The sequence below is a fragment of the Sphaeramia orbicularis genome, chromosome 3, assembly GCF_902148855.1.
Source record: "Sphaeramia orbicularis chromosome 3, fSphaOr1.1, whole genome shotgun sequence".
Taxonomy (NCBI): domain Eukaryota; kingdom Metazoa; phylum Chordata; class Actinopteri; order Kurtiformes; family Apogonidae; genus Sphaeramia; species Sphaeramia orbicularis.
In genome coordinates, this window is record NC_043959.1 from 26617874 (window position 1) to 26906231 (window position 288358).

General features: G+C 37.4%; 9 protein-coding genes, 1 non-coding gene and 1 pseudogene across 14 annotated transcripts in view; 4 read left to right on the top strand and 7 right to left on the bottom strand.

Annotated features, from left to right (window-relative positions):
• The window catches only part of LOC115417115 (zinc finger protein 414), a 6705-nt gene extending 4076 nt beyond the window's left edge, over positions 1–2629 (bottom strand). For all 3 annotated transcript variants that reach the window (XR_003935085.1, XM_030131102.1, XM_030131101.1), the window contains exons 1-4: positions 2533–2629; positions 2189–2299; positions 1317–1422; positions 1–290 (exon numbers count right to left, since the gene is read on the bottom strand). The exon at positions 1–290 is cut by the window's left edge. Coding sequence is in view for 2 of the 3 variants with exons in the window: in XM_030131102.1 (XP_029986962.1) it covers positions 1–290; positions 1317–1422; positions 2189–2299; positions 2533–2587 (562 nt within the window). In the remaining variant the exon portion in view is untranslated. The remainder of the gene's footprint in view (positions 291–1316; positions 1423–2188; positions 2300–2532) is intronic.
• A 1903-nt stretch (positions 2630–4532) lies between these two features.
• On the bottom strand, positions 4533–18291 carry mtch2 (mitochondrial carrier homolog 2). Its single transcript, XM_030130053.1, has 14 exons — positions 18287–18291; positions 17002–17117; positions 15442–15526; positions 14308–14414; positions 13585–13611; positions 13002–13058; positions 11372–11429; positions 11172–11223; positions 10642–10701; positions 8698–8791; positions 7688–7735; positions 7173–7240; positions 5430–5505; positions 4533–5341 (listed from the first exon to the last, which is right to left on the bottom strand). Exons 2-14 carry the CDS (start codon positions 17086–17088, stop codon positions 5255–5257), a joined length of 906 nt encoding a protein of 301 aa, XP_029985913.1. The 5' UTR covers positions 17089–17117; positions 18287–18291; the 3' UTR covers positions 4533–5254.
• Positions 18292–22201: 3910 nt separating this feature from the next.
• LOC115417160 (zinc finger and BTB domain-containing protein 24-like) lies at positions 22202–29502 on the bottom strand. The gene is made up of 2 exons (XM_030131174.1): positions 29159–29502; positions 22202–23347 (listed from the first exon to the last, which is right to left on the bottom strand). Exons 1-2 carry the CDS (start codon positions 29349–29351, stop codon positions 22218–22220), a joined length of 1323 nt encoding a protein of 440 aa, XP_029987034.1. The 5' UTR covers positions 29352–29502; the 3' UTR covers positions 22202–22217.
• A 1231-nt stretch (positions 29503–30733) lies between these two features.
• On the bottom strand, positions 30734–35242 carry LOC115417175 (low choriolytic enzyme-like). The gene is made up of 9 exons (XM_030131187.1): positions 35171–35242; positions 34164–34167; positions 33973–34059; positions 33757–33912; positions 32198–32318; positions 31900–32078; positions 31142–31223; positions 30929–31053; positions 30734–30840 (listed from the first exon to the last, which is right to left on the bottom strand). Coding segments are annotated over exons 1-9 (828 nt in total). The 3' UTR covers positions 30734–30838.
• Positions 35243–39969: 4727 nt separating this feature from the next.
• LOC115415991 (low choriolytic enzyme-like) lies at positions 39970–48172 on the top strand. The gene is made up of 10 exons (XM_030129679.1): positions 39970–40156; positions 40243–40273; positions 40356–40421; positions 40548–40700; positions 42917–43034; positions 44676–44854; positions 45771–45852; positions 46740–46864; positions 47764–47827; positions 47995–48172. Exons 1-9 carry the CDS (start codon positions 40094–40096, stop codon positions 47823–47825), a joined length of 879 nt encoding a protein of 292 aa, XP_029985539.1. The 5' UTR covers positions 39970–40093; the 3' UTR covers positions 47826–47827; positions 47995–48172.
• A 4802-nt stretch (positions 48173–52974) lies between these two features.
• LOC115415985 (low choriolytic enzyme-like) lies at positions 52975–59752 on the top strand. The gene is made up of 10 exons (XM_030129665.1): positions 52975–53139; positions 53771–53801; positions 54395–54460; positions 55452–55604; positions 57000–57117; positions 57368–57546; positions 57800–57881; positions 58973–59097; positions 59410–59473; positions 59642–59752. Exons 1-9 carry the CDS (start codon positions 53077–53079, stop codon positions 59469–59471), a joined length of 879 nt encoding a protein of 292 aa, XP_029985525.1. The 5' UTR covers positions 52975–53076; the 3' UTR covers positions 59472–59473; positions 59642–59752.
• Positions 59753–85826: 26074 nt separating this feature from the next.
• On the bottom strand, positions 85827–94947 carry LOC115417176 (zinc finger BED domain-containing protein 4-like; annotated as a pseudogene).
• LOC115415995 (high choriolytic enzyme 2-like) lies at positions 94805–102229 on the top strand. The gene is made up of 8 exons (XM_030129693.1): positions 94805–94876; positions 94981–95047; positions 96336–96414; positions 96496–96651; positions 99556–99676; positions 100575–100753; positions 101777–101858; positions 102097–102229. The coding sequence occupies exons 2-8, from the start codon at positions 94994–94996 to the stop codon at positions 102227–102229; spliced, it is 804 nt and encodes a 267-aa protein (XP_029985553.1). The 5' UTR covers positions 94805–94876; positions 94981–94993.
• Positions 102230–102459: 230 nt separating this feature from the next.
• Positions 102460–106013, bottom strand: fadd (Fas (tnfrsf6)-associated via death domain). Its single transcript, XM_030129702.1, has 2 exons — positions 105662–106013; positions 102460–103246 (listed from the first exon to the last, which is right to left on the bottom strand). The coding sequence occupies exons 1-2, from the start codon at positions 105954–105956 to the stop codon at positions 102969–102971; spliced, it is 573 nt and encodes a 190-aa protein (XP_029985562.1). The 5' UTR covers positions 105957–106013; the 3' UTR covers positions 102460–102968.
• A 2519-nt stretch (positions 106014–108532) lies between these two features.
• On the bottom strand, positions 108533–235988 carry ano1a (anoctamin 1, calcium activated chloride channel a). 3 transcript variants are annotated; one of them, XM_030127162.1, is made up of 26 exons: positions 235821–235988; positions 211234–211385; positions 195148–195495; positions 185027–185125; positions 182186–182337; positions 169286–169340; positions 168642–168693; positions 165284–165339; positions 164941–164982; positions 152722–152786; positions 151451–151585; positions 144932–145092; positions 140510–140595; positions 138817–138828; positions 132366–132437; positions 130964–131038; positions 127518–127719; positions 126321–126432; positions 126180–126237; positions 124209–124309; positions 122767–122909; positions 116462–116614; positions 114191–114243; positions 113898–114082; positions 113701–113806; positions 108533–112041 (listed from the first exon to the last, which is right to left on the bottom strand). In XM_030127162.1, the coding sequence occupies exons 2-26, from the start codon at positions 211324–211326 to the stop codon at positions 111799–111801; spliced, it is 2859 nt and encodes a 952-aa protein (XP_029983022.1). In that variant the 5' UTR covers positions 211327–211385; positions 235821–235988; the 3' UTR covers positions 108533–111798. The 3 variants fall into 3 exon arrangements, with proteins under 3 accessions (XP_029983022.1, XP_029983005.1, XP_029983013.1); XM_030127145.1 differs by lacking the exon at positions 235821–235988 and adding an exon at positions 230988–231470; XM_030127153.1 differs by lacking the exons at positions 138817–138828; positions 235821–235988 and adding an exon at positions 230988–231470.
• trnat-agu (transfer RNA threonine (anticodon AGU)) lies at positions 123126–123199 on the top strand. Its single transcript has one exon. It is a non-coding gene; the product is annotated as a tRNA-Thr (tRNA).
• Positions 235989–288358: the final 52370 nt, after the last annotated feature.

Here is a 288358-nt window from a genome sequence, read left to right on the forward strand (position 1 = left end):
GTGCCTCTGTGAGCTGTGGAGGGGGGAGCTGAGGGTTAGATGAACCAGGGGGAGGAGCCAGGTCCATCTGAGTAGCACCATCAGGGACCTGAGAGGACTGCTGCTGAGGGGTAGTCACAGCAGAGTCTGGTTGTTGTGGGTTCTGGTCCACAGCCATGGGAGTCACAGCAGTGGGCTGCGAGGGTGTCGCCTCAGGGGGCTTTTTTTGGCCCCGTGGCACCTTGGAGCAGGTGTGGAGGTGGGTCAGGAGGCCACGGTAGGATCTCAGCTTTGTGCGACAGCTCTCACACCTTCAGACAAAGAACCAGCACATACTGAACATTACATACATATACAAGTATGGGCTATTCTACACAATTGGTGCAAACTGATCAATGCTACACAACTAAAAAGTCATTGACAAGACACATTGTCCTGTTTTATTAAGTCTATTGTCATTCACACTGAGGGATATGGAACTTGGGTATGACGTATATATGTGACTGTGTGATGATAACATTTACTGGATACCAGGCTATGGTGCAGGTCAGAGAACAAGAATTAAATGTCATTAGTGCACACTGTTTATCTGCCTCTATTGTTTTAAACAGTGCAGATACATCAAATAGTATATTGTTGCAACAAAAGGTATTTATGTCTACAAAAACTTGTGTTAAGGAGGAGAATGCGAGCCCATGTGCCATAAAATTAAATACCAAAATTTTGCCAAGAAAGCTTGAAAGTAGTGTTTTTACTTTGCCAAATATTAAAAGTAGGGTCTGACAGGGAAGGTGGAAATAGATGGTTTTTAACAATCGGGTCTCAAGCTGAAGGGAAATTTGTATTTTTAACTATATTAAACTTGTGTGTCATATTGGTCAGTGAATGATTTCATGCTGGCCTCCTCTTGACGTTAAAGTAGCATTGTTCTGCTACTTACTGAAACATTACAATAAAAATTATTTTTGTATATTTTTCCCATCATATTTCTTTGATTTTTCAAGTACTGTTAAAATATATACTTTTTATATTTGCTCAACAAAATATCATTTCATCCCCTTATTTGTGATTTTTTATGATACTTCATCAAAAAGTGTATTTGTTTCACTTCTTTGTGACAGTAAAACTTCCCTTATTATTCAGTTTTCTTCTCTTTCAAATATAATTTTGGATTTCAATAAATAGTAGAAGAATTTTTGTAAAAATGCAAGACCTGGAGTGCAACAGTTTTTTTTTTTTTTTTTGGATGACAGTTTGCACCATTTCAGTAGAAAAGGCCTATAAATCACTTTAACTCAGAGACAATCTAAGCAGTAAAGAAAAAAAGAGCATCTCACAAGAAGAATATGTTGGGTTTATGATGATGCCTCATATGTTCCATGAGTTTCTGCATGTCGGGGAAGGACCCACTGCAGCCGATGGTGGAACACAGCAACACTTTACCTGAAAACATACACAGTGTTAAATGATGGGAAGTGGAATGGGCTCCCTGATCCATCTCACCCAAACACTTCATCACTGTGGTCAGTGTTCAACAGAAATTACAGACATCACACCATAATCATTACTAAACAGCTTTATAGAGTGCTAAACGCAGGGATAAGATTTCCATTACTGAAATGGAACACAGTAGTGACGGTATCATGATATATTGTATTTTCACAATAGTTAATATATACCCAAGTAATTTTAAAGGATGTTAAAAAACAAATGAGCCAAAAAAAACCTCTTGAACACAAACACACATTTCCATGTTCATGCGTGCCATCATTACACAACACAGTCAAAATGAGTCAAAGAGGTGGAGGAATATGTTTACTTTACATAACAATGTGGAATATTGTGCAAGTATGTTATATTAAAGTCTATGTAGTAGTAGACTTCCCACCCTCTACTCCAAACAAAGCCATGATAATTGTTTTTTAAAAAGCGTTAAAATAGGCCAAAAATTCATATAAATCTGCAGATAATTTGGGGATTTTTCATTGGATTTTAAACTGTCATCCCTGAATTTTAAAGACTTATTTTGTCAGTCATTCATCAAGTTTTACATTTGTTATTCACTGAGAAAACTAAGTACACTCCTTTAGTCAGAATCAGGAGTATTAATTCATCTGAAGTAGTATTACTGGCTTCCACTATATGTAACAGTTCTATCCTTAACATATTCTGTTTTTTTTTTTTATTTTCTAGTCACTGGTTCACTCACCAGGAAGAGACTGAGCTGGGATCTCATGGTCCTTTATGTGTGTTTGCAGAGCATTCATATCAGCATAAACCCGTTTACAGCCATATAATGGACACGCTGCCCTCTTGTTTGCTGAAAACACAAGTACGACACAGTGAAATGCCTAAAATTTAATTATATATTGTACAGCAGCAGTGAAACAGTAGTAATCCATCTACAATTATTACATGTAAACACAGAACTATGCTTAGCATGCTAGCTAGCTGGCTAGTCAGCTTCGTCAAGTAATAATCTGCATTAATTTCGAACAAATGAACAAGCTGCAAATTTAGCGTCAGTCTGGAACATGTAGCGTTAATACAAACCCTCCTGTCCACTGTTGAGTGCCTCCGTGGTTGTTGTGGGTCCCGAAGACATCATTTCAGCAGATGTACGGACGCTGCAATGACAACTACAATACGATAGCTAGAAACGAACTACAAGGACCAGAATGCTCTACGGCAAACAAAAAACGCACGTCCCAAACACTTCCGTTATTTTTTTTAGAAATAAGTGTGAAAAAACCCCACATTTTAGATAGTTACTGAAATCATTTTAGTTCGCTTTCTTAATTAGAATTTTAAAGCTCATTTATAAACATTACAAGCGATTGTTATTGATTCATTTTGCCGTATTTGTATTTTAACGGTGCTCTCAAATTCTCAGCATTTACTTAAATCTAAAGCAAAACACCATATTCTGTAATATAAGAAATGCGTATCTCTAAAAAGCCAACTTTTCATGGGCCTGTTTTTAGCTTTGTGGCATATTTTCCTGCAATTATGAGACAATTTTTAAAAGAGCTTATTTAGGGGAAAAAAAATCAGATGTAAGGTTTTCACTGGACGAGAGAAAAATTGCAATATGAAAAGAAATGTAGAGAAGTAAAATGTATTCACCTCTGGCATGCAGTTAAGTATAAATATTAATCCAGTAACATTGGACTGTCTTCAGTTTGGACCGGTTCATTTGTCTGGAATCATAGTATTTAAATTGTTTTGTAAAAATGGATGTTATGTTAAAATGGAATTAATCTGAAGTCCATTTTTCTAGGTTTAGAGATGCAGGTCTATGACACACTTATCACAACGATGTTGGTCAGTTGTTTGTAAAATGCATTACTTAGGGACGGATTTATCCACATGGCCATGTGAGCAGGATAATATGTTGAGTTTAGTCTACAGGGTGGGGAAGCAAAATTTACAATATTTTGAGGCAGGGATTGAAAGACAATATATGACCAATTAGTTTATTGAAAGTCATGAGAATTTATTTGCCACAAGAAAACTGAAATAATAGAAAATGTTTTTATTCTATGTGTCCTCCTTCTTTCTCAATAACTGCCTTCACACGCTTCCTGAAACTTGCGCAAGTGTTCCTCAAATATTCGGGTGACAACTTCTCCCATTCTTCTTTAATAGTATCTTCCAGACTTTCTCGTAATAGTTTTGCTCATAGTCATTCTCTTCTTTCCATTATAAACAGTCTTTATGGACACTCCAACTATTTTTGAAATCTCCTTTGGTGTGACGAGTGCATTCAGCAAATCACACACTCTTTGACGTTTGCTTTCCTGATTACTCATATGGGCAAAAGTTTCTGAAAAGGTATGGATAATAGTGTTAGGTATGATTATGACATCAGTATATGTTTGGTTTTAAAACAATTGACGTAGTGCCTGCTGAGAAAAAACAACTAAATGTTCATTGTAAATTTTGCTTCCCCACCCTGTATTAGTAAAACACCAACTAGAATTATTTTCCTGTTATTACTGCTTTGACTTCTCATAATCTAAGAATATTTTTATTCAGTATTCATTCAATATATATATATATATATATATATATATATATATATATATATATATATATATATATATATATATATATATATATATATATATAATTATTATTATTATTATTTTGGGAAAAAAGAATTCTGAGGAAAAAAAAGAATTCTGAGATTAAAGTCAGAATTCTGACTTTTTTTTCTCATTATAATAATAAAAAAATACATATTCATAGAATCATAGAATTTGCTTCCCCACCCTGTAAATAAACCACAATGTATTGTAATGAAGGTAGAACTCAGCCAGAGTGACACTACGGCCTAATAATGAGCTATGTTTGCAGACAACTGGAGCTCCATCACAGAGGAAGAAGATACAGCAGGCAATGGTAAGTATGTTCAGTTCACTGGTTGTTTTTCCAAAAAATAAAGAGCGGAATATCACCAGGTTCACCCTACAACTCAAAGCAAACATTACATTTGAGGTCCTCTGGATACCAACTGTTGTATTCTAAACCAAAGACCTTTACAAGTGAGACAAGGTCAAAAAAAGCAGTTTTTATTTGGGTCAGTCAGAATGAGCTCATACAAGCACATGACTAATGAGAGTGCCGAGAGATTTTGGTCAGCTCGGGCTTCTCCATGCCTCTGTACATCCATACATGCTCCTGAACAATCTCCACCTTTCGATCAGCAATATCCACCTGCCTGCTCTGGACGCAGCAGTGAGCGCTACAATAATTAACACATCGAGACAAAACCACACAACAAGAGGTCCCACTTTATCATTAACATGTGAATTAGTAGACATTACCACATGCAGATTGAAGTGCTGTTTTCAACAAACATATCCCATCACGTGGATGAACAAGGGGAGTCATTGTCCATGGAGATCTATATAAAAAATATGGGGGAGGGGGGCACTTACATATTATGTAGACAGGCTGTCTGACAGCACAAGCTGTCCTCCCATCAATTCAGTACATGTGGGTGATTTTTTTTTTTTTTTAAAGAATTGCATCTATGTTCCATTTTAGTGTGTAAATCTGTTAATGAAACTAAACCTGCTGAATATTAACTCAACTTATTTCACACAATGGGAGGCTGTTAAAACAAAAAGAAAAAAAAAAAAGAACTTATAGTAAACAAGTGCATACAAAAAAATATTTAAGTGCCGACTGTCCAACCCCCAGATCAGGCAATGTTGATTTTTTTTTGTTTTTACTATCACAACCATATCAGCTCAGTTCTCTTGAAGCTTTAAAAAAATCTCTTCTGGTCAATTGCGTATGTCTTTCCCGCTGGAAGCTTCCGGAAAAATAAACTGTTGCCTCTGCTCATGTTACCCTGCAATTAAAGGGAAAAAACAGCTGAAGTATCTGACGTCAGACAGATGGTATTTGACTATGAAAGGCATTTTTGTTCTTGTATTTACCTCTCTGCTTAGATGTCTCCAGCAGTCCACCCAGGTGGGATATACTGATGCATAGGGAGGCAGGCCTCCGGCGAGCCTGCAAGAAAGCATGAGTATGCTCAAAAAAACAACCACTGCAGACTAATGCGACACGTATCAGTAAACAAAGGGTCTGGAATCCAAACTTTTCTGTTTCTTGTCTTTACTAAAAATTTAAACTGATAAACAAAAGATGAATTCCAAAATTAAATTACATGATGGTCAAAAGACTGTGATGCTCCTGAGTTCAAGGCTTCTGCTTCTCTTTCATTTCCTTTCTGTAAGCTCAGCAGCCAATAGTACCACATCACACAATGACGTTAAGACCGATACTATTATTACTTGAATATTCATATAATAGACGTAAAATATTAATAACATATCAAATCCAAATAAAAATATAAATTTTTAACAGAAACCCAAAAATGGCTCTAACAAATTGTATTTTACTTAACAAACCGAAAGAGGAAAATAGGGTGTATTGGGGCCTACTCGGGGATAAATTTATTAGCCAGAGGAAGAGGGGCAATATAAAGAGAAGATGTACCAAAACATGAATATATAAAGAGAAAAACAAGTGAATATTCTCTAAAATAAAGTCATAAATTTACAATAAATAAACTCAAATTAACTTCATTAAAATGCAGGACTGAGTGGTACAGAAGATCCTGCATCCCCACTGGCATCAGACTCTACACTTCAGTTTGACTGAGGACTGATAAGACTCATAACTGTCTTTGGTTTGGTTCTTTGTTATTTTTCTCTCTCTTGAGCTGATGAGAAAAGTACATTTCCCCTGGGGATCAATAAAGTTTATTTATTTCAAATTCAAAACCAAAAACAGCAAAGAAAAAACATTCGAAGAGGAGCGGGATGAAAAAGTTCATCTGTATCAGCATCTGTCTGCAACTGATAATAAGTAGTCCAAGTGTAAAAAAAAAATCTGATTTACACTAAATGTGAACCCCTTATTTCTGCCGTTTTTACTCCTCAAAACCAGCCCATTCCTCCCCTCACTTATGACTTTTTTTTTAAAAACCATAATTGGCTCCAATATCATATAATAGACAAATGGTTTCCAAACTGTCAGTTCACAACCCTCGAAAAACTATTGCACAAATGCATCGCATGTGTGTTTTACTTCATGTCCGTCTTGTTTCATCTTTTAAACCATTTATCTTGTTGCATCTTTTCCATTGTTTCTTTTGTTTTATCTCTTACCTCTCCTCTCCATTCCACACAGCTCTGGCAAGTTCAACATCAGAAAATTCACTTGTATATCCTATTATTGATCTGCATTTTACTATAACACCTGATTAGCCAGAAAACACAGCTTCCCATTTTGGATCCTGATCTTAAGTTTAGGAAAGAACATCTTGTCTTATGATGACTTAAGAAAAAAATTTTTATTTTACATTAAAGTGTAAACAAACTAACCAGTCAGATTGAGACTTTAACATATGGGATATGCATTCACCCAAACAGGGCATCAACCATCATCAGATTTATGATATCATATGCATGTGCAATGTGTTCAACAAAAGGATGTCCCATAATTCCATTTCTTTAACAATCTTGGTGTTTTGAGTCTACATGAGCAGTATGTCCATTAAAATAACAAACAGGACCTACAAAGCTAATATGTACAAAGTCTTCAGTCTAGTGTTGAACAATGTAATCACATTATCAAGGCCTAATTATTACAACTTACAACCTGCTACTCACCCGCAGTTATTGACGGCCATCAGGTTTGAAACCAAAACAAAAGGGTATGTGAGCATACTGGCAAAGAACTGCGAAACAAGAGCAGAAAAAGAGGAGAATCAAACATGATGCTGCAGTCACATACACAGTCGCAGAAAAAATTATTAGACCATCAAAAACAACGGTTATGCAATCAAGTACTAACTCCTGTTTGTATCATGTGACTAAAACAGACAGAAAAGAAAACATGGAATGCCTAAAAGCACTGTTTTTGTCAGTACAATGCCATAGATATTGATGTAAGAACTGAAGTGATTTTGGTTATTATCAAGAAAACATGGAAAACGGCTAGATATCAGCTCTGAAATCAAACTCTTATGAGCTATTTTTGTTATTATATTTGTCCAAACAAATGTACCTTTAGTTGTACCAGGCATTAAAATGAACAAGAAATTGAAGAAAACAAGGGTGGTCTAATCATTTTTTCCGAGACTGTACACAGACAGTAGATGCATAGGATCGTGTGTCAGACTTACCCCTGTTACAGCCTGAGAGCAGTTCTTGATTTCTCCTGTGTGACTCATCTAGACATGACACAAAATATACTGATCAGATGACAGACCGCTCCATCACAGCACGAAAAACACAAACGTTTTAAATGTCATATGTTGCAAACACAATGAAACTATGATTATTCTTGCTTGTAGCTGCCTGTATGTGTGAAATAATTTACTATTGTAACAGGATACCAAAGATAACGCCATAATTGCTAAAAATACTTAAAAACGTTAGGATTACAGTATTTATCCTTAACCCAGGGTCACTACATGGTTATATTTGCCCTTATTTTTGAACTGTTTGATTTTTTAAACTTAAAACGTAGTCTGTTTCATTATTTTCAGAATGGTTAGGATGATCTTTCATGCGTCTATGTACAACTACAAAATCCAATGCTGTGACAATTACGGGAGCCTAAATGACCTTCACAGATTATTATTTACAAATGAAATCAAATGTAAAATTTTAATTTGCCATGAAGAACCTTCACTTATATAATTAATTTGAAGAATTACGTGCAGTTCGTGTATGTAAGTTGGAATTTTGACACTTAAGATAGGTTTATGATTTAGATGTATGAAATTCCATTATTCTATGTATTGAAGAATGTTTCTAGGTGATTTTATGTGGTATATTTTCTTCCCGACACTGGTCGTTTATTAAGTTTAAATAATTTTTGTGACTGTTTTATTTATTTATTTATTTTAAATTGATTGCTCTTGTGGATTCCTTCTTTTCAATCCTGATGTGGACAGTTGAGCATCAGGCTATGACTTCATTCATTAAAAACCCTCCACAAACCTTTAGATTTGTTTTTTGAATCAAATTGTGAGAGCGTTGCTACTGAGCTGTGAATAACAAACACAGTGCCGTCTTCGTCTCCCTCTGGACACAGCCAACGCTGGTGTTCTTCACTGCAGTTACACCCCCACAATAAACATGCACACGTCTTTGAATAGAATAAAGTAATGCAGAAGACGTGGCGTACCGAGTCATCAATGGCGTATGTATTGATGACATGAGCCAGCAGGTTGCATATCCACAGAGCGAAGACGTCACCGAGCAGACGTGGAATCAGTCCACTGCAAACACAGAAGAAACAAAAAATAGCAATATTATTCCTGTTTAAATTTTATACATGAGGAAGAACAAGTAGCAAACTAAGTCTAACACCAACACAAGGAGCTGAGGTTAGAGTCTGATCTGTTCCAGAGTTACTCAACGTTTTCAGACTGAAGTACTTTGGCTGAAAACAGGCAGATGGTGCAGTCTTACTCATTCAAAGAGTTTTCTGTTTTTTCCCCATTTTGTACCACAGTAATAATACAGCTCCATGACAGTCTAATTCTGGTTCACATGACAGTACTGTTTCTATTCTGGTATACAAAAGTAATTACATCCCATTAATGGAAACTGATGTTAATGACAATATATTACACACAATGTGCTCAAAATCACTTAATTAATAACTTTATGGTGAAGTGTATTTGTGTATATCAAACATGGTATATTCAACACAAGCCTTAAGTAAATAAAACTATAAGTCACAGTTTGATGCAATCTGATACACCTCAAATGTAGTGATGTTTCACCTCTAATTTCTGATTTTTTTTGTAAATACTTAACACAAGCAATTTAAAGTTTCAACATAAATATCAAAAGTTGACTGAGCCTATGGTATAGATTTTGTTGATTTATACATTTACATTACATCAAACGTTTACAGCAATATCCTCCTAATTTCATTCCATGCATCTCCTTGTTTCATTTGATTGCCTGCCTGTCAGTAGCTTTACATAGTTGAAAGAGCTCCAAGTAACATTAACGTTACTTGGAGCTCTTTCATTAGAGTGAGAAGATAATATGCATCACTGGACGAAACAAAAGACAGAAACAAAAAGATATTACCTTGCCTGTAAACATGATTTCTGTCACATCCATTTCTTTTGTTGCCGTTTTAAATGAGAAACCCCCTTGTGGCAAAAATTACATGCCATGTCTAAAAGTCTGACCCTCCAATTTGGATTTTCTTCCTTTGAAAAACTATAACAGACAGTGTACAAGCATTTTGTTTGTTTGTTTATTTTGAATATAACATTCAAACCAAACCACAAAAAGATTTATATAAAAAGAAAGGAAAACATTTGAAAAGGAGCAGGATGAAGTTTAACTTAGAATCTCCAGCCCCCTTATCCCATCCTTCTACCTACCCTAAATTCCTATGTCAGATCCCATAAGTAACTCAAAATCCTACTCATATCAGACTAAATTCTGACTAAACACAAAACATAAAAATGCTATACATATCAAGGACAGACTCTGTCCATTTTCCAACAGAATTTCACATCAAAATAAACTCTGTCCCTTTCGTAGCAGTAATAATACCCTTATCAAAAACAAAAATAAACTCATTTTTGCAACTCATTTCGATAGGGGGGGGGGGGGGGGGGGGGGGGGGGGTCAGCTTTATATTCATCATACATTCATCACTGCAGTGGGTTACATGACTGTCTTTCAATCCCAAAATAAAGTGTCCTGTGTTACAGGCCAGAGCTTTATGTTCAGATAAAACCCAACTGAAAATAGCATGCGCTGTATTTTACCCGACACGTAGTTGTTATGTCAATACTGCAGCATGAGCAGATAAGCTTTATTCATGGCTCAGTGTAGCAGCCTGGACCAGCAACTCCAGAGACATGGCACATTCATTTCTCTCTTCAGTAGCAGTGAAGAACTACAACATGCAACATTACAGTCTGCATTGCCCATATATGTAAACCTGACTGGCACAAATAAGTCATATATGACTTATGGTTCATATACTAACAGAACAATCCAGTAACCGTTGAACAGGTTTTTCATGGGAGCTGCATTTAGTCTCTAGAGGTGAGAATAAACCTATAGTACTACAGACAGAAAAGGTCAAGCTTACGCAAAGAAGCCCAGTATGCCTTCTTCTCTGTAGACGGTGACAATGGAGTCAAACACCCCACTGAAAACACAAACAAGAAAGAATATATTTTATTTTTTAAGTTTTACGATTTTCTTAAGAGTCACTTGCTGAGGCTTACATACAGTCGCTGAAAAAAATCATTAGACCACCCCTTGTTTTCTTCAATTTCTTGTTCATTTTAATGCCTGGTACAACTAAAGGTACCTTTGTTTGGACAAATATAATGATAACAACAAAAGCAGCTCATAAGAGTTTAATCTAAGAGCTGATATCTATCCATTTTCCATGGTTTTCTTGATAACCAAAATTACTTAAGTTTTTACATCAATAGCTATGGCATTGTACTGACAAAAACAGTGCTTTTAAGGCATTCCATGTTTTCTTTTTTGTCTGTTTTATTCACATGATACACACAGTAGTTAGTACTTGATTGCATCACCATTGTTTTTGATGACTTTTGATGGTCTAATAATTTTTTTCTGCGACTGTATTTGACTTTGCAACATTACCTATATTTCGTTTCTCTTCCAATAAACTGGACCATACATCGCAAAGTTATCACTGAAAGGCAAGTTGAGGAGAGCAGTGATGATATAAACAGCATGATATATGTTAAAAGAATCATAACAGAAAACACAGATAAACCTATAAGTACCACATGAAAACTGAGGCTAATAGTCATCGTCATCTCCAAGACTTCATCACTTACCATGGAAGGGATGTGTGACAATGGTAGCACAGGAGCGAGCAATCATCTCTTTGGTTGTCTGAGAGAAGAAGGAAATGTAGGTCAGTGAAACACTAGGTAATCATAATTAATGCAGCTGGTTGACTACATAGATTTCAGCTTCATTTCTAATTAAAACTATTTATATGGCACTTGTTAAATATGCAGTCACACAGATACGAAATACCTCCAACTGCTACAATCTCCTTACAATAATTAGCGCAACAACTGGCAGGATGATGAGCAAACCCAACAATTTATTTCTGAACTATGCAAACAAATCTGTCTCATCAATTAAGGCGTTAAGTGTAGAATTTGTAAATTGGAAACAGTTGGACCACACTAAAATTTGAACAGTCAAGTCAGATTTGGTTGTTTAAATAATACAAGGTTTGTACACATTTTTCAAGGTCAAATTCAAGCACTTTAAGGGTCATTTTCAAATTTTTTCAGCACAGCAAATTATCGCTGGAGTAAAATATATATATATATATATATATATATATATATATATATATATATATATATATATATATATATATATGAATACATAAATTCATGATTGATTTTTTCACATTTTATCACAATGATGTACATTGTATTATGCTATAAACATCTAAAATTACATTCCATAATAGCAAAAAGTTTAGATATTAAAGGTGAACACAAAGTTTTATCCAAAAATACAGAAGCCACTTGGTGTTCTTCAGACACACTGGCACCGAAACAAAGATTAAGATAAAAATGTACCTGGAGTCAACCTGAGAACACCTGCTAATTTTCTTTTTTGACATAAAGTTTTATTTTTCAAGATGTATCACCTCTCTGTAAGCAGCTTTGGGTTGAAGTCTAACCTGCCAGAGTTAATATTAAAAACTAGAAAAGCTCTCAGACCTCCGCCAAGGGAGATCACTCTGTCCTTCCGTCACGTGACAAATATTGGACCAATGTCCCTGTGTATCATCAGTATGTTCTATCAACAGTCAGTAACATACATTTGTGAGGTTGTCAGGTTCTGCCACTATGTTCGAGTCCTGTGGTCTTGATGCAGGAGATCAATCTCCCAATAGAAGTGGGTGGTACTTTCACTGGAGGAGAACTCAACTAATGAAATGAAAGTCCATATATGACTTCCTATCAGTGATCAATAGGAACTATATTGATATCTGTAACAATTTCTATGTTATAATCCATCAAAATATAGACCATTATAAGTAAAGGCAAATGTGTAATCATTCTGAAATTCATCAAATATCAACATTTCTCAAAACCGTGAAGAAACTTTGTAGACATTGTCCCAAGGAAGCGGCATATAAAATTTGAAATGAAGTCAACCTGTAGTTTTGGAAACGATGTTTGAAGAAATTGCCAACGAAGATGACACTGGACACAGCGCCTTCATGGCCCATCAGCCAGTGAGCTAAAAACTGTGAGATTCTTACTCTTGTTGTTCATTGGGTAAAGGGAAGTCAGCAAATGCAGAAATGTGTTTAAAAAAAAAAAAACAAAAAAACAAAACAAAAAAAACACCAAACAAACCAAAACACACCTCTTTTGCTTTAACTGGCTGTGTTTTGGTGTCTTGTGTCATGAATAGTGTGTGGTGTCTTACCTCATTAACAACAAACTCTAGAGAGCCCACTGAAGCCTTCTGCCCGCTGCCCGGTACCTGGACAACAAACAAAACTCATCATTATAATCCCAATAATGTCAATTACAGACCTGTCAATGAACAGTATGTAACAGAGAGAAAGAAAACAGCTGCTAGAAGTAAATCCTTAATTCTCTCATCTCCACATTAATGCAATCTAACAAAAATATGTTGTATAAATGCTTTATAAAAGTTACCCATGTTTTACCAGTTAAACACTGTACTCCGCTTTGATGATTGTTCAGGTGTATGCAGTATAAATAAAAAGGTGCAAGTTTATGTGTTGAAAATATATTAAATAGTTTATGAATATAAATCAATTGACTGACTGTTGCTACACAGGCACACTATTTAATTTTGTACTCATTTCATCTTGTTTGTTCGTTCTTTTTTGGTTATTGTTACAATTGTTGTCCATAAAACTCAATAAAGATTTAATTTTCAAAAAAAAAAAAAAAAAAAAAAGTAGTTAATGAATATATATCTACAGTCGTTATGCTCTAACCTCTAATGAAATACAGTTTTTTGTTATAAAGTATCTTACCTGAATGTGGTCTTGCTCGTGACATTTCTGTAAAAAAAAAATACATGTTCATGTCAACAAAATGTGGGAAATTGCATATTCTACAAAATGAAGTTTGTCGATTTTGTTCCTATACAAGATGTTTAAAACTGCTGCTCAGACAGTGTGTTTGACACCAAAGTTGTTTCCACTGAACAACATTTGGTTTAATTTTTTAAAATCAGTATAAGTTCTTTGACAGCGAAGAGTAAAGACAAAAGAGAAAAGACAACAGAACAATACATTAATTTAGAATTATAGACAATGCAAGTTCATCAATGTGCATGCTCATATCATTCCTGCTGTGGAATGAATACATTTACTTAGAATAAAGAATTTAGTGTCCATGGAAATTATCAGTTACAGAAACCAGTGGCACCAACTGACAAAAAGCAGAAAAACCGGAGTCATAATCTGTGAATTGTTGATAAGACTGAAGCAAGAAAAGAGAAATAAAATGGTTTTAGAAGCTGCAAAAACCTGCTGGAACTGAAGAGCAGTGAGGAAACGAGTGTCTATATAGTTCAGCTCATGCAAGGAATATACACTGGTACGTCATTTGGAGTTTAGTAGTTAGATCCAAGTTGTAGCCTTTAAGAAATTGGCTCCATGTTGTCACATCATTAAATGAACCCCCAGAAAGAACCAGTATGTTTCCATGCTACAGTTTAAATGGTGGTGAAAATGTAGGCTATTCTGGATTACCTGCACAACTTTGCTGTGCACAACAGTGCCGATGGTGCCGGCACAGAGCCTGGGACCAAGCCCTTTGAAGAGACCTGCTTTTCCATCAATCTTGATGATGTGTTTTGCTGGAATGTAGGAGAGATTGGCAGGAGCAGTTAGGAAGACATTCTGGGGTATGATGTCTACGCGATACAACAGTAATTCAAAAAGAAAAGGAAAGGCTACATAGCAAAACAAACAAATCATTCCATCTAATTACGATAAACTGTAGCAAGTTTACACAAATAAAGTAACAACAGACAGACAGACACAAGGGCTGATCCCTACATTCCTCTGGGGGAATATAAAGCAGGTCAAAAAGAGGGGAATGAGAAACTGATTTTCCAAACTTTTTTAGGGTATTCAATGGACAAATAATAAAAACAATCCTGCTCTGGAGCTTAATGAGGCCAAAGCTAAAAGGAACTTCTAATGATTAAGTCCTGAAATTTTTAACAAGCCCTAACACTAGGTCGGACAGGCTTTACTCAAGTGTCTGCGTTACTCTGCTCTGACACAGATAAAGTGCAATATGCAAAACAAAACTTCAGAAACCTGACGTGACTTCACAGCTGATTAGGTTCAGGTATAAACTGCTATGTAGAAATGTTTTATGGCTTGAACTTTGGAGTTGCACACAGAAACACACAACCCAATCTATAAGGCCCCACACTGTGCATTCACTTTTCATCTTTCTTTACATGACAATATGTTAAATAGAACAACAGAAATCGGTACAAGTAATGAAAACCATACCATTTTATATGAACTGTGCTGATTTGTACTGAACACTCACCACCCTGTGTAAATGTGCTTCAGTGACTGAAAGGTGGGCTTTTCTTTTTGTTATGCATCTCTACGAAAGTCAGTGGGTGAGTGAGTTTGTGTGCAAGTCACAGAGCTGACAAACAGACTACTGTCAAAATACCAAATTAGATAATGTAGTAAAAGTGGAATGTTAGGTGTTAGTGTGCATGTTGAGGAAGCCAAGATTTAGTTCACACTAAGGCACATCAAATACATGCTCATGCATGTTCTGCCTCTAATAAATGTCACAGATTCCACTTAAAAGAAATTAAATAAATAAGATGGAAAACTTGATATTACACTCACCATAAGCAAACAGCCCAGGTAGCTGGTAAACTTGTCTACCAAACAGGTTTCTGCCAAGGGAGGGGGGGAGTGGCTCATGTCCTACCTTTACAAACACACACAATAAAAGCAAAGTAATAAGTAACACATTACTCCTCTTGTGCATATTGATCTTATCTCAGCAGTGCAACAACACAATCTATGTAGACACATGAGAACATTTTTTTGTTTCTTATGCAATGTGTCACCTGAATTGCTTTTAGCATTGAACAAAACATCATATTCTATAAGATCATCATAAGTTGTTTTCAGCTTTGTGACACTGCGTTGAGCTTTAAGAAGTAAGACAACTTTCTCAGCCCTATGAGAAACATTTAACCAATATATCAGTAAAAATACTTCATTTTCACTTAACAAGAAGACCATAAAACTGTAATCTGGGATGTAGCTGCTAACAAGCTAAAGCTGTCAGACAAATCTAGTGGATTAAAAAGTTTAATATTTTCCTCTCAGATGGGGTACAGTAGGTGTACCGAGGTGTATAAAATAGATATAATCAAAGAAAAAAAAAAAAAACCCTTCCTCTTTTAAATATTTAAGTATTTTTTTTACCCATAAAAAATAAAGCTAAACAGAGTTGACTAACTGGTTACTGCTGACATTACCCATTTGGAAACAGTGAGCATTAGCTTATCGCTATAAGCTAATTGACTGGGCCAAAGGGCACCGGGCAAAAAAAGAAACACTGACCTCAATAATGCGCAAACAATAAGCACTCATGAATGTTAGGAAATGACTGTTTAAACAGAATAGATGTAGACGAGAGAACACACACACACACACTGTAGGAAAAACGATATGTTAGCGAGCTAGCTTGTTACTGACCTAAAATTGGGTTTAATAACTGATAACCGCCATTGTGTGTGAACCCCCCAAGAGCAATAAATACTAAATATCACGTCGTAAGTTGTAGAAATGGTTTTAATCCACGGATAAAGTATGTACACAGTAGATCTGAGGTCGAACGCTGACAGCTAACTAGCTTTGCTGACTTTTTTTTGCAACCTAGTGCGTCTTCGCTTGTGACATATCGCGCAAACTTCATCTGCACGTCTCAGGAAGATGATGCTCCCATGTATACCACACGCAAAGATATGTTAACCAAATAACAGAATATTTCAGTAATTTTTCTACTTGATGAATTGATTCCCACACCCTGCTTCCGCCCACTATGGAGTATTTTGGTAGAGAAGGTCATAGGGACAACAGACGAACTAACACTGGAGTTAATACTGTCAATAAAGCACTTCCTGTTCTGTATTTTTAATGAATGCCGAATTAAAGAGACAACTTTAACGCTTCACTTTGTCTATAAAGTCATGTTCTACACTCTATATATATTAACCGGCAAGTGAAACAACATTAAATACAGTTATTTTCCACAGATATCCCCGGTTGTCTCCCCAGGCTGCTAGCCGGCTGAGTAAACGTTTCAGAGGGCTCACGGACAGACAGCACCGCCGCTGCCGGGCCTCAGCTCGTCGGAAACGGCCACGGCCTCCACCGACAGTCCGCTCTTACCTGGACCAGGACTTTGATGTACATCAGCGGATGGGAGAGGACGGTGAGTCCTGATCCCAGCAAGACTTGGCCACACGTGTCCGCCATTTTTAGAGAGACAGGAGAGACAGGAAGTTCTTCTGTCTCTTCTTTCGATTTGGCCAAAGGGCTGCGCGCACATTTTATGGTATTATAACGGTACCGCCATCTAGTGTTCATAATGCGCAAGTGCACTTTAAAAATGTATATGGCAGTGGTTCCCAACCTTCTTTTGGCTCATGACCCCATTTGAACATCACAAATTTCTGGCTACCCCAGAAATTGAAAACAGAGAGATTTTTTTTTGCTAAAATTTAATTTGTTTTTGATCATGTAATAGTTTGCTATACTATGTTGCAAACGTTACTTTTAGACGATATTTAGTCTATATAATGTATATTATTATGGACGGAGGCAGAAAAGCCAGGTGTAGATTACTGCACAAAGTGAGAATTTTATTTTCCTCGGCCAGGATATGTACAGTCAGTCCAGCTTGTATTTACAAGGCTGCAAATTAATTCTGAACAAACAATAACTCAAACTATGAATTATGAAAGAGCTGCAGCATCTGAAACTGACCACAATGAACATTTGAAAGATAAACAGTACCACAGTGCTTCAGTTTCAGCTTCAGAATTTGTCATGTCTTTTATGTATTGGGATTGTCGCTGTCAACTCACCATATATATTTTATTAGTAAGTTTTTAATTCTATCAATTGCTAGAAATTTCAGGCGACCCCATTTGAATTCCAGGCGACCCCACATGGGGTCCTGACTTCAAGGTTGAAAAACACAGATATATTGTGATGATGGTTATCATTATTATTATTATTAGTAGTAGTAGTAATAGCAATAATATAGTAATCTAATCTAATATAATCTTTGCATATTGATGTTGTCATCATAAAAACACTCAACAATCATATGTGTTCTTATGAAAAAAAAAAAAATTGAATTTTCCTGCTGTTCTAGATGTACCTGAAAATGTTTCTTATGTTGCAAGTGTTTCATTAAAGTTTAAAACAAATTAGATTTACAGTTGCTAAATATATACCTGTATATGTCTATGTGAACCTTATGAACTCTAAGCACACACACTGAATAGAAATATAAACGCAACACATTTGTTTTTGTTCCCGTTTTTCATGATTTGAACTCAAAGACCTAAAACTTTTTCTATGTACACGTTAGAGCGGCCTTTTATTGTGCCCAGCCTCAGGCACACCTGTGTAATAATCATGCTGTCTAATCAGCATCTTGATATACCACACCTCTGAGGTGGATGGATCATCTCGGCAAAAGAGAAGTGCTCACTGACACAGATTTAGACAAATTTGTGATCAATATTTGAGAGAAACAGGCCTCTTGTATACATAGAAAAAGTCTTATATCTTTGACTTCAGCTCATGAAAAAGGGAGCAAAAACAAAAGTGCTGCATTTATGTTTTTGTTCAGTGTAGTTTGAAATTGGACAGAAAATGAATGTACTAAGACTTCTGTTTCTATTTCATTTGGGAAAGCATGAGGCAATTTCTGATTTCTGAAAAGGGGGGTTTATAGTCGATAGTTTTCTGGTTTTCTACAATGTGATACATTCTTTTAGGAATTAAAAAAAAGAACATTTTCTATTTTAGGGTAGCTAGGTAATAAAAAGTCCTTTAAAAAGTCTTTTTTATATAGTTACAAACCCACTGCCTGTTTCTTATATTTTTATAAGAATCCTGAGGCCAGTATGTCAATGAGTATCTCCCCTGTAGTTTTGTTTCCTTATCAGTATTCTTCCATAGATTACTCGTGTTAACAAATCAAAGTCTACATGTTCAGTTTCTAATCTATTCCATCCCCAATTAGGAAATGACATGATTGACAATGTACCTTGGAGAAGTGTGGCCTTTGTTTTCTTACTACATGTAATAAAGTTTTATCTATACTAATTCACAATTGTAGTGTCATAAAATGGTATTTCTAAAGGTCATACTTTCACACAAGTTTCAATGAATAAAACATTTTTTTCAAGGGTATTTCTTGTGTCCAAATAAATGATACAGTAAATAGAATTAGTAGAGGAATCACTCAATGCACTGTACTACATGTTCATTCAGCAGACTCACAGAATTCGTAGTTATTTTCCAGAAAACCTTGAGTGAAATTCTGTTTATACATGAATGAAAATAGTAAAGATACAGCTAAGACAATTTAAATGATATAAAATGACACAAATATCAGACATTCTGAAATAAAATGAGAAATCAAAGACATAAACATATTTATCACCATTTAATTTTCTTTATTGATATACAACTTTGTGTGTGTAAAAACCGTATCGGAATCAAATCATTGCTTAATACAGTATTTTGAGGATGCGTTTCATATGCATATAAATAATATGACCGGAGGGGATCATTAAAAACAAGTGTCTTATTCTGTTTCATGAAGCAGAAACATGTCACCATGTGCAACGATGAGGCTCAGATGTGTGTTTTCTAATGGTTTTCAGACAACAACGGAGAAGTACGGCACAGACGAATAAGGTAAAAGTGGGTTCACTGACTGTTTATAGGATCTGTTCACTGCATGTGTTCATCTATTGACAATGATAAAGTACAGAAAAATCACTGGACCACACTGTAGTTTCACTCTCCTGTTCCTCTGATGGTTGGAAACCACTTGGACAAGGTTCGAAGGATCCCATACATTTTCACTGACCATTTCAATACTTTTCAAGGACCAGTATCAGAACCTCTTTGGTCATTCATAGAACTGGGCTTCAGCTGAAATTACACAGCAGTACTTTACATTCTCTAACTTCAGAAATATTCAGTCACTCTGCCCTTCATCCAAAAAAGGACTTAAGAGGTACTGAGGAGAACATACGGTTTCAGCAATTTAAAATTCAAGACTTTTTTAACCCTTTTATAATTAAGATTTAAGACATTTCATGTTTCAATATTCTTCCGTGTTTAGTTGTGCGGTGTGCAGTGGTGCTTACTGATTCCATATTGGTTTGACTTTCTAGTTTTGTTACAGCTAGGGATGTCTCAATCCGATCTAAAAATTGGTATCGGCTGCTGATCTGGCATTTTTTAGAAAATTGGATCAGATCAGATTTAGTCACGAGATCGGGCTGATCCGGGACCAGTTCTTGTGTGTGTGTGTGTGTGTGTGGGGGTAAACAAACGTCCTGCCCTCTCAAATTAAAGCTTTCGAAGGTAGGGAAAAGCTGCACAACAGCAGAAGGCTTAGGGGAATTAGTAAAACGTCCACAAGTTTCACTTACACTTTAAGGTCTGCACATACTCATTATGAGGTACGTTCAGTAGTGATGTGCAAGTCTGGATTTTTTCAACCCATGGGGCTTTTGTGGAATTATCTGGCTCGACCCAACCCGCCCCACAAATAAAGTGACATTCTTTTGACCCGCCCCAATCCGACCTGCGAGTAACCCGCTGAACTGCGCATCACTAACGTACAGCACGGAACGCCCCCCCATATAATACCTGGACAGACCTGTCCATAGATGCGCTACAGCAATGGCAAACATACGGCCCGTGGGCCAAAACTGGCCTGCCAAAGGTTCTAACTTGGTCTACAGTTTGAATTTGGAAAGTGCAAAAATTATACAAAAGTTATTAAGAGTCAAAGGTGTCATATTTGTTTTAGTTCAGGTTCCATATTCAGCCCAGTTGGGATCTCAAATAAAATAATAGCATAATACCTTTAAATAATGACTCCAAATTTAAACCAAAATATCATTGTAAAAAGTAAGTATTGGATTGGTATCGGCAAAACTAATCCCAAAAATATCGGATAGGATCGAAAGCAAAAAAATCCAGATCGGGACATCACTAGTTACAGCATGATGAAATTTTACAAATTTTTTTTGGACCAAAAACACATTCAAAAAAGAGACTTAAGGAAATGCAACCAGAATCAGAAATGTAATTGGAAACAAGGATACGAGTGATTATCATGTAGCCTAGAGGAGTATGAAGAATGAGAATTTTAGTGTTCCATGTAAATGACATATCCCGCATACGGACTAAACTAATAAACATAACCAGGACACTGATGCACATGTTAACACAGTCAGTGAGCCCATTTACATGCACACTAATTGTCTGATCATTAACCAATTTCTGGAGTTATCAGATTACTCAAGTGATCATGTACACAGCATAATGTGATGTTTTATCAACAGTTTAACAACAGTTACCTGATTATGAGAAATCGGATTAAAACACCTGGATTTCTCCCCATACCAATATCTCTTCATACATATATACCCACAAATCTGATTTATTTCATTCTTTTACATCTGCATGTGCAAAAAAACATAAACTAGTTGACAATCAAAGTGCCGTAGCCAAACATGAGCAGAAGACAATAACAGGAAGTCTGAGTTTACTGTCAGTATGTACCAAGGTTATAATACTTTTGGATTTTTCATTATAGTTTTGTTTTATTTAGTTTTGACTTTTTTTCTGTAATTCAGTTACTTTTAATTAGTTTTTAGAGCAGGTTTGCTAGTTTTTATTAGTTTTCTTTTTTTTTTTTAAATAAATGCTTAATTTTAGTTTAGCTTTAGTTTTAGTCTTTTCATATCTTTTATCTTCCTCGCCGTCATATTCAAATAAATCCCATACAGGACTCTGCTGCTTTCTCCCAACTTTAGTCTCCATGTTTCCAGGTAGAGTGGAGACCAGAAGACGACTCTTAACCACAAGTGACAGACTGTGAAGTGCCGTATGGTGCCGCTAGCTCAAATTGCTTGAGCAAAATAAATCGATTTCATATCCATCCAACATTGACAAAGACAAAAATGAAGGAAATTTTATCCATAATTTTTATGTTTTAGTTAGTTTTGTAAGCGCACAATACAGTTTCAGTTAATTATCATTTTTTCCTTTTAATTATAGTTTTCATTTGTTTCAGTTAATGAAAATGTTTTTTCAATTTTAGTTTTCGTCATTTTGTTCGTTTTCATTAACGATAATAACCTTGGTACGTACATACTCCGAAAGAAATTCAATAATGGACTGACTTGTCTAAAACAGGACTGATAGATTATGGGATTTCTAAAGTGCATGTAAATGCCTAAGATCTGATTATTACAATTATATGATTACTCCAAGTTATCTGATTTTTATGGTCATGAAAATGGGCTCAGGGTCTGTTCATGTCTAATCTCAATTCCAGGTTATGTTAGATTTACTGTGTCACTAACAGATGAACTCAAGTCTCTGCTGTGGATCTTCATGTGTCCCCTCACGTAACTCTTACGTTTAAAACTTTTGTGGCATACTGAACAGCTGAAAGGCTGTTCTCCGTTGTGACGCGCCATGTGAAATAGCAGACTCTGGTGATCAGGAAATCTTGTCCCACATATCGAACAACGAGAGGATTTATTTCCGGTGTGTGCTTCCATGTGTCTCTTCAAATAAGACCTCCATCTAAAAGTTTTACTGCACACGGGGCAGTTAAACTCCTTTTTTTTGACTCTCGTGTTACCAACGGCAACGTCATTGTGTTTTTTCACATCACTGACAGTGTCTGTGGCTTTCTTCTCACCTAAACAGGGTGCATGTGATGTCATGTGACGGAGTAGAGTCGACGCGTCTGTAAACCGTGTGTCGCATAACGAACAGCCGAATGGTTTGTCTCCTGCGCCAACGTCCTCATGTTTCTCCACAGAACTGTTACTATCAATGCTCTCTTTGTGGGTGACCTGACCCAGCTTAGCTTCTGTCTTCATCTGTCCACTTGAACTTCTCCCTGGAGCCTTTGTCTTTTTGTTTAAATTGGATTTATTTTCCCTGCTCTGTTCCCAATCTTCGTCACTGTCATCAGTATCCGAGGCCGACTCTTCGTCCTTCATCTCCGTCCAATCGCTGTCACTGTCTTTGTTGTCAGAATCAGGGGCCTTCTTCCAGTCAGCTTCATAAACCACAGAGGAGTCATCAGTCTGGTCATCACTAAGCGGTTGTAAGTATCTATCTGGATCTGGACTGACTGCTGGTTCTGATCCTGCCCAGTCCACTCTGTCCATGTCCACTCCATTCTGATCAGTTTGTCTGCGATGAAGCTGTGAGGACTCAGGTATAGCTCCAGCTGCAGTCTTCAGACGTGCAAGACTGGTTGTGGTATCAGCCTCTAGCAGCTCTCGAAGGCTCTTGTATTCTCTGTCCCGACTGATACACAGTTCCTCTTGTTCCACTTTAACTAGGATGAGGTCTGGATCCTCCTGGTCCAGATTGGGGCTGCATTGCTGTGGCTCAGTGTTAACTCCTTGATGAACTATAGGCTGGTCTTGGACGTCTGCAGGACTCTCTGAAATACAACCATATTAAAGAAACAAGTTATAATTACTGTGCATGAAACGTGTTAGGTGTTCAGTTGGTGACAAAATTTTAATTATATCCTTTATTAGGTCTAGGTTTTATAATTTCCCTCCAGTACATTACTGTTTTATGTTCTCTAATTCAAGACATACATAGAAAGTCTGATTCTTAGCAGAGGGGTGGCCCAATACATTTACATTTATGCATTTGGCAGATGCTTTTTTCCAAAGCGACTTACAGGGGAAAAAACAAAATAAAAGAATAAAATACAAGATTAAAGACATAAAGGAGCTGTATAATTAAAAACAATGTCGTACAGAAGAATAAAAAAGCAAAATGATAGACTTAAATACAAGAATAGATTAAGAAGACATAAAAACAGCTGTACAATTAAAAACACTGAAATAAAAATACCAAGTAAAACAACAGAATAAACATAATAATACATTTAAAATGGAATGTTTGAAAGTGCTAGGACAGGAGGTGCTCTCTGAAAAGCTGGGTCTTCAAGAGCGTCTTGAAGATAGGCAGGGATGCCCCTGTTCTAGTACTGATTGGTAGGTCGTTCCACGTTGGTGGAACGACCCATGAAAAGAGCCTGGATTGTTTTGTGCAAGGTTTTGGGACTGCCAGACAACATTCCCTAGACGAGCGGAGTGGTCGTGGGGCAACATAACCTTTTATCAGTGCACCTAAGTAGGTAGGAGCAGACCCATTGAGAATTTTATAGGCTAGCATAGTAGAGCACAAGACCAAAGAGGATTTGTGTTTTCAGTGTAGCTTATGTTTTGTTAAATACTAATAACTCAAGGACTTTTTTAGCTCCGTTAACCAGATCTTTGTCAAATCTCTGCTACACTTTCTTTCCCCCTTTAAACTCATTTATGCCTCAACCCAACACAAAGTAACAGAGATCCACATCCATTCAGATTATTACAAATCTACGATGAAACTGAGAAGCGCTGTTACTTCAGAACCACGGACAGCGTCACTGGATTCAGTTTTGCCAATTTGCAATTTTATACCATGATATATCGCATTTTAGCAACTTTAAAAAACCCATCTTACAACAAATCCTGCGACTTTTGGGGAAGGTATGGCACAGAGGAACATATTTGTTACGATGTGAGACTCACAGACTGTATGAAAATCAGTGGCTCATTGTCAACTAATTTGCAATCAGTTAAAGTATGTATGCTATTAATAGATCAGTAATGCAAGTGTATCAGGATTAAACTTATTTTAGTCCATACATAGTACATAGGCCTACAGTCCAATATGATGTCAAGTGGGCTGGACCAGTAAAATAATATCATAATAACCCATGAATAATGTCAACTCCAACCTTTTCTCTACATATTACAGTGAAAAAAAGTAAAATTACATTATGAAAATAGTTACATGTACAAACTATCCTACATTTCTTAAGAAAAATAAACGCCGTTTTAACAATATTATGTCTCATCTTAACATTTACAAATGTGCATTGCAACTAACAGATGGTAATGCATCTTCTACAAAGGTATAAAACATTTATTAACAGGCAGAATATTGTTAAAATTGCACTTAAGACATTTCAGGTTGCTCATATTTCCTCAGAGTATTCACATTTTTTGTGGTAGAATAGTTTGTAAATACAAAGATTTTCATGTAATTGCCCTTTTTACACTATAAACAAGAAGAAAGATTTGTAGCTGTTATTATTTATAGGTCATAATGCTAGTATTTTAATGGTCTGACCCACTTAAGATCAAATTGGTCTGTATGTGGCCCCTGAAGTAAATGATTTTAACAAACGTGATTGTCAATACCTCAGTGTAATTTTTGCATTTCACAAATTCAACCCACCAGCCGGACTGGTGGTGATGGGATGGTTTTGGCCCGTGGGCTGTATGTTTGACACTCCTGATTTAGAGACTTGGACTACTTTAGAATCTTAAAAAACATAAGGTGCTGTGCACTTTTAATACTGCTCAGTGAAATATAGTTTAAGATTCTGTTGAAAGTTACTGCCCTGTAGGCCCTTTCGGTGACCTATTTTCAATAGGCTTATGCACCATGCCAAGATGCATCAACAGTATAAATTTGGTGAGGATATGTCAATGCATTCTTCAGATAATGCGATTACGTCGGTGAAAGGACATGTCGCCATTAGACCTTGACAAAGTAGGTCAAGGTCACCTATTTTCAACAGGCTTCCACTGCATGCCAAGATACATCCACAGAATAAATCTGCAGATATCTCAACGCATTCTAAACGGGCAGACTAACAAGACATGCAGACAGACAGATGACAAAACGATTACAATACCCCTTTGGGCAGAAGTTGGCTGAGGGGTAACAAGTAAAACCTTAAAATACTGGTCACTGTTGTACTGAAATTGCACACTAGTGGACTGTTACTGTTCACATTTAGTAAACCTCCCATTTTTTAAAAAACTGTTTACGTTTGATTGTTTAGATATTTTAATTTTTAATTCAAATGTTATATCATGTGAGCCAGTCACTTCAGTTTATGTGAAAATTCCATGTGTATAAATGAAAAAATTAATCAAATGAGACAAAATCATCATAAATAATTTATCTGAATTTAGTCATATTTATGTACTGTTATAGTGATATATATATATATATATATATATATATATATATAATTGCACATGGTGCTAAAAGATTTTGGCTCTATTGCCCTTTCCAAACACACATTTCCCTGATGGCCTCTGGACGAAGATACAGGATTCAAAGAAACCAAAAATCAGCAGACTGAGGAACAACCCCCCCCCCCCCCCCCCCCAAGCGATAAGAATTCTGAATATATAACACTCTACACCCCCGGATATTGACCCTTTCTACACAAAACACATGCGCAAATTCCATAAGTGCATTTAACCATTGTGCAATATTTGGAAGCATGTTTATTATAGGAGTCTTTAAATCGAATAGAATAGAATAGAATAGACAGAATAGACTTAATTGTCATCACACCAGTTGTGCAATGAAATTACCAGCCAGCAACAGTGCACTTACATCTAAATAACACAAAAGATACACATATTAAAAAATATAAAATAGTGTGCGATTGAAAATATGTGCAAATTAGATATACTGTATGAAAGGGTAAAATTCTAAAAATATATGTCTTTTACTTCACTTTATTTCAAATATCATCTTATAATAGTTTCTCTTTATAGCTACATTAAAAGGTCAAAGTGTCTGAGGATGAGCAGGCCTACATCTTATATTATTCACTTGATCCCCAACATTAAATGGAATGTTTCTAACAAGCTACACAAGTAATAGGCTACATAATAATGATAAACATATCTGTAAATCAACACGATATTTACATTCCTTGCCATGTTTATGGAATGACTTCTCGTGTAATCTTGCAATAATAAATAAACAAATCATCACATTTGTGATTTAATGGAAAAACTGACATTACGCACCTCTGTTTTTTCAACATTTAGTAAATATAGGTAAAGTTTTGCACAGATGTCCAATGAAAAAGCCACTAGTATGTTATCTACTGCTGTAGAAATGAAATGCCTTGTGATGTATTCACAGCACATCTCAATGAGAAACTGTCTGAACTTCTGTCCATCCTTCTACATTATATTTAAAAAGGAACATCTCAGGAACCATTTGACACGCTGCGAAATTTGGCACAGGTCTTCACTTGGACTCAAGGATAAATTTTAAAGATGTCGAAGATGTCAGACGTCAAACTTATTGTGACCTCTTCTCTGTCTTTTTAATGAATGCAATATCTCATGATTGCCTCGAGGGAATTTCCTCAAATTTGGCAAAAACTGTTCACTTGGACTCAGGAATGAACAGATTAGAAGTGGGTGATCAAAGGTCAAAGGTCATGGTAGCTGTGATCTCACGTCTGTCTATTTTAATGACTGCAATACCCCAGGATTACCTTAAGGGGAGTTCTCACCTTTCTACCCCTCGGCCAGCTTATGGCCAAAGGGGTATTGTAATTGTTTTGTCGTCTGTCTGTCTGTGGGGCTGGCCAAGAGAAGGGTAATGTCAAAAAATACATTTAAAATCACCTTTTGAAGACTTATATATTTTGAAAGTACAATACTTCTAGTGTCCAGTACAAGTGTTATTTTTTAGAAAAATGTTTTAAAAATACTTTGATGCCATTATATTCAGCATAAATTTATGCTTGCATCCTTTGTCCATCAAGTGCAATTCAAAGTATAACTGTGATCCTCTTCTATTGGACCTATATTATACTTATAATAAAGTATAATGTCCATTTAAAAACCTTCAGCTATTCTTTTTAAAGTGGTTACAAATATCTAAAAAAAACCTCAGATAAATAGGTACTGTTAGGTATGTTAAAATGTATTACATTAGTTTATTAAGATATTTGACTTTGGATATTATATATGCAATGTACATAATAATAAATAAGCTGAATAAACAAATAAAACTTGTAATTATTCTCCCTTATCATCCATTAACATAATGGCTGTGTCCATCCGTTATCCAAACACTTAAGATAACATATGCCTTTATTAGTCCCACAAGGGGAGATTCCACTTAGCAAAACTCTTGCTATTTTATGCCATCATATATTGAAAAAAATATAAATTGTTTACTGTTTTGAAAAATAGACACCCTAGAGATCCAACAGTAAAGATTTTACAATTTTATGAAAATTGGAACTGCACTTTAAGGCAGGTTTTATACAGTGGTCAAAAACAGATGTTAACCTTCATTTTCTGCCAATCTGTTACCAAGGGGTTTTTACTATTTTTAAGCCAGAAAATTAGGTTAAAACATTCTTTTTTGAAATCACACATCTAAAAGTGCTCATTATTCCCTGAAAAATGGGGTATCATTCATCTTTCTGTCATAAATTGGTGTGAAAGGGCAAAAAAAAAAAAAAAAAAGTAGTACGGCTGTCCATCTGTTACTGCTTGACTCCTGTTCATTCAACGACCTAATCCCATTATCTGACGAATGCATTGATATATCTGACCCAGATTTATACTGTGGCTGAATCTGGGCATGCAGCAGAAGCCTACTGAAAATAGGTCGCCTTGACCTACTTTTTCAAGGTCAAATGACGACATGTCCTTTCAACGACATAATCGCATTATCTGAAGAATGCATTGACATATCTGCACCAAATTCATACTGTCCATGAATGCTGGCATGGAGCAGAAGCCTTCAGGAAATGGGTCACCTACTGGGCAGTAACTTTCAACAGAATCTTACACTATATTTGGCCGAGGGGTATTAAAAGTGTGCAGCATGTTATGTTTTTCACTTGGATTCAAAAATGAACCAAATATAGTTTGGTGATCAGAGGTCAAACAGTGTGGTGGATAAACTAAGAGGTCTGTTGGTATTTGGAGTTTGTACTAGTAACAGATAGAGCTGCAGAAACAGATCATGATGCAGACGTGATGGAAGATTCTGACTGAACTTATGGTTCTTGTTGTTTTATAATTTAGTCTCAGATCCAGCTGAAGTCAGGAGGAGAAGGTTAAAACACTCAACTGGACTTCACGGACACAACATGGAATCAGTATCATTAGCCTTTACAGGTGAACTCCCTGGATGTGTAGCAACATGTGTCCATAACAAGCTCAGGTTGAAGTCCCACTGCCATGTTCTATCTTCTCCTGGGGGGTTGGGGTTGGAGGGGGGGCAGGTTAACAAAGGGCTTCGTTTAGGTCAACCACACTGGTACACCCTGTCAAATGTACACTCCCCAACTCTAACCATGTCAGTACAGTCTCCGTGTAATGGTACAAGGTTATAATAAACTAACCTTCTTTTTGTGCTCGTTCATTTGCGTTCAGAAAACCGTCCAACAGTTTTTGTTGTCGCTCATTCACTTCTCTGTAAAGACAAAGTTCCTCCTCGTACTCCGCTATGGTTCGCTCGAACAGCCCGAATATCTCCTCCGCCGCCGCGGTTAGCCGCTGCTTCACCAGCGCCCTCAACATTTCACCTTTGGACATCTTCACAAGGCGACAACAACTTATTATACACACATATATAAAGTCCACAGATCATGTAGATTTATCCAGACATAGATTAGTAAGTCTTCTTTTGTTGCGCATCGCAGGAACTGGACATTCCTTTCATGCTAAAACATATTAGCTACAAAGGAAATAATAACTTCCGGGTCACCTTCAAAATAAGAGTCCTAACGGGTAACAGCATGAACAAGTGGTGCCAGGCACAACTAACCCCGCCCCTCACACGTATTTCACCCATTATAAGTAAATGGAAAATTTCTACATGAATAGTTTTGTTGCTAGAGTGAATAATATATAAAATCTATTGAAAAAGCTAAAAGGCATCAGAGATGACAAATACCAAAGAACACATTGTGTTTTTAATATCTGAAAATATAGCTTTCAATATATGGACAACAGATTGGAGTTACATTCAGAGCTTGACTTTTCTGCTTTTAAATGAGGGTTTTATTCTTTTGTGTTTTATAATTTTAATGATTTCACAGTGCCAAATGTGACATCCTGTCTTTCACTGAGAGATTCTTATTCTTATTCATTTATTTATCTGTTTTTCAGTACTTTCACTTGTGGCCAAAAGTTTTGGGAATGAAAAAAAATGATGCTTTGTATAAATGTGACTTACTTGTCATTAAATTTCTTTGAATTGTATATAATAGTGCTTCTACTTGTTCTTCAATGTAGCTCTGATATAAATAAATAAAAAGTAAACTGAGGTAGCAAATTTTGCAAAAACTAAACTTGTGTCATTCCCAGATATTTTGCCATGAGTATACAATGTACAGTGAGGAAGTAAAGTTATAAAGCATGTTTTAAACCAGAGATAATCTAAAAGGTGCTGTGAAAAGTAAATATATATTAATAGGTAAAACAGGAAGTTAAACAGGTATCAGTGATCTTAATGTTAATAGCAGATGTACAAACAAGACTGTTTTAGCTCAAAATGTAGTTTTATGAAAACATTATCGCATTTGTTTATTTATTTTTAAAGGTCTTGTGCTTCAATAATTTCATAATAAAACATCCTCAGGTTACAGCTTCTTAAAGGTGCAGACTTGATGCTACTTTTGTCAAATCTAGTAGTAAAATACTTGGTCTTTATGGAAGTAGATTATACAAAGATTCAAGGCTTGAAACCAGTTGTTTACAGTCTGTATTTTATCCTGAGACTTCAGTATTGACTGTTATGATCAATGATAAATGTACCTTTAAATTACCAGTAAATAATATTGTATAAATTACCTTTTTTTGTGATATTTTGAAATATTTGTTGATTAATAGATGTGATGTAGTACACATTAAGTTCCCTAGATCTCCCAATAAGGTGACAATAGAATGAAATAAATTCACAGGAAAATGAAACGTTGAATATTCTGCTTTTATTAGGCGAAGCACGAGTACAGTACTCGGATGTCCACAGCTTCCATCATCCAGTTTGAACACGGAGAAGTTCAGATCTGTCAGACTTCCTCTGGAATGAAAATGAGCAGTTAGATCAGGTAAAAAGTGTTCTGTGATGTGTTGTCAGGCAGTGTGTAGAATCCTGTATGAACACTCACAACACTTGTAGAGAGTGTTGAGCCTGGCGATATCGTTGCGGCTCATCTCCTTAGCGTTGCCAAAGGAAACGTTGGAGTTAGGGATGGGGACCATGGTGGGCTGGTTGTTCTTGGAGAAAGCATACCTACACCAGCAAATACAGAAATGAGACTGAACTGCTATACACAAATGAGCGGCGACGCACAGAACCAAAAAGCAGCTTTTTTTTTCACCTGTGGTACTGCATAACAGAGTTGTAATCATAGGGAGTGCCCTGGTTCAGGGTGGCAATCTTCCTGAAGTTGTGCTCCATTCCTGATAAACACAAAGAAAATGTAATTAAATTATAAACTTTGACTCTGGATAAAAATAAGTCCAGTTAATGCAGGGAAATAATGTGTTATAATGAAACGCCAAAGACAGTAATATTATTGGAATAGATTAAGACCAAGACCTATTCATTTCTTACGATGTGTACCATGTCGCAACTCCCATTTCACTATCATTGTCTTTGTCAATGTCATGTGACAAATAAAGATTCTATTCTATTCTATTCTATTCTATTCTATTCTATTCTATTCTATTCTATTCTATTCTATTCTATTCTATTCTATTCTATTCACACACATATACACACATTCATATACACTAAGACACACATTCTGATACATTAAAAGTTTTAGCTTTGACTGGGTGATGGTATATTGATTTCTTAAATATTGGACTGTATATTATCTTTTTTTTCTATTGTTATTTTTATTATTTATATCTGAGATGCAAATGTTTATTTTATTTTATTCACACCTGTTTTTTTGCATAATCGGGGCCTGTCGCAACACCCAAATTGTCTTTGTTAATGTCATGTGACAAATGAAGATTGTATTGCATTGTATTCTATTCTATTCTATTGTATTCTATTCTGTTCTGTTCTATTCTTGTCTCTGTTTTCAAGATTTGAACAATAATCTCTCTTCTGGATAATGTGCATTACCAGACACAACGTTTTGCAGCAAGACTTTGATGTGGTTGTCTCTGTCAGAGCGGGTCTGTTCGTGGTTGAATCCCAGAGCGTGGAGGAGCTCGTGCTGGACGGTACCATGGTACAGGCATCCACGGCGGGCCAGAGACACCACCTGCTTACCACCACGACGGCCAACGAAGGACCAACAGCTGTGAAGGGTAACATATAATTGGGAAAAAAAAAAAAAACAATGACAAAGAAATAAGATTAGAGGGCCTGGGAGAAGGTCTGTCTCAAGCGGTTCAGTGATGTTTGTCAAAGTCATTACCCATCCTTGGACTCGATGCTCAGCCAGTCACGGTCGCTGCTTCTGCTGGGCCTGAAGCGGATGCAGGAGAAGGAAGAGAAGGACTCCAGTCCACGGGTGATGATGGCCTTTTCACGGGAGGCTGGAAAACACGACACAGTAAACAGCAGCTGATCACCACAAAAATCCTACAGCATATCTACAGATTGATGAGTTTTTTTAAAAATATCTTTTTAAGTTGTTGTTTGTATCATATACTTTATGAAACAAATGCATATGGAAACAAAACTACAGTGATATCACCCATTCTTTTGTGTGGATTTCTGTTTTTCACAGTTTGGCTGTTGCTATCTTGACTTTTTGGAGCCAGAAATGACTATATTTGGGCAAAAGGGTGGAGCTGTAGAAGAGTGATCAGTGAAAGTCACTTATTCTACTGTTCAATCAAGGGCCATAATTCATTAAATAAGACTGTTATATTAAACACCCCAGAGTGATTTCAGACATGAGAAATTATAGTAAATATACTTGTGTTTTATAACAGTTTACATAGGCCTTTAAGGACAACAATTACATTAATGTTTCAGCCTCTAGAGTGTGACATCTGTGAGGGAGCTCACACTGGCCTGACGTTTCTACTCATACAATAATACAGTGTGCAATTATTATTATTATTATTATTATTATTATTATTATTATTATTATTATTATAGAGTATATGGCGCTTAGCAAGGTGTAAGACTGGTAATATTCCATGTTTTGCTCTATTACATATATTTTCTGTACTTAGTTATTGTTACTGTTTCTAATGACTGATATTATATATATTTTTGTAAATATTTTTTCATATAATTGCACATTTTGTATCTTTTATATTTGTTACTTTAACCCATAAAGACCGAGTGTTACTTTTGTGTCAGTTCCCAAATACATTTTTCTTTATATTTAAGCAGTTTAAAGTGATTTATCACCATTTACGATAATATTATCCTCTGTATTTTGCTCTTTTCTGTGTAAATCATACATTTTCCTATATTTAATTCACTGATCACGTAGATGTTCACAAAAACTCAGAGCAAATTCAAAGGTTATTATATCAGAAAAAAAAACAAAAAAAAAACAAGAAAATGTGACTATTCTAGCAAATCTATCAATAACTGAATGTTAAAACAAGTGTGTCCATCCACTGCCGTTGATCCAACTCCATGGGTTTTACTGGTGAATCAATGTTGTAGAAGACGATGGTGTTTCCACGTTCACATGTTGACCATGAAAAGATGACAAACTGTATTTTACACCAATTATTTACATGTATTGATAGGATTAGTGGATCAACAGGTATTAAACTATTTAGATCAGTAGATGCTTTCGGTTGCCAGTGGCTGTTTGGGTCTTTATGGGTTAATTTATACTTTTAATATTACAATCCTTGTTGTACAATTACAATTGCTGTTGTAACAAAAATGCGAATGTTTTGAGTTTGTGGGACAAATAAAGGATTATTTTGTCTCATCTTAATCTGCAGTACTAGTAAAAAACCACTGTTGCAACATACTTGAATGTGTAACTTTGCCACTTACAGAAATGGCTGGCGATGTAATAAGGAATGTAGACCTTCCCATCATTCCACTTGCCCCACATGCAGCCACGGCTGGTGCAGGGGTCAGCGTTTTTCTCAACCTCATCTTCAATAGCGATGTCTCCTTCAATCAAGGTGGGTCCATCCTCAGAACGGACTGAAACACATTGAACCGATGGTGAAAAAGCTGCTGAGCTGTGACCAACCACGTTTATACCGTCAGCCTGCAGCTCACACTCACTCAGGTTTCTGTTGGCTCTGTCCAGAAGCTCAGACACAGAGAGGTCGGAGTTCTCATCAACCTCTGTTCAGTGACAATAACAACAACAACACAGAGTCACTTTGTGTAAGAACACAAGAATCACAAGAATGATTGAAATATGTGTGTAGACAGAAGAGAGCATTTACCTGCCTACAGGTTCAGTGTGGGAGGCAAAAATTAGAATTTTAGAAAAAGTCAGAAACACAACAAACATAATTATTAACAACATAAACAAATCTACCAGTGATAATGAATGAAGCCAGTGAACGTAAGACATTGAACCTAACACATAAATGTAGATGTTGCATTGCTAGACTGAGCTGCAACTTAATTCTATTAATAATAACTTTCACTTGAATGTGAAGTCAAAACTTTACATCCAAACATAATTCAGTGGAAAAAGAATATGACATCAAAAATAAAATTAGCAGTGAAACACTAAAGTTGACCAAAACAAAAATAAAAACTACAATGAATAATGTAACACAACCCAAAACAAAATAGAATTTAATTTCCAGTGAGCTTTGTTTCTTAACCATTAATATTTCATTGGCTTTGCACAATATATCAACTTTATTACCAAGGTTTTTTCATTCATTTTAAAGCACAAAAATAGGATTTTACAGTGCAAATATTCATATGGAAGTCAAAGAACGCAAACTCCCACCACTCTCCCCCCTACCCCAAAAAACCTCAAAATAAAATGAAAACAAGACAAATAATAAAAATCTAAAAAGACTTAAAAAAAAAAAAAAAAAAAAAAAGAACAGTGTAACAATACAAATCATATGTAAACTTTAATGAACAATAGTTTGGATAATTATTTCTATGTATGTCATGCATTTTACTATTAAGGCTTTCCTCCAGAAACCTGAAATACCAATCCTAACATTCAAAGCGAATAAAAAATAAAAATAGAACTAGTCAATTACTGAGACTTATGTACTTGTACAAATAAAGTAAATTAGTAAATATTAGTAAAAACTGATGAAAATTTCAAAGCTATAATAACTCATGGCTGTATTATACTGATTTTGTACGTTTATGTGCCATTCAAAACATGTGGTTTTATACACATTATAGACTAGAATATTGTTTATAATATACAAACACATCCTTGTTGTAATATTTAATGCAAAGGTGAAGGTCTTACCTCAGTATCAGCCCAACAATAGGCAGACAGGAGCAGCAGAGACAGAGCAGTGAACCTGAAAATGCGAGCCATGGTAGAAGACCTGCAGGACAGACAGGGATCAGATACAGAATCCAGGTTCCAGTCATGATAAAATAAGGTGCTCAGCTTTCCATTAGTGCTGCTGAACTTACCTTCTTTACCTTGGACTGTGCAGCTCTAGGTTTGGGTCTGGGTTTTTATACACATCCAACCAAGTCACTCAGCACCATATATGGATCGTCTAAATAAGAAACTTAAGGAATCAGCTGAATTGTAACAGCCTTATCAGTCACATACAGTTTGTACACGTGCATATGTATCACTGCCCAGGTGGGAAAGAGACATTTGGAAAAACAGTGCTCCAGTTAAGTCTGATATGGCACTTCACTTCTTAACAGGGTCTGGAAACACTGCAGATCCTATGACAAGTACAATAAGTGTTGCATTTGAATGATTGTCTTTCAGTCTTTATGATGCACAGTCAGTAATACCACATGTACCAAATGAGTTGTCATCATCAGTGTGGACTATACAGTCACAGAAAAAATTATTAGACCATCAAAAGTCATCAGAAACAATGATTATGCAATCAAGTACTAACTCCTGTGTGTATCATATGACAAACAGTCAGAAAAGAAAACATGGAATGCCTAAAAGCATTGTTTTTGTCAGTACAATGCCATAGATATTGATGTAAGAACTGAAGTGATTTTGGTTATTATCAAGATAAACCATGGAAAATGGATAGATATCAGCTCCAAAATTAAACTACTTTGAGCTATTTTTGTTGTTACATTATATTAGTCCGGACAAATGTACCTTTAGTTGTACTGGGCATTAAAATGAACAAGAAATTGAGGGAAACAAGGGTGGTCTAATAATTTTTTCCATAACTATATGTCTATACTGCTCTCTTGGCCAAGTCACTGTTAGAAACGCTGTTAGAAACCACTGTTATCACATACTTTATAAAACAAATGCATATGGAAACAAAACTACAGTGATATCACCCATTCTTTTGTGTGGACTTCTGTGTCTTTCATAATTTGGCTGTTGCTATCTTGACTTTTTGGAGTCAGAAATGACCATATTTGTTCAAAAGGGTGGAGCTGTAGAGGAGTGATCAGTGAAAGTCACTAATGCTACTGTTCAGTCAAGGGCCATAATTCATTACATAAGACTGTTATATTAAACACCCCAGAGGAAAAAACGTGTCAAGAAAAAAACACTTTTTTCTTGACATGTATTTGGGGTTAATAGGTTCCACTAACAAGATTGTAAAATGACGTTGTTACATAATACTTGATGAAGTTTACCATTTTACCTGGTCAGTAAGCTAGCATTTAGCCTTAGCTCACCTTAGACCTCTCAGGCTTCACCCCTTTTGTCCAAATATGGTCACCTCTCAAACGACTCGCTTCATAACAGCGGTTCAGACTAAGAGGTGACATCTCAGTTGATCAGTTCACTAATTATGATGCAGATGAAAAGATGAAAAAAAAAAAAAAAATCACCCATTAGTCAAATAGAACAGAATTAGTGTGGTTGAGTGACATCTGATTTGAGTTAAACTGTCTGACTATGGCCTAAACTAAATTTATAGTTTTACCTGGACTGTGTGTTCAGTTGTACAGTACAGAATACTACAACCTAATACTACTAATGCCTACTAACATCCAAAATGATTATGCTGAATATAGTAAATATGGCTTGTTCTACATGCTTGCCTCTTGAACAGTTGGAACAATCGGAAAAAAATTAGTCAAGGTATCGTTCAAAAAGTCATATCACAGTCAACTGATGTGTAGTTCACAGCCTGTCAGAGCTGAAACATAGTCTCACAGCTCAGTTGTAAGAACTTAAAGTAGAACTTAAACTCTTTAACTGTGTAGAGTCTACAAAATTAGCATTAGTCTACACTGTAGACTTATACTTAACCCATAAAGACCCAGTGCTACGTTTGTGCCAGTACCAAAATATATATATATATTCTTTCTGTATTTAACATGTCTTAAGTAATTTATTACCATATATTATGACATTATCCTCTGTATTTTCTGTTTTTCCAGTGAACATCAGGTATTTTCCTATATTTCATTTACTGATCATCTAGAGTGCTACTTTTGGGACTGTTCCCAAATGAATTTTTTTAATCTCTATTTTTAATATTTCTTAAGTGATTTATCACAAATTATTTATTATTTATTTATATTATCCTCTGTATTTTGCATTTTTAAGTGAAAATCACCTACTTTCCTATGTTTCAGTTACTGATCATGTAGATGTTCGTAAAAGCTCAGATTAAAGTTGAGGGTTATTATATCAAAAACAGAGAAAACTGAAGAAAAGTGACTTTATCTGTAAAATACATCATTAACTGAACATAAACCAAGTGTTTCCATCCACTGTCATTGATCCAACTCCATAGGTTTTACTGGTGAATCAATGTTGTAGAAGATGACTGTTTCTGAGCTAACTACAGAACCTCTGAACTTCCAAATGGGTCATATCTGGTGACCATGAAAAGATGACAAACTGCAATTTACACCAATTATTTACATGTATTGATAGAATTAGTGGTTCAACAGGTATTAAACAGTTTAGATCAGTAGATGGTTTAGGTCGTCAGTGGCTATCTGGGTCTTTATGGGTTAGGATGAACATTGTCCTTGCATGTAAATGTGTATTCACATGTGAATAACAGAGGAAGTATGCAACATACTGACAAACCATAACCACCTCTTACCAACAGGTATGACAACACAAAGCCTCATTTCTCCCTGTTTTGACATGGCTCAGCTGTGCAACATTCTGTGAAACTGTTGTAGCAATCACTGCCTGTAAATGGAGTTTGTAATATAATGTTTAAGGCTCAGTACTAGTCCAGGAAGAACTGTTTATTCGTAAATATCTGCAATCTCCATGGTAATTAAAAAAAAAAAAAAAGTGATTATTCTTGCTTTTTGTCCCATTTCAACATTGATCATGGATATTGAAACTGTTGAATCAACACTGATCACTGATTTTGAACATTTTTACGCATTTGGACATGTTATATATTTTTGGTAGATTTTTTTTTCATTCCTAACTGGTTTTATGTTATAGCACATTACTGTCTACTGTTTTCATGCAATTTTTAGTTCAACTTGCAATACAAATTAAGCCCTGTTTTCAGTACAGTCAGATATTAAATTGAAAATGAGAAAATCAACAGCTAAACATCTACACACACAAACATGTAATCCTGGAAATTAAAATATGGAGAAAATAATAGCATATTATTAAAAAATAACAAATCTAAAATGCCTGAAGAAGAAACTGAAGTGAGATTTTTCAGCAAATTCTTTCAGGTTGCTGTGCATGTGCAACTTAGATGTTCTGAGCAAAACAGGCAGCTCATAATACAATCATTTGAATATGAAGTGATTTATGGCCTGACAACCTAAGGCAGCTTATATTTTGTTTCTTTCTAATCTTCTTTTCACCTTCAATAAAACATCCAGAATAATTGTGACCTCAATTATGACACAAAAATGAAGATAATCTTAATAGAACATGATCTGTTCTTACTATTAAGTGTTTAACTGAGCCTTTTCCCCTCAGTCATTGTTCTGTTTTTTATTGATTTTGTAAGACTCTGGTTAAAAAACACTCAGAAACTGTGCTCACATTTGGAGAACTCACAAAAACACAATAGATTTACAGCTTTGCATCTCTGATTTTAGATGTTTTTTCTACAGGTCATAGTATATGCAGTGTTCATATAACAGAAACTGTAATTTACATTGATTCATCATGTATGCCTCTGTACCTGCAGCAGTTTGCAAATTTGCATCTAGTAGAATATAGGTCTGTGTACTGAAGTAGTTAAATTTTGACTTATGTATGTGTGATGATTTGTAAAAGAGGAGACAAAGTGTTGCAGAAAATTGGCTGGACCGAGCCCCTCACATTGTTTAGTTTTGGGGTGTAGTTATTAGAAGTTTATGGATTTTTGCCTTTCCATTTCACTAAATGTAGCAAGGAGAACCAGCCCAGGCATGGATTCACAGAGTTCATTGCTCATTGCATTTACTTTTGAGAGTAATTTTATTTTGATGGTGGAAAATCAACAAATAAATGAGAGTCAGAGTTTGCTCAGTCTTTCCAGATCTTCTCTGATGCTCTGCAGCAATGCATGAAGCTGAATTTGGTTATACTCTAGGTTTGGATGAAAAATTAACTCTGAGCTATGCTATAAACTGAGTTCTGAGACTGTATCTCGGTCAAAATAACTTTGAGGCAGAATCTCGAACTTAAAACAGTAAATGGAGCAGACAGGAATCTCACCAAAAATAATGGTCATATCCTGAGGGATTTGTCAAATATACTACAATATCATCTGCAAATAGACTGATTTTATTATAATGCAAATTGGTTTTAATGCCTAAAATACTGTTATTCTGTCTTACTGCTAAAGCAAGTTCTATGAAAAGTGCAAAACCCATTGGGCCTCTTTGCCTTGTTACTCTGCTTAAGTTGAATGTTATAGATATTTGTTATTACAGACGCCAGAAAGCATGATGCAGGTGTAAAAGGTTCTGTATCCTGTTATTTACACTTACAATAGCAGGATGTCTAATCCATGTATCTGGTTTGCTTTTATATAAATGGTTTCTTTTTCAATCTGTATGTTTTGAAAGAAAGAGTCTCTGATAAAACCAGTCTGATCTGGGTGGACAAGTGATGACATTACATGCTGCAGTTAAGTAATAACTGCCACTTCTCAGTAACTTGAAGATTGCCACTGTGCCATGTTTGGACGAAATCCAGTGTGCATACACCTATATATACTTCTGATTTTGTTATTTTGGTGTGTTCTTGATCATCTGCTGCTTCTGGCCAGTGACTGAATAACCAGCCATGATGCTGCAGGTGGCGGTGCTCAGCTTCCTCCTCTGCTCGGCCCACAGTTTTAGTGTAAAGGTAAGATGTTTCAGATTCAACAGATGCTGACATATTCACAGTCACAACTTTAAATAAAATGTTTTCTATACCTTGTGTTCTAACAGGTCTTAATTGATGGAAGTGATGAATCCTCTGGTATGAAAGCTTTTATTAAATCATACTGAAAATGAAGGTGTACATGCAGAAATATTTAAAAAATAATACTTCTTCTTCACAGGCAACACCATTGAGGATGATGAATTCACTGTCTCTGCACGTCTGGAGAAGGCTAATGCTAATCTTGGTATGTCCTTATACTGCTGACTGCCGGCAAATATAACATTGTGTAAAACTTTCCTGGCACATGTGTCTTTTTCTCCTAACATTTTTTATGTTTTTATCCTCCTTTCATGCTTGTATAATGTTGCAGGAAAGAACCTGGGCGACCCTGTAGTGATATTTGGTGACATCGCAGTGCCCTCAGGTCTGCAGAACGCTGACCCCTGCACAGCGCGAGGGTGCCTGTGGCCAAAAGCCCCCGATGGCAACGTGTACATACCGTTCCGCATCTCGCGACAGTTCTGTAAGTCCTACCACACTATTCAGATACAGATACATTTTATTGATCCACAGGGGGAAGTTCACTGCATTTCAATGAGTTACTTCCAATCACACACACAGAGCAAATAAAACATCCTTACTTTAACATTGTAGTTAATGACAGAAAGGAAAGGATGGTACACTGATGGTACATATGCAATCCTGCAACAGCTGCAAGTGTAACAATAAACTAAAATAATATGGATGGTTTTACAGTGCCAACTTTGGTCACATATCCTCTTATTAGTAACTAATGAAATAATTTATGATTTCAGAAAGTCCCAGATGATTTTTTTCAGTAAAATAAATGAAGCATTACTCCTCTTTCTGCATTACAAAAAAGTGTTGTAGCATTGCATGGACTTCAAAATACTTGGGCGAAAACAGTACTTTTCTAAATCTTTGAGTCACGTTCTTTTTTCTATTGTAACCTAACCAAAGCCTGGTGATGACATTGTTAGCACTTATACACAACACTATTTTACAGTCCCAACTGTGTATTGTGTCTGCAAGTTATGTGCATGTAAACTTTTTGAGAGTGATAATCAGTTAATAATAACCTCCTAAGACAACTTTATACAAAAAAAAAAAAAGAAAAGAAAACTGTCCACCACAAAGGACATTCCATAAAAATTTTAAAAACTGCGTCTGAAAAAACTGTTGCATCATGATGTTTCCAATATAGGCACTTATTTAATAAAAAACAAAAAAAGCTTGTACTTTGCTGACATGTCCTGGGTCTTAGGAGGATAATAATGGATTAGATTTCTATAGCGCTTTTCAAGCCCAAAGCGCTGTACGTTATTGATCCATTATTCATTCACTCTCATACTAAAGTATGTTTGTAGCCACAGCTGACAGAAGTGTGGCTGCCAATTTGCACCAAATGGCCCCTCTGACCACCACACTGGAAAAAAATCAAAATCTTACCAAGTGTATTTTTCCAGTTTCTTGTCAAAATGTCTCATCACACTTAAAATAATTCATAATCACCTAAAGAGTAACTTTTCAGTGAGATATAAGAACTTATTTTTAGACAATAGATCTTGAAAATCTTATTTCAAGAAATCTTACCAAGATAATTTTCACTTGTTCCATTTGCAGATTTTTTTGCTTGAATTAAACAAAAAAAACAAACAAACAAAAAATCTTGAATTAAGCAAAACCATATAGAATTAAGCAACAAAAAAATCTGCCAATGGAACAAGTGAAAATTATCTTGGTAGGATTTCTTGAAATAAGATTTTCAAGATCTATTGTCTAAAAATAAGTTCTTATATCTCACTGAAAAGTTACTCTTTAGGTGATTATGTCTGATTTTAAGTGCGATGAGATATTTTGTCTAGAAATAAGAAAAATACACTTGGTAAGATTTTGATTTTTTTCCAGTGCACTGAACATTTATACACCAATGTGAGTGACACTGGAGGCAAGGGGGGGTGAAGTGTCTTGCCCAAGGACACAATGGCACATGACTAGGACGGAGCGGGATTCTAATTGCCATCCCTTCAGTTATTGGACAACCCACTCTACCTCCTTTGCCATGGCCGCCCCTGATGTACAATAGACCTTTGTCAGAGGAGACATTTTAACTTATTGATGTAGAAAATAAATGTGTAATTTGTATAATTGAAAACAGTTGCATCCCATTTAGCTATACTAGTGATTTCTTCTATGTGAGTGAACAGCTAAATATTATAGTTGTTATGAAACACAGCATTCAGTTTTTCTATTTTCTATTTTCCTCTTCTGCTCAGTAATCTGTACCTGACTTCAGCTCTTTTCTGTTTTAGTTTAGTTATATAAATGTAAGATGGGAGTGGGATTTAAGATTTTTTCTTCTACCCACTCCTTTTTGAGCAGTACATATTGAATTTTATTTTGTTATTACTAGTGTACCTGGAAATTCCTACTTTGTCTTGATCACCTTTATTAGACTTAGACTTTATATGTCCCAGAAGGGAGATTTGTTTCTACATGACTGTATTTACAATTGTCACACAAACACACACATCGACATCAAATAGAAAAGAAAAACATACAGAAAAGGCAGACATATCACAAATATACTTAGTATATTGATTAATGTATTTACTCTGCCATTATTTCCTTGTATGCAAATTTTTTTTTTTTTTTTCTTCTGTTCAAAATAAATAAATGAATAGAATAAAATACAATAAAATAATTTTGTGTCTTAAGCCCGAAGACAGAGAGAGATCATCATTGAAGGTTTGCGTTCATTTGAGCGGACTACCTGCATCCGCTTCACACCTTTGGAAAGACAGAGGGACTTTGTGGACATCCAGTCTCGCTCAGGGTATGAACTTCCATATTTGCAAGAAAAAGTATGTGAACGCTTTGAAAGATTCTACATGAATTGTTGTCTGATCTGCATGGAGGGTATGAACCACAAATAGAACCCATTCATACCTAGTGGTAATGGATGACCTGAACACATTATCTGATCGTAGGTTTTATCCTTTATATGTTGCAACACCACATTGATGTTGTAAGATAAACAGGAAACAGGAATGACTGTAGAGAGGCACAAGGAGATGATCACTTTATGATACCCATGACCCCTCATATGTTGATTTTTAAATTTATATATTAAAGTTAGTAAGGTTAGTGTACTCTAGGTTAGTATTTGCATATGCATACTTTTGCTCACATGAAGTTTGTTTAGGACAGGGGTGTTAAACTCATTTTAGTACAGGGGCTACATACAGATAATTTGATCTCAAGTGGGTCAAACCAGTAAAATAATAGCATTATAACTCAGAAATAATGATGACTTTAAATTTTGCAAAAAACTGAAATAGCCCATAAAGACCCAGTGCTACTTATGTGGCAGTTCCAAAATAGTTTTTTTTCTCTATATTTAACATTTTTTAAGTGATTGGTCACCATTTATTATAATATTATTCTTTGTATTTTATGGGTTTTATGTGAAAATCAGGTATTTTCCTGTATTTAATTTACTGATCATGTCGATGTTCATAAAAGCTCAGATTAAAGTTGAGGGTTATTATATCCGGAACAGAGAAAACTTAAGAAAAAGTGACTTTTTTTTAGCGAAGATATCAATAACTGAACATAAAACAAGCGTCTCCATCCACTGTCATTGATCCAACTCCATGGGTTTTACTGGTGAATCAATGTTACAGAAGATGACGGTGTTTTTACGTTCACTACAGAGCCTCTGAACGTCCAAATGGGTCATATCTGATGACCATGAAAAGATGACAAACTGCATTTTATACAAATTATTTACATGTATTAATAGGATTAATGGTTCAGAAGTTATTAAGTAATTTAGATCAGCAGATGCTTTTAGTTGCTGGTGGCTGTTTGGGTCTTTATGGGTTAAATCATGAAAATCTTTACATTTACAAACTATCCTTTCACAAAAAATGTGACTAACCTGAAATTTCTTCTCAAAAACAAGTGCAAATTTAGTAAGATTATGCCTCAGTTTATCATTTATTATTATTTACATCTTCATTACAGATCGCAGTGGATCTACAAAGGCACTATACATTCAGTAATAGGCGTAATATTGTTCAAATTTTGGAGTTTGGAGTTGTCATTATCTATAGGTTATATTAGACTATATATGGCCCCTGAACTAAAATGAGTTTGACACTTGGGACCGCTAACATCTTCAGTATAATTTTTGCACTTTGCAAATTCATCCCACGGGCCAGAAATGAACCTTTACTTTGCTACTATGTTTGATACCACTGGTTCAGGAGTTTTGTGGTTTGTGACATTTTGACTCAGGTTAGTTTTTCTCTGAAAGTCCTTAAACTTACCCCTCAGCTTTTCAATGCCTCATTCTTAATTTTTCAATATTTTTGTGTATTTAAATTGGTATTAAATGCTCAATGTACCTTTAGTAGATACACTTGTGAACATTTTTAGAAACAATAATGAAGCATCCATTTCTCTGTTTCAGCTGTTTCTCATTCATCGGACGAAGGGGTCGTGGTCAGGTGGTGTCTCTGAATCGTCAGGGGTGTGTCTTTCTGGACACCATCCAACATGAGATGCTCCACGCTCTGGGTTTCCACCATGAGCAGAGTCGTTCGGACAGAGACGAGAATGTTCGCATCCTGTTTGAGAACATCAGACCTGGTGAAACAACGCAACCCTCACCAATTATTTAGAACAAACACAGATAATATCGCTACAGTATTTATCTATAATTCAAAAAAGAAAGATCAGAAATAACCAGTTTGTTTTTGTGTTGAAGTAGTATTTTTGCAGGAGGCTTTTTGACATGTTAAGGTAGAAAACGTGTGTAAATGGTGCATCCTATTTAGTTGTATCAGTTTCAGGCCTTAAAATTGTGTTTCACTGCTGAGTCCTTATTGCAAAACAGATTTGTTGAATATGTGTGTCTGAGATTGTATCCTCCTGACACCAGCTTTACTTCAAGTAAATTAATATACAGTGAATTAAACTTCTGTTTTTTGGAGTTTTGCAATATAATAATTCAGACTGAGGTGAAATGGCAAAAAAAAAAAAAGAAGAAGTAAAAGATATGAGACTCTTCAGAAAACCTTTGTGGCTGTAGCCCCAGATTATTTTATTAATAGAGAAAGAATTTTTATTTTTTTTTCAATTAGATGCATCCACTACCCTTGCATGTTATGACCAAAAACATGTTTTGGGAGGCTACAAGGACCTTGACCTTTGACCGCTGGCCACAAAAACTAATCAGTTCATCTCTGCACTTGTTCCATGTTTGAAGAAATTCTTGAATATTCACATTAAGCATTAAGCATTGACATACTTGACCTACATGAGGTAGCCTTGACCTTTGACCGTTGGCCACCAAAATATGTTCAATCCATCTTTAAGTCCATGTGAATATTTATGCCAAAGTAGACAAACTGTTCCTATGATATCATATTTTAAATCTAGAGGGACTGATATACACACAAACCTTCTTAAAGAGCTATGTCTGTGGATCCACCGGTGTCAGGAAATCTGGACCAGATGAATGAAAACACCCTAAAACTGATTTAAATGTGTGATCATCCCACAGGATTAGAGAACCAATTTGACAAGGTCCAAACAAACAATCTTGGCACCCCCTACGACTACAACTCCGTCATGCACTATGGAAGGTAAGATTTCAGCACTGAGTAAAACAGTATTTACACTTTCACAGCAGTGCAGTTTTGGGCCTGCTGTATGAATTTATTAGCACCTACTTAACCCATGAAGACCCAGTGCTACTTTTGTGGCGCCTCCCAAATAAAATTTTCTCTCTATATAAACTTTCTTAAGTGATTTATTGTCATTTATTACGATGTTGTACTCTGTATTTAGTATTTTTCTGTGTAAATCATGTATTTTTTTCCCTATATTTAATTTACTGATCATGCAGATTTCATGAAGACTCAAATCCAATGGTTATTGAAGAAGTGAAGAACAAGTGGCTTTTTCAGCAAAAATATAAATAACTGAATGCAAAAACAAATATGTCCATCCACTGTTATTTATCAAACTCCACGGGTTTTTTTGGTGAATCAGTGTTTTAGAAGATGATGGTGTTTCCATGTTCACTACAGAGCCTATGAACATCCAAGTGGGTCCTATCTGATGACCATGAAAAGATGACAAACCACATTTTATACCAATTATTTACATGGCTTGATAGGATTAGTGGATCAACAGGTATTAAACTGCTGACATCAGTAGATGGTTTAGGTTAAAGGTGGATGTTTGGGTCTTTATGGGTTAAGTTATTATGGTTAACACATGTGAACAATATTCTGTTAATTAGTACTCATTCACAAAAGTCCAAGACTCTTCCTTCCTCTATTTTACTTGTAGTTCTGGTTTTGGTTAATGAATTTTATTCAAGTTCCTATTGTAATTCCTGATCATTTTATTGTTGTTATCATCATTTTTTATTATTTGATCTCAGGTATATGGTAAATGATGTCTCTATCTCAGTATAATTTCAGGTTAAATAAAGGTTAACTTATATTATATGTCTGTGCTACAGGTTTGCCTTCTCAAAAAACAGGCAGCCAACGATCCTCCCCATCCCTGACCCGAGCGTCCCCATTGGGAGGGCAACCGAGATGAGTGCTAATGACATCCTCAGGGTGAACCGCCTTTACGCCTGCAGTACGTATCTGGAATGTTTGGATGTTGTGTAAAATGCAATAAAAACTGAAATCCACAGTTTGTAATGGGAATGATTAAAATATTAACAGTTGCGGAAAAAATTATTAGACCACCTATTCTTTTCTTCAATTTCTTATTCATCTTAATGCCTGGTACAACTAAAGGTACGTTTGTTTGGACAAATATAATGATAACAACAAAAATAGCTCATCAGAGTTTAATTTCAGAGCTGATATCTATCCATTTTCCATGTTTTCTTGATAATAACCAAAATCACTTCAGTTCTCACATCAATATCTATGGCATTGTACTGACAAAAACAGTGCTTTTAGGCATTCCGTGTTTTCTTTTCTGTCTGTTTTAGTCACATGATACACACAGGAGTTAGTACTTGATTGCATAACCATTGTTTCTGATGACTTTTGATAGTCCAGTCATTTTTTCTGCAACTGTATGTCTGGTTTACAACAGAACTGTGAAGAAAATGCATCTTTTTTTTTTTTTTTTTTTTTTTTTTAACTTAGTTTTTATTAGATTTAGTTTTTTATCAGTACAATTCAAAGTATACATTTAAATGCAGTTCAATACATTTCTTTTCCTTTCTCTCAGCTGTATTTGTATTTATACAAACCTCCATAGGTGATATAGTACGGACATTAAAGAAAATAGTAACAATCACAGCAAATAAATAGACAATGTCCACTCCAGAATATAAAGTTATAGGTATAATTCCTAGTCAGAAGCAGGATGACAGCATTTTGATGAACAACAGGAGGGTTTGCATCACAAATAACTATTATTATTCCAGCAATAAAGGTAGCATAGGCTCCCATATTTTAGTAAAGGTGGCTGAAAATGCAGCTTTAATGATTTTTTTGGTCTTTTTGAATTAATTTTAGATTCAACATCCTCTAACCATCACCCGAAACCCGTGCAAAGGACTGTTTTCTGGGAGAAATAAAAGTAAGTAGGAAACAGCGTCAGCAACGTTACATGTAGTTGGACCCTTCTGTGCATTTATTACTTTTATTCACTTATCCATAATACTCTATACATACTGTATAATGTGTATATAAGTGCGGGCACATGTTCTTGTCATACTTTAACTGCTTCCTTTTATTTTCCAACAGCAAACAAAGTGAAATGAGGCAGATTCTTGCAGCTTGATATGCAAACTCAGAACATGTGCTTGGAGTGAAATGCAGCTTTTGTGTTGTGGCAAAAACAAATTCATAGTAAAAGGCAAAGCAAGCATCTTAAAAATACATTCATGCAAACTGCAACTGGAATAAAAATGCTCAGAAGCAACAGTAACGTTATGTGTTTTGTCATTTCTTTGGGTTCATGATGCTGTCTGATGAATAACCACAGGTGCCTGAACATTATCACTGTGGCACAAACTGTACTGATATGACCTTTTTCTCTTTGAATTCCCTGTACGCACAGAATTTCCACCCACACTCCCCCTGATACTTCAAAGTGAACATATATAGGGGTGGGAAAAATGACATATGAGAGAAATGTATGTAGTTGTGTGTATTGGAATATATTAATTTGACATTTTCTTATGAGGTTGAAATTAGGTTTAGTTAAAGAAGCTTAAATAGTAATAGAAAAATAAAAAACTCTACGTGTAGAATTTATTGACATCATTATCATAGATAGATAGATAGATAGATGTAGTGATAAAAGTGATACTGATTCTGAATTTGAGGCTGAATATATTATAAATAAGGCTGTGTAGAGGGGGAAGTTCGTCCACAAATGTCGAAATGTCCCTGAAAAAGAAAGAAACCACTGAAATACACGTTCCCAGACAGTTGTACTAGTGTGTGAATATGACACAATATGAAGCACTTCAAGTTTCGTCAAAGTAGAAAAGCATTATATAACTGCATGTCTCTTATGTATCTATGATTAGTTTGCTTGGATTCTCTAGATTTTTGTTATTTTTCTAAGTGCAGAACTGAAAAAATGCATGTCCTGTATATTGTCACCTGCATATTTAGAAAAATCTGTAAAAAAAAAAAAAAAAAAAAAAAAAAAAAAAATCACTGAGGGAATTATTGTAGGAAGGTGACAATATTTGTTTACATATCCAACTATATATTTTTTAATTATTTATTTACGTTCTTTCTTACTTACTTACTTAAATTATGCTTTTCTGTTTTCATGTTGTATACCTGTTGTGAAGCACATTGAGTCTGCCTTGTGCATGAAATGTGCTCTGGAAATAAAGCTGAATTGAACTGAATAATTGTAACTCCTTATAATAATTGGAATAATTGAAACTCCTGCAGTTTGCATCAAAAGAACACATTACAGTGTACAATTATGGCTAATTAAAAATAAAAGTACATACAAGAGGAGGTTTTTTTTTTTTTTCCATGAAAACCTTTGGGAATTGCTTCACAGTAGAAAAAAGAGCAGCACTGATAAGACCTTTTTCTCTTTGAATTCCTTGTATGTACAGAATTTTCACCCACACTCCCCCTGATACTTCTAAGTGAACATGTATAGGAGTGGGGAAAATGACGTGAGAGAAATGTATGTAATTGTGTGTATTGGAATATGTTAATTTGACATTTTCTTATGAAGTTGAAATTAGCTTTAGTTAAAGAAGCTTAAATAGTAATAGAAAAAAAAAAAAACCCTCTACATGTAGAATTTATTGACATCATTATCATAGATAGATAGATGTAGTGATTAAAGTGATACTGATTCTGAATTTGAGGCTGAATATATTATAAATAAGGTTGTGTAGAGGGAGAAGTTCGTCCACACATGTCGAAATGTCCCTGAAAAAGAAAGAAACCACTGAAATACACGTTCCCAGACAGTTGTACTAGTGTGTGAATATGACACAATGTGAAGCACTTCAAGTTTCGTCAAAGTAGAAAAGCATTATATAACTGCATGTCTCTTATGTATCTATGATTAGTTTGCTTGGATTCTCTAGATTTTTGTTATTTTTTCTAAGTGCAGAACTGAAAAAATGCATGTCCTGTATATTGTCACCTGCATATTTAGAAAAATCTGTAAAAAAAAAAAAAAAAAAAAAAAAAATCACTGAGGGAATTATTGTAGGAAGGTGACAATATTTGTTTACATATCCAACTATATATTTTTTTAATTATTTATTTACTTTCTTTCTTACTTACTTACTTAAATTATGCTTTTCTGTTTTCATGTTGTATACCTGTTGTGAAGCACATTGAGTCTGCCTTGTGCATGAAATGTGCTCTGGAAATAAAGCTGAATTGAACTGAATAATTGTAACTCCTTATAATAATTGGAATAATTGAAACTCCTGCAGTTTGCATCAAAAGAACACATTACAGTGTACAATTATGGCTAATTAAAAATAAAAGTACATACAAGAGGAGGTTTTTTTTTTTTTCCATGAAAACCTTTGGGAATTGCTTCACAGTAGAAAAAAGAGCAGCACTGATAAGACCTTTTTCTCTTTGAATTCCTTGTATGTACAGAATTTTCACCCACACTCCCCCTGATACTTCTAAGTGAACATGTATAGGAGTGGGGAAAATGACGTGAGAGAAATGTATGTAATTGTGTGTATTGGAATATGTTAATTTGACATTTTCTTATGAAGTTGAAATTAGCTTTAGTTAAAGAAGCTTAAATAGTAATAGAAAAAAAAAAAACCTCTACATGTAGAATTTATTGACATCATTATCATAGATAGATAGATGTAGTGATTAAAGTGATACTGATTCTGAATTTGAGGCTGAATATATTATAAATAAGGCTGTGTAGAGGGAGAAGTTCGTCCACACATGTCGAAATGTCCCTTAAAAAGAAAGAAACCACTGAAATACACATTCCCAGACAGTTGTACTAGTGTGTGAATATGACACAATGTGAAGCACTTCAAGTTTCGTCAAAGTAGAAAAGCATTATATAACTGCATGTCTCTTATGTATCTATGATTAGTTTGCTTGGATTCTCTAGATTTTTGTTATTTTTTCTAAGTGCATGTCCTGTATATTGTCACCTGCATATTTAGAAAAATCTGTAAAAAAAAAAAAAAAAAAATCACTGAGGGAATTATTGTAGGAAGGTGACAATATTTGTTTACATATCCAACTATATATTTTTTTTAATTATTTATTTACTTTCTTACTTACTTACTTACTTAAATTATGCTTTTCTGTTTTCATGTTGTATACCTGTTGTGAAGCACATTAAGTCTGCCTTGTGCATGAAATGTGCTCTGGAAATAAAGCTGAATTGAACTGAATAATTGTAACTCCTAATTATAATTGGAATAATTGAAACTCCTGCAGTTTGCATACAAAGAACACATTACAGTGTACAATTATGGCTAATTAAAAATAAAAGTACATACAAGAGGAGGTTATATTTTTTTCCATGAAAACCTTTGGGAACTGCTTCACAGCAGAAAAAAAGAGCAGCACTGATAAGACCTTTTTCTCTTTGAATTCCTTGAATGTACAGAATTTCCACCCACACTCCCCCTGATACTTCTAAGCGAACATATATAGGGGTGGGAAAAATGACATATGAGAGAAATGTATGTAATTGTGTGTATTGGAATATGTTAATTTGACATTTTCTTGTCAAGTTGAAATTAGCTTTAGTTAAAGAAGCTTAAATAGTGATAGAAAAAAAAAAAAAAAACTCTACGTGTAGAATTTATTGACATCATTATCATAGATAGATAGATGTAGTGATAAAAGTGATACTGATTCTGAATTTGATGCTGAATATATTAAAAATAAGGCTGTGTAGAGGGGGAAGTTCGTCCACACATGTCGAAATGTCCCTGAAAAAAAGAAAGAAACCACTGAAATACATGTTCCCAGACAGTTGTACTAGTGTGTGAATATGACACAATGTGAAGCACTTTGACTTCCATCAGAGTAGAAAAGTATTATATAACTGCATGTCCATTTATGTATCCATGGTTAGTTTGCTTGGATTCTTTACATTTTTCTTATTTGTTCTAATATCATCACATGTGATTTCTGAAAAATCTGAAAAAATCACTAAGGCAGTTATTTTAGGAGGGTGACAATATTTGTGCACATACCGTTGTGGCTAATTAAAAATAAAAGTACATAAAAGATGAGGTTACCTGTATTTCCATGAAAACTTTTGGGAATTGCTTCACAGTAGAAAAAAAAAGAGCGGCTAATGGCAACTTATAAAATTTTGATCATTCTTCTACTGGTGTGCAGAGTTTTCATCCCCCTTGAATGCATTTTTTTCACTTTTAATAAGAAAGAGACTTTTATATAATTTAAGACACTTGTATTTCCATTTTCTCAAACTATAATTCCACTCCACTACATCTCAGATTCAAATGTTAAACCTTTTAAGCCACATTTTTCTGACAAGCTTTGGCTACCTGTCAGAATATAATATGAGTTTATAACTTTTTAAAACTCTTTAAACTCCTCTTGGATTTGCTGGATAATGCATTGTCACAAAGCTGAAAAAAGGCCTGTTTTTCTGAGCTCATTCATGAATTTATACATACAAAATTAAAAAAAAATTATTAGACCATCAAAAGTCATCAAAAACAATGGTTATGCAATCCAGTACTAACTCCTGTGTGTATCATGTGACTAAAACAGACAGAAAAGAAAACATGGAATGCCTAAAAGCACTGTTTTTGTCCGTACAATGCCATAGATATTGATGTAAGAACTGAAGTGATTTTGGTTATTATCAAGAAAACATGGAAAATGGATAGATATCAGCTCTGAAATTAAACTACTATGAGCTATTTTTGTTGTTATCATCATATTTGTCCAAACAACTGTACCTTTAGTTGTACCAGGCATTAAAATGAACAAGAAATGGAAGAAAACAAGAGTGAGCTAATGTTTTTTCCCGTGACTGTATATTATACATATAGTGCTAGTTTTATAGTCACAGTAATCGTATTACTGAGCTGATCTACTTCTCTGTCCAACAAATTTCATCATATTGTTGATCTCACATACATGTTACTTACATATGATGACAGAAAACCACAGACTGCCTAGAACCACATGGTACAAAACAATGACCAAGTCTTACACAGACTATTTTAAGCAATAACTGCCACTTCTCTCCGTTCCATATATGGATGAAATACAGTCTTCAGTCCAACTATATATATGCTTCTGATCGCCTTATTTTGTATGTTCTCGTGAGACCGCTGCTCTTTTCCAAATCCCGTCATGTTGCTCTGGGTGACGGCGCTCAGCTTCTTCCTCTGCTCAGCCCACAGCTTCAGTGTCAAGGTAAGATGTTTCAGACTCACACGGATGAGCGCACAATGATTCTGTCAGACATTATTACACATATTCACAGGCACAACTTAACACTAAGTACACTACAAACAAAAAATTAAGGATATTTTAAATTTTTGGGCTATTGTTTTCAGTTGGGATTCTTGCACAGCGCTTTTTACTTTTTTGTGTGCAAATTGAATTAAAACACATTTTTTTAATGACCAGACATAGTTTTATTTCCAAATGACAAAAATGACAAAAAAAGACAAAGGAAAAAAAAAAAAACCTTTTTGTTTGTAGTGTATGTTTTCTACACCATTTTTCCTCAAAGACCTTCTTTATTTATTTATTTATTTATTTATTTATTTATTTCAAACATGCAAAGAAACAAAATAAAACAAAACAAAACAAAATAAGACAAAAACAAAATAACATTTAAATGTACACAATCGATTTTCAAAGTCTTTACCTCAAATATTTGTAAATATTTGGTTTGATTTATCACTCTACCTTTCAGTCTATTTGCCAAATAAATAGAAAAAGCAAAACTAGAACAGATTTTAGAAAAATGCAAAAATATGTCATGTCTCTATATCCATCCATTTGTTAAAAAGATGTTCTACACTGTTTCTTCTTACAGGCCTCGCTTGACAGGAATGAAGAATCCTCTGGTATGAACATATTTCATAGTTTTAACTGCATTAACCCATAAAGACCCAGAACTAATTTTATGGCAGTTCCCAAATGAATTTTCCCTCTATTTTTTAACATTTATTAAGTGATTTATCAGGGTTTTTTTTTCTAATATTATGCTCTGTATTTTGTATTTTTAAGTGAAAATCAGGTATTTTCCTATAATTAACTCACTGATCATATAGATGTGAATAAAGCTCAGACTAAAGTTAAGGGTTAATATATCAAAAATAGAGAAAACAGAAGAAAAAGTGACCATTTCAGTAAAATATATAATTAACTGAACATAAATCAAGTGTCTCCATCCACTGTCACTGGGTTTTACTGGTGAATCAGTGTTGTTCACTACGGACCTTCTGAATGTCCAAATGGGTCATATCTGATGACCATGAAAAGATGACAAACTGTATTTTACAACAATTATTTACATGTATTGATAGGATTAATGGAACAACAAGTATTAAACACTTTAGATCAGTAGATGATTTTGGTCGCCTGTGGATGTTTGGGTCTTTATGGGTTAAATACAGTATTAAAGTATGCATAAGAACAATCTGTCTCTCCTCCACAGGAAACACCATAGAGGATGATGACTTCAGTATCTCTACATTGTTAGAGAAGGCCAATGCCAATGTCGGTATGTCATCCCTACACTACAAGTTCAGTAATTCAGTAGTCAGGTCAACAGTTGGTAGATCTTGTATCGTGCAAAATGAAAATACACATATTTCTTAAACACATATGTACATATCCTCCTGAGACCCAGTAATGCATTTTTGTCCCCTGTATGGGACATGAGTTTCACAGTTTTACTTACAAAAACAAAACAAACAAACAAACAAAAGAATGCTGTCTACTGCAAAGGACATTCAAAAAAAAAAACAACCCTAAAAAATGTATCTGGAAAAACTGTCGCATAATACTGTTTCCAATCAAGGCATACAGTATATTTAACCCTTTATCAGACAAGTGACTATTTTTAGTAATTTCCGCAAACATTAAATACGGGGCCAATCCTGTGCCTCAGTGAGGTTAAGTTGCGTGTTGGTTTTTATAACACTATACAGTGACTCAGAAAGATTTAATAGAAATTTTGAAGCTGTAAACAGTGAATATGAGTGGTTTTTTTCCATTTATGACCTGATAACAGTTGTTTTATTGCATATGTTTACTTTTTAGCAAGTGCTGCTTGGATGTTTAATGGCAAGAAGAGGTAGATGACGATGTCCAATAATACACTAAGGTTGAAATTTGGATTTTCAGAGTATTTCAGTGACTGCCCTAGAAAGAGTTAATGTAAAAAAGTTAAACATTCTTTTAATTTAGACAGTTGAAGTCTTAGGTTTAATCTTATTAGTAATCAGTAGTTAATGTTTTAAGATAGGCCTCCTTTGCTTTTAGGATAGTATGGGTTGGTTGTTACATCTTGGTCAGCATACCAAGCTGATATATTTATGAACAGAGGACTTAAGTTTTCCCTTAGACACACTTTTAAATACACATCCCCACATAGGATTGTCAATCACAGGAGATAAGATGTTAACGCACGAAACTTTTACTTTCCTGGGTCTCAGGGGGATATTCTGTGTAGAATGCAGGCTGTACAACCACTCATTTTCATGTTGCAGGAAAGAACTTGGACGACCCTCTGGTGATGTTTGGAGACATTGCAATGCCTTCAGGTCTGCAGAACGCTGACCCCTGCACAGCACGAGGCTGCCTGTGGCCCAAAGCCTCCGATGGCAATGTGTATGTGCCGTACCGCATCTCTAACCAGTACTGTGAGTCCACCCACCCATTCACTGAGTTACTTCAGTCACAAATAACCCCTTCTGTCCTCTGCTGTGGTGGATAAGGCCGGCCAGTACAATGTGATGAGTATAAAATGTTGCTTCTTTGCCACCACTTTGAGACTGATCAGCATCTAAAAAGACTCCTGACAGTGTAAATCCAGTGTGACATTTATATTTATAACACCATATTTTTCTGTGCCTTTAGCTCAGATAACAGCAATTCTGCCTTTGCTATCATTTCATGTAGTCAGTTGTTGAATGCTAACATTAGCTGGTGTCTAGCTGTGGTTAACAGGTCAAACAGGCTTTTACTTTGAAATACGGCTCATTGTTATTGGATTTGGATTGGATTGGAACTTTACGAGCCAAGAAAGTGTCAGTTTGTGGTAAAATTGTTGAAGTACCTGACTGTAAATACAAAGACTACATATTATGGAGGTGAAACTATCATAATGATCTGTTCAGAGTGGCTGAACATGTCTCTTTCATCCAGGGAGTGGGGGGTGCTAGCTTCAACGGCACCCTGTACAAGAACCCCCCCCACCCTTACCACAAATGTGTTTTCAGTAGGTGATGTCCTCCACATACAGCCACCCCCCCACCCCCACATTTTCGGGATAGGTTGAGAAACACTGCATTACACAATAGAAAATCATTTCACACAGTATTTTATTCATTATTATTTTGGGGCGTGTGGCTGCCCCCCCAGCAATGCTGCCTTGTGCGGACACACATAATGCACTTGCCAGAAACCACCAGTGCTTTCACCTCCTTCAGCCTTAGGCTCACTTCTCAGCCTCCAGCCGAAAATGACATTCCCAAAACGAATGGTGTATATTTCATAAACAACAGCATTTTTATCAGTAAATTTGGGTTAAAAAGAAAGGTAATACCTCTGAAATCGATGCAGAATCATTAACATATGTACTGGTTCATGGTAAATGCAGCAAAAAATATATAATTTTCAGCTCCACCATAACAAAAATAAATACAATAAATCATGGCTTAGTGAGGATGCTCATGATGGTTAATATCTAAAGGTCAATACATTTTCACCTCAAAGATTAAAAATAATAATAGAACGTCCAAAGCCAATGGATGTTATGGTGTTGATGATGTATCATGTGTGATGAAAGATGTGGTACATTGAGCTGTTGAACACAAAACTTGACATTTCTTAACTCTCTTTGCCACAAACTGTGACTTCCTTATCTTCTGAAATTATCTTGTAAATTGACAAACATATGTGTGGGTAGTGGCACAAACAGGATCAAAAAATGATTTGTTTCTCACCACTGCCTGTTCAGACTTTTCTCTGAAGTTGAGTCCCTTCAGCTCTCTTGAGACCTCATTAATCTATTATTATTATTTTTTAAAATAAAGCCCAAAATGAGAGAAACAGAATCATCCAAGGCCTGCGTTCATTTGCCCAGTCTACCTGCATCCGCTTCACCCCTTTGAACAGACAGAGGGACTTTGTGGACATCCAGTCTCGCTCAGGGTATGAACTTTTATATCTGAAAAAGAAAAAGTATGTGAACCCTTTGAAAGACTCTACATGAACTGTCATCTGACCTGCATCTGAGTCAGTAGTTCTGTCACACACAACACATGTTTTTATCATCAATACATGAAGAAAACCATGGATTTTCACAGGGTTCATCCTACTTTTTCATTCTACTGTATATGTAAGTATGACCTTTACTTTAATGCAAATGTTTATTTGCTTTAAACTTTTTTTTTGTTTTTAGCTGTTTCTCATTTGTCGGGCGTAGAGGAAATGGCCAGGTGGTGTCTCTGAGTCGTCAGGGCTGTGTTTTCCAGTCCATCATCCAACATGAGCTGCTTCATGCTCTGGGTTTCAATCATGAGCAGACTCGATCGGACCGGGACCAGAACGTTCGCATCCTGCTGCAGAATGTCATTCCTGGTAATGCAACACAGTCCTCACCAACCATTTGGAAAAGCCATATAGATGATTACAAGTGAAGCTCTTCTAATCCTCTGGTTATGGATGTCAGTATTTATCTACAATCAGAAAGAGATTAAATAAATAAATTACTGGCATTACATAAATGTCAGATGTTGTGCAGTCAATATTTAGTCTAAATATGTTGTTGTTGTTTTTTTTTTTTTCTTTTTCAAATCTCTAAACTTATGGAAAATATGTGATCGCCCCACAGGGCAGGAACACAACTTCAGAAGGATCCGAACAAGGAATCTTGGCACTCCCTACGACTACAACTCTGTCATGCACTATGGAAGGTAATATGTCAGTAATTAATAAAATAATAATTATTCTTTCAAAGCAGCACTGTACAGATAGACATTAGCTCTATTAACTGCTAAATGCTCCATTACGCAGCAAGTAAATGACCAGTTAGTGACCATCTTACATCATCGTCTAGCTTTCTTTCATGGACCCCAATAGAATGAGCTCAAATTATTGTGGGATGTTGCAGACATGGACTGTTGTTACTGCTCTTGGACAGTCTAGTTTTATTTCTTGTGCAGCCTGAAGGAGCTAGAGAGGACCAGTCAATTTTTTATCCTTATATAGTATTGTAATACTTGGTTTTATGCTTTTATTGCCTTGTCATGTTTCTGGTCTGGTCTCGACTGGGTCTTGAAGTATCTGACTCTAGAAACATTACTAGTTGTAAGCTGATCTGGGTTCAGATGGTTTTGGCTCCATCACTATCCCCCATGCCATGTGGTTTTAATTTTTAGTTTCACAATGTTCTATTTTTTTTTTTTTACCTGTGGACTCATGGGACTCAATTACCATTTCGTGTTGTTTTAATATTTAATCACTTTCATTGTTTTAATTAGATTAGATTAGATTAGATTAGATTTAACCTTTATTGATCCTTTGGGCAGAGCCCTCAGGAAATTGAGGTTCCAAAAGCAGCACAACACCAAATATACGCACAAGAAATACCACAACAAAAAAGCATTTAAAAAAGGCAAAACAATAATTATAAAAAAGTATTTAAAAAAAACAGTAGTGAAAAAATTGCAATTGTACATTGGAAAGTACAAGTAGAAACAATTGGCAAGGTAATAATAATAATAATAATAATAATAATAATAATAATAATAATAATAATAATAATAATTAGCTTATTATGTTATAAAATAATATAGTATGCACAAAATGTATATGTATATAGTTTAATAATCACAGAATAAAAGTACTAGTAGAGACACGTGGCAGTGTAATTAATTACCTTCTAACATTTTGTCCATGCTCTTAATAACAATTTCTTCAGTATGTCCTTCTTTTTGTCCTCATATGTAAAAATACTGCAATCAAGATTTATCAGAACTTAAGTTGCGTTACGTGTGCACTGCAGGTTTGCCTTCTCAAGGAACAGGCAGCCGACCATCATCCCCATCCCTAACCCCAACGTAGCCATCGGGAGGGCGACCCAGATGAGTCCTACTGACATCCTCAGGGTGAACCGCCTTTATGCCTGCAGTATGTATCTTTATATATTGTACTTGTATTACCCATACATTATATCCTCACTGGTTTAAATGTCCCCTCTTCCTTCTACTACTTATTTTAACACTGTACTGATCTCTCTTTCCTGTCTCTCTGATTTAGTTTTATTTTAGTGTATTTTATTTAACAGGGATCATGTACAAAAACATTAATCTCACTTATACCAGATTTAGCTGCAGGCCTGTTTCCATCTGCTGCTGAAAAAAACACACTAACTAGTAGGTTTGCAACAGAACTGTGACGAAGAAAAAAAATTACATATTTGTCTGTTTGAATTCATTTCAGATTCAACATCCTCTAAACGTCACCTGAAACCCACGCAAACTGATATTTTTTTGAAGAAATAAGAGTAAGCTGAACACGACATCAGCAACGTGGATTACATGTAGCAGTACCCAGTTATTCCTTATTGTCTGTACTAAACATACACAAAACTGTACATAATGAGCACATAAATAGTGATGCATGACCACTTGTTCATCTCATATTTTAACCGTTTCCCTTTATTTTCCTACAGGAAATGAAGTGAAATGAGGCAGATTCTTGCAGATCTACACGCAAGTGCTTGGAGTGAAAAGCAGAACTTCATTTATTGCAGCTTTTGTGTTTTGACAAAAATGAATAAAAACTCAAAACAAAGCAGTCATCTTAAACATACTTATATGCAAACAGCAGCTTGAATAAAAATGCTCAGAAGCAACAGTAATATTATGCGTTTTGTCATTTCTTTGGGTGCATAATAAACACCCACCCAGGTGACTGAACATTATCACCGAGGCACAGACTGTACTGATAAAACCTTTTTTTCTCTGAATGCTCTGTATGTACAGAATTTCCACCCACACTCCCCCTGTCACATATACAGGGTGTGAAAATTGTCACATGTGGACAAAATACTGTTCAGTATTTTTGGATGAAAGGGGATAATTATGCACAGTGGATTATGTTAATTTGACATTATCTTTTAACTCATAAAGACCCAAACATCCACTAGTGATCACAATCATTTACTGATATAAAAAGTTAAATACCTGTTGATCCATTAATTATATCAATCTATGTCAATAATTGGAGTAAAATACAGTTTGTCATCTTTTCATGGTCATCAGATATGACCCATCTGGATGTTCAGAGGCTCCGTCTTAAACGTGGAAACACCGTCATCTTCTACAACATTGATTCACCAGTAAAACCCATGGAGTTGGATTTCTCCCATAGTAAGTCTACAGAGCCTCCTCGTGGACAAACTGAGTCCTACATCATCATTACACTGTCGATAGTAGTGATGGGACTTTTGTCTCTTTGAAGGGAGCCATTCAATCAGGAGCCATTCACTGAAAAGAGCCGTTCAAAAGACTGGCTCTTTTATGCTTTTTGCACTATTTTGAAACACCAACGTTTTAATGACTAACTAGGCTACATGTGATGATTGACATTACATTTTAAAGGTGTTTAATTGGCGCGGCAGTAAATATTATCTTACCGTAAAAAAGAATAGTTAGTTCAAATGTGTGACATGAGAGGTGACATTAGGAAAATGCTGGAATTTGTCCAAAAACATCACGGTACATTATGTGGACTAGTCTGTAGCCTAAAAAGGAAAAAGAAAATAAAACATTTTCTTATGAAATAACATTGTATTCTCCTCAAAACAAGAACAATAAATGTGTGTAAACATACGGAAAAAAGTGCACAAAACACAACAGTGATTAATCACTGCAGTTACTGAAATACCTGAACTATAGTGCAATTCTCAGAACAAGAACAGTATGTTGGTAAATTGACAGGCAATCGGACACTCTCTCCTTAAAAAAACAAAACAAAACAAGAACGGCTCTTTACAAAGACTTAGTTCCCATCGTTCATTTCAAAGAGCCGTTCAAAAGATTCCATTCGTTTGTGAACGTCATATCACTAGTCGATAGCACATTCTAAAACACTATCAGCACAGCTAGTGGTTTGTTTGCCTTAACTAACCAGGGTTTTCCAGATACTGACAGAAAGAAGGATGATTTTCAGGTTATTACTAGCTGCTACTTTCCTCTTTTCTTTGTGTCCCTCAATGAGTTCCAGAACTAAACCTGAATAAAAAAGAACAAATATGAATTATCTAGCATTTGTCTGGTGTTTGGACAATATCTGATATGATGTCTATTCTGTGATAACTGTATGTGGACAAACTAGTTACATGTAACACACAAATAAACTCAAAAGTGCTCTGTCCACGATATGTACACAATGTGTGTGACGCAGAACGTAGAGCGCCACCCCTGGGTGAAACGCCTGGTTTTTAGTGAGTCCCCTGCCTGCACAGCCATCCAAAGTATTCTGTTTACTGCCCTTGACTTCCACGTGACTTTGAACTCCAACTGGACCGTACTGCGCATTGTTAACTACATCCTGGTCTGCAGATGTCAGTAACTGGCCAGTAATTGTTGGTCTTTAATTATAGTTACTCTGGCATATTGATAACCCAGTGGAATTGACTTTGCATGTATTTGGTCATTTAAACATGTAGTTTCTTATGTTTATCGCCATGTAAGTTGGCGCAACTTAAAGTAGCTTCACATGTAGTGAGCTACTTCTGCGGTGTTTGTGTAACTTAGCTTGCTACATTTAACTGGATGGTAGCTTTTGCGTAGTGAAGCTTCATTTATGGCAGAGTAACTGGTAGCTTAGCTCATTACATTTTCCAAGTAGCTTGCCCATGTCGTGGAAATTTACCGTTCAACTGATAACCCACACAAAGAAAAAGGGAGAAAGTTAGAGTTAAAATAATAAATGCATTTATTGAGAAATCAATCACAGACAAAGCTCTGTAAATGAAGTCTGATTAAACAAGAGAAAACTAAAGATTATATAGAACCAAATCCAACCCCCTCAAACTATGATGTCATTCCTTACGTACATCGTACCACCCCATACTACTCCTTCTCTGCTCCGTGAAGAGGTCATGATGACCGTGAAGAGGTCATGATGACCTCTTCACTCTAACCTTGCTTGGATCCAATCTGAAGTACAGGCGCCATCCTCTATCTACACATTCAGACATTTAGGTGTTTGGGTTTTAACTCAAGGTAAGAACTTCGTCCCTAAGTCGGGGTTGCTACAGAGTGGTAAACATCACACATAACAATGACTCAGCATGCACTTAACAGTATAACATATTAGAAGAGTATAAAATATAAAAAGTAAATTTTTCCACCACACCCAACACTGTTGTAATCTATTACAGTTATTTCAGCATGTTCTCTTTTTACCTTGACTTGAAACTTGGTGCTTTTTACTTTTGCTTTATGGAACCAGTGGTGTGTTTGTGTTGGCAGCGTTAGCAGGTTCTGGTGCAGACGGGGTTCTTCAATCCAGAATATATATGTTCTCCTGAACTGGTCTCCTCATCCGGATCTCATAGATGATGTGAGGAGGTTCATCAGAAGAAAAACTGCAGAAAACACACAAGTTTAGAGACATTTTTCCTATACATGTGATGTACCCCGCCTTCACCCATAGGTAGCTGGGATAGGCTCCAGCATCCCCCGCAACCCTAGTGAGGATAAAGCAGGTTCAGAAGATGAATGAATGAATATGTGATATAAAGCATAACTAGATTAAATTGTGGCATTATCACAGCCTAGTTTGATCTGTGTGGCATTTAGGTGCAGAGGAAAACTTAACTTCCCTTCTTGTTTACTTGTCCTTTGTGGTGATTGTTTTCTTGTTTTTGGCATTTTGGCACTTTATATTCTTTACCCAAACTGCCCTAAAACAATTTCCATTCATTTCCAATGCTAGTGCTGAAACACTACAGATGTAATACATCTTTGGCCATGATTACAATTTGGTTCTGTTTTTAAAACTTTTTGGAGCATGTCTATGGTAAGCCAATGGAGCACTTAATACATATTCTTGATATCCAATAATGTTTTGTTACACTAGTAAGGCAAAACGTCACACTAGTTTACTAGTGAAGGCCAAGATGTTCACTAGTTAACTAGTGGATGCATATTTGACCTTACTATTTTACTAGTGCAGCCAAAACCCTTCACTAGTTCACTAGTAAAAGCAGTGGTGAAGTCTACGTGATACGCAGGTATACACAGTATACCCACTAGAATAGATCCCAAATTTCTGGATAACCACTGAAAATTGTGCAAAGATGTGTATATCAGCATGGTTTTATGACATACTTTCACTTTCCCGTTCATAAATTTGCCTACTCTGTTACGAAGTGGACAATTTTGGACCATAGGGGCTTCTGTCAAGTGTGACGTGGACCCGAGGTTAACTAATAAGGAATCAGTGAATGTGTATGGCAGGCACGAGTCAACAACTTGAATTGGTCCAACAGCGTTTTACGCATTTGTTTCCTGTATCTGCGCTCTCTTTACTAAAAAATCCAATCTAAGGCCATACACAGCAGCTTTACCTGATGGTAGGGAAGGGGAGCCTGCTGACGCTACGTTGTACAGTAACCGCTATTGGAACAGCAGGTGATAGCACATTGAATTATATCTAAAACTAGCTAACTGGTGGTTTGGTTGAAATGAAGGAGGTGCTGCTGCTGCTCTGTATGTGTGTGTGCATTGTAGATGAGAACTGGACCTGACCAGCCTTGTGGAGAGTCAGACGAGGGAATTTAAAAACAGGCATCCTTAGAGTGCAGAAACAGAAACTTAGGTAAATACTAGACAGCATTTAAAGCTGATAGAAACAATTTAAATGTACAAAGTTAATGCTATATTCAAATGTTAATATAGGTCATTCATAAAATTGGTAATCAAAATGAAACTAGAAGCACTCGGAGAGCGCAGACCTCCGCCAAGGCTGATCAGTGGCCCCCCCCGTGGGCCCCCCCACCCCCGATCACCACCAAAATTTAATCATTTCTTCCTTATCCCATTTCCAACAAACCCTGAAAATTTCATCCAAATCTGTCCATAACTTTTTGAGTTATGTTGCACACTAACGGACAGACAAACAAACAAACAAACAAACAAACAAACAAACAAACAAATCCTGGCAAAAACATAACCTCCTTGGCGGAGGTAATTAACTCATTGTCATCTTAAAGGGCCATTAATTAACCTCCTGCGACCCAGCTATGGCTTTTCTGTCCACATTTGTGGACAAGGGTTTCACAACTTTATACAAAAAGAAAACAAAACTGTCCAGCACAAAGGACATTCCATAAAAATTGAAAAAACTACATCTGAAAAAAACTGTTGCATCATGAAGTTTCCAATATAGGCACTTATTTAATAAAAAACAAAAAAAGCTTGTACTTTGCTGACATTTCCTGGGTCTTAGGAGGTTAAGACACCATGTACACCATTAAATGACTAACTGATAGGTTAGATATATTCACATAATTCCGAGCTATTGAAAGTGGAATTTTTGCTTCCGTTTGTCTTTTTTTCTTAGCCATGGCTGAATATTGTGAAAAGTTCATTAACCTATAAACACCCAAACATCCATCACCGACCAAACCATCTACTGATCTAAACTGTTTACTAACTGTTGATACATTAATGCTATCAATACATGTAAATAATTGGTGTAAAATACAGTTATTCATCTTTTCATGGTCATCAGATATGACCCATTTGGACGTTCAGAGGCTCTGTAGTTACTGTGGAAACGCTGTCATCTTCTACAACATTGATTCACTAGTAAAACCATGACACTGGATGGAGACACTTGTTTTATGTTCAGTTAATGATATATTTTACTGAAAAAGTCACTTTGTCTTCAGTTTTCTCTGTTTTTTGATGTAATAACCATCAACCTTAATTTGAGCTTTTATAAACATCTACATGACCAGTAGAGTAAATATTGGAAAATACCTGATTTACACTGATAAAATACAAAATACAGAAGATAATATTATAAATTAATGGTGATAAATCACTTAGGAAAGGTTAGATATAGAGAAAATGACATTTGAGAACTGACATAAAAGTAGTGCTGGGTCTTCCTTTTTGTTTTCAGAAAATGTTTAAGTTAAGAGAAGGACATTATAATTTAAGAGGGATGTTTGTGTTTGAAAAATGTAAAGTAAGAACAAACGTTAAATATCACAGTGTTTCAGTTATTGGTGTCAAGCTATGGAACGAATTGAAGGATGAAGTGAAATTGTGTAGCTCACTGTCGAGTTTCAGAAGGACTTTAATTTGTCAAATTATGAAAGGCTATGAAAGTAATATGATTACAAAATGACTTATAACACTGAACGTAGTATAATTTGTGTTTAAGTATTTGTTCTGCTGTAACTTGAGGTATGGACTTGGACTAAGGATGCGAATAGGAGAAGCAGAAATAAGCCTCAGGCTTCAGCTTCTTCCTTTTTCAGTTACAAAATGTGTTAACTTTATGTTTGTTTGTTTTTAATATGTATGTGTTTTGCTTTTTTTTTTTATATGTATGTGTTTTGTATTTTGTATTTTGTATTTAACTGAAATAAACATTCATTCATTCATTCTTTATGGGTTAATAGGTTTTGGCCCTGTTCAGCAGGTTTTAATGCTAATATAGATACAAAAAGGACCACTTGTATTATAATGTCAATTACTGATGTTTTTGTTTACCTCCAGGTCGTGCTATCTGCAGTGCAACAAAATCAACTGGCGTCCTTACAGAGAAAAGGATGTGTACATCTGAGGAGCAGACTTCTTTGTTTGAAACTTATTTGTCTTGTCCAGCTGTTAATGACTGTTATACATCTTGTGTTACTTACAATACATTTACATTTAGATAATACATAACCAGTCTTTCAAGATCTCAATTATGTGTGGATTCATACTGTATGAGTTAATGAGCATGGTGGTTCTTGTGTGGGGCTGTTTTGGAGCAGCTGCTGCTCTGGTAGAGGTGCTGTGGGGTAGCTGTTCCTCTAGGACGGGGGTGTATGCCTCTGAGAGGGGAAAAATCTGAGTATACCCACTAGAATAAACTAGACTGCACCACTGGAGTGAACATCGTGTTGAAGGTAAGTAGTTATATTTGGATTATGTGAATTACCTTTTATTTAAAAATGCAGGAGACTTGCGTGACCAATTTTTCATCAGATCTGTAAAACCTCAGTCGTATCCTCAGTATCATGAATGTGTAAGTCTTTGTGATTACTCACCTGAATCTCTTGCATTACAGTGAACAATTTCTTAGTGCCATCCACTATAAACAAACTGTGTGTTTACAAACCAACCCGGGAGGTCACTCGGGCATCTTCAGAATTTTGTCGTGACGTGCATTGTGGGAAACGGAGGTTTGCGCAGCCATCTGACAGCGGCAGCAGCAGCGCAACCATATGGTGTCATATGGACGGAACAAACACACGGAAATGCGGAAACAGCTGGAGGAATACGCATAGAGGGAAGGGAGCTCATGCCGTTTTTGATCATGTCTATTCCAGCTGTAAGGTGGCTACGCGAGCCTTCGCTTCCCACAATGAGGTTTTACAGATTTGATGAAAAATTGGTCACAAAGGTCTCCCTCACCTTTAATGTTTGTGTAACCCACATGGTTACTAGACCCACTTCTGTGATTTTAAATGTAGTTACCACTGCTCTGCCACTAGGTGGCACACTAACTTTATGCTCATTACCATGATCACGCAGCGCGTGCAAAATCTGAGCCGAGCCACTGACCAGAGTACCCACAGATAAACAAGCTGACGAGCCCTGGTGAGAAAATATGGTGTAGAAGCCGCAACAGGATTAGAAATCCCTTTGACTCATATAACTAACCGGTGGCTTGCTTGTTAGGAACGAGATATGTGTGTTATAGTGATGAGAGGAGCTGCTTCATGGTCTGAGCCCTCTGTCTGAACTCCGGTAAGCTACATGCTAAAGGCTAGGCCTCGAAGTTAGCTTATTTTTGTGAACTGTCATGAAAAAATGATTTCATTGTGATGATTTCATGAAACCAGTCGGAGTCACTGATGTTTTTGTGGGTGTTTGGGCTTACCGTGGTATTATCAGTATCATTGTATACTGAGTAAATTGAAAGCTAAAAGATTGTTCACCACCATAGCCTAATGCTAATGCTAATCGCCAGTGTCTTCCGCCACTACGTTAGCTCAGATACTAAGTATAGCATTGGATAGGGAAGCTAACAAAGGTGCTAGCTTGTCAGTACTGTATTTAGTGAGGGAGACAGAGATGGTACATGATGCACATCTGCATATCTGTTAATATGGTACTAGTTTGTGATTTAAAAAGAAAAAGTGTTCCCTGATGAATGTAATGTACCAAATGTGATTTGTTTGATTGATGTTATTAAAAAACAGTTGTAGATTTAAAATGAAGATAATGATTTAATACAGGCGATCTACAGTTAAAAATATGTTAAAAAAGAGATGGAAGCTGTGATTATAAAGATAAATGCTGATGTTTAAACAACCAGTATTGATTAAAACAGCTAAATGGCGCTTACCAAAATAAACAAATTAATTTATGTTTAAAAGATGTAAATTTATGCAAAGAATTGAATCATGTTAAAATACTGTAAATGTTTTCCACATTATTTACAATAATTGACATAAGGTGTATCCAGTAGTTGGTATATATTGAAGAAGTTCAGAGTTAAAGTAGTATGAGATGTTGAGAGACAATAGTAATTGTGATGTTTTCTGCACTACAGGTGTAGACTGGTTAATCTGCTGGATAGAAATTGAGTCTGAACCTTGAGCACTTCAGTGGCAAGCCAGGAGAACAGAACAGGCCAGGTGGAAGCACGTTGTGGCCATGTGCGGAATCCACCTCGAGAAGAACCTTTACTCACTCCACCCATGAACACAGATAAGAACACTCAAAACCTACCCGGGTAGTAGAACGAACATATACAGCTCTGGAAAAAAATTAAGAGACCACTGCAGTTTCCTGTGAAATCAGCATGTCTGTGTGTATGACAGCCATTCCATTCCTGTGTCTGTTGAATTCCAACACAAGCGCACCTTATTTTACTTAATAAGCACCTGGTCCATGTCTTATCTAAAGCTATACCGCATGATGTGGGATTTTTACACTTTTCTTTTGTCATCTTAAAATGCTTCTAATGAGCGTGTGTCAAGCTAAAGTGTAAAAGAAATCCACCAGGTGTTGAAACTCAAAAATGTTTAATTCTCATATATTGCTCATATTACTGATAAAATTCTAACCAATCATTTTATTCTGTCCAAATGAAATGATTGGCTGAGCCTGGCTGAGCCTCCTGTCAGTCATTTATTACCACTGTCTTGCATCTGATATGGGTACGTCTGGATCTGACGCTTCACTCGCACTGTTCTTCCTGTCACTGACCACAGTCTTCTGTCTAGGATGTGAATGGATAGAACTCAAATGCACATGAAGGGAAAAAATCATTAACAGAAACAACAATCAAGGGGAACAAACAGGAGTCCGATGAATGAAGGATGGAGATGCAGTCCGGGAGTCTGGTGTAATTGACTCCACAGACAGGTCTGCACAAAGCTCAGCTTTTATGACCATGAGACTCGTGCATGTACATGGTGTCACACAATGTAGGATTATGTAGGATGATAAATGCATGGACTATGATACCTCAAAAGTCCACAGAAAATTCACGGAGGCCACACGTTCACAGTGCGCACGCACATCGCCTGGGCACCTCATCTCCCAGCTGATGAGGTGCAGTGAAGACACTGACCCAGCGCTGCACAGACCAGACCTTTAAAGGTCCCGTATTATGCTATTTTTCAGTCACGTCATATAGGTCTCAGAAGCCCAAAAACATAGTATTTAAGTTTGTTCGCCCCAAAATCATCCTTTTTTCGGAGTTTCAGTGGTCGAAAAAGTCACTCTCACCAGCCCTCCTCAGAACAGGCTGTTTCTGGGCCTGCTTCCGGGTATGCAAATGAACGCATCTGTCCATGCCCACTCCCCCTCCCCTCTCTGGGAGAGGACGCGGCTTCCGCTAGCGGTACTACGCGCTAATGTTGACTGTGAAGCCATGGCTCTCTCGTCTGCAATACACATGTCTCAGACAGAACGTCTTTCCAAACACTGACTTTCTTTGCCTTGAGGCGTGATTGAGCCCTGACGGAAAATGGCGGTGTTGTGTCGGGTTCGTGGACCTGACACGGAAAGACGCCTGCTGCCACTAATGCAGGCAGCTACTAACAAGCTTGATGCTAACTATACTGATGCCAACCACAAAAGGCCCGTGTTCAAAGTAGTTATGTTGAATGTCTCTTGATATTATCAGCTCTTGCATGTAAACGGGGACGCAAACGTTAGCAGCAGTAACCGAGCTATGTTAGCTGCCATGCTAACGTTAGACGTACACATCAACAATCACCAGCGTATCTGTAATGTAGGGTTATGCAGTAAAGATACAAAAAAATGAGAAGAACTTACATCTCCCACACTTGTACTTGGGTCACGAAGCGTTGGTACTGCGTCCTTCTTGATTCGGAGTCTTTGTGCTAAGCCGGAGCTGTATGGGCCCATGTTCGAAAAACACTCGTCCGTGAAATGCCGGGCACACACATACAAGCGTTTGGGAATGTTGTTTGGTACATGACCATCAAAGATATAATCCAGCCACTTTTTACGGAGAGGCTTGGAAGTGGGGAGCAAAAATAAACTATGGTGTTGGTGTGTGCAGCCAACAACACCACAACTTGCGTGTCTCGCCTTCGCCATGTTTGTTGTCCAAGAGGTACTTTGCCAGGGCGGGGCTCGCTTTGCCAGGGTGGGGGCACAGTCAGGGGAGGAGTTAAATCCGCTTATGTCGTCATAAGCAGACCCAACTCAAACTCGGCCGTTTGAGCAGGCATTTTCACAAAATGTGGTGTAGCAAGGCAGGGAGGAAACAGACAGTTTTCAAATTCGAACCTCATAATGAGGCTACTGCAACACACACTACTATAAGAAAACTTTCACAAAGTGAGATTTGCATAATACGGGACCTTTAAATACAGGGTCTACTGATGAAACAGGAGCTGCGGCAGGTGGATGATGTATGTTATTGCTGAGGGAGGGGTCCGTGGACACACTGAAGTGGACCGGACCTCCGCCTCCACCTCTGCTTCCACTGTGCCTATCAGGTGAGAGGAGGGGAGTGTCAGAGCTCAGGCAGGGGGAAGCGGGTGGGACTTTGGAGGGAGGCGGGTGGTCCATGTTGAAATTTTTACGAAGTGCTGTGAGAAATGCCACATCAGTAGGTATAGCTTTAAGAGGGAGAAGTATAAAAATCACTACTGTGGCCATCACTACCTTCTTACAGTAGGCAAAAACAGTGCTATTAGTATCGCAAAAGTAACTGGAATCTAAAAATAACTATTGAAAACTACTGGACTTCTGCTCTGACAATGTTCCCAAACTCTGAGGATTGTTTTTTCTATCAGGACAATGCTCCTGGCCTCAGCTAGGTCAATAAAGGTGTGGATGGCGGACCACCAGATGAAGACCCTATCATGGCCAACCCAATCTCCAGACCTGAACCCACTTTGAAAACTTCAGGAGGAAGACGGATGGTCACAAGCCTTGGAACTTTGCTGAGCTTCTTGAATTTCTATGCCAGGAGCTGCATAAAGTCATACAACGGTGGAGAGACAAGACACGTGAAGGCTGTCTTTGAAAATCAGAGTTATTCCATCAAATATTGATGTGTGAACTTCAGTTCAGCATTGAGTTACAACATTAGTATTGTGTTGTTTAGAAATGATTATGAACTGGTTTTGTTTGCATTACTTGAGGTCTGAAAATATTTCCATCTTATTGTTCTTTTGACTGTCGTGTTCTGCAAATACATGCCCTAAATAACAATATGTTTATTTGGAATTTGGGAGAAATGTTGTCAGTACGTTAGAGAATAAAACAAAAATGTTCATTTTATGTTTATGTTTATGTTTACGCATTTGGCAGACGCTTTTTTCCAAAGCGACTTACAGGGGAAAACCAATTAAATCACTCAATCAATCAAATTTTATTTATATAGCGCAAGATCACAAAAAAGTTATCTCTTGACGTTTTATATATAGAGTTGGTCAAAACCAGACTCTAAGTCAATTTACAGAAACCCAACAGAATCCTCCAGGAGCAAACACTTGTGACTGGTGACAGTGGCGAGGAAAAACTTCCCTTTAACAGCAGAAACCTCGAGCAGACCCAGACTCCTGGAGGATGGCCGTCTGCCTTGACCAGTTGGGGTTAAAGAGAGAGAGTAGAGAAGGGGAAAAAGAGAGAGCGATAGAGATAGAGACTGGGAGAGAGGGGGAGAAGGGGGGAGTAGGGGGAGACACATGGAGGCGGTTGAGGATAAGTGAGTGGTGATGATGAGGGCAGGGAAGAGGCCGGACCACCGCAGCAGGTCCAGAGATAATCGTGAAAGAATCTGTGGTTATCCTGGGAAAAACCTTATTAGAATATTTAAAATGGAATGTTTGAAAGTGCTAGGACAGGAGGTGCTCTCGGAAGAGCTGGGTCTTCAGGAGCTTCTTGAAGATAGGCAGGGATGACTCTGTTCTTGTCGCACTTGGTAGAGCGTTCCACCAACGTGGAACGACCCATGAAAAGAGCCTGGATTGTCTTGTACAAGGTCTGGGGACCACCAGACTACGTTCCCCAGACGAGTGGAGTGGTCGTGGGGCGACATAAGCTTTTATTAGTGCACCTAAGTAGACAGGAGCAGACCCACTGAGAATTTTGTAGGCTAGGATTAAAGATTTGAATTTGATGCGAGCAGCTATGGGTAGCCAGTGTAACTCAATGAGTAAGGGGGTGACATGTGCCCTTTTAGGCTGATTGAAGACCAGACGCGCTGCTGCATTCTGGACCATCTGTAGTGGTTTGACAACACAAGCTGGGAGGCCCGTTAGAAGAGCATTGCAGTAGTCAAGACGGGAGATAACCATAGTCTGCACCAGGAGCTGGGTGGCCTGTTCGGTTAGGTATGGCCTGATCTTTCTGAGGTTGAATAGAGTGAAACGGCATGATCCGGTGACAGAGGCAACGTGATCCGTGAAGGTCAACTGATTATCAATCATGACTCCCAAGTTACGTACTACACTGGTAGGAGCCAGAGGTATGGAGTCAATAGTGATGGAGATGTCCTGCTGTATGGTTGGCTTAGCTGGGAAGACCAGCAGTTCAGTTTTGGACAGGTTCAGCTGAAGGTGATGGGCTTTCATCCATGCAGATATGTCAGAGAGACAATCTGAGATCCGCACTGAGACTGTGGAGTCATCAGGTGGGAATGACAGATAGAGCTGGGTATCATCAGCATAGCAATGATATGAGAAGCCGTGTGAGTGGATGATCTGACCGAGTGAGGTGGTGTATATGGCAAAAAGGAGGGGGCCCAACACAGAGCCTTGGGGGACCCCCGTGGTGAGGCGGTGAACTGCTGATGTGTGCCCTAGCCAGGACACACTGAAGGACCGACCAGTAAAGTAAGATTGAAACCAGGAGTGTGCGTGGCCTGTGATGCCCATGTTCCAGAGTATGGATAACAGGATATCATGATTGACAGTGTCAAATGCTGCTGATAAGTCCAGTAGAATGAGTACTGAAGACTTGGCTGCTGCTCTAGCCTCTTTCAAGGCTTCTGTCACAGACAACAGAGCCGTTTCAGTGGAGTGGCCGATTTTGAAGCCAGATTGGTTGATGTCAAGGAGGTTATTTTGGGAGAGGAATTCTGTGACCTGTTTGAAAACCGCCCTTTCAATGAGCTTAGAAAGGTATGGGAGGAGTGAGACCGGTCGATAATTCTCCACTTGAGTGGGGGTGAGGGAAGGTTTTTTGAGTAGTGGTGTTACCTGCGCTTGTTTAAATACTGTAGGAAATGTTCCTGAAGTCAGTGAAGCATTAATCACATGTGTGATTGGTGCTGTGATAGTAGGGGCAACAGACTGTAAGAGGTTGGATGGAATAGGGTCCAACAGGCATGTTGTAGGACGGCTAGAGGAAAGGAGTTTAGACACCTCGCTCTCTGTGAGGGGAGTAAATGAGGGGAATGACGCAGTTGGGCTTTTATCAGTTGAGTTAGTAGTAGCCATAGTCAGGGGAGAAGAAGCAGTGTGTGATGATGATGATGTTGAAGAAGGAGGCATGCAGTCTATGGGTGGATCAGTGAACTGACTGCTGATAGTAGACACTTTATTTATGAAAAATGAAGCAAAATTGTCTGCTGTCAGATTAGTAGTGGGCGGTGGAGGTGGAGGGTTGAGTAGTGTTTTAAAGGTTGAGAATAGTTTCTTGGTGTCGGTGGCAGAATGAATTTTGTTATTATAGTAAGCCTTCTTCGCAGCAGTGACACTGGATGAGAAGGATACCAACAGTGACTGGAATGTGATCAGGTCAGAAGAGCTTTTTGTTTTGTGCCATTTTCTCTCTGCGGCTCTGAGGTTGGTACGCAGCGACCGGAGGTTATCATTGAGCCATGGGTGGGACTGGGAGGATCGAGCGGGTCTAGTAGATAGAGGGCACAGATTATCCAGACAGGAGCTAAGTGTAGAGCACAGAGACTCAGTGGCATCATTAACCTCTAAGGAGGAAAAAGTGCTGGGGGGAGGGAGAGCGGAGGCTACGACAGTGGAGAAGTGGGTGGGGGACAAATTGCGGAGGTTGCGGCGGAAAGAGACCATGGGGGAGGGAGCAGAGTGTTTTTCAGGGAGAGACACACTGAACTGAATGAAATAGTGGTCAGACAGGTGTAAAGGTGTGACTGTGAGAGCATCTGTGATGCAGTTTCGGGTGAAAATGAGATCGAGCTCTTTACCAGCTTTGTGGGTTGGAGGACTGCAAACCCGCTGTAGCTCAAAAGAGAGTATTAGTGACATGAAATCTGAGAAGCTGGGATTGTCTAAGTGGATGTTCATATCACCGAGGACTAGCATGGGGCAGTCATGCTCTGGGATGGAGGAAAGCAGAGTGTCAAGCTCATCAGGAAAATCACCCAGTTGCCCTGGTGGACGATAAATGACAATTATGTAAAGTTTGACTGGTGCTGTCACTAGGATGGCATGGTATTTTGCGTAAACACATACCTATAAATGGTAAAATCAGAGAAAGTGGAAATTTTGCAGTGGTCTCTCTATTTATTCCAGAACTGTATGCACACACACACACACACACACACACACACACACACACACACACACACACACCATACCCAACACAGGATTGAACTTCATTTTCTCATACAGAAGAAAGAACATTTTCATGGAACTTTTATCTTTATTTTTATTTGAAAGAGCTCTGTTTTGTTTTTTCCTTAATTCCATCCACTGCAAAATAATACAGTAAATTCCGGACTATAGACCGCACGTGAATATAAGCCGCAGACCCTAATTTTAGAAAGAAAATCAATTTTGTACACGTATAAGCCGCGCCGGTTTATAAGCCGCGGGTGTCCACCAGTGGCGATTTCTCATAGACTGCAAGAGAAGCCTGGCTTCCCCTATCATTCCGAAAATTAAATGGTTAAATATGTTTGGTTGTGTTGACATTTCATTGACTACACATGTGTTAAAACACGTTCCTCTCACAGACGAGTTCGTTCAGAATCAGCTTTATCACAAATCATCAGACTTGATGTTGTTCACTTCTCATACATTCCCGTTGCACTGTTTCCTCATACGATCTATGGTCAATGCATTTCCCCATTGAAGCCTGGCTTCTATGGGAGTCTATGGGACCGAGTGGAACCTTTTTTTTCATTGCATCAAAACTGGAGAGACAGCGAGTGCATATTGAGGCACTGACACTGCCGGTGGCTCACTTCCGGTACCACAGCTGGGTGCTGCGGCACCTCGGCTCGAGGTGCTGGTGGTGCCGCAGCACCTCGAGCCGGTAATTGGATAAAGGTTTTCTTGGAGTTCAAATGAAATTATTCCCTGTATGTAAATGGGTATAATATGTGTGAGCTTGCTGTCATATCTATAGGTTAATTCGTTGTTATGATAATTAAAAAACAAAAGACAAAAAACAGGCAATAAAAGGATAGTAATAAAAGCACATTTTCTTTCTTTTTTTTTGTGGGATTTATTGGGGTTTCCTTTGGATTTGTGCCGATACGGGATTAACTTGCTTTTGCGCCGGCTGTGGATTCACGGACTTAAAATGACTTGAAAGACACTTGAAAGTGAACAAATTTTTGTTTTTCGTTAGAGTAGGACTTTTAATTTATTTTTAAAATATAAAGATTAAAAACAAGTAATTATGTCTGTTGTAATTTCATTTTCATTTAACATTACGCACGACGTGCGCATTAATTCTGAGATGCTTTAAATTTATGACGGTCTCTGGAGAGCTTTATTGGGTGTTTTCAGAGTTTTGTTTTGTATATTTGTGAAACAATATTAACATCCATCCATCCATTATCTCTCGCTTATCCGGGGCCGGGTCGCGGGGGTAACAGTCTAACCAGGGATGCCCAGACTTCCCTCTCCCCAGACACCTCCTCCAGCTCTTCCGGGGGGACCCCGAGGCGTGCCCAGGCCAGCCGAGAGACATAGTCTCTCCAATGTGTCCTGGGTCTTCCCCGAGGTCTCCTACCGGTGGGACATGGCTGGAACACCTCCCCAGGGAGGTATCCAGGAGGCATCCGAAACAGATGCCTGAGCCACCTCAGCTGGCCCCTCTCGACACGGAGGGGCAGCGGCTCTACTCCGAGCTCCTCCCTGGTGACTGAGCTCCTCACCCTATCCCTAAGGGTGCGCCCAGCCACCCTGCGGAGGAAACTCATTTCGACCGCTTGTATCCGGGATCTTGTCCTTTCAGTCATGACCCAAAGCTCATGACCATAGGTGAGGGTAGGAACGAAGATTGACCGGTAAATCGAGAGCTTCGCCTCTCGGCTCAGCTCCTTCTTCACCACAACCGACCGGTACAGCGACTGCATCACTGCAGACGCTGCACCGATCCATCTGTCAATCTCACACTCCATCCTTCCCTCACTCGTGAACAAGACCCCAGGATACTTAAACTCCTCCACTTGAGGCAAAGACTCTCCACCGACCTGGACAGGGCAGACCACCTTTTTCTGGTCGAGAACCATGGCCTCAGATTTGGAGGTGCTGATCCTCATCCCGTTCGCTTCACACTCGGTTGCAAACCGCCCCAGGGCACGCTGGAGGTCCAGGTTTGATGAGGCCAACAGGACAACGTCGTGTGCAAAAAGCAGAGATGAAATCCTGTGGTCCCCAAACCGGACCCCCTCCGGCCCTTGGTTGCGCCTAGAAATTCTGTCCATCAAAATAATGAACAGAACCGGTGACAAAGGGCAGCCCTGCCGGAGACCAATGTGCACCTGGAACAGGTCTGACTTACTGCCGGCAATGCGAACCAGGCTCCTGCTTCGGTCATACAAGGACCGGACTGCCCTTAGCAATATATTAACATTAATAATAATTAATTATAAAAACATTAATAATAATTAATAATATTAACATTTGAAGGTTTACTATTTTTCCTTAAAAGTTCCACTTTTGTGTGTGTTAATATTAACTTTATAAAAGTTAAGTTGTTAATGTTATCCATTCCTGCATACCAGGTAACAATAGACAGATTCTCCCCTGGGGTGTGGCAGGCAATAAGGTAAAATCGCCGTAAAAGCCGCAGTGTTTAAAGCGTGGGAAAAAAGTAGCGGCTTATAGTCCGGAATTTACGGTAATTACTTTGGAAGGCAATAATTGATCACTGTTCAACTTCCAGTCAGTCCAACTTTGTGAACCAAGGCGAATTGTGGTTTACTGATCTACCTTGACGGAGGTCTACGCTCTCCGAGTGCTTTTCTAGTTTCTGTATGAGTTTCAACTAACTGCTTAACTCAGCTGGTATCAGGTAATATTGTGGAGGTCATTGTATTACATATTGTGGGATAGTACTGCCTTTGATTGTTGTAAGTGTTAAGTTCCGCCTGCTAGTGGTAAATCAGGCTAGATGATTTAATAACCGCTGGGGGGGGGGGGGGGGGGGGGGGGGGGGCTCAGCTTAAAGGAGATCAAATATGCTTTTCAGACATAAATATATTTAAAATGGTGGATACTTGTTCGACAGGACATAGGTGTCATATAGGCATGTGTGAAGCCCAGTGTTTCAAAGCCAAGCAGGAAAGACACAGAATGGAGGAGTGCACAGACAGCTCATAGGCCATAGTTATGGAGTTTTTTTTATTGATGAGAACTTTCAATAGTGTCCCACCATGGTCCAATATCATTTTAAAAGCCTCTGAAATGAGCATATTAGGGCTCCTAGCAGATAATGGATCATTTCTTTTAGAGGGCAAATGTAGGTCTTAGATTAATTGTGGCAGCCATATTGGTTTGAATGTAAAGGTAAGCTCCACGTGTACTGGGAAGAAGATCAGCTGCCTCAGGGGCTTGGTTAACAAGATATTAAGATATGAAAAAATAATTTATAATCACCTGATGTCATTCTATATTTTGTTTTATTTCGTTAAGTTACATAACAGCATTGATTTTTATTATAGCTACAGTACAGACTGAATAGCCTAGTGTCGAATCTAAATACAATACAGATTGATAACATTTGTCTTCCAAATTTTTCAGTCGCTCTGCTGAAGCTTTAAGGAGGGAACCGAGGATGTGGTCCATGGACACGCTGGAGAGCACCTGCAGCATGCTCCCTCAAGAGTGGACGGGCACAAATACCCAAGACCGGTCTTAACTTCTGTCTGCTGTTACTGTTACCCTGAAATAAATTCATTTCTTTCAACGTGCCAAATAGACTATGCTTCTGTTTATTACAAATCATAGACTGATCCTAAACTTTCCAGTATTATTCAGTATTATCTACTGTCACTGAGTATGTACTCTACATCCAGTTGTATTTCAGTAACATTTCTGAATGACGCTCTTTGTAAGGAATAATGTAAATGTCATACTATGATTGTGATTGCAGCAGGACGTCTGTTTAAGGTTTAATTGTTTCAAGAATGGCGTGGACATCCTCTCAATGTCTTATGTGGACCAAATTTGAACGTGATTTATATATACGAGTTTATTGAAAATTTTTATCAAATGACTGTGTATGAAAATGTTCAATACAGCATTCAAAATACATTTTAATAATGGTATTGTATGCTCTCCCAGTGCAAGACCATTATTACAATGTATTTTGAATGCTGTTTTTAAACATTTTCATATACATATTAATTTGGTCAATAATTTTGGTCACATTTTAAATAATCTTGTGTATGTCAGTGACATTTAGATTTGGTCCATGTAAGACATCAAGAGGATGTCCACACCGACCATTTATGAGTCATATTTGAAATTTACACACACGTCCTGTCTGATGTGCAGAATTCTGCTCCCTGCTGAAAACTGCATTCCCAGCAGCAGGGGATGGAGTTGTTGGCTGTATCTATTTTTTTTTTTTTTTTTTTGTTATAGATTGTGTGTGTTGTGTATCTAAGATTAAACTTTTTAAAGTTTTATATACTGTACAGTTTGCACATTCTTTAACATTAAACAGATACGAAACTGCAATATTGTCCTCTCCTCCACGCCGGGAAGGAGGTCAAAGGAGCCGGCAGGCGGAGGAAGGTGTCGGACACCAGTATTGGATCCGACGACCTGTCCAAGGACTCCGGCTGCGCCCCCGGTTAGCTGTCCCTCATCCACAGCAGCTCCCAGTTGTCGGACTGGGCCTCTGAGGAGAACCAACCGTCCACGGATGCGGTGAGCAGCGACACAGAGTCCCGGAGCGGCCGGGGCTGGAAAAGCCCCTTAGAGACCAAACCGGACCACCCCCTGGACTGTCCTCCGTGGACAAGGACCGACTGTCCCTGGGCATAGAGGCCGGGGAGGGCCTTCCAGAAGCTCAGCTTCATGCCATGGGTGAAAATGGCATATAGTGGGGCTGTTCTCCACCACTGCTCGCCGGGGGAAATGCTGCCCTCCACGTCCAGGGACAGCCGGCGTTGTGCCAAGGTACATATCCCCTCTGAGAAGTGTTTCCCCTGGCCACGGGAATAGAATTTACATTTATCTCAGAATTAGGACTTTTTGTCTCATAATTTCAACTTTTTATCTCATAATTGTGGCTTTTAATCTCATATATACAACTTTTTATGTCATAATTTCAACTTCTTATAATTATGACTTTTTATCTCAGTTTCAGTTTTTATCATAATTTAAGCTTTGTATCATAATTTCAATTTTTATCTCATAATTAGGACTTCTTATCTCATCATTTCAACTTTTTGTCATAATTATGGCTTTTTACCTCATAAATTTGACTTTTTAATCTCATAATTATGACTTTTTATGTCATAATTATGACTTACCATGGGGATTTTTTTTCAGTGGCAGAAACAGGCTTCCTATGTATGTATTTCCGCCACCTAAAAAAAAAAAAAATCCGCATAGAAAGTCACAATTATGAGATAAAAGTCGAAACTAGAAAAGCACTGGAGAGCGCAGACCTCCGCCAAGGCAGATCAGTGCCCCCCACCAAAAAAATGTAATTATTCGTTCCTTGCGCCAGTATCAACATTTCCTGAAATTTTCATCCAAATCCGTCCATAACTTTTTTAGTTTTCTTGCGCACGGACAGACAGACAGACAAACCAACGCCGGCAAAAACATAACCTCCTTGGCGGAGGTCATTCTGCTCCCGTGGCCAGGGGAAACACTTACCAGCGGACCCGTACCTCAGCACAACACTGGTCCTCGTGTGCAGAGAAGCCCAGCTTTATTAAGGTATGGGTACTGTGCATGAATCAAAAACAGGGTCAGACAGACTAACGCATGCGCAGTACAACTGGCACTGAAACAGCCCTTTACAATAGTCAGAAACTGTTTATGTTTAAATAGAAATATAGACCAGCATGAAAACTCTACATTGGAATTCTACTGTTGCCAGGTTACGGAGTACATATATTCAGACTGGGCAGCTATTAACCGTCACTTTTCGAACTCTTCTTGAGCGAGAAAAGCGCATATCTGATCCCAGCGACAGACATTTGAGCAAACCCCATCCAAAGTACGAAATATCAGCGAGTGAAGAAGAAGGAGAACACCTGAGGACTGCCAGTCAACTAAAGGAAGAAAGAAGACCAGCAAGGACCAGGACAAAGACCACCGGAGTACAAGCCCGGCCAGGCCTTTGCGCCAGGAGGGTAAGAATAATTTTCAACTGATCATTTCATGTAAATACCACTTAGAGCAGGACTAAAACATGAAAACCAATGGAAACCTGGTCAGATTGTTGCATTACTGAAGCCCTATCATGCAGGTTAAGCCGGTTCTTTCAGCCAGTGAGTATCAGTTTGAAAAATGCACTTTGTTCTGAGAGTTAATGAGGAATTTTCAAGGACAACCAAAACAGTGGTGCAGCTAAGTGTGTGAACAGCTGATGGCATGTAGCCGGCTCCGTGTAATACAGTCTGATGTGTTAGCATTAGCATCTACAGGGCCAGTCAGTGGCATAGGTCATATAGGCCTGTCTGGTTTACTGTTGTTCTGCTGGTTTAGATATATGTTTCTGTCTGGTTTACTGTTCATTTAGCTGGTTTAGATAATGTTTTTGTCTGGTTTATTGTTGTTGAGTTGGTTTATATATGTTTCTGTCTGGTTTACTGTTGTTCAGCAGGTTTAGCTAAACTGAACATCAGAAGAAACTGATCACATATTCTATGTGCTGCCATTTCACACCATTTTATTAATTATGAAAACAAATTCTTTCTTGTTCTTAAAAAAACATTTAATTAACAAACAAAATACAACAAAACAGTAGATGAGTATCCAGAGGATAATGTAAAATATGACAAAGCGTAGTTCAACCAAGTTCACATTTAGCAACAAGCAACTGTATTAATCCACAGCAAGTCAAAGATTGACCAAATGGTCAAAAGGTGCACAGCCTGTGTTAGGGCTCAGGGAGGACATACCCAGTACTGAGGACATTGATCTGGGCCATTTGGTAAATCTTTGACTTGCTGTGGATTAATACTGTTGCTTGTTGCTAAATGTGAACTTGGTTGAACTACCCTTTGTCATATTTTACATTATCCTGTGGATACTCATCCACTGTTTTGTTGTTTGTTGTATTTTGTTTGTGAATTAAATGTTTTTTAAGAACAAGAAAGAATTTGTTTTCATATTGAATAAAATGGTGTGAAATGACATCACATAGAATATGTGATAAGTTTCTTTTGGTGTTCAGTTTATATGTTTCTATCTGATTGACTGTTTCTGAGCTGGTGTTTATGTGTTTCTATCTGGTTTCCTTTTTTTCAGCAGGTTTCGATATATGTTTCACTCTGGTTTGCTATTGTTGAGCTGGTTTATATGTGTTTTTATCTGGTTTACTGTTCGTTTAGCTGGTTTAGATAATGTTTTTGTCTGGTTTATTGTTGTTGAGTTGGTTTATATGTGTTTCTGACTGGTTTACTGTTTTTCAGCTGGTTTAGATAAACTGAACATCAAAACTTGTAGCTAGGTGACTTGGAGAAGACTTGTAGCTAGGTGCAATGTGCCCATGAAAGTTATGTTGTTCCACATTGCATTTTTATGTCCAACTTATTTATTCCACTCTGGTTGCTGGCCCTAAAGTTTGGAATTGTGTCTCCCCTGAACATTAGAGCTGCTACTTCTGTTGAGAGTTTCAAATTGCTGCTTACAACTGACTTTTTTGCAGTGGCTTTTAATATGAGCTTAGCTGGACATTTTACTGTTGACTTAGAGTTTAAAATGATTGTCTTACTGTTTATTTGTATTGTTTTCATATTTTAACACATGAAGCATGTGTCAGGAATGTTTTGTTCTATTTATTGTCTTTTACTTTTATTCTGTTATAGTCTTTTACTCTATTCTGAATTACTGACACAGTTTTCAACACATAAGACCAAACAAATCACTCTGCCCTAATTAATATCAGAATTACTAATTACTAACTCTGCCTTTTTTTTCCACCCCTCAGCTTCCAGAGATGAGCAGCAGTCCTCCACCGCCTGAGGCTGCCCTCCACCTCAGGGGTCCCCCAAGTGGCCAGAGCGGGGGTCCATCCCCCCACCCTCCGTCTCTGACTGTCCAGGGAACCCCGATTGGCTGGAGCAGAGGGCCACACCCCCGCCCCCCCCTTCCGGCTGTCCGGGGACCTCCGACTAGCCGGAATGGAGGGCTACACCACCGTCCCCCGCCCCCGGCTGTACAGGGCCCTTCGACTACCCGGAGCAGTGGGCCACCCCCCCATCCCCATCCTCCAGCTGTCCGGGGACCACAAACTGGCCAGAGCAGAGGGCCTGGCCGAAGCGGAGGGCCACACCCCCGTCCCCCCCGTCCTGCTATACAGGGACCTCCATCTAGCCGAAGCAGAGGGCCGCACCCCTGCCCTCCTCCTCCGGCTATCCGGGGACCCCCAACTGGAAGGAGCAGAGGGCCACACCCCCGTCCAGCGCCTCCGGCTGTACGGGAACCTCCGACTTGTCAAAGCGGAGGACCGCACCCCTGCCCCCATCCTCCGGCTGTCCGCAGACCCCCAAATGGCCAGAGCAGAGGGCCACACCCCCGCCCCCCACCTCCAGCTGTACAGGGCCTCCAAATAGCCGGAGGGGAGGGCCACCCCCTCGCCCCCTTCCCCCAGCTGTCCGGGGACGCCGAACTGGTCGGAGCAGAGGGCCTGGCCAGAGCGGAGGGCCACCCCCCCGCCCCCTTCCTCCAGCTGTCCGAGGACCCCGAACTGGTCGGAGCGGAGGGCCTGGCCGGAGAGGAGGGCCACACCCCCGCCCTCCACCTCCAGCTATCCAGGGATCACCGCCTGGCCGGTGTGGAGGGCCCCTCCCCCCGCCCTCTGCCTCCGCCTGTCAGACCCTCCCGACTTCCTCGGCTGTCTGGAGTGTCAGCCCCCTGCCCTCCGGCTGTCCAGGGACCTCCAACTAGCCGAAGTGGAGGGCCAGTCCCTCACCCCCCAGCTGTCCAGGAACCCCTGGCGGGCCAGAGTGGAGGGCCACGCCCCCGCCCACCGGCTGTCCGGGGACCCTCGACTGGCCGTAATGGAGGGCCTGGCCAGAGCGGAGGGCCCCTCCCCCGCCCCCCGGCTGTCCAGGGAGCCCTGACGGGCCAGAGTGGAGGGCCACGCCCCCGCCCTCCATGCCCAACTGTTCGGAAGGGAGTGGCAGTGCCTTGCCCTCCACGTCCAGATATCCGGCCCTCCCGACTGCCCCCAGTGCCCCGATTTTCTCAAATGGGTGGCTACTACCCTCCACGCCCTGTGTTGAGAGGATGGGAACCCCCCTGCCCTCTTGTGCCTGTCCGACTGTCTCGACTGCCCGGACTGCGCGCAGTGCCCAGAGTGTCCGGACGGGCAACACGCTGTCCTCCACGTTTGATGATACAGAGTGGAGTGGCAGCCCCATGCTGTCTGCGTCCGACACACTGTAGAGGAGTCGCAGCACCCTGTCCTCCGCGTCTGTGTAACCGGAGGGGAGTGGCACCCCCTCGCCCTCCGCCATTGGCTGTCCGACTGGCCCGACTGCCCCGACTGCCCCCAGTGCCCCAACTGGCCAGTTTTAAGCAGAGGCGGAGAGTTGCCCTCAACCAGCCAGAGCGCAGGGCCATCCCCCCACCTTTTGCCTCCAGCTGACCAGGGGCCCCGACCTCGCTGGAGCAGAGGGCCACCCCCCACCCTCCGTCTCCAGTGTTCCGGGTAACCCTTCTCTCACCTCTCTCTCCATCTCTCCCTCTCTTTCTTCTCCCCTCTCTTTCTCTCTCCCTCTCTCTGTCTCTCTGTGTCTCTCCCTCTCACTCTGCCTCTTCTCTCTCTCCCTCTCTCTCCTGCTCTCTCTCCCTCCCTCTCTCCTCTCTCTCTCTCTTCCTCCCTTTCTCTCTTTCTCTCTCGTCTTCCTCTCTTTCTCTCCCCCTCACTTTCTCTGTCTCTCCCTCTCTCTTTCTGTCTCTCTCCCCCTCTCTCTCCCTCTCTCTCTCTGACCCCCTCCTCCTGTATCTCTCTCTCTCTTTCTGTCCCCCTCCCCACCCTACTCTCTCCCTCTCTCTCTTTCTTTCTCCTTTTTCCCTCTCTCTCTCTCCATTTCTCTCTCTCTCTCTTTCTCTCCCCCTCACTTTCTTTCTCTCCCTCTCTATTTCTGTCTCTCTCCCCCTCTCTCTCCCTCTCTCTCTCTGTCTCTCCCACTCTCCTTCTCACTCTGTCTCTCCTCTCTCACCCTCTCTCTCCCTCCCTCTCTCTCCTTCTCTCTTCTTCCCTCTCTCTCTTTCTTTCTCCTCTTTCCCTCTCTTTCTCTCTCCATTTCTCTCTCTCTCTTTCTCTTCCCTCTCACTCTTTGTCTGTCTCTCCCTCTCTCTTTCTGTCCCTCTCCCCCTCTTTCTCTCTCTCTCTTTCTCTGACTCCCCTCTCCCTCCTGTCTCTCCCTCTCTCTTTCTCTGTCTGTCTCCCCCTTGCCCCCCCCATCTCTCCCTCTCTCTCCCCTCTCTCTCCCCTCTTTCTCCCTCTCTCTCCCTCTCTGCCCCCCCCCCAACTGGTCATGGCAGACGACCATCCTCCAGGAGTCTGGGTCTGCTCGAGGTTTTTCTTCCACTTAAAAGGGAGTTTTTTTATCTCGCCACAGTCACACAAAGTGTTTGCTCCTGGAGGATTCTGTTGGGTTTCTGTAAACTGGCTTCAGAGTCTGGTTTAGACCAGCTCAAAATTTAAAGTGATTTGATCTGATTTGGTTTGATTCGAATTGATTTGGCTTCAGAGTCTGGTTAAGACCAGCTCAAAATTTAAAGTGATTTGATCTGATTTGGTTTGATTCGAATTGATTTGGCTTAAAGGTACAAAAAAAGCTTGTACTTTGCTGATATTTCCTGGGTCTTAGGAGGTTAAAGCTGTGGGAGACTTTTGTCATCAATTTTTCATCAAATCTGTCAAACCCCAGTCATATCCTCAGTATCACGAATCCGCAAGTCTTTCTGCAATTACTCACCTGAGTCTCTTGCATCACGGTGAACAATTTCGAAGTGGCATCCACCATAAACAAACCATTTGTTTACGCTCAGAGCCAGGAGGTAACTCGGGCATCTTTGGAATTTTGTTGCGACGTGCATTGTGGGAAGCGAAGGATTGTGCAACCGCCTAGCAGCGGCAGCGGCTGTGCAACCGCTGAAACGCAGAAACAGCTGGAGGGAAACGGAGCATTTGGAGCTTCGCCTGGCAGCAGCAGCTGCAACAAACACGACAAGGAAACGGTTGGAGCTCCGCTTCCCTCCAGCCAAACCTTCACTTCCCACAATGCACGTTGCGACAAAATTCCAAAGATGCCCGAGTTACCTCCTGCCTCTGAATGTAAACAAATGGTTTGTTTATGGTGGATGGCACGTCGAAATTGTTCACCGTGATGCAAGAGATTCGGGTGACTAATCACAGAAAGACTTATGGATTCGTGATACTGAGGATGTGACGGGGGTTTGACAGACTTGATGAAAAATTGGTGACAAAAGTCTCCCGCACCTTTAACCTCCTAAGACTGACAAGGAAATGTCAGCAAAGTACAAGCTTTTTTTGTTTTTTATTAAATAATTGAAAGAAAAACAAACAAACAAAAAAAAAAACCTCCCCCTTGAACTGCCACCTTACCGTGGTGGGGGAGTTTGAGCGCCCGAATGATCCCAGGAGCTATGTTGTTGGGGGCTTTATGCCCCTGGTAGGGTCTCCCATGGCAAACAGGTCCTGGGTGACGGGCCAGACTAAGAGCAGTTCAAAAGCCCCTATGAAGAATCAAGAAGAAAGGACTGTGATGCTGCCCAGTGTGGCGCAGCCGGGGCCCCACCCTGGAGCCAGGCCCGGGGTTTGGGCTCGAAAGTGAGTGCCTGGTGGCCGGGCCTTTGCCCACGGGGCCCAGCCCAAAGGAGCGACGTGGGCCCGTCCTTCGGTGGACTCGCCACTCTTCAAGGGAACCATAGGTGCCGGGTGCAATGTGGATTGGGTGGCAGGTGGATTTGTTTTTCTTTATCCCTTATTTGCATGTTTAGTGTGATTGCTCTTATTATTTTTGCTCTGATTTATTCCGTTGCATGTGTTTAGTTTGTTGTCTTTGTTTTGCTGTGTAAAATCTGTGTTCCAGTTCATAAGTTAAGTGGAGGCCACACCCACTACCTGGGAGTCAATGAAGGAGAGACTGGACAACTGGTTAAACACACCTGCTGCCAATTAATACAGCAGTGTGGGAACGAAAGTGGGGCAAATAAAGGAATAAAAAGACCACAGAAGGAGACACCCAGAGAGCTGTGGACGACGGGCAGAGCTGTGGACGACGGGCAGAGCTGTGGACGACGGGCAGAGCTGTGGACGACGGACAGAGCTGCGGACGACGGGCAGAGCTGCGGATGATGGGCAGAGCTGTGGACGACGGACAGAGCTGTGGACGCAGTCAGGTCCATACGGAGCTTGGATGGAGATGCGAGCGCAGGAAGTAGAAAAGACAGACAGGATCGAGGCACGGACCAGGGAACAGGAGCCAGCGGCAGCGACGAGCAGGAGGCCATCGGTATAAGCTTCTGGGTCGACTGACGCAGAAGACGGAGAGCCTCATGCCCTGCCTAAGATAAGACTGATCTCCAGTTTTAACCTCTATGTAGCCTGCTATGTTTTTTTTCATGAATGTTTGAATTATTTTAGTTAGCTCTGCCTCCTTTAAATTTTTAGGGTTTATTGCATTTTTATCTTTTTATGTGATACATTTTATTGCAAACTTTTATTCTCTTGGTTTTAATTTGCTGCTCACCCCTTGCTATTGAACCTGTGGTTTTAAGTTCGTCCTAGTCCCTCTACTAGATGGCGTTGTCAGCATTTTAACAATTTTAGTCAGTTTTGATATTCTTTTAATTCGCCACTCGGCCACATATATGCAATGGAAATACTCAAAAAACTGAAACATATATGGTATGTGATATGTTCTGTTACAGTTATGCTGTCATTATGTATGATAGTACATTATTCTGTTTCACTACTGATGCTTTTACAAAACAGAAAACTTGACTCATTTGTGGAAGCAACCAAACTGAAAATCTTAACTGAATTATTCCAAGAGATTATTTGTTTTTAGTTTGTGGTATAACTTAAACAGACTGAAATTCAAGAAATTGTGAACCAAAGAAAATAAATATCTGTGAAGAATCCATCACTGTTACATAACAAATAAGCATTGGCAAGATGAGCAACTCAAAGATATAATATATTTAATGTATTTTCAAAGCATGCCTTTTGTTAAATCGTAAATTTTAGGTTTATTTTGTTTTTGCATTATGTTGAACTCCTTTGAACTCCTTTCTCTACTGCCTGGTAGTTCACTCTGCAGAGGTGCATCATATTCTGTAAGGCCTCTGCATTTCACATAGGTCAATATTTACAAACTCTTCCAGAGAACACTGTTTGACCATTGGAATTATAAAGGACGTCATTTATCATATCATTGTTATTTGCACTACTTCACTCTGATCATTTGTACCCCATTTTGGATCCTTTACTATCAACTGTCAGCTATGATAAAAATGGCCAAATGGACTAGAGCCCGACTAATATGGGATTTTTGGGGCCGATACCGATATTGGGGGCCAAAAAAAAAAGCCGATATCTTGATATACATAGGATATATACTGTACATCAGGGGTGTCCAATCCTGGTCCTCGAGAGCTACTATCCTGTATGTTTTAGATGTATCCCTCTTCCAACACACTGGATTCAAATGATAAGCCTATCATCAAACTCTGCAGAAGCCTGATAACGACCATCAGGTGTGCTGGAAGAGGGAAACTTCTAAAACATGCAGTATAGTTGCTCTCGAGGACCAGGATTGGACACCCCTGGTGTACATGAACATAAATTCTTATAATACTCAAAATATGATTGAACACAAAGAAGCAGAAGACTATTAAATTAAAATAAGGAACTTTGATTAGTAACACTGTCAACTGTAAACCCACTGATAAACCCACTGATAAATAAGAAATAGCAAACTGTAAACACAATAATAAATAACAAAAGGCAAACTGTAAACACAATAATAAATAACAAAAGGCAAGCTGTAAACACAATAATAAATAACAAAAGGCAAACTGTAAACACAATAATAAATAACAAAAGGCAAACTGTAAACAAAGATAAATAACAAAAGGCAAACTAATGCAAACTGTATTTCCGGAATACAATGTAAATAAATATTAAAAAAAATAAAGTTGCTCAAATCTCACACTGTAAACATGGATAAACTAGAAGCACTTGGAGAGCGCAGACCTCCGCCAAGGCTGATCAGTGGGCCCCCCCGTGGGCCCCCCCACCCCCGATCACCCCCAAAAGTTAATCATTTCTTCCTTATCCCATTTCCAACAAACCCTGAAAATTTCATCAAAATCTGTCCATAACTTTTTGAGTTATGTTGCACACTAACGGACAGACAAACTAACAAACCCTGGCAAAAACATAACCTCCTTGGCGGAGGTAATTAAAAAAAAAGGCAAAATTGTGCCTGCATCTTCAGTTAGCCATGCTTTGGCCTGGGCTAGAGTCTCTGATGACAAAGGGCGCTCCTCTTACTGTGGGTCGAGCAGACGTGCGAGTACCACCTGTTTGGATCCCATCACCTTTGCAAACCGCTTCACCAGGCTCTCCAGCATGGTCTTGCGGAGGGTTTGAATTCCTTGACTGGTGGGTCCCTCTGACATGAGCGGCTGCTTCAGCACACTGATGTTTGGTATAATGCAGGAGGCAGAGGCACCTGCTTTGCTCAGTTCATTGCTGACTTCCTCCAGTGGTGTCAGGGTCTCGAGCAGATTGGTTGCCGCATCCCACTCCTCTGCTGTTGGACACACAAAATGCCCATGGTCACTGGAATAGGTGGTGATGGCTCTTTTTTGCTCCAACATCCTGCTGAGCATGTGCAATGTAGAGTTCCATCTGGTTGACACAGCCTGGAGTATTGAATGCCGGGGGACCCCAACCTCCTCCTGGATGGCAGAGAGCCGCTGCTGTGCAACAACCGAGTGGTTGCAATGTGTGGCAATCTTTTTCATTTTGGCCAACATGTGTCTTACCATCCTCTGTGCATTGAGCCCATCGTTGATGCACAGTTGAAGTGTGTGGGCAGTGCAGCTCAGATCAGGAGTCTGTGCCATCCTCATGCCTTTCACAACATTGGCACCACTGTCCCTCAGTACCAAGTGGACACGCTCTGCGTCAATATCCCATTCTTGGAGCATGGTTAGAAAGACCTGGCTGATGTACTCCCCTGTGTGGGACCCTGACATGGCCTTTACATTAAGTACAAGTTGAATGTTCTTCCAGGGTTGATCTATGAAATGAGCAGTCAAGCTCAGGAGTGTTTTGGTAGATCCAGACCAGCAGTCAGTTGTGAAGGAAATGCAGTTTCCAGCATTGTCCTCTGAGGGAAGTTCTTTGATCTTCCCTACAACTTTTGTGTATATTTCAGACATGAGCTGAGGTGTTTTTAAATACTTTTCACTTTTTATTTGATACCTCTGCTCTACTTTTGCCAGCAATCTTTTAAATCCAATGCCCTCCACAACTGAATAAAGGAGGATATGTGTTGCAATCATCTCCATGATGAGTTTGTCCATGTCCTTTGACCTCTTGTCATTTGGTGCCCACTTTGTGCCCTTGTCAGATGCTTGCGCAGTCGTGCACTGTGCTGGCTGTGGTTTTGGTGCTTCTGCCTGTGCCATTTTAGCCTGTGCATCATCAAATGCCTCTTTGTGATTTTGTTTTAGGTGTTGCCACAAATATGTGGCATTCTTTGATTTGCAGGTGCTGGAGCCCTGGCTAACTTGCACACTGCATATTTTGCATCTCACACCTGTGGAATCTTTAGTAAAGTGGCTCCACACTTTACTCTTCCCCTCTGCCTGTGAAATGAAATATATACATTTAATGCATTTTAGTTATCAGCACAGAATTTGATTCTATAGTTAGCCATTTTAAAATAAAAACAAGCGGCTGCATTTCGCTCAAAGTGATAATACATAGGCTAATGTGAGGTGTTTTTAAACTAATACATTATGTGTTTTTAAAAGGCTTATTCACACACAAAAACATCTTGCCAATATCAATTAGTCATATTTACTAGCTAATGAAAAGTTCCATCTGCAGCCACTGGATATTTGCAAACGGCTCAAAAATAAATGCTGAAGGAAACATTAAAAAGTGAAAAAAAAATTGTCTACAAACAAAATAAGAAATAATCAAAACATGCATCACGTTATAAGACTTAATACAAGGGACTAAACTACATTTTATGTAACAATGTAGCTGCTTTCAAAACATGCAATACATAAAATTACAACTAAATACATTACTTGGAACCTTTTCAAAATTATTTTAATGAACACATTCACTTATGAATTTATGAACCCCTGTAAATCCTGCATGACAGTATGAGTGAAGTGGGACGCTGCATAGTAGTCTGATATTAATGATGGACATGGGAGTTAACAGTTGCATATATCTCTATTTCACAAAGATGCAACTTACATAACTTTAAAACGCTGTATAATAGTCTGATATTAGATAATGGTGGACATGTTGATTAACAGTTGCATATGTCTTTGTTTATTTCACCGAGATGCAACTTACACGAAATTAAAACGCTGTCATATGCTCTCTAAAACTTGGGTGAAAAAAACTAGAACGTTTTTAGAACATGTACTGCTGAGTTAAAACATCTATTAGAAAAGACATCCAAGACTTATCATAAATACATTATATTTTTAATAAGTACCATGCAATGACGTGCACTTAATGGATTAATTAGTCAATTTAAATCATCCATTTGTGATGAACTATGGGCTCCGGCACCCCCACAACCCTTTTGAGGGTTGAACTGTTTAGAAAATGAATGAATGAATGAATGAATGAATGAATGAGTGAGTGAATGAATGAATGGCTTCTATGTTATATTTCAACAGGGTAACTAGTTTAACTTCTTACAGTTCAACACCGAACACTGATGAATACCCCCTTTGTTTTTTTTGTTTTTTTTCCCCAACCTTAGTTTATTTGGAGTTTTGCAGAAATTGGGGAATACAAACATTGTGTCATGTGTGACAAAACAATTGAAAATGAATAGCTGCACAATTTCCTTTTTTTCACATGTATACAAAAACAAAACAAACAAACCCAAGAACAACTACACCAACCTTCTCCATTAATACACAAAAAAAGGCTTGAAAGGTTCACATTTAGAATACTGATGTGTTATGTGTCACATAAGGTAAATTGCTGAACAGAAAAACAAAGACTACACTTGTGATGGTATTGAATTAGTCACAGATTGTCACAAAACTGGGCAAAAAAATAGGAATTCTGAAGTTTAATTTGTTTATTTGGATCTGGTTGGGCATATTCAATAAACACAACAATCATTTATATGTTAAAAAGTGACGACGAAGGCAAATAAGGAAAAACTACCTAAATGGATATTTTTTCTGTCGGTGAATGGAGTTAAATTTGATCATGCTTTGTGAAAACACGTATATTTTTTTTCTTAAGAGTTAAATAACATGAATAGAGCCTAAGTGTGCATCGTCAAGGTAACGCAAAAGTGCCAATTTTCCAAAATGTCAGAGTGTTCCTTCAATAGATATTACACTTTACAGAGCTGGAAAAAGTGCTTTTAAATCTTTGTGCATCAAGAATTTTTCCTGGTAATGATGTAAAGATAATTAATTGCCTGACAAAGCTCCTGATGACTCTTATTTGGTGACATTATAACGAAGTACTGTTATTTATGTAGCAAACAGAAAAATAACATACAATACAAATGAGTTCAATAATCTGGGACATACTTAAACCTACACATTTGATTTAATGTATTAACTCACAAACAACCTTCACAATGAATTATAAATCTTTAATAGACGGTGCGCAGCAGTAATCAGATTTAAGCCAGTATTCCAGTTAATACACAGATATATGAACAGTATCAGCTGCAGAGACAAAAACATCCTTCACATGTGTACACATTTATACGTGTGTCCTTGTCACAGTGGGTGTTTCCTGCCGTGGGTGGATTTAAACCGACAACCGCATGTTGAATGTCTCACACTGATAAGACAAGCGGAGTGTTTACTGAACCCCCCCCCCCCTTTAAACAGCAAGGGCTTTAAAACCACGTTAGAACACCAACATGATGCAGAGGTCTGAAGTACAATGAAAACAGCAGAGACTGAATATTTTAATAATCACAGAAAGAAAACATACAGAATAATGAATAATAAAAATACTAATGAAAATTATTAGTTTGCAAATACTCACACACAAACACCTTCTATTGAGCTAATAAACTATTAACCCATAAAAACCCAAACATGCACTGGTGACCAAAATCTTTCACTGATATGAACTGTTTAATACCTATTGATCCACTAATTCTATCAATCCATGTAAATAATTGTTGTAAAATACAGTTTGTCATCTTTTCATGGTCATTAGATATGACCTATTTGGATGTTCAGAAGCTCCGTAGTTACCGTGGAAACACTGTTATCTTCTACAACATTGATTCACCAGTAAAACCCATGGAGTTGGATCAATGACAGTGGATGGACACACTGGGTTTATGTTTAGTTGATGATATATTTTGCAGAAAAAAAAGTTTTTCTTCAGTTTTCTCTGTTTTTGATATAATAACTCTCAACTTTAATCTGAACTTTAATGAACATCTACATAAGCAGTAAATTAAATATGGGAAAATACCAGATTTTCACTTGAAAATGCAAAGTATAGTGGATAATATTGGAGTAAATGGTGATAAATCACTTAAGAAAGATTAAAGACAGTGAAAAATACATTTGGGAACTGCCACGAAAGCAGCATTGGGTCTTTATGGGTTAATGTTTTGAAGTCTACATTATGTAACCAAACTGCTTTTTATTGGTTTACTGCACATATACAGTTGCGGAAAAAATTATTAGACCATCAAAAGTCATCAAAAACAATGGTTATGCAATCAAGTACAAACTCCTGTGTGTATTATGTGACTAAAACAGACAGAAAAGAAAACATGGAATGCCTAAAAGCACTGTTTTTGTCAGTACAATGCCATTGATATTAATGTAAGAACTGAAGTGATTTTGGTTATTATCAAGAAAACATGGAAAATGGATAGATATCAGCTCTGAAATTAAACTCTTCCGAGCTATTTTTGTTATCACTATATTTGTCCAAACAAGTGTACCTTTAGTTTTACCAGGCATTAAAATTAACAAGAAACTGAAGAAAACAAGGGGTGGTCTAATAATTTTTTTCCACAACTGTATCTCATCTATTAGGGAATGTGAAGGAGAATTACCTAAAACCCTGCAGAGGTTTGACATTTGGCATTCTTCAAGCAATATATTTCATAAATTAGAATTACATTAATGAAATATAAGTACATTATAGTCCAGTATCAATGATTCTAAAGTCATGTTTTGTACTAGAGTAACAGCTCATTCTATATCTTTTTTTTTTTTTTAAATATATGTATGAATGCACCATTGAATAATAACACAGAGCAGCCACCTCAGTATTGATCAGGTGCTAAGTTTTGCCTGGTGAACCCACACTTTTCGCAATCTGAGAGCTGAATAAATTCATCCAGCAGAATGCCATGTAAACACACATTATTTATAGTGACCAATGTCACTTTTGAGTGAATGGTTAAAAATCCCTGGTATAAAAGAAATGAAGCTTTTTTTCTGCAGACAAGTAATTTAGCTTTCCACTTGTACTCATTTTTATTTTACTTTTTTAAAATGGAATTATGCATTTAAAACCATTTCCCTGTGGTCTACATAAACTGTACATGCTATGCTTGGGTCTTCATTAATCCAACTCCACAGGTCCATCTTCAACCCTATTTCTAATTAATGACACCAGAAAGGTCATTTTGAGCGCTGGCTAGATGTGATCATTTTTATCCTGTTGTGTATTCATGCATGCTGTACCGCATTTGTCCAGCAGTCACCGCCAAAGGTTCTGGCCATAGCAACGTGATTGTAAGGCTGTTGTATTCCAAAATTACTCATATCTCCCAAATTATTGGTCCTATCAACTTGGTGTTTTTGCCAGTCTGTTCATTGACCAAAAATACATAAGTATGCCAAACTACAGCAGTCAGCTTTTTCTGGATTTTGTGTGAATCTCTGGACACACACACACACACACACACACACACACACACACACACACACACACACACACACACACACACACACACAGAGGCCACTTGGCTTTTATAATAAGATACTATTATACACCATGGGTCAACTTCATGACAACAATTCACAATAATCTGAGTATGCATATATTCGTCTTCTATTTTATTTGAGGTTTATCTTTTTCTAACACCTCATTTCATTTAATGACTTGACATTAGTGTCTTCTTTTAACAGTATACTGTCTGATAAAGCTGCTAACGCACTCCTATTATTTTAAGATGAAGCTGAAATGTTTCACAGTCTGAATTATTCTCAAAAACAACAGGTTCTTTGGATACGTAAGAAAATACTCCACTAGTGAGCGGCTACACATCAAAACCAGACAACACACACACATAAACACACACACATAAACACACACGTGCAGCATGTGTTGCATTTCACACAGAATATCAGTGTCAAAAGTTTCCGTTCACAGTGATAAAAGTGTGGTGTTGTGTGATGTGCGCTGCATGTTGTGTATTTTGACAGATTATGTTTATTAGTTCTTGGAATATTCTGAGATGTATTTAAGCTCAGTGTTTCACAGCTGACGGTGTTTTCTGCAGAGTCTGTCAGGTAAGGACACAGCCTGTCTCACATACAAACAGTGATTTTACAGCTTCACTTACATTGACATTCAGCCTCATCTTCACCATCCTCTTCCTCTCTGGATGTTACAGGTCTGTTGCAGCCATGTTGGCATTTTCTCTTGTGGCCCTGCTGCTGGTGTCGTCCTCCTGGGCTGAGGTAGAAACTCCTCAAAATATGTCAGACCATGTTTCTTATCTTTACGCCTTCTTACTGTGAGCATATTTACAGTCCATTTATATAGTACTGCTTATAGCACTGCAGGTTACGACACTGTATGATATTAATACAGCAGAATATTGTTCAGATTTCAGCATAAATTTGCATCATAGATTTACATAATGCTATAATACTATGCTGCACGATACCCCAAGTAACTACAATTAGCTCACTGAGTGCAAAACTATGCTTTCATTTTTGCAAAAATGCATTTTTATAAAGCTTGCACTTGGCATGAGAAGGAGAAATGAAACCACAAAATATTATTAACATTAGGGATGTCCGATATTGGCTTTTTTGCCAAAAACTGATATGCCGATATTGTCCAACACTTAATTTCGATCGATTTCGATTTCCGATATCTACCGATACCGCTGCCGATATATGTAGGATATTAAACTAATTTTAGGTAACATCCCATATCTCCTGTCATGGAATTAACACATCATGCCTAATTTTATTGTGATGCCCCATTGGATGCATTCTCAAATGCAACAAGGCTTTTAAAATGTAAACACTGTCTGTGCAAAGAATACATACTTCAACTTAAGTTGTAGAAAAAATGCCATATTTATTTATTTTCTCTCCCTCCCTCCATGAGTCTATTACAGTGTGGCAACTCTACTGTACAATTTTGAAAACTGCATTTTTCTTTCAGCTACAAACAATGCTTCATTTAAATGCCGGTATCGGTAAATGCCCGTGAAATCAAGGCGTTATTTTATCGGTTTTAATGATAGGCAAAAAAAACGATAACTATATTCACAGATATTACATTTTTATGCCAATATCAGGCCGATAATATCGGTGGGCTGATATTATTGGACATCTCTAATTAACATGACTAATTATAATTATAAAAACAAATAATCCTAATTTAAACAAAAAGTAATATGGAAAAGTATGTGAGAAGGTCACAATGGAATATAATATTTCCATAAAAGACTGTATTACTTAACACCCTCAAAGAAATAAAGAGCCACCTGAGACCAAAAATCATCTACTGACTTAAAATGTTTAATAACTCTTTATCCACTAATCTGATCAATACATTTTTATATGAGTATTTTTGGTGAATCAGTATTGTAGATGACAGTGCTTCCATGTTCACTACGGAGCCTCTGAACATCATTTGTTTTAGATGAGTTGATGCTGTTTATGTTGTAGAGGGTTACATTTTAATATCTATCTCTAATGTTTTGATCTTTCTTTTGTTACAATGGACCAGGAGGTTGCTGCCATTGAGGAGGACACGTCCAGGGAGCTTTCAGTGGGTGAACTGCTGGAGAGAGCCAACAGAGACCGCAGTGAGAACAGTCTGCTGTCACTGGATGTGAAATGAACACAGTATTTGATGCAGTCAGTCTTATATCTCCCTACTCTTGCAGTCCCTGACTTTGATGAGCCCACCCTGATCGGAGGAGACATCGCCATCAAGTCTGAGGCCGACAGAAACGCTGACCCCTGCACCGCCAGAGGCTGTCTGTGGCAGAAGTGGTCTGATGGAAAGGTCTACATTCCCTACTATATCGCTAACCACTACTGTAAGCACTGATTCGAAGTTTTCTTCATTTTGACAGGAACAGAATGGTAGTTTGATGGTTCATGTTTGTTACACAGTCTCACGTTGCAAAATGCACTTAAGTATCTGCAACTGTGATATTTTGGTTTTATATGTGTTGTAATGAAGGAGGAAGATAAGCTGCACAAAATGTAATATGGTGGTGTAACTCTGCTGACACACACACACGCACACACACACACACACACACACACACACACACACACACACACACACACACACACTGTTGTAGCGGTTGAAAAAATCTGTTTCCTATCAATATAAATTGTTTGACAGTAGTAAAGAGTATAGACACAGAGATTAAAGGAAAACAAAGGTGCTTTTTAAGTCACGTTTGCCCCCTAATGGCAGATAATTTGCTCTGTTCCTGAGTGATTCTTACGTAATGAAGTGATAGGATAGAATAGGGTAAAATAGAACTTTTGCCAATGTTACGATACAACGAGAAACCTTTTAGCAGCATGTTCCTCTGCAGTTGCAATGAAAATAAGTAAAAATATAATGCAAATCCAATACATTGACTTTCAGTTAAGCGTAACTTAAGTTCTTCCTAACACAGAAACTGTTCATATCTATGGAATTGATCTATGCGTTAAACCATTTAATATACTAGATGGACGTGCATTCATGTGTGCAGATCACTGAGCTTTGTTTAACATAAAATCAAAAGTGACCTGCGTAATGACGGGTTTATTTCATTCAAATCCCAGATGAGCCCCCAATTGCTAAGTTTCCTCCTAAAACAAGATCTAACAGAACACAGACCAGGGTTGCAAGTTGCAAAACTAACAAACAAATTGAACAAAAACCAAGAAAAAGTGGTAAAACAAAAAACGGCACTTTTAAGGGGCTTTTAAAGTCACCAAGTCTATTTCAAAGATAGAAAAAAAAATGAAAAGATGGGCCTCAAAACCATAGTGTGGAAATGGGAGTCACTGGTTGGGGGTGGGGGGTGGTGTGTTCTTAGTGGGGATGCTATGTCAGAAACCCAAGAGGGGCTGTTGAGGTCTGGACAGCACACAGTCATCTGATCTGGAAAGCTTCAGCTCTTTTTAAAGACCACCTGACTAATTACAGCCAGGTGAGGGAACCATGGCAGATGCAGCCAATAATCCCCAACGACCTGTGGCCAAGGTCCTAAACCAGAAGGAAAAATGTTGTTGGGTAATCTGTGCCCATAGCAGTGAGCATATACTCTGGGATTCTACTCACCATGTAATTAGAGTATGTAAAGTCTGATATAAAAGGTGTTTTCCTGATTGTGTAAAAACTGAACCAATGAAAAGAACAGGTTCATTCTTCAGTTTAGGCACAGATTAGCTCTTAAATTGTGTATTTGTGCTACGTGAAGCCGATCACCCCTTGGTCCATCTGCAAACAGTAAATATGATCCTCAATACTGACAAGAGAACACAGTAGAAGACTCAACAATGTCCAGAAACAACTTGCTAATAAGAATCAAGGTAACGGTGTAGAGTCTGTGAGGCAGAGATGTGGTCAAAAAACAATAAAGGTCAGAACACATTGGGTCTTATACACAAGGAAAACACTAAAAGAACAAGACATAATGGTAGAGAACATGAGGGAGAGGGGAGTTTATATCCACAGGAGGGAGGGGCTAACAGGACACAGGTAATCAGACAGAAGGGGAGGTGGACTCAAGAGGTGGTTAACAAAAGAAGATAAAACTAGGAAAAAATATCAGCCAAATCTAAAAAATAACAAAACATGACCTCGGACTGCGAACCCGATGTGACAAATATGATGAAGTATGCTTTTCATAGGTTACATTAACAAGTAACTCAATAAAAATCAGGTCTAACAGTATTAAAGGTCCAGTGTATTAAAGTCATCTAAATCAGTTTGCACTCCCTTGTTGCAGACCTGATTTCACATATTTGCTCTTTTATGAAATTAGAACTATATAGGAACATTTTTGTGTCGATCAGAGATGTGATTAAAGGTTTTAATGGGATGTAGAACATTTCTCATTGGGCTGGGGCATTTCTAAGTTTGGGGAAGCATGGAGTACAGCACTGATGTACTGTGATGATGTGCATAATCAGATGGAACTACAACTCATGGGGTTTTCATCAGTTAGTATGACCTGTGAATATGTACATACAGTATGGGGTGGTGTCCTGCCATATTTATGCCGGCAAGCGTTGGTTCTCCTGCACACTTGTAAAGATGAGGGTTATTCAGTTGGTTGTGTTCAGTATCTTCTATTAAATGTCACCAAATCCAACAGAACTGGTCCTTAACTCTTTAACCGCTGAGACATTATTTCAGGTAAACGTGCTGCTGTGAATTTGCAATAAGAGATGTGTGAACGTATTGAACAACAAGTATTTGAATTTGGGCCAAGTAGTTTTTGTTTTGGGGCTCTTTTTTTTTCTAAATCAGTCCAACTGCTTTTTGGCACCTGGTTGAACTCCAAAAAGCAGTTACATGTGGTAAAAACACAGTAAAGGAAAAAAAAAAAAATCAAGGAAAATCACCACAACACTACAAACAACAGTAAAAACAAAAAGAACAACAAAGAAAACTGTGTAAAAAACAAAAAAACAAAAAAAAAACTGTTTATTTTCATAGTGAGTCGGTCTCACTCACTGCTCTGTGGTTTATCCTCCATTACACAGGTAGTGGGGAGGGGGGAGAGAGCACAAGGTCTATTCTATCAGTACGTTTTGAAATTTTTCTTATTGAGCAAACGGTTGAATTTTTATGAATATGTAAAATAAATCATACATTTAGAATGGTCACCACAGAAACTCCAGGGGTTAAAGGGTTTAAATCACAGTTCAACTTCCTGTATTGACCATAATGCTTTGTAAATACTAATATGGTCCATTTGTCTCTCCAGCCTCTCGGGAGAAGGCTATCATCACCCGTGGACTGGAGTCCTTCTCCTCAATGTCCTGCATCCGTTTCAGACCCTACCAGAACGGTGACCATGAATGGCTGAGCATTGAGTCCAGGAACGGGTAAAGTCTGTGATAATATTCAACCACTGGTTTCTAAAAGGATGAGAATTCTTAAGGTTTTAACACTGACTAAACCAGGGGTGTCAAACATATGGCCCACGGGCCAAAACTGGCCCTCCAAAAGGTTCAATCCGGCCCACAGGATGAATTTGCAAAGTACAAAAATTAAACAGAAGACACTGACAGAAAAGGGTGTCACTGAGTCATCACAAGTTATATTGATAATAAAGTTAAATGCTAGATTTTTCAGTTCCAGCTGGATGTTATTTAATGTTTTGTGCCTTTGTAGATCCACTGCAATCTGTAAATTGTAATGTACATGTGTAAATGATAAGCTGAGGTAGGATATACAGGGTGTCCCATAAGTCTCCATACATAGGAAAAATAAACGTTTCTTGACATAAACCATTTTTATTTATATAATATGCTCTATATGACTGCCATTTTGTCGGGAACACATTTCAATGCATGTCCTCCACTGCTGAGGAACTATAAAGAAGAAATATAAAGAAATACATGTTAGAACCATATGTATTATGTCTCCTATGTATGGAGACTTATGGGACACCCTGTAGTTAAAATTGCACTTATTCATGTTCATGGTTGTTCAGGTTATTAATGTTTTTTGTGAAAGGATAGTTTGTAAATCTAACTATATTCATACTGCAATAAAAAAAATGCACTAAAACAAAGAAAAAAAAATTCTAGTATGCTATTATTTTATTGGTATTTTACTGGTTCAACCCACTTGAGGTCAAATTGGGCTGCAATGTGGCCCCTGAACTAGAATAACTTTGACGTCTGTGGACTAAACTGTTGACACCTGTACTCAGCCCATCAGAATCAGTCCATTTCTACATACTGATTCCTACAAACTGCTGTGGTTTTGTGTCTACAGCTGCTACTCCTACGTGGGGCGTCAGGGCGGCGGTCAGACCGTGTCTCTGAGCCGTCAGGGCTGTCTGTACCACAGCACCGTCCAGCATGAGCTGCTCCACGCCCTGGGCTTCAACCACGAGCAGACCCGCTCTGACAGGGACAGCTACATCAGAGTGCACTGGGATAACATCGTTGATGGTTAGACACACACATTTAGGAGAACAGCAACATAGTCTCCAGAGTTATTAATGATAACAAAACCCTGACATATGCAACACAGTGCTACTTTTAAAGCCTTAGTATTTCCCTACTCTGGGCAAATTTTCCTGTATAGTGCCTAAAGCCTGCACCTAGTGGTCAGTAGTGGAAACAGATTAAATCATGTAAAGCTGCAGGAGCTGAAATTAGAGGTAAAAAACACAGCCCTCCCCTCTTGGCAGACTGATCTCGAAATCGTGTTGTATGTCCCACCAGTTCTTATGGCATTTGGAGCGCTATACATAAACATTTTCATCCTTTTGCATATGATTTAACGCCATTTGATCGCGTGTCAATTTACGCCAAGATCTCCGGTTTACATATCTATAACTGCTAACCCTAACCACTAATCGTGTGGTATTTGACGCGGCATGAACATACACGCGGAAAGCTTATAATGTGTACAGATAACACGCCAATTAAAAGCGGTGTGTATATTTACGCAATTCATGATATCACGTTGCTCTTGGTCAGAATTAAAAGAATAAAGACCTAATGCTGTTAAGAGAGAGGAAAAACACCTCACTTTAATCCAGTGTCATGTCTGTTACAACTATTAGTCATGCATTTATTTATTGAACCTCCTACCCGCCTGAAAACACCTTTGATTTGCCAAAATCTGGAGTTTCAGGCTCCTGTCAAATGACTTGAATTTCAGTACCGTGAAATGTAACTTATAGGATTTTTGCCCCAAAAACTATCCAGTGCTACAGCTTTTCAATGCTTCCTCATACATGCGTACGGAAAAAAGAGTTGGTTTTTAGTGGTCCATCGTTTCTGTCGTCCAAGGTGATGAATGTCATATACAACATACAAACAGAGAAAAGGCAAATTGGAAATATGCTCGTTAATATTTTGACACCATCTTCAGCTTTGAGATCTTTGTAACTCAGAATTACAACCTTCTTCCTCACTGTTATATAAATGATAAATTTAATCTCCATGTTACTTTCATTTGTGCAGGCATGGAGTACAACTTCTACAAGATCGACACTCTGAACCAGGGCACTCCTTATGACTACAACTCTGTCATGCAATATGAGAGGTACGCATACATTCAAGATGCATTTGTCATTCTCACAAAGTAAAAGCTGCTTATGCTGAAGATATGACTGGTATCTTGCTTAATGTCAGGAAATTCCAGTTTATCACAGTGATAGACTCGGAAAAATCTGCATGAGCACAATCAGTCTGCTTCAAATAGTATCATGTCATGTGTTTTTACTTTATTACTTATATCTGAGCTGAAGCCGTCGTCCTCTCTGGTTTCTGTACTGCTACAGGTACGCCTTCTCCAAGAACAACCGCCCCACCATGGAGCCCATCCCCAACCCCAATGTGTCTTTTGGCCAGGCCACTCAGATGAGCAGGCATGACATCGACAGGCTCAACAGGCTCTACAAATGCTGTAAGTAAACTCCTGCAGGGTAAACTACAAACACATAATACTTCTTCCTATGAAGATTCACTTAGTGACATGATTTTCATTACAGAAGCTGCTCACGACCTTTGACCTGCTGCCCAGATGACATCAGACCGTACAGATGAATAACATGGGGGTTTAAGAGGTGGCGATTCACAATAAAGCTCAAACTATGCAGCATTAAAAACCTGACTCTTTAATGAAATGACATGATTAGACTTGATTTCAAATCACGTCACATTTTATTTTCTTACATATGTTTGTATAAATCAACTTGTGCTTTAATTCTTTGATTTACAGTACAAATACATCTTACATTTATATACACGGCATTTTTAGCTCACCAGCCAATAGGCCATGAGATACTGTGATTCATAGTTTGATCTGCACCTGCATTACAAAAAGGCACCATTTTGTTGATTTTTAATACATATACAGCTTACACAGACATATAATGCAAAATTACTTTTCTCTTTTAAAGTGCAGAAATGACTTTTATAGCCTTTATATATCAATGTCTTTGTGTTTCTGGAGGATAGGCAGGTGACACCTTACAGGTCTAATTTGCTCCTAAATGATCAGCTGATAAATCAGAGTATCATCAGGCCCCTGTCTGTACCTCTGTTCACATAAAAAAATTTAACATGACAAATTTCAAAGAAACTAAAAACGTAAACCCTTGGGAATCCCATCGAGCCCAGCTGAACATTCATATGAGGACAGTTTGATCAGTCAGTTTGGTGGTGTTTCGAGTCTGGCCTCCACCTTTTCGGCTGTGAGTTTGAGCTGGCAGTCCCTCAGGGCCTTGGTCAGGTCCTCCACCCGGGCCCTGGCCCCCTGGCTCTTCCTCCACTCCTTCAGCATCTCCACGGTTATCTCCTCCAGGTCAAATTGATGTTTCGCATTGATGGAGTCCAGCTTGACCTCACTCAGACCCAGTTTGCGTCCCAGTTTACGCCAAGACTTTCCAAGATTTTCTGCGATTACTTCTGTGGCAACATTCAGTCTGGCTGCAAGAGGAGGAGAAAGGAGAGTTTTCTTTCAGTTCATGTATTATTTTGACGGAAACAATGATCGTTAATCAACATAAAAATCTGTAAATGAGCCTAAGTTAACCAATAGGCCCAGTTTTCTTCTGTCATCCCTGACCTGATGTTAAAAGGCATCTTAAAACACAGACAATCTACATTTGTGGCCAAGTTTTCATAAAGACACAAATGGATTCTTTGCATTATACCATATTGTTCATCTCTGACAGTCTTGCACATTTAACATCTTACTTATCTCAGACAGTTTTGCACATGTTGTTTGTCATTTACCTCTGACAGTTTGCACAATTACCCAGATACTGCACATTTATGTAAATATTAGGGGTACAATGGTACTGGTGTCCCACGGTTCAGTCAGTACCTCGGTTCTTGGGCCACAGTTGGGCCACGTGTTTTGTGTGTAAACAAATGTTGTTGTTTTTTTCTTCCAAAATTATATTTTTATTTTGCTTGCCAGCAAAACCTGAATTTCACAGTAGGAACAAATTATATCACTGTACTGAATAAAATCACACTTCCTGTCCTGAACAATATAACCCTTTCTTATTCCTTGACTACTTGTATACAGTCATGTAAAACAGACACATACACACTTAAGGCTCAAAGGGAGCTTTTGTTAAATAAGCGAATTCCTGTTCTGCATAGGGATGCAAAAGAAAACGGCAGTATAAAAACGTCACCATTATCAACTGTAGGCAATTCCTTGTAATAGCGTGTCACGGTATTGTATGTGTGTCAGAGTCCTGCACCAGGTTAGTTAAAAAAACCAAAGAATTGTCGTGGGTACGAGCACAGGTAGAATAAAAAAAAAATTTAATTGTGGGTGGGTAGTGGGCAGAGAGAGAGAGAGAGAGAGAGAGAGAGAGAGAGAGAGAGAGAGAGAGACAGAGAGAGAGAGACAGAGAGAGAGAGAGAGAGAGAGAGAGAGAGAGAGAGAGAGAGAGAGAGAGAGAGAATATCAATTGCAAAACCGAAAACCCGTGGTCCATACGGGCAGAATTTCCTGTGCAGGGTGGACCGAACAGTACACTGTTTTCCCTGAGTACCATTGCCTCCCTACAATATATCTAGACACAAAATGAAATGACTATAAAAGGAATGCTCATATTTGATCTCAAATTAATTGTCTGCAGTTTTATAGCTGTGTTGTCACTGAGCAAACTAAGTAAATAATTCAGATCCTTCCGTTGTGTAATTACTGCAGTGACTAATATGTTTTAGCTGCAACAAGTTCTTTAACTCTTTAACTGATGCAGTGAGTAACTTCTCCTTTCTGAAACTAATATCAGTTTGTAGAGAACATAAAAACTGGACAGTGTTTCAATGGAAAAAATGCATGTGGTCTGATGAGTCCAGACTGACCCTGTCCCAGAATGATGAAGTGATTACCCATCATGCCAAGTGTCTGCAGTGCCAACCTGTGGGGCAGTGTTATGATCTGGAGTTGTTTCATTTTATCAGTAACATTATGTGTCCAAATAATGATGGAAAAAAATGTTGTGACACTGCATATCAATATGATGCCATTGTAAATGTGTGCCCTAACCAAAGGTAAACAGTCCAACAAAATGGACACAACAAAATAACAAACACTTGATTTTTTTTTTTTTTTTTTAAATTAGTCGTTTAGATTTAGTGGACTAATTGAAAAATCAGTCGAAAGATTAGTCGTTAGAAAATTTGTGAATAGTGGCAGCACTACTTGTGTAATACTCTTGTTCTTGTTACGCAAAACAACAGCATCACTGAGTCATGATGTGACTCAGAAAAATCCCCAAACATATGCAGCCATACTGGTAATCCTGTCTCTGCAAACGGGGCATTCCCAGTATAAACAAGTCTGGACAAGTTCAGACACACGACTGAAATTTCTCTGTTGGTGAAATTAAAAACATATTCATATTGCTGCATAAAATTGTTCATTATCTGAGTGTTTCAATTGTCTTTTATGGTCAGCGTGTTTAAAAAAATCGGCATCAGCCCAAGAAAATGTACTGTAGATGTAAACATTGTCATAATGGGATTTGACTTTTTTCACTGTTATTATTTTACTGGTCTGGCTGGATGTGGCCCCTGAAGTAAAATTAGTTTGACACCCCTGCAATAAAACATGGAGGAAAGTTTGGAAGGAAGATTTATTTATAGTTATTCCATCAGAAGCCTCCTAGGTGAGATCATATTGGTCTGCATGTGGAACCTGAACTAAAATGAGTTTGACAGCACTTTGTAAATTCATCCCACAGGCCGTACTGGAACCTTTAGCGGGCCGCATTTGGCCCCCGGGCCGCATGTTTGACCCCCTGATACTAGGGTTAAAGTACTTTACAAATAAAGTTGTGAGTCCTGGCTCTGAACAGCGCCCCCTAATGTTCTCACCTCTTTCCGCCTCGTCCGGTTGGTTCTCAGTTTGTCCGTCTATTCCCTCCAGCTTGTCTCTCAGGTCCTGTCTGTGGATGCGTCCCAGTCTGTCGGACAGGTAGTCGGTGTTTCCGGGGCCCAGCTTGTTTCTGTGCTTCAGCAGCTGGAACAGCTTCAGGCCGGTGGTGGACTTCTCCAGGTCCCTCTTCCCGATGTCTTTGTCGCAGAGGTATTTTAACTTCTCCAGCTCCTCCGCGGTCAGCTGGTTGGAAATGTCCATAAGGACGGTGTTGAACTCCAGACTGTCGCTCATGTTTGCCTGAACCACACCTCGAACTCACACCAACTAACACTGAACTAGGAAATACGGACTTTTACTTTCACTTCCGTTACTGCGCATGTGCGGACCGACGCGCGTGCGGGACTAGAATTGAGTTCCAGTTGGAATGTTTTCTGGTAAAAACCTATTTGGTAAAATAGGAGAAAAATACTGATACACTTTGTTCTGTTTGCAGCAACGCAGAGGAAACAATATGTCATTTATTTTATTTATTTATTTCACCCCCTCACATATATTGTGGATTGATTTAAATAATTTTATAAACACCAAATTTGACGCTTCATGTAAATTGAACATTCAACATATTTTATTTGGCCTGTCACAAATTGATAAAATAAATCCAGAAAAAAGATATATTATCAACCTTTTAGTTATTTTTTGCCAAATTTCACATCCATTTCACTAAATTTGCACACCAGCGTCCAAACATTATTGTTTTTAAAGCCCTTTTCTCCAATTATTTAGACAATTTAAATATCATAAATTCTAAAGCAAATAAAATCAAAAACTATGCCAAGTATATAATCTTATTTAATTTGTAAAATTTATAGTTTATACCTTGAGCATTAAAAAACAAAAAAAAAAACAAACAAAAAAAAAAACTCCTCTTACGCAGGTTTCTTTATATTTGAAATGTAAAACATATTGTGAATTGCGAATTTTTCTGTCCTATTTTGATGTATGCTATTATAAATAAATTATGTATATATATATATATATATATATATATATATATATATATATATATATATATATATACATATATATATGTGTGTGTGTGTGTATATATGTATATATATGTGTGTGTATATATATAGTTCAATTGTTCATTGCTCAAATAAATAAATAAATAAATAAAAAAGTTAGAATGAACTCGACTTCTGGTCTAAAATTGAAAACTATCATATACTCTATAATACTATCATACTAACATATCTGAATATAATGAAAATATAACTATAACATCTCAAAATGTACTTACATATTTTCAACATGACATTCGTAATTTAGAATTTATTGTTAATCTGATCATTTTATTTGGAAAATTTCACATACACAAAAATAAATATGCCAAAACACGCCCAAATTTTAAAATCTTTCTGATTGAATTTGAGAACTATATTAAATCAATGGAATTTATCTTTAACAAAAAAAGTACAAACACTCTGACAATTTATAAAGCATTCTTTAAAATGGACTGAACTTACTTTCTGATGTATTTTTTTTATAGTTATTTTTCTTAGATCTTCATATTTTAAGTTTTTATCATTATTATTTGTCTATTCTTCTTTGTGTCTCTAAGTCGTTGCATTATTTTAATTTATTTATTTGGATGCTTTTTCCCTCGTGACATCTTGAAGTTTGTTCAATATTTCTCTATTTTGTATACATATATATTTTCAATAAAGTTGAAGAAAAAAAAAGTTAGAATGAACACAAACAGAGTAAACAACTGCAATATACGTGGTTTATTACAAAAGAGTGTTGTCTCTTATCCAAATGTGGTTTCTTATTGGAATAATCTCATTCCACACCTGAAATGGAAGAAAATCTGGTGTCTACCCTCTAAATATTTAATTATAAAAAAGATAAAAGAAGTTTCTTTCAAATTAATTAATCGTTTCTATCCTTGCAAACTGTTCCTACAAAGATATAAAAAGCACATCAATGTGGATTGCTCTTTTTGTAATCAATCAGAAGAAAACTTATATCATCTGTTTTGGTCCTGTCCCTTCTCAAGCGTCTTCTGGCAAGATGTCTGTTTTTTTATGTCAAAATATTGATCCTGATTTTTCTCTTACTTATGCAAAAATATTGTTTGGTATTTTCTCATATCCTGCTACCAAATCAGATCAATACTACGTCATCAATCTAATTCTGTTTTTGGCAAAATATCATATTCATAAATCCAAATTCTCCAATCACAAACCTTTTTTAATCTTTAAAACTGAGCGTAAACAATATATTTCAAGTATTCAGTATTCTGAAAATTAAAAAAAAGCTATCAGAACAACTGATCTATGTAACACATATTCATTTATTTATGCTAAATAAAAGAGAATATGATTTCCTACTGCAACTTAATTGACTGTTTTCAGCTTTTGTCCTGAATTTCCTTCTTTATTTTGATCTTTTCTGCTCTTTCCTTTTGTTTAATGTTGTATTCTCTATGATTTTAACGTAATTTTATGCCTTTGTAAAGCACTTCATATGAATGGTGCTATATAAATAAATTTGCCTTGCCGTCTATCCTGATCCCCAAACAAGAAATGAAACAATTATGGGTGGGAGTGATTGTTTTGATTTGTTTGTTCAATGCATGTAATTGTGCTTTCTTGTTATGTGTGAAAATAATCCAAAGAATGTTGGAAGAAATTGTTGCTTCAATGCAGATTTTAAATGTCACCCTATGAATTTCTGATTTAGGATCATAAATACAGTTCACAGCTTCAGTCAGTCAAATGTAACTGCTTTTGCATGTTGCATCTTCTTGCATTTTTAGTTGTGAAATAAAGAGCTTTTTTTTTTTTTCCAACATCAACACTCTAGACAGGTCATCTTTCATTTATTTGCAAAGATCTATAATAGACAGACAAGTACATGCATATACAGCAACACATGTCGTGAAATGTGTTGACCTACAGGGTTAACAGATATTAGCATGTCACCAACTGTAGAGTTTTATTGATGCTGTAAGTACAACATGGCAACAGACAGACAGGAAAGGAGGGGGCTTCACATGTGACATTATAGGTTCAGGGTTGGGGGGTAAGACAGGCTCTGCAGCCCTGAGGCAGCACATCATCTATTACTGAACACCGACACTAAGTCTACTTACAGAAACAGTTTGGACAGTTTGAGCAACAGATCAACTCATATCCCAAAAGGAGGTGACATCTTCGTGGGCTGTAGGTTATTCAAACAGGTACACACTGATGATTCATAGAAATATTGAAGTTACTGAGACAAATATTGTCATGGTCCCTTATGAACTCATACAAACCCTCTCAAAACATTTAAATTCACTTCAAAATGCATTGTTATCAAACTAATAGACAGCAATACAATATTTTAACCTAAAAATTAATGTGTACCTTTGTTTATTAAAACTATAACAATACATTCTATGAGTCTTAAAGAGGAGGGGGGTTAGTTTTAGGGGGTAGTTCAGTATATTTACAGCAGGGGGCAGTGTCTGACACATGTCCACCAAGTGTAGACTGTACATTGCCACTTCAGCAACGACATCCAGTCACTTCCACATTAAGTTTTTGCAGTTTTCAGACACATACATAAAGAAATAATATTCAGTCTTTGTGCTTGAACAGTTAAAAGTACTGCAGCGTTCGGATTCAGGTTAATAAGGCAAGATAAGAACATTGAAAACCTTTAGCTGATACACTGTCACCCTTTGTATGAAATCAGGAAATAAGACTAAAGAAACCAGGGAGGTTGTTTAATGTCCCTGGAGAGTATAAGGCTGGAAAAGTGAGTTACTGGAGCTGCTGTCAAGAAACATCAAGAAACCGACGTTGCTTCTTTCAACTCCAGTGATAAAAATACAAAGTCCCTTTTAATAATTGGCACTGTATTGTACAACAAGCAAGATTCCCCAAACCCATCTTGTTCTCATTTTTCTGATGTCATATGAGCTTTATGGCACCTGCTGTAAATGCTATACATGTTGAACTACACGACTTTTAACATAAATACATTCGATTTTCAGTACACGACCCTAAATCCGTTAGCACACCGAAACGCTTTAACAAACACCTGAAATGCACGTTTCTGATTTAACCTTTTAACATCTACTCTTTTCATGCATACATGACTCGAACTATGACCCCAAGCTATGGTTAGAAACAGAAACACAACCTAAATTACATCTGTAGTCCCAAAACTGGTGACCAGGAAGATGTTGAAGATTGTGTTTCAACAAAGAAAGTAGAAGTTGATCCTTTATATTGGTCTTGCACTTTTTCTCTAATAAACGTTGTCTTTCCCTGAAAAAAACAGGTGTTAAAAGCTTAAATAACTGATGCTAACTGCTGATTCTATCTAGCTAACTAGTATTGCCAAACATCTTTTTAACACTAGCTGCTGCACGACAAACAGGATTCTACTCAACGAAACCCTCCAATAAATAAAGCTGAGCAGTTTAACAAGTAGTCTGTATGGCTTTGATAAGTGTAGTTAGATAAGCTAACATCTGCAATGTCTTTCAAGCTGTATTTTCTGGATGGAGAGCCGCCTAGCATTCATTTAAAGCTATACGAATCCATGTTTTTATTGAACAAAAATAAAATTACTACTATAAGTGCAAAGCAAAAGATGTTTGTTGCAAAGCTTTACTTTTTTTTTTTTTTTTTACTTTTACTTTGCAAGATAATTATCATCTTTTACAGTATTGATTTGGTTTTTTTGGTCCACATGCATTGCTTTGTTAAAGGAGTTGCAAATATTTTATGCAAACAAAGTTGTACTTCACTAACTAACACACTGTCTCCCTTCTTTTAAATGACAGAAAAAGGTAGCAGTTGGCTTTTCAAGCAGCTAGTGGCTACAAACACATAGCTTTCTCTGTCTTATTTGCTGCATAACTTATGAGAAAGATGCTTTATCAACCAAATAAATGTTAATGTTGCTATATTCATGACTTTATGAATAACTAACAGCTTATTTTACTACTTTAACAGGACATGAAGCAAGTATCTACAGCATCTCATTCTGGTAACATGGAGCACCCCTGGATAATTGACATCACTTCGACTATAAATCAGGCCATTTGTAACTTTAAGATTTCCAGTTCATTGGAATGAAATATAATGTGACTTGTGCTTTCAGGAATAATGCCACCCAGCGCTGTTAGGCTGTTTGTTCATGCTCAAAATGTAACAAAACTAAGAGCAGGATATTGCTCGCACAAGACCGTAGTACGTACAAATGTCAAAGTCTTCCAAAACCTTGCAGTCCGCTCAACAACAAAAGTAAATGTGCTTTACCATGTTGCATATTAAAAGAAGTACATCAGAAAAGTCCTGCATTTGTATTTAATTGTGCAAAAAAAAGGAGAAAAAAAAAAGGCCTATCTGAGTGAGTTTTGGACATTAGAAAAAGGAGATGAACTCCCTCAGCGCCGCATCTCACCAGTGATTCCAGAAGGGAAGTCTTCTCAGCAGGACCATTTGGATGGCGTGTTGGTCTTCTGTACAAAAGCTGCATTCGCGTCCCCTGCGAGGGACGGCTGGTGTAAGCTTGCTCCTTGGAAATATAATTCACATTGGCTTTCAGGTGGTTAGTAAAGTCTACTCAGGAGGTTTGGGACTGTTCTCTTAGATTCCTGAAAGTTGACCTCATCAACGTGGAAAGTCCCCCGAGGCAAACAACGCTAATGGCTTGTTCCTTTCAAATACATCCAATAAATGATGTTTTGTGGTCATAGCTCTTTAAATCTAATGACAGGTCATATCTAACCACATGCTGAACATGAATAATTAATGGCTGACAGTGTCTGGCAATCTGTAAAACACTGTAAGACAAGAGACAGTGTGAAAAGGTTTCTTCAGGTTTCAGCGGTGAGGAAATTGTAACATGTCCAGTCCTGCAAGTAATCCAAAATGTGAACGCAGCAAAGCTTCCCTCATTAGTATAAAAGCCTTGTTAGTGGACAGCTGTTTAGTGTTTACAGCGGGCTGTAAGCAGATATTACTGCAGTACACAGACTATTCATCTATTTACAGTTGGTTTATTGGGGTTTTATTTGCTTGTTGCTGTTTGTTTGATGCTCTTGTTCCTCCACGTCGCCTTCTGCTTCTTAATAACAGTTTGTGTGGGACACGGGCCGTGAGCGGGGCTGAGGAGGGCTCTCATTGGCTGATGACGGGGAAGTGCAGTTGTCCTGGTTGTGGTTGTCCCGCGCTGCCAGCCTCTTGCCCTGCTCCTCCTTCATGAAGAGCTCCACCATCATGATCTTCTCCTTGTGGATCTGGAGGCTGATGTCCTTGGGGATGTCTGGGATCAGCCAGTCCACAAAGTCACTCATGAGCATCACGACGTTCTGCAAAGAACAGAGAGCATGTTAGAACACGACTCATGTTAGAATACGACTGACATGGGAGCGTTTCACTAAAAACTTTATTTATTTATTCATTTCCTTTTTCATTATTATCATTCCACATACCATAAGACTGCTGAACTCAACATAATATCCTCCCTCCTCCCTTCCACACCCACCCTCACCTACACAGGACTGTTCCAACGTAAAATATAACTGTGCAATAATCAGTACTGAAATGGTTTTTTGTTTTTAAATCAGAGATCCATAGCTTTTTATACTCACATAGTTTTTTTATATGCATATTTATTCTATCTTTTATCTTCTGTAGTTTTTATATGCTTATTTATTCTATCTTCTATAATTTTTATATGCATATTTATTCTATCTTTTATCTTCTATAGTTTTTATATGCATATTTATTCTATCTTCTATAGTTTTTATATGCATATTTATTCTATCTTCTATAGTTTTTTATATGCATATTTATTCTATCTTTTATCTTCTATCGTTTTTATATGCATATTTCTTCTGTGTTGTATATAATATCCTGTATATATAGTGCCTGTGTGTATTTATTGCTGCTGCCTGCTGAGCCAACTGCATCAAAATTTCATTTTTAATTAAAATCTGGAATGACACATAAAGTTTAAGTCTGTCTATGCCATTAGATAAAAGATAGACACAGAAAAAGAAAATCTGCTTTTCCATGTCAGCAAATTGACCATGTTATGAATGCAGGGTTCCTAGAGGTTCCTTAAGTTAAATTTAAGATGTTTTAAGACCTTTTTAAGACGACATAGAACAGGATTTAATGCCCATTTCACAGCCATACCGGCAAAAATTCACAACTCCTAGAATTTAGAAAAATGTATTTATTTACTCCAATGCCTTGATTCCCAACGGGGGCTACAAAGTTCGCAATAATTGGTTCCTAATTTTGATATGGGAATGGGTGGAACTGAACAGAATAACATTGGTTTCTTTGCAGCTTGGACATTTAACAGACACATTTAAACACATTACAATGAACAAGTTTATTGTAACATAACTTAAGACCTACCACATCAAATTTAATACCTTTTAAAGACTTTTTTAAAGTATTAAATGCAGATTTGTAAATTCAAGACTTTTAAGACTTTATAAGACTCTGCGGGAATCCTGTGAATGAAAAGGAGCAGAAAGAACAATCTAGTATTTTCTGCCCCTCCAACAAAATGCTTGTGCATTTACAGACATCATTTCAAACAGAACTGTAAAAGCAACCTCTTAATACAATAACCTACGTTCACTTACTGCTGCAATTCATCATTTGAAAAAAAAATTCTTTAGTCTCCCACTGAGTGTACAAAAGATATGGATATAGCTGTGTAAGCACAAGCAATGATGGGAAAAATATGATGAAACTGCCACCTAGAAAATGTACCATTAAACACCACATTAGCTTTTCCTATATTGCAGGTAATAACCGCCATATAATGTAGCAGATCTGGATTATTCACTGAACCCCCATCCTCCTGCTCATCTAACACTGCAGAAGGTGAAAGTGGTGTGGGTGGAGTTAAGCAGTCTGACAGTCCATTTTGTAAGGGTGTATATCAGAAATAAAGGAGCTGATTATAAGACATATCAATCTGAAGGTATACAGAATATTTTTCCCACCTGAAAGACAATAACGAAGGCGAGGCGTGCTGCCAGAATGGCCCAGAACTCCTTGGAAAGTTCATATGGTGTACTGGACCACGGCGGCTCTCTGTAGTCTTTATATCTACGGACAGACAAAGAGAAAAGAGTCGATTATGACTGATTTTTCAGTTGCGGTGTCAAATGTTCGCCTTAGCTGTACAGTCAAACCTTACCTGCACATTTCCACCTTGTAGCCCAGGTGCATGGGCTGCAATGGTTCCGTGCCCGGCGTGAAGTCAGTGACGTTGAAATAGGACAGCGTGTGATTGATGAAGCCGTGCATGGAGCCATCGGGGCTGTACATGTACTGGTAGACGAGGCGAGGGATGAAATCCGAAGTGAAGGAAATGACAAACGCCTGACAGAGAAAGAAAAAAAAAAATACACAGGTACTTCACAGTTCACTGATGAAAATTAAGCTCACAGCTGCTCTGACATATTTAGGAAGTGTACAGTGTAAACTTACATTAACAATGACTGCTACCTTGCTCAGGCCTCTGAGGAGGTTGTACCAAATACCTGGGGGAAGACACGAGAGCTGTCATTATGGAGAAAATAAGGGTATTGCATGGAAGGACTGTCCAGGTGCAGAGAGGAGGAGCCACCACTAGATGGCACTAACACACTCAGCATTAGAGGGGAGCCCTATTACTTGCTGTTTTCCAAAGATCACATTAGTCCTCTCAAGGCACTCACTAGAAGTTAATTTAATTTTTTGTTGACACTTTTTTAAATGGATGCAAAGCTTTAGCTTTTAATTAATTACAGAAAGCACATAAAACCACTAAAATGAAATTAACTTGACATAGGATTGGGACAAATGAATGAATATTTTAAAAAGGCAAACAAGAATCATTTCCCTAAAGCCAGGTTCAAAATTACAATATCAGGCCTGATAATTTACCATGGTGCTGTACAGAATATGGTTAGAACTCACAGTGTATTCTGCATGTTCTATGTGCTCTGGTTCTATAGCTGTGGGTGGAAGAGAAAACCATTGGTGTGACAGGAAACACCAGCATGGTCCCAGACTTTCTTGACAGCCAATCCCCACCCTTCCTCTGTCTTTTTCATGTGTTTTGTTAACTAACATTTTAACACAAACACCAACAGTACTGACCTCATTTTTTGTTGTAAAGACTTTTCATTTTTATTTTGTTGTGGCTTCTGAATCCAACTTCAGACTGGACTCAACGGACTGGACCCAACGGATTCGCAGATCACACTATTAGGCCCAATCCCAATTCACCCCTCAGCCCTCCCCCTTGGCCCTTGCACTTGGCACTACCCCTTGAAACGGAGCTGCAAGGGGTAAGGGTTGAAACATTCCCCTATGAAATGGGCCAACCCTTCGCGACCTGTTACATCATCATCAGTCGTCGATGCTGCTATAAACAGATGTGACAACTTTGTTTCCAAAAGAATTCCCCATGCCATCAACAGCTGTAACCATCTCTGTTGTATGGGCTTTGGTCATCTTTTTGCGGCTATCAACTATAAACCGCAGAAATGCGATCTATAACACATTAAAAGGACATTAAAGGGTCGATCAAACGATTAAGTTGTTTACAAAGAAAATACATACAGTTGTGTGTTTCTTTCATCACACTGCTGCACTTTTTGGCTGTTTACCTCCATCTTGCCAGTGGTTCGAACAGAATTATGGGAAATTTCTTCTATCCGTTCGTAGTGTGGTCCTAAAATATCTCAGTTTCGAGGGCTATACAGCCCTCCGCCTCAGCCTTTCCCCTCCGTCTAATTGAGAATCGGGACAACACTACCCTTTCATGTGTACGTGCAAAATAGAGGGGTAGGGGTAAGGGGGAGGGCCAAGGGGTGAAATCGGACTCAGCCTTATGGTAATACAGTCCATCCATCCATCCATCCATCCATCTTTTTACTGGCTCCCTATGGGTGAAGGGCTGACGTACACAGACTAACAACCAATCACTCTCACATTCACACCCACAGACGCTTTAGACTGACCAGTTAAGTGCACGTGTTTGGACAGTGGGAGGAAGTGACATGGGGGGAACATGCAAACTCCACACAGAAAGGTCCACATCGGCTGACGCTAGAACTGAACCCAGTACATTCATGGTGTGAGGGGATAGTGCTAACCACTGCACCACTATGTCACCTCCTGTGTCATTGCGTCTTTTGGGATGTGTTTATCAAAGTCATAATGCGTGAATGAAAATGTAATTAATTAATTAATTAAAAATGAATGAATAGAAACAGAAGCCAGTGAGAATGTTTATTTTCCCAGAACATCAGCTCCGGTTCTAGTCTCTGTGAGTTGATTCTGATAACAAGTTGAAATGAACTGAATCCAGTGAGCTCCTAGAAGGTCAGAACTACTCATTTGTACATTGCAAATACACTGACACTCACTGGCAAATGGTTGTTGGTAATGGAAGCCGAGAGCTCAGGTGATTTACTGGTCTGAAAAACCACTTAGATGCTCATTAACATTTGTGTCTGTGTAGAATTACAATGCGGTAGCAACATCAGTTTGTTGCTGTGAAAATTGAAAATGTGGTTTGTGCATTTTCTAAAAACTAAAAGCTCACACACTACGAGGCTGAGCCCAATATGAACAGAAGGTCCATCAAAACAAACCACATAGCAGATTGCACATCTCTTCTTCCTCATTTCCGATCTCTTCTGCCATATTACTGGAAACATGTAGGGAAATAAACAGCAGACTTGTCTTTTTGTGGTAGTAGACACCTACCAATGTCTTTGGCTTTGACAGCGATTGGCCTGCGTAGCTCCATAACAAACTTCTTGGCATCCAGGCGAATCTCGATGATGTTGTTCAGAAGAGCGAACAGGGGAGCGAGAGGGAAAGAGGCCACAAAAAGAGTCACCATCCCGAACTGGATAACTGGAAAATGACACAAGAGGAGAGGGAGCGATTGTTATTATGGCTGGTTGTTAAGAGAGGTTTAGAGGAGAAACACACACAAAAACAAAACAAAACAAAAAAAATCTATACTGAGTCTGGAGAAAAGACATATGGTGCCAGAAGATGCCTGAATGCTTCACTGCCTCTGATCTCAGCCCATAATCCACTGTCTGCCACTGCAGAAATCTACAAGAATCAAAGCTGCCTTTGTGTTGATAAGCACCCCTGAAGCTTTATGGAGTTTCTGTTGGAGAAGACAGATGAACCTCTCAGAGCTCGACTGAGGAGACTCTAAGGTTAAATCCCTGGGAGATGCACCGAAGAAAAAATCTCACGGTCCAATCAAAAACATTAAGTCAAATAGACGAGTAATTCATCTGTTTTTTCATGAGTATAGCAGCCTAAAAACCTCAAACGGGCATCACCTTTATAAGCTATTATAGTCATTTTGTTGGAAAAAAACATTAATAAGACACAAAATCATCTAGGAATTACTTGAGGCTTAAACTGGTGCTTTTGGAAGGGCTAGAAATGGAACTGGAAAGTCTAAAGTGCAAAAGTGAAATAACGACGAAAGTACTACACTAGGTAAAAGCACCCCAAAGATCTGAAAATGACAGTGGGTTTGGTTCCAATTTTCTGTGGATGTCTTTCACATTAGACAGTCATTACTAAAATAAAAACTTTGATGGACACCAGAGTTTCTACAAGGTAAATTTCCCATTATATCAAATTCCATGTTGAGGAGTTTGTTATATTATATATCTTGCTACACAAGAGTTTAGCATTTTTGTTTTTTTAGAAAATTATAAAAGAACAACAACAAAAAATATTGACCTATCCTATACTTTGGGCTATATAAGAATCTTTTATTTATTTATTTTTTTGATTAGACCTTTATTTAACCAGATAGAATCCCAGTGAGACTGAGATCTCTTTTCAAGGGTGACCTGGCCAAGAGGTCAGCAGCTCACGCTATGAAAGAAAACAGGTTTTACAGACAGGCAGTAACAATAAATTAAAATAAACAGTGGTAATATTGTAATAATTCTGTCTTCTTTAGAGAACCTACAAACCAGCAAACAGTAATGGGTCAAAAAACTGACCATAAATACTAATATTTCAGGACACCTACAACATTTCTGACAGTTGTAGGTGCAATACCAGGAATGGCCACTGGGGAATCTGATGACAGTTGTGCTGGCCCCATAGACTATATACAGGGGTTGGACAAAATAATGGAAACACCTTAAAAAATCAACAAAATATAATTACCTCCGCCAAGGAGGTTATGTTTTTGCCAGGGTTTGTTTGTTTGTTTGTCTGTCTGTTTGTTTGTCTGTCTGTTTGTTTGTTTGTTTGTCTGTCTGTTTGTTTCTTTGTCTGTCCATTAGTGTGCAACATAACTCAAAAAGTTATGGACAGATTTGGATGAAATTTTCAGGGTTTGTTGGAAATGGGATAAGGAAGAAATGATTAAATTTTGGTGGTGATCGGGGGTGGGGGGGCCCACGGGGGGGCCACTGATCAGCCTTGGCGGAGGTCTGCGCTCTCCGAGTGCTTCTAGTTTAATATGGTGTAGGTCCGCCTTTTGCGACAATTACAGACTCAATTCTCCGAGGTATTGATTCATACAACTTGTGAATTGTTTCCAAAGGAATTTTAAGCCATTCTTCAGTTAGAATACCCTCCAATTCTTTTAGAGATGATGGCGGTGGAAATCGACGTCTTACTTGAATCTCTAAAACTGACCATAAATGCTCAATAATGTTGAGGTCTGGGGACTGTGCCGGCCATACGAGATGCTCAACTTCATTAGAATGTTCCTCATGCCATTCTTTAACAATTCTAGCTGTATGGATTGGCGCATTATCATCTTGAGGTGAAAGTGTTTCCATTATTTTGTCCAACCCCTGTATAAGACATGAACAGAGCCACAGTGATGTCTATTGATTTTTGAAGAAGTTCGTGCTTTAGCAGTTCCCATGCTGGATTTTGGAGCCATAAGTGACCATATTTGGTAAATGGAACAGAACAGGGTGAGCTAATGCAAAAGGCTTACTTATTGACACGGTAAATAGTAAAGACTTGTAAGTCATTTAATGCGGTTGATATTATAAATCATTTATCAGAAATACAATGAAAGCTGTCAGTAAAATATGTTTTATTTAATAAGCAGAAGCTCTGATTTTCTGTCAACTGTTAATAGAAACCAGATATCAGTCTTCTATTAGCCCAAAAATCTTAACAATGGAGTAACAGTTTAAGATGGACCAGGCCATTTTTTGGTGGTTCCAAATAAAATGTATAAAACCTGTGTAAAAAATTAAAATGTGTCGACTGAGAAAGCGCCTCAGTGTAAATCTATGGCGATCTCTGCTTTTTGAAGTTAACTCTGTGTCTTTCAGTTGTACTAGAATTTTATGTCTGCATAGGCTTTATTTTAGATCTGAGGCACTATCTCCTTAGGTGGCATCATAACATGTTCTACTGGTTCATCCATGGTCACTGGTGTGCAGGTGAAGGTAAACAACACTGGTCTCAATTTTTATTAGAAATTATCTGCTTCAGAGATTAAATGTGCTAGATGTTATGTATTTTAATAAGATTAATTGGAAAACAAATGACCAAAGTGCTGGTTTGCTGATGTTTTCAAGGTATATGATAAAGTGTTATTACACATATATATTGGTTTATGTGCATTTATGTAATAGATTTATAAATTTTCCACTAGATAGAACCTATAAAGTGAATATATTGTCATGTGCAGACAGTGTTTTGAAGTAGATCACAGCAGCTCTGAGACTAATATTCCTTTTGAGTCAAACCCGTTCTATTGTCAATTCTCAAATTTCGCATTTTGACCAAAGATTGTATCTTGGAATTATCAGCCAACCAGCATTTTTGACTTGACTTTCTTTATCAGTGACTCACATTTGGTAAAGTTTCACTACTTTTATTCTGGAAGCATTTTACTTGTAAACCAGTGCGATCAGAGCTGACGGGACATTTCACGAAGGCCGCAGCCCTCATTGATGAATTATTTTTACAGGAATTAGAAATATACAGAGGCAAATCTGTCCATTACACTTTCAGACCTTTAAGAAAATTAAATTGAAGGTTCTATGTGTGATATTTAGTTGCATCTTGTGGTGAATTCACAACTGACTAAAACCCCCCTACGCATCAGTACACAAAACAACTACTGCCAAGAAACATACACAACAAGGTATGACTTACTGAACATCCTGCTCCGACAGTAAAGTTTCAATCAATGCTCCTGCCTCACTTTCATCTGTTGTGCCAGCTAATGTGTTGCACCTGACTAACCTCAACTGTGTATACTTACTGGATTGGATTTTTCGACCTGAGTAGAAAAAAGACGGCGGAGGCAGATTTTGCGAGTGTTGAACCTGTGATCGATCTCGGAGCTCTGGGTACGTTTGTGATGAAGCTCCTAAAGCTACCTTTCTTTGAAACATTGATGGGAGACATGAACTGTGTTAATCTTCTCTCAGTAGTAGGGGGTTATATGATAAACGAGTAAGTCTTAACTAGATTTTGAGCTATCGATTTCTTCCTTCAAGTGGGAACAATTGCCTATTGATGTAGATACGGACTAAACTGGTTGCGACATCCCTGCACTCTGATGAGCTCTATTAAAACAGACACTGTAATCTACTTATTTTAATTTAACACGCACATGCATTCCCAGAAAACACATTACAGCCCAAGTTTCCATATTTCACATATACATTTGAGATTTCTATTCCAATAAAGGTCGAGAAAACATGCTCTACCACGGAGATTAGCACCGCGACATGTTTGTCAGTTCTCAATGAAACCAACAAATTGTGTTGACATTTACACGGTCAAAGCAAAGGTCTGGTATGAATCATGTGTGATGTACAAGCAGAGCATTAAGATGTTTGTTTCAAAGTGGTAAAAGCCATTAAGCCTGTTAGTCTGAAATGCACAGCTCACTCTGTATCTCTGTTTGGGTGTTTAACAGGCTTATATACAGAACGTAGGCTCATCTTCAGATCAGACCTGGTGGTGGTACCTGATGTTATATATACATTACATATATATTTCACACACTTGTTTGCTTGTTGTTTGGAGCCTTTTAACCACTGAGATGTTTAATAATCCATAGATGGTTTAAGATTACCAATAACAAAGTTGTATGAGCCACAGAGGAGATTTGTTTTGCTAGCTTCATGTTTATGTCCCTTCTGGAAACTCATCATATCACCCCCATGTGTAGATAAACGTGTAGGGAGAATAGATTTATTATAACTAAAGGGAAATTATACAATTAAGTGTTTGCATACATAGGCATGAATATATAATACTGAACAAGTTATTAAAGGTTCACACACCAAACTGAGGTGGTTATATTAAGCTTTTTAAATTCCGATTATTAGTGGATTTAAGTTAATTAAGTTGAAATGGAAAGTGTGTCATAAAAAAGAGACTACATAAGCATTGAAACAGCTCCTATGATACATTTCTACTGGTTCTCACACACACAAAAGCTCACAGTTCAGTTTCTGTATGAAATTACTAGATGGGTTTACAGTTAATAGTCATTTATGTATTTGATTTTTTGTAATGTCCTACATTATAAAAGAAGTGGACTCTGTGTGTGTGTCTCGGGCATCACACAAAATCCAGAAAGAGCTGACTGCTGCAGTTTGGCATTCTTATGTATTTTTGGTCAAGAAAGAGACTAGCGAAAACGACAAGTTGATAGGATCAATATTTTGGAAAATAGTAATTTTGGAATACAATGGTATCCCAATGGCTTATTATGTTGCTATGCCCAGAATCATAGAATCATGACTGAAGTGGGTTACCTAGCAACAGATAAACAATAGGGCCACATTGCCATGGTGTCAAATTTCATGTGCAGAAACAGACATCCTACTATAATGCACGTTCTGTGTCCATCTGGTGTCCGGTCCTTGCAGCACACACCACAGAAGGGAGTTTTAGCCTCATGCTATCGAACAATGGCATCATGGGTACAATGCCGCTAGTAATAATAATAGATTAGATTTATATATTGCTTTTCTATTAACACATGGATCCATTATTCATTCACTCACACTCTGGTGGTGGTAAAGTACATGCATGGCCACAGCTGCCCTGGGTCAGGCTGATGGAGGTGTAGCCAAAGACAGAGCAGGATTTGAACTGCCAAACTTTTGGTTATTGGACAATCCCTCTGCCTCCTGAGCCACACAGCCCGCCCCCACCACCACCACCTGAGAGGTTATTCAACTGAAAATGCCAGTGGAATTTACCAAGAAAGTAAAGAAAACAAAGGAATGAACTGTATCAGAGGATCCACAGCCCATGGTTCCCCAGGGGTCAATGCACTAGTCAAGTTTTCCAATGCCTGGTCAGCGGCATGTACATTTAATAAATTAACTGACAGTGAATTATGATAATATTCAGACAAAAACAACACCTTCATTCCACAAAATGCCAAACACATTCAAAGTTTTATAGAGTTATTATGGAGCATAAATGGCTTAGGGGAACATTTTGGGTAGATTGATTATTTACAACAAGTTTAACCTGTTAGTCTTGTATGACACAAAAGAAGACAAGCTCTTTAACTGTTACTGTATCTACACAGGTGATATCCATCTCAGGCCAAACGCTCAGTTGATCTGGCTTTACTTAATACAAGTTACCTGTTGTTAAAGTATCTGCTCAGAAAATTTTGTTTCAATACTGCTTGAAAGTGCTGCTTGTGTCCAGCTTAAGCACCACAACTGCAGCCGTTGACCTTACTTTTTCTGATAGACCTGCTAGTTTGACATTAGTATGAGTCATGTGACACATCAGCGCCGTTATAAACCACACATATAAACTGTATTCTTGATTTCTCGTGTAAAATTGACCCCAGGCTACAGTTTGTGATGCTGTGCAGGACTCACTGTTGTCTCTGCATGTGTAAATGATGCAACAGCTACACAAGAAGCAGTTTTTTTTTACATGTGTGTTTTTGTTTGTTAAAATATTCATAGCACTTAGCCAATAATCCATCAGCTGATGCTTCCACTCGTGTGTATGTAGTGGCTATGAATGCGCTTGCAGCTGGGTGAGACGTGACTTACTCATTTCCATGTACTCTGGGCTGAGGCCAACAAATGGACCTAGGAAGTGGTCTTTCTCGTGCCGCTGCATGGATTTGTTCAGCTCTTCTTCTTGCTTTGAGTCCAGGTCTGATTTTCTCTTCCGAAGCAGTTTCTTCAGCTTCCTACACCAACAACCAACAACAGAAATGCCACAATTTACAACAATTTTGAGAAAATAAATGACAGAATAGTAGTAGAAACAATAATGCAATACAGCCCAGGTAAAATATAAACTATCAATCATTCAATATTGACCTGTTATGGATCTGACAGACATCCTATTGCTTTACCTTCTAAAATAATATGCTTTTTCAAAAAAGTTCTTAGCCACTATACATGGTGCTGTGGCTTAGTTGGTTAAAGCACCTGTCTAGTAAACAGGAGATCCTGGGTTCAAATCCCAGCAGCGCCTTGAAGTGCTATTTTCATACAGTTAGTATAATGTACTTATATTTCATTAATGTAATTCTAATTTATAAAATATGTTATCTGAAGAATGCCACCTCTCAAACCTCTGCAGGGTTTTAGCAATTTTCCTTCGCATTCCTTTATAGATAAGATACAGTCGTGGAAAAAATTATTAGACCACCCTTGTTTTCTTCAATTTCTTGTTCATTTTAATGCCTGGTACAAGTAAAGGTACTTTTGTTTGGACCAGTATAATGATAACAACAAAAATAGCTCATGAGAGTTTAATTTCAGAGCTGATATCTATCCATTTTCCATGTTTTCTTGATAATAACCAAAATCACTTCAGTTCTTACATCAACACCTATGGCATTGTACTGACAAAAACAGTGCTTTTAGGCATTCCATGTTTTCTTTTCTGTCTGTTTAAGTCACATGACACACTCAGGAGTTAGTATTTGATTGCATAAACATTGTATTTGATGACTTTTGATGGTCTAATAATTTCTTCCACAACTGTACCATGAGCATGTCTCCAAAAAAAAACAAAAAACAAACAATCTTGAAACTATTTGGAGTTTGTACTAAAAACACAGAGCAAATTTAACTCAACTAATACATGGTTTATACTGAAAAATGGAAAAAAAGGGGAGATGATATTATAATAAATGGTGATAAGTTATTTAAGAATGGTTAAATTGAGAGAAAAATTCATTTGGGAACTGCCACAAAAGCAGGACTGGTTCTTTATAGGTTAAGATGAAGCAACACAGGTAATATTGCAGAAGGAGTTCAGTAAGGTGTGTCTCGTTCCCAGGTGTGGTGTGTCTGAAAACCAGACAGGCAATTAAATTATTCGTGTTATCTCCAGGTCCAACTGAGTGGGTGAGCAATTTGTTCAGCGACTTGCTCAACTATTGTTTAACTAACATGCTTAACACAATGGCTGTGCATTTTGCGTCATGGGAAAGTATATGTCAGAGCATGTTGCACCCTGTTTTCTCTCAACTCACGGTATGCCGATCTCAAACAGGTTGTTCTGGATCAGCTGCTTGCCGAGCATGGTGATGCATAGCTGGATGCACAGCTCCATGAGGCAGCCGGCATGGGCACACTGGAGAGAAGGAGGGAAAAAAGAGGTGTCAAACAGTGACAGGAAGTCAGAAAGAGTCAGGGGTCCGGGGAGGAAGGACGGTACTGGACTTTAAAGAGATGGCAGTGGAGTGTGAAGGAGGGACATAGGACTGAAATATCAACTCAGAATAAAAGTTTTTAAAGAAGGAAACTTTTTTCACATTAAAATTCTGACAAATCTCCCTCTGTGCCTACAAATGCCCAGTTTCCCCAAACAAAAACTCTCATGAACTATCTTCACACTACGGGAAAAACAGGTTTGTTTCTTAAATAAGATTTTTCTGAGTGACATTTATCTTTGTGGAGAATAATAGAAACAATAATGTGATACAACCCAGGTAAATACATTATACTTTACTTGCATAATTTCATTTTATTTAACTTTCGTCCTACTTTTTACGCAACTATACTCGCCATTCTTAGTTACTTTTCAGATTACTGTTTTTCATTCCCTTCTTATCCAGTGAAAAACACAAGTTTCCAGATGAGCTTGTAATAATCTGTGCCGCTTTGTGGATTGAGATGAAAAATTCTGCCACTTCTTCACTTAAATAAACTGTTAGATTAGCTGGAGAATGCTGAAAAAAACTGAAAACAGAGCTCATGAAAAGTTGACAGACACTACAGACATATAATGACCATATAGAATATGATGTAGGTTAAACAGGGTTTCTGCAGGTATTAGCAAATCTAATTTAATGCTTTTTAATGTCCTTTTTAATGCCACTTCAAACAAATTTAATGCCCACGTCCAACTGCTGATACAGTTTTATATATAGTTTTATGACGGTTTACCATCGACAGGCTTTAACCAGGTTCTGAAAAGTTCCTCCTCCAATCACTTCTGCTGAAACTTGCATTTTCCCATTTTTTCAACATTTGCTAATATTCCCTCTGCTCTTTCACCACAGCATGAGCACGCTCATAGCACATTGCATTCCAAGGACCGGTGTTGTGACTACGTGTATCGGCCATAAACAATAGCCAATCAAAGGGTTCTGCCTGTCAGTCATCACACTATACACACACTATTATTAAATGTTTATATAATCAAAATAAATCGTGAATAACAATGCTTTTTTTTCCATTAAGTGTATTTCATTTTTAATGCCTCTGGACATTGAATTTAATTCTTTTCAATGCCATTTAAGGCCTTAATTTTCACAAAATCTACTGAATGACTTTTAATGCTTTTTAATAACCTGCAGAAACCCTGTTAAACTATCATCAGTTTAGAGAATAGTTCAAATGAGCTCAACCCTAAACATATACAGCAGGAAAATGTAAACACACTTATGAATGAATTCATAAACATCATATATAATAGTAAAACACTGACAATTTTGCGACTTCTTTGACTTTTCATACTATTAGTACATTTTCCTAGCATCCTTTTACTTAAGTAAGGGTATAATGTGGAACATTTAACTTGTATTGTAGTATTTTCAGTGTACTGATAGCACTTAAATACTTAATTCTTAAAAAATAAAGGATCTGAATACCTCCTCCACTGCTGTGACCATGGGAAATCCGTTCTTTTTTTTAATGAACCCACTTCAAAAACTGCCTTCAGTTAAAAACACTACAGTGTGATCTCTTATCACATGAAACAGAACCAGCTAACTGTGTAAACATAGTTAATGACACATGCAGAGACACTTGAGGGCCATAACAAAGACTAAACAAACAACTTGATGTCCTCCGTATAGCCCTCAGAGTGTATAAGTCCAGTCTGATAAATGAATGATGTAAGAACTGGAACTACTGTAAATGCTTTGTTGGATATTTTCACTGATGGAGCGACTTGCTATTGAAACAGTAAAGGAACAAGAGGCGTTTTAAGACTTTACCTCTTCCATTCTGTACGATCCAACCACATATAAGTAGTTTCCTGGTCGCCCAACAAGCCTGTGGACCAAAAATGAAAAACAGACTCTCAGATTACTAGATTATTAACCACATAAATGAACCTTTTCAAGTGTTTCCTTTACCTGCCCCTGAAAAAGGCCAAGTAAACGATGGGTGTGAAGGCATTGACAAACTTCAAGATGAAGGTTTTGAAGATGAGGCGCTCCTCAAAGCTCTTTTCTGTCTTTGGAACCTCTGAAGAAGAGTTAGAATAGATTAGATTGGATTAGATTAGATGAGACTTTATTAATCCCACAACAGTGAAATTCACTGGTCAAGACAGCAACAGAATAAAGTGCAAGAAAAAAAATGTGCATGCATAAAGATAGTGCAAAATACACACAATATAAAAAATGAATAATAATAGTAGTAAGTAAGAAAACTCAATAGGCTATATACATATTTACATAAGAGTAAACAGGACATCATTTCTCTTATCAGTCATCTGATTGTTGAGAGAGAATTGAGAGACATATATGTATCATCCATATAGGTACATTTTACAGTGAGTCATTTGTGACAGGATTGACTGTTAAGGTACAGTTTGGCTTAAAATGATTTTATCCTTTTTTACAGAATTGTTCAATGGGAAGTGCTAGCTTTTAGCTTAATTTGGTTAGCTACTGGAATAAAACATCTTTCTATGATCCATTTAATCGAGCAAGAAAAAGAAACACAGCTGCACAAATGCGGGTATGATTAAAAGGTTGTATCATTAAACAAAATCTGATTAGGCTTACACCTCGCACAAGCAAAAAACACCAAGGCTGACTGATTTGCAAAAAATAAAAATGCTTTCAACAAATGACCTTTGCATGGATGTGACCTGATGAAGACTGCAGAGGTGAAAAGGCACCAAGCAGATTACAATCATTAATTTCTGAACCCGCTTTATCCTCACTAGGGTCATGGGGGTCACTGGAGCCTATTCCAGCTGCTTATGGGTGAAGGTGGGGTACACCCTGGACATGTCGCCAGTTCATCGCAGGGCTGACATATAGAGACATTCACACCTATGGGCAATTTAGATTAACCAATTAACCTATCAGTGCATGTGTTTGGATGGTGGGAGGAAGTTGGAGTACACAGACACGTAGACACGGAGAGAACATGCAAACTCCGCACAGAAAGGTCCCACCCAAGCAGATTTATGTGGATATTTTTATTTTTGTGATGCAGGAATTTTTGGTTATGACTTTTTGATCGCAGAGCAAAATTTAACTTCTTCTTCATTGGTCCCTGTCAGACTATAAATGTGCAAACAGTCGACTGTTGCTCACCCAGAGTTGTGAGCCAGCGGGCGATGGCGGCGTAGATTTCATCTAAGACGATGATGATAATGAGATTGATGATGGCAGCAGTGGTTTTGACGGTTGCTCGGATGTTGGATCGTGCTGCGGGGTAGGTGCTCATGTGCAGCGCCGCCTTAATGCTGATACGGTAAAGGATGACCCCGAAGACCATGGCAAACGTCACAGTGATCTGTAAATTGAGAGAGAACAACCAGTCTGACAACCTGCTGGGTTATGTCTCTGGTTATCTCTGAAGTTATTTCTCTTAAACGTTTTGTAACAAATTCAGTTCTTCTGTAATTTCATCTTCGTAGACAAAAGGCAGCAGAAAAAATTGTTAAGGCAGACGTTACATTTTGCACTGTCCTCCTGTTTAAACATGCTACATGTGGGGTATAAAGTGAAAATAATAGGACAGATTGTCCCGACACACATCATTACCCACCTCAACATTTACTAAACTGACCGTATCAGCTATATTACCTGACAACACATTCCTTCTCCATAATCCAACACTTTCTATGTCTATGTAGGTTGAGGCTTTGTTGTTTTGTAACTTTAAAAAGGAAAAACATTTTAAGCATTTTTTTATGTGATAAGTCCTACAAGACGACACGTGATTCTTGTAAACCAAATGATGCTTAAAATGAGCTTGGCTTGTAGTAAGTCTGTACTGATTAAATGCTGCATGTGTTGGTATTTTCTGCATGGTATGGCTGCAGTTAGTAAACAAATCACTACAGGATGAATATGACTGTTAACTGTTGTTTAGTTGTAAGCATACATTCCAAAATTAACTAAAGTATTTTTCACTTAATAGGAAAAAAGTTCAATCATCTTTTCTCTCACTGTTTATCTATATTCAAATTAGTGCTGTTAAATGATTTAAATCTTTATTTAGATTAATCACAGGGTTGCTGTAGATTAATTTTGATTAATCATGATTAAATATAATTTACATAATTTATCTATAATTTTATAATTATATCTATATTAATTGTGTTTCATTTTGCATCAGCAAACAGATTCAAGAAGGAAGGTAATATATAGGGACTTAACGTGTTTGTTGCAAGCTGGGCGATGCGTTAGCCAAAGTGCTAGCAGAATCCCCGACTAACGTATGTTTCGCATTATTGTGGAATTTTAAGATGGAAGTGCTTCAGTGAAAAAAAAAAACTCCTTCGTGCAGAGTGTTGGTCAACTGTTCTGTCTTGTTTTTTTCTACTCATATTTCCATCCAGAGGACCAGCGTGCTGTTTAGTGTCTTCCATCTTTATGGGTTGGTTCTGCTACCTGTCACTACTGGATCAACTGTCCATTTCTTCATGCGCGACGCTAGCTCTACTTAGACAAACTGACCCAAATGCATTGCCAGAGATGTTCAGAGTCATTCTGTGCTGCAGATGGGTTAATTGTGTTAAAATTTTTAATCAGATTGATCATGATGATGGATTGATCTGGATTAACGCGTTAATTTTGACAGCCCTAAATCAAATACAAAGCCAATCAAGAAAAATCTCCACCCGAATTTAACTAAGCAAATAGTTCAGATCCTTCCATTGGATATTTACTGCAGTGATTAATACATTTCAGCTGCAACAAGTTCTTTAACCCTTTAACTGATGCAGTAGCTTCTCATTCCTTAAACAACCATCAGTTTGTAGAGAGCATAAAGATTGGACTGTGTTTCAGTGGAAGAAAATTATGTAGTCTGATGGGTCCAGATTGACCCTGTTCTAGAGTGATGAAGATAGCGATGAAGTATTACCCATCATGCCTAGTGGCTACAGTACAAGGCTGGGGGGGCTTCCCTAATCCGAATGACAAATGGCATAGAATAACGAATGACCACTAGGGTTAGGGTTAGGGGTTAGGGTTAGGTCATTCGTTATTCCATGCCATTTGTCATTTGGATTAGGGAGGCCCGCCTGTGGGGGCAGTGTTATAATCTGGGTCTGATGCAGGTGGTCAGGTCTAGTTTCATAATGGCATGTGTCCATAAAATGATTGAAATATATGTTGACATTGCAGAAGCTTACTGAAGTGACGCCACAGTGAATATATGCTGTAATCAAAGCTAATGGTCCAAAGAAATATTAGAGTGCAGGACTGGAGTTTCAGACATATCATTCCCTCTAATCACGAAGAAGCAATCAGAGGCAGTGGCCATCACATGATTTATGTGCACGACATCTACATCTTCCAAGATCTCTTAACCATTATAAAATCTACGCTGACCCCTAAGTAAATTAATGTAAAATCAGTGTAAAGACCAAATCAAACCAAACAAAACTAATGACTTTTCACTGCTCTTTCGGAAGACTAAGCTAAGGATGAAGACTGAGGCTGGACTACTTATTTTTTCTAACATTTTCCACACAAATATATTCACAATAAATGATCTAAAATGATGCGAAAAGACATTGTTTACATCAAAAAATGTCCCATTTTCTTGTGAGGGTAACTGTCAAAACTCCCACTATAGAAGTCTTATTGATATGAAGGTACTGTGAGTTTTGGCAGCTTTCGATAGCAAATAGGATGAATAGGAAACAAATGTAAATAAAAGATTTGATATAATTTCAACCCTGTACCCACCCCCTGTTTTCTTGAAAATGAGCGCGAACGGACGGAGAAATTTGTTGTTAGTATACATTATATTAACTCTTAATCAGCCCTGAGTATTGTAAAGAGGAGTTGATAATATTATTTATCTTCTTGTTGTTGTTTTTGTTGTTGTAGTTTTTGTTTTCTTCTCCTTTTTTGTGTTTAACAGGTTTGTAGGTTTGTTGTATAATTATTTTTTTTTTTGGTATTGTGTTTGTGTGGTTCCTTATGTCTAAGTACATGTTTATGTAGATGTATAATTAAATATGATAAAAAAAAATAATAAAATATAATAAAAGAAAAACAAAGAAAAAAAAAAAAGAAAATGAGTGTGAACCCTGATCTTTTGCCCTCAAACTCCTGTGTTTCTTTCTATAACATATTCTACTCATTCACCAACACTGTCGACACCTCTAACAATACTCCAACATGCCATCCCAGGTGTGAAGCTGTTTCCCACATTTGGACATTTTGTGTCATGTTACAGCGGGTTCTCCTACACCCAGATCCTAAACCCCTACAGATTATTCCTGCCTGGTGTGAACACGGCTAACATGGATAATTCCCTGTCCTTGGCTACATGTGTGAAAGACATGCAGACTTTATTTCCTCGACATCACTTGGAGTTCATGTGTGAAAGCGGCTTAAGCGTGAAGACATTAAAGAGTCGGACCACTGTTCTCCCATTCTGCTGCACTACTGCTGAAACTGAAGACTTCCCGAAGGAAAGAGGGAAGAAAAATGGTATTTTTAGTGAAACAAAAAAAAAAAAGGAAATCCAGAGGCTGATGGTGATGTAACACTGGAGGGAGACTGATGTGACTCACCAAGAAGCACATCACGACAACAGTAGTCAGGTAAGCTGGCAGTCTGTCTGTACACGTTAGCTTCACCTTTTCATCCTAGAACACACACATAAACACATAAACACAAAGACATATATACACAACAGTTATTGCACATTTGCACTCTGTGCCCTTGATGTGTTTAAAGCTATTTACATCTGTGTGACTGTGTGTGTTTTGCTGCCTCATGCTTCTTCTGTCAGTGGCAGCTTTTAGAGCCCTGGGCACACAGATGCACACACAAGCACACACACATACATGCACACACACACATGCACACACACATGCATGTGCTTTGTGGCTCCAGCGGAGCACAGTTAATTCTGCCCTGAGCTATCGTGTCACATTCAAGCCCACTGAGAATTGGGTCAGAAAGCTCAGGCGACTGTGTGTGTGTCCTCTTGTGTATACAAGGAATCTGTGACCTTGTACAAGACAGAAGGCTAGAGATCAGTAATCACATACTCAACTTCAACCCCTGTGAAAAGAGTTTCAGAGTATGTTAAATACATCCTCTTAAGCCTTTGAGATTTATTTTAAATGCAAACAAACAAGCTTGAGTGTCTCATCACTATCTTCCGTTCATAAAGTGGATGAAGCCGAAGTTTTCGTCCTTAGGAGCTGATTATATGGGGTGTCAAGTTCAACATCGTCAGCCAGACTGACAGTGTTAAATGGTGTCATATATGTCTATATGTGAGCAGTGTTGGGAGTAGGGCTGAACTATATGGACAAAATTTCGTATCTCGATATTCATGCCAGATATCTCGATATCAATACGATATGACTACGGGTTTGGTGAAAACCAAGCATTTTTCAGAAAAATACAAACATCGTAATACAAAAGAATGTGGAAAGTGCAGTTTTATTAATAAGAACTCACTGCCAGTCATCAACATTAACATAAAGTACGAATAAATGAAATTTGTTGTGACTTCCAGAGCTGTACATGCAAGGCGAGCGCGAGGGAATCTATATCGTTTATATCGTTGCTTTTTTGATATTAATATCTTGAATGTTCATATCTAGATACCGATACGATAATGATATATCTTTCAGCCCTAGTTGGGAGTAACATGTTACAAAAGTAATGCATTACAGCTGGGCTGCCAATAGTGTGGGGGGGGCATGACAAATTCATGGGGCCCAACATTTTGGGGGGCCCATAGAGCAGTGGAGGGGTTCAGTAGATACAGCCTAGAAGTTGTGAAAATTTCGTGCAAGATCCACTGAATAAGAGAGGCACAGAAGACAACACAGATCATTTAATGCATGAAAACATACTGCATTATTTAAATGACCAAAACAGGAATGTTAACATTAAACCAAAGTAGGTAAGAATATCTGACTTTAATGCATAAAAAAGGAATTCAATGCATCATACCTTAGGAGTTGCATGTTCTTTTTTTAGTGTTTTCTGCATCACACGGAACTCATACTCAGCTCGGTTGTGGTCCTAAAAGACAAATAAGCAGTCAGACACACTGTTACATCACAGCGGTTACAACCATTACCATAAAGCAGCAGGTTAGTTGAGTATAGAGTGTCCTCAGGATGGAAGCGGAAGTGAAATGAGCAGCCTGGTGGCATCAAGTCAGCATCAGTTTCTAGTGCAGTGCTGTTTGCAAAGATGTGGAAGTGAAGCGTAAACCCACCATGAGAGGATGAAATGAGGGGGACAGAACTGAAAACAAACTCTAGTGTGATGCTGTGAACTGCTGCATCTCAAAGCGTTAGAATAATATGAACAAGTTACAAAAGTGAACAGTTTGTTTGTCTTATGGAAAGTTAACCCTCAAAGCCATAAACAGCCACCAGCATCTACTGATCTAACATGTTTATTATCTTCTGAACCATTAATAATCCTATCCTGTCAGTATGTTTAAATAAGCTTTCAAATAAGCAGCATTAGATAAAAGTCTTTTGGACGTTCAGAGGCTCTGCAGTGAATGCGGAAACGCTGTAATTTTCTGCAACCTTGATTCACTGAAGAAAATACATGCAGTTTGACAAATGAACGTGGTTGTAGACATGAGTTTTTGTGTTCAGTTAATGGCATATTTTGCTGAAAAAAAATTAAAATAAAAATCACTTTTTCTTCAGTTTTCCCTGTTTGAATTTAATGGACTTTTGAATTTACTGAACATCTACATGATCATAACATTCCTTCATCCAATGTTTGTTTGACTGTTGTTTATTTTCTTGTTCAATTGATTCTGTAAAGGCCAATGAGGCAACCTTCCTGTGATATAGGGCTCTACAAATAAAATTGAATTGAAATAATGTACTATTAATATACTATTAAACATAGACTGAATCCTGAAGAATATGTGCTGCGTTAACTTTGAATAAGACAACAAAAATTTGGTATCTTTAACTTTATACTACTACATTTCTCTTACACTGGTATATGATTTTAATTTTGCTGCTGTATTTTATCGTAATGTTAATGTTTTTTTTTTATCTTTGCAAAACAACTCTTACATCCAGTCTTTAACATAACATGCTGCGCTAGCGATTACGTCATTGAAAAGACATGTCGCCATTTGACCTTGAAAAACTAGGTCAAGGTGACTGATTTTCAATAGGCTTCTGTTCCATGCCAAGATGCATCCACAGTATAAATTTGGTGCAGATATCTCAATGCATTCTTCAGATAATGCGATTACGTTGTTGAATGGACAGACGGACGGCTGGACAGACAGACGACAAAATGATTACAATAGCCCGATTTTGGCCGAGGGGTAAAAAAAATGATGATACATGAATTCAATGATTAATTTAGAGCCAAAATCTGAATAACACTTGTATGAATTTTTGTTACTGAAGCCAGTTATAGTTGCAGAAGTTCTTTTTGTGTACTTTTTGCTGCCATCCTTTCATGGTGAAGGTCATAATATTAACATTTTCTGTTCATGGAGGGTGTGTAGCCATGTAATAGTAACAGTATCACAGTCCCAAAAGTGAAGTGCTGCATTTACAGAAGAAAATGGCATCACTAGAAAAGAAAGCGGAAGATTAGACAGTCACTGTTACCCTGGAGGTCCATGTGTCAAGCTCATGTTCAGAAGGAAGAAGAGAGAGTGACAAGATGAAGAAGAAAAAAACACCAACAACCAAAATGCAGATAAAACCTGCCTTAGACCTCAGAAAATCACACATCTGTCTGATTTACATGACTGATATAGATGTGATATTAACTGTGAAATGTTTTTGATTGCTGACTGCATTTGCTCCTGCGAGGTGGGATAAAATAAAAATAGAGTTTTAACCTATAAAACATCCACCATCCAATAAAATCGTCCACTGTTGTAAGACATTTAATACTTATTGATCCACTAATCCTATCAATACATGTAAATAATTGGTGTAAAATACAGTTTGTCCTCTTTTCATGGTCATCAGATATGACCCATCTGAACGTTGAGATGCTCCGTAGTTACCGTGGAAACACTGTCATCTTCTACAACATTGATTCACCAGTAAAACCCATGGAGTTGGATCAATGACAGTGGATGGAGACACTGGGTTTATGTTCAATTACTGACATTTTAACGAAAAAGTCACCTCCTCTTGGCTTTTCTCTGTTTTTGATAAAATAACCCTCAACTTTACTCTGAGCTTTTATGAACCTCTACAGTCGCAGAAGAAGTTATTAGACCATCAAAAGTCATCAAAAACAATGGTTATGCAATCAAGTATTCCCTCCTGCGTGTATCATGTGACTAAAACAGACAGAAAAGAAAACATGGAATGTCTAAAGGCACTGTTTTGGTCAGTACAATGCCATAGATATTGATGTAAGAACTGAAGGGATTTTGGTTATTTTGAAGAAAACCATGGATATGGATAGATATCAGCTCTGAAATTAAAGTCTTATGAGCTAGTTTTGTTGTTATCATTATATTTGTCCAAACAAATGTACCTTTAGTTGTACTAGGTATTAAAATGAACAAGAAATTGAAGAAAACAAGAGTGATCTAATAATTTTTTCCGTGACTGTATATGAATAAAAGTGAAATAAATATAGGAAAATACATGATTTAAACTGGAAAAAATGCAAAATACAGAGGATAGTATTATAATAAATGGTGATAATTCACTTAGGAGAAGTTAAATAGAGAGAAAAATTTATTTGGGAACTGCCACAAAAGTATCATTGGGTCTTTATGGGTTCAGACTCAGTGCAACATAACTATAGCTACACCTCGGGGACCTGACACCATTTATTTCCAAAGGCTTTGCTCTGTTACCACAGTGGTTTACCCCTCTGTGAGCTAATCCTGTGATGGATACCCATGTGGCAAATAGAATCGAAGTATCCATCCAGGCATGGAGCGCATTCAAGATCTCAGATAAGAGAACCCTTGAGTGCAAACATTATCTTCCTTCTCATAGGGCATCAAGTGTGTTTGACTTCATCACAAACTGGAGAGAAGAGGATGGAGTCACTGTAATGCCACATGTCGGTTTATAGACTAGTGTTTTGAAGCCTGGAGTTTGCATTTAGTGTCACCATCTTGGGATTGTGGAGCCAGAAGTGACCATATTTGGACAAAAGGGTGGAACTAAGTAAGTGCCAGCAGTGATGAGCCAATGCTACTTGGTAGTGTTTTTAAATAGTATTTATTTCATTATTGTGTATATCTATATATTTTTACTAATTTTGTCTTTTTTTTTTTACTAGTTTTATCATATCTTGTATTTTACCTATATCTTTGTACAGCACTTTGGGCATTTTGTGTTGTTGTAAATGTCCTACAATAAAGTTGACCTTGACCTTATCGACACCTTTAACTCTTTAAGTGCCAGACAGTTAAGGGGCTAATAAGCCTTAAAAGTGCCACAGAATTTGGCCGTTTTTCAGTATTTCGCGTCGTTTTTATAATATTTGAAGAATCCTGCAGGAAACCGCTTGGTAACATCCGACCGATTGCCAATTAGATTCAAAACGCACCAGACGCAGCCGATTCATTATTGATCGTAATTTGCATAATTAATAATAATAATAATAATAATAATAATAATAATAATAATCTTTATTTATATAGCGCTTTTCATACATTAAAAACTGTAGCACAAAGTGCTTTACATATCAGTTTAAAAATCAGTACCGCCCCCCACCCACACCCACCCACTCACCCGCACACACACACACACACACACACACACATATACATGCAAACCCACAAGCTCACACATACTTAAGAAGACTGACTGAGCACGGGTAGACCAGAACAAAAATGTACAAGTAAAAGTAAAACATCAATTTAGGAGGCGCTGTCTCAGGGAGCCATCCGCACCAGGAGGCAGCCGCCGACCCCGGCGACCAGGCACCAGCAACACAGCCCCGCATCCCAACTAGTGGGAGAGGGCCAACTGGGACCCCCACCCACCAGAAAGGAGCGGACCCCAGTGAGAGAAGGCGCCACAGCCCCCGGAGTCCACAGCCGCCTCCCGGCATGGAGGGCTCCCTCTGATGAAACACCGGAGAATAAGAAACATTAAAAAGATATAAAAATATTATTCGGTCGCGTGACCTCAAATTCCCGTCTGCTTGGTCTCAAAAGGGGGACATAGAAAGAACGTCATCGAAATGTGAGAAAGAAATGGGGGTGGATGGTTTGTTTGTACACAAATATGGCGTGTTCTCCAAAGCCAATCTGATCGGCCCGTGGCACTTTACAGATTGTTTTCGTAAAGCCGATTTAATCGGCCCATGGCACTGAAAGTGTTAAGTCACGGACTGTATATAAAGACGGACACCCTTCAAATCTGAAGCAAAAATGTCTCAGCTCAATCTCTACAGGTTTTGCACCTCTAAATCTTTTGCAAATCAAAAAGTTTTGATCCCACCCATCACGTTTAGTTGAACTTGCAAGCAAAACTTCTCAAAAGATTTTGACGCGCAAAAAATTTTCCACTTGCAAATGATTTTGATGCGAAAATAAGAACTACTTGAACTTGCAAGCAAAACTTTTGATTTGCAAAACATTTAGAGGTGCACAACCTTTGGACTTGCAAACAAAACCTTTAAAATGACAAAACATTTTGGCCTGCAAGCAGAAGTTTCACATTTTAAATGAAAGAAAATGAGAACAGAATCAGTTTTGTTAAGCTAAAAAAATCTTGAAATCTTCATTTTTGTTTGCAAATTTTGATTTTTTTGTGTCAAAACTGTATTTTTTGTGTGCCTTTTTTCCCTTTTACTTGCATAATAAAGATACAAAATTATCTTCATAAATTTCAAGATTCCTGCCCATTTATAGTCAGGTAGCTTGGTGCATGTAGGCATTCTGTATAAACATATTTTAGGTTTGATGTGCATTCCTCCTCATCAGCTCTACAGACTTATTGCATTTTCTTAATTGAGGTTGGTACAGTCCCAAAATTTAACAATGGCCCAGGGGAATGCATAACAGACAGGGTGGGGAAGCAAAATTTACAATGAACATTTAGTTGTTTTTTCTCAGCAGGCACTACGTCAATTGTTTTGAAACCAAACATATATTGATGTCATAATCATACCTAACACTATTATCCATACCTTTTCAGAAACTTTTGCCCATATGAGTAATCAGGAAAGCAAACGTCGAAGAGTGTGTGATTTGCTGAATGCACTCGTCACACCAAAGGAGATTTCAAAAATAGTTGGAGTGTCCATAAAGACTGTTTATAATGGAAAGAAGAGAATGACTATGAGCAAAACTATTACGAGAAAGTCTGGAAGATACTATTAAAGAAGAATGGGAGAAGTTGTCACCCGAATATTTGAGGAACACTTGCGCAAGTTTCAGGAAGCGTGTGAAGGCAGTTATTGAGAAAGAAGGAGGACACATAGAATAAAAACATTTTCCATTATGTCAATTTTCTTGTGGCAAATAAATTCTCATGACTTTCAATAAACTAATTGGTCATACATTGTCTTTCAATCCCTGCCTCAAAATATTGTAAATTTTGCTTCCCCACCCTGTATAAGATGCCAAACTGGCAGTTCAAAGCCAGTTTAATAATACATAATCATACTTACAAACACCAAGCAAAGTTAACTACTTCACTGTGAAGAAAAGAATCTGTGGGGCAGATATATTAAAGAAAAATATTCTGATCCCAGCGGCAAGCACAGTGCAGATTGCACTGAGTCTGAAAAGGCCATTAGACGAGTTATATAAATAATATAATGGCATTTGCACTAAAAGGTGATAAAATAGGCTCCGATGATTGCTACCTTCTAGTTCAGCAAAATAATCACAAAGGTTACTTTGTGCTGTCAGCAGTAGTGCACTGTAGTGTGGCAAATTACATATTCTTTTGCTTCATAACATAAGCCAGAGAAGAAAAGAAAAAAGATAAAAGATGGCTGAGAGGAGTTGAAACCGTCTGGAAGATATCCTTATGCATATGCTGACCATATGTACCTGAGCTGAGCTGCGAGTTGTTTTTTTGGAATGTGTTATAGTCCTGTTTTGATTTATGGCCTTTCTTCTGTCTGTCTGATACAGGTACAGTACGCTTTCTGCTATTTGTGTTGATCGTCTTATGGGAACATCTGTGTTTTTTCAAGATAAGTCCAATCCACTCTGCTCTCTTCAGGAGACACTAACAAAAACATATCATAGCGGAATAGGCAGCATTAAGATGGTGGTTCAAGTACAGAAACTAAACAAAAGCAAAGAGATGTCAAGTGAGAGATAGATAGACACCTTGAGGGAGGAAGGGTTAGCATTAGATAACAACAGCTGCAGCACAGTGAGTCAAAAAAAAGTAAGTAAGCTGTGTTAAAAAAATATAAAATAATAAAAGATGGTAAGAAGTAAACCAAACTGGATCCAAACCTTGTGCTCCTCCTGTAAAATACAGCAAACACATAAACACAGATATGTCAGGATGTCAGTCAACAGTGAAAAACTTTGAAGAGTACAACACTTCCATGTCATTTTGAGAACAAATGATAAAAGCGAAAAAAAAATAATTAATAATAAAGATAATGCATATTTCCATTTTGCCCTGATTAAAAAACATCCATGAGTGATGCCAATGGCTGTCATAAACTGTGTGGGAACATTTTCGCTGAGGAATGACTCACTGCAGGACGCAAACAAAAGACAGTGAAGCCACTTTCATATGCATATCCTGTCCTGTTCGCTCGACCACTTTTTGACGGTGCAGAGGATAAAGTCTACATTCTTTATGTTAATCCTCTAAACAAGGACTTGAAAGTACCGACCCAGTTTTTTAAACTGCACTTTACATTATAATCCCTGTTTATCACTATTATTACAGCTTTTCTAACCTAAAATCTGGAGAGACGTGATGAGTGTTTTATGTGGTAAAATATTTGCTGTATATATTATATAAAACACATAGTAATAATGATTCAACAGCAGACCACAGGTGTCAAACATACGGCCCCAAAAAGTCCAATCCGGTCCGTGGGATAAGTTTGTAAAATGTTAAAATTACACCGAAGATATTAACAATCAAGGATGTGAATATCTTGCCAGTTGAAATTCCACATATAGACCAATTCGATATCAAATGGGTCAGACCAGTAAAATACTATCGTAATAACCTATAAATACTGACAACTACAAATTCTATATATATATTATTATCATTATTATTATTATTCATCACTGTGTATGTTCACAATATTAAAACTGATTTCCACCAATTTGTGTGGAACATTAACACATAGAATGGCTGTCCTTTCACTCTCTGTTTGCGCAGGACTACAGTATAACCCCTGGACCTTTTGTGATTTGGATATTAACCGCCACATCAGTGTGTCGGTTGATACATTTGCACAGGATCAGCAAAGTCAGATTCAGGAAGATACAACAAAATGAAAAAGATGTAACAAAATCTAACAATATAACTAATGAAACAATATGAAAAAAAGATTTAAGTGTCAAAACAAAATTGATACAGAAGATGAAAAAAGACGAAGCTATCGGTGCAAATCACGTGACAAAAACGACACAAAAGATGCAACAAGATGTAAAACTGTAGACGAAACGAGATGAAAATGATATAAAAGGAAAGGTAAACATGGCGTAAAAGATGAAACAAGGTGAAAAAATAAGATTAAAACATAAAAAATACAACTCTTAAAAGATCTAACATGATGAAAATGATGTAAAAGCCTTTTTTTTTTTTAAAGAGAAAATAGATCAGTGGAGGACGTGAACACGGAAGGATGTTCATGTTCATTCATGGATGTAATAAGACTAGTTATTTTAATTTGATGTAATTTTTGGTTATTCGTGCAGAAAAACAGAAATGTCCTTCAACTGATGACTTTTGCCTTTTACACTCTGAGCACATTCCAGAGCTTGGACTTTCTCATTTCTGCTGCAGTAAAGAAGATGAATTACTACCGCTGCTTCTACCAGACTCTTTATTTATACTAATATCTTTCTCTCAGGTAAAGAAAGTGTGTAGTTATTCCACCTCTGATGGCCCTGGTGTCAGTGTTTTCATATACTATATTGTTTTCTTTGAACATAATAGCTGTTTCTGGCTCACCTCCTCTTCTTCTCCAAACCCTGTCAGGTCCCAGATATAGTTGAGTCGCATCTGCCGTCTCTTCCAGTGCTCCATGAACAGAACCGCTACAAAGTGAACAAACACAACACTCTGAACACCACATGCCTCATCTAAAAATAACATGCACAAAGGACTGAGAAATATATCACATTCACAAAATTAACTGAATTTTTTTTGTTTCTGAATAGTATGAAAAATGTCTAAATTGCACAACTGAGATTAGTGCTTCCTCTGTAGTCGCCAAAATGCCAGTGTTGCAGTTGTCTGTTTCCCTGGAGACGCCTGGACCTTTGAGCTCTGCAGGTCATCATTAAGCAACGCCAGTGAACACATGAAAAAATACTGAAGGAACATATATATGGTGCCTCAGTGATGTGGAAATGGTCTGTTTTTACATATCCTGATGTAGGAGACACCACCATAGAGTCATTATGTAATAAAAAAAAAAAAAAATCTATAAGAACTAAGAATATGGACAAAAACAATAACAATAATTATTACAATAAATATCAAATCATTACTTCTTTCAAAGTTAAGGGATGCGGAGTGAAAGCTGATGAGTAAGAAGCTGATGAAGGTTTGTAAAACAAGATAACAGCCGTGTCAGAGATGTAATAGGATGGAAATAACATAAAAGTGAGATGAGAAAATAAAACTTACGCAACGACAAAAACACACCTGTGGTTTTCTGAATTATGGCTTATTTTGCTTATTTTCTTATTTGCATATCATTAAAACAAAATAAAGAAAATGAGTGCAATCTCTTTCATCAAGATGAAAAAGTAAAAGCTCATGATACTTATTATAATATACTGATATACATATCATTATTATTCTATCACCCAGATGTGGTGAGAACTAAAAGTAGTGATAGAATTTGGGCACCATCTGAATCTGATTTTTTTTTTTTTTTTAATTTATTATTTATTTAATGTACAGTGGTACCCTTTTCTGGTCTTGCATCATTGGTGTTTATTGATAAAGCTTCTAGACTAGAATCTTTATTTTGCCAGTAATAGTTTGTCACACATGTAAACATGCACCACATATGGAAATTTGTCTTCTGCTTTTAACACATCACTAGATCATGCATCACATACACTGCATGCATCTCCGCCAGTCCAGGGAATTGAACCGGCGACCCTTCAGTCACAAGCTGACTCTCCAGCCATCTAGGCCATGGCTACTTCTAGCTTTTCTTGATAGTTATAGAGAAGGATAAACAAATTAAAAATCCTAAACTGCCTCCCGTACTTCAAAGAAAAAAAAGAAGATTTATATTCTGGTTTTATCTCCCAGCCCTGCATGCATGTTTTCATATTCATAATCTTTCTACACATTCGGTACCTAAAGGTAAAACATGTGAATTTGCATAATTGTGTTGCAATTTAATGCATTTGATCAAGTGAGAACAGATTGTTTTTAACCCATAAAGACCCAAACAGCCACTGGCAACCAAAAGCATCTACTGATCTAAAATGATTAAAAACTTCTTAACCATTAAATCTATCAATACTTTGAAATAATTGTTGTAAAATACAGTTTGTCATTTTTTCATGGTCATCAGATATGACCCATTTGGACGTTCAGAGGCTCTGTAGTGAACGTGGAAACACTGTCATCTTCTACAACATTGATTCACCAGTAAAACCTGTGGAGTTGGATCAGTGACAGTGGATGGACACACTGGGTTTATGAAAGAGTCATTTTGTCATCAGTTTTATCTGTTTCTAATATAATAACCCTCAAGTTTAATCTAAGCTTTAATAAACATCTACATGATCAACAAACTAAATAATGGAAAATACCTGATTTTGCCTGAAAAAAATGCAAAATACAGAGGATAATATGATAGTAAATGGTGATAAATCACTTAAAACAGGTTAAATAGAGAGAAAAAAAACACTTGGGAACTGCCACAAGAGTAGCAGTGGGTTTTTATGGGCTAATGGTATGATATTCTCTTTAACCCTTTCATGCACGAATTATGAGAACCTTATCAAAATTTTTTCCTGAGTGTTTTTATTCTTCTTTAGGCATGAAAAAAACAATGCGATTGAAAATTTTCTTCTGAAAAATAAATAAAAATAAATAAATAAAAAAAAACAAAAAAACAAAAAAACAAAAAAAAACCCCATGAAAAACAATAATGAAAAAAAAAAAAAATTCTTATGAACCTATTTTTCATGAAGTTGTAAAAATGTCCACTCAAGTGGACATCATGTGTTTAATTTTTGATGCACAGAAACATGTATTTACTGATAAATTGTGTGAAAACTATGGGGAGGGCTTATGATTCTGGGGGTTTATGCTCAAGGGAGATCTACATAATGTTACCAATTCACGTCAGAAAAGATATGTAGTGTCTTAAAACTTTAATAAAGATATGTGTAAAAAAACCCAAAACAAAACAAAAAAACAAAACAAAACAAAAAAACCGAAAAGAACAACAAAATCCATGAATATACAAGAGAACAGCTGTAGAATAGCTGTCCACCGTAGTTACCAGTATGCATGAAAGGGTTAAATGTCAGCCATTTTTTGTATTTTAGTCAAAATATGTGCATGGTATATGTTAAAAACTCTAAATGACTTATGTCACATGTTGCTATAGACTGTACTGTATCAGACGATTGATTTTTAACTAAATTTAATAGCAAATGGTTAACACATTTATAGGGTTGTTTAAAAAAAATGGATGAATGATTCCCTAATTGTCGAACAATATGTCATGCAAAGTTTGACAACATATGGGATTCTAGGCAGCAGCTGATTTTCCTCTTCTTCTAAATCATCCATCTTTGTCCTGTTGTGTATAGATTACTTCACTTATTCACCATGAACATTAGTGGAGACGGCAGAGGTCTTCCAGCAATGTCAGTGTGATGAATTACTCCAACACTGTCGCTGTACGGCTAATGCAGCGATGCAGCGTCTTAACATTAGAAAAAGAGCCTACGGTTTCATGTTATTCATCTCCTCTTCCTCTTCTAGGTGCTTCCAGACGGTTTCCAAGCTGTGACCCTGTCAGACAGTAGCTTCATCTAAACACACAACGCTCGATGGTCTAGAGCCCTGCTGCCGTTAACAGATGGCAGCGTGATTTGGAGGAAGATCAGAGGAAGACCAGCTGCCTTTTTCACTGCGTTTACTCAGGAGTTAGCGTAGTGAATTCCTATTATATATTCCATGTCGAACAGAGCCGAATTCTCCACGTTTTTGTCCATTCAGTTTGGTTTGACAATTAACAATTCAAGAAGCTCAACCCATAAAGACCCACTGCTATTTTTGTGGCAGTTCCCAGGTGATTTTTTTCTCTCTATTCAGCCTTTCTCAAGGGATTTATCACCATTTATTATCATATTATACTCCATATTTAGCATTTTTCACTGTAAATCATGTATTTTCCTGTATTTAATTTCCTATATTTGATTTAGATGTTCATGAAAACTCAGAGTTAATTCAAAGGTTGCTGTGACTTTATTTGGGGATGATAAAGTACAAGTAATTTGCGTTTGGATTTATTATAATTTCATGACGCATATGCAATTGCAGTTACTTTACTTCTGAGTAAAAGATACAATATATTTCATTTGGGATTTATGTTAAAAGTGGAGCTAAAATAAGCAACAGTGAATGCTAAGATAATTAGCATGAGGCTTACTTAGCATTACCCATGAAGCTTAGGAATTTTCATGGAAATAAGACAATGTATGCCACGAGTTGTGAAAGTTGTATGCGTTTTTAAGTTGCCACAGTAAAAAAATTTGTTTAATTTAGTTTATTTCAGACACAAATATAACACAAAACGTAGGGAGAAAAAAAATAAAAAATAAAACAAAACAAAAATAAAAAAAATAGTATAATAGAAAAAAGGAATGCTTCTTTTTAAACCCAGAGTCTTTCTTCATTATTTTGGATAGTTACAACAAAGGTTATTACATCAAAACAGAGAAAACTGAAAACTTTTTCAGCAAAGTATCAATAAGCGAACGTAAAAACAAGTGTCTCGATCCACTGTCATTGATCCAACTTCATAGGTTTTACTCGTGAATCAATGTTGTAGAAGATGACGGTGTTTCCACGATAACTATGGAGCCTCTGAACGTCCAAATGGGTCATATCCGATGACCATGAAAAGATGACAAACTGCATTTTACACCAATTATTTACAAGTATTGATAGAATTAGTGGATCAACAGGTATCAAACATAGATCAGTGGATGCTTTGTAGGTTTGGGTCGTTATGGGTTAATCAGCAGAACTGTTTACACATATGGATGAAATAGTAGCTTTCATCGACAGACTGTTCCAGATATGTTTGACTGCACAGCCGATACTCTTCTAGTAATGTTAATTAAAGCATCAGATGTTTGTGTGACTGGATGAGGAGGTTCTTACCCCAGAGGGCCATGAAGATGGAGAAGAAGACGGTGGCTGGGTTGTCAAACAGGTGGCTGGCTCGCGCTGTACCACATGCGGTAACCAGCTTCCAGTAGCTGCAGGCTCGGTCACACAGTGGACACATGGTGATGTTGTTCCTGGCATCGCAGATCTCCATGCTAGGAACGGGACAGATGGATGAAATGAATGATTCAAAGCGGAGCAGGTTACAGTATGGTTTAAACAGAGGAGTCGCAACAGGAATTTCACTGATTTCACACAAGAAGATCAGGAGTAAGATGTTAAATTCCTACAGATCATAATGTCTTTTGGAAGGAGCGATTCCCATCACAAATTTGAACAGAGTTTTCAGAAAATTGCCAAAAGGAAAACAAAACAAACAAATGATATACCTTCTCTTCCAAAACCATTATGCAAATGTTAGAAGATGGTTTCTCGTCTGTATCATCATCCTTATGGTTTCTTTGTCAGTTATGTTCAGAAATTGATAGAAGAGACAATAAAATAAACCTAATGGCCAAAGTGAGTCATTGTTCTGGAACATAAAACACCATCAAACAAATTCTTCCACAGTTTCTCAAAGCCTTTGTCTGATATTTCTTTTTACAGTTCTTTATACAAGGGTGCATTTTATTGCCTTTTTCTTCTGCAGCCTTGTATACATTGGTAATATTCTGTTGTCCCAGATGAAAAATTAGAAAATACAGCAATATCTTCAAAGAAACCTAGTGGTCTTACAATACATAAAGAGTTTTAAACATTTCTGTTGACAAAAGACAAAGACAGACTGGGATAATATTCAGACAGTGTTAGAAATGAAGTTATTTCTGACACTTTAGCAAAATCTGATTTAGTCACATCATGACTGGGTTCACATTCTCATCCTTTCCTTTGTCTTAGATGAGGTGCACTGATGATGTTTTATTCTTGTAATTTTGCTTTCATTGTAGCCTTAGATGCAGTCAATGTTATTATTGCACATTCTGCATTTGTGTGGCACCAAGTTTATTACATCGTTATACGCCTTGTATCATTTTTTTTGCTGCCAATAAACTTATAAGACTGATGAAACTGCACAGTGTGTAGTTAGTGGAGCTGGTGGTCAAACTTGAAAATTTTCTTTCATTAATTTGAGGCAAGATACATTCATATGATTCTATCATTCGTATGATAGTGATCTCACCTGATGATTTGACCTTTTAGAGTTTCGTTTATTGAATAAAATAAATTTTTTTCCTAACAGACAGCTCAACTGTATTTGTGTTAAATAGGTTCCACTAACATGACTGTAAAATTACATTGTTATGAGGTGCTTAAGGAAGTTTATAGTATTACCAAGTCAGTAAGCTAACATTTAGCATTAGCTCACCACTGACCCCTTGTGATCCTGCAGCTCCACCCCTTTTGTCCAAATATGGTCACTTCCAGCACCATACACGCAGTATAACAATGGCTAAATCTTAAACTACTGGCTTCAAAACCACATTTTACAAACCAATGTATGACATCTGTCCATTAATTATTTACAATCTATGGTTCAGCTACACACACAATCCTTTCCAATCAAATAAGAACTTCTGCCTTTTATTCTACCATTGATTTATTATCACTTACAGCTTAAAAACAACAACAACAACAACAATAATAATAATAATAATAATAATAATAATAATAACAATAATAATAATAATAATAATAATAATGGATTCCATTTTTAAGTGCTTTTCAAGGCACCCAAAGCGCTTTACATTATTGATCCATTATTCATTCGCTCACACACACAGTTTGAGGCAGGCTGACTAAAGCGTGGCTGCTAATTCACACCAAACGGCCCCTCCGACCACCACCGAACATTCATACGCATTCATACGCCAGTGTGAATGACACTGGAGACAAGGAGGGTGAAGTGTCTTGACCAAGGACACAACGCTTAAGCTTAAGAGGAAGTGAATTGTTCATGTTGAAAGTGTCTTTCTCTTTCTCTTCAGTCCTTTTGACACACTACTAGAATCACTTCCACACTAAGGATACGATGCTATGAGCTAAAAAGGAGCTGATGAGGCCCCACTATCCTCCTCTTCCTCCTCCTCTTCTTCCTCCTCCCCTTCATGCTGCACCACCCCTAGGCTTGTTGTATTTTAATTTGATCCATCCCAAATCGGTTTAGGAACAATAAGAACATGAGCAGACGTGTCCAGAGCTTTGGCACCTCTGGACATGTGCTCTGTTTGCTGACTGGAAAATACATACAATGTGAATAAATACAGCAAAAAATACAGAAAACCATATTAGAAGCCTTTTTTCAGTTAAAATAACCTGGCACGTTTTGGCTAATCGAGCTAATTCGGTGACTGACAGTACTATAAATACTCTTGTTCAGTGATTTGCAAGATTGCCAATTATTGCCTCACACCTCAGACCTTAAAGAGCTTCTGGATTATAATGACATGGCAAATTTTTAAGCACAGTGTCATTATGTTGCTAAACTCTGCCGCCATCATGCAGAGTAAATCTGTAATGACTCGATGTGGCAATAAACCAAAAAGTCTGGTGTGTTTTTGTGGAAACAGGTGGAGTCATTTCAACATTAGCATCTCAGTTGTTGTTTACGCCGAAACTAATACACATCATATGATTTATCACTGACTCCTGGGTCTACTATTGTCTGAATCACATAAAAAAAAACCTGCCAATTGGGTTGTATTATCCCACTCAATATTACAAAATCTGCTTTTTTTCTCACCAGAATGACAGTAAGTCACTCTCATAACAGTAGGTATCTTGCAATACAGACAGATTACCTGAGATTCACATAAACCCACATTTAACTCTTGAAAATGGGAGTTATTAAAATCCCCACATGGACTAAGATGCTGCGATTTAACGAATGACCAAACTGTGATGAGTCAACACCATTAGCTGAGAGGACATTTTAGCAGCAGTGATTCAAAGCCTGACTCCACTCTTGGGTTGATGTTGGAGGCTGAATTTCTTTTTTCATAAGCATATAAATCCTGTGAATGGTGATGACTGAATCCCATAGACATTTATTACATGTAGAATGAAATGAACAGCTGCAAACTTCAGCACTATTTCTAAGGCTATGTTCAGACAGCAGGTCTTAATGCACAATTTTTGGTGAAATCTGATTTTTTTGTGTGCTGGTTCATATTACACATTAAATACGACTTCTTCAGTTTTGAGTATGAACAGAAGTGACCCGCATGCGCAAAAGAGGTCCTGATGTAATACATGACCATGCATGCATGCACTGTCTTTAAAGAACTAACACCCCAGGGACGCAGAATTGTGACATTTCTTGCATTTCAATGACGTAAAGGTTGGATAAATGTGACCTGCTCGTTCAGGCTGAAGTTGCATCGCAAAATATCGGATACGTATCAGATTTAGGACCACATACAGTCATGGAAAAAATTATCAGACCATCAAAAGTCATCAAAAACAATGGTTATGCAATCAAGTACTAACTCCTGTGTGCATCATGTGACTAAAAAAGACCGAAAAGAAAACATGGAATGCCTAAAAGCACTGTTTTTGTCAGTACAATGCCATAGATATTGATGTAAGACCTGAAGTGATTTTGGTTATTATCAAGAAAACATGGAAAATGGATAGATAGGAGCTCTGAAATTAACCTCTTATGAGCTATTTTTGTTGTTATCATTATATTTGTCCAAACAAATGTACCTTTAGTTGTACCAGGCATTAAAATGAACAAGAAATTGAGGAAAACAAGGGTGGTCTAATAATTTTTTCCACGACTGTAGATGCCTGGATACATTTAAAAGTGTTTGTCCAATTCAAAGACAAGTCCATGTAAAGTGGAAATTTTGTGGAATATTAATTCTTATGTATGTATGAAAGTATGTATTAACCCTTTCATGCACGAATTATGAGAACCTTAGTCAAGATTTTTTTCTTCAGTGTTTAGCCATGAAAAAAACAATGCGATCGAGTTTTTTTTTTTTTTTTCCTATGGAGTTACAAAAATATCCATGCATTTAATTTTTGAAGTAAAGAAACATATGTTTAAAACTCAATATCAGAGAGTGATATGAAAACAATGAAATAAAAACATTTTTAATGCTGCTAATCTGATGTCTTCTCACATTTTAACATATTCTAATGCTAGTAATTACTCACTTCATGAAGATAATATGCAAAAAAAAAAAACCTTCTTGTCTAACAAATAACAATTGATTTACACTCAAACATGTCACTGCAGATCAGGTTTATCAAGAACAGTAAAGTTACAGTAATGATCTGAATTACAGTGTATGGGATGGTGCATAAGCGTCCACTGTGTTGGCTGATATGGAACTAAAACAACAAAACCCATTAATATACAAGAGAACAGCTGGAGAAGAACTGTCCACTGGAGTGGACAGTGCATGAAAGGGTTAAAGTGGCCCGGGTCGTATTTGAAAAAATCGGATTTGTGCTGTTCAAACTGTCTTTAACAGTTTGGATACAGGTCACCTATGGGCAAAAAAAATCAGATTTGGGCCACATTTGCCTGCAGTCTGAACGTAGCCAATGTGACCTGTACTGTGTTTAATATTCCTGTATGGCAAACTGTGGTAGTGTACACCCAGTGCAAATACTATTATGATCATCTAATAGTATGACTTCACACACAGTATTTCAATCCATCCATCCATTTTCTGATCTGCTTAGTCCTCCTGAGGGTTGTGAGGATGCCGGTTCCTGCCAGTTCACTCTCACTTTCACACCTAAGGGCGATTAGTCCTAGAAGTCCAGCCATGACCTAAAAGGTTGGACAAGCAGCTTGTGACCAAAGGGCCACCAATTTGATTCCGCGAACTGGCAGAGAAATTATGGGCCGATGTGCCCTCAAGCAAGGCACTTAATCCCTATTTGCTCCCCGGGTGCCTGGCATGCAGCCAACTGCTCCTAGTCTGTAGTGTGTTTTGTGTTCCTGCATGTTCAGCTAGTGATGGTTTAAAACCAGAGGGTCAGTTTTAGTGTCTGTTGTTTGTCTGCTTGTAAAAATATACACAGAAAAAGAAAGATTCTTCCTCTTCATCAGTTAGCTTTATTAAAGTGCGTGGTTTTGGAAAAGGTGGGAGAAAGCCATGAAGACACACCCAGAACCTTGTTGCTGTGAGGTGAAGGTGCTTATTTTTATGTTCATGTATTTTTTATGCAACTCTCTCCTCTAGGCCCAAATCAAAAGACTAAATAGAAATATAGATGAACCTGATGCTGTTTCACGTTGCTGAGAAAAAGTAGAGAGAGAGAGGAGAGCTAAAGGCTAAAGATTAACTCACTTTGTTATATTATCTTCATAGGGAAATTTGGTCTATTTGATTTTACACATCCTGACACACACACCACCTAGCATTAGCAATTAGCACAACCAGTTCACACATTAGGAGCAGTGAGCTGCCATTGAAAGAGCTCAGATACCGACTCCAGATCTGCATCAGTACCTTAGTGGAGGGCACTAACAGAATTAAGCTGTATGTACCTGTTTTTGATGGGGCACCTGGAGAAAACTTGCACACTATGGAGAAAACATCCAAACTGAACACAGAAAGGCCCTGGTCTGTGTGGAAATCAACAGGGAACCTTCAAGCTGATTAGTGAAAGTACTAACTACTATGCCACCATCAGATAGACAGACAGACAGACAGACAGACAGACAGACAGACAGACAGACAGACAGATAGATAGGTTGCATATGCATATAAAAACACTGTTGAAAAAAAAAAAAAACTAGTAAAAAATCCAAAAAGGAAAGTAAGTGTGAAGAGATAAAAATCAGTAAATAATATTAATAGAATACCTTAATATAGCAGAAAAAAAATACAAGATTTGCATATATACAAAGAGGAAAATGCAAGCAAATATATACTATATACAATCAGGTATGAAAGTGACTAAAGTGCTGCAGTGTGAATGTCCCAATGTCAGTCTGCAGCTGTTGAGTGGTCAAAATCTCACCCTGACCTTATAAACATTTTCTACAACCTGAAAACAAAGTATAAAGAAGAAAGTAGACGTCTTCTTTCCTATCAAACCACTTCAATTACAATATATTGAATAGAAATCCTGGAAGTTTTGACCAGTGACACCAACAATTATCATTTCACCTTTGACAAAATATTTTATGGCCCTTATATGTTACATTATTCTATATATTTTATCATTTCTGTAAATACTGTATATTTATGTTTCTTGTGTAAATTCAAAAATTTTCCTGTTAATATTGAATTGTAACTGAAGACATATTATATTACATTGGAACTAGTACAGAAATTCTCACCCTGAGGTCACAGTTATTGCATGAATGTAGTGACTATTAACTATTAGGCTACTGTTTTGTTTTGTGTTTTTAATACAACATATAGTTCATTATGTAGAGATCAGTACTGAAATCATACATGAATGTTACCCAGAATTTATATTAGAAGATGAAAAAGAATGAATTATGTTTGATGATAAATTGATAATCTGTGTGGTTGTGTGTACCTTGGTATGTTATCATCCACCGTTGCACATCCGTAAAGAAACACAATGACTCCCACGATGGCTGCAGGGATCAGCATCTGTGTGTAAACTCCTAGCCAGGCGAAATACAGCCCAACCTTCTCCCCAAAATACTTTCTGTGGGGAAACAAACCATATATCAATAACCAAAAACCACACTGCAATATTCCTCTATTATTCTGAGTATGACAATATTTTGAATTTAGTGTAAGAATATATTATTCTGAATTGGGTGCAGCGGTATACTGTTTCAGGATATTCTGTGGTGTATAATTTGCTAAAAAAAGGTCACTTTTTCTTCAGTTTTCTTTGTTTTTGATACAATAACCCTCAACTTTAATCTGAGCGTTTATGAACATCTACATTATCTGTAAATTAAATATAGGAAAATAAATGATTTACACTGAAAAAAAGCAAAAATAAAGAGGAAAATATGACAATAAATAGTGATAAATCACGTAAGAAAGGTTAAATAGATAGAAAGATGCATTTGGGAGTTGCCACAAAAGTAGCACTGGGTCTTTATGGGTTAAAACATAATGGAGAACAACTGACAGACATACATATACAGTGGCGGAAAAAAATATTAGACCATCAAAAGTCATCAAAAACAATGATTATGCAATCAAGTACTAACTCCTGTGTGTATCATATGACTAAAACAGACAGAAAAGAAAACATGAAATGCCTAAAAGCACTGTTTTTGCCAGCACAATGCCATAGATATTGATGTAAGAATTGAAGTGATTTTGGTTATTATCAAGAAAACATGGAAAATGGAAAGATATCAGCTCTGAAATTAAACTCTTCTGAGCTTTTTTTTGTTATCATTATATTTGTCCAAATAAATGTACCTTTAGTTGTATCAGGCATTAAAATGAACAAGAAATTGAAGAAAACAAGGATGGTCTAATAATTTTTTCCACCACTATAGATGCCTGAATACATCTAAAAGTGTTTGTCCAATTCAAGTTCAAGTCCATGTAAAGTGGACATTTAGTGGAATATTAATTCTTATTGGCCAACTTAATCCTTAATTCCCTTCAGAGTGACTTTGATAAAAACCATGTTCAGATTCTGCTCCATTTGTTAGACTTCAGCTCAGCGGTACATATCGGAGCTGGACATCCATCTGTTAGTAACGGCCCTCGTTCATCTTGCCTTCTGGCTGGTGACTGTGGCTGTAATATAGCTGTGAGAGGCTGGTATAAATGTGTCTGTGCTTCATCTAATGGGTGTGTTGAGGGTCTGACCTGATGAGTCCAATGGGCTGGTACTTGTAGAAGACACTGTAGCTGGCCCACTCTTCATACAGCAGCTGTGAAGAGTTCAAGAGTTATTACCATACATTTACATACATTATGGATTTAAAGCTGGCCTTTATAGCACCTTTTCCCCAAAACCTTCACCATGTTCATGTTCTCTAACCTAACCTAATTTCCAGATCAGGTAGGGCATCCTTCATTAAATGTCAAGCAGAAAAGCAGTGCTGGCTTTTAAGATAAAATGTGCAGGAAGAAGTAAGAATTTTTAATAACAAGTGGTGCCAGGCACAGCAAACTCTGCCCCTCGCACATGTTGTAGCTTATTTTGGCATCGATCCAGCTGATGCCATCATGTCTATGCATGTGCTGATGTCAGAATATCAATTGCCACTATCTGTTGTCTATATTTGTATTTTTGTATATTTGTATAATTGTCTATATGTGCCAAGGTTGAAGTAAATTGAAACAAAAGTGATGTTTTTAAAGACATGTGACATTTTGCCCATTATAATTAAACGGGAGAAGAAAAATGTAAAAAAAAAAAAAAAAAAAAAAAAAAAAAAAATCATTAAAAATTTGAACTTTGACCTACTTTTCCCAAAATGTTATGAGATCTATACTGGGTCACTGGCAATCAAGAAACCCAACTTGGTATGAATTCAACCAATGGTTTTGTTGCTACAGACATGTGAAATTTCACCCATTTTAAGTGAATGGGAAAAAAAATAAAGATTTTAAAAATTATTTAAAAAATCTAAACTTTAACTTACTTTTCCCAAAATGTAGTGGGATCTATTCTGGGTTACTGGAAATCTATCAACCCAATTTGGTATGAATTCACCACATAGTTTTGCTGCAGTAAATTGGGAAAAAAAAGATTTTAAAAGTTCATAAAAAATTTGAACTTAGGCATACTGTTCCCAAAATGTAATCACATCTACTCCGAGTCACTGGCAATCTATAAACCAAATGTGGTATGAATTCAATCAATAGTTTTGCTACTAGAGTGTTAAGAAGAAAGAAAGAAAGAAAGAAAGAAAGAAAGAAAGAAAGAAAGAAAGAAAGAAAGAAAGAAAGAAAGAAAAACTGAACCAGGCGGGGTAAAACTGCACTGGCAAATTAAAATTACGTATTGAGTGCAAATAATATGAGCATGAGTGTGATACCAGGAGGTCCTTCAGTTTGTGGAGGGCTAATTCCAAGTCCAGTTTTGCATTATTTTAACAGCACTTAGAAAACAGCTCAAGGACATGTGAAATAAATTATCTGTTCATTGATGAAGTCGATAAAAAGCAAAAATAAAACACAAAACAAAGACACAAGGTAGTTTTCCATCCAAATATATTGCAAAAATTAACAGAATTTTGAAAAATGTGTAAAGGAAGATGTGAAATCATGCATATTTCTATTAAATACTGTTACATGAACACTCAGCGCTGGTTCCTCTTCATTGTCATGTTTGCCTGTTCTATGTAATATTTCATACAATGACATCACTCATCTGCAGAATGAGGAGCTTTGACAGTTTGTTAAAGCCTTTGTTTAACATTAGTTTCTGCAGCTCAAACATGGTGACACTTCATTGTGTTTTTTTTTTTTTCATCTGATAAGCCATTCCCCTGTTTCTTATTAACATCAGTTGAGTGAACGTTAGAGCCTCTTTATTGCTCCTCACATGCATGTGCACATAATTATCCACTAAATCTGATTCCTCTGCACATACTGGTGTTTACTTTATATCAGTGCGCTAACTTTTCCACCTCATATTAATAATATTTTGCTGTTTTTTTTCAACTGGGGATCTTTTAATGTACAAAGAAAGTGAATAAAAATGACGTCTCTTTGATAAAGTAATATAGTATGGGGAACAGTCAGGGATCAGGGGACTATGAACACGTTGGGTGAAAAAAAAAACCAAACAAAAACTTTAAAATAAACTTAGTTTGTCATTTGTAGCTGATACCTAACTGTCTGGGAGTCCTAACACCAACTTTACTGTTTCTAAATGGTGTCTACAAAAAAAAGAGAGAGAGCAGATTGATTTTCATTGTTTTAAAAGACTATATTTGACATCCACATTTACATTTTTTGTCTCATATTTTACTCGCCCAAGAGAGTACTGGTTTATATCTGAACCTTAATGATTAGTGATTTTGAACATTATTTATACTTATTCACTCCAAGCATGATATTGAGATAATATTAAATCATTTGTACTTGACAGGTAATTTTGATTACCAGGACTTGAAAATTTACCCTATGTATCCATAATCACTTTTACCCTACGCAACCAGACTTCCCTTCATACTGATATCCCCCAAACCTAGACCGATTAATTTTTTTTCACCAAAATTGCAGGAGTTGCAGTCAACAATATACCTGACACTGTGGTAATGTTAATGTTGGCAACTTCAGGTGAAAACAGCAACTTCTGATATGCTAAAAATTAGTCAATTTTTGATGTTTTTTTTTTTTTTTTACCCTACGTAACCGAGATGTTTTTCACAAAGATTTCATCTCCCACTTATCGCATCGGCTCCTCCTTAGAGTCCCCAGAATCCACTCAGAACTTGGTAAAACAGCTTTTTCCTATGATGGACCTTGGTCATGGAACAATTCGCAAAACTCACTTCAGCTTCAGCATTTCATTACCTTGCGTGAATTCAAATCTGTTCTGTCAAACTGTCTAACAGCAGTGTGTAACTACTATTCTTAAACTGGTTTTCTGCTTTTATGTTTTTAGCCATTTTATGCTGTCTTAATTGTGTGTAAGTTGTCTTAATTGCATTTAAGTTTTATACTCTGTTAGTTCATTTGTATTGTACTGATGTGCCTCTTGGTCAGGTCTCCCTCGAAAAAAAGATTTCATCTCAAGGGACTTACTGATTAAATAAAGGTTAAATAAATAAAAATTCACTGAGAATGACTGAAACTGACAAATGTTTTTCAATGGCCTCAAAGTACTAGAAATACCCATGAATTACACTTATATGCCAGGTAAATGTAGGCCGACTCATTATCATTTCAACAATTTTTTTACCCTATGTAACCGCGCGTCCATGCCCTATCTTGTTCTAAAATGGTAGAGAAATGACTCTTGCTTCACTGATGTAGTGCATTAAAATGTAAACTACTGTTTTTTTCTTACAGAGGCCTATTTGTAACAGTTTAACATTTGACACTTAATTTCTATGAGATGGGATTATACATCATTGTGGCTCTACACCACAGCGAATGCATGTGCACGCATTATCGTAAGTGAATTTCCATCTTTACTATAAATAACCATGTTTACAATAATGTATTGTTTCTGAGGTGGTGGTGCTGAGCATGAGGTGAACACCGAGCTGCAGCTGCAACACACTGTATGAAGACCAACACAAAAAAAACCAATCAAACACGTCCCAGTGCTGCAAGGAGCGCTGTCAGGTCATCAGTATAAAATAAAACACCATGGTGGGCCATTAATAATAGTCTATAATGAATGTGATTTTTGTCATTTCCACTGGTCACAGCAGTAGAACCAAAGGTGTAATTAATAACATTAATGATGAGCCACAACAGTAGCAGACACAGTTATCTAATAATTACTGTCACAGCACAATAAAGCATGAAAACAACAACGATGCAGAAAAATGATTCACTTAAGGAGCTACAGTAATAAAACCCATCAGTTTGTTATTGCAGGAGGACCACAAATAATAACAGTCATTTTTCATGTGTAACTTCATTAAACTGTAAGTCTAACTCCACCCACATAGTTCTGGAAAGCGCTAAAAGCTGTTGACAGGAGTAGTTCAGGGACATCCACAACATATGAGACTCTTAAATGGCTAGATTGAGTTTTAGAAGCGCTTAAAGAAATGCCAACCTTGGAAAAAAAAAAAAAAAAGTAAATATCGTACACATACTTCCCTTTCTAATGAGGAACTGAAGCCAAAAAGAGCAGTTCTGCAGCTTTTGTGATTGTGAGAAATTCAGGTTTTTAACATTATTCTGGATCCAAACTGACAAAAAAGTGATCAAGGCAGTGCTTTTACTACACAACTGCCTCCTGTGGGAACTCAGTGGTTTGACCTGTCAGATAAAATAAACAGGCTTTTTTTTTCATATTGATTTCTTGATGTAGAGTAAATCTAGTGTTGAGCTGTTTTCACCAATAAAATGTAGACTTTGGTTTGTCACAGCTCAACACACATATTTTCATTTCCCTTTTACAGCTTCTACCACATTTTGCAAAATACATTTTTTTGTTCTACATAGCTCTGTAGCTGTCATTACTGCATAATGCAATATTTTTTTTTGTGAACTTATACTTGACATGTATTGAAAACTGTCATTTATTATTGCTTATTTTGAGGTGTTTTCCTTTGCTTCTGTCTGAGCTGTACTCTACCTGAACTGTGCGCCTGGAAATGACGTGATTTCCTAGAGCAAAACACCAAGTCAGTGGCTCATTTGTCTTCATTGAAATTGAAATGTCACAGAAGTAGAGTAAATAAGAATGGATACTAATGATATACATGGAGAAATAAAAGAATCTGAATCCCAGTCACGTTCAGGGTGTAATTGAGCATGAGAGGAAAATCCTTGGCCACTTTTGAGGAAGCAATTCATCTCAAGTCCAAGAAAAGTGACAGCTTTATTCTGCCGTGTAAGCTGTTTGTCCAAAAATGTGAAGGAAAGCTTTTGTAAATACTACACTGTAACACATTTCTGTAATTTCTACAGTAAAAAAATTACAGTATTCTTCTTGTTGTAACAATTTCCAAGGTGTAACTGTATACAAAAAAAAATATTTACGGTAACTTTAAGCATTTATTCACAGTATCACATTGTAAAATTACAGGATGGTTGTGTTTTCACTTGGTCCTGACAGTAAACCATACAAATTACAATTACACATTGTTAACATTCAGACTCCATGGGTTTTACTGGTGAATCAATGTTGTAGAAGATCACGGTGTTTCTACGTTCACTATGGAGTCTCTGAATGTCCAAATGGGTCATATCTGATGACCATGAAAAGATGACAAACTGTATTTTACACCAATTATTTACATGGATAAGTGGATCGACAGGTATTAAACAGTTTATATGAGTGAATGATTTTGGTTGCTGGTGGAGGTTTGGGTCTTTATGGGTTAATGGTGTGTTTGATTTCATACTCATACTCATTTTAATATGTCCAAAAAATATGAGAAAAGTAACTGAGTAGCTTACATTTTAGTATTATTTGAGAGGATTTTTACATGACTCCTTCTATTTAAGCACAGTTTCCCCGTGTTAACAGGACTATCATCTGAATCCATCTGATTTATGTAGGATCCGTAAGATTTCTAACGATTGTGAATGTAAAGGTTCAACGGTCGAATAACACCAAGCAGGAGGAAACCCGAAGCTAAATGAATTACAATTGATCATTGGGTGTTAATTAAAACTGTGTAATAAGAGTGTTCATTTAAACCTAAACATCCACCGGAGACCAAAAGCATCCACTGATCTAAAATATCTAATACTTTTGAAACACTAACCCTATCAATACAATGAAATAATTCAGGTAAAATGCAGTTTCTTAGCTTTTCAGATATGTCTTTTTAGAGGTTCAGAGTGAATGTGGAAACAGCATCATCTTATGCAACGCTAATTCATCAGTAAACCCCAAGTACAACCCCAACAAATGGCAGTTGTGGTGGTTTTATGTTTGCCTAATGATATATTTTAATAAAAAAATTACTTTTACATCAGTTTTCTCTCCTTTGATATAAAAATCTTGTTTGTAATCATATTTAATTAATGATAGTATATTGTGCAGAAAACGTCACTCTTTCTTCAATTTTCTCTGTTCTGATATAATAAACTATGAATTCACTCTGAGCTCCTATGAACATCTACATGATCACTAAAATTAAATACAGGAAAATGCGATGAATGGATCAATATCGTGCAGGACATTTACATTCTGGAAAAGTTGACATTTTGTTTTAGGGGTCGAAGGGAATCTTTTTTCACTATTTGGTTAAAATGGACAAACTATGTAAAACCTGCAATTGATGTGAATTGAATATTTCAGCTATGTGAAAACATTTATATGACACAAATTTCTGTTTAGGTTAGTGTAAACATACACACCTTATTGTGTCTTATTTTGGTGATGAAGAAGCGGAGCAAGCCCTCTCCTCTCGCCCACCTTTTATATTTGTTCTATATTCTACTAAAAAACTTGGATTAGCATCTTTGTTCAAATTTGAGGTGTGGATATTGACTTGTACCCGAAAGGGAAGTTTTGTACAACCTGTTTTTCAGAATAAATGAAGAATGAAAAACACACACACACACACACACACACAGGTACATCTCAAAAAATTAGAATATCATGAAAAAGTTCTACATTTTTTGTCATTAATTTCAGAAAATGAAACCCAAACTAATTTTCTGAGACACTTAATTTTGGGTTTTCATTATCTGTAAGCTATAAACATCCAAATTTCAAGAAATAAGGCTTGAAATATTTCACTCTAAGTCTAATGAGTCTATATAATATATGGGTTTCACTTTCTGAAATGAGTGACAAAAAATATTGAACTTTTTCATGATATTCTAATTTTTTGAGATGTACCTGTATATACATACATATAGGAAAATGCATGATTTTCACTAAAAATGCAAAATGCAGAGGATGATATCACAATAAATGATGAATAATCATTTACGAAAGGGTAAATGTGAGTATTTTTTTGTTTTTGGAGGTCCCCACTTAAGTAGCTCTAAGGGTTAAAATCTCATCAAAGTGTGTAAATAAACTACACGGTCCATGTCTTCAACATCACAGACTGTACAAGCAGATCACAGCTCTGTAATGATGACATGTCTTCACACCGCTGACCGGGTTTGTATGTGCGCTGGTTCCGACTGCCGTGTGGAATAGACTGCATCAATCACCACGGAACGGTTCGCCATTTCCACACATGATCACATGCTACGTTCACAGGCCGAGCACCAAGCTGCAAAGCGACAAATGATGGCTCTTAATTACACGAGGGAGGCCCAGAGGAGTTTTTAAATAGGAGATCACAGCCGACTGGGCCCGGTGGAAAAAAGCTCATTTAATATTCCCTCTTGAAGTGGCTGAGAAAAACCTTTCTGCACAAGGATGAGGACGTAGAGTATCTATTTACAGTAGTTTTATATGTGGAAGCACTTGACGGCTCCTCTTACTGTATAACTGAGAACAACAGAGGGAGAATTATAAGGCTGTTGCCTTAGTGACACACAGCCTACAGTGTAATTATGGACAGTGTTCGCAGAGGAGGAGATGACTTCAGACTCAGCGTGAGCTTTTATTTTCTTGCCTTGTTAATTTTATTCATGTACAGTGGGAGGAAAGGCTTGAATCTGCTGTCATGTTAGCATGCTAATCTGTCATGCTTTGTTTACCACTATTTAACCAAAAAAAAAAAAAAAACTATTGTGGTAATTAAGTGAGTGGCATGTTTCACTGTACTGTGCCCCTGTATTCAAGATTAGAAATGAAAAGCGGCCACAGGCACTTTAATTTTTATAGCCTTACATATTATTCTCTGAGGTAACTCGACTGGATTATTTAACTTTATCTGATTTGTTTCCTTGTCACGAAGGCTGATAATGTCAGGGTAAGACACATCATGAAGGGGTGTCCTGAATAATTATAATGGTTCTGAAATATTTATGAGATTTGATGTTCGTCTTCTGGCTAGGTTTCGTTGGTTTTTGATTCAATTTTTTGTCGAATTAGCACTGATTATTTCTCTTCGTTTTGATGAATCACATTTTCGAAGGGTATAAATGTATTTTAATGTCAGAATTTGCGTAAGTAATAGTGAAAATGTTTATTTTTTAGGGGTCTTGAGCGTGTATGTGTCAATGCAGCACAAGAACACCCCTCAGAAAAAAATAAGCCTCAACCTGAAGTCTTATTTGGAAGTACCAGGAGCATAGATCAGGTCCCACAGGTCGTCTAAACCCAAGAGTAAGCCCACTATTTTGATTCAACCCTCAAAGATATAAACAGCTGCTGACAACCAAAAGCATCTACTGAACTTAGTAACTTTTGACACACTGATCCTATCAATACGTTTTGAAAAAATTCAGCTAAAATGTTTCTCAGCTTTACCATCAACATCATCAGATGGCCCATTTGGATATTAAGAGACATTTTCTTCAACTTTGATTCATCAGTGCAGTTTGATAAATGACAGTGGTTGTAGATACTTGTTTTTATGTTCAGTTAATAATATATTTTGCATAAAAAGTCACTCTTTCTTCAGTTTTCTTTATTTGGATATAATATCCCCATGGTCAGTATGTTAAATATAGGAGAATACCTGATTTTCACTGAAAATGGAAAATGCAGAGGATAATATCATAAAAAAAATAGTGATAAAGGATTAAATGTAGAAAAAATTGATTTGGAAGTCACCACAGAAATGATTTGGCTTGTCCCATCTATATTATAAAAGCCCCATGGCGTCTCTGTGTGTGTGTGTGTGTGTGTGTGTGTGTGTGTGTGTGTGTGTGTGTGTGTCCGGGGATTCACACAAAATCCAGAAAGAGCTGACTGCTGTAGTTTGGCAAATTTATGTATTTTTGGTCAAGGAACAGACTAGCGAAAACGGTAAGTTGACAGGACCAATATTTTGGAGTATTTTAGTAATTTTTGAACATTTAGCCTTACAATCACGTTGCTATGGCCAGAACACTTTGGCGGTGACTGCTGCACAAATGCGGTACAACATGTACAAATACACAACAGCATAAAAACGACCACATCTAGAACACACGCTAGTTGTACTTTCTCACACAACTTCAGATCTACTCAATGTGATCTGAACACCTTTATGATAGAAGCATGTGTGATTAAAAATAGGCCATCAGTTGTATGAAACTTTAAAAAGTTTCTACCCTGACTTTGTTTTCTTGGTTTTCATTTTTTAAATTGTTTGAGTGCAAATTTTAGATACTATGAAGAAAGCCTTGAAGCTGAATAAAGAGGATAAAAGAATGCACTGCTTCAAATATCACTTATAAAACCAATGGTTATTAAAATGTCCCCTATTGGGCGGAGCTGTTTTCATCTGAAACCATGAACGCTGCTTAAAACTTGACCTTAATTATATTTAAAAAAGCAAAAACTTTAAATGAAAACTGATCTTAGGTGCAATTTACAATATAATTTTTCCATTCTTTTCAATGACCGTACTAATAATGGAAGGGAAGGAGGTGTTAAAAGTATTTTGGGATCTTTTTTCCAGTAGACATCATACACATGGAGCTTTGAGGTCGTTCAGTCACAGGCAGATCTAGTCCATTTTCTGTCCAATCCTGTCTGTCCTATCGCCTGATTAACGCTCTTTCTAACCGAGCCATCGTTCATTCATTCCACCTGCTCTGTAATCACCATTGCTCCTACTACAACTGCCTACTCCACATTTCCAGCTCATCTCCACCTCCTCAGCCTCCTCCTACATTAACTAATTTGTTTTCTTTGTTCATGCTGTGTTCATTCATTTAGTTATTGTGAATCTCAGGCTGTGTTGGGGGGTTTTCTGAACTCAGGCACTGTCTATGTTGTGTTTGCTCAGATAGTTGTCATTAAATTATCAAATCTGCTGCTCACTCTCTAATAAGACCCAGAGAGACTTTGAAGAAAATGTATGGTACTTGACATTTTGTGAACCTCCATCTGCTGATATGATGACATGTTTAAGACGTTCTATGGGTGGTTCCAGAGTGGAGAAACACTCTACCTCATGGCTGTATTTAGCTGCAAATCCAGGGGTAAAGCAAATGATTAATGGCTTAATTTAAAGGAGATGTATCAACAGGGATTCTTACTGCTTAATAAAGAACCAGTGGTCCTTGGACGTTGATATGTGAACAGGACTCAAGTTGTGCACCATGATCTTAATGCATGGAAATACAAGTCAAAGCCTTAAGGCGTACAAACACCTCAATGTATGATGTATGTTTCCATCCATATTAAATAAAAGCTGTGGGAGAAACACATAAAACACACAATCTTCTGTACAGTTTGGAATTATTTGATGTTAAAGCCATTCTTGGAGCTACTTTGACCTAACCTTTGACTTACTGTTGGTATTTTTACAAAGTGATGTATTTAAATTAATACATCAGGGTTAAATGCAAGAACATGACAGATGGAATGCTTCAGTTTAGTTGTACGATACCTCCTTGCTGTTTTATATTCATTTTGTTGTGTTTTTCTGGCCTTAAAGCTAAGCGCTGCTGTTCAGTAGGTGAAACTATGTGGACACATGTATACTCTATAGAAGAATTTCACATTTTTCCAAGGTAAACCACTACATATGGATAACTGAAACTACAAATAGTGGTTAAAATGACGCTAAACTCTAAAGCAGGGGTGTCTAATCCAGGTCCTCGAGAGCTACTATCCTGCATGTTTTAGATGTTTCCCTCTTCCAGCACACCTGACAGTTATTATCAGGCTTCTGCAGAGCTTAACGATAGGCTTATCATTTGAATCAGGTGTGTTGGAAGAGGGATACACCTAAAACATGATGTTGATAATACATATAAAAATGGACAAACATGCAAAAAAACTGTATCTCATAGGTGGAAATTTCTCAACTCGTCAGTTCATGTTTATGACTTTGCAGCTCCATGATCATGTACTTTTAGTTTTGTTTAAATTTTTTGAAGAAATTTGGTCACACCTTTGCTATTATTTTGTGTTATTACTAAGCTATTGCCTGTTTTTAATTTATTGTTATCACTGATGTTTTAACCTATTTTTCATCGTCGTGTGTGTAGCTGACCTCTTGGCCAGGTCGCCCTTGTAAAAGAGATGTCGATCTCAATGGGACTTTATCTGGTTAAATTAAGGTTAAATACAAAATAAATAAATAAACAAGTGGTGCCAGGCACAACAAACTCCGCCCCTTGCACGTATTGTAGCTTATTTTGGTATCAGTCCATCTGATGTCATCATGTCTATGCGTGTGCTGATGTCAGCATATCAATTGCCTCTATATATGTGCCAAAATTGACAAAATTGTTGTTTTTATGTTGTGTTTATGTTTTGAAATTTTGCCCATTATATGTAAATGGGAGAAAAAAAAATAATTAATAGAACATTTATAAAAAATTTTAACTTTGACCTTCTTTCCCCAAAATGTAACCACATCTATTCTGGGTCAATGGCAATCTATAAACCTAATTTGGTATGACTTCAACCAATAGATTTGCTGCTACAGACATGTGAAATTTCACCCATTATAAGTAAATGGGAAAAAAAGGTTTTTAAAAAATTTAACTTTGACCTACTTTTCCCAAAATGTAATGACATCTATTCTGGGTTGCTGGCAATCTATAAACCTAGTTTGGTATGAATTCACCTAATAGTTTTGCTTCTAGAGTGTTAACCATCAAACAAACAACCAAACTCAACCAAAAACAATACCCCTTGCCTCCCCTTCGGGGTAATTAAAAGATCGCTCCAGGAAATAGTTGCTGAAAGAAGATTTTGCCTGGTGCTGAAATTATACAGTTACATAACAGTCATGCCAAAACGGCCATGAGCTTACAGAAGATTTGGAACAGAGAAATATTAGACACAGTGGTGACATCAAAAGATGGGCAGAAGTGGAAATAGGGGTTGGAGAGAGAATAGTGCCAACATGGACACACAGAAGGAAATAAAGTAGAAGAAAAATTCCAAAGAGTTTTTATTTGCAATATATGTGCGATATAACTGCATTGTTCACTGACAATTGTTTTTTTAATCAGAGACCGATTTTTATACGTCACACATAGTATTTATATGCATATTTACTCTATCCTGTATATATAATCCTGTACATAAAGTACCTGTTGTATTTATTGCTGCTGCCTGCTGATATAACTGCATCGGAATTTCATTTTTGATATAAAATATAGAATGACAAATAAAGTCTGTCTATGTCTAAACTCAAACAGGTTTGACTGTGCTTCCAAAAACGTTAATCTTAGGGATTCTAAAGTGACAGAATAATGTGGATACTGGGTGTAGATATATGTAATGAAGGACTAGTATTCCGGTTCCAGCCTTTCTTTAGGATTCATTAACAATAGATGATGGATGATCATTTGTATAAGGAGTGGAAGTACTGGTGGTGACATCAGATTGACATGTGAACCTTCTCCACTCACCTTTCTGTCATTAGGCTCTGCATTCACTCCCTCTATGTCTCCCTGTAACACACACAAATGCCCAAACACCATTAGTATCTTTTACATTTTTCAATAAAATTCATTATTTCACTAGTGAATAATGGATATCATTTAAACTGAATGATGTGCTGCCATTTGTAAGGATCCTCAGGGTAAACTACAATGACAAATATGTCTTTTTACATAAATTATACAGTACAAGTTTTTATATTAGTAATTCGCTGCGTTGGAATAATTGTGTTGGTAAATCAACTGTAATTGATGAGATGTTCTGTGGCCTGTGAGAGAGAGAGATGGTGATGAATTATAATGTTGTACTCACATCATGAAGAGGATATGCAGACGTATAGACGCCGTTGGCTAGCAGACTGGTGATCCCTGTGTAAGAAATCATATTCAACAGGATTATATACACCTATAAAATACCCACACACATACAGTGTTGCAATGCTCAAACCCAGAAATAAATGACTGTGCTTGACTGAAGTCTTAACATGAGGCTTATATCTGAAAATGTGACTCATTCAGCTTGTTTTTTTATAGCCTTGGCCAAGTTTTCTTGTCTATCTACAAACACCAAATGGCAAAAGTATCATGATGGAACCAGATGGTCAGAGGCGCTGAACACAAACTCACATATGGAATTTTTTTCTACCACGTGGTTCTGGCTCAGCTTCACTTGACTTAATACGTCTTTTTTGGTTTTATGTGTGAACAGTATCTGGCACTTTGTATGGTATAACCTCAGTCAGAGTTGAAAGACCAAATAATTCCAAAAATGAATGGATGGATGGATGGATGGGTAAATGGATGGATGGATGAAAGGTTTGGTAGATAGATAGATAGATAGATAGATAGATAGATAGATAGATAGATAGATAGATAGATAGATAGATAGATAGATAGATAGATAGATAGATAGATAGATAGATAGATAGATAGATAGATAGATAGATAGATAGATAGATAGATAGATAGATGAGTGGATGGATGCATGAGTAGATGGCTGAGTGGATAGATGGATGGATGGATGGATTTAATTCATGATACTGTACTACTGATTATATATCTAAACAAACTATATATTACGTGTATTTCCAACTCTTATGATTATTTCCCATTTTCAATTTGTATGGATTAAGTACAGACAAAAAACCCCCCAAAATAAAACATTCTTTAAAAATGGGTGAAGTTGATAAGAGGAAAAATGCAAATAAATGGAACAGAAACAGATGAAGCAAATAAATTATGTGGGTCTGTAAGTTTAGACCAAGAACAACAATGAAAAGTTCACTGTATTAATGAGAAAAAAACATTAAAAAACTATTTACATGAAAAATAGCAACAAATTATACGAACATCTAACAAACCCTGGAGGAGTCTAAGAATCTGAGTTTTATATAGGGATATAGATTAGTTCTAAGTGTCAAAAATTAAAGCAACTTCAGTGTTTTTAATTAGAATACCTCTTAATATCAGCTCCTTATTCAACAGGATTTTTTTTTATATATAAAATTTTACTTTTAGCTGGCAGATTCTGAAACCATGATGATAATAATAAAGAGGAACAAACTCAATATTTACACAAGAGTAGTGAATGGACTCATTACATTGGATTTTCTTTTGCTGATTTTCTGAAAATTCTGTTAAAAACCTGCTAATTGAGGATGTACTATATTATCTGATGTTGAAAATGAAGTATCTTCCAACACTACAGTACACTGATGAATGTCCACAAAGGGACAGTTTATGTAATATGTGTCTAATTTACTTTTACTTGACCTATGTTTTTTGTCCTGCCTGAGTGCTTTTTATAGCTGTGTCACCACCCTCTAATAATATTACCCATCAGAAATCAGGCCAGAATATATAAAATAATCCTTATCCTTGCAATTTCTATGCCCCTCAGTCATCTATGTCAAACAAATCAAGTTCAACTGACTTGATTTCACAGCTCTTTACCAATAATCCTCTAACTTTCTAAACTGTGGAATGACTTCCCTTCAGTATATGACTTTCATGACATAACAGGGTGTGAAAATTGGCAGTTGCAGTTCTGTTTTACAATATCAGTATCATTGGTACTGATAAATGCAACCAGACGTATGATCTGACATACCAAGTACACTCTGTTTATTCAGAAAAGGAGACTTTATACACATACTCCCAAGACAAAACACTTATTCAATAAAATAAACACTGTAACAGATAATAACTGTAAAATGCCTTATGCTGCAAAACCGTGAAATTATCTGAGATGATTATCGCGCCGTGAAAATCTCATGCGGTTAAACCCTCATATCTTTATCTGCTTTTATTTATTTCCCCTAGACATGCTCTCAAAATCCCATTAAAAAAAGCCAGTATCTCTCATCCAGCATGTAGACAGCAGATGAAATGCTTTACTGTAATTAGTGTAATGGTAGTTATACTGTAACTTTGAATCTAAAAAAATATAAATGTACCTGAGTGAGGGAAAAATCAGGATATAACCTATATATTAAAAGCCAAATGGCCTCTGTGTGCGTGAGTGTGTGTCTCGGGAATCACACAAAATTCAGGAGGCTCTGACTGCTGCAGTTTTGCATACTTATGTATTTTTGGTTTAGGAAAAGATTAGCAAAAACAGCAAGTTGACAGGACCAACATTTTGGGTGATATTAGTAATTTTGGAATACAGTGGCCTCCCAGCAGCCAATCACATAATCATATAATGAATTTCCACTACATGAAACCGGTTCAACTCGACTCGATTCGGGTATCAGATACTATTCCTGAAGACTGTTTCCATTACGGGATACTACTGACTTTAGAGTCCCTGGAGGTCATAGTGACGCAGCGCATAACTTTCATGACATCTGCTCAGTTGCGTGTTGCCCCATCAAGCTCACACTGAATTTTTCATCAGCCAACAAGGACAGAAATGTCTGAATCTCTTTGACCGACCAAAGTGTACCGTAGTTTTGTGGATTGTTGTCATGTGGATTAACTACCGGTATATTAACTGTAAACCTCTGAATCTGTTTTTTTTTTTTTTTAAATGGCAGGTCGCACATTGATGACGCAATGACGCAGAGACAACTCTCTGACCAATCAGTGGTCTGCAGTGTTTACATGTCACGTTTTTGTATCTCTTCCCCCGTTTTGGAACCTCGGTGGAGCAGATACTGAAAAATTAGTACCGGGTATCAGATTCCAGGTTCTTTTACGTAATGGAAGTGCAAAAAGGCCAAGTCAAGTCGAGTGGAGCCAAGCTGGTACAATGTAGTGGAAACGCAGCAATAGAATCATAATTGAAGTGGGTTACCTAGCAACAGATAAACAATAGGGCCATGTTGCCATGGTGTCAAATTTCTTGTGCAGAAACAGACATGCCAGCTGAGAGGTTATTCAACCGAAAATCAAGCGGAATTAACCAAGAAAGTAAAGAAAGTAAAGGAATGAAACTGTGTCAGAGGATGTAGAAACCATGGTTCCTCACAGGTCAATGCACTAGTAGACATTTTATTTTGTGTGGAAGTGCTGGACCACAAAAAAACATCTGAATTTCCAGCACATCCAGCCTCACAGCAATGAACACTGTCACACATCTCTCTCTCTTCAGTTCTAGTAATTACACCGCACAGCCAGATTAATTGAATATTGATCTATATCTTGTGACCGAAGTGTGGAGATCTTACCCATGCTGTATTTAGCCCGGGTGCATCTTGTCCTCTTCAGCACCTCATATACCTACAACAGCAAAAATGCATGCGTTAGAAAATCTCATACATATAAATGACCGATTTCATGTGAGCTGTTTGTTTACTGCTACGACGGCACCAGGGAAACGGCATCAGGGAAACGTAGAAGGGAGAAGCTGCTGATCAGCTCTGTGCTTTTTATTGATGAGCTCAGGCTCAGCTGGGAGGCAAAGACTGCAGAGATTGAGGAGCTCATTCCAATAACAAGTCAATTGCATTATGCAGTCATTAGTTAGGCACTGTAAAATTGTGTGTAGGTGTATCTTTGTGTCAACACAGCAGATGATACACATTCACACAATTTCATTGCAGTCACTCCCATACAGATTCACATGGAAGAAGAAAGGTGTCCATCAGGGACTATGGGGTGTTAGCGCTTTAGCTAAATCTTTGATGAAAAGCATATTTGTTTACAGCAGAGGAAGGGGCTTTATATAACAATAAACACTGCAAATCAATCATATACAGTCACCGTTCTAACATCCAACTGTGCTGAACAATCTTCCATTTATCTGGAGATCTTACACTGCCTCTTGAAGCAGAAAACATCTAAGTATTTATTTAGCGGATCCAATACTTACTATCGAGCTCCTGGTCTTGCTGTCAAAGAACTTGTCCCTGTCCGACAGATCGAATCTGGTAAAGAAAAGCGACATAAGTCTTGGTTTACTCTGAGATCCAGAATCACATAGCAGCATTTTGTTACAATTTAGTTTTAGCTTTGTTTTTTTTTTTTGAATCATGTAGTAGATTCAGAAGAGAAAGCAGACTTCTAACCCTTTATAGGGCACGCACAAAAATATTCATTGTGTTACTGAAGGACATAACAAGACTTCAATATTTTTGTAAAATTGTCCTTTTTATTAATTGTTATGTAGAAAATCAAGGCCAATAAAGTTACCATATTTGGTTCTCTTCCCAAAAATGGCCCATAAATATAAAAAAATACAAGAAAAATGCATGTAAGGTGAAAGGAACTTGTATTTTAGAACATTAGAACATCACTTTTAGAGCATTACCACAACATAAGTGCTGATCCAGACCCCTGTCCACATCCACATTATCCCTTTGAACATCATTCCTTACATTAGTACCATTACTTCATGGTACCTAACAAAGCAGGTACACTCACTGTTCATGCAGAGGTGGACCTTACAGACCCTGCAGACCACATTAGACCTGAGATTGTTGCCTCACTGTCCTCATTGTAACTGCTGCTGTCACTGTCTTGTAATGTGTTTGGAAATGACCAAAAATAGTCACTTGTCTGATAAATGGTTAACATGTGCCGTTCATGTTAAAATCAGGATCTTCTGCACATGATTTTAATATGCGTTGTTCATACTAAAGCAATAAGAGTAATGTTTTAATTGTGCCCAAGCTGTTTTTTTTTTTAATATACAGTATTACCGTGGTGGATTTCATTGTCCACTTTGGGTACAATAAAGTAAAATTAAAGCCGCACTAGATGAGATGAATGCATCCTTGGCTAATTACACTGAGAATACACTGTAACACAGCACCAGAGAATACATACAGCATTACAGTACGTTAAATTATTATTAGAAAATAAGCAGTGATATATTTGGCTGAGACAATTATTATTGTCAAACCTATTGGGTTACTGAAAACTGAAGAGAATTTGTGATTAAATGCAGATTTATTTTAATTTTGTCATTTTCACTGTTTTTGGATTCAATTGTTATAGCTTTTGCTTTTAAAATTTTAAAATGTTTTTTTTTATCTTCCTTTTTAGATGCATCTGAACATCTCTGTAAGAAGTTTTGTACATCAGTTGGTTGGTCCATGTTCCATGTTATGTCTTAAACTATATCTTATCAGTATCTTAACCTATATCCACTATATCTTAGTGCTGATTTGACAAAGTGTCTAAAAAAACAGTCAATTGTTCAGCTGAACTTAAGGATGCACAGAAAACATTGTGGGGGTCAAGGTAACTGTAATCTCATGTTTGTTCATTCTTATGGATGTGATATTTCAGGAAGGACTCGAGGGAATTTCTTTACATTTGATTAAAAAAAAAAAAAATCCTTTTTTTCCCTCAAAGATGAACTTATTACACCTTGGTTTTCCCTTAGTTTACAGAGGACTTAAGGGCTGGGTGGGTGTTTATGTTTTCTCTATGTTTATGAAAGATTTTGGTGCAGAAATGAAACTTTACATAGAAAATGTTTCCAGTTTCACATCATTTGACTATTATTTTTATGATTATATTTGGGTACAACATTTTGCTAAAGCTAGGCCAGATAATTCACTAACATGCAAAATCTTACTCCACCAAACATGCTAATAATGTTGTCTACAACTAAAAGTCTCGTAGTCATTGTTAATGATCTTTATTACTTTCATTTGACTTGGGGGTGGGGTGGGGGGGTGGGGTGGGCATGAATCTTGACATCCTAAAGATCCTTACATTATATCATGAAACTAGAAGCACTCGGAGAGCGCAGACCTCCGCCAAGGCTGATCAGTGGGCCCCCCTGTGGGCCCCCCCACCCCCGATCACCCCCAAAAGTTAATCATTTCTTCCTTATCCCATTTCCAACAAACCCTGAAAATTTCATCATCAAAATCTGTCCATAACTTTTTGAGTTATGTTGCACACTAACGGACAGACAAACAAACAGACAGACAGACAGAAAGACAGACAAACAAACCCTGGCAAAAACATAACCTCCTTGGCGGAGGTAATAAATTGTGACAAATTATATTACAACTGGATTTTACAGTTGATACTTAATAAGAATCCCATCCTGTCACTAATTGTAGGGAGTGAACTGTGTGAACAGATTATGATGCAAGAATATTTGACTAGACTAGATTATTACAACACTTCTAATTAATTTTTTTCTATTACTTCTCTTCTATTGTAATTACTTTTTGTCAGTGTCAATTTACTTTTCAAGTGTGTTGAGCTCCAGGTTGCTGTCTTCAACCTGCTCCACAAAACAGGCTCAGGAACTCTTTTGTCCCCCTGGCCATCATATTGTACAACTCATCACTGAGTGGTTGTGGGGGGGGGGTCTCTGTTTTAGTCATGATCACATTAGGACTAATCCAATGAGACTGTATTATATCTAGCACCTTATGTTGTTGGACTACACGTACACTTCAAAACCAACGTAGATCACTTAAATCACTGTTACACTATATATATCACTCTTTCACTTTAAATCACTGTGCCCTGAAATGTATAAATACAATCAGAAGTCTTTGTTTACAGTATTGTATAGAAAGTTTTCTTAGAGTAAGTTCTTTAGCAAGTTTTTTTGGGTATATGTATATACTAACCTTAATGTCAACCTGGTTACTAACCCACCTGTTTTGGTCTGGTTTTTTGTCTGTATGTAAAGCTGCTGAATACTTGAATTACCCTCGGGATTAATGATCTATCTATCTATCTATCTATCTATCTATCTATCTATCTATCTATCTATCTATCTATCTATCTATCTATCTATCTATCTATCTATCTATCTATCTATCTATCTATCTATCTATCTATCTCTCTATCTATCTATCTATCATCTTTATTTTGGTTATACCTATTTTTTTTCCACTACAAATTTTAATATTTTCAACAGCAAAAACAAGCCTTTAACAAAAAAAAAAAAAAGACCCAAAATACAGTAAAATATATTTAGAACTTGCATAATATTACATATATAAGTGTAAGTGTTCACTTCTTCCCACTTCTTTTCAGATGTGTAAATAACACATATATTGTAATAAGTGTTTCTTTTGTGTAATAGCATAAATTTCCTTTTTTGTTTTGGTTGTTTTCTGTAATATTAATAATATTATGATAATTTGCTTCAGGCATTTACTTCGTTGGTGGTTGTATTGTGATTTTTATATGTCTACAAAAATAAATCAATAAAAATAATATCTTTCTGTCTGTCTGTCTGTCTGTCTATCTATCTTTTATTTTTATTTCAGTTGGAGCTATTTTTTTTCCACTACTAATTCTTTTTTATTTTAGCCTTAGTTTAACCCTGGACAAAAGTGAGATTGCTTCAGAGCCTGAAGCAGGAAAAAGTGTCTTATTAATGTGAGTCTTGATGCTGTTTGAAGATGGAGATTTCACTACGTGACCAGTTTAACCAAGTGACTTTGACCTCATTAGTGGGAACATGTGTTGACAGTGTTGGCCTCAGGCTGGGAAGGATCAGAGGGCAGCAGGTGTTCATCTACATGCACACGAACATCTAATGTTATAATAAGATTTAGCTTGAGACAGCACATAGCTACAGTAAAAAACACACACAAAAAAAACACTAATACGGCAGGTGGTAGGTCATCTAATGTTAAATGCTAGCTTTCTGATATGTTAAAGCACTCATGTGATGACAGTTAAGATGGTAGGGAAAAATACTGTAATATAAGATTCCACTTATATTTTATTATCCATGCGTGCTTCATTTTGTGCTTTATTTCGCTACGGAGTGGTATCTGCACAGCTAACTAATCACTAACAGAAAATCCTGTGCCAAACTTTTAATACGTTTTATTTTGTTTTAAATCTGAACAGAAGTGTTACGTGTAGAATATGAAGGACTTTAACTTTAATGCTTTATGTTCAAACAATAGTCACTTTTCCACTGGACATCTGCTCAAAACTGTACTAATATTTACTAAATGTCGAAAAAACAGAAGTGCGTAATGTTGTTTTTTCCATTAAATCACAAATGCGATGATTTGTTTATTTATTATCGCGAGATGACACGAGAAGTCATTCCATAAACATGGTGATGAACATAAATATGGTGTTGATTTACAGATATATTATATTATTATTATATATTACCTCTATATCTCATATTAAATTAAACAATGATTGGGTTTCCTGGTGTGTACACACATACTGCGACATGTTTCTTCTTCTTCTTTGCTTGTTGTAACGTCCGTCAACGTCCGTTTTTTTTAATTTGCCTGACTCTAGTTGCGAAAAAAGGTCTTTCCATTGCAGTTTTGCGTGATATACCATTTGCGCTACACCTGAAAAACCACCTCTTGCCAGCGCCAAAACTTTTAATCGAAAAATTAGAGTTTTGGTGAAATTGCTATTTTTCCATTAGGTAAATTGCGCAATTTGAGGGTCAATGGAAAAGCGACTACTTCTGACACCTGCTGGACTTCATACGCCTTAACATAACAGAAAACCAAGTGCCAAACTGTTAATACATTTTTTTTTGTTTTAAATCTGAACAGAAGTGTTACGTGTAGAATGTGAAAGACTTTCCCTTTGATGCTTTTTGTTCAAACACCTCTGACACCTGCTGGACTTTATACACCTTAACATAAACACCAATCAAATAGTGGATTTCCTCTGTAAAGTTATGACTCTGGTATAATTATAAATATTAAAATTTAATATTTTGCCTCTCCACTGAAATCCTGTCACGTCTAATATTTGCATTTGACAGATAAATCCAGATTGGTTTAATGTCTTTTAATAGGCCATTTGTAATCTACAGCTGGACTTAATCTTCTCAAACTGGCCCTGTGTGTTTATACAGTAAGAACGGCTGCAGATTAAGTGATGGAGAAGATGTGGAGGGTGATCTCCTGCTAGCTGTTAGTCAGAGCTGTAAATATAGCCGTCCACTGCCCACTCTCTCCTCCATACATCTCAGCTGCCCTGCATTCATGCCAAGACTTCCTTCTTCTCTGATCACCGCCTTTCAAGGTGCGCCTGTATTTTCAGACTGAACAGAAAGCCGCGGTTAAGTCATAACTTCTGTCCGTACTTAATCCACGTAGCCAATGTAAATGCTTCATGTTGTCAGTTTCACAATCCTCTGACAACAGTGATTGAGAGAATGTAAATTTGCTTTTGTGATTGTGTTTGTTTGCTCAGGCGAGAGAACGCTGAGTGATGGGAGTTTCAGCAGGATGCGGCAGGGGAGCTTTCCTCCCGTGCTCTAATCAGACAGTGTGATTGGCTTGTTTTTTTTTGCCCAATTTACACCTCTGAGGTTGTTAAATCCCTGCAGCATCGAACAATCAAGCCACTGTGTTGCTGAAGCTGCCAATTCCAATTTTACCTCAGCTCAGAGGAGAAATTACATCAAATATGAAAGCAGAGCCGTAAGTTATAGAACTAGAGCGGATGATTTTATTTAAAATGCTTAATAATCACGGTGTTGTTTTGTTTTTTTGGTTAGATTTCACATTGTTATGTTGCAGTTTGTAATACTGCTTGATATAAACAGTACTTGTCTGCTTGTATAAATCTTGTATCTACAGTATGTGGAAAATATAGTCAGACAAGTGTGACAGCAGTTGTACAGTTACACAGAAAAAAACAGATCTGTCATCTGGAGAGGATTAGTCCTCATGGCATCTTGTTGCAGGATTTCTTACATCTGTCATATTATTGGGTTTGGGCATATTTTCATGCATGAATATAATTATTTTGAGTCGGTTTTAGGTCGACCTCTGAGATCACTGCTGCCTCTGCATCAACACACTTTATTTACTTCATCAACCCTCAACAAAGCAAAACAGCGATTTCTATACACACCACCAGTCAAAAGTTTGGACGCACCTGGTTTTTCTTTATTTTCATGGCCATTTATTCTAAATTGATAAACTGATTGATAATTAAATTGATTCTTGTGAGGTACAGTATTTAATAACAACAATGAGGGCTGTTAATTTATGGATGATGTTGTATTGATAAATATGCTGTAATTATTGAAGAAAACTGTTGAATTGTTGAGTCTGTTTGTATGACTGTACTGCCATGATCATGTTGTTGTGTATAATTCAGTTACTGCATTATGTCTTTGTTGTGGTTGAATGCTAAAATTAGTAAAAATGTACTGTTTGATTGTTGTGTTAAGTTAGTGATAAAGGTGTAAAAGCACTTGAGGGGTTAGATTAAATAAGTTTATACTTCTTCCCACTCCTTTTCGACCATGCAAAATTCAGACTTGCACGTACTTGAAGATAGATTCTGTTAATTTAAATGTAATTTTGTTTTTGTTTTGTCTTAATTTACTTCATTTTGTTTTATTTTGTTCTTTGCATGTTTGAAATAAATAAATAAATTTTCACTATAGATTTTCACTAAAGGCATCAAAACTATGAATGAACACATACGGAATTATATAGTTGAAAAAAAGTGTGACATAACTCAAAGCATGTTTTACATTTTAGATTCTTCAAAATAGCCAGCCTTTGCTTTTATTACTGCTTTGCACATTCTTGGCAGGTAGTCACATGTAATGTTTTCCAACAGTCTTGATGGAGTTCCCAGTGATGCTGAGCACTTGCTGACCATCTGCGGTCCATTTCATGCCATTTAAGTGAGAAGGTGAGTCCAGACTTTTGACTGGTAGTGTAAGTATTTGGCAGTTGAGGGTTTGATATGAGCTTATAAGAAGTGAACTGAGCCACTAGGATGTCAGACATTTGTTTTAAGGCAACAGCAGCCATCACAGCTTTTTTGGAGCAAGATATGACCATGTTTGGACAAAAGGGCGGAGCTACAGGAGCCTAAGGGGTCAGAGGTGAGTTAATGCTAACGTCTGAATTCCTGACATTTTAAACAACATCATCATGAAACATTTGTGTAATAAAATTAGTTGACAGTCTTATAAGTGTAACCACAATTACAATCAAGGTGCTTTGGAGGAAGACAGAAACTCTGAAAGTGAGCTGTCAATCACTCCTGTCAATCAAAGCCCTCTGCACAACCTGAGTTCTTATTAAGGAAGTTAAATAAAGATGGACCAGAAAACTTATTAGAGGGTCTTATCAGTGGATCCAAAAAATGCATGAGACCAGAATGACTCCTGGGCAAAAAAAAAAAAAAATAGACGTATTATTTTCAGAGTCCATGGGAGCTAGGGCTTTTTAGACACATCCTCTAGTGGTTATTACTGGTATTACACTTTCAACAAACTGTACTGGCTTCACTTTCGAGCTGTTCCACTAGTTTCACCCAAGGTTAGGATTGTTTTAGATTTTTTATTATAGTTTCGTTTTATCTAGTTTTGACTTTTTTTTCTCTCTAATTTAGTTTGTTTTAATTAGTTTTTAGAGCAGGTTTGCTAGTTTTTATTAGTTTTCTTTCTTTTTTTTTTAAATGCTTAGTTTTAGTTTTTTCATATCTTTTATCTTCCTCGCCATCATATTCGAAGAAATCCCACAGGACTCTGTTGCTTTCTCCCAACTTTTGTCTCCATGTTTTCAGGTAGAGTGGGGATGAGAAACTGGCTCTAAACGACAAGTGACGAGAAGTGACGGACCGTGAAGTGTCACATAGTGCCGCCAGCTAAAATTGCTAGAGCAAAATAAATCAATTTCATATCAACCCGACATTAATAAAGACGAAAATGAAGGGAATTTTATCCATAATTTGTATACGTTTTAGTTAGTTTTGTAAGCACACAATACAGTTTCAGTTAGTTATAATGTTTTCTTTTAATTATAGTGTCAATTTATTTCCGTTAACGAAAATGCTTTTTCAATTCTAGTTTTCGTCATTTCGTTAGTTTCTGTGAATGACAACAACCTTGGTTTCACCATATCCTTCATTAATATCAACGTCTTGTAGCAGCATTCCAGATATATTGACTATTGTTCGAAGTATGGATGCTGTGATATTCTGGGTCCATATTAATATTTTGAGTGATTTGGCTAATAGCTAATGTTATTTATCCCACTGTTGTGTGCCAGGGAAGCAAAGAATCCTTTTTTATGTACAGAAAAAGGCTAACACTGCAACTGCAACTGCAACTGAAAGTCATTCAACGATTTATCACTATCTGTGTATGAGCACTAAAATAGATTGTTATAAATTTATGAAACAACCTTTAACATAACACAACAGACAAATGCTGATAGGTGATACCGGTGAATCCTTGGTTGGCAGCAGAGTAAATACGAATAGAAAGGTCAATAAAAAGGTCTGCTGTCTGCTATATAAAACAGTTTTTTTCAGTGACCTTTAAACAGCTTCCCACTGTGACCTGAAAAAAGACTGATACCAAGTCCTGGAAATCTAACACAAGAGGCTTTAAGCAGCAGTTCTACAGTGCTAATGGGACATACCAGGGTTTGGATAATGGGTTTGTCAGTATGAGTGAGCCCTTTGACATTACCTGCAGTCCTCTGAGTGACTGGTTATTGTGGTAACCTTGAGGACTTCTTATGTTTAACCCATAAAGACCCAATGCTATTTTTGTGACAGTTCCCTGATGGATTTTTCTCTCTATTCAACCTTTTTCAAGTGATTTATCACCATTTACTATCATATTATACTCCAGATTTTGCACTTTTCACTGTAAATCATGTATTATCCTGTATTAAATTTCCTATATTTTATTTAGATGTCCATTAAAACTCAGAGTTAATTCAAAGGTTATTATGTCATAACAGAAAACTGAAAAAAAGCGACTTTTTCAGCAAAGACATCAATATGCAAATGTAAAAATAAGTGTGTCCATCCACTGTCATTGATCCAACTCCATGGGTTTTACTGGTGAATCAATGTTGTAGAAGATGACAGTGTTTCCACGCTACAGAGCCTCTGAACGTCCAAATGGGTCATATCTGATGACCAGGAAAAGATGACAAACTGTATTTTACACCAATTATTTCCATGTATTGATAGGATTAATGGATCAACAAGTATTAAACATTTTAGATCAGTGGATGCTTTTGGTCACTGCTGGAGGTTTGGGTCTTTATGGGTTAATATGTGTGTCACTTTAACATGAAACCTTTGTGGTTTTGTCATTGTTCTACGGAAGAGAATTAGGGTCACTGGGAAACAATAAAAATGAAGGTTCAATATATATTTTATTATTATTATTCTGAGAAAAAAGGCCGAATTCTGAGAAAAAAAAGGCAGAATTCTAACTTTTTTCTTAGAATTCTGACTTTTTTCTCAGAATAATAATAAAAAAATATACATTGGACATTAATTTAACTTTTTTTTCCAGTGGCCCTGATCCTCTTTTATAGAAGTCTATTTTAAATATATATATATATATATATATATATATATATATATATATATATATATACATTTTTTATTATTGTTCTGAGATTGAAGTCAGAATTCTGAGAAAAAAGTCTGAATTCTGACTTTTTTCTCAGAATAATAATAATAAAAAATATATATTGGACCTTAATTTGAATTTTTTTTTTTTGTCCAGTGGCCCTAATCCTCTTCTGTATTGTTCACATGCATTTACATCAAACACTGGGACTATTACAGTCTACTCTGTAGGTAATATACATATGCTACGTGGTGTTGTTCTTTCTTTGACATCTGCTCTTTAACCAGATCTTTGACCACTGGTGGCAACACTGACGTGACAAAGTTGTTAAGATGACCACGTTAGCAGATTTAGCATCATCACATCACAAAATCCCATTAAATTTAAGATAAATGGCTAAGTAAATGAGATCAATATGCTTTCCTGGTTTAACATTCACTCCTGCCTGTCAGAGTTTTTTCAATTAGCTTCTTTTTTTTTTTTTTTTGCTTCAAATAACAGACGCCTGTAGCCTTCACTTAACCTACAGTCAATACATTTCATTTAAAGCTCTATTTGACAGGGACCATGCTCATCAATCGACAGAGGTTAAATGACCATAAATTAATAAAAGTAAATGATCCAGAGGTAGCCAGCTGGTTTAATTTTCATCTGTTGCCTCCAGCCTCGTGTTAAAAAGCAACACAAGGTAGTGATTATATTAGATTTAAATAATGATTGGTGACCCAACAGGGATGTAACAGAATATCATTACTCACAGGGCCGTTTCTTGCTCTAGGTGAACTAGGCGAATGTTTAGGGCCCCCACGCCGCCAGGGGGCCCCAACACTGCATGTTCAGCCTCATTTGATGAAAATTACAATGTCCTGTCTTTATCTGTAGCTATCTCATATGTTTATTACATCCCTTATATACTTAAAAAGTAAATGTAGGACATAAATAAAATAAGCTGCAATGATAAGTTGTGGTTGGCGTATTTGTGGAATTATTACGTCATATTTGTTGGACCGCACTGTCACACAGTTAGTGATGTAGCTGTCGACAGGTATGATGGGAATGATTGACAGCTACCCACCTACTATTCCCGTTAGTGAGAGTATTAAACAAAACAAACACCGTAATGGCATCAAAAAGAAGTTATCTCAGCAGTTGTATTTTCTTATTTAAACTAAACATTTTTAATGTACACTCAAAATCTGTTTTATTTATTGACATCTAGAGCAGTGGTTCCCAACCTTTTTTGGCTTGTGACCCCATTTTAACATCACAAATTTCTGGCGGCCCCAGACATTAGAAACTGAGACTTTTTTTTTTGCTAAAATTAATTAGTTTTTGATCATGTAATACAGGGGTGTCCAAACTTTTTTTAAAGAGGGCCAGATCTGATAATGTGGAGATTGCCAGGGGCCAGCGGTCCCTTTGGACATTTTTTAAACAGTAAAAATTACTTATAAATGCGCTGTTCTACAACAATTTCATTTTCATTGTCACAATATTATTTTTTTAAATGGCAGTGTAACCAAATCTAAGCCACTCAGGTGTGAACAAATTAAAACAAAAAAAAAACCAAAACATTTCTGCCTTCCTTTCACATCTGGAGTCAGATAACATAGAACAAACTGTGTGGAGTATCTTAAACATCCAACAAGTTGATAAAAATCTTAACCCCACATTCATTTTAAACATGACTTATATGAGTAGTCATTACACATATATTACTCAGTAATGCACAGTCTGTTAACATTTAAGATGAAAACATATGACTCTTACTCTTGTCTTTCACAAAATCATTCAGAAAGTAATATTTGTGTCACACCTACAAGTACACAACACCAGCAGTTAGAGGCAACTAACCTGGCAACTTAGTAGCCTGCCCTGGTGGTGAATTCACTGAACTCCCAGGTTCACATGAACAGTCACTGTTGGGAGTTTAAAGCAGCTTGAATTTGCTTCACTTTTTCGGAGCGCTCACTCCCTGCTAGCTTGTCGTATGCGTTAGCTTGTTTTGTCTGCTAGTGTCTCTTTACATTGAATTCCTTAAACAAGGCAACAGTCTGTAGACAAATTAGGCAAACACAATCACCTCGATTTTCAGTGAAAACAAATTGTAATTCCCATCTCTCCTGGAAGCGGCGGCCCTCACTGTCAACTTCCGTTTTTTCATTTACAGGCGCCGTGGTTAGAAATTAGCGAAAAGGGTTCACGGCAAGGTCACAGAGCCAGATAGAGTTAGAGTGGTGCTGCCACCATGAGGTGGAAGGAGAAACTGCATTTGGAACCTTTTATGATTCATGTACTCGGTTCAACAGTCCAAGTGGGCCATAAATAATACATTCTACAACTGAAGCTGTGGGCCATATAAAATCTGACCGCAGGCCATGATTAGCCCCCGGGCCGGACTTTGGACATGCCTGATGTAATAGTTTGCTATACTATGTTGCAAATAAACATTAATTATATATTACATTTAGGCTATATAATATATATTATTATGGACGGAGGCAGAAAATCCAGGAGTAGATTACTGCACAAAGTGAGAATTCTATTTTCCTTGGTCAGTATATATACAGTCAGTCCAGCTTGGATTTATAAGGCTGACAATTAATACTGAACAAACAATAACTCAAACTAAGAATTATGAAAGAGCTGCAGCATCTGAAACCGACCACAATGAACATTTGAAAGATAAACAGTACCACAGTGCTTCAGTTTCAGCTTCACAGTTTGTCATGTCTTTCATGGATTGGGATTGTCGCTGTCAACTCGCCACACATTTTCTATTAGTAGGGTTTTTTTTTTTGTTGAATTGTTGTTTTCCTTGTATCACAGTTTTATATCAGTTTAACTTGCCTGAGTGGCTCAACTTTCGATGTTTAATTTCAGCTGTAGCCTGTTTTGCTCATGAAGTGTAATAGATTGTGGCATCTCAGTAGACCATCTAAAGGGTTAGGAATCTCTTCATTGTAGTTTGACAATCTAGGGGCACCCAAACAGCATCTTGCTTAGAGCCCCCATGAAGCTAGAAACGGCCCTGATTACTCAATTGTGATTATTGCAGGTTGTCAATATATCTATCTAATTAGTGTGTAGAGGGGGAGTGTGAGAGCAAATGAATAATGGGTCAATAATGTAAAGCACTGAGTGGCCAAAAAAGCGCTATAGAAATCTAATCCAATATTATTATTATTATTATTATTATTATATGATTTATATGATTAAATGCAGCAAAGCATTTGGTAGTGGAATGTGCTACCATTGCAGTGGTTATGTGTTCAGTGTTTCCATATGAGGCGTGACACATAAGGTGCATTCTTACTCTTTCCAGCTAAATGTCAAATCCAGATTCAGCTGCATGTACCCGTATATGGCTGGTTGTTATGCAGAATCACACTCCATCTGCTAATTTTTACACTAGAGATAGAAAGAGAGAAACACTGAACTCACAAATGCTGTTTCTCTCTGGAGAAAGGGTGAGAGAGTGATTTGATGCTTTGTGGCCGGTTGGCGTCCACCTTTGGATGGAGAGGAGCTGTGACTTTGTGAATAAACAGTCGGATCTTTTCCACCACGTTACTGCCTTGTTTTACATCGTAAAACTGAGGAGAGAGAAAATAATAGTATGGTTATGCACAGTCTTTTTTATTTCTAAGAGAGACTGAAACAGCAGCATAAAACCATAAATACATTTAAAATAATCTATAGCGACATGAATCTAACATGCTTCAATTACAGCAGTAGATAAAGATAAGATAAGATAAGATAAGATAAGATAAGATAAGATAAGATAAGACTTTATTGATCCCACTAATGGGAAATTTCACAGTTGACAGCAGCAAGAAAGGGAGAAAGAAACCAGAAGTGAGAAATAAAATCTAATAGAAAATGCCAAATTTGGTATTTATATAAATATTTAAAACTAATAAATACAGTGTATAAAAAGTATTGCTAGTGACCTGTTGTCAAAAGAAAAGCAACTAGTTGTGTCCACACTCAAGTCTGTTCATTAATTAGGGCTATTACCCTGTTGTAAAAAAACAGAAACATAACGTATCATCTGCATAGAAATTAGGCAATGGCTACTGCTACAGTACTGTGGCACAAAATATCGGTTTGTCTATTGCCACAGACCAATCAAATGTTAACATCTGTACTAGAGCCAATCAGGGATACTGTTACATTAACTCATTCCCCCCCCCCCCTTTTTTTTAAACTCATTATCCTCTTGTTGCCACAGTACTGTGGTGATATATGGCGTATACTTCAGTGCATTCTTTTGTGAATTTTGCTACCACAGTACTGTGGCAACTGATGTAAGAAACAACAAATTAGTGATAGTATATAGTACAGAATAGGAAATATTGTTGTAAATACTCTATATGTTGGTTTAGGGTGTTCTTTGCTCTGGAGGCTGGAGAAGGTGGGCGGAGCTACATGTTAGATAGATGCGGTAGTGTGTTGTGTGACTTCTCAGTTCTTTGTCAGTTGAGTGCTGTGATCCTGTGGAATTCTGCACTCTGAACATTGTCCCAGTGTCAAACTCCGGTCCTCGAGGGCCGGTATCCTGCATGTTTTAGATATTTCCCTCTTCCATCACACCTGGAAGCCATTACATTGTTATCAGGCTTCTGCAGAGCTGGATGATGAGCTGATCACTAATTGAACCAGGTGTGATGGAAGAGGGAAACAACTAAAACCAGAGTTTGACACCTGTGCCTTAATATATACAGAAGTCTTGCCACTTGGTTGTACATTCTCCCACGTTTAACAAACTGCATGAGAGACACACCAAACACACACTATGCCACTTATGTTTACTTAAGGCCAACTGGAGTGACTTACATATAGCTTCTACTATTACAGGTATTTGGCTGCAGGCCTTTAGTTTACCACAGTTAAAACAGTGTTTGTGCTGTTACATTGAAGACAATAGGAGACAGGAAGCACACTACAGCTCTATCTCTTCCAGATATGGATTTTTGTATGTGTTTTTGTCATTTTCCCATTGATCACTGTCATTTTACAGATTGTGTACTTCTCAGTGGGTGTAACCACCATGACTTCAGCCTATTGTGCTGAAATTAAGACTAGACAATAAAACAACCATTCTCAGTATCCTGATGCATTTTTATGGCATGATAATTATTTTTTACGACAATACATATCTTCAGGGGTTTATTTTGACCATTTTCACTTAAAACACCATATGTTTCAATGTCGTCTCTTTATTTTTTATTGTACATATATTCTGACGTTGAATACACAATTGCTAATCAAAATTGTTTTACATGTTCCCTGACACTTTTTGTGGTTTGGTAAGTCAGTGTCAGATCCATAAATAGGTGTATAAAACCACAAATTAACATATTTTATGTCAGTTTTATCTTGCTGTATAACAATTTACATTATGCTCACTTTATTAGATTTACTTCAAAATTCATGAAATGAACAAAATAAGCACAAAATTGCAACACCAGGAAGTATGTGTAGAATTAATACACAATTTTGGCTTTTATGTAACTTTTGTTTTGTTTCACATTTTACATCTTGTCTTTTTCGACTACTCCAATTTAATAAAAGTATTCGCTCTATCTCAGGACCAAAAATCAGCCTTTAAACAGAAAGAAATAATAATTCACTTTCATTGTGATAATTATTGATGAAAATGTTTACAGGGCCATAAGTACAACCCTGTGGAACACCTTTCAGAGTCAGATACTCTTTTCTTTCTATATTCAGCAGAATATTTTTGATTTTAACAAGACAGTACAAATTATAATGAGGCACAATGTAGCTGTTAAATTAGACTTTTTTATCTTTTGTCACACACAAGATAATTATGTGAACAGTCATTACCAGTAATGAAACTTTTACATCCCCTGAGAGTGAGCTTCACACACTGCATTAAGATAAGTCAAATAATTGAAAATTCATTTAAATATTGTAGAGAAAAAAAAAAAGAAAAATATTAAAAGCACTAAGAAAACAAGAATGCACTCCAATAGATGAGATAAAGTAGAAAGTTTAGGTATTAATAAACACCTTAAATTATTATTCATGCGTTTTGCACTCCCACTGGATTTCAATCTAACTGTCACTATAAGAACAATATAACTGTCACTACAAATGGACTTAATGGTGTGTTATAACAACCCATCACAGACAGGTTAACAGGAAAGATTCATCTTGACACTTTTCAACGATCGATGCATCAGCTTGTGAGTTAGTTAAGTCAACTTTAAATACATGTGATCCATTAATGAGACCAGTCATTGATGTGCAAAGTACCTTCTTTGTTGGCATTTTGAGCTTCATGAACTCAGCCTCTCGACAAAGGACGTTCCAAGGAGCGTGGATTTTCAGAAAGCCAATTCCAGGGATCTTAGTCTGGAACAGAACCAAAAATTGGACATTTGAAGACTAAATTTTGTGAAGCCACAGCAGAATCAGGGACAGTTTTGTGTAAATAATCGGGCTGCTATAAATGGCAACGCAAATTCCAGCTTCTCTGTTAGATGAAAGGCTGCACGGTTGGCTGTATTAAATGTAAGTAAATCCCCAAACTCGTGTCTTTGTTGTTGCATATTAGATTTTCTCTGCAGCCTCCACAGTTATGTAAAACCACTCGTACACGGCCAGACTCACTTCACACCCAGCTAGACACTGACCTGTCTGGATACAGAAATACTGCACAACTGGTTCAACTAATGCAAAGCTGATTTACAGTATAAATGACACTTCCTAAGCTTTTAGACACATTACTGTGAAATGAAACATGTTCTATTGCCTCTGCTTTGCTTGTTTTTGGTTCTAGGAATACAGAAAATGAAACTTATTTTATCGAAAACTCCCTTTTGCCACCAACAGATTCAGACGAATGCAAAATATTGCATAATCAGCACCTCAGATCAACAGTTTTTAATAAGAGAGTTTTATACAATTTAAGACACTTGTGTTTCCATTTTCTGAAACTATAATTCCACTCCACTACATCTCAGATTCAAATTTAATACCTTTCACTCCACATTTTTCTGATAACTTTAGTTACCCTTCATAATATAATTTTATAACTTTTTGAAACTCTTTAAACTCCTCTTGGATTTGCTGGATAATGCATTGTCACAAAGCTAAAAACAGGCCAGTTTTCTGAGCTCATTCATGAATCATGAATTTATACATACAATCATGGAAAAAAAATTATTAGACCATCAAAGTCATCAAAAACAATGGTTATGTAATCAAGTGCTAACTCCTGTGTGTATCATGTGACTAAAAAAGACTGAAAAGAAAACATGGAATGCCTAAAAGAACTGTTTTTGTCAGCACAATGCCATAGATATTGATGTAGGAACTGAAGTGATTTTGATTATTATCAAGAAAACATGGAAAATGGATAGATATCAGCTCTGAAATTAAACCACTATGAGCTATTTTTGTTGTTATCATTATACTTTTCCGAACAAATGTACCTTTAGTTGGACTGAGCATTAAAATGAACAAGAAATTGAAGAAAACAAGGGTGGTCTAATAATTTTTTTTTCCGTGACTGTAGATTTACAGTATAAATGGAGATGCACAGTTGGGCCTTTCTTAAAGTCCCTCATATCTTTGACTTTGTTGCGTCCAACAAATCAACTTTGAAAACTAAACTAAATCTTCTCTTACTGTTTATTGCTGAAATTACTGATGATTAATCATTGCAGCTATGATTGTGAAATAATACAGTGTTTTAAAGGACCGCTGTCTTTATGAATGTGTGATAATACTGAAAGATCAATAAATTAAACAGTTTACACCAACCACTAACATAAAATAAGAATTATGATCACAACACAGACAAAACAGAAGGTAACAAGTTAAAATGACAAAATCCGTCCATGTATTTTTTGATAATGAACCTAAAATATCAGATTTTACCCATGATTTCCATACTATAGATTTCGGTGGATTCCGTTCTCCATTAAACACTGTAATAAAAATCCAGGCAAACTTGAGCCTTCAAGAACCCTCGACTGAATGATGTCTCTAAAATTTGCCCATGCAATTTAAAGCCATTTAAAGTGACATTTTAATGACATTTTGAGTTTCAGTTCTTATATAATGATTTGCCCTTTACAGAACATATAAAGATTTCTAAAGGATCAAGCTGTGATTTGTCTGAGGTTCCACTAATGGATAATGCAAACTATTAAAGTCAGAGTTCATTTTGTTGTCATTTTCCTTTATGAAAATTAGCAAAATGCAGTGAAAGAAAAAAGTTTCCTGTGTCCACTAACTTAGCAGAGTGGAGACTCTTAAACAGCTACATGAACATCATCTGACAAACATGTGTTTTAATAAGATAAGATCAAATAACAAACAGGCGGCTGACTTTGGAGTCGGTTAAAAGACAAGGATTTACTTAAAAAAACAATTAGCTGACTGCCAGGCAATAGACGAGCTAACTCCTAATTAAAAATGATCTTTTAATAAAACCTTTATTAAATCTGAAACATACTGAACTTGATGTTTAAGTACTAAAGTGTAAGAATAACAACCCCCCTCATGGATCCCCTACCAAAGAACTTAATTAGTAAGTGGTTTCATTTTTGTCAAGTTCACTTTATTGTGGGAAATGTTGTGGAGGAATAGCATTAGTAAAAAAAAATATACTAATAAAAATACTAATAAAAATGGTGGCTTCAAAGGTTTGCTGGTGTTGGACATCAATTACAGTGACATCTAATATGTGTGTACTTATTTCAGTCTTGCCAAAGGCAAACCTGTGATTTATGATATTGGGCTGTACGAATACAATTTAATTGACTTCCCAAGAAATCAGACACATGCAGAGGCAAAGTTTACAATGTTCTGACTATACTTCAGTTATTGAAGGTGGAAGATGAGCAGAATTGAAGAACTGTATCACATTGTATGAAGGTGCATTTATGACTTCTACCTTTTTCATTATTGTTTTTCATCAAGTAAATATATTATTATTTTACTGGCTGGTTTATAAACTGCAGAATGTAAATGATAATTGAGATGGATTACAATGCAAAGGAATTTAAACATAGTATTATTTTTTCTCAATCAAAATAGTAAAAGTTGATGGAAAATGGAAATCTACCTATTATCTTATCAATAAAAACTAAACATATACACTGACTGAACCTCAGCTAAGTTCACACTGCTGGTAAAAGTGGTTCAAAATGTTGTTCATGTGACTCAGATCTATTTTTTAATAATGGTGTGAACAGCACATATCACCTACATCCTTTCAGTTCTGATCTGGGCTATTCCTATACGAGGTCTTAAATGTGATAGAAATCTGATCTGATGCAACATGAGGTCAGTCTGAACAGTCAGATCAGAGTGACACAAAGGGTCCCGAACATAATTATATTAAAATAAGCTTAACTCTAAATGTGCATTAATAAAATGAACATGTATATGAAGCAGGGTCGGGGGGGTAACAGTCCAAGCAGGGATGCCCAGACTTCCCTCTCCCCAGACACCTCCAGCTCTTCCGGGGGGACCCCGAGGCGTTCCCAGGCCAGCCAAAAGACATAGTCTTTCCAACGTGTCCTAGGTCTTCCCCGAGGTCTCCTCCTGGTGGGACATGCCTGGAACACCTCCCCGGGGAGGCGTCCAGGAGGCATCCGAAACAGATGGCCGAGCCACCTCAGCTGGCCCCTCTCGATGTGGAGGAGCAGTGGCTCTACTCCGAGCTCCTCCCTGGTGGCTGAGCTCCTCACCCTATCCCTAAGGGCCAGCCACCCTACAGAGGAAACTCATTTCGACTGCTTGTTTCCAGGATCTTGTCCTTTCAGTCATGACCCAAAGCTTATGACCATAGGTGAGGATAGGAAATGTAGATTGACCGGTAAATCGAAAGCTTCGCCTTTCAGCTCAGCTCCTTCTTCACCACAACAGACCGATACAACGACCACATCACTGCAGACGCTGCACCGATCCATCTATCAATCTCACGCTCCATCCTTCCCTCACTCGTGAACAAGACCCCAAGATACTTAAACTCCTCCACTTGGGGCAAAGACTCTCCATCGACCTGGAGAGGGCAAACCACCTTTTTCCGGTCGAGAACCATGGGCTCGGATTTGGAGGTGCTGATCCTCATCTCACTCGCTTCACACTCGGCTGCAAACCACCCCAGGGCACGCTGGAGGTCCAGGTTCGATGAGGCCAACAGGACAACATCTGCAAAAAGCAGAGATGAAATCCTGTGGTCCCCAAACCGGACCCCCTCCAGCCCCTGGCTGCGCCTACAAATTCTGTCCATAAAAATTTAAAATTAGCCCAGAAGCCCGGATAAGTGGCAGGTAATGGATGGATGGATGTATATGAAGCAGCGGTAAAATGAATCCAAGAACATCAATATCATAATCTTCTCTATCATTATACTGGATGGTCTCAGAGCATTTGTGTGTGTGTGTGTGTGTGTGTGTGTGTGTGTATGTGTGTGTGTGTGTGTGTGTTGATAGGACCAATATTTTGGGAGATATTAGTAATTTTGGAATACAGTAGCCTTACAATCACGTTGCTTGGTTGACTGGAAGCGCAGTACCACGCTGCATGACGGGAAATGAAGCTAAAAACAGGAACAATGCATTGACTAACTTCAGCCCCTGGATATCTGTATTAACATGACCTGTGGTTCCCCATGGGTCTATGCACTACTCATATAAATAATAGTAAAACACTGACAGGGACCATTTCACTGCAAAATTAACACTTGATTGAATGTCTGAAATGCACAGCTTTTACTTGGAATATTTTAGTAATTTTACTGAAAGACACCACCTGAACTTGTAACACCACTGCTTTTGTGAATGTGGCCCAGTTAAAATAATGACCACTGAAACATAAATAAACAAATCTGACCTGAGCCCTCCGACTGGTGGTGTGAAGAAAAAATAAAAGGCAACACATTAAAGAGTTGAAAGTTTGATTAACACCCTGTTCAGGGACACACAGCATATTTGTGTTATATCATTTAAGTCTAGTGAAATTCCGCAAGTAACATTAATGTTAATCCCTGTACAGAAGATATGATACCATTGACAAGTGACCCAATGAAACTTGGTGTTACACTAAATAAATTAAAGGTTTTTCAGAATTTCTCAAAGCATTTGACATAATGTAAGTTCATGAGTAAACAAAATGGTAAGTTATATATTAGACCATCATACAAATTATACTGCCATCTGATATTTCACTGATTGTATTCACAAAGTTATTACAATGGCAAAATGTTTATCTTATTATAAGCAATTGTGCATTTTCTCAGTCTATCAAAATTGTGCTCTTGTGTATTAAACCTCACTGAAACATGTTCTAATAATAAACTATGTAATTGTTTAATTTAGTCACAGTTAATTTATTTAATTTAAGTATCATTCTCTTATTTGCTCGCCTACAAACATGCATAATGAAGTTCATACACCTCCTGTTACTGACGCATCATCACACAGCGTGCTTTATCTTCCCGCTGTGTCCATATGTACGACCTCATGAACGATTCTCAGCTCCAACAGTGTTGTTTAACCCCCACCCATTGGTGAGTCAAATGAACATGTAGGTCCACAGTCTGCATGTCTTACTGACTGATGAACAACTCAACCAAGCTGAGTATGTGGTGAAGGGTTGACAACCTTATCTGAAATTGGTCCCAAATGTAATTTTTTTTTCAAACCACACGTAGCCCTTCAGATGATGTGGAAAACTCATAAACCAACAAGCTGGATGATATATGCTTCTTTCAGCAGCTGCAGCTGAAGGGGTAATAGAGATGAAGTCAGAACTGTCGTGGGGCAGAGAAGATGGAAATTCCCTGGAAAATCGTTCCCTCACAGTTTCATTTATCTTCAGTCACGCAAGTTGTTCAGTTGTTCAGTCGTTTCTACCCCTGTAACTTGCTGTAAATCACTGTCTGTTGCTAATATTTTCACTTTAAACAGAACAAAACAAGTATTGAGGGCACTTCCTAAATCCTAATGTTGGTGAAATAACAGAGTTGTTTAATATATTCTACAGTGAACCTACACCTGTCAAGAATCTGTGTTTTTTGTCCAACTGTTCATTTAAAATGACTCATTGAGACAACCTGATGAAGAACAACTTAATGTGTGATATATGATTTAACAGTTTAACCCTTGTTCATGCTCATTTTACAGCGTCTGTAGTTTTAAAAGAGGAAGCTCATATTTTTAACAAATAAAGACCCACTGTGACTTTGGTAGCAGTTCCCAAATTAATTTTTTCATTCTATTTAACATTCTCTAAATGATTCACTACCATTTATTATAATATTGTCCTCTATATTTTGTGTTTTTTTCAGGGAAAATCAGGTATATTCCTATAATTAATTGACTTATCATGCAGATGTTCATAAACGCTCAGATTAAAGTTGATAGTTATTATATCAGAAATAGAGAAGACTGAAGAAAAAGGGACTTTTTCAGTAAAATATATCATAAACTGAACACAAACCAACCATTTCCATCCACTGTCATTGATCCGACTCCATTGGTTTTACTGGTGAGTCAGTGTTGTAGAAGATGACGGTGTTTCCATGGTAACTACAGAGCCTCTGAACGTCCAAATGGGTCATATTTGATGACCATGAAAAGATGACAAACTGCATTTTACACCAATTACATTTATTGACAGGATTAGTGGTTTAGAAGTTATTAAACATCAGGAGATGTTTTTGGTTACCAGTAGGGATGTAACGCTATGAAAATTTCATATCACGGTTATTGTGACCAAAATTATCACGGTTATCATTATTATCACGGTATTGTTGAAATTGTGCTGAAAATGTTCAAAAAGTATTAAAACACACACTGAAATAATTTAAACAAGTTATATTTAAAAAAAAACAACAACAAACAAACAAACAAATAAAATAATTGGCACAATGTACCTTCTGCTGCAGAAACATTCAAATATTAACCCTTAGTGGTCTGAGCCTATTTTGTCTGTTTTTCAGTCCTTTTGATTTTACCTTTATATACTATATAAACAAATGTTTACTATACCCATGTTTGGGATCTGTTTTTTCAGCACAACTTCATCTACATCATCTGCCTATTATTTTTTTCACTTTAACCTACCATAAAAAACATAAAAGGGCTAAAAACACAAAATATATAAAATCCGATTTGAAAAATGTATATAATTTATTCCATAAATGACACACAGATGCTTAACGAACCTTTTCAAAGACTTTAAAAGTGAATATTGGTTTAAATATTAGGTGTAGAAAGTCAAAATTGTAATAAATTCAAACTATACTCAAATATTTGACATAAAAGCCAATCTTTATATAGGGTTTTTTTCCCCTAAAAGTGTGGTAATCAAACACGGTTATCACGATAATTAGAATTTAAACGGTAATACGAACCGTCTGCAATTTTAACACAGTTTATCGTTATACTGGGAATCGTTACATCCCTAGTTACTAGTGGCTGTTTGGGTCTTTGTGGGTTCAGTAAATATGGTGCTGGTTCCAATACAACCAGTATCTACTCACTTCAGGTCTGTTTCAGAGTTTCAGACACAGTGACTTGATGATGTATTGAGGTGCATCTCGAAAACTCTGAAACCTACTTTGGTAGTTTGTGATCGTAACAGTCATTTGGTGCACTCAAGTGTACACTGTAAACTTTTAATTCATACAGTGTTTCCCATAAAGTTGGAATAATTTTGTTTTCAGACAAATTCCTCTTTTTATTCCTATTTATACACAGCAGTAATCACCTTTGACCAAGTGCCATGATTACATACTGAGTCCCAGTTATACTTTATTTATCAAGAATAAATCACATTGCCACAATAATTTCATCAGAAGAGTTAAAAATACTACATTCCAACTTTATGGGCAGTGTACTTGAGTGGCTGCAAAGTTGTCTAACATGAAAAACATCCTATTTTCAGTATATCTGTCATTCCTTTATTAGTTTTCACTACAGCATTTCATGATAATTTTTCATAAATTTAATTTATGGGCATTTTGCCATTTTGTATTTGAAAATGTAGAATGGCCAAAATGTGGAAACATCTTCTCATTTAGACACATAATTGCAAAGTAAGCAAGTTTAGTGATAAACAACGCTCTAGTTCTTCACCTCCTTTCAGTCATGTGTCGTTCTTCTGGCAACATAACAGCCGAATTCATTTGTTCCAAATCAATTTATGCTAATGCTTCTACTTTGCATTTTGTTTTTTCCAACTTTTCTAAAGTTTGCTTCAGTTTGCTTTCGTGACCAAATTCGGCAATGTTGTGGCATTTGCTTCATATGAGTAAAATAACAGATCCAAGAACTAGCACAATATTAAAAATTAAAAATGTTCACTTTCATCACTTTAACCCATAAAGACCCAAACATCCACCGGTGACCAAAACCATTGACTGATGTACAATGTTTAATAACTTTAGCACCATTAATCCTATTAACACATTTAAATAATTCAGGTAAATACCATTTGTCATCTTTTCATGGTCATCAGATATGACCCATTTGGACATTCAGAGACTCTGTAGTGAACGTGGACACACGGTCATCTTTTGCAACTCTGATTCACCAGTAAAACTAGAGTTGCACAATATATTGTTTGAGCATCGTCATTGTAATGTACGTATGCGCAATAGTCACATCGCAAAGTCCTGCATGTTTTCATCTAATTTCAACCTGGGTACCTGACACACACTGTGCTCAGCGATCCACCAATCACAATCATCCTTAATCAGTTTGCCGAAGCGGACCACGCCCCTGCACTTGGAGTGAGTCGCTGGTAATAACATTGAAAAATGAGCAACGAACAAGAGAAAATCACAGAAAACAACGACTTGGTGTCAAAAAGAGAAGCACCGTCAGTTATCTGGAATTATTTCAGCTACAAGAAGGATGACACTAAAACGTGTTTTATGTCGACACAACAAGAGGAAACACAACTAATTTGTTCGACCATTTACGTCAGCACCACACATCCTCCTGAGTAGTTTTTCACATCGCAATATATGTTGCAGGGTTAAAAAAAAAAAATCTCAATGTCAGTTTTTGACAATATCATGCAGCCCTAACTAAAACCCATGAAGTTTGATAAAAGACAGCGGATGGACACACTTGTTTTTAAGTCCAGTTAATGACATATTTTACTGAAAAAGTCCCTTTTTCTTAAGTTTTCTCTGTTTTTGATATAACAACCCTCAAATGTAATCTCACCATGATGATTAAAATACATGATCAGTAAATTAAATATAGGAAAATACCTGATTTTCACTGAAAAAATGCAAAATTCAAAAGATGATATTTCAATAAATGGTGATAAAAACACTTAAGAAAAGTTAAATAGAGAGAAAAATGACACGAGAGGAAACACAACTAATTTGTTTGACCATTTACGTCGGCACCACACAGCTATTATATCCTCCTGAGTAGTTTTTCATATCAATATATGCTGCAGGGTTAAAAAAAAAGCAATATCAGTTTTTGACAATATCGTGCAGTCCTAACTAAAACGCATGAAGTTTGATAAATGACAGTGGATGGAGACACTTGTTTTTACATCCAGTTAATGACATATTTTACTGAAAAAGTCAGTTTTTCTTAAGTTTTCTTTGTTTTTGATATAACAACCCTCAAATGTAATCTCACCATGATGATTAAAATACATGATCAGTAGATTAAATATAGGAAAATACCTGATTTTCACTGAAATAACGCAAAATTCAAAAGATGATATTACAATAAATGGTGATAAAAACACTTAAGAAAAATTAAATAGAAAGAAAAATGACACGAGAGGAAACACAACTAATTTTTTTGACCATTTACGTTGGCACCACACAGCTATTGTATCTTCCTGGGTGGTTTTTCATATCGCAATATATATCGGGGGGTTAAAAAAAATTGCAATGTCAGTTTTTTCCAATATTGTGCAGCCCTAACTAAAACCCATGAAGTTTGATAAATGACAGTGGATGGGGACACTTGTTTTTACGTTAAGTTAATGATATATTTTACTGAAACAGTCACTTTTTCTTAAGTTTTCTCTGTTTTTGATATAACAACCCTCAAATATAATCTCACCATGATGATTAAAGTACATGATCAGTAGATTAAATATAGGAAAATACCTGATTTTCACTGAAAAAATGCAAAATTCAAAAGATGATATTCCAATAAATGGTGATAAATCACTTAAGAAAAGTTAAATAGAGAGAAAAATTCATTTGGGAACTGCCACAAAAGTAACACTGGGTCTTTAGGGTCATCAGCACCTGTGTTGTATAAGAAGCTGGGTTATGTAATGTACAGTTATACTGCCAACATTCCTGATCACATTCAACACATCCAGTTTTCTAATATTAAACCCCTCCCTCTCCTCTTCCTCTTTCTCACCCCTTCATCCTTCTCCAGCTCCAGTCCGGTCTCCAGCAGGTTCTCCTCAAACTCCTCCCTCCTGAAGCGCTTGTCGTCTTCGTGGTAGTCGGTGCGATGATCCTGGGCGGCGATCTCGGGGTCTTCTTTGGGCTGCAGGGGGGCTCGACTGCTTCTCATGCTCAGGCTGCGCCGAAGCCGTCGGATAAAGTTGGTCTCGCCGAACCTGGACGACTGGCGCCGGATGCTGTTGGGTTTCTGGATTTGGTACGCCAGCACGTAATCCACCCGCCGCCGCCCATCGGAGAAGTAAGGGCCCAGCCTCGGGGACAGGGGTGAGCCGTCGTCCCCATAAAGGCTTTTCATTGGCTGGAACAAAGAAAAACACAGTCAACATAATTATTCAGCTCTCTTCTCTCCTTTTAAAGGGGTCATATTTTGCTAAACCCACTTTTATTAGTCTTTGATACATTTATTTGTGTATTTGGACCCTAATAGTTTGAAAGTTTGAATTTGAACCCTCCAGGTGCTGCAGAGCTATCTTTATATTAATTCTGGCAAAAATCAAGTGGATTTCTACAACCTGTTTTAATTCCTTCTTAATTTGTTGTGTTTGTAACTAGTTACGTCACAACATTTGCACATATAAGGTCAAGGCTTCCGACAAACTTTTCTCTGAGTACACCATAACTGTTTGTCAGCAGCAGTGGTTGTAGCAAAAACTGAAAATATGTCCAAACTTGGAGCCGATTACCTAAAATGTTCAGTTGTTGGTTGTATTAGTTTAGTTTAGTTTTATTTCGAGCACATTGAATCATCAGATAACAAAGAACCATACAACATGGTCAAACAAAATTTTTCGGCACTCGAAAAGGAGTGGGAAGAAGTATGACTTATAAACTCCCACCCACTTTTTACAAACTAATAATTAAATCAATTCCGCTTCCTTTGCTTTGTTAACACACCTTTTTTTTCCTGTATATTTTTCCAATAACACAAAACATCCATACAAACCATTCACATACACCTTCCCAGTCAGCTCACACACAATCAGACTTGCACAATCAACTGTTCTTAAAATAAACTATAATATTTATATGCACTTCAAATATTTACTGCAAATACAGTGATTAATAAATGTGCTAATATCTCCTAATCATGATAGTCTGTATTAATTCATTACAATAATAACTTGTTTTTATGCATTCTTCTATATTATAACTAGATATACACTTACTCAGATTATCTATGTTTATTATTATAATACTGGATTTATACATCCTTATTAACGAACACAAGTGGTTGAATGGGACAGAGCAGCACAGCCAACAACCTGGAGGGGGTGGGGCGTGAAGTGGCACATGTGCATTTAAAGGGCCAGTGCTCAAAACGACCTTTCTGGTGTCATTACTCAGAAATAGGGTTGAAGATGGACCTGTGGAATTGAATTCATGAAGAATTCAGACCCAAGCATAGCATTTACAGTTTATGTAGACCACAGGGAAATGTTTTAAAATGCAGAATTCCATTTAAAAAAAAAAAAAAAAAGGCAAAATATCTCTCCTTTAAGATTAGTCATTATTTTGGTCATCAATTTGACAACAACTTTCATGGAATTCATACAGTTCTGGAATTTGTAATCTCCATATTTTCAACAGCAAAGGCCAGCCTTTAACAAGAAAAACGACTCAAAACAGTAAAATATATTTAGAACTTGCATAATATTACATATATAAGTGTAAGTGTTCATTTCTTCCCACTCCTTTTCAGATGTGTAAATAACACACATATTGTAATAAGTGTTTCTTTTGTGTAATACCATACATGTCCTTTTTGTTTTGGTTGTTTTCTGTAATATTAATAATATTATGATCATTTGCTTCAGGCATTTACTTTGTTGGTGGTTGTATTGTGATTTTTATGTCTACAAAAATAAATAATAAAAAAAAATCTATCTATCCATCTATCTGTATGTGTATGGTTCAAGAAATACCTAAATAACGGATTTACTGTAGTTTATAAAATGATGTCTTTTATGTCATTTTATTTATTTATTCATTTATTTTTGTCCTCTCATCCTCATTCCAAAAGAAAGAACAGCTTACATTATATAAAATGTACAAACCCTGTTCCAAATAAAGGCTTATAATACACACAATTGTCTCCTTCAGTTGTTCCTATAGAGGTTTTCATGAGTAAAATAAGTATGATGCATCATTTTTATCTGAATAGTGAGTCTACATTGTCCATATTCTGCAGTCATTCCAGTGTAGTCCATCTTTAATGTGTAATTTATGTTGAATAGATACATTTATTCCTGTGTAGTATAATGGAATGCTTTGCTGGCTGTATTTCTTTACTTGAGTTCACTGTTAGTCATTTTTAATCAGATTTTATTGTGATTTAAATAATTTATGATTTTACATTCATGATAAGTGAAACTATATAACAACCCAGTCTCCAAAAAATGTTGAATAAAAGCAAAACTGGAGTTCAATATGTCACAAACTCATCCACTATGAAGCTAAACTATGCAGCAAAAATATCTCTATTACTGTACACCATGCAGTCTGATTTTTATCTACATGTTGAAGAGGACCAATACGAGGATCAGGACCAAACTGTCCTCCTGTCTGGTCACGCTAACATGGATTTCTTTACACTTACTGACAACACAACAGAATAAGTGATGCATGAGAATAAAAGCACATTGAACTTGATGGAGACAACATAATACACACATTCTCTGAAGTGTATTTATTTCATGGTACACTGAACTAATGCAGTCTCGGGCACCAAGTACTGTCAATGCAACACCATTTACATTCCCCAAGGACATTTGGTTGAGAAAACCAGCAGAGACAACACTAAGAACAACATCTTGGCAGGAAGCAACATGAAGCTACTACAACAAACATACATGTATACTGTGACATGAAATATTAAATGTACATAGCATGCTGTGTCTATTGAGAGATACTATGGACTTTCTATTTATGTTGTGGAATTCCCAGTTGCATTACATGTTATCTCGTTCCACTGTGGGTCATAAAACAGATCACTGGTCATGTGCAGTACTTACTACTCGCAAAAAGGTTTTTCTTTATTTTTCCTTATTTCTATTGTAAATAAATTATTGAAAACACACCAGCGAGCCACTGGTTGATATGTACGGTTAGTAGTATGACAAAATAACCTCAATATCAAGCTCAACATCAACCTGTGCGATGAAGAAAAACACTACAACTACATGTCCAGATTTAGAATTTAGGGTGATATTATTGTAGAAATGGAAAATAAATAAATAAATAAATAAACACGTAGCGCCAACCAGGCACAACAAACCCCGCCCCTCACACATATTGTAGCTTATTTTGGCATTGATCCAGCTGGTGTCATCATGTCTATACGTGTGTTGATATCTGCATAACAATTGCCTCTATATATGTGCCAATTTAGAAGAAAATTGAAACAAAATTGATGTTTTTATACACATGTGAAATTTTGACCATTATAAGTAAATAGGGGAAAAAAAAACTTTGACCTGTTTTTCCCAAAATGTTATGAGTTCACTTAAAGGTCACCTCAGCATCTTAAACCGGCCACAATGAACATTTGAAAAATACACAGTACCGCAGTGCTTCAGTTTTATGGAGAGAAATTTGTTTCTTTATTAATCAATAAAAAAGAATGGATTTGCAACTAAAAAGAATAGATTTTCAACCAAAAAAAAGATTTGAGAGCAAAAGACAATAAGTAGCAATCAAAAAAAAAAGAAAAAAAAGATTTTGTTTATAAATCAGTCCTCATTGCTTGTGAGTTAAAAACTTTTGCTTGTAACTTCAAAAGTTTTGCTTGTGAATTTAACTGCACTTAATGGGCGGGGCCCACGCTGATGGATGAAAGAAGAGTTTCTATTGGTGGGTTTGACCTGGCTCCAGCACCAGCCCCAGCTTCTGCGTTAAACCCACTTCTCTGTTGTGTTATGTTACTAGGAGGTAAGTTGATAGTCTGTTGCTCTTTGAAATTGAAATGTATCTCATAAGTAATGAAATCCACTAAATATCGTCAGCTACAGCCTGTACATTCACAACCTGAGCAGAGTACGGAATGACTGAGTGAGTTACAGGGAGGCCTTTACAACATAGGGCTGGGATTTAAACAGTAATGTGGACCGGTACCCATGGTACCAAAACGTCACGGTTCTTACTATACCAGAAAACTAGAGGTGGGTAATCCCAGCTCCATAGAATAAAAGTCCTGCCATGTATTAGTTCTACCTGTTCACTTAACACAGGTGATTCCACTAATTATCCCTTCATCTACCTGGATGAGGAGTTGTGCTCATCCAAATGGGCTGGTTCAGTGAGTGGTTGGAAAAAATTCATGGCAGGACTTTTACTCTATGGAGCTGGGATGACCCACCTCTGCAGAAAACACACCTGGAACAACTGAATGATGCTTTTTTTTTCTTGCTGATGTTATAAAATACACACGCTGCTACAGCTATGTCTTGTGATTGTTTCTCTCAACTCACCATATATTTTTTATTTGTAAGTTTTTTTACGTTTTGTTTTGTTTAAATTTAATTACTAGAAATTTCAGGTGACCCCTTTTGAATTCCAGGCTACCATGTTGGGTCCAAACCCCATGGTTGAAAAACACTAGGTTAATCTGTGTGATTAATATGACCATTGTTGGGAAGCACAAGCATCTTTGTGAAAAGCCACTGTTTGGTTTCAGGGAGAACTTCGCTTTGTGTCATGACATTTGTTCCATAGTTTCGGTCTGTTGTTGCTTCATGTGGCTGGTGTTAATTTTGAAGCGGCGATATGTGAGAAACTGACTCATGGCTACTGTTCCACCAGTACATGGAAAACAGCACCAGCATGACTGATAGCAGAATTCCATCCCAGTAACAAGTGCACCCCCAGCAAAGTGCATATACAGTATATATCACCGGGATAGTGAAATGAAACATGGAAATGAAATAGGATTCGTTATTCAGATGCAAACACAGACAATAGCTCAGCATTCAGTCCTCCTAATGACCTTGTCCAGTCATATTCGTCTGATTAGAATTGAACTCCAGGATATTTGCCGTCCTGCTAACCCTGTGTACATGTGTCTGTGTGTGAGGTTATAGTAACACACTTCTGCAGGCCATCTGACAAAACACAGAAGCTCACAGCTGCTACACACACAGACACGCACATCACATCCTCAGCCGTGTCCACCGACCTTTGGCAAACTGACATTAGTACAAAAGGCCTGCTGTTTGTCACACTGTGTAAACTCCAACAGATAAACATTTGTTTTGATTACATGCATGAAAATTTATGATGCACAGGGGGATATTATGTCATTCAAACACCAAAAAGCACAAGGACACAACTGGGGGGAAATAGAACTTAGATATACAACAAGAATATAAACAACTGTGGACTTACACAAACATGAAAATAAAAATGAAATATGTGCAGTTTTCCAGTGAAATTTTGTGTTTAAACCAAAATTAGACAGAATTTACAGCTAGATCTGACAGTCATGCACCAATAGGTCAAGCTTGTGTAGGAGTCATTTGTTTGTTGGTGTTAGTTTACTTTATCTTTACAGTAACGACTGTATCATCAATTCATCATATCATTGATCAATTGCCTACCCATAATTACTTCTCTCACATCTTACTGTGTACTGCATCTCTTGCACTTTTTTTCCTTTGTATCTTTTATTTATCACAAGTATTACCCCATTCCCTGAAGGGCAGGCAAGGGGTATTGTTTTTGGTTTGGTTTGTTTGTTAACACTCTAGCAACAAAACTATTTTTTGAATTTATACCAAATTTGGTTTATATATTGCCAGTGACCCAGAATAGGTCTGATTATATGTTGGTAACAGTAGGTCAAAGTTAAAATTTTTTTTATGAATTTTTAAAATCTTCTTTTTTCCCCCATTTACTTATAATGGGCGAAATTTCAATTGTGTATAGCAGCAAAACTATAGGTTGAATTCATACCAGTGATGCAAAATAGATGTCATTACATTTTGGGAAAAATAGGACAAAGTTTAAATTTTTTATGAATTTTTTAAGCCTTTTTGTTTTCCCCATTTACTCATAATGGGCGGCATTTCACACGTCTATAAAAGCATCAATTTTGTTTCAATTTACTTCAAACTTGGCACATATATAGAGGTAAATGTCATGCTGACATCACCACACGCATAGACATGATGACATCAGCTGGATCAATGCCAAAATAAGCTACAATACATGCGAGGGGCGGGGTTTGTTGTGCCTGGCACCTCTTGTTATATATATATATATATATATATATATATATATATATATGTATATATATATATATATATATATATATATATTTTTTTTTTTTTTTTTTTTTTTTTTTTTTAACATTTATTTATTTATTTATTTGGATTCTATGTATTGTCTGTTTTATCCTCTGCTCTAAAGTGTCCTTGGGTTCTATGAAATGTGCTTACAAATAAAATTTATTATTATTATTATTATTATTATTATTATGCACTGATTTCAGGTCAAAGTTGTACTTAAGTCATTAACAAAAACTAGTTGCATTTAACTTACATCTAACCATATGGTTACATTTAAAGTATATATATTCACCTTTTAATTAATATACACATTAAATACTAGCGTACTGATTCACAGTTCAATTTTTTTGATTTAACATTAGTGAAATAAAGTATAAATCTGCAGCCTACACCTCCTTCTGATCCACGTTAAAATACAGTGGACACCACATTAGCAGAACTGTATTTACTGATGAAAAAGGATGTGGACGAAGGCAGAGTATGGGAATTTATGACAGCCATAACAAGCAGCTGATATCTGATGCCTGAGGTTTACATTGTGATAAAGGGGCAATTACATGGCAGATCAAGCAGTGTGTTGTCAATAAAAGACTCATAAACTCAGACTGAATTGAACTGAAGTGCTTTCATGGTCATATATCAACAATGTGTCACAAAACTAATATTTGCACAAGAGGCACCGAAATGAAACGCTTTTCCTCTTTTTTTCTCAGTGTACAGTAACAGAGGCTTCCTGTGTGTGTGTGTGTGTGTGTGTGACAGAATATCTGCGTTTTGTGTGTGTGTGTGTGTGTGTGTGTGCTTGTTTGAAGATACCCCCCCCAATCCCAACACGCATACTTATCTCCTGCCCCCTCTCAACAGGAAGTAGTCATAGCTGCAAAGGTCAGAGGTCGTTTCTCAGAGGGCGCATGAGGATGTGGTGGTGTACGCATTATGCACCAATAGGAACGTTTTTCTCACCGAGCCGTGGGGAAATGAGGTTCTCCCGTCCTCTGGGCTTCCACATGTACATCGCCACCCACCCGCCCACGCACACTCACATATGCACACAACTCTGAGCCATAATAAGCTCAAGGCTGAGACAACCCAGCAGTTTTCAAGTCAATAATGTTTTCCACAACAGTAATGGAGCTTTGAGCAGCAGCTGGATCAGTCGGTTTTTGGATCCCAGTGGCTCTGGGAGGAATTCTGTGCTCCTACTTTAGTTTTAGTCAGTATGTGTCCAAGCAGTACTGCAGAAATGCAACATACAATATTATTATATTATTAATAGAATATTTTCACTATATTTTACATTGCTGCCAGAGATTTTTTTGACCAAATATCTCCTCGATCAACAGCTCAGGTTTTGTGTTATTGTATGTAATATTGCATCGAACTGGAAAAGTTTGAAATTGTCCCAAACTGAGGGTCAGGGAAAGGGTTGCAGAATCGTTGTCATTTTGTGAAACAATAGTAAAACAATCTGATTGGATGAAAAATATGTAAGTGCATGAAAATGATTTCAAAGTAAATTTTCTTCATCTGTTTTTGTTTTAGAAAAGTTCTCTCAATATGACCTTCATTTTATAAAATATCTCAACCTGATAAAGTAAAAAAATGATGTCGTCCAAACTGTGGACACCCTGGATAATGGCAGACAAAACAGACACAGAGGCTTTAATCTGTCATGAACAAGTTCATTTAGAAACTTAATTTACCTAAGTGTTGGCAGGGGTGTCATAGTTAATTATTTACAGATTAAACACCAATGAAAATATTATTATGAATATTATATTCTATTTCTGCAAACAATCCCTCCTAAATCCCCTTAAATCTTAAACACTGGACTGTTAAAGAAGACTCAAATTCACTGTGATCATTGGTGATAATGACTAATGTGCAAATGTTTACCCTAGCATCCAGCCCTATGAGCATCTCTTACTCTTCACAAAATCCTAACTCTCTGTACCATGTATTTGTGTTTTCTTTTGCAGAGTCTTTGAAAATTAAATTGAAATTCTGCACTGCTTTCATTATGAACCTGATAAAGAGAAACAAATGTCACAGCTGGGTATCTTTATCCAATTTTTGTTTATTTATCAAGGTTCTTTGGCATTTATCATGACTTCTGTTACCATTTTTTTGCAGAATAACTTTTTTTTCCATTTGTGATGCTGACAGTGAATTACATTAATCATCGTGCCAACCTACAAGCAATAATATAATTTCCTGGAATAATCTACAGACCTCACTGTCAGCAAATTAGGAAAGGATATGTTGACAATAGAGATATTTAATTGGAAAGCTTTGAAATAAGATCTGCATTTACATAGTTATACAACAAGAGGTAAACCACTGGTCTTCACATATTTTCTCCTGCAGAGATGAAAGAAGAAGCTGCTTACTTTATGCAAAACTTCTGCTGAGTGTGTAGGGTAGAATTTCTAAGTCCTAAAACATAATTAGTGCTTTGCACCACTGACCACATGATAATAGGTTATGCTAATGAACCTCTTAAACCTATTCAATATGTGAAACAAGATGAGACTTTTTGTTGTAGTTTCTGTTTTAAGGACTTATTGTCCCAAGATTAAGCTCAGTTTTACAGCTTTATTATTTTCAGATAATTTAGATGATTCTTATGAGGGTTAAATTCATTCATATTAAAATATTCCTTAATTGAGCTCATCTTTACATTTTAAATTAACAAATGGTATTTCTTGTGTTTCCTCACATTCTCTTATGGTTTTGGTTTTTTTGTGTGACCTGGATTCTGCTTCAGGCGTCCACCTGTTCTACATCTGCCTTTGCTTGTCTGTCTATGAGCCTTCAGCCATAATAATAATGATAATAATGATAATATCAGTCATTCATGTCTGCCTGTGTTAGCATTCACTTCATAAACTCCATTCATCAACTCAACTCCACCTATATTTGACTTATTGAGATTCTTCTAACAAATTAGTTTTATGTCAATGCGCTGCAGTTTTCATGATGGACAAGCCTTTATTACAATATAAATACATTATTTAAATCTCTTGTTTACGTCTTGGTTTTGTAAATTCATCTTTTTTCAGCTTCTATTGTGTGATACCTTCCATTTATGTGAGGTGTAAAATTCTTATTTGTCATAACTGAGCTTATAGTTAGTATTATTTTGGGCTTTTGGGAATGCTACCTACAAAATGACAGTTACAAAATCGGCCGGAGCCCAGCTGTGCACCAAAATGTAACTGGGAGCTGATTGAGAGCCTTAGGGCTCATTTATGTTCACTTTACATACTTAAAAAGGTACGTCTGTTTCTAACGTTGTCATGCCTTCATACTTCCATGCGTCCTGTATGTCTCAGTCAATCCACCAGAAGGCACCGCTCTTAATTACCATACTGGCTGAACACCACGAAGAAGAGTAAAGTTTTTGAAAAGAAGAAAAAGAAAGTCAATAATAACAAACATGGCGACGGCAGAGGAGGTTTTACTAATGTGGATATTAATGTTAATATTGAGAAGGGTAGCTGTCATAAATATGGTGGTAGTTTTTCATTAACTCACGCAGTTGCTCTTTGAAAAGTGACTATGGAAATTATTCTGTTCAAATCTCCACACTGCCTCCATGGTTCCCGGTGGTACTGCTCCGTATTCTCCGTTTGGGTATGGGTCCTCAAGCTCCCGGAAAGTGGACAAAAATACGTATGTAATGTACACAGAGGACGGACAGAACGCTCTGTCCTTATCCATCTGCGTCTTTAAAGTACAGCATAAATGAGCCCTTACCCGGAACTGGATCAGAGTTTTGTTTAAGTCAAACAGGCTGGCTGCAGCGTACAGCCGGGCACCGTGTCCAGTTCCAAATAATGACAGTGGAATTCCATAAGTCAGTTGTCTTGCAACGCTCTAATATAAACGCGAGTTGTCTAGAAATGTCATTTCAAAATGACAAATGAGCCGTACTGCGATACATGCTCATTTTGGGGGGTGTACCAATCGGTATGGTACAATGGTACGACGTTAAAATGGCGTGATGTGTACCATAGCACCCCTACTATTTAGAGCTACACCTTAGCATCTGTCTGCACTAAAGTATTTAAGTTTAGGCTGCATTAATCTGCACACTTAATGTAATGTGTTGTTTTGCTGTTGAAATACTGATGAAGAACTACCATAAGTCTTCAAAATCTGAAGTCTGAGTTGCACTGAGCATAATTTACACATTCTGTTTTCTGCAAAAACATTTTCCGATTCATTAGAAAACTGTCAGAACAACTCCAGACATTATAGCTTAAAATTAATGGAAACTCTTCAGCCGTGTTAACTGGAAAATTCTGGCTAGTGTTTACATCATCTACATATTGCTGATATTGTAATAAAGTTAGTTAACAGAGTTTGTAGTCAGATACAACAACACAAAGCCATATCATCCAGCCTAAGCCTCCAGAAACCAGAGTTTGTTCATATCCTGACACTGTGCATAAGACATGAGTAAATTATGATTCAGACCATAGATTGTGATTCTGTCTTAAACGATCATCATGTGTTTTTGACCAGATCTTTAAACCTAGATGATCTGGGCAACACATTCAGAATGATATTTGGTTTCCATTTGTCCATTTAGCAGCTTCACATTTCTGCAGATCCCCCTGAATCTCTTCATGAAACACAACACTGTGGAGTGGTCATGCTTTGTGATGTCTGACTCAGTGTTCGCAGCATCAGTCATTTACCTGCTATCATGAAACCACAGACAGCTGTTTATATGAAAAAATAGATTCTTACCTTAGGCAGAGCTGATTTTCTGAATATTTTTCTGGCACTTTCACAGGGAAGTGTTTTTTTTTTTCCTGGCAAGATCTCCCTTATGCATATATTCAGAGGTTCAGCAGCTACATGTGTTTTTATTTTGGTGTCATTTTAGGCAGATTTACTTCAGGATCATAGGGCAATAGATTAATAATGACAGTACAACATCAAATGCAACAGTCTTGAATTTAAACAAACATCTACAGATTTTTTTTAAGATCGCACTGATTGATTTGTCTTCGACTTGCATTGTTTCTAACAGCTTTATGTTTAATAAGCCATTTAATTATTGAAAACCTCATGGGCTTTAGGATGAGTGACAATGATAATGACTTGGTGTGCACAAAAGGAGACTTTTGGGGGTTGATGAATTCGATCCCATGGCAGATCATATAGTGCAGTGGGGGTAAATTGCCCCCCGCCCCCCCAGAAGCATTCCAGGGCATCCAGTCTGCGATGTCTTCTTTTCTAACACAAGGGTTCAACCATTATCCAACTCGTTAGTCTTCTAATTTATATCTACTAAATAAGGGTTATAGAAACTATAGAATGGGAGAGCTGGAGCATGTATTAGGAGTAGTAGTAGAAGTAAGGTGGAAGACTTGAATATTTTAAGGTAGGCACATATATCTACAACCTATGTCTATTTTTATTTATTTATGTATTTATGTATGTATGTAAGTATGTATTTATTTATTAATTTATTCTCTTTTTCCTACTTTCTGTTGACTCATTATTTTTGTATATCACATATTTGTCACTTTTTGTACTTAACTGATTTTCTACTGCACAGAGACTCTGTTATAATGTTCTTTTTCCAGCTGTTGCCCCCTTCTTGGAGGGCCTTGGAGATGGTTTGGGCATGGGGAAAAAAATTATACAAACGACGATGTATGTACTATAGTATGTACTATAATTCCACTTCTATGTATTTACTCTTATATGTTTCAGTAAAATAATGAAACACATCCAGGATATGACATGATGAAACTGTTGAGAAATAAGTTTTGTTAGTTTTTCTTGTTAATAATGACTAAAAAAAAATATTTGCATTTGTTTGGGTGTGTCTGATGAAGCCACATCTTTCAAAATGCAAAAACATATTTTTATGCAAATATTTCATGTTAATATATGAAATTGTGTAAAATGTTACGGGTGTCTGAAAACATTTTTCCACAACTACATATAAAGTACATACAAAGTAACGTGGCCTAGAAGGTTGGAACAACGCTTGTGATCAAAGCATTGCAACCTCAATTCCTTGGAACCAGGCAGAAAAATTGTTAACTGATGTGCCCTTGAGGAAGGCATTTAACCCCTCATTTTCACCACGATCGTCTGACATGGCAGCCTGCTGCTCCTGGTCTGCAGTGTGTGGTGTACTCCTGCATGTTCAGCTGATGATGGGTAAACAGAGGGTGACTTTCAGTGTGTGTTGCATAGACAAATACGCACTGACAAATTAAAACTCTTACATAAATAATTACATATTTATGAATTTTTTGTAATTTTGATTTGGTCATTTTAGATGTAGCTCAAAAGCCAAAATGTGTGGGTACCTCTGAACTAGTGCCTCCTTGTTTGCTCACACTTTACTTAGAAAAAAGACGTTACGATTCATTTGGTGTGGTGTGCTGTAATCCAACACTTCTTCATTCTAATGGTTACTGCAGCTCTTAAGGACTGCTGGTGAAGCCTTGAACTATTTGTCTCCTTTAAATGCTTCTCTCTGCTGTACTTGTCGTTCTAAAAGAAATGGCATCTCCTGAAGAAGTCGAGGTACTGAATATATTTCAACTGAGTCGGCAGCGCTGCTCTTTCCACAGCCTGTTCACTGCCACATTAACTCACAGGCCAAGAACTCAGACAGCGGAGTAGAGAAAGCACTGTGCCTCTGATTGAAAAGCAAGTGAAAAATAAAATAGGTGAATATAGCGGACAGGATGAAAAACGTCTGTCAATAGAACTGATTGGGCATTCTGATACTATACCTCAATATATTTAGTGAAGTAGGTTAAATAGCTTTTTCAAGAGTTTTTTTTTAAAGTGGTTCAGATCTCAAGTGTTCTTTCTAGTGTGTGTGGAGGACAGATAATGTGTATAAATTCAGAGATTTATATTCTAAAGTACTGCTTCGGGGGGTGGCAGGAGGTTAATGATGAGGTGAGGGGGCATTTGGTCAAAACAGAACCACTGAAAGAACCACTGCTCCACATAGATTTTACCATTTAATTCCTTATTCTCATTCCAGGTCATGCAAGCTGCTTCTCTCTCACCAAGTGTCTTAATTACTTTTTAATCAGTGTTTTATTGATTTTTAAACACTTAGGAATATGCTCCCATGACTCAGAAAGAAAGAAAGAAAGAAAGAAAATACAGAGAAAGAAGAAAAAAGAAAGTATATAAAGAAAAGAAAGAAAATATAGAGACAATATAAAGAAAGAAATATAGAAACAGAAGAAAGAAAATCTAGAGAAAGAAAAAAGAAAGAAAACAGAGAAGAAAGAAAGAATATATAGAGAAAGAGGAAATGAAGAAAATATAGAGAAAGAAAGAACGATTGACAATATAAAGAATGAAGAAATATAGAAACAAGAAATTATAGAGAAAGAAAAAAGAAAACAGAGAAGAAAGAAAGAAAGAAAAACAACATAAAGAAAGAGGAAATATAGAAACAGAAGAAAATATAGAGAAAGAAAAGACAGAACAAAGACAAATGAAAGAAAGAAAGACAGAAAGAAAGAAAGACAGAAAGAAAGAAAGAAAGAAAGAAAGTTGTATCTTCCTGTTCAAGAGTCAAATCTGTTGCTGTAAAGTTAAAAGGAACATCAAACTGACTGTGAACTGACTGAACACTTTTATTACTGACAGACTCTAAAGAATCATTATACATGGGGTAAAAATACACCCACTAGTGTAGCGACATTAATGCTAACAGCAGCCACTAGCCATATATTTATTAATGAGAGGAAGTAGAGCCAGAAAGGCGAGAAAAAAAGTGAACCGCTACATGGAGCCTAATGTCACCAGTAAAAAAATAATGTGAGTAAATGTATCAGCAAATGGACTGAACTCATGTCGGTAATGATGTGTACAAAGAACATTTTAGCTCAATATGGATCTAACAGCCGGTCATACAGAGGACGTGCATGTGTGTTTAGGGGCTAAATGTCTGAAGGTTATCCATCACAGCGTCACACTAGTCGCTTTTCCATTGGACATCTGTGCAAAACTTTACCAATATTTACTAAATGTCGAAAAAACAAAAGTGCACAATGTTGGTTTTTCCATTACATCACAAATGCGATTATTTATTTATTATCACGAGATGACATGGGAAGTCATTCCATAAACATGGTGTTGATTTACAGATATATTCATTATTATATATTACCCCTCTATCTCGTACTAAATTAAAAATGATTGGGTTTCCTGGTGTGTCCACACATACCGACACATTTCTTCTTCTTCTTTGGTTGTTGTAAAGTACGTCAACATCCGTTTTTTTAATTCACCTGACTCTAGTTGCAAAAAAATTTGGCAACTGCCACAAAAGTAGCACTGGGTCTTTATGGGTTAATGTTAATATTTAGGACAGACTGCAGTTATGGTTCACACAAATATTAATAATGAGTCTATGCAGAAGAAACTGCACACTCCGGAAACAAAATGGGGTATGCCTCACGCAAATCCACCCCGAGTAATGTAAATATTAGTACCTGCACTAATGCTCAACATTTGCATTTGCTGAGTTGCTGAAATTTTCACCATGGATGTAAGTGTTAGTGGCTGCAGATCTGACACTGGGGTGTGTAATACAAAGGCTTACAGTCAGACACACATATGCATATGTCTATGAACAGACCCGTCACGACTCCATTTGAGATTTTCATCTTCCCCTAATGCACCATTATCTGTAACTGGAAAATTAGTTTGCTGTTTTTCATTATCTTCACCGCAACTATGACTTTTATTGCAGATTCCTATGGCTCTATATGGCAACAGATTTGTTTGGAATGCACTGGAATGCATTTAGAGACGTACAGATCATCTGTCTGCACCTGCACTCTGACTCAGTTGGAACACTGTGTTACAATTCATCGACATAAGAAAACAAAAGTACTGAGGTGAGACTCATAACTGTAGTCTGATCTGCAATGTCAGTGTTTCTCAACCGTTTTTAAACAAACGCCCCTTTTCGTCATCATGTGCCTCCTGCCGCCCCTGCCGAAAAAAATTTTGCGACCGAAGGTGGTATTATAGCACCCTGCAACAAGTTGTCGAGTGCAGGAGGGGGGTGTTATAGCACTCCATAACACATTGTTGAGTGGTGGTGGTGGGGGGCGTGGTCTGATGAAGCTTATATCCGTACCTATACGTACACATACATATATAGGTAGTGCCCCCCCCTGCAACCGGGGGGGGGGGGGGGTTAGGAGGTGCAAAGGACCTTACCTTTGCAGGGGGAGGGCACAGAAATTTGCCATTGACATAACATGCTGCTTGTTACTGATACTTATACAGACTAACGCCCCCCCATTTCGGTCTCAGCACCCCCCCCTCTCTGCTGTCTCATTCCAAACACCCCCCCCATGGTGTCCCAGCACCCCTGTTGAGAAACACTGCTCTGCATCAAGGTGCAAATCTGTAAATAGTCAAACATTTCAATCTATTATAGACCCTATAGTATAAATATAAAAATAACCCATTGTATTGTCTGTTATGTTACTTGTACCAGTATCCAGTTAAAGTGACAGTATTTGATTGATTTTTCTTGGTAGTTCTTCTCAGTTTAACTGGACTGGTTTAGCTCAACCAGTCCTGTTGAACCAAGAACTACCAAGAAGAATGATGACCTGGGCAAATGAGAACCTGCACAGACATATTTCATTGATTATTTCACAGATTAATTGTCACTTTCCTTTTTTTAGCCCATCGACACCGAGCATAAACATATGAACATTGGGTCTTACTATGGACTCATTCCTCCTGGTGGTGGTGTTGAAGTCCACGTCCAGGTTCTTCTCCTCTCCAGGGACCGGCAGGTAGTTGTCGTTTCGCCTCATGGTGTTGGACTCCTCCTGCTGAGGGCTGCCCGAGTGCTCACAATCCAAGGGAGGAGAACCTGGGAAAGACAAAGGGAAAATGAATGAGGTTTCATGATTGCACATCCCAAAAATGAGCGTTTCTTTAGGGTTCAATGGGTCAGCTGTCATGTGATATGTTCAGTGCATGACAGTACATTTCAAACTAAGGTTGAGTGAGTGTTGTGATTGGAATAATACCATTTCTCTATGTAGCGCAATTCATCCATAAAATGAAACACAAAGCAGCTAGCAACACAGTAGGCAATTTCTGCTACAAGGCACACCCTCAAAGAAAACAATATTAAAAGAGAGAGTAAAATATTAACCCTTTATTGGGCAAGTGACTATTTTTGGTAATTTCCACAAACATTAAATATGGGGTGAATCCCAGGCCTCAGTGAGGTCCAGAAGCAAGTTGGTTTTTATAACATTATACAGTGATTCAAAGAGATTTACAGAAATTTTGAAGCTGTAAATAGTGAATATGAGTGATTTTGTCAGTTTATGACCTTATAACAGTTGTTTTATTGCATGTGTTTAAGTGCTACTCAAATGTTTTATGGCAAGAGGAGGGAGACTGTTGTCACGCCAACCGACGAGGAAGTAGATGACGATGTCCAGTAACATACTAAGCCTGAAAATTTGAATTCCAGAGTATTTCAATAAGTGCCCTATAAAGGGTTAAGTAGTGTGGCAATTATTTTCACCACCACTGCTGATGAAAATTCTTCTGATGGTAGAAAAATTCAAATGAGGAAAGTGACCATGACTCAACAAAATGAAACATAAATGAAACATTTCTCTGTATATTTAATATAATTTTAGTTCACAAAACAGGACCATGTATTAATTAATTATTCGGTCATGTATTAACTCCTGCTTCCTGCATTGGCAAGAATTCTTTTGGTCACGTTTACAATTTGGTCAGCGATAACACCAAGATTTTGATGTATTACTTATTGCTGAGTAAGACTAATTTGAAGCAATCATACAGTTTTTGCTCCAGTAAGTAGGATATCAGACTTCATTTATGAAAAGAATCATTCTCTGAGGGAAGCAGAAACATCAGACTTTCCATTTGTCTTTAGCCTGTTATTGTCGACCCCAAAAAGGGAAACCTATCAGTCTTGACTACACTGTAAACCAAAGGCACAGTTAATTATTACACTCTGTATTTCTGTTTTTTTGTACAATCAGATTGCCTAATAATCACCGTGAATCCCAGAGGGGATATAATGTTCTGTTTGTGCTGATGGATAAGAATAATTAATAGAAGCTCGTTAGAGAACAGTTCACTGTGTTTCATTTAAGTCAGAGCAACACAACAGCTCATTACACAACAAAAGTTACTGGTTGATTCAGTGCTCAGATGGATTTTGATTTACTAAATAAACTACCAGATCATGTCATATATATAGATTAGATTAAATAGAACTTTATTGATCCTTTGGGCAAACCCTCAGTAAATTGAGGTTCCAGTAGCAGCCCAACATTGAATATACACACAAGAAAACTGTAAAGTCTAAAAAAGAAAACAGTACTGATAAAAAACAAAACAAAACAAAAAAAAAACAGGCAATTGCACGTTGTAAAGTACTAGTAGAAACAACAAGCAAGGTGGTAATAATAATAATAATAATAATAATAATAATAGCAGCTAATTATGTGGTCTACCTGTTCTATATCCATACATATTATATAAATAAGTATTCTAAATATAAATAGCTAATATATAGTTTATATAAATACCTATTCTAAATATAAATAGCTAATATATAGTTTATATAAATACCTATTCTAAATATAAATAGCTATTATATAGTCTAGTATCTTGAACCAAAGAGATCCAAAGGGGTATGAAATCCTGTTTTGTTCACAGCAAAGACTCCACTTAATTCAACTCTTCCTGTTGTGCTGTTCCGTTTTCTTTTCACAATGTTTTAACCATTTCCAACAACAACAAACTCACCATTATCACACATACTGCGTCCAACATCCTCAGCCTCCTCGCTCCCAGCCTGTCACATATGAATGACAGAGCCAGCCCACATTTTGCTAAAGTAATCGCAAATGACACTGATAAGCCCCTGAATCTACATCTCACGCCGCCACCGCCGTCCAGTCGCAGACACTTGATTTTGTGATGGAAAAGAACTGGCAGACGTTTTGTCCCATCTGCCACTGCACTTCCGCTCAAACTAAATACAAACCACTTATCATTTCTTTTCATGTACTGGGGGAGATAATGTTTTATGACGTGGCAGGAGTCTGAACATCAAATCCAAAGTTTTAGGGAAAAGGCAATGTCGTGAAAACTAGACTAACATGACAGAAAGGTCTATGGTTTCTGAGGCTGCAAAGTTCTGCAAACTGATTATCAAAGCTTCCAGAAACAAGAACTAAATGCAAATGATCCAAAGTAGAACTTCTGTTTAAAACCATTTGGTGAAGTAGAAGCAACGTACACAAACCAAACCAAACAAAGTACCGTCCTTTAAAGCATCAGTGTACACACTGCGCCCATGTAAGAGGTCTGTGGGCTTTACTCAGTGGTAGAACTGATGATTTTGTTGTTTGTAGTGGTTGTAGCTGATGGACTAGAACACACAAAACCACCACTGCAATGTGGTTTTTTTTATTACTGCACTCAATAACCACAGACAGCAACAAACTGTCGTCAAAGTCAGTGAAAGTCACGCTTAAATGATTGTCTTTTTACTTCTATCATGTTTTGTCTGGAATCAACCATTTTCACAAGCTACAGGGTAATAAAAGGAAAAGGATATCTGAGTTAATATTATCTAGATCATAATACCGGAAGGGCTCAGAGTGTCTGTGTATGTGTGTCAGTACAATTCTGACAAATGTAGACATTTTTAACTGGCCAATTTGGTACCTACAGTTGAGGAATAGTCCCGTCTCCACATTAAATATCTCACCAAGTTGATAGGACCAACATTTTTGGAGATATTAGTCTTTTTGGAATATAATTGCCTTACAATGATGGAAGCGCAGTTGCACACTGCATGATGGGAAATGAAGTTAAAAACAGGAACGCCACATTTACAAGCTACAGTTCCGACATATCAGTATCAGAGCCAGTTCTGGAGAGGGCAAGGGGGGGTAATGCCCCCTTGAACAAATGTCCTGCCCCCTTAAAGCAAAGCTTCCAAAGTTTCAGGAGGTAGGGAAAAGGTAAATGAGCTTCACAACAGCAGGAGACGTAGAGGAATTAGGAACACCTGTTAAGTTTCAGTTTCATTTCTGTGCATACTCATTATGAGGAATGTACAGACCCACCCAATTTTATTTTTATTCTACTAATCTCTAAACTTATGTTACTTTGTTAAAATGTATTTTTTATATTCTTATCTTATTTTTTAGTTTTTGTAATTTTATATATTCTTATTTCTGTAGCACTGGTGTTTGTGAATGTTGCTGCACTGACTGGGGTTGTACCCCTAATTTCATTGTACACACAATGACAAAAGTTATTCTATTCTATTCTATTCTATTCTATTCTTCAAATAACTACAATTTTACTCAGTTTGGCTCAGTTTTGACTCCAACATGATGCATTTTTGCTGCAGGTATTGAGACAAAGTCCCACCCTGTCCAGTTCTACAACATGGGACCTTGTTTCAGAATTTTGTTTTTGTTGCAGTCACTGGTGAGAGGAAATGTTTTGATCAGGTGTGACTTATTCCATTACTTACATGTTTGTCAAGAGAAGCTGCACTCGGTAAAATTGGTGGTAAAATTATTGACATATCAGACTGTGACTGTACACTACCAGTCAAAAGTTTGGACATACCTTCTCTTTTAAATGACATGAGATGGACCACAGATGGCCAACAAGTGCTCAGCATCTCTGGGAACTCCTTCCAGACTGGGTGACTACCTCATAAAGCCCATCCAGAGAATGCCAAGAATGTGCAAAGCAGTAATCAAAGCAAAGGGTGGCTATTTTGAAGAATCTAAAACATGTTTTGAGTCATGTCACACTTTTTTTAACTACATAATTCCATATGTGTTCATTCATAGCTTTGACGCCTTCACCAAAAATCTACACTCCCTCCACTCCACTCCCTCTATGAAAAATTTCAATCCTGATTCCGGCCTGCCCACAGCACAGAGGCTGAACTAGTCAGGGTCATAAATGACATCAGCATGGCCGCTGATGCTGGTTCCCTCTCCCTGCTCATTCTTCTCGACCTCACAGCAGCATTCGATACCATTGACCACCACATCCTCCTCACCTGCCTTCATAATGAACCGGTCTCTGCCAAACCACCATCAACTGGTTTACATCATTTCTTTTAGGTAGGATGGAGTATGTCAGCCTGGGAAACACCAAGTCCCAAACAGCCCTGGTCACTTGTGGGGTCCCCCAGGGTTCTGTCCTCAGCCCGCTCCTCTTCATCACATACATCCTTCCACTGGGCCATGTCATCAGGCATCAATGTCTCTTTTCACTGTTATGCTGATGACATGCAACTCTACCTCAAGACCCACTCCACCCCTTTCTCCTCCTTATCATCCACACCATCGTCCTCCACATCCCTCCCCTCACTCTCCACCCTCACCACCTGCCTTGAGGAGATAAAGGCATGGATGAACCACAACTTCCTCCTCCTCAACAGTGACAAAACCAAAGCCATCTTGATTGGCAACCCCCATCAGGTCCAGTCCTCCTCCATACCCTTCATCTCCTTCTCTAACCAGACCATACCACTCTCAACCTCTGTAACAAACCTTGGTGTGAAACTGGACCCACACCTCAAATTTGAAAATCACATCAAACACCTGTTTAAAACCTGCTTTTTCCACCTTAAGAACATCTCCAAACTCCTCCCCTCTCTCAGTGTGAAAAGCTTGTCCACGCCTTTGTCTCCTCAAGGCTCGACTACTGTAATGCCCTTCTTTATGGGATCCCCAAAAAACAGCTGCAAAAACTTCTGTCCATTCAGAACAGTGCTGCCAGAATCCTCAAACGAACCTATAAACAAGAACACATCACTCCCGTTCTCCATAACCTCCACTGACTACCAATCCTCTTCAGAATTACTTATAAGACTGCCCTCATCACCTTTAAGTGCCTCCATAATAAAACCCCCGACCACCTGAAGGACCTCCTCACCCCTCACACCTCCACCCATAGTCTCTGGCCCCACAGCACCAACCTCCTCCTCCACCCCAGAACTAAACTTCAGACCATGGGAGACCGGGCCTTCTCCTCTGCCGCCCCCTGTATCTGGAACTCCCTCCCTGACCACCTCAGGGCTCCCCATTCACTGGACTCCTTCAAAAAGGGGCTAAAAACATTCGTTTTTATGGCCCACCATGATGCTCTGTTTCATCCACTTAATCTTTTATTCCTGATACAGTATTTTTTATTTTTTATTGGACTGTCTTCTCTCTGTAGCACTTTGAGATTCTGCTGAATGAAAAGTGCTATATAAATGCAATGTATTATTATTATTATTATTATTATTATTATTATTATTATTATTATTATTATCATTATTATCATCATTATCATTATCATTATTATTATCTACAAGGTAAATAGTCACGAAAATAAAGAAAAAACAGGTGTGTCAAAACTTTTGGCTGGTAGTGTACTTAAATATAACAACTACACACCGGACCGTCATGCAGGTGATGTCACTGAAACTGTCTTCATCCACAAACTGTTCAGAGTCACTGAAAACATCTGTGCAATTCCAACATGACCAGACTGTAGTGATTTTCACATCTTTAAATACTTGTTTACATCGCTCTAAAAAACTGAGGTAAAATGTGCCAAGGCAGCAGCCATTTTCATGTTGCCTCATGTACAGTGAGAGATGCAGTCCATTGAGTTGTTTAACACAAAAGTAGACGGTTCTTTACTATCTTTACAACCGTGATGTTCTTGGTTTGTAAAATTACAGTTAAATGAACAAACATCATATGTGTAAATGATGACATAATTCACATGGTGTTGAAAAAAAAATTGTGTCTCTTGTTATTGACTGCTATTCCTATTTTTATCAAAGTTAGGTCCCATGAGGCACTGCAGAAGGGGCGGGGCTTGAGTTTAATATCGTCCTCCATGAATGTAGCTGATTGTTATAGTTTCCAAAGTATGTGATTTTACAAAAGCTACTTGAAAATTTACTCGGAGATTTCCTGCTAGCTTGACTTATATCACGACATGATAACACACATCATACAAACTAATGCTGTGGAAATTCTGAAATGACCAATATGTGATCTGTGCCATTTTACATCATTGCTAGCATTTACCCAAGCAGCCACTGGTGACCTAAACCATCTACTGATCTAAACTGTTTAATACCTGTTGATCCACTCATCCTATCAATACATGTAAATAATTGGTGCTATGTAATATAACATAATAATATAATTGAAACCCATTTGGGCATTCGGAGGCTCCGTAGTTACCATGGAAACACTGTCATCTTCTACAACATTGTTTCACTAGTAAAACCCATGGAGTTGGATCAATGACAGTGGATGGACACACTGGGTTTATGAGAGATTTTACTGAAAAAGACACTTTTTCTTCAGTTTTCTCTGTTTCAGATATAACCTTTGAATTTACTCTGAGCTTTAACGAACATCTACATGATCAGTGAATTAAATATAGGAAAATACATGATTTACACAAAATGATTGATTTACAAAAAAAAAACAAAATGAAGAGGATGATGTTACAATATATGGTGAAAAATCACTTAAGAAAGAAAAAGGACATAATGAAACCTGCTTTCAAGACATGGAATCACAAAAAATTTTGTGCAGAACTGAGGCGAGATAGCCTGATACCAGCAGTGGAAAAGCAACAAAAGACAAGATGTGAAGGCGCAAAAGATAAGACTGTACGAAAACAGATTGTAGTTCAGATAATATATAATGTGATAAAAAGAGTATTCAATTATTTGAAGTAAAAGTTCCGCTCCTGTGGTGAAACTGCACATAAAAGTAAATGTACTTCTGCAAAAATTCTACCCAAAAGTAAAAAGTAGCTTCTTTAAAATCTCCACTGAATAAAAGCTTAGTTCCTATTTTTCAGTTGTGTTAAATTGTCGACTCTCATCTATTTTAATCCTGCACAGAAACATCTCTTTCAGGTCTCCGATTGAATGAATGTTGAGCAACGTGAATCCTAATGTCTCAGGTTTGGATGAGCCAGCATCTACTAAAGCAGTAATTCCCAACCTTTTTTGACTCGTGACTCCATTTTAACACAACAAATTTCTGGCGACCCCAGACATTCAAAACGGAGACATGTTTTTGCTAAAATTTATTTGTTTTTATCATGTAATAATAATAATGGATTAGATTTTATATAGTGCTTTTCTAGACACCAAAGGCACTTTACATAATTGATCCATTATTCATTCGCTCTCACATTTTCCCTCTGGTGGTGGTAAACTACATTTGTAGCCACAGCTGCCCTGGGGCAGACTGACAGAAGCGTGGCTGCCAATTTGCACCTATGGCCTGACCACCACCAAACATTCACACGCATTCATACACCAGTGTGAGTGGCACTGGAGGCAAGGAGGGTTAAGTGTCTTGCCCAAGGAAACAACAGCACATGGACAGAGCGGGATTCGAACTGCCAACCCTTCGGTAATTGGACGACCCACTCTACCACCTGAGCCATGGCCACCCCCTGTAATAATTTGCAATACTATGTTGCAAATAAACATTAATTTTAGAGGACATTTAGTCTATATAATGCATATTATTCTGGACGGAGGCAGAAAAGCCAGGTGTAGATTACTGCACAAAGGGAGACTTATTTTCCTCGGTCAGGATATGTACAGTCAGTCCAGCTTGGATTTACAAGGCTGACAATTAATACTGAACAAACAATAACTCAAACTATGAATTATGAAAGAGCTGCAGCATCTGAAACCGACCACAATGAACATTTGACAGATAAACAGTACCACAGTGCTTCAGTTTCAGCTTCACAGTTTGTCATGTCTTTTATGGATTGGGATTGTCTCTGTCAACTCACCATGTATTTTTTATTACAATTTTTTTTTTTTTTTAGCAATTACCATAAATTTCAGGCGACCACATTCGAATTCCAACCCCTAGGTTGAAAAACACTGTACTAGAGCCTCCAGATTAACACAAACACTAAGCATTAATGAATTCTACCAGTAACATGTCACTAAACATCAGATTTTCTATTGGCTATTATCACAGACACACTGAAATACACTGTGCAGGTTTTGTGAGGAGCAAACAAAGCGTATATTGTGTAATGGAACTGTCTTTCTTGGAGGCGACTGAAAAGGTGGAGAAAGGATTTCGTTCATGTTCAGATTCAGGGTCTGGATTGGCTTTTGTCTGCATTTATGTCTCATGTGTTGTAATCTGTGGATTTCATTCCTGTTGGTAAATTGTTTAAAACCTTCCAATGGTGTACTTCATGTGGGGTGGGTTCAGGTATCAGGACGCCATCCTCATATTTATTCAGTATTTATTTATTTATTTATTTGCTCACATATTTTTGTGATTGATTTGTTTTGGGACGGGATACCTCACTACCCTCCCACTCACAAACAAACCTGGGCAAGGGAAGAAATCTGAAGCACGATTCTGATTTCTGGCTTCCACATCTGACATTTAACACATTCATCTGCATGATTTAAGACAAGTAATAAAAGGGTGAATGTGCATTTCAGATCTATGATGACTCCTTCCTGCTTGAAAACCAGACTCGTGACAAACCCACCCACTGCCTAAATCTCCTCATCCTTATTTTACAGCAGATACATATAGAGCATACTCCACTCTGTTTCATGCCGTAGTGAAAACCAGCCACTGGAACCCAGTATAACACACATTTCACAGCAAAAAAGACTGTGGACAAGCATGATTTTGAAGTAGACCACTATAAATAAATGAAAAATAACATATTTTCCTCTGAATCTGTCTTTCTGTAGTAAAACTATCATCACACAAACAAAATGCTATGAACGCTGTTAATGCTGCACTGTGTCTTCATATGTGTCGGCACCTGCAGATGGCGAGCAGACTCAGGGTGATACATTTAATATAATGTGCGAACATTAACGTGTGCATGTAATACAGGTCATATGGAATTAGCCTCATTTGCAGCAAAAAGCATGACACAGTCGCGAAAAAAATGATTAGACCATCAAAAGTCATCAAAAACAATGGTTATGCAATCAAGTACTAAGTCCTGTGTGAATCATGTGACTAAAACAGAAAGAAAAGAAAACATGGAATGCCTAAAAGCACTGTTTTTGTCAGGACAATGCCATATATATTGATGTAAGAACTGAAGTGATTTTGGCTATTATCAAGAAAACCATGAAAAATGCATAGAGATCAGCTCTGAAATTAAACTCTTATCAGCTATTTTTGTTGTTATCATTGTATTTGTCCAAACAAATGTACCTTTAGTTGTACCAGACATTAAAATGACCAAGAAACTGAAGAAAACAAGGGTGATCTAATAATTTTTTTCTGTCCGACTGTGTAAGAATTTTTCAACACAAACTGTAAACCTTAATAGTTGAGCAAAAATGAAACGTATATCGAATCAGATGGCGTTCTTATGACTTAATTTGTTTAATAATTATAACTCATAATACAATTTAACCCCATTTGACTGTCACAAGCTATTTACCTCAGATTAGTGGTTAAAGTATAAGGAGTTGTTGCACTTTACATCACAGCAGGATGAGGAAACACAGGATTTAATGTCAGGTCAGGTTTACTGTAAATACCAGACCTTGATTTTATGCCTCTGGCAACATTGACCCCGTTTAGTACAGAAACCTTTTACTAAACTGCATATGTCACATGAACCCTATAGAATACACCAGTTTATAGGACTGCAGCCATTACTGTCAATGTCAGTTCATCTGTTGTGGTTTTCCAATTCATTAATGAGTTGTTTGGTCTGTATAATATGATAAAATGGTCCAAAGATCATGTTCTCTAATGCTCTATTTGGTCTGCAACCCAAAAGCATTCAGTTTACTATCACGGAGTTGGAAAGGAATAAGAATATATTAATATTAAGCAGGCACAAGGATATTTTAGTTCCTTAAATTGACTTCACACAACTTAACACTGCTGTTCAAAAGAAATGTGAATAAGAACTGGTATTGCACCGACACACGTCTTGCAACAAAAATGACAATAAATGGCCAAAACGAATCAACAAAATGAGCAGAAAATGAACAAAACAAAAAACAAAATCAATAAAAATAAACAGAGGATGTACAAAATAATACACAAAAAGAGCAAAAAATGAACAAAACAATCACCAAAATCAATACAACATGAACAAAACGTACAGATAATGAACAAAATAAAGAACATATGGAGCAAAAATGAACAAAATCAACAAAATCAATAAAAAAATGAACAAGATGAAAAAGGACTGAACAAAATAATCAACAAAAAGAGCAGAAAATAAACAAAAGGAACAAAGAATGAACAAAATAATCAATACGATAAACAAAAGAAGCATGAAAATAATAAAAATGAACCAAAGTAAACAAAGTAAGGACTATTTTGCAAAACCAAAACCAAAAATGCAGTCAACCTTAAATGTGTGGTTGAACAATATTTAATCTCTTACAGCATTCTGAACTAAATTGTACAATTATTACTGTATATTTATGATGTGGCCTCTGAGCTGGAATCTGAACACCTTTACTGTGAAAACAGATGAACCAACCATTAACATTAATTTAATAATGGACATCTAATCATTAATTGAATAATGGTCACTGCTCTACTTCAGTCACATAAAGAAAACTTCATTTCCTGTCCTGCTTACAATCTCATATGCACGGTATGTTATAGGACTTCAGATAAAATCCTCAGTTTTATCCTCTAAAACCTCTATGCGTATTCTTGGTGTTTTTAAACACAGGTATTTCATAACAGCACTAATGTCTCTATCCAAGACTTCTATTATCTGCCAAACGTCTTGGCAGAGTGCCGAGACAGGCGGTACCCAGCATGTGCCCTGGATTTATTTTCTAAACATGCACTGTTGTCAGTATAAATCAACATTTACAACAAGTCCCTTTGCCTGAAAACTGAAACTACTTAAGCTCACTGTATATTCTCATGAAATATGGAAAAAACAGGATGTGAGGTTGTGAATTCCACAAAATTTTTGAATGGAGCAACATTAAATAATGATGAGATTAGCTGAAGTCACCCGGTGTTTAAAGTTAGGGCATCCTTCAACATGCTTCGTTTATGACTATACGGGTAATTTAAGAAAAAATAAAGGAAGGTCCGCACAACCAGTGAGCTCCCAAACCATTTAATCGTGACGTTTCGGGCCAAGGCCCTTCATCAGACTGAAGACAGAAACTTACACAGGTGTTCTATATGTGGCGTCTAATCATAACACGTGACCTGCGTTACACGTCATAACAGACAAAAATTATTAAAACTTTTCAAACATATGACCAATTGTAGATGATCAAGAGTCTTACATTTCAGAGTATCCACAAATACAAAATACACAGGTGTTTTATATGCAGTGTCCGATCAAAATAGCACGTGACATGCAATAAACATCATCTTAGAAGATCAGAAAATAACTTGTAAAGTCTAATCATATGTGCAATCAATCATAAATCATGAAGTGTTACAAACGTCTGCAAATATACATGATTTTTAATGATCAAATTGCTTTGCACTCATATTTGTAAATAGATAATCAAATTTCTACAGGTCTACGTAGTTATACTGTCCATCTGAATGTGGTGACAAGCACCACAGCATGTGTGCACGGTTCTTATTAACAAAAATACAAGATTTTTTGGATTTACACCTTAGACACACTTAGCCCTAAAGGCCTTAACGAAGAATTTGATCTTAGACCATTTTTATAGACTCTTCACAACTTCTCACACGTTCCTAAAATTAATCTTCACATAGACCACTTCACTCCAGTGTATGTAGTATATATATCCTCACTCCAACACTGCAGTTTAGATGTATCTCAATGTTGCCCAATATAAACCTTTTTTAAAAGAATTTTTCTTTTGTTTTTGCTCTTGTAAATCTGTTCTTGTATTTTTGTTAATAAGAACCGTGCACACATGCTGTGGTGCTTGTCACCACATTCAGATGGACAGTATAACTACGTAGACCTGTAGAAATTTGATTATCTATTTACAAATATGAGTGCAAAGCAATTTGATCATTAAAAATCATGTATATTTGCAGACGTTTGTAACACTTCATGATTTATGATTGATTGCACATATGATTAGACTTTACAAGTTATTTTCTGATCTTCTAAGATGATGTTTATTGCATGTCACGTGCTATTTTGATCGGACACTGCATATAAAACACCTGTGTATTTTGTATTTGTGGATACTCTGAAATGTAAGACTCTTGATCATCTACAATTGGTCATATGTTTGAAAAGTTTTAATAATTTTTGTCTGTTATGACGTGTAACGCAGGTCACGTGTTATGATTAGACGCCACATATAGAACACCTGTGTAAGTTTCTGTCCTCAGTCTGATGAAGGGCCTTGGCCCAAAACATCACGATTAAATGGTTTGGGAGCTCACTGGCTGTGCGGACCTTCCTTTATTTTTTCTCACGTTCTACTTTTTTGGGATCCAGCACACCTCTAATTATGGATGTGCGTGTCGTTCACCTTTTTTCATTATACGGGTAATTTACACTAATGGGTTGTAAAGTAATAAAGATTCAACAGGATGTAACAGGCTTTGTTGACAGTGTTGACTCTAATAGGTTGTGTGAGATATGACACAGCCGCTGCCGACTTATGAACCACAAATACTCATAATATGTGAGAAAAAAACTGTGGCTCTATTCACCAAGAAACCGTGGCAGAAGATTGTCTAGAAATCCACAGAGAGTTAGCATCGAAATGACAATAAATGAACAAAATAATCAATAGTACCAGCAGAAAGTGGACAAAACAATCAATAAAATCAATGAAAATGAAAAACATGAACAAAGAATGAACAAAATAATCAACAAAAAGAGCAAAAAATGAACAAAATAATCAATGAGTACAATGAAAATTAATAAAAAGAACAAAGAATGAGCAAAATAATAAAAAAAAACCAGACCAAAATTGACCAAAACAATCAACAAAACCAATAACAATGACCAAAACAATCAACAAAAACAGCAAAAGAAGAAAATCAGCCAAAGCATTAAAAATGAACAAAATAATCAACAAAACCAACAGAAACTGAACAAAATAATAAACAAAATCAATTTAAAAAATTAATGACATTAACAAAGAATGAAAAAATAATCAACAAATACGGCAACAATTAAACAAAACAACAAAATCAATTACAATGAACAAACCATCAACAAAAACATCCAAAAATGAACAAAATCAGCAAACTCAATAAAAAAGTAACAAAGTAATCAACAAACTACATACAAATGAACAAAAAAAAAAAAAACAAAAACAACAAAAACATTTAAAAAATGAACAAAACAATAAACCAAATCAATGAAAATGAATAAAATTAACATAGAATGGACAGTAACGAACAGATATGTAACAGTAATGAAAGAGTGTGTCATTATTTTAGTTACGTCTTTACTGACTTATCTTGTATTAAACCCACTGTAGGCAGCATTTCTGCACTGAAGTATCTAAAAACAGCTAAACACATGTTCTGTCTTTGTATATTTAAGATTATATTAAATATTTCCAACAATATTTAGATTCAGAGACATTTTTTATTGATTTATTCACTGTAACGGTTGCTTTTTGTTTATGTTTGTATCTTTAGATTTTAAGGGGTTTATCCTGATAAATAAATTTCTTGTTTAGTTTTTAATGGTTTTTTTCTTGTCATTGTGATAGCAGACACTATTTGTGATGCAATAATAGGTTCCCTCTATATAACATGATGTATATGCAGTAAGGATATACTATCAGTCACCTTCCACTCTGTCATATAGTTTCCTTTAGCACATTTACAGTGATAGTTTCAAGCTTAATTGATTGATCGCAGGTTTTTCCCATTTCTCAGAGTATTTTGCTGCTGTCTGGTCCAAACATTTTCACACCCATTAACAAATTTGGAGAAAATGTTAGGACCAGACAGCACAGAGCACCACATTTTTCACTAAAAATGTATTATTTCATAACATTTTAACCCATTATTAGTACAAATCTATGGGAAAAATGAGGAAAAGCTTGAATGGATAGAAAAAAACATAAGCTGATAAAGAAAACATGAGTTATTTTTGATGCTCTCTACATTGACTTTATATACATTTTGCTCATTTTGTGCCTAGAACAGCTTGGTTGCTGGACCTAAGCCTCATAATGGTAGTGCAAACCCTGGATTTATGGTTCTATTCCAAGTAACCGGAGTTACCTTATTATCGGTGTGATTAAAGCTATACCGTATGATGTGGCATTTTTACACTTTTCTTTTGTCATTTTAAAATGCTCCTAATAAGTGTGTGTCAAACTAAAATGGAAAAGAAATCCACCAGGTATTGAAACTCAAAGATGTTTAATTCTCATATATTTCTAATAAAAGTCTGACCAATCATTTTAGTCGGTCCGAATGAAATAATTGGCCGAACCTGACTGAGCCTCCTGTCAATCATCCATTACGGCCGTCCAGCATCCGATCCATTATCTCCGCCTCACATCCCATATGTGTTCCTCTGAATCTGACGCTTCACTCGCGCTGCTTCTCCTGTCACTGACCACAGTCTACTGTCTAGGATGTGTTTGGATAGAACTGACATGCACATGTGGAAGGGATTAAACGGATTTATGAACAGAAACGACAACTGAGGGGCACAAACGGGAGTCTGATGAATGAAGGACGGAGATAAAAGTCCGGAAGTCAGCTGTACTGGACTGAACAGGTCTGCATAAAGCTCGGCTTTTATGACGGTGGGACTCATACAGGTACATGTACATGGTGTCACACACTGTAAGATGATGTAGGATGATAATTGTATGGACTATGAAACTTCAAATGTCCACGGAAAATTCGAAGAGGCCGCGCGTTCACAGTGCGCGCGCCCATCCCCTGGGCACTGCAGTGAAGACCCTGACCCAGTACTGCACAGACCAGGTCTACTGATGGAACAGGAGCCGCGGGCCCGCGGCAGGTGGATGATGCATCTGATTACTGAGGGAGGGGTCCGCGGACACGCCAAAACGGACCGGACCTCCACCTCTGCTTCCTCCTCTGTTTTCATCGCGCATCAGGTGAGAGGAGGAGAGAGGAGGAGGAGCCTCAGAGCTCAGGCAGAGGGAAGGGGGCGGGGCTTTGGAGGGAGGCAGGTTGTTCATGTTCAAACTTTTACTAAGTGCTGTGAGAAATGCCACATCGGTAGGTATAGCTTTAAGGATGATTTGTTTACATCATTACTGTTCACCAGAGAAACATGGAAACGACTACATGCTATGTGATGGACGCAGCCACACAAGGTTAATTTCCTCACCAACACACCATCATCATATTAGTTTCATGTCATATTATTTTATATAAGTTTGGTTTGCAGCACATGCTTCATTTGCAGTCAATCATTTAACATACACAGTTTAGTTTGTTTTGTATATCTTTATTTTTTAATCTTACATTTGAGATATAGGCGCACATATATTGACAATGGAGGGTAACAATTAAGTTATTTGTTTTGTTATATTAATTTTTGATTCTGTTTGAGTTACCGTGTGGCATGTCCTGGCCCATTCGGATGTGGAAAAGGTGTGGATAAGGGCGGAGCGGACTTACATACTGCAGCCACCTCACTGGAAGAGACCATGGGCTGTGGTGGCATAGGGGGGATTTAGTGTTGTCAGGGTTTCAGTTGTATTTAGTTATAGTTGGTGTTTATTTTGTTTCCCCTTTGTTTGTTTCTTGGTTTGGCCAAACCACTATATATGTTCCCCTTTGTTTCATTTTGTTGGGTCAGATTTGGTCATTTTGTGTTCCTAGCCTTAGTTGCTGTTATTTTTGAGCACAGTTTTGTTACGTTGACCTCTTTTATAAATGGATTTGTTAAAATCATCCTTTGTAAACTTTTTGTTGAAAAACTTTGGGTCAATAAAAACCCATTTTGTGAAACTTTAGTCCTGTGTCCTAGTCACCTTGCTGCCTGGTCCCTAACATGCTAGATTATTCATCTTTATTATGCTAGTCATTATATTTTACAGCTAACCTACAATCTGGCTAATCAGTATCTGAATGTGTGTATGATATTTTTGTGTGCCCTTTCCATCAGATTTCAATGATGAAAATTATTCATTGTTTTTGATTTTCAGTTCCAATCAGAACATCCAGGTTTTAGTTTCTCTTCCAACCAAACCCTGGTGTCCTTCCCTAACACTAACCGCATGATACCAGTACTGAAACCAAAACCTAATGCTTTTGTCACAAACAGCTGGTATTTTACAAAGAATATGAAGTTCTGTTACCTAAACACATACAGATATGCAAAATTTGTGACAAATAGGTTACAAAGAGACTGATATTTCCAATGTAAGGGCGGTTGAACAAAACCACTGGTAAAAGCAGTCACCAGAAAACACCTCCAAATACAAGCTAAAACAGCATTATCTGGACATTTATAGGGTAATATTCTCCAGATTGTCACACTAAAACACATTTAATACGACCCAGAATTTGTTGACATGCCATACTGGAATACTACATGACAGATATGACTAAAGGGTAGGGCTGCAACTAACGATGATTTTAACAACTGACTAATCTTTAGATTATTTCAATAACTAATCGATTCATCGGATAAACACAAAAGACTCAATTCTCAAAGATCGATATTTAACCCAAAGCAATACAGACAAATGCAGACAAGTCACTAATGATTAAAGCCCCGCAATGGCTTTGAGTATAGTTAGCGAGCACTAGCCCGCTACCTAGACTTGTTACGGCTAAAGACTAGCAAGATAGTGTTTTCAACCAGCTCCGGTTATAGGCCATCAGACTAGCGTTATTAGTTAAAGGTCAATAATAGGCAGAGTTGGGTAATCCCAGCTCCACAGAGTAAAAGTCCTGCCATGTATTTGTTCCAATCACTCACTGAACCAACCCATTTGGATGAGCACAACTCCTCATCCAGGTAGATGGGATAATGAGTGAAATCACCTGTGTTAAGTGAACAGGTAGAACCAATACATGGCAGGACTTTTACTCTGTGGAGCTGGGATTACCCACCTCTGATAATAGGTTATGTTATTCTGGTGGCCTGATAAATGGAGATGGATGAAAACGCTATAATTACGACAATAGTGTCTAATAATTACTAGCTAGCAGGCTAAAGTAATCGTGACACGTAGGCTCTCTTAAGCTAGGTTTACATTATGTTCCTGGTGGCCACAACAGCCCTGTTTGCCCGAAACGTAGTGTGCCATGGAATTTTGGCCATTTTTTTCTCCATATTCAAGTTTTCCTACATAAATGGTGCACTACGTTTCAGCCCAACAGCGCTGCCCGACATCCGAAGCTCAGCCATGCTGCTCTGTGTTTTCCTCTGTTACACTACACAGCGTGCAGGTAACTGCAAGTGTAACGGAGTTAATGTATGTAGTGTGTGATTCCACTTGCCATCTCACACTGTTATTGTATTAATTACAATTTTATTTTATCACCATTGAATGCAGCACCCCTGCAGACTAGGGTCGTGCACCCCAGGGAGAGAGCAACAGTTTGGCTGTGCATTCTACCTGGTAAGTACACACATTGTCAGACCCATTATTTTTTTTTACATTTTTTATTTTAATTTCATATCTAAGGATTGTATTACAGCATTATCTTTGTGTAACACTTAGCTCCCTATCGGTTGAGCATATTCTTGAGTGAAAATGATGATATTCTTAATTATTTGTTCATAGCTTGATTAACATATGGCGTGTTAGCTAACTTTGATTTTTTTATTTTAGTTTAGCAGTGTGAGAACAAGGCTCGGGTGTTACTAATGAGACTGACTGTATACTTTTCTGCCAGAAATAAACGGCAAGTGTCCAAAGAAGTTTGGTTTTATCATATCTAACACAACGCACGAATACAACTGCGACACTCCTGCTGAACTTTGAGCCCAGAATGCACTTTTAAATTGGCACTTTACTGCTGTGCACTTTATAAATAAACCTTTTTTTTTTTTTAGTTATTTATAAGTAATTTTTAGGGGGGGTGTTATTGTTATTGCTATTTTTTATATCAGTATTTTATTATTTTTTTATTATTTTATCAGTAACTTATGCTATTTTTACTAAATGCTGCTGACAGTCGGGGACCTGAGTACAATATTTTGTTTCTGTGTATTTTTATATGCTGAAATGACAAATAAACTTGAATCTGAATCTACACAAGCTGCAAGTGGCTGTACAAAATGGCAGTTTCTCCCATTAACCCCTGTGGCGCTAAGATCGTGATGTCACACCCCAAGCTATCGTGCTCAAGACCCAACGAATAGACTGCCGAATTTGTTGCCAACTCTTTTAAGAATCGATTCATTGTTGCAGCTCTTCTACTTTTATCCTGCTAACATCTCATTCAAGCTGCAGCTAATGGTTATTTTCATTCTATGTTGATTATTTTCCTGATTAATCGATCATCTGTTTGTCAGGTATCCTTTAACGTCATAAATCACATGTTTGATCCACAGCTTAAAAATATTCAGTTTGGTGTCACAGAGGAACACATTTCAAGGTTCAAGGTTCACTTTATTGTCATTACATGTAGTGTATACATGAAACAAAATCAGTACTCAGGTCCAGCAATGTACATGGTAAAATCCTATAAAATGAATCCTATATTAAAGATAATAATAATAAAATTTGATAATAACAGTAAAAATCTAAAAAATATATTATTGAATAAATATACATAAATAAATAAATTTCCAGAAAAGCTGGACACTTCATACTTTTCTTCAAACATTACTCAAATTTATTACTATTAGTTGCCAATTGATTTTACAGTTGGCAATTAACCTATTAACTGAACATTCATCACAGCTGTACTTTTCTTATTACTTTGAGTCATATAGTGGCATTTGTGTCTGATAATCCATAACATGAAAAATGTGAACTGCTCCTTTAAGCCTAAGGTTACAGAAGGGTGATGTTTGACTTAAAAAGCCATAAAAAAAGCAAATATTCACACAAATGGTACAAAAGCTCCCAGGAGACTTGTCTTCAAATGATGACATGAGCCATAAACTGCCTGTGGTAACAGAATTGGGATGAGTAACACTACAAATAAAATCCCTTTCAGCACCTTTGAGTTTATATTAGACCACATGCATATGGTTAAACACAATAAAATCACGTGTATGTGTCTAAGAAACCACCTTCATAGTTGTGAAAGCAAACAGGCTGCTCTCACAGCTGTGTATTTGTGCGCCCATGTGCAGCCACCATCCTCTAAACCCACCACAAAGGCATTTAAGGACGTATTATCACCCAGAAATAATTAAAAAAAAAAAAAAAAATCACTGTGAAACTGAAGGGATTTCCATGCATTTGCAGTTTGAAAAAGAAGCGCGCAGCTCGTTTTGCGCATGTGAGAGGAGAATATGTGCGGGAATAAAGCGCTCTTACCGGGCTCCTCTGCACTGTTATGACGGCTGGAGCTCGCAACCGGCTCATCTCCATCATCTTGACGCTCCATCGGGTTTAAATACGCGCTCCGGGTTCCTACTCAGACCCTCTAACCTGATCTAATGCGTCGTCGCTTTCTGCAACAGCATCTAGTGGAGCTCCTGTGGCTTCAGAGCCGCCTGCGCTGTTGCATGGAAACGGTGGACGGAGATCTAGCACTTATTCATTCCTTTGGAGAGGTGTTAGACCACTGTCCAAACTGTTCCCTGAAGATATGACCTCTTTATGATTTATTAATGCAAATGAAACGATCCGTTTACGCACCCGGAGCTGTCTGATCTGATGTGTATGCAAGGTGCTAGAAATTTAAAGAATCCTATCTCAATGACATTATCTGTCAGGATGGCACAAAAAAAACCACACACACACGTCTCCACCGTGCGCTTTCTGCTTCTACATGAGATTATCCACGCACAGACAGCAGAGTAAAAACGCGTCAGGGAGCGCAGCAAAAATCCTGCCAAAACGGTCAAGAATGGAGCTGCGTTCAATTCCGACGGGAAAAGCAGGGAAATCAGAGTACTCAGCTGATAACCGTGCTTCCCTCTTTATGCACTTTGCTTTGTTTTAATTCTTGAGTTCTGGCTCATTTTAACTTATCTTAACTTATTTGTCATTTATTTATCTATTGTCCCTTGTATTATATTATATCATTCTATCGTGATGTTTTTATTACATTTTTTTTACCGGTTTTATATTGGCATTTTTAAATTTACATTTATGCATTTGGTCGATGCTTTTTTCCAAAGCAACTTGCAGGGGAAAACCAATTAAATCAATCAATCAATCAAGTTTTATTTATTAATTCATTCATTTTCTGAACCCACTTTATCCTCACTAGGGTCACGGGGGTCGCTTGGAGCCTATCCCAGCTACGTAGGGGCGAAGGCGGGGTACACCCTCATCGTAGGGCTTAACATATAGAGACAAACAGTCACTCTCACACCTATGGGCAATTTAGATTAACCAATTAACCTATCAGTGCATGTCTTTGGATGGTGGGAGGAAACTGGAGTACCCGGAGAGAACCCACACAGACACAGGGAGAACATGTAAACTCCACACAGAAAGGTCCCACCCCCTGTCGACTGGTGTTGGAATCGAACCCAGGACCTTCTTGCTGTGAGGCACGAGTGCTAACCACTGCACCAAATATTTATACAGCACCAAATCACAACAAAAGTTATCACATGACACTTTACCTATAGAGTTGGTCAAAACCAGACTCTAAGCCAATCTACAGCCAATTTACAGAAACCCAACAGAATTTTAGTGATATCTGATTACGTTTATTCATTTTGGTCTGTTTTTTTATCTATTTATTTCTAGTTTGTTTTAACCATGATCAGAAAGCTACTGGGAGTACCTATCCATGTCTTCTGTCTGTGTTGTTTTTAATCTGTCCCCTGTATGTGTCATGTGGTTTGATGCCAGCTCCAGACTGCAGAACACGTCTATCTACAGGTATTAATAGTCACCTTGAACCTTCCTCATGTGATAAATAGAGTGTTTACCTCAGGTTTCAAGTATGGAGTGGAGTTTATCCTGGAATCAACAGATCAAAAATGATAAAATAAGCCTCTGTTTGTTTCATTTAGCTTGTGCTTGCGTCAGTCTGAAAGCAAAAGGAAAGAAAAAGTCATTTGTCTATGACTGCTATCGCATTACTTCTCCTTTTAGGGTTTTAGTGGCTAAGTTTTAGGATTGTTTTAACAAATAAATTGCCCCAAGGATAACACATATAGCTGAGGGGTGTGAAATATAACAGAAGCAGGCCCTACACACAAACCACATGTTGTAAACTCAGCTGTTTGTGATTCAAATACTGCTGTGCTTCCTTTTTTTTATTGTTGTCGCAGCTTGTATGTTTGCCTGTTCTTGTTTTGTGGTATTCTTTAGATTCTGTCTCACCCTAGGTCTCTGTACTGTATCACTTTATTAAAAAACATAGAGAATAGTGATGAAATTATGCCTGATTGCTCCTCATTTTGTTTTCATTTATTTGTTTGTCTAGTTTATTACTTTATAAATCCCAAAGGAAATTCAAGTATTCAGCAGCTTTGCATACAGCAGAAGAAGACAAAACAAAACAGGCAGGTTAGTAACCAGATTAACATTAAGGTTAGTATATACTTGAAAAAAACTTGCTGAAAAACTTACTCTAAAAAATTCCTGTACAATACTGTAAACAAAACACTTATTTAAAAATCTGTAGAAAACTATCTATCTATCTATCTATCTATCTATCTATCTAGAATAACAAGTGTCGGTCAAGTTAGTTAGCTACAAACAATGCGTAGTTAGGGATGAGGTAATATATTGGCCAATATTAGTATCACATATAAGATGCACGTTGTGTTGTATTAAAGGTTTTGTCATAAATATATTTGCATGTACGTAGATACCTCTGTATTATGTATAGAGATACATACCTGTATATAGAGTTTACGTGCATGTTGAGTTTTTCTTATTTTACTCTTTGTACATTTTTTCTTACATTTTGTATTTATCTTATACCAAAAACTACCAACAAAGAATTGTATTTGTTTATGTACTTGGTGAATTAAGATGATTCTTATTCTGTGTTCAAAGATAAAGTGATAAAGAACTGAAAGACTTTAAAATATGAATGAATCAATTTATTTTGGTTTGTACATTAATCATTGTACAACAATTAGTGCAATAATTATAATAAATATAAAAAACAAACAAGGAATAGGCTAGAAGCAAAAGCTATGGTTATATGTGTTTATTTATTTATTTATAATGAAGATTTTTTTTTTTTTTTGATACAGGGGGTAAATAACAAAAGCAAAATAAAGAAATAGAAGAAACATGTTTAGCGCCCAGCGACAAACAGCTAAAATATACGCAAGTATCAGTATCAGCCATGAATTTAGCAATTTGTGCATCCCTTAGTGTATTGTTACTTTTAGCTTTTAATACTTCATCAATTAATACATATTTACTTGTTGCTGTGTATATAAACTACATGAGTTCCTTCTGTCATTTCTAAGTTCTATTATTTGTCCAACCACTCCATCCTGCTGTGAACTTTCTGTTTAGCCGGAGTGCATCATCTTGTTTCACATTACTGAAGCACTGCCAAATTGCATACGTCAATACGTCAACGTCAATACGTCAATACGTCATACGTCAACCTTCTTTTTCAGTTGGAAACACTTTGCCTCTGGCCATATACTTCGCATCTCTGAGTGACAAGAACTCAAAGTAATGACAGTACTTTTAGTGGTTAGAGGTACAGGCCTTTTCCTCCTCCTCTACGCTCATTTAGCTTTTCTGGCTAACGGCCGACGTACCTGCCCGAACGTGTCACAGCATCAGATATTCTACGTAGGATGCAAAACTAATCGTGTTCTGGCAACGCAAAGGCACATGGGAAAAGTAGTTAATATCTTCTATTACATGGAGGCTTTGCAACTAATAGGGGGTGGGGAAAACAAGAAAAGTGGACAGTTGATCTTAAGCCAGGGGTGTCAAACATACAGCCAAAACCAGTCTGTCAGAGGTTCCAGTATGGGCCAAGGGATGAATTACACTGCTGAACTCAAGAAAATAATAGCAGAATTACCAATAAATAATGACAAGTCCAAATTCCACACTCTAAAATCTAATCAATAATATGCCTGTTACTGAAATTATTATGCCTTTTAGATTCAGTGTGATCTGTAATGCACAAATAAATGTAATACACATGTATAAATGACAAGTTGAGGTGTAATATTGTCATTATTTTTCTTGAGAAATTTCAGGTTCAGATTATTCACATTTTTTTAAATAAACATTTTCATAATTTATATTTTTGCTCTAAAATAAAGAGAAAAATTTAGGGTTCTCATTATTAACAGGCTATGTTTCTGTTATTTTAAGTCTCCAGCTCGCTTTAGATCAAGTCATGCTGTATGTGACCCCCTTAAATAAACTGAATTTGGTTTTGAGTTTGTTTTTTCCTGTGGGACTAGAATGCATCACCGTCCTCCAACTCGAGCATCATTGCGCCAGCTGGTGCCGCCCACTCGCGCAGGGGTCTTCCAGTAGGCGCGAGGTGCTCAGAGCGCACGAGCCTCTGCTTCAGCCTCTCATGCGGACTCAGTCACATCACTCACCGGAGCAGAGAACGGAAACAGCGCACTTTAATCACACTTTAGAACGTCTTTACAGCCAGAAAGGACATTTAAATCCAACATGGCGCATTTCTCTAAGTTTATACACGCAAAACCGGGTATTTGGTGAAGAGTCTAAATGGAAAACACGGGTGTAAAAGTCTATAATATGACAGAAAACGCCTCGTTTCCCTGTAATCATCTAAACTACCTGCAGCTGCTCCTCGTGCCAGCGGCGACGGCGCGCGACTTAATGCGCAGAGACACCGGAGCGCACGAGACCAGGTGCGGACAGTCTGCGCGCATCAAACCAGCCCAGGAAATGTATCCAACCGGCGGTAAAAATTAACTTAAAAGGTACTTTCACGACTATCTCAGTCTGTTTTGAGTAGAATATCGTTTAGATACAAGCAGAAATATTCCAGAAATTCACTCGTGCCCATGTTAAAAACGCGCCTCGGGACAGAAACGCGTCAAGTATGAAGAAGAAGAAGAAAAGAAACACCCTTAAATTTTTGTCAGGTGTTATTACATGCAGACTAAAGCAGAACGCAAACAAATACAAAGCATCACATTCATTCCCTCTGAAACAATAGGAAACATTTTGCGTCCAGATGTAGGAGTTGAATGGAAATGAATGTATATTTACCTTTTCCTCCAGAGTTTTAAGGAGACGCCGTCTGGGTTGAAAGCAGAGTAAGTGCAGGTGTTGGCCAGGTAGCACTTCCCCACTCACCTGTGTGCAGTTTGGGAGGAGGAGGAAGTGCTTCTGGCTGGGTTTCTCAGGTAAAAGCGTCTCCTCCCACGCAGCAGCTCCGGCTGAGCCTGAAGTCATTGGTGGGTTAAGGCGTTATGCAACGTGACAGTGCAAAGACAAAGACACCGCTGATTGGTCAGGAGTTCAGAGAGAATACAGGCAGATAGAACACATCTAAACATGTCGGATCCGGACAAGTGCATGTGCCTTTTGTTTGGGTTGTGTTTTAGTGGAGTGTGGTGTTTTCTGTGTCTGTAATGGAAGCCTGGGTTGAGTCAGACACACTGGGTACAGACAGACAGACAGGGAGTCTCCTCAGGTGAGACAGACATTCCCTGACAAGCATGTTTGGACCTGCTAAAGACCGGCAGGTAGCCTACTTTTCCACTTCCGAACACCCCCTCTCCTCCTACAGCTGCATCCCTCCTGAACTCACCCTGAATGATAAAAAAAACAAAACACCAGTGCAATAAAGAAAGACACACTGAAGGATCTACAGGGGTTGGACAAGATAATGGAAACACCTTCACCTCAAGATGATAATGCCCCAATCCATACAGCTAGAATTGTTAAAGAATGGCATGAGGAACATTCTAATGAAGTTGAGCATCTCGTATGGCCGGCACAGTCCCCAGACCTCAACATTATTGAGCATTTATGGTCAGTTTTAGAGATTCAAGTTAGACGTCGATTTCCACCGCCATCGTCTCTAAAAGAGTTGGAGGGTATTCTAACTGAAGAATGGCTTAAAATTCCTTTGGAAACAATTCACAAGTTGTATGAATCAATACCTCGGAGAATTGAGGCTGTAATTGCCGCAAAAGGCGGACCTACACCATATTAAATTATATTTTGTTGATTTTTTAAGGTGTTTCCATTATTTTGTCCAACCCCTGTACACAAGGACAGTGATTTATTTCAGTGTCTTGTGCTTGTTTTATGACTGAGTCAAATCTGCCTGACCAAACAGATCAAACAACTTCCCCTGACTCCGTTTACCTACCAAATGTTTAACCTACTTTACCTATTCAAAGTGTCAGTCTGTCCAAATGAAGCACCTGAGAACAAATTTAACTCACTATATTAATCCCTTTATTTACTGTCAGACTATTATTTCAGTATGAAGCCTTAAGACAAAAGTAAAACATTAAGGTGACAAACTCTTTACTTGTTGATTGAAATTATTCTTTGTATAAGTTGATTTTTTTGATGATAGCTGATAACTTAAGGAAGTGCTTGGCATCAAAATGACCTAAATATTTGTTCCTATTTTAAATCTATTTTTAATGATAGGACTTGTCACAAAAGTACAGGCTCTCTTCATGAGTTTCCATCCATTAACCCATAAAGACCCAGTGCTACTTTTGTGTCAGTTCCCAGATGAAATTTTCTCTATATCTAACCTTTCTTAAGTGATTTATCACCATTTATTATTATATTATCCTCTGTATTTTCCATTTTATCAATATAACTCAGATGTTTTCCGGTATCTAACCCATAAAGACCCTAACCAACAGCTGGTGACTCAAATCATTTACTGATCTAAACTGTTTAATACCTGCTGATCTATTAATTCTATCAATGCATGTAAATAATGGTGTAAAATACAGCTATTCATCTTTTCATGGTCAAATGATATAACCCATTTGGGCGTTCAGAGGCTCCGTAGTTACTGTGGAAACACCATCATCTTCTACAACATTGATTCAACAATAAAACTCTAAATGTACTTCAATAAATGGTAGTTGTTGGAGACGCTTATTTTTACATTCAGTTAATGATGTATTTTACTGGAAAAGTCACTTTTTCTTAAGTTTTCTCTGTTTTTGGCATAATAATCCTCAAATGTAACACCAGAATGGTGATTAAAGTATATTATCAGTAAATTAAATAATGGAAAATACCTGATTTTCACTGAAAAAGTGCAAAATTAAGAGATCAATATATAATAAATGGTGATAAATCACCTTCAAAAGGTGAAATAGAAAGAAAAAATTATTTGGGAACTGACACAAAAGTAACACTTGGTCATTAGGGGTTAATTGAGTGATCATGTAGATGTTCATGAAAGCTCAGATTAAAGTTGAGGGTTATTGTATTAAAAACAGAGAAACTGAAAGAAAAAGTGACTTTTTCAGGTAAATATATCATTAACTGAACATAAACCCAGTGTGTCCATCCACTGTCATTGATCCAATTCCATAGGTTTTACTGGTGAATCAATGTTGTAGAAGATGATGGTGTTTCCACAGTAACTACGGAGTCTTTGAACGTCAAAATGGGTCATATCTGTTGACCATGAAAAGATGACCAACTGTATTTTACACCAATTATTTACAAGGATTGATAGGATTACTGAATCAACAGGTATGAAACAGTTTACATCTGTAGATGCTTTTAGTCGGTGATGGAAGTTTGGGTCTTTATGGGTGAAGTACTAAATAATGTAATTGTCTAAAACAGACAAGTTTGCAATCTGGCAAATCAAAGTGTTTCTGATACAATAAAACAGAAATAATCAATAAACAAATTATGATTATTTAGTTAAATCATGGTAACATAATAATATTAGTATAAACCACGTACTTAAAAAATGCTTAACAAGGATTTAATACATGAATTAATGGAACATGCATTATGAATTCTTGTTTCTCACCATGAATTGATGATGAATTCTAACTGACGTACTGTGATTCTTCACATTGATGTGATTATCAGTTAATTTCATTCATTAATTCATTGAACTGCAACCGATTTAGCCAGATTCCAAAAACACTCATCTAACATCCGCCTCTCTGTAAGAATTAATGTTAAAATTGATGAATTAGTGCATTAAATCATCATGAGTCATGCATTAGTTAACCCTTTATTGGGCAAGTGACTATTTGTGGTCATTTCCACACACATTACAAGACAGTGACATGAACAGTTCCAGTGAGGACAGTGAGTCAACAGTCTCAGGTCCAATGTGGTCTACAGGGTCTGTAAGGTCCACCTCTGCATGAACAGTGAGTGGACCTGCTTTGTTAGGTACTGTGAAGTAATGGTACTAATTTAAGGAATGATGTTCAGAGGGATAAGTGATAATTTATGTTTGTGTCTGAAATAAACAAAAAATGACAATTAATGAATAATGTGGATGTTGACAGTGTTTGGGTCAGCACTTATGTTGGTCTAATGTTCTAAAAATGATGTTCTAATGTTTTAAAGTACATATTTCTTTCACCTTACATGTGTTTTCCTTGTTTTTTGTTTTTTTTTGAATATATATCCTTGGAATTGTTTTTGCCACTTATGGGCAAAGAACCAAATATGGTAACTTCTCTGATCTTGATTTTCTACATAACAATAAAAAATTTTTGAAAAATTTTACAAAAGTACTCAAGTCTTGTTTGTCCTGTAATAACACACTAAAGTTGAAATGTTGAATTTCTGAGTATTTCTGTGAGTGTCTGATAAAGGGTTAAGCATCACTCAGCTACATGATTTCTGTTCTTATTGTGAGGTGTTATCATCAGCCTCAGCTTGAATGAATGACTATAATGGTAACAGGAAAATTAATAATAGTATAGTAGTCAGTGATCGTAGCCTATAGCAGGTTGATGTTGTAATACATATGATACCCTTGCAGGAGGAGTGGAGGATTAGTGGGAGCAGTTGTTGCAATCTTTTGCAGTATTAAGGTTGAGCAGTGACAGCCCACACTGTAAAAAGTGTGATCACTGTTTTTTTTTTTTAATTGTGGCAACAAAGTGACATCATGTTGAGTCAGTCACAAAAACAACATATACATAATTTAAAGAGTGAATGAGTGTGATTTAAGGTAGATTTAAAGACACTTGGTTTTTTTTAAATTTTCATCCAATTTTTTTGATGTTTTTTAAAAGAATATGATGCATTTGGACTTGTACGTCCAAACCTTCTTCCATCGTTCAAGTATTTGGTTTGATTTTCCTCCATTTATGACTTATCTGATAAACCACAGTGAAATTTAACATCCTCACAATATCATTTCATAGTTGTGTGGTACTTTCAACAGGTCAGAAGGTAATATTCAGGGGAATTATGAAACAGTAGGTGGATTAAAAATCAAATGGAAAACATGCAGATTTGGTGCAAAGGTCTCTACTTTATAAAAATGAATTTAGTTTTGCCGAGTCTCAGGATACTTTTCTCATTATTAAAACCTTAGATTATTGAGATTCACTTGAATAATTTTACATAATTTTAGTCATGTTTTAAAAGAAATGAAACAAGAAAGTCAAGCAGAGAGCATTGGAAATATTCTGTAAAAATCCAATGACTCTAAAATGAGTTAAATAAATAATTTACTTACTTTTCACATTGAAATAGTAATACAGTTTCCTTGATTTCACTATGTTTAATTCAGATGAATATTTGGCAGAAAAACCTTTTGCCTTTGTTGTTTTTATTTTCACTCAGTCTTGGTGTTTATTGCAAATCATGGAACAACAAAAATTCAATATTCTGCTGTTGAAGTCATTTTTCTGATTCTTTGCATTAAAACTCAGAACACGACTGCAATCTGTCACCGCCAAACTGTCACAAATACAGAGGGTGAATTATAAAGTATAATTTTAAAGCTTTTACCGTGGGGTTGAATTATAATCTGGTCTGACTTATCACACATGTCTGATGGAGCTGTATTTGTGTCAGATAAACATGAGTCTCTCAACGTTCACTGGAAGCATCAAAGAAACCTCAACATTCACAGACGAACTATTTTTGTCTCCATTACCTCGACATGAGAGGAGGCCAATCCACGTGCACATATCAAAAGAGGTGAGAGCGTTATTCAGTGCTTGATATCACTTTAGATTTAAGAAATAGTGTACCAGTGAAGCTGCACCTACACATGCTCACTGCAAACTGCACATGTACTGATGCGTGGACATTGTACCAACACAGCATCATTTATCAGTGACAGGACAGCATTATTGTGTCTTGTCTAGACTAGTGGCTCCTAACCTTTTTTCCTTGGACCCCCCCCCCCCCCCCCCATCCAAGACAGCCCCCCCCCAATTCAAAACTTTCCCGTCCTTCATTAAAACTAAACTTAAGATTACTCTCGACTTTCTTTTTTGATACTCTTGAGCCATCTGCATTTTTCAAGTTTTCAGACATGATGTTTTATACAAATGTTGATACACTGACAACAGGAAGAAACAAACAAACTCGGGTGAATTATCTACCTGACCTGACAAGGCTGGTGCTCTGGCCGTGGGGGTCACAAAGTTTCAGAGGTCCAGTGGGTGTGGCTACTAAAAAGCTTGATGTTTTTAAATGCAGACAAAATATGTTTTGAGTGGGTTCAAACAGACTTTTGATTAAATTTTTGGGTGTATGACTATTTCTTTCATTAACGTCCACAAGTAGAATTTTCACAGCTTGTAACCTCAATGAGCACAAAGCCTCGCGCCCCCCCCGGGATCTCGAACCACTGATCTAGATCCAGTGCTATGGTTATGGTTTGGTTTAGGCATAAAACTAATCTGGTTGTGTCTAGAAATGGCTGAAATGTGAAAGACAAGGAGAGAAAATGCCAAACAGATAGCTAGCTAGCTAGCTAGATAGATGGATAGAGAGACAGACAGACAGAGTGACGCGGTGGTGTAGTGGTCAGCACTGTCACCTCCCACCATCCAAAGACATGCACTAGTAGGTTAATCGGTTAATCTAAATTGCCCATAGGTGTGAATGTGAGAGTGATTGGTTATTCGTGTCTATATGTCAGCAATGAACTAGCGGCTTGTCCAGGGTGAACCCCGCCTTTGCCCATAGGTAGCTGGGATAGGCTCCAGTGACCCCCCGCGAACCCTAGTGAGAGTAAAGCGGGTTCACGAGATGCATGAATGAATGAATGAATAAATAAATAAAGCATGAAACCAAACCTGAGTTCCATCATGACCACCTCAACCACCTCCTACTAACATTTATTCATGAATGAATAAATGAATAAATGAATGAATAAATGAATAAATAAATAAAGCAAGCATGAAACCAAACCTGATCTCCATCATAATCACCTCCTACTAACGTGTTTACCTACTTACCCACTTCCCTTGTCAATATCATCTATTTCCCATGTCTAATTACTTGGGCTGGTTAATACATGAAATTAATTCCATTAATTGAGGTTTTAGTTTCTTGAATTTGTGTCAAATCCTAATTCTCAAAATCAAAATTATTCCTCTGGTGACCTTTGTTGACCTGTTTTTTTTCTTATAATATATTAATTGTGAATGTGTTTCTCCAGTCATATATGCCATAAAGTTTTAATAAGATATGAATATTTTTAATCATGTGTCTGTTTCAGGGCATTCCTTTTACGAACAGGCTTTAAGTGCTAGGGGATCCTTCTGTTTTGAGTTTTTTGCCCTCCTCTCTTGTGCAATGCGTACAAACTGCCATCATGCTGGGGAGAAAACTCTTAGTAAGGAAGTGGAAGGCTTCATTGACTCCAACTTTCCCCCAGTGGCATACCTCTCTTGGTCAACTGGCAGCATTTGAAAGATTATTGTATAGACTGTTAAATAGAGTAGATGATTACAACAACAAATAGGCCCCCTACTTTTCCTACACAGGTCAATGACGTTTCCAGCTCCAGAATTTGAACTGGACTTAGTGATAAGTAATGTCTGCTGTAATCATGTATATGTGTATTATTGGCTTCATCTTTATTATTTCATGTTTCGTCTTGTTTGAGATTGTCCATGTCTTCAGTGTACTTGCACTGATAACTGGCTTAACCCTTTCATGCGTGAATTATGAGAACCTTAATCAACATTTATTTCCTGAGTATTTTTATTCCTCTTTAGGCATGAAAAAAATAATGCAACTGAAATTTTTCTAATGAACCTATTTTTTGTGAAGTTCCAAAAATGTCATCTTGACACCATGCTTTTAATTTTTGAAGCAAAGAAACATGGATTTACTGATATATCGTGTGAAAACTATGAAATAAAATTTTTTTTAATGCTGCTAATCTGCTGTTTTCTCATATTCAATCATACTCTAATACTAGTCATTACTCACTTCATGGAGATAATATGCAACAAGACCGGCCACCATGATGCTCTGTTTCATTGGCCTAGTCTTTTATTCCTGATACAGTATTTTTTATTTTTTATTGGACTGTCTTCTCTCTGTAGCACTTTGAGATTCTGCTGAATGAAAAGTGCTTTATAAATGCAATTTTATATTATTATTATTATTATTATTATTATTATTATTATTATTATTATTATTGCTTAGTCTTTAGAAATATGGAACAAAAACAAAACTTATACATATACATGATTTCATTTGCATATTTGAAAAGGAGCGGGAGGAAGTATTATTTATTTAATCCCACCCCTTCAGCACTCAAACATGTTAGTGCAGATCAGGTTTATCTAGAACATAAAGTTACAGTAATGGTATGAATGTCAGTGTATTATGGGATGGTGCATAAGTGTCCACTGTGCTGGCTGATATGGAACTAAAACAACAAAATCCATAAATATACAAGAGAAGCACTTTGAACAGCTGTCTACTGTAGTGACCAGTGTGCATGAAAGGGTTAAGGTGAGGAAATGTATATTTTGTGTGGCCTATTTTTTTGTTTTTTTAAAGAAAAAAATAATAAAGTTCAAGTTATTAAAAAAAAAAAAAAAAAATCATGTATCTGTTCATAGCCTAAAAACAATTGTTTAAAATCATACATTGGAATATTGGAAAAATATAGATCAAATTTTCTGGCTATGCTATGGGGATGTGTTGAGGGTTGAAAATATGTTGGGGGTTTGTTGTATTGTGATGGATTGCAGTAGTCAGTAAACACTACCTGAAGTTGCAGGACCTGAAATAGTGAAAAACACCAGAATTGAAGAACACACACCTCTCCTCTTCAGCTTTATTTTCTCAGTCCAAATCAAAAGACTTTTTTAAAATACAGATGAACCTGACTACATTTCATTTTGTTATTGAAAAGTGAAGCCAGTTTTCAAAGCAGTAGAGTCACACCTAGGTCATTTTGGACAAGATCATATCAGAAATTGATTATCAAAGCTGTCAGTCCTGCATTTAATCACATATTTTCTGAAAACCTTTGAGATTGGTCAAAAATTGAAGCATCATGGAATAGATTTTAAATAGATACATCATGTTGTCTCAGACCACTTGAATTAGCATGAAAGGTAGCTGTGGACTTTTTTCCCCTCAGCGACACTAAAAAACAATCAAGCACTGGTGTTTTCATGCCTTAACACCCATCCATCACTGAAGGGTTAGGATTACCTTTGAGCTGTGTTTAACCTGCTGTAGTCTGGGTTGTGTTTCAGCTACATGTTAAACACAGAAACTGACAGGGGTTTCCTTTCAAATGAAGTTTAGTGTATATGCACGTTGGCCTTATGCTTCTGTTATAACCCTAAAGCTAACCCTACACTGGGGTTGGGGCGCAAAAGGCAAGTTAAAAAGCATAAGATGTTGTCCATAAAGGTAGGATAAAACATTTTTACATCTTCTCATGAAATGATGGTGACAATGTGATTTATTATTGACATAGTGGGACCCAATATGTAATCATTGCACCAGGTCAAAGGTGATAAGTAACAATGGATTAGATTTATATAGTGCTTTTCTATGAATGCATTCTCAAAGCACACACAGTGGATCCATTATTCATTCGCTCTCACATTCACACTCTGGTGGTGGTAAACTACATTTGTAGCCACAGCTGCCCTGGGGCAGACTGACAGAAGCGTGGCTGCCAATTTGCGCCTACAGCCCCTCCAACCACCACCAAACATTCATATGCATTCATACACCAGTGTGAGTGGCAGCAATGGAGGCAAGGAGGGTGAAGTGTCTTGCCCAAGGACACAACAGCAAATGGACAGAGCGAGGTACGAACCGCCAACCCTTCAGTTATTGGATGACCCGCTCTACCATCTGAGCCATGGCCGATAAGTGATATGTATAAATTAGAGATGTCACAATGAATGCATCAGTGCAGATTAATCCATCATCATAATTATTCTGATCAAAAATTTTAACGCAATTAACCCATCTACAGCGCAGAATGACTCTGAACATCTCTGGCAACACATTTCAGGTAGTTTGTCTAAGTAGAGTTAGTGATGTGCATGCACAATGGGAAGTTGATCTGGTAGTGACAGACAGCAGAACCAACCCATAAAGATGGAAGACACTAAACAGCACATTGGTCCTCTGGATGGAAATATGAGGACAAAAAAAAACTAAGACGGAACAGTTGTTTCAAGTTTTTTTGTTTGAAGTTTTTTGTTGAAACTGTTGAAAGTGTTTAATAAACACGTTAAGGGCATATACATTCACTTCTTTCTTGAGTCTGTTTGCTCATGCAAAATGAAACGTGATTAATATAGATTAAAAATGAATGATATTTAATTGTGATTAATTGAAATTAATCCACAGCAACCCTGTGATTAATCTGAATAATTCTAATAATAATAATCTGAAAAATTTTAATCGTTTGACAACACTAACATAAATAGGAATGAATAGGTATGAAAGGTACTACGTATGAATGTGTGAATGGACAGAATGGGAAAGGGACAGGGTGTGTATGTCTTTTTTTTTTTTTTTAACCAGAAAATATCAGGTCTGCTGAGAGTCTGAGTCCTTTTAAGTCAAGGCTGAAGACTCACCTGTTCACTGCTGCCTTTGACTAAAAGGCTTTTTACTTTTTAAATTTTATATTCTCTTTCGAAACTCTGCACTGCAACTCTTACTTTAATGTGTGTGTTTTTATATTTTTGGATTTTATGTGTTGTTTTCTTACTTGCTGTTTTTAATCACCTTTTACATGTTTCTTTTATAATGTTTTAAACGTGTTTCTTCCTCCCTTGTCGTTGTATTTCAGTGTCCTGTGTGAAGCACCTTGAGCTGCCTTGTTGCTGAAATGTGCTATACAAATAAACTTGCCTTGCCTTGCCTTACTGTTTTTACTAAATACCCTTTTTTTTGCAATGTATATTGTATATTTCCCTTTTTTTACTCAAGAGGTTCAGTTTTTTTTTTTTTTTTTTACAAGTGCATCAGTATTTCATTGTATATGTTCAGTGTATATCATGAAAATAAAACGAATCTTGAATCTTGAATAAAAAGTCAACTTCATGAGCAACAGTGTAGGTGCCTGTGTAAAAAAAAGGAAAGATTATGCAACTGTTCAATGAGTGAGAATGACATGTTCAGGTGAAGACACTGTGAGGATGCCGAAGTACTGTGGAATTTTGCACGACTTCCTCAGTGAAATTAAAAGGAAAAGCCTCTTGCAGGGTGGGCAGAGAGTGTGTCTGTTGAAGTCTGCATAGGTGTGTCTGGCTTGTTAGTAGGTATGCAAAACTAAATGCTGCGCAGTCTATCAAAATCAATAACTGGTTTTTGGTGAGCAGCAGAGAGAGTCTGTTGCAGAAGGAATTGAATCAGCAGTGACAAAAGCTGTCGGACCACAGTGTTGGTTGGTTTTGTAATGTGTTTGTTCTGCTGACTTCACGAATCAAAAAGCAAGGTGTGCTGTTTGCAGAATACTTCCCAAATGGGCGTCAGTGTGTACACGAGTGACTGATGAGTGAAATCCAAGCCATCCTACTGCGAGAGCAAGACCAGGCCGAGGGAAAATGGCAATAGAAACGTGCATTTGCATGATCTGGGCTTAGACTGCCTATTGTTGTGCTCCCCTGAGTGAGACTTCCATAGCCCTGGGTGTTGTTTTACAGGCCACACCCAAACCTTCCAGAATACTCACCTACTCTCCACTAGGACCTGTGAAATACAAGACACATGTCTGGTAAAACAGATCCAGCAACCAGCATAGAATTAACACAATGTATGTATTAGAAACATCCTGATAAAATAACAGTAATGCACAAAAAAGAGAAAAAGTTATGGGTCTATTCTATGGCAGATTATAACATAGTTACCTCCACCAAGGAGGGAATGTTTTTGCTGGCGTTAGTTTGTTTGTCTGTTTGTCTGTCTGTGTGCAAAATAACTCAAAAAGTTATGGACGGATTTGGATGAAAATTTCAGGAAATGTTGATACTGGCACAAGGAACAAATGATTAAATTTTGGTGGTGATCGGGGGTGGGGGGGGCCACTGATCTGCCTTGGCGGAGGTCTGCGCTGTATGAGTGCTTTTCTAGAAAGGACAGCGCAGACCTCCGCCAAGGCAGATCAGTGCCCCCCCACCCCACCCACCCCCGATCACCACCAAAAGTTAATCATTTGTTCCTTGTGCCAGTATCAACATTTCCTGACATTTTCATCCAAATCCAGGGCACTGATCTGCCTTGGCGGAGGTTTGCGCTCTCCAAGTGCTCCGAGAGAAGAGAAGAGAAGAGAAGAGAAGAGAAGAGAAGAGAAGAGAAAATGGATTAAACGGTATTAAATATTTTAGATCAGCAGATGCTTTTGGTCACCAGTGGATGTTTGGGTCTTTATGGGTTAACTACCTTTGGTCTCTCAGCATTTCAGTTTTCTTCTGCATAAGAATGGAATCATCTGCAACAGATACTAAAACTCAAATCACATCATGTATTGCACTCTTCTATAAAACATTTAGTGAGGGGAGCACTTTGTGACTGTTGCACCTGCTTTTACAACGATTTTGTACATGTTACTGTTGACAGGTGGATCGGTGCAGTGTCTGCAGTGATGTGGTGGTTGTACCAGTCGTAGTAAAGAAGGAGCTGAGCCGAAAGGCAAAGCCCTTGATTTACCAGTCAGTCTACGTTCCTACTCTCACCTATGGTCATGAGCTTTGGGTCATGACCAAAAGGACACGATCCCAGATACAAGTGGTCAAAATGAGTTTCCTCTGTAGAGTGGATGGGCCTTAGGGATAGGGTGAGGAACTCAGTCACCAGGGAGGAGCTTGGAGTAAAGCTGCTGCTCCTCCACATTGAGAGGTGCCAGCTGAGGTGGCTCGGGCATCTGTTTCAGATGCCTCGTGGACACCTCCCTGGGGAGGTGGTCCGGGCATGTCCCACCAGGAGGAGACCTCAGGGAAGACCAAAGACACGCTGGAGAAACTATGTCTCTCAGCTGGCCTGGGAATGCCTTGGGATCCCCCCGGAAGAGCTAGAGGAGGTGTCTGGAGAGAGGGAAGTCTGGACAACCCTGCTTAGACTGTGGAAGAAAATGGATGGATGGATGGATGTCACTGTTATGAAAGGTTTCATTTAATTTGTTGTGGATTTATGCCTGTTTGTTCCTCTGACATGTCCAAATAAAGGTCAACTTAAAAAAAAAAAAAGTCATTCTGTTGGGACAATGTAGAATGAGGCCTGGCTTCAGCTTCAGGGAAAAGCTGTCAACTTGATGGCAAAATACAACATGTCTCTGCAGGTGCAGGTCAAATATGTAGACACTGATGCAGCCCCAGACCATCACAGATGCTGTTTTTGCACCATTTCCTGTTATCAGTCTGGATGGAAGTCAGTATCTGTTTTCCCTTAAGTCAAGCTGAACCATTGACTCCACAAACAAATACAAACAAACATATGTGGGCCTCAACAAGACAGCAAAAGTCAGATTTGAGATGCTTGTGCTTGTCTCAACACAGAGCCACTGCTGAATCTGAGCCAAAATTTGTGGCATTCAGACCAGTTCTTGTGTAAGAAAGTGGGAACTGGTTTATGATTTCATTTAACAAAGCAGTTTCCTTAGAAATCATCCATCTTCTGGTGACGTAATTGAACACTTGTTTAGTCTTGTTATGCAAATGCTTCTAGTTTATCTACTGATATACCAAAACTTATCTGTTCTTTTTGCCAAACACAAAACACATGTTAAGGTATAGTATACTCTGCCCTTTAAATATGAATGGTGTGGTCTCTTAGTGTAGATAGTGCAACACAGCTGTAGGGGAAGAAGCTTTCTTTCTGTTTTGGGAATTCTGGAGAATTCTGAATAAAGAAGTTTAATATTGTCCAACATGAATGCCATTAATCTTTCGTCGTAATATTTTCTATTTCTCACATTTTCTAAAAACTCCAGGGCAGGCAATACACAGGGGGGTTTTACAGACGGAGAAAGTCGATTACTGAAAGTGGAAAGAAAGTCAGTGAAAGTCAATGAAAAAGTGAGTTTACACATAATTATTTAAAGGTTCAATGAGTGATGTTTAGTTGTATCTAACTGATGGTGAGGCAGTAGATTGAAACAACATTTGAGCCAGTGTTTTTAAGTAGGAAATTAACTTTACTTCACATGTAAATGAAGAAGAGGATGAAGTACATGGGTGTCACTACATCTTGAAAAAACGGGCTTAAAAAACACATTTGCGACTGGGGGGTGGGGTGGTAGTGGTGAATATTTCGTAAGATAAGATTGGGGTAAGGGCTGTGGCTGTGATGTACCTTAGTTAGTACCCCCCCCCACCCTGTTCTCTGTCCCATACATCTCTCTCTCTCTTTTTACGGATGTATGGTTGCAGGCACCAATGCTGAAGGGGACATGTATTTGCTCATATGCTTATTTAAAAAAAAAAAAAAAAAAATGGTGTGCTCAGAGATTCGGGGCTACTGCCATGGCTAATGCCCAGGTCCAACAACGCCCATGAAAAAGTACCTTAACCCATAAAGACTCAAACATCCACTGTCGACCAAAACCATCTACCGATCTAAAATATTTAATAACTGTTGATGCACTAAAACTATCAATACATGTAAATAATTGGTGTAAAATGCAGTTTGTCATCTTCTCATGGTCATCAGATATGACCCATTTGGATGTTCAGAGGCTCCGTTGTGAACATGGAAACACTGTCATCTTCAACAACATTGATTCACCAGTAAAACCCATGGAGTTGGATCAATGACAGTGGATAGAGACATTTGTTTTACGATAAGTTATTGATATCTTTGCTGAAAAAGTCAATTTTTCTTCAGTTTTCTCTGTTTCTGACATAATAACCCTCCACTTTATTCTGAGCTTTCATGAACATCGACATGATCAGTAAATTAAATGTTGGAAAATGCTTGATTTTCACTGATAATTTGCAAAATACAGAGGATAATATCACAATAAATGGTGATAAATCATTTAAGAAAGATTAAATAGAGATAAAAATTCATTTGGGAACTAACGCAAAAGTCTTTATGGGTTAATACCTTACCCAAAATGGAGAAACGATGAAAAAGCCCATTCTGATCAAATTTAAAACATGGCTCCTTAAACCTGCAACCTGCTTCCTCTGTAGATATAAACCACTCAGTCGTAGGTAACCAAAATTTCCCCCAAAATTCTGGTACTTTATACACACTGGACATTTACTGCCTTCAAACACAACCTTTGCCTTTCTGGGTTTGGGTTGGGGATGCATCTAAATCACAGGTGTCAAACATGCGGCCCGGGGGCCAAAACCGGCCTGCCAAAGGTTCCAGTCTGGCCTGCGGGATGAATTTGTAAAGTGCAAAAATTACACTGAAGATAGGACATCACACTTGAAAATAATATCATAATAACCTATAAATAATTACTCCAAATTTTCTTCTTGGATTAATGTGAAAAAACAATATGACATTATGCTTATAAATAATGACAACACAGATTTTTCTCTGTGATTTAGTGCAGAAAACATTAAATTATGAATATATTTACATTAACAAACAATCCTTTAACAATAAAATGCGAATAATCTGAACAAATATGAACAACCTGAAATGTCTAAAAAAACATCAAGTGCATTTTTAACTATATTCTACCTGCTACTAAATGTTTTGTGCCTTTGTAGATCTGATCTGTAATGTATATATGTAAGGCACAATATTGATAAAATTTTACTTATTTTTCTTAACAAATTTAATTTTTTCCAGGTTGTTCACATCCTTTTTGTTTGGATAGTTTGTAAATGTAAATAATGGCATAATTTAATGTTATTTTTTGCACTAAAACAATTTGGAGTTGTCATTATTTATTGGCTATCATGCTATTGTTGCACTGGTCCCATCCACTTCAGATCAGATTGGCCTGAATGCAGCCCCTGGCCTAAATGGATAATTTAACATTCACATCCATCTCACAAACATCTTTGGTCAGCTGTCAGGATGTGAAAAAGAAGACGAGAGTTGGCAGGAGCAAACTCTCTTTATATATTATTTCTGGCACTATTATTGTCACTTTCTGCCTCGAGGGGGGAAAATAAAGTCGTGGAAAAAATTCTTAGACCATCCTTGTTTTCTTCAATTTCTTGTTCATTTTAATGCCTGGTACAACTAAAGGTAAATTTTTTTTGGACAAATACAATGATAACAACAAAAATAGTTCATAAGAGTTTAATTTAAGAGCTGATTTTCAATAGCTTTCTTGATAATAACCAAAATCACTTCAGGTCTTACACAAATAGCTATGGCATTGTACTGACAAAAACAGTGCTTTTAGGCATTCCATGTTTTCTTTTCTGTCTGTTTTAGTCACATGATACACACAGGAGTTAGTACTTGATTGCATAACCATTGTTTTTGATGACTTTTGAAGGTCTAATTTAATGGTTGTGCTTTTTCTGTTGTTGCCCCAAAGCTGTGGAACCAGTTGTCCTTAGATGTTAGACAGGCTCAGTCTTCTACCTGTCTTTAAATCATGTCTAAAAATGCACTTTTTCTCATTGGCTTTTAATCAATAAGTGAGATGTTTCTTGTTTATATTTCTTATGCTGTTTTTATCAGATTTTAATTTGTCTTTAATTTTGTTATTCTTAGCCTGCTTTGCACCCTGTGTTATCACTGTTTTTACTTACTTATTTACTTATTTAATTCCTTGTTTTATGATTACCGTACAACACTTTAGCCAGCTGTAAAGTTCTTAAAGTGCTTTATAAATAAAGTTGGTATGGTATGGTATGGTATGGTCTAATAATTTTTTCCGTGACTGTATTTATTGCTATAAATTCTCCTGCTTCTCCAACTACTCAAGTTCCAAGAAATATATACCACTTTTTTTGTTCTTTTTCATGCTAAAATCAAGTCTGAACTTTGTGTTATCTTATATCTGAGTGGTAGATGAGCCCAAACACCATCCTGTCCCCAAAAGGCCAGTGAGAGAAAATTCTGTCTGCACAATAAAAACAGGCATTTGAAGAGTTGACGGACCAACAGAAGTGAAGGTGTGATTTTCTCAGTGTCTCTCAACTCCAGTCATTTCGCGTACCTCTGTATTTTCACATCTCCTGAACACTGAACAAATCAAGCTTTGGACCTTTGGTGAAAATGGACCAGGAACACAACAATATTGTGCTAATGACGACAACAAAATGTGTGTGCTCTGATAAATGAAAGGGTTTAATCCCAAATGTTCATTTTTTCACAGACCTCTGGTGTCAAGAAACTGATTAGGTTATTCTTATCTGATTATCATTGTTGCAAGGAGATGTATGGACTAGAGTTAATGAATAAAAATAAGTATAACTGTGAACAGTGAGTCAGGATTATCCATGTCATTATGGGTACAGCACTAATTGAATCTAATTAAATGACTTTTACCCAATGTCATAGGTACAGTTGTTTACCAGTCCTAGTTTTTAAGCCTTTTCTGTGTTTTGATTATTATCTGTCATAGCTTTTTCACAGTTGTCCACTTATATGGTAATAATAATGGTCTAAAAATTGCGACAGTACTTTTTATTGAAGAAAAGCATCCCATTTTCTTGCAGGACGACACTCAAACTCCATCAACGTGCATTTGAATCTCCCAAAATCTCCACACCTAATACTGAAAATACTGATATGAACATGAATAGACTGTTGAGTAGAAGTACAGTTGACGTTGGCAGCTTGGAGAGGATAAAACATGTCAAAAGCATGGTGAAATTAATGCAGAAAAACTTTTGCAAACCCAGACAGCACCTCTGAAAACCTAGAGAAAACCATGGATGCAGTTACTGGCAGAAAAACAAGTCATTTAACAGTTAATATGCAAAATGCTGGTGGTTACAAATGTGTTGCATCCCAATATAATTTTTTGCATCATTTCCTTATGTGTAGAAAATGCATTTCCCTCCAAAATAGATGTAAAGAGTATGCATGAAATTTGCAGGGACAAAATGTAATGTATATTATACCACAATACCAAAAATATTAGTTCAGTTTCAGTTTTAGCTCAAAAACATCCTGGTGAGGGTTAGGAAATGATCATGGTAAGTGGCTTTTTTTGTTTTGTTTGCAGAAAATTTGGAGAAAAAAAGAAAAATCAAACTGCAATAATAATGTATATACTGGTTGGTTTATTTTGTTCCTTGTAGAAATAGACCATTAGAGTTAATTTTCCCATAATACTTGGCTGTATTTTGTTGTGTAAAAATACTTACAGGTATAATGTAACAGCCAACCATACCAAGATGGGTGGCCAAGCAGCTTTCAATCAAGGAAATTTAACAATATTTAACCACAGCAATAAAAAAAAAAAAACAGCTCTAAATTTGGCTTAATTTGATGTTTTTACTCCCCCTTGAACTGCCACCTTATCGTGGTGGGGGAGTTTGAGTGCCCGAATGATCCCAGGAGCTATGTTGTCGGGGGCTTTATGCCCCTGGTAGGGTCTCCCAAGGCAAACAGGTCCTGGGTGACGGGCCAGACTAAGAGCAGTTCAGAAGCCCCTGTGAGTAAACATCAACAGAAGAAAGTGATGTCGCCCGGTATGGCGCAGCCGGGGCCCCACCCTGGAGCCAGGCCTGGGGTTGGGGCTCGAATGCGAGCGCCTGGTGGCCGGGCCTATGCCCACGGGGTCCGGCCGGGCCCAGCCCGAAGGAGCGACGTGGGCCCGCCCTCCGATGGACTCACCACCCATCGAGGGAATCATAGGGGCCGGGTGCAGTGTGGATTGGGTGGCAGTCGAAGGCAGGGAGCCCGACAGCCCGATCCCCGGACACGGAGTCTAGCTCTTGGGACATGGAATGTCACTTTGCTGGGGGGGAAGGAGCCAGAGCTGGTGAGGGAGGTTGAGAGATACCGTCTAGATATAGTCGGGCTCACCTCCACACATAGCTTGGGCTCTGGAACCCAACCCCTCGAAAGGGGCTGGACTCTCTACTTCTCTGGCGTTGCCCGCGGTGAGAGGCGGCAGGCTGGTGCGGGCTTACTCATAGCCCCTCAGCTCAGCCGCCATGTGTTGGAGTTCACCCCGGTGAACGAGAGGGTCGTGTCCCTACGCCTTCGGGTTGGGGACAGGTGCCTCACTGTTGTTTCAGCCTACGGGCCGAACAACAGTGCAGAGTACCCGGCCTTCTTGGAGTCCCTGGGAGGGGTGCTGGATGGTGCTCCGACTGGGGACTCCATTGTTCTCCTGGGCAACTTCAATGCCCACGTAGGCAACGACAGTGAGACCTGGAGGGGGGTGATGGGGAGGAACGGCCTCCCTGATCTGAACCCGAGTGGTGTTCTGTTATTGGACTTCTGTGCTAGTCACAGTTTGTCCATAACAAACACCATGTTCGAACACAGGGATGTCCATAAGTGCACTTGGCACCAGGACACCCTAGGCCGGAGGTCAATGATCGACTTCATTGTCGTATCATCAGACCTCCGGCCGCGTGTTTTGGACACTCGGGTGAAGAGAGGGGCAGAGCTGTCAACCGATCACCACCTGGTGGTGAGTTGGATCCGCTGGCGAAGGAGGAAACCGGACCGACTCGGCAGGCCCAAACATGTTGTGAGGGTCTGTTGGGAACATCTAGCAGAGCCTGATGTCAGTGCGGTCTTCAACTCCCACCTCCGGGAGAGCTTCTCCCAGATCCCGGGGGAGGCTGGGGACATTGAGTCCGAGTGGACCATGTTCTCCACCTCCATTGTCGAAGCGGCTGCTCGGAGCTGAGCAGCAAGGTCTCCGGTGCCTGTCGTGGTGGCAATCCCTGAACCCGGTGGTGGACCCCGGAAGTAAGGGATGCTGTCAAGCTGAAGAGGGAGTTTTATCGGGCCTTGTTGGCCCATGGGACTCCCGAGGCAGCTGATGGGTACCGGAAGGCCAAGCGTGCTGCAGCTCGGGCGGTTGTGGAGGCAAAAACTCGGGTCTGGGTGGAGTTTGGGGAGGCCATGGAGGAGGACTATCGGTCGGCCTCGAGGAAATTCTAGCAAACCATCCGGCGCCTCAGGAGGGGAAAGCAGTGCGCCACCAACACTGTTTACAGTGGAAGTGGGGAGCTGCTGACCTCGACTGGGGATGTTGTCGGACGGTAGAAGGAATACTTTGAGGATCTCCTCAATCCCACTGCCACGTCTTCCATAGAAGAAGCAGAGGCTGAGGTCTCAGAGGTGGACTTGTCCATCACCCAAGCTGAAGTCACCAAGGTGGTTGGCAAGCTCCTCGGTGGCAGGGCACCGGGGGTGGATGAGATTTGCCCTGAGTACCTTAAGTCTCTGGATGTGCAGGGACTGTCTTGGTTGACACGTCTCTGTAACATCACGTGGCGGTTGGGGACAGTACCCCTGGATTGGCAGACCGGGGTGGTGGTTCCCCTTTTTAAGAAAGGGGACCGGAGGATGTGCTCCAACTATAGGGGGATCACACTCCTCAGCCTCCCGGGGAAAGTCTATTCCAGGGTACTGGAGAGGAGGATCCGACCGATAGTTGAACCTTGGATTCAGGAGGAACAATGCGGTTTTCGTCCTGGTCGTGGAACGCTGGACCAGCTCTATACTCTCCATCGGGTGCTCAAGGGTTCATGGGAGTTCGCCCAACCAGTCCACATGTGTTTTGTGGATCTGGAGAAGGCGTTCGACCGTGTCCCTCGTGGTATCCTGTGAGGGGTGCTTCGGGAGTATGGGGTCCGGGGCCCTTTGCTAAGGGCAGTCCGGTCCTTGTATGACCGAAGCAGGAGCCTGGTTCGCATTGCCGGCAGTAAGTCAGACCTGTTCCAGGTGCATGTTGGTCTCCGGCAGGGCTGCCCTTTGTCACTGGTTCTGTTCATAATTTTTATGGACAGAATTTCTAGGCGCAGCCAAGGGCCGGAGGGGGTCCGGTTTGGGGACCACAGGATTTCATCTCTGCTTTTTGCAGATGATGTTGTCCTGTTGGCCTCATCGAACCTGGACCTCCAGCGTGCACTGGGGCAGTTTGCAGCCGAGTGTGAAGCGAGTGGGATGAGGATCAGCACCTCCAAATCCGAGGCCATGGTTCTCGACCGGAAAAAGGTGGTCTGCCCTCTCCGGGTCGGTGGGGAGTCTTTGCCCCAAGTGGAGGAGTTTAAGTATCTCGGGGTCTTGTTCATGAGTGAGGGAAGGATGGAGCGTGAGATTGACAGACGGATCGGTGCAGCGTCTGCAGTGATGCAGTCGCTGTACCGGTCTGTTGTGGTAAAGAAGGAGCTGAGCCGAGAGGCGAAGCTCTCGATTTACCGGTCAATCTACGTTCCTACTCTCACCTATGGTCATGAGCTTTGGGTCATGACCGAAAGGACAAGATCCCGGATACAAGCGGTCGAAATGAGTTTCCTCCGCAGGGTGGCTGGGCACACCCTTAGGGATAGGGTGAGGAGCTCAGTCACCAGGGAGGATCTCGGAGTAGAGCCGCTGCTCCTCCGCGTTGAGAGGGGCAGCTGAGGTGGCTCGGGCATCTGTTTCGGATGCCTCCTGGACGCCTCCCTGGGGAGGTGTTCCGGGCATGTCCCACCGGGAGGAGACCTCGGGGAAGACCCAGGACACGTTGGAGAGACTATGTCTCTCGCCTGGCCTGGGAACGCCTCGGGGTCCCCCCGGAAAAGCTGGAAGAGGTGTCTGGGGAGAGGGAAGTCTGGGCATCCCTGCTTAGACTGTTACCCCCGTGACACGGCCCCGGATAAGCGGAAGATAATGGATGGATGGATTGATGTTTTTAGGACTTTTTATTCATGTTTCCCATGTGGTAATAAAATGTACTAAGTTACATTACGCTGATTAAGTTATTAAAATAGTTGCTTGTTACATTTTTAACAGGATAACTAGTAAAATCTATAACCTACTACATTTCAAAACCTTTCCGTTAAAGCTGTTGAGGTTGTAAATGGTATGAAGACGTGCACCCTATCTATACTAACATGGATCTGGATAAACTATACAACTACAACTGTTGCACCCTCAAAATGAACATGCAGAAACGTGTACATTTTGCAACTTTTATTAAAAAAATACATCCCAATTCAGCACAAGCACCTTTAGCTTCTACTACCACTTACTACTTACTACAACTACTATTACTACTACTACTACTACTACTACTACTACTACTACTACTAAATATAATAATGCAGTATTTTGTAAAATATAGTCGAAAACACCATATTTCTGTGGACAGGGTGTTCAACAAAAGGATCCAAAATCCATTTTCTGAATATGGGAGTGTTTATATGAAGGGAATCAGGCATGAATGAATGGGTAAATGGGGGATTTTTATTATTAATGCATCCACTAACATGAAAAGCCATCTTTCAAGCCTTCATCCGGATCAGGTTTCAGTTTTATCTCACCATGTGCTCTGTTGCATGTTCAGATGGTGAAAGTACAGGCTCTGAATATGTTGTATTTTTATCATTAGGAAGGAATGGTTCATCACATCTTTGCTCCTCATCTAATGGGCTTTTGAACACATTTTGTGTCTTTACATAGAATGGAGTACCAGACACTAAAGCAGGTTTTATATTGTGCTTCATAACTGTGCTATTAGAGCAGCTTCTGGAGGTGAGAGGCAGGTTACACACTTCTGTAGAACCAGGCGATCCCCTCTTTCAGTGCAGTTTTTTCCTTATTCTTCTGCATTGGTGCTGTTTGTGGATCCATATCTACTCTACAGCCCAGTTCAGACCAACATTTTTTTTTTATAATTTAATTTTAACACCAAATTAGTAGCGTTTTTATATATATATATATATATATATATATATATATATATATATATATATATATATATATATATATATATATATATATGTATGTATGTATGTATATATATATATATATATATATATATATATATATATATATATATATACATATATATATATGTATGTATATATATATATATATATATATATATATATATATATATATACTTTTATCTCAGATTTTATTGTGTGCATTATTTATTTATGGGTTTTTAAATATTTTTATTCTGACTATTTTATTCTGTCTAAGTGTTTTATCCTTTTTTTTTTGTTTTAGAGACCAATGCATCATCACTTTATTTTTACATTACATCCATGATGGAAATGTTTAAGTAACAAAAAAAGAATCTGAAAAATTCCCGATGAAATAAAACATTTTTGGACGTGGCAGGAATTAGTCGTACCAGTGTGATGATTCAGCTCTATGCAACCTATTGATAAAGTTTAATGTTATGTTTGTTTTTTGGGTGTATATAAATTATACTTATATTTCTGCGTAATAATATAAAGTCAGAAGCAAAATTATTTAACATTAAGTGTCAGGCATTAGAGTATACATATGTTTAGACTGGAAGCTTATTATTGTTGTTCATTATTTAAGGGGTGGGAGTTTATAAATTATACGTCTTCTCACTCCTTTTCGAATATATATATATTTTATGTCTTATGTTTAAATGTTTTGACTGTTTTTTTATTTTGTTTTTTTGACATTCATATTCAAAATAAATACTTTAATCAATCAATCAATCAATCAATCAATCACATGTTTTTCTCAGTGTTTCGCTGCTGTATTTCACCCACTGGCATTCTCTGTCCCTCTGATTAAACTTTGTTTTGATAGATGGTGTTTTTTCTGCTAATGTGATTATGAGGCAATATCAGCTCAATAAAATTCTGTAGTGGAACAGGTTGGAACAAAGTCAGACAAATGGTGAAATAAGCTCTAAATTTGACACATGAATATTTGTCTTGGCAACTTTAAAAAAAAATGACAGATTTTTTTAACATTGCTGCCAAATGTGTCTACTGGAAAACATTTGCTTGTAGAAACATGTACTGGGTTAATTTGGTTGATCTGGGTTGTTTTGTTCTGACGCATCTTTATTTTTCCCCCTTTGTCTTTTGTGGGTTTTTTGTTATAATTCTTACTTTACACTTTTGGGTGATTATTGCTCTCTCTGTTATTTTTTCGCCTTGATAACATTTTTGTAAAATATTACGTATTTAGTGTGTTTTTAAATAGGTGGACAATTGGTTTTCCCGCCAGCAAAGCCTATAAATTGAACCGGAGCTGGGCTCTCGCTCTCTTGCCTCCCGCTCTCTCCTCCTCCTCCAGCGATGCCGGCGTCTGGAGCGTGCACGTCGAGGCGTGCATCTGCTCCACTCCAGTCCACGCAAGTTGTCACGCCAGCGGGGCTTTTGTTAGCCTTTTGTTAGCTTATCCTTTTTGTTTGGCCAGGTGGATCCGGACGTCCTGTTTTCGCATTTTCTTTCGTTAGGATTTATTTTCTGGTTGTTTTTTTGATAGGGTAGCGGTGCACTGGCAGCTCCTATGGCCCTGCATAGGGTTGGCCTGTCCAGTGCACCGTCCTTATGTTTATTTTGCCGGTCCACTCTGGTCTTTTCTTTTGTTACTTTGGGCACGGGGTTTAAAAGGGGTTTTGACTCTGCTTAATTAGACTCAGCTTGTTTTCAACAGAAGAGAATCGACGAAGAATGAAAATAAATGCAATAGAATAAAATATGTTCTTTCTAATTATACTCCTTGACTCCCAGTGTCCTATGTAAATATATTTCACCTTTTGGGTTGTAACATGGACATTAACCCTTTAACCCCTGAGACATTATTCCAGGTAAACGTGCTGCTGTGAATTTGTGTCATAAAAGCAGCTGTGAGTATATGCTTGTGTTCTGTTTCTTCAGTGGTTTTGTGTTCAGTGTGTTTTAGGGTCACAACAGGGTGGAATAACAGAAAAAGACAAAGAGAGGAATTGAAGTTTTACAGGTTTTTACTAAACAAGGCACTCAGAATGTACATCAGTAAGAGATTTAGGATGTTGAACATGAACTGTGAACTGGAACACACTGAACAACAAGTATTTGAATTTTGGCCCAGTAGTTTTTGTTTTGGGGCTCTTTTTTTTCTAAATCAGTCCAGCTGCTTTTTGGCACCTGGTTGAACTCCAAAAAACTGTTACATGGTCAAAACTTGGTAAAAAACAAAACAAAACATAACAAAAAAAACGTGTAAAAAAAAAAAGAAGTCCAAACCATCTATTTTGATAGTGAGTCAGTCTCACTGTTCTTCTAGCATGCCAAAACTAGAGGGGTAAAACTAGAGCATGCTCAGACATCTCTGGAAAGAACAAGTTCTATTCTATCAGCACATTTTGAAAATTTTCTTTTTGAGCAAATGGTTGAATTTTTATGAATATTTAAAATAAGTCATACATTCAGAATGATCACCACACATGTCATGGGTTAAAGGGTTAAAAAAAAAAAGTTTTCTATTATGTTTGATTACATTTTTTTTTTTTACTCACAGGTAAATATTTCAGCAGCATTTTACTTAGCAAATTAACTAAATGTCCCCGCCAAAATCATATTCTGTAATAGTGATTTGTATCCAAGTACATTTTTGGAATGAATTTGCTTAAAACATTTTGAATCAAAGTTGAATAACAAAATGTTTTTAATCAGATAAACAAAACTCCAGGCTGAGTGTTCCTGTTTCTATGTGAGGTCTAGTCTTGGTGAACATTACAGATACAGAATCCAGAGAGCATTTGATGTAGGAACACTCAGTTTGTGACAGCCTGATGAAAATTGTGATTGGTTTGTCTAAAGTACCTGCCGTGTTTATTCATCATTACTCTTGGTAGTACCTGACAGTCACTCCTTGGAAAAACTGACTGCAGATGCCAAGAATGTCTGGTGTTTAAATGTTATGCTCTTAGTTTAGTTAATTCAGAATGAAACAATGTATGTGCATTTATGTTTGCTATACATTTGCTATGTCTGACTAATCTATTTCCAGTGCAGTTTTGCATCGAATTCCCCAGGGAACCAAAATCTATCACCATTTGCACGTTTTTTATGCAAAAATGATTTTACCTGTTAGTTTAACCCAAACATCCACTGTCGACCAAATCCATCTGCTGATCTAAACTGTTTAATAACTGTTCGTTGATTAATCCTGTCAATTCATGTAAATAATTGGTGTAAAATGCAGGTTGTCATCTTTTCATGGTCATCAGATATGACACATTTGGACGTTCAGAGGCTCCGTCATGAATGTCGAAACACCGTCATCTTCTACAACATTGATTCACCAGTAAAACGCATGGAGTTGGATCATTGACGGTGGATAGAGACACTTATGTTCAGTTATTGATATCTTTGCTGAAAAAGTAACTTTTTCTTCAGTTTTCCTTGTTTCTGATACAATAACCCTCAACTTTATTCTGAGTTTTTATGAACATCTACACGGTCAGTAAATTAGATAAAGGAAAACACATGATTTTCACTGAAAAACCACAAAATACAGAGAATTATATTATAATAAATGATGTTAAATTGCGTAAGAAAGGTTAACTCTAGACAACTGCCATATAAGTAGCACTGGGTCTTTAGGGGTTAATAGATCTGCCACAAGAAAAAGGGGGAGAAAAGGTCAATCAGTCAAATTTTTTTCTTGTACCAATCCTTATTTCATTTTGAGATACCACAAATTATATCCAACCACAAATGAAAGAACTGAAGTAAACAAAGTTGTTTGTCTGGGAACCATACATCACGTTGTGTCTTGTTGCTCTAGTGTGAACCTTCAGGTTTCACACGCCACAGCTTTGCAAGTAGTTGCAAGTTTTCAACTCATGTTGTCATAAATTTTTAGTCAGAACTTGGCTTAAAAGTTCACTCAAGTAGGACAGGTGACATGTGATCTAATTAAGATGATTATTGTTAATGATATATTATGACAGGGACCTTGACTTTGAAGCTGAGGGATTTTTCAATCAAAAAACAAAGAGATGATGATGTGAAGTAGTGTGGGATCATGGGAGATGTTTTCATCACCACTGACCATGAAAAATGATTAACCTGAAGAAGAAATCATATTTATAGTACTACGAGTGGATTTCTACAACCCGTTTTAATTCCTGCTTGATTTGTTATATCTATAACTAGTTACGTCGTGACATTCGCACATATAAAGTCAAGACTTCTGACGAACATTTCTCCGAGTACAGCATAACTGTTTGTCAGCAGCTGTGGTTGTAGTAAAAACTGAAAATGTGTCCAAACTTTGAGCCGATTGCATAAAATGTTCAGTTGTTGGTTGAACGAGACAGAGCAACACGGTCAACAACCTGGAAGGGGGTGGGGTCATGTGCGTTTAAAGGGCCAGCACTGAAAACCGACTTTTCTGGTGCCATTACTCAGAAATAGAGTTGAAGATGGACCTGTGGAGTTGAATTAATGAAGAATTCAGACCCAAGCATAGCATTTACAGTTTATGTAGACCACAGGGAAATGTTTTAAAATGCATAATTCCATTTAAAAAAGCAAAATATCACTCCTTTAAGTTGTTTTTGTAGCACCCATTTTTGATCAATAGATTTGAGTCTGGCAACGTGTGAGCTGATGAAGCTGGTGTTTGTTCATCGATCACAAGATGGATTTACTGTTGGGAGTAGTGAAGTCTCCTCTGTGTGATATGTTGAACTTTATCTGTCCATGTCCGGTGCATACTGACGAGGACTGGACACATTTTTGAGTTTCTCTGCATTGATCGTCAGTGTTTTCTGCCTCCATGCTTTTCCTAGACATCCCATGGTGGAGGTTGTGCCAGCTCATTGTGAATTTTGGATATGGCTGACTTGGTTGAAAGATTAATCAAAAATAGTGTTTCTATTGGGGGTCCCTATGGGTTTGGGGGAAAGGGTGGAGACATTCTATTATAAAGCTGCAAACCTGAGGAAGTCTGTACCAGATGGACGGGGTAGCTGCTGCTTACTCCATTCAGGTGGAAGTCCGTACGGATGATTTTTATTATTAATGGATCCACTACATTAAAAATGAATCAAACTTTCTCTGTATAATGTTCAATCTACATCCATACGATCCTTCTGTACTCAGAGGTCATATATTAAGCAGCTTCAAAACAACACTTGATGCTTGGTGAGGCAGACTGGACTGAAGAAGAACTTCACCTCCTCTAAATTCCTCCCCTCGTCTCAGAGAAATGACATCCAGGTTAGACATTCTTCAGCAGCCGTGTGTGTTTACCTTCGCTGTGTCTGTGCAAGTTTTTAACATGAAAAGACACATGGCTCAGCAGAGGAGAGAATAGTGTCACATGCATGAACTGTTTTCACTCATTCATTCGCAGCTTTTGTGGTAGATATGAATAAGTGTGAGGTGTGCATTACATTCCAAAACACAGGAACATCCAACGTAATCACAATAGAATGTACTCCAACCATATGATCTGATGAAGTGAAAATGAAAACAGTTGTATTTAGCTGCTTTAGTGTCACCTGCGTTATCTTTATCTGCTCTAGTGTTTGTTTTCATTATTATTTTATCAAATGTTGTTTCATTCTTTGTGATTCAGATCTCTCATTCATGCTAATGACAGGGTGTTTGCAAAGGTCTTGAAAGTCTTAAAAAGTATGGAATTTTGAAATGTTTTCCATACTTTGAAAAGTCTGGAATCTTCTGTGAAAGTCTTCATAAAGTTTCTCTCATAGCTGAATTTTAGAGTTTGCTCAGAGGCACATACCCTCATAAAATACATGAGGAAGGCATCTAAAAAACTTGATATGATTTCACTAACCGGTTGTTACTGGAATGACTCTAGTGGAACTGGTTTGTGTGATATCCATGCACTTTTGTGATTTTCATATTGTCACACATTTCTGTCAGTAAAACACAATTTACTGCGAATTATGCATTCATTCATACATTTATTTGTTTATTTCGAGCATTTACAGAATACATGCAAGTTCAAAATTCCAAAGTCATTCATTTACACTTGAAAAGGAAGAAGAAAAACTTATTTAATTCCACTCCCATTCTCATCATCAAATAACTTAAGATAATAAAGTTTTAAATACTCACTCCTGTCCTTAGACTTCAGGCCAGAACAATGAACAAAATAGGCCTATAGCAGATTAGAATAAACTCATTCAACTGTATTAACAATATAGAACCAAAATGTGTGCGAAAAACACAACTAAAGTACATTCCTGGTGGTGTTACCATGGGTAACAGTTAACCGTCAACTTACATTATAATAATTACATATCAAAAATGGGAAGAAAAAAACTAAAATACCAAATTTATTAAAATTAACTTTTCTACTACACACAACAGGTATGATCTCAACCAAAAACATACACAGGGAAGTATAACAGTACATAAAGTCAAGGTCTTAGGGGAAAAAATAGCAGTTTTAGAAAAGTTTGGAATTTTCATTTGAATAATAGAGCAAGCACCCTATAATGACCATTCACTGGTTTTTAATCCACTTATATGTGTTCGCCTTGATTGTATTTATATTTTGTAGTTTTTTGCTGCCACTCCTACCTCACACTTTTCACAGGATAATAAGCTCCAGTGAAATGTGGTCTGGAAATGAGGTTTTGCTCATATAAATTTATAATGTATATCACTAGACTCTCACCAAAACTGCCTGGAAAAAAGTTGCTGAGGCTCTAAATTGAAAACTGTAATGGTCCATTATTTATATAACTGCCTCGTCAACACCTTTTTCCTTTATTATGTTCATATGCCTGCCTTTTCAGTCTTAGACCAGCACCCAAAATGGGACTTTCAAGAGGCAGTGTGTTGAGTTTGTATATTGAGGAATTGAATTGTATGTTTTGTTTGTCCATTTGCTGGTGAATAGTAGTATGTGTAATGCATGCTGGGACCCCTTGAACACAACATGGCCTCAAAGGGTTTATGCTAATACATCCATTTTTCTGCTGGGTTTGTTTGCATATATTCGCAGTTGAATAGTTTGTTAGCTGGTGAACTGTGTGTAGCTAGTGAGCTAACATTACCCAGATAGCAAATATTTGGCAGTATTATGGCATACATTTGGCATTTTTGGCTTTCTTTTGGCATTATGAAAACCTTAAGGCTTAACTGTGGTATGATTAAGGTTATCCATAATAGATATGGAGGCAGGTAGTATATGGCTGAGTTATGGCATATGTCTGGTTAACCAAAAGACTGGGCAAAGAGTGGGATCAAGTATAGGGATGGTATGGCATGTGTATGGCAAGCCAGAAGATTGACTAAAGAGCGGCAACATCTTATTCCATATATGGATGTGTTTTGGTTGTGTTTTGGCATATTTCTGCAAAGCCAAAACACTGTGCAAAGAGGGGGAATTTCTACCCAGAAGAAAACCCCACTTCATTTTAAAAGCATGATCAACACAAATTTTGGGTGAATTTTGGCCTCCTTTTGGCCTCTCTTTGGGTCAGTTTTGGCTACTTTTTGGCTGGGTTGTGGGGATTTGGGGCTTTTCTGGGACAATTATGGCTATATTTTGGAAGTCCACAATTAGTTTTGGGTGAATTTTGGCTTCCTTCTGGTTTGATTTTGGCTTGCCTATTTTGGGCCATTTAGGGCCCATACATCCGCCCAGAACATTCCCAAAATGGCATGCCAGTTTTGGGCCAGATTTAAGCCATAATGATTTTGCTATCTGGGTACTAGTCAGTGTTAGAGACGACAGCTAGTATAATCTTGCTGACTACAATTACCATTCTGACGTTGTATATTTGGAGTTTGGGCCAACATGCTCATATGCAAGTATCCTGCAGATTTAATTTTGTGCTGTCATATAATGTTACATAATGAGTCCTGAATCACATTTTGCTTTATTTTGTTGAAATACAGCATCATTTCTGTTCTTCTTCGCTTCTTTTTCTTTTCCTCAGTGGGCCAGTGGCCAGTGGATATACAGTATAAACTGCAGGACTCCTAAAGGTGTTTGGCGGTGGTCTGTGCTCTCTGAGTGCTTCTAGTAATATATGTATTGTGATTGTCTCTCTCAACTCACCACATATTTTTTATCAGTAAATTTTTATTTTAATTTTATTTTTTATTTTTATCAATTACTAGAAATTTCAGACGACCCCATTTGAATTCTAGGCGACCCCACATGGAGTCCTGACCCCAAGGTTGAATAACACTGCTCTAATGTCATAAAGATCGGACAATGCCAGGATTGATCTGGATCATCAGGCTTGTGACAGAATGATTCAGAGAGAATGAGACATCATTTTCACACATGGATTAGCCTTCTTAAAGTTCAGACTCCAATTTAGGGTGTGATGAAGACTTGATGCAGCTGTCTGATTCTCCATAATCAATAATCAAAAATTAATACAACTACGGCTGGAAAAAATATTATGAACCTTATTGTGACACTATGTAAGCATTATGTGGCAAAAACAATGTGACAGTGAATGTCTCCTGTGATCAAAACCAAAGGTGGTGCAGTCAAATATTGCTTGTGTGACTTAATTGCATATGAACTTTCTGTGAGTCAAGGTTGATGAAACTGCTGTTGACCACTGACTGAAAACGTCTTGCTTGTGTGGTCTTTTAAAAAGCAGGATCTATGAGATAACACAGGGTGAGAGAGGGTGAAGCCCCTCAACTCTGCTTCTGATGATGTATAACTAAGTATTTCCTGTTGTGACTCCAAAAGGCAAAGCAACAGTATGCAGCCTTTTGACATGAAACAAACAGTGAATGAGAAAGAAATATGCAGTGCTCTGTTTGCCTGTGGTCCTGTGTGGTCATGCCCAAATCCCATGTTTGTGTGAAACTTGCTTTACCACTAACGTGTTGCAATGATGTGGGACGTATAGTAGCATTTCTGCAGGTGTGTTGTAAGACTTTGGCTGGTAGTGAGCACAATAATCAGACATAAGAAGAAAAAAAAAACTTTTTCAATCATATTGGTATCTTAAAAAATGGATTTATTGCCAACTGGCTGTACTCGTCCTCCTCAGCATTTGTTTAGTGAGACCAGCCTCGGGGTAGACATCACCTGGAGGTTAGTGGCATGTATAAGTTATGAGAACATCACCTGCAAAGATACAGAACAGCAAACCAGCCTCCTGCATGAAACTGAAACAAAAGAACAGTAACATCCAGTAACACTGAACTGTATTAGTGTTTCAGTTACAGTAATAATAATAATAATAATAATAATAATAATAATAATAATAATAATAATAATAATAATAATGGATTTCTGCAGCGCTTTTCAAGGCACTCAAAGTGCTTTACATTATGGATCCATGATTCATTCACTCACACATTCAATCAATCAATCAATCAAATTTTATTTATATAGCGCCAAATCATAACAAAAGTTATCTCATGATACTTAACATATCTCGATGGTCGAAACCACACTCTAAGCCAATTTACAGAAACCCAACAGAATCCCCATTCACGCTCTGGTGGTGGTAAACTACATTTGTATCCACTGCTGCCCTGGGGCACACTGACAGAAGCATGGCTGACAATGCACGCCAAACGGCCCCTCCAACCACCACCAAACATTCATACACATTCATATTCATATTCATTATTCATATACCAGTGTGAGTGACACTGGAGGCAAGGTGGTTGAAGTGTCTTGCCCAGTGACACAATGGCACATGACTAGGACAGAGTGGGATTTGAACCGCCAACTCTTCAGTTATTGGCCGACCCGTTCTACTTCCTAAACCATGGCATGGTAAATGAGATGATAGTTTATAACCAATGTTGGAAGTAACACTTTACAAAAGTAATGCATTACAGTAATGGATTACTTTTTGCTGTAACATGTAATATTTTACTCAGTACATGTACATAGCACTCGCCCATACACTTGTCACCCATGATTTAATTGCTGAAATGAAAAAAACAAAAAAAAAACAAAAACCCAAAAAACCCCAGCAAGACCAGCATCAGGAAAGATCTATTTCCTGTTGGTGTTCAGCCAACGGGTGAAGACAACAGAAGACAGTCCATTGTCCACATGGACATATGTTCATTACTAACCCTAACCCTGCTTTACAGAAGCTAGTTAGCTTAGCATGATCCCTGTGATCAGCAATGACAAGGTAAACTAACGTTACTATGACTAGTTACAATTCTTTATCGTCTGTGGATTTATCTGCAGGTATCCTCAGCGCCACACCCCCTGTTTGAACATGAAAAATGTTGAAAAAAAATGCAAGCGTTCCTGCTGGAATTCAAACATTGTAGACCGTAGTGTTACTTACTGACCTATTCGTCCACATGTACAACAGGACGCAAATTTATGCGTCCCAAGGCTCTTCTATATCTTGTATTGGGTGGGTGGGGTGGGGGGTCTACTACACATGTGCCATTTATGACAAGAGTCTGCATGTAATTCAAAAGTAATACAGGAGTCATGTAACTCATAACAATTCTAAGACAGTAATATTGTAAGGTAAGGAATTAGGCTACTTTTAAACAACAGTAACAAGTAATCTGTAATGTATTACAGTTTGGAAGTAACTTGCACAACACTGGTTATAACTACATAATTTAAAAATAAAATACTAACAGTAATGGACACTATTGTTGTTCCTCCCTGCAGATCAGTTTCTGGTTTTCAGATCCAGACATAACAGTGGCTCTTGCTGCTGTTTAATGCTGTTTTTATCTTATTGTATTTTATTACTTTAATCTTGTCATATTTGTCATATGCTCCAATGTGCACTAATAGATAAATATGTTTTTGTACATGCTACTGTTTCATCCATCAGGTCATAACCAGTTCTGATGTTGGAGAGGACTGCAGTAATGAAGAATAAAAATAAAAATAATTTACCTCAAATGCATTCAAACTAAGTAATGAGTCTGCTTTTGTACAAGAAGCAGAAATTACAGATATTTTTGTTAAAAATGTAGGAAGTAAAGATAACTTAGAACTCTGTTTAAGTACAGTGATGAAATAATTGGACTTGGATGAATAAAGTAAAAATAGAGAACATGTAAACTGAAATGAAAACGAAGGAATTATAGAAAATATATTTTCATAAATAAGAAGAAGAGGAAGTAAACCTTTTAATGTGTGTACTGTCTGTACTTCGGTCCCAGCCATGCAAAACACCGTCATCATACACATCCTGTCTTCCTTATTTGTGTCAGTGATACCAAAATTCATGGCTCTACCATGACTCTGCAAAATCATATCTGACACATTAATTCTTAGAACAGTGGCTTCCTCTATTGTTTAGTGTGAGGGTAGAAATAATGACAAAAACTTACAGAGGAAACCAACATTTGGTTTAGGATGGTACCTCTAGACTTTGCAGTGATGGTTCCTGTAACCTAAATTATGTCAGGGTTTATTGTGCACATGCACGGTAGACTACTATGTGAAAATATCACAGATTCAGTTACTATTACAGTTACAATAAGGGTATCCTTAAAGGACAAAGAATGGGTTAATAAGTGAGTCATTCATTAAGTCAAACATGTTGTAAGGACTTCCAAAGCAATTAATATACATTTCTAAAAATACTGTTAAAATGATACATGATGCTGTTAAATCTGTGATTGTTGCTCAGTATACTTGTTTTTTAAAAAACTGTCTATATTATAGTTGTAACATCTGTCAACATCTGTTTTTTTATTTTTTTTTATTTTTTTATTCACGTGACTCTAGTTGCGGAAAAAGGTCTTTCCATTGCAGTTTTGCATGACACACCATTTGGGCTACGCCAGTAAAACCACCTCTTGACAGCACATGAACTTTTAGTTGAAAAATGAAGGTTTGGGTGAAATTGTTGTTTTTTGAATTAGACAGATTTTTATGCGCAAGTTTTATTTGCACAATTTGAGGGTCAATGGAAAAGCGACTACTGTAAACCATATACAGGGTGGGGAAGCAACATTTACAGTATTTTGAGGCAGGGATTGAAAGACAGTGTATGACCAGTTAGTTTACTGAAAGTCATGAGAATTTATTTGCCACAAGAAAATTGACATAATAGAAAATGTTTTTATTCTGTGTGTCCTCCTTCTTTCTCAATAACTGCCTTCACACACTTTCTGAAACTTGTGCAAGTGTTCCTCAAATATTTGGGTGACAGCTTCTCCCATTCTTCTTTAATAGTATCTTCCAGACTTTCTCGTAATAGTTTTGCTCATAGTCATTCTCTTCTTTACATTATAAACAGTCTTTATGGACACTCCAACTATTTTTAAAATCTCCTTTGGTGTGACGAGTGCATTCAGCAAATCACACACTCTTTGACGTTTGCTTTCCTGATTACTCACATGGGCAAAAGTTTCTGAAAAGGTATGGATAATAGTGTTAGGTATGATTATGACATCAATATATGTTTGGTTTCAAAACAATTGACGTAGTGCCTGCTGAGAAAAAACAACTAAATGTTCATAGTAAATTTTGCTTCCCCACCCTGCAAATATCCTCCATTGGAGTCTTACACTGTGAGTCTGTATTAGTTAACTACACTGATATTTACATTTGGTGATAAGTGGTACCATTCCAAGTCTTATTTTATGTCATTTGTGTTTTTATCTGAAGTTCATCTTTGTTTCTTGTCCCAGCTGGACTATGAACATCCAGTGACAGATGACGGGTAACACTAATATTAGTCCTACTGGCCCAAATTTAGCATCAGTGCGAACAGGACCGAGGTCAAGCAGCCCTCCTCACACCCCAGTCCCCAGCAAAAATAACTCCATTAACTGTTTCCCATGCACCATCCTCTCTCACTTCCTGTTGTCCCCCTACCCCCCCAACCCCCCAACCCACACTCCTCCAAACACACACCCTCTATCTCTCTGTCTGTCACACATACATATACACACTTCCTGTCATGACAAGGCTGAAATTAAAACAGGCTGTTAGTTCGGACCCCCCCTCCGCAGCCGACAGTGAGATTAGGGGCATTTTCTCACAGTCTTATACAGATAGAAAGCGGCATTCAGGACTGATGTGATGCAACTTGCCAACTTCGATTAGGATCTGATGGAAAATACACCAAACAACAACAACTAAACACATAGTAAAACCCACTGTGGTTCTTTTATTATTATGTTTAGAAGCTTCAAATACACTTTGCAAATGAAAACGACACCCTGAAGGCAAAGCAACTGTGTGTGTGTACATAAAACATGTAATCCTGTATTTAATCAGGTATGTATTTGTGTGGATAAAGTGGGTGTAATCAGTCACTTCTCGTCAGTGGAGACATGTCAAGGCTTGAGGGAGACGAATGGGGACAGTTGAGTGGCTTATTGCTTAACAGTGAACTTTAGTATTGTACATTATGTTGAACTTGGTAGAAGAAACAGCCAAAACACATTTACTCAAAAATAGATACCAGTTTGTCATCATTTGTCATGGAACTTCCTCAGCTCTTAGCTCATCGTTTTGTTTTAAGGCCCACACCTTAGTCACTCCTTAACTCTCTGAAACCTTAAAGGGGTCATATTTTGCTAAACCCACTTTTATTAGTCTTTGGTACATGTATTTGTATATTTGGGCCCTAATAGTTCATACAGTTTGAATTTGAACCCTCCAGGTGCTGCAAAGCTATCTTTATATTCATTTGGGTAAAAATCAAATGAATTTCTACAACCTGTTTTAATTCCTTCTTAATTTGTTACATCTATAATTAGTTGCGTCATGACATTTGCACAAAAAAGGTCAAGACTTCCGATGAACATTTTTCTGAATATGCCGTAACTGTTTGTCGGCAGCAGCGGTTGTAGTCCACACTGAAAATATGTCCAAACTTCGAGCCAGTTACTAAAAATATTTAGTTGTTGGCTGAATGGGCAGACTGATCTCATGAAATCACGTTGTATGTGACGCCAGATTATTGCATTTGGCATGCTATATGTTATTTAATGCCATTTGATGGCATGTCAATGTGCTAGCTGCTAACCGCTAATCCTAACCACTAATTGCAGTAGACACTAAACGCAAACCTAACCCTAACCTCTAACCGTAACCCTAATCGCTAATAGTGCTAGCTGCGAATCGCGCTAATGCTGTGTTGTTTTACGCAGCATGAATATTCATGCTGAAAGCTTACAATGCATACAGATAACATGCCAATTAAAAGTGGTGTGTTATCTGTATGCAATTCATGATATCATGTTGGAATGGGATGGAGCAGCACAGCCAACAACCTGGAGGGGGTGGGGTGTGAGTGGCTCATTTGCATTTAAAGGGCCAGCGCTCAGACAACCTTTCTGGTGTCATTACTCAGAAATAGTGTTGAAGATGGACCTGTGGAGTTGAATTAATGAAGAATTCAGACCCAAGCATAGCATTCATAGTTTATGTAGACCACAGGGAAATGTTTTAAAATGCATAATTCCATTTAAAAAAGCAAAATAGCACTCCTTTAAAGTAACTTTTCAATACTACGTAAAATTACAACAACCCTCCACAAATGGGAGGGTTGTCGGTTTGAGCTTTGACCCCTGTCCACATGTCAAAATGTCCTTTAGCAAGACACTGAACCCCCAAGTGGCTCCCAGTGACTGGTGTGTCATTACCATTGAGGAGACATGAACTTTACATTTAGAATTAATAGCTGTAACATTTTTACTGATTATCCTGAATGTTGAATAAATACACTTTGTGACCTAATCCACATAACAGATAAACCCATCAGAATCTGGGATGGAGTGTCAGAATGTCTCCAACACCAGCAAATGCTTTTAACTCAGCTACACTAGGCACCACCTTAGGCCCTGTTCAGACCTGCATTATCATCAATCCTGAGTTCCCTCAAAACAACAGTCCAGGTCTGCGTTTGCCTGTTTGGATACTGACATTTCCATTAGACACACGACTGAAGAATCTTATCTATTGCCTCAAAAGGCACACATGCTCATTTCTTTCATATTTTTTAATCATTAAATTACTTTTTAATTATCTTTTTAGTGGGGATATCAGGACACACATAAATTATACATTTAGACATATTTTCCCATCTTTTTCTGTGACCTCAAAGCATAGAACATTGCCTCAGTATAGAAGTAATACTGTTTCAATCTAAAAGTATGAATAAACCTATATACAATCAAACACAGACTGAGAGAAAGTGGGAATATAAATATACGCAGATGACAGAAAAACAAATGAAAGGAGAATAAAAATAAACCTATAATAAACAGATGGAAATGGGGATTAGTCAGAGTGCAGAGTAAATAATGTTCTGAAGTACTCTGTGAAAGAGCCTCATTTCTGATGGAATTCAGTGGAATTGCCTTCAACTTATAAACTCATCTTTTTCAACTTGATAAAAAAAAAAAAAAAAAAAAAACATCCTCAAGCCACATAGAAATAGATAGAGCTGTAAGAGGCTTCCACAGAAGACGCCTTGCCCAAAGGGAGGGAAAATCCAATTATTTCCATCATAGAGATTTGACCAGTGATGAATTATCTGGGACTCCAAATGTAGCTTAAACGGGATTCAACTTTATCTGAGTTTCCTGGACTTTTGTCACAATCATGAAGAAACTACAGAAGAATTTGTGACAAGAATAAAACATGGTATAAATTACAAGGGGACGTATTCCATCTCTCACACTACTATCTATTCCAGTGTTTGGATGAATTTTGGACCAACTAGATTTTGAAGTGAACTCTGTATCATACATTGAACCTTATAAGTTACGCTTCTGCATTGTCGCACCATTAACATGAAAAATTTAACCTCTAGCTCATTCCCAAGCAGCTCCAGTCATGACAGCTGGATGTGTGTCAGTATCCATTACATGATCATATTATATCATATAGATGTGAATGATTTCTGATGGAGTTTGAGTTAGAAAATCATCCTGAGATTGATTAGCAATCAGAGTTACAGGAAAAGAGAGAAGAAACACATGTCGCTTTTCCATTGACCATCAAATTGCGCAAATCTAACTTGCACATAAAAATTTGCCTAATAGAAAAATGACAATTTTGCCAAAACTCGTTTTTTGATTAAAAGTTTTTGCGCCGGCAAGAGGTGGTTTTTCAGGCGTAGCAAAATTGACATATCGCACAAAACTGCAATGGAAAGACCTTTTTCTGCAATTAGAGTCGCATGAACAAAAAAAAAAAAAAAAAGATGTTGATGGATGTTACAACAAGCAAAGAAGAAGAGTTTTAAAAGAAACATGGTGCGGTATGTGTGGACACACCAGGAAACTGAATAATTTTTTTTAATTTAGTACGGGATAGAGGGGTAATATATAATCATGCTGAATATATCTGTAAATCAATGTGATATTTATGTTCGTCACCATGTTTATGGAATGACTTCTTGTGTCATCTCATGATAATAAATTATCACATTTGTGATTTAATGGAAAAAAAATGATATTATGCATTTCTGTTTTTTGACATTCAGTAAATATCGGTAAAGTTTTGCACAGATGTCCAACAGAAAAGCCGCTAGTGTCTAAATTGAATATAAAAAGTGGGATGCAGGCAAATTAAAGCCTGTGAATGCTTCTGAAAAACAAAGCAGAGAACAACTTTGTACCCATCTCTGAAAACCTTAATACACAGGTGTCAAACATACAGCCTGTAAGCCAAAACTGGCCCGTCAAAGAGTCCAATCTGGCCCATTGGATGAATTTTTTAAATGCAAAAATTACACTGAAGATATTAACAATTGGGAATGTTAAAATCTTTGTAGTTCATATTCCACATACAGGCCAATATGATCTAAAGTGGATCAGACCAGTAAAACACAGGGTGACCCAAAAAAACAGGAATTTTTGAAGTGCGCATTGGCAGACATGAGCAAGTGGCAGCACTGTGAGACAGTGACCCTGAGCAAGTAAACACACCCCCATTTTAGTAACCATTGGCGGCTGTGCGAGAATTGTTCGGTAACCGTGTGATCTCAAGATTCGGTAACGTTCTCTGGCCCCCTAGATTGTCAGATTTGTCCGTTTGTGATTTTTTTCTTGTGGGGCTATCTCAAGAGTAAAGTGTAAACGACTCGACCAAGAACTCTGGATGAGTTAAAACAGAGAATTCAGGATGAAATTCACAGTATCCCAGCTGAGATGTTGCAGCGGTCAATGAGGAATCTCAACAGCAGATTTCAAGAATGCATTCGTACAGGAGGACGCCATCTACAGGAAGTAATTTTTAAAAAATGAAAATTCCATCATTGTTTCTTAAATGGCATGGTTTAAGGTTTCAATTACTATGAATAAAATATTTTTCTTCCATCACTCTTGGTTTTATTGGATTGTTAAAAAGTTTTTTTGTGTCACCCTGTACTATCATAACTAACAACTCAAAAATTTTCTCTTTTGTTTTAATGAAAAAAGTAAAATACCATAAAAATGTTGACATTTACAAACTATCCTTTCCCAAAACCATGAATAGCCTGAACAAATATGAACCTGAAATGTCTTAAGAGAAGGAAGTGCAACTTAAACAGTATGCTGCCTCAGTTTATCATTTACACCTGTGATTTAAACCTTACAGATCACAGTAGACAAAACATTTAGTAACAGGCATAATACTGTTAAAATTGCACTAATTTTTCTGAAGAAATGTCAGGTTGTTCATTTATTCACATTTAAAGGAAACTTTGTAGATGCAAACACTTCAATATTGTAATTGTAGTTTTTTCACTGTTATGTTACTGGTCCATCCCACTTCAGATCATACTGGGTTGAATGTAGCCCCTGAACTAAAATGCAATTGACACCCCTGCCTTCATACCTCAGCTCTGCCACAGCATGTAGGTGTTGTCACTGAGGGAAGGGGAAACGAGTGGTTCTTCACTTGGGGAATCACAGTGGAAGCTGATAACTGACTTCTAAATTGAAACCCAAGTGTAAAAATAGAAAGAGCCGAGGGGTTATTTGTGAATCTCGATGGATTAATTGGCAGGGAGGAGGTGAGTAACACTGTCGGAGAAGATAATGATCATGACCGGATCTTCTACACCACAGTAACATGGAGACTGAAGCCAGCATAGTAATTTGAAAATTTGTGCAGAGCAATAGCAAAACACAAAGTTGAATAACGAGCGACCACTGCAAAAAGAAAACTATTAAAACAGGTACAGCTACAACAGAAGATCAGCCCTTAAGAACCAAAATTATCCATAATTTTTTTTTAGCATATATACTGTATTTGCCAGTAATACAGGACTGTGTAATAAACTACCTGCAGCAATCAATTATCAATCACTTTTATCACTTGCAATCACATCTGTGTCAAAGTGAACATTTTAATTGATCAGAATGGCTATTCATGGACATCTAAGTCTGTTCAATCTGTAACTCTCTATAACAATTCCCAGTAACCCCACCCCCTCACTCCTCATATTACACCATGTGCATGTGCAGCCATGATGATGTAAATATGTAAATAATATTTAATTTTAATTCTAATTCTTTATTTATACAAATATTTATATAAATACATTTCTTATTTTTCTCTTTGTAATGTATTTTTTCTTTTTTTCCCTTCAACCTGTCTTTTTCCCTGTACTTGCTTGTTGTATTTTTGCTGCTGCTAACTGTGAAATTTCCCCACAGTGGAGTAATAAAGTCTTATCTTATCTTATCTTATCTTATCTTATCTTATCTTATCTGTGTGTTTTCTGCTGTAGTACTACATCAGTGTAAGTGATTTAAATGTGAGACTATTGTCAGTGGTTTGCATTACCAGCCCAGTGTGATTGCAGGTCTACTGCTGATTGGGTCCTATTGGGTTCACCTGGGCTGCTCTTCACCAGCTGAAGGGAGTAAACCTGACTGAGAGGAAGAGATGACCCCTGGTTCAGTTCCGTTGTTGTCAGAAAGTGAACATCTCCACTGGTTTCCCTGTGTCTTCTGTCATGTTGAAGAAATCTGAGTGGGCGTTTTCATTTTTTGCGTGTGTGTCACTCACCCGTCTATCATTTTGACAGACTGGTGAGTTAAACCCCCTCACGAGCACCTTTTAGAAATCACCAGCCCAATGTGTTCCAACCCCTGTAACATTATATAAAGTGTCTTTCATTAAATGGCCCCCCACTGTCCTATTTTATTTAATAATTTATTTATGGAAAATGTAACACTTAACAGAAGTACCGATATCTTGAACAAGAACCTGCTATAGGAGACAAACTCTCAATGTTTGGAGTGACTGTCCACCATGTAAATGGACATGTTTGTATATTTGTTTGGATGTGTTCTTTTCTTTTTATTGTCAAAGTGTCCAAAAAATTAGGAACAATTTAGATTCCAATAGGACCCCCCCCCCCCCCCCCCAGTAGTGCATATTACTTCCAACAAAGCAGTCCTTGCAGAGAATGAACTTTGAACAGCAAATGAAGGTATCAAAATTCATTTTGATATTGGCAATAAAGCAAAATCAGTAGTAGTAGTAGTAGTAGTACCAGCAACCATAGAATTAAATGTCAGTACAATAGGGGACATACTGAAAAGGTCTCGGTGATAAACAGAACCATGAACACAACAGGCCTTAATGGTAAAATGGTCAAGAAGTGTGAACAACATGGATAATTAGTGTCCTGATGATGAAAGCAAAATCCCTTTTATAGTGACAAACGACAAACAAATATTCCTTACGTTCACTTTACTACCTCTGCCAGGAAGTATTGTGATCACTTTGCTTTGTGTGTTTGCATGTTTGTTTGTTAGCAAGATAACTCAAAATGTTATGGATGGATTTTCATGAAATTTTCAGGAAATGTTGATACTCACACAAGGAAGAAATGATTACATGTTGGTGGTGATCGGGGGGGCAGATCTGTCTTGGCGGAGGTCTGCGCTCTCCGAGTGCTTTTCTTGTTTGCTTAATGTTTTAACCCTTTATAGGTCACTCATAGAAATACTCTGAAATTCAAAATTCCAACCTCATTGTGTTATTGGAAGACCTAAAAAGACTTTATTAGTTTTGTGAAATTTTTCAAACCTTTTATTGTTATATACAGAATCAAGGTCAATGAAGTTACCATATTAAGTTCCTTACCCACAAGTGGTAAAAAAAATAAATAAATAAATACAAGAAGTAATAAATATAAAAAAAATACAAGAAAAACACATGTAAGGTGAAAAGAACATGTATTTCAGAACATTAGAATCTCAATTTTAGAGCATTACAACATCATAAGTGCTGATCCAGACCCTGTCCACATCCACATGATCCCTTTGAACATCATTCCTTACATTAGTACCATTACTTCATGGTACCTAACAAAGCAGGTACACTCACTGTTCATGCAGAGGTGGACCTTACAGACCCTGTAGACCACACTGGACCTGAGATTGTTGCCTCACTGTCCTCATTGTAACTGGTGCTGTCTTGTAATGTATTCAGAAATTACAAAACATAGTCACTTGCCCGATAATGTTTTAATGAACATCTTTGTCTCCTGAGGCAATGTGAAGCCAGTCTGGATGGAGGAGGTCCAGTCTGACTCCTTTGATACTGCGTGCTGAAAGCGGCATGGGCCTGTGCCATCTCAGCGATATGGTCCAGGGAAAACAGATGCTCATGTTCCACATCTTAATCTGCTGTAGTCCCTTGCCTTCCTACTGATATCAGCACTGAGTGTACAAAAGTGGAGCTTAGGCAGTTTGGTGAAAGGATGATCACCAGGATTGGATTTTAGGCCAAAGATGTGCCTTTTTTCCCAAGCATACAGGCGTCCATCAGAGGTTTAGACACATTGTTGGTGGAAATCGAATACTCTCCAACAGTAAATAGTCAAAATATAAAAGGTCATCTGCATAAAAATCTGAGTGGCTGGAAGTTGGTTAATAGGTGTGTCCTTTAACGGAACAGTAAAAGTTCAGTTAGGCTGTGGCTGAACATCTGCCTCTGAGCGTGTCATCTTCCTGGTCCCTCTGCGTTTCGAGTTACAGTTTGTTGCTGCTGCTGTTTGTGTTTAATCCTCATGGGGTTTTGGGTTTCATGTTTGTCTTTTACAATTCAGTGACCGAGGAAAGAATGCTGTCTGGCAAAGCAATTTACATCAGAAGCACATAAGCATCTTCACCAATGAGATGATTTTATAGCACCTACACAAGGCATTGCATTTAGAATTTCATAAAATATGTCAAAGTTAGGTTCTCTGTAATAGAGTGTAATGGAATTACATGAGTTATAGGTAATAAGGGTCCACATTTAGGGGAATCCAATTGCAAGTTATATTTAACTTAATCATGTGAGGATGATAAGTGAGGTTAATGACTTACAAAAGATGTAAAGGACTTGACTTTTCAAATATTATGCTGATAGGAAGCTAAAGGATAGACTGTTATGTGGAGAAGGGGTGGGATTAAATAAGTTATACTTCCTCCCACTCCTTTTCAGATGTGCAAATGAAGTCATGTATATGTTTTGTTTTTTGTTTTTTTTTCCCCCATGACTTCTTACTACCTGTTTTATTTCTAAGGACTAAGTAAGATTACTTTGTCTTGTTGCATATTCGAAATAAACTAACTTTAAAAAAACAAACAAACAAAAAAAACTATGTTATCACTGGTGTATAATGACCTGAAAGCAACTTCTTCGTCCCTGCATCGAATTAGTACTTTGTCTTCAACCACTGGTAGGTGCATTAGGCTCTTGCACCCCCACAAACCCCTCTAGGACTACATGGTTGAATGAATGAATGAATAATTATTTGTTACATTGGAATGAGTATTGTATATCTAGATTAGCTCAACACTGACCACCACTTGTTCCCATTTCATGGGTCGTGTCCATTAATACATTCCCATCACCTACTACGCCTGAACAAACCAAGGTTAATCCTCCCTTAATCAAAAAGCCCAGAGCAAACAAAACCAACACTGGTTCTAATGAAGGACTTCCATGTTTGTAGCTGCCACTGAAGGGGACTATGGCAGGTATTCAGTTGGTTGCAACCAATAAATATCACAAAATTTACAACCATTAAATAATGAAAATGTCAAAAAAAACAAAAAACAAAACTAATTCAATGATATATTACCATTGTGTATATGTATACTTGAATTGTCAATCAGCATAATCCTGAACCTTGACAGTAAATGGATTACAGTTAAATCATTTGTAAAATGAAGTGAAATGGTTTATTGGAACACATAAGTGTGAACAGAATGGTGCAGGAAACATCATGTTCAAACCACTGGAGTATCACAGACCTCTGTCATTGTAAATATACACTGGTTGGGTCAGCAGTTACCAGTGTTGCGCAAGTTACTTCCAAACTGTAATCCATTAGAGATTCCTTACCTTACAATATTACTGTCTCAGAATTGTAATGCATTACATGACTTCTGTATTACTGTATTACCCCCCCCCCCCCCCCCCCATACAAGAGATAGGAGAACCTTGGGATGCATACTTGCTCCCTGAAGTACTTGTGGGCAGATAGCTCAGTAAGTAACTCTATGGTCTACAATGTTCAAATCCCAGCAGACACACTTGCATTTTTTTCTTAATTTTACGTGTTTGAACAGGGGGCGTGGCACTGAGGACACCAGTAGATAAATTCACAATTGATAAAGAATTCTAACTGGTCATAGAAACATTAGCTTACCATGTCATTGCTGATCACAGGGATCATGCTAATGCTAACTAGCTTCTGTAAAGCAGGGTTAGGGTTAGTAATGAGCGTATGTCCATGTGGACAATGGACTGTCTTCTGCCGTCTTCACTCACTGGCTGAACACCAACAGGAAATAGAACTATCCTGCCCCATTTTTGATTCCTGTGTTTTTTGTTGTTGTTGTTTTTTTCATTTGAGCAATTAAATTATGGGTGAAAAGTGTGGTGTAATGCAAGTGCTATTGAACATGTGCTGGGTAAAATACTACTGAAAGTTGATTAGTAATGCCTTACACTATTGCGTTAGAGCAAAAAGTAATCCATTACTGTAATGCGTTACTTTTGTAACATGTTACTCTCAATACTGTGTGTATATATACTCAGTCAGTATAATAGTGGAGCTTGACAGGAAATGGATTATAATTATATAGTGTTTGCTCCTGGAGGATTCTGTTGGGTTTCTGTAAATTGGCTTAGAGTCTGGTTTTGACCAACTCTATATAAAGTGTCATGAGATAACTTTTTTGTTGTGATCTGGCGCTATATAAATAAAATTTGATTGATTGAGTGATTTGATTGGTTTTCTCCTGTAAGTCGCTTTGGAAAAAAGCATCTGCCAAATGCATAAACATAAACACATAATTAAATCATTTGTAAAATGAAATGAAATGGCTTATTGGAACAGGTAAGTGTGAACAGGATGGTGCATTGTGTTTTAGAAAAGAGCAACAGGAAACATCATGATCAAATCACTGCAGAAGTAAACACTGGTAGGGTCAGCAGCTACTTATTGGAATCCTTGGTCTTGGCTACACCTTCCTCCACCACCCAGAGCTCCAGTTGTAATCCGGGAGCGAAGACCAGATGGTCTGAACTCCAAATCCCAGAACGACCAGGATAACTGTAGATCTAGCAGCATGTTGATCATTAAAAATGTCCAAAAGCTGAACCCAGCACACGCCAGTAATTTTATGAGACATTTTAATGAGACTGAGTTTATTTTTACTGTAGCCTACAGGGTGAGGCTACCATACAGACCACAGCACAACACAAACTGATGGGATGGATTCAATGAAAGCGTGACTAAAGAGCATCATGGTGCCACATTAAAAGACTAAATATTCTAAAAAAATAAAAGTCCCGGTTTAAATTGCTGTGTTTTTCTGTACTCATAACCGATGCTAGCTGCACATATAGCAGGCTGTATTGTTTTGTCAGCAGGTGGCGCTATAGACTACTCATGGCTCTGATGGAAGCTGCATATTCTAATGTTTTGTTATATTTGGAATGGCTTTAATGTATTATTTTCATGGATTTAACAGGAATTATCTGGTCATCACATCACTACACAGCACCTGTTGAACCAAACATGTTTTCACACTTTCACAGCTGATAACCCAGCTGAGCTGAAGGTTCACTTTGTCAGAATTCATATGAAAACTGCATTTCCAGTGAAAAATGTCAAAATTAGCATTAAATGAGTAGAAAAAGCAGAAGCAGGAAACCCAACTGTATTGTTTTGCACTGTTCTGTTTTCTATGGTTTGGTTATAAATAATAAGTTTGGTGTGTTATAACTTGAGCTCTTTTTTTTTTGCAATAACTTAGTAGCTAACATGTTCTTTTTACCTCCGCCAGGAGGTATTGTGAGCACTTTGCTTTGTGTGTTTGTGTGTTTGCGTGTTTGCATGCATGTTTATTTGTTTGTTGGCAAGATAACTCAAAAAGTTACAGACGGATTTTCATGAAATTTTCAGGAAACGTTGATACTGGCACAAGGAAGAAATGATTACATTGTGGTGGTGATCGGGGCGGTGGGGGTGGGGGTGGGGGGCAGATCTGTCTTGGCGGAGGTCCTCGCTCTCCGAGTGCTTTTCTTGTTTATGGATTGTATATATATTAGTCATGTAAAAATGGACATGTAAACAATGTTTCTACGGATTGTTTATATTAGTAAAATTGGGGTTGGACAATATAAGCTTGGCTTCTTCCTTCTCCATTTCCAACATAAAGTGTTGTTGAGGAGCCACAGTGGGGTAGTTGTACGCTGTGTGACTTTTTTTTTTTTCTTTTTTGGTTGCTTTGTTGCCTTTAGTTTGCTGGAGCGCTCTGTTTGGATTGTGGTTTCTCTATGTCTTTTGTTCACCTCTGTATTTTATTCCTGTGTATGTTCAAAATAAAGTTTATCATCATCATTAAGTTTATGAAAAGTTTATGTACCTAATGTCTGCTTAAATCACTGCTCACTCAGTCGGTTTCAGTTCAAATGTATTGAAAATTTTATCTCCATTTTCAGCTAACTAAATTTATGAATTTACCTTTTTTATCCATTACTATCATGCAAATATTAAGAGGTGGTTCATCATCAACATCATCATCATGTGTTCAGAGTTTATCAGACAAGTACTGTTTCATGTAATAACAAACTACCTGAGCTGCTATTGTTGTGTAATACACAGAAACACTTGTTTTTTTTCCGTAGGTCTTCAATACCTGCTTTATTATTTTCAGTCTAAGCCCAATATTTCCATCTCTCCCAAATGTACAAACTATCCAAAAATATGGTTATGTCATGCTATATGATCATACACCTGATATGAGTAAAACAACTCTAAACTAGAATGAACACAAACATACAACAAATTATAAAAATGTAAGTTTTACGTGGCATGAAGTGTTAAGGATAAGAGTATTTAAATTCCTACCCCTTTTATTGTAATCCTAAATAACTCAGATATTATTTACAGTTACATCATCAACATGAAAGTGTTTCTCCAACAACAGCACAAATAAAAATAAACAAATGAATAATAAATTTAAAAAAAAAATTGTGTATCACTGCAGGATTTTGACCCAAGCATATTTTAATGTGCATCTACTTTTGTGTGGTGATGGCCTCATGCTCACGTTTCATACATGTTTCATTACTGACACATGAGATGACAGTGACCTGATGGCATGTTTCGGTGTCAGTATAGCAGTGGAAAACTACAAGCGCGCCAACATCAACACACTACTTCATTCAATTCATTCACTGAGCCACAGCTGAGCAGAAACCAGATGGTCTGGTTTTAGCAGCGAGGTGGAAATAGTGGCAGTGGGTGGGTGGGTGGGTAGGGAGTGGTGAGGGGAAACTGATCCTCAAAAGGCCACTGCCCCACCTATTACTCACCTGCTGACTACATACTCATTCAAAGTGTCTGCAGTTTGTTCATGGGGCAGAGGGCATTTATATGGTTCATTATCGCCACCATGTGGAGGCATGTGGAATTAAGAACTCATAGGAAATCAGTGAACTGTGCACTTAAATAGTAAAATATTTTCTTATCTGTTTATTTATTCATCTATTTATTAGGGACAGTGCATATTAATGAACATCTACAACAACTGCAGCTGTAAATATGCCAGATTATAGCAGCAGTGCTAATTTCCATCTGTATTCCCCAGGCAGGTGACAAGAAAGACAGCTGACAAAAAGGCAAAACATCATAAAAACACATGGAAATAAATTCACAAGAATGTACCAGCTATATTTCTTTATTGTTCTGATTGCATATCGCATATAAGAACAGATCATAGTGCTGCAAGCAATCCCAGACAATGGTATTTATTCTAAAACAAATCTTGTTGATTTACCTGTTTGGTTGAGTTTTTTTTTTTTTTTTTTGAAAGGGAGAAATGACAAATATCAAACCTCTTTCGACAGCCTTTTTTCATTTTGAATAGATAAATAATATGGTAAGCTTCTGGAATGTTCTTTCACCCCTTTACTGCCTTCTAGTCCTGATACCACAACAGTAACTGTGAACTGTGAACAACCTGAACCAGAGTCTTATCAGGCTCGGTTCTTGTCACATTCTATACCTCAGGTCTCATTTTGCCAGACCAAAACCCCACAACCCAATTTCAGTGGCTGTTCTTTATTGTAAAAACAGCAAAACAGACCAAATTAAAAATAAAACATGTTACATTTGTCTAAACTGACTAAATAAATACAATACTACAATACAACTCAGTTTTATTCATAAAGCCCAAAGTACAAACTTTCCATTTGGTTTTACATCCTAGACAATAAATAACACTGTTTGTCTTTCATATACTCAGTTCAAGTGAGGGAAAAACTCCCTGTTAATGGCAAGGTAATGGAAGAACCGTCCAACAGAGTTCCAGAGGCTCTTCGAGGTGATAGCCTTTAAAATATCCCTTGTTTTTTTTCTCAAATCCTTCATTGAATCAACATGAAAAGACAGTGGTTACTAGAGGGGGTATTGCTCTCTGTTCTCGCTCATTTATCCAACTGTCCATCGTCTCTCCCAGACTCCAGCAGTGATAAATTGCTTACAATTGCCTTGTAGTGGACTGTGTGGTCTGCTGGTTAAGCGTCTAAATCTTTTTGTGGATCTGTCCTTTTCCTCTCAACAGTACCAAATGGAGCAGGATAAAAAAAAAACAACCTCACTCTCAAAATATGGCCTTTCAATTTCTTTTTCAATCGGCTAACCCATTAATCGACCAATTCTTTCAGCTGTGATGCTTTTTATGGAGATATTCATCAGATTAAGTGGTTCTAAGGAGCAGAGTAGACTTTGCACATAAACAACAGCACCGGCATGGAAGCAGGTGCAGCAAATAACCAATCAAACCTCTGCAGGTTCTGTGGATGATCAATCTCCTCATCAGTGGTGAGAGGCTCATGTGGGATTGAAAAATACGGATGATGGTTTCAGAAGCAGAGAACTACAGCAATGAACACACACAATGATTTTTAAGTGTAAATATGGTGTTTTGTGCTATGATTTACAAGTGATCTAAGATAATTGCTGATGTATACAGTGAGCCCAATTATTGAGCAAATGAGTATTTTGATCTTATCATTAGATTTATAGAAGTTTTCCAACTCCAAACTATAAAATTAAATTTCTTGTTGGAATTAATTATCCTCAGCAGATACATTGTATAGTAGGAGAGAGTATGGCCTAAAATGTGAACACTATATATTAACCCTTTTGTGGTGTTAAGATTTTTGTTATTCAGCCAATGTTTGTGTGTCTGGTGATCCCGCTGCATTTGTGGGTTTTTAATTAAACATAATCAAATAATTTTATGTTAAATACTCAACAGATGTTTACTTTATCCATTTACAAGCAACATAAGAAGCATATATGTTTAATATTTGCCTTTACTATATCACATTTCTGAATTAAAGTGCTACGCATTTTAAATTTTTTTTTTTAATAAAATGTAATATAATCAAGATATGACAGGAAAAAAGTCATGAAAAAGTAATTACTCATCATCTTTCTTTTAATAAAAAATGAAAATGGATCTCACAGACCCAAACATCATACAAGGGTTAAGATGTGCAGAATTATTAGGCAGCTTCTTTACTTCAGGTAAAATGGATCAAAAAAGGGATTTAACTGACAGTGGAAAAGTCAAAAATTGTAAAAACAAAACATAAACAAACAAGAAAAAATTCAGACAGATGGGAATGATCTTGAAACAGCTTAACTATTGATTACAAGATCATAACATTTTATAGCAAATAATCAACAGGGTCACAAAATATGCAAAGAGATGAAAATACAGTACATAAATTAATAGCAGAAGATTAAAAAAGAATCAAGAGAAAGTACCAGGAACACACTGACCAGCAGAACCACCATGCTCCAGAACAAAAACCAACCTGGAGTGTCCAGAAGTAGAAGATGTTCAGGTCTCAGAGACAAGGTCAAGGTGAGAAAGGCTGAAATTCAACCACCACTGAACATGACATATACACTGAAACATGAGGACTGGGCCAAAAACTATCTGAAGACCTATTTTTATAGGTTTTATGGACATATGAGGTCAGAGTAACTGCTGATGGACCAGACAGTTGGAGTTACATCAGTAACATAACAGAACTCCACTTCCAGGAGGTGGGGTTCTGATATGGGCTGGTATTATTAAAGATGAGCTAGGTGGATGTTTTTGGGTTGAAAATGTTCTTAAAATCAACTCCCAAACCCACTTCCAATTTTTAGAAGACATGTTCATCAGGAAAAAGTCTGTGTCTTTCAAGAAAGGTATTTTTTCATGATTTTTATGCTCCATCACATGCATCAATGTGCTCTGTGTCTATCCAGTAAAATGTTTAAAGAAGGAAGAATGATGACATGGCTGCCTTCCTCACCTGACCTAAACCCTATTGAGAACTTGTCCTTCCTTCTTAAACAGGTGATTTATGGTGAAGAAGAACAGTCCACCTCTCTGAACAGTGTCTGAGAGGATGTGGTTGTTTCTGCACAAAAAGTTGAATGTCAACAAGTCCAGAAACTGAATGACTCTGAATGGAACAATTATGACTGTTATTGAAAAGAAGGCTATATTGGTCAGAGATTTTTATTTTACTTTAATTTTTTGTAAATTTTTTTTTATTATTTTCACTTAAGCAGATGGGGAAATATTCATTTTTCATTTAGTTACTTAATAATTCTGCACACCGCTATTTGCCAAATAATTGTGTAGACTGAAATATTCTCTTAAGACAAAGACCAAACCTCACTTACTTTCTTAGATATTCATTTTTTAGCTTTATTTATTTATTTATTTATTTATTTATTCAACAGGGACAATCCAGTCAAACATAGTTACAAGTTTGTGGCTGATGCGATACATATAGAGTTTATAGCTTGTGCTAATTCTCAACTCCAGTCCCTGGTTGGGCTCTTCCACAACATTGCAGTTCAATATAAAATATACATCATTTAAAACAATCATACCATACATAAAAATATAATAAATACAAAATATATACGGGCAACACAGTGGTGCAGTTGTTAGCACTCGTGCCTCACAGCAAGAAGGTCCTGGGTTTGATTCCAACACCAGTCGATGGGGGTGGGACCTTTCTGTGTGGAGTTTGCATGTTCTCCCTGTGTCTGCATGGGTTCTCTCCGGGTACTCTGGCTTTCTCCCACCATCCAAACACATGCACTGATAGGTTAATTGGTTAATCTAAATTGCCCATAGGTGTGAATGTAACAGTGATTGTTTGTCTCTATATGTCAGCCCTGGGATGAACTAGCGACTTGTCCAGGGTGTACCCCGCCTTCGCCCCTATGTCGCTGGGATAGGCTCCAAGCAACCCCCGTGACCCTAGTGAGGATAAAGTGGGTTCAGAAAATAAATGAATGAACAAAATATACATCATACCATACAATTTGATAATCCAGTGTTGCATTTATATACGAGGCATTCATTCACTCACTCACTCTCCCACACAATACACACAGTATTTACAGATGAGAGCAGTTGTGTTTTGTCTTTAACCAGGTTTTAGTTCTGGTGGTGAACATCTTAAACTCTGAGATGGATTTCATTTCTGATGGCAGTGAGTTCCACAGTTTAATACTCATACAGGAGAAGGATGACTGTCCGAAAGTTGTATTTTGTCAAGAGCGAGAGCAGTGTAGTTTTTAAAAAATAAATAGAATATTCTAAATAGAATAGGATAAAAAACACCAAAAACATCTGCAAGACAGTATTATTATTGTGCAGGTGTGTGTCCACTCTAAAATGTGCAATTATATTAGACATCAATGCCACAGATTCCATTTGGAGGGAGTGTGCAGTTGTCATGCTGACTGCAGGAATGTCCAACACAGATATTGTCTTTGAAATGAATGTTCATTTTTTTTTCTCCAAAGTTATTTTTGGGAGTTATTACATCCAACAAGTCCCTCACCTGCAAACCACATGTGACCACGCCTGTCAGAATCATGTATGAGGCAGATGGTGGGATACTGCAGATGAGCTGGTTTTCTGACCCTAACCTGCTGTATATTTGTTACCAGACCACAGTCTGTACATTGGTCCATCTTCTTACCATTTATCTGCCATATTTCAGTGCTTCATAAAAGTGTATTTTCAAGATAAAAC

What these genes read in the sequence shown, in the direction of transcription:
- mtch2 (XM_030130053.1), bottom strand. Translation starts at nt 17,088, where the DNA reads ATGGCGGACACGTGTGGCCAAGTCTTGCTGGGATCAGGACTCACCGTC. An exon ending in TGCACAGCAAAGTTGTGCAG is followed by an intron (nt 13,612 to 14,307) that starts GTAATCCAGAAT and finishes TTTTTTTTACAG; the next exon opens with AAATGTCACGAGCAAGACCA. An exon ending in CATACGCCATTGATGACTCG is followed by an intron (nt 7,736 to 8,697) that starts GTACGCCACGTC and finishes TGTCATGTCTAG; the next exon opens with ATGAGTCACACAGGAGAAAT.
- LOC115415985 (XM_030129665.1), top strand. Translation starts at nt 53,077, where the DNA reads ATGTTGCTCTGGGTGACGGCGCTCAGCTTCTTCCTCTGCTCAGCCCAC. An exon ending in CAGGAATGAAGAATCCTCTG is followed by an intron (nt 53,802 to 54,394) that starts GTATGAACATAT and finishes TCTCCTCCACAG; the next exon opens with GAAACACCATAGAGGATGAT. An exon ending in GCTGCAGAATGTCATTCCTG is followed by an intron (nt 57,547 to 57,799) that starts GTAATGCAACAC and finishes ATCGCCCCACAG; the next exon opens with GGCAGGAACACAACTTCAGA.
- LOC115415995 (XM_030129693.1), top strand. Translation starts at nt 94,994, where the DNA reads ATGTTGGCATTTTCTCTTGTGGCCCTGCTGCTGGTGTCGTCCTCCTGG. An exon ending in TGTCGTCCTCCTGGGCTGAG is followed by an intron (nt 95,048 to 96,335) that starts GTAGAAACTCCT and finishes ACAATGGACCAG; the next exon opens with GAGGTTGCTGCCATTGAGGA. An exon ending in CTATATCGCTAACCACTACT is followed by an intron (nt 96,652 to 99,555) that starts GTAAGCACTGAT and finishes TTGTCTCTCCAG; the next exon opens with CCTCTCGGGAGAAGGCTATC.
- LOC115417175 (XM_030131187.1), bottom strand. Translation starts at nt 35,242, where the DNA reads ATGGCTCGCATTTTCAGGTTCACTGCTCTGTCTCTGCTGCTCCTGTCT. An exon ending in GTGTGAGCTGCAGGCTGACG is followed by an intron (nt 33,913 to 33,972) that starts GTATAAACGTGG and finishes AATGTGTTTCAG; the next exon opens with TCCGTTCTGAGGATGGACCC. An exon ending in GCTGCAAAACGTTGTGTCTG is followed by an intron (nt 31,224 to 31,899) that starts GTAATGCACATT and finishes TGTGTTTATCAG; the next exon opens with GAATGGAGCACAACTTCAGG.
- fadd (XM_030129702.1), bottom strand. Translation starts at nt 105,956, where the DNA reads ATGAGCGACAGTCTGGAGTTCAACACCGTCCTTATGGACATTTCCAAC. An exon ending in ACCGGACGAGGCGGAAAGAG is followed by an intron (nt 103,247 to 105,661) that starts GTGAGAACATTA and finishes CTCCTCTTGCAG; the next exon opens with CCAGACTGAATGTTGCCACA.
- ano1a (XM_030127145.1), bottom strand. Translation starts at nt 231,057, where the DNA reads ATGGAGCGTCAAGATGATGGAGATGAGCCGGTTGCGAGCTCCAGCCGT. An exon ending in AGCTGGAGAAGGATGAAGGG is followed by an intron (nt 185,126 to 195,147) that starts GTGAGAAAGAGG and finishes GTTCTGTTCCAG; the next exon opens with ACTAAGATCCCTGGAATTGG. An exon ending in AAGAACATGCAACTCCTAAG is followed by an intron (nt 131,039 to 132,365) that starts GTATGATGCATT and finishes TGTGTGTTCTAG; the next exon opens with GATGAAAAGGTGAAGCTAAC.
- LOC115417160 (XM_030131174.1), bottom strand. Translation starts at nt 29,351, where the DNA reads ATGTCCAAAGGTGAAATGTTGAGGGCGCTGGTGAAGCAGCGGCTAACC. An exon ending in TGAACGAGCACAAAAAGAAG is followed by an intron (nt 23,348 to 29,158) that starts GTTAGTTTATTA and finishes GTTGTATTTCAG; the next exon opens with AGAGTCCTGCAGACGTCCAA.
- LOC115415991 (XM_030129679.1), top strand. Translation starts at nt 40,094, where the DNA reads ATGATGCTGCAGGTGGCGGTGCTCAGCTTCCTCCTCTGCTCGGCCCAC. An exon ending in TGGAAGTGATGAATCCTCTG is followed by an intron (nt 40,274 to 40,355) that starts GTATGAAAGCTT and finishes TCTTCTTCACAG; the next exon opens with GCAACACCATTGAGGATGAT. An exon ending in GACATCCAGTCTCGCTCAGG is followed by an intron (nt 43,035 to 44,675) that starts GTATGAACTTCC and finishes TCTCTGTTTCAG; the next exon opens with CTGTTTCTCATTCATCGGAC.